General features: G+C 43.5%; 5 protein-coding genes across 5 annotated transcripts; 1 reads left to right on the plus strand and 4 right to left on the minus strand.

The window, feature by feature from the left end:
- Positions 1 to 56430: 56430 nt before the first annotated feature.
- LOC308073245 (uncharacterized protein) lies at positions 56431 to 67600 on the minus strand. The gene is made up of 11 exons (XM_080411206.1): positions 66896 to 67600; positions 64618 to 64752; positions 63221 to 63345; positions 62860 to 62928; positions 62288 to 62401; positions 61376 to 61491; positions 61033 to 61088; positions 59506 to 59558; positions 58735 to 58862; positions 58050 to 58206; positions 56431 to 56942 (listed from the first exon to the last, which is right to left on the minus strand). Exons 1-11 carry the CDS (start codon positions 67106 to 67108, stop codon positions 56840 to 56842), a joined length of 1269 nt encoding a protein of 422 aa, XP_080267332.1. The 5' UTR covers positions 67109 to 67600; the 3' UTR covers positions 56431 to 56839.
- A 5724-nt stretch (positions 67601 to 73324) lies between these two features.
- Positions 73325 to 97518, plus strand: ZDHHC7 (zDHHC palmitoyltransferase 7). The gene is made up of 8 exons (XM_080410763.1): positions 73325 to 73525; positions 79929 to 80014; positions 83914 to 84236; positions 87113 to 87237; positions 92262 to 92358; positions 92829 to 92910; positions 94167 to 94297; positions 95275 to 97518. Exons 3-8 carry the CDS (start codon positions 83931 to 83933, stop codon positions 95449 to 95451), a joined length of 918 nt encoding a protein of 305 aa, XP_080266889.1. The 5' UTR covers positions 73325 to 73525; positions 79929 to 80014; positions 83914 to 83930; the 3' UTR covers positions 95452 to 97518.
- Positions 95897 to 192943, minus strand: LOC308073057 (hepatocyte nuclear factor 4-beta-like). The gene is made up of 11 exons (XM_080410796.1): positions 140146 to 192943; positions 124694 to 136545; positions 118045 to 118249; positions 116086 to 116180; positions 108396 to 108502; positions 107149 to 107304; positions 106489 to 106576; positions 105518 to 105670; positions 103584 to 103820; positions 102822 to 102935; positions 95897 to 101787 (listed from the first exon to the last, which is right to left on the minus strand). The coding sequence occupies exons 2-11, from the start codon at positions 124806 to 124808 to the stop codon at positions 101651 to 101653; spliced, it is 1407 nt and encodes a 468-aa protein (XP_080266922.1). The 5' UTR covers positions 124809 to 136545; positions 140146 to 192943; the 3' UTR covers positions 95897 to 101650.
- Positions 192944 to 193048: 105 nt separating this feature from the next.
- Positions 193049 to 225360, minus strand: CRISPLD2 (cysteine rich secretory protein LCCL domain containing 2). Its single transcript, XM_080410739.1, has 15 exons — positions 224899 to 225360; positions 220349 to 220681; positions 214802 to 214920; positions 212638 to 212770; positions 212400 to 212515; positions 210395 to 210495; positions 208652 to 208801; positions 207773 to 207833; positions 207070 to 207136; positions 205963 to 206093; positions 205779 to 205822; positions 204789 to 204861; positions 203566 to 203641; positions 198663 to 198796; positions 193049 to 196589 (listed from the first exon to the last, which is right to left on the minus strand). Exons 2-15 carry the CDS (start codon positions 220589 to 220591, stop codon positions 196535 to 196537), a joined length of 1503 nt encoding a protein of 500 aa, XP_080266865.1. The 5' UTR covers positions 220592 to 220681; positions 224899 to 225360; the 3' UTR covers positions 193049 to 196534.
- Positions 225361 to 232868: 7508 nt separating this feature from the next.
- USP10 (ubiquitin specific peptidase 10) lies at positions 232869 to 285493 on the minus strand. The gene is made up of 14 exons (XM_080410689.1): positions 285337 to 285493; positions 264472 to 264540; positions 261398 to 261443; positions 255567 to 256592; positions 249602 to 249693; positions 247944 to 248053; positions 247396 to 247451; positions 245900 to 246003; positions 245071 to 245170; positions 243613 to 243793; positions 239867 to 240032; positions 237651 to 237795; positions 236361 to 236426; positions 232869 to 233989 (listed from the first exon to the last, which is right to left on the minus strand). The coding sequence occupies exons 1-14, from the start codon at positions 285355 to 285357 to the stop codon at positions 233802 to 233804; spliced, it is 2370 nt and encodes a 789-aa protein (XP_080266815.1). The 5' UTR covers positions 285358 to 285493; the 3' UTR covers positions 232869 to 233801.
- Positions 285494 to 286534: the final 1041 nt, after the last annotated feature.

The raw sequence follows: 286534 nt of genomic DNA on the forward strand, positions 1-286534 counted from the left end.
TTCATAGGAGTCAGCCCGCTGAGGGCTGCTGTGGTTTCACCCAATGGGGTGCAGTTGTGCACTGCTGAAACATACCTGCAAAACATATCTTGCATGCACATTCATGCCAGTGGGGGGTGGGGAAGCAAAAAAGAAAAAAAAAAGAAAAAAAAAGGAGAGTGGAGAAATACGGTAGATTTTAGGAAAACTAGACTGAGTATTTTTCCATCTTGGCCCAGCCCTGTTCAGAATGTGTGATTTTACTGGCCTATGCCAAGGGCTCATTTTTTGGGGGTTATTTTTGTTTATATAAAGGAATATATTTCACTGTCAATATTATAGCAGAGAAGAAAATCTTTTGGAAGAGACATGTGTGTTCAGTTTCTGGGCATTATATCCTCTTCTTTTCCCTTTTTTTCTATTTCTCAGCAAACTCTGTGATCTCTCACTATGGAAGTCACAACAGCTCTCACGCCAACAACCATCTTTCTTCTTCTTCCTGAGGAGCTTTCAACTTTTCTCGCCATCTTCCAACAGCTCAGTGCCATCAGAGGTGAAAAAGGCCTTTAACCGCTTCCTTTCGCGGTATGATTGAAGGATGCTCCAATTCAAAGCGGCATCACCAATCGTGCTTCTTGGAGAGCTGATTGACACAGGCATTGTCAGCTCCCAGCTGGCCCCAGATGGACAAGCACCTGAATTCACCTGCGATCGAGGAACATGCATCACTTGCTTGACAGCCTGAGCCCCATTAGCGGAGGAAGGGTCATTAAAGCAGCAAACTGCTGGCTTGTTCTTGCCATGACCGTGTTTCGCGTGGTCCAACTAAAACAAATGTCCAAATTGACATTCCAAGCATAATAAAGAGGTTTCCATATCCGTTGCACTTTCATTGCACAACACCCTTCAATAGAAGTGTTCAGCTAATGGAAAACCGAAATTGGTTAGGAAAAAAAAAAAAAGAAAAAAGAAAAGAAAAAAATTGTCCATTTTTTTTTCAACATCCTCTTTGCTTTCAGATGAGAAAGGAAAGGGGGATGTAGAGAAGAATGCAGAGAGCAAACATCTTAAAATGCCAACAAGAGCCTTTTGGAAGCTGATTAGAACCATTTGTGTGTGGTCAACAAAAAAAAAATAATTGGAGTTTGCAGAAAATGGAAGAGAGACAACCTCTGCTCTGTTCTGAGTCACAGAACAGATGCCAGCGTTTCTTCTGACTTTACAACTTTTTCTTGGCCTATCAGGGTGAAAGACTGATTAAAAATGGGGGCTGAGAATGCTTGCTGAAAAACCTAAAAACCTCCCAGATTGTAATCCTAGCGCAAGGGCAAACGGAGACTTGCTGTAAATCATTCCTGGCTGTCCGGATCACTTATCAAATGCAGCAAGCAAAGACACCCAGCCACGGCCATCGGAAACGGCACGTCCAGTGGCCTGCTCCTCGCAAGGGGCCTTTGCCTGGCGTTCGGTAGGAACAGAGTAGAAAACTGATTATCTGAATTACAGCTGAAGGAGGGGGAAAAAAAAAAAGAACCCCCCCCAAGATTTTCTGTAAAAAACCATAGACATGAATGGAAAGAGATTTATCTACTCCAAACCCATTTTTCCTTCAGTGGTGTCTTAGGCAAAACGAAATAAACCAAGAGGATTGAATTTCACTGGGAGAATGACTGTGAGGTCTGCTGTGCAAGCCAGATTTTCCAACCATACATTTAAAAGCGGTTACTCAAGTTTGGGTAAAAAAAAAACCCAAAAAACCCCCAAAACAAACAAAAAAAAACCCCACCAACCCCCCCCCCCCCCCCCTCCCTTACCCAATTTCCGAGCAGCCTGTGAATCGTGAGGTTCAGGGATGCAGAGAAACAGAGCACTTATTTACAACTCACACGGAGATCTTTCCAAAGGACGATCATGTCAGGCCTTTTTTCGCTGCCCTCTTGACCTCCTGGGGGATTTGTGTGGCTCTGTGTTTTATTTTTCGCCATCAGGGGCTTTAGCGAACATAAAATTCCTTTCCCCATGAATGCTCCCAAGAAAAATGGGCAGCCAGCACCAGCTGCCAAAGGTCTGCTAGGTGCAACAGCCATGAGCATTTGGAATTACTGGAGTGCCAGTTAATCAAAGGCAGCTCGAACTGGAAATATCGTGCTCATGGTAAATTTAGCATCCATTATACCCACTAGTAAAACCAGCAGCAGCTGAAAATACTGGAGAGGGAAACTTAAAACTCCAGAAATCAAGAAATCTCATTCAAGAAGAGCAGCTTTTATAAATGCAAAAGGGTTAAAACCTAGACAAGGTAACAGTGAGAACTCAAGGATATTGATTTACAAGCTGAGAGACCCATCGAGCACAGGTGTAGGAAGAGCTTTTTTTGTGTTGTTGATTTTTATAGGATTAAAGGAGATAATTAATTTGCTAAAATTTTACCAACTTCAACCAAAAGAAAAAATGAGAGGCTTGGCCTCCAGAACTGCCGATAGCAAAGCGGCTAGGAATTAATACTGATCCAAGATTCAGACCTCATAAATTCTCTGTGATATTTGCTAAGATTTCCATTAGCAGTTGTTAGTAGTAATTCAGTCACACTGGCTCAGTATTGAACCAAAATGCAATAGTTAAACCCCTGATGGAGCTTTCAATCTATGAGACCTTATTAACTTCCCAAAACTGTCTGCTATTTTGATCGGGCACAACAATTGTCCTTGTAACACCCGTACCTCTATATAGACCAGTCAAAAAATTGTATTCATTTTTCTAGTTGAATGTTTTTTCCCAGCAAACCTGATTTCTGTATTTAACCTGACTTTCAGCAGCATCACCATAGATTTTGTTTTTGTACTGAATGTTTGTAGCTTTTTGGCATATCACAATCTCTTGGCACACCCTAATGCTTCTAAATGGTGCTAATATAAATCACTCCTTAGCTTTTTTAATCCAAAATGCTTGATGACTTGATCTGAAATAATGCAGTTGCTCAGACTATCCAGTGGTGTTGTAATGGTACAAAGCAGAGAAAGAAACTGGAGGGGATAGTATTATTCACCCCTTTTCCATAGCTTTGCTGCTGGTAGGTATGATTTCAGCAACAGTGAGAAGCAAACAAATTCAAAACCAAAACTGCCCTATAACAGAAAGCAAGATGGGACACGGTTCAGCACTGACAGATGAAGGTACTTTCATTCGGCATTTCTGAGGCTGTAGGTAGCTCTGTTGTAGGAAAAGCTTTCCCAAAATACGGCTAAATTACATGGGAGAGTGACCTTGTAAAATCTGCTGGATGACCAAGCTCCTCTAATATCTTGCACTTGATTCCTGAACTGCTTTAAAAATAACCATAACATTTGAATTTTTTCTGCTACGAGCAGAAATCCAGTAAAGAGAGGTTACCAATTTAACAAAACCCATTGCTAATGCCTTCCTAATTCTAACACTCCTTAAAGCTCACCCTAAATACCAGAGCGGTGAGGTGGTGCATGCGCTCACCAGGCATCCTTTTTATTGAATTAGCATAATTTTATAGGCTTATCTAGCTTCTTCTGATTTCTTCTTTTGTTTTATTTATTTATTTTTTAATCTCCACCATAGCAAAACAATAATAACCTTGTCACTTCCCAGCACAAAAGCTTTATTTTTAACCAGAGGCATGGGCAGAGCCTTTTATTTGTGGCTGGGCCCCCTGGGTGGGACGCACACCTGGAAATGCATTAGGTGGGAGGAAGGGAAGGACCATCCATCACCAGTGCAGGCTCCATTGGTGTGTCCAGCCCTGTTAACAACAAAGCTACTTCCATGTCACACCAGCGCAAACCACCACTGATACTAATTTACATGATCAAGCAGTGAGAGCTTGGCATCAGTACGGGCTACTGAGAGAGCAGGTGGGGCAGGTCTGCAAAATAATTGCCCCTTGCATATAGCTGCATTAACGGAGACAAAGAAAAAAAAAAAAAACAAAAACAGGGGTTTAGCTTTTTGGGTGTTCTCTGTTATCTCCAATAGCCTAGATTTTTAACAAGATCTTCATAAATTTGCTAAATTCCTTCTTTGCAGCCTTGGTACAACAGAGCTGTGCTGGAGTTGTGCTGTTGCAGGGTTACCTTTGTTAATCCTGAGGGGCTTTTGTCAGAGCCTGCCCTTAAGTTGGTGCCAGGTACCTTCTCCAGGCTTAGCTGGTAAGTGGCTCTGTCCCTGTTCCCAGGAAGCAGGGAACAGACTGACTCTTTTCCCTTTCTAACAAAGGGAATTGCTTCTGTTTTCTACCTCCAAGGAAGCAGCTTTATTTTTATGATCCTAGCAGGGAAGACTAAAACTTCAGGAACTCCATTTTCCTGATTTTATACTGATGGATATATTCTGTCTGCTTTACCAGCTTCAACAAATCTGCAGCGATACTCTAACAACCAATAACCTCTTCAAAAGAGATTTTTTTTCCACGATTTTCTTTTTGCCGCTAAGGGAGCGAGGAAAGAATTCAGCTGTATCTCTTTATCTTCACCGGAAGGAAAGAAATTAGACAGATAGATTACAATTCTTATCTTATCCCCTGTGTCTCACACGTATGCTATGGGAGGGAAGTTTCAGTTCAGGGAACAGGCTAAAAGTTGAAGGAGGGTAACGGTGCTCGGGGACAGCGATGGAACTGTGTCCCTGCTGCTGAGTCTGGCTGCAGAGGTGCCAGCCCAGGGCTGCTCTCCTGTGTGAAAGGAAAGAAGGAGCTGCTGCTTCCATGCTGCTTCCACTCTGTCACCTTTTCCAGTTAAAAAGCGATTCGCGCGCTCTCTCTTCCTAACTTTCCAACAGTGCAAAGCGATGCCTCTGAGCAAATAAATTTAATGAAAACATTTACTTCCTCAGAAATCCTGCCGATAGGCTCCCCTTTGGTGATGGACCCTACAACATCCCGCTTGCTGATTCTGTAGTCCTTGGCTACAAAATTTAGCTTCTCTTAAATGGATGTGTATGAGCCTTGCGGTGACACTGGAAAAAAGCTTTGTCCACTGTTGTAATTCTACATCATGAAATCCCTCCAAAGTTGTATATCTAAAATAATCCCAAACTCAAGAAGGAAAATATTGGCATGCTTAGGGATTGTGGCATTTATTCCGCTTGCCAGCTCAGAAATACCCTAATATATAGCAATGCCCTCCCAGGCAGCAGAGAGTATCCTATACACCAAGTTTGCTCTCCTGAGGACAGATATCTTTGTTGCTGTCTTCTTTGAAAAGGAAAAAAATATTTTGCTAAGAGATATTAAATTCAAGCCTCCGATGTTTTTTTGCTCACTTGCTGAGAATTCAAGAAACCTTATTACTGTTGAGGGGGGGAGTCAGAGATAAACTGCAGAACTCTGCAAGTGTGTGAATCATTACAGGCAGGGGGTTCCAAATGTACCTCTTGTTCAATATTCTGTAGAGTATTTCCTAATCTTCATATCAAATATTTCAGATAGATTTCTCTGGAGGTGAGAGAAAATGGGGTGAGGATGTGGTAGAATTCTTTTTAGAAACTAAGACAACATCTTCGTGCCCAAAGAATTTTAATGTTTCTATGGGGAAAAATGCACATCATGCGTTCTCCTTTCTTATTGAGTTCTGTGCTGTAATGTAGAAATATGATGGAAAATTTGGAAATTCTGTAATGAAGATGGACAGTTCTCACAGACGAGTTTTGATGCTTAGTAACTGAGCCTGAAGGGGACTTGTTTGCTTCCAGCTAAAGGCACCCACAGGGGTAAACAAGGTTTCAGAAGCACAAAAGACAGGGTCACCTTCCCCTGACCTTATCACCTTATTAAAAGGCGGAACTATATTCAGTCCTCTGCTGACTCCTTCGCATCTCAGCTTTCCATCTCTGGCAGGAGCCGGCACCGATGCCAACTCGTGCATTGACAAAGATTTGAGCTGACACCAGAGGCAATAAATGTGATGCCAGACACCAGAAATGTTTGTCACGAGACGAGACTGCTCTCCATCCTATGAATGCAGATGGGTCTCTTCTAAAGTGGTGTCAACTTCACTTGCTGCAACTCCTTTTGCGGTGATAATAACTTTCCTAGAGAGGCAAATCCAGCAAGTGAGATCTGATTGTGGAGCACTGTCAGCTTGCAATGGCACTGGGGAGAGCATGTCAGCAGTTCTGTGTTTATAAGCCACCTGATGTAATGGTAATAAGATGCTAACATTAGAGTCCACCTCTGTAACCTGCCAGCTGCTGGCTGCTCTATCCCTTTTTGGTTCAGGAGTTTTAACAAGATGTTTCTGGTCTGTAATCAATGTAAACTTCCCATACAAAATCTGGTGGAATGTCCTGATTCCTGAATAAAACGCTCAGTGCTTCGTTTTTTAAGCATAACGTTGCCGTGCTGTAGCTATGGCTCTGGAAATGAAAGCAGTTTCTAATCTTCTTTTGTCATCTAACATTTTTTTAAGACGAGATGGAGCCAGCAGGTGAGATATCAAATAGGAACCAGCCAGCACAGCTGGAGTATCTTGGATTCAAAAATGCATCTCACAGCCTTATTGACACCAGCAGCGTCTGAGACCCAGTCCTACTGATACTTATCCATCAGCTTTGGTTTGGGTTTCTCTAATGCCAGAAAGCTGTCAGCCTCTGTAGGACTGAGGTGTACGAGGGAGGTTATTAACGTGCATAAAGACTTACAAACGAGACCTTCAGTGTGTTCCCAGATGATGCCTTTTAGTATTGTTGTCATTGTCAGTAAATGAATTAATAACTGAGCAGCATTAGAAATTATATATTGGTTCTGCACTATATTTAGGCACAATTCATTTCGGCACTGGTGGGTCACGCACTGGCAGCCTCGCTAGCTGTATGATGGTGCGGTATATTTAACGGCATGGCCCAGCCTGACCTCTTGGTGTCTGCCGGTGTGCAAGGGTGAGATGTGAGCAAGACACCCCTGAAAGTAAAGATCACAGATTCAGCAGTGATTAAGAAGTGAGATCAATGGCGTGTCAGGAATACCAGGTTGACTTGCCGCAAGGCCGTGCTTGCCATTGACTCTTGCAGGCTTTTGTGATGAGAATGGGTGGTTGGGGGGGGGGTGTGGGGGGGTGTGTGCCCACAAGCCTCAGCTGCCCACAGCGTGGCTTCCCCTGGGAATCATGGCTGCTCCCTGTGCCAGTGAATCCCCAGCCAATGCTGTGCTCCACCTCCCTCTTCATCTCACCTCGTACTTGACAAAGTCACGTCCGTCCTTTCAGGCAGGTTTCTGGAAACAGGTTTGCTTTGATGCCTCCTCCGAGGGATCGGAGGAGTAACTGCTCTCCAATTTCAGAGGACAGGGAAAGCCTCTGAGGGATACAAGGATCCCCAGGAGTGATGCTCTCCCAGCATGGGCTCTTGTAACACAAAATTGACAACTTTCTCCTGTGTCTCAGACAAACCAGCTCAATGTTATAATATTGTCCCCCCTCTTGACTTGAACCCAGGCCTCCCAGCTGCAAATGCAATAGAAAGTGCCTGCTTTCTATTGAAAGCTGCTTAATTGGCTGCTGTTCTTGCTCCTCCAGCCGAATTTGCATTAAAGAAAGACCTGCGATCTTTGGCATTCCCTGTGCAAAACTCCATATTTAGAGTATAGAGCTGGCAGTTCTCTTAACGCCCACATCTGTCTCTGCTCGCCACAGCTGATTTATGTTTAATATCTCAAAGGCATGCGGTGCCAGTCCCACGTTGAGCTCTGGATTGTGGTGGTCCGTCTGTATTTGTTGAAATTGGGCCCAAAGAAGCTGGCTTGGAGCAGAGACTGCAAGGAATGTGAGCCAGTGGCCGTCCAGACAGCTCTGTCAGCAAGCTCAGGAAACTGGCTGAAAAATACTGGGAAGAGGCCCAGATTTCAAACAACCTGTGGAGCTCTCATGAGAACACACTGTTTTAAAACAGAAAGTTGAGTGATATTCTTAATTACGGATTAAAAAAAAAAAAAAAAGAAAGATAAAAATGGTTAATGATGTCCCTCGCCCTTGCGGAACGCAAGGTGTGTTCCCCAAATCACCGTCATCAAACAAGCAGCCTTCGTCCTCCTGCACAGAGATCTCATTTTCATGCCCTACATTAAGTATTTTTTCTTCCCAGGCAGAGATAAAGATCGGGATGCTCGTGGGGTCCCACAGCTCTGGGTTGACCTGTAGATCTTTACAGCACTTGCCATAGAGGGAGATCTTCGGCTCAGGGCTGGCGCTCATGGGCTTGTGCAAGGGGTCTGCCCCATTGCCCATCGCTTTCCGCGTTGGTGGTGGTGGGATTTGCCTGGTAAGGCTGTCACCCCAGACAACACAAAGCTATCAGCCCGAGAGCTTCAGGTCCAAAGGGCAATATTATCTCCTGAACTAATGAGCTTATACCAGGGATAGGATACCTCGAGCACAGACACGATTTAACTAAGCACTTGCTCCGGGGCTCAGTGTTGGAGTAACAGGGTGAAATGCAAGAGTCTGGGTTGTTTGCTAGATGATCTAATGGTCCCTCTTGGTCCTAAATTTTATGAATTTAGGCTCTGGATGGAATCTGGTATATTGTGTCCGTCAGAATCTAGCCTGAGAAAATGAATTACAGCTTTTAATCGTGAAGAGGCACCTTGTACCCTGTCTGCACAGTTAAAATAGCACTTAGATGCCTTCTCTTGAGAAAAACTCGTGTTTTTTTTTTCTTTCTTATTTATTGGTCATGTGATTGGGTCAGCATATCTGGAGCTTGGGAAACTGCACAGATTTAATATTGGGCTGCAATTCATTATATCTGAGCGCTTCGGTCTATGTATGTCGGGACAGTGTTTCATTGCTTTTTCAGGTCAGGAAGTGACTATCCCGTATCCTGACTTGCACGGAGCTTGCAGAGAACGATCCATTAAACCTGTGTTCCTTGGATTTTATTCATACTTCCCTTGATTTTAAAAGACTTTATCTCAATTAAAATGTACTCAGAAGATGAGTCTTAAAACACTGAAAGGGTCCGCTCATAAAATGTAAATTGGGGAAAACCAAAAGCAAACTTGGTACGAGCAAACTGTTTTATTTAATTTGAAAATATTTCATATGAATGGAAAGAGATTTTTTCCTGTGTTTAAAAACTGATCTTCTCCTTATTATTCCACATGTCAGTGCTCTACAAACTTTTCTAAATGTCAGTGATGACTTTAGGAAGGAGAGAAAACAGAGAAAAACACATTAAAAATAAGCTCTTGATAGTGACTCAAGGTTAAATAGGATAAAGCCTTCCTTGTAATATTTGTTAGAGGCTAAAATTATGTGGCTCTGTAAAACTGTAACTATCACTGCGTTTCACAAAGATTATCTGTTAAATACATGCTTCCTCTGGTCGGCAGCTTGGTGGCAATGATTTATGCCAACTGGCCTTGAAACTGTGAAAATTAGTTTATGGCTCGGCCCTGATTCTCTGTTAGAAGTGTCTGTTTGAAAAGTAGGGTTGGGAGGGAAGGAGAGGACTTCAGAAGTTTCAAGTGGAATGGAAACCCAGTGTAACAGCGCACTAGGCGATTTAATACCTATATTTAGTACCTCCTGATCCCCGACGGCTGTTACACGGACAGGTATTAAATGCTGGCCTTGATGAAGAATTCTGCACAATTTAATAAGCTCTGGACAAAGCCCCAAATTACTGGTCCAGAAATAAGGAACTGCAAAGAACTTCTGGGGTCTGTTTCCTCTTTTTAATTACTTTGCTCCTTACTCTGCTACTTCTGCAGGAAGTTTGTTCCAGAGCCTCTTGCTGCCAATGGAAATGACTTGGTCTGAAGAGACCACCAAATTCAGCAAACTAGACTTTTTCAGATCATTTATTTTCCCTCTAAACCCATAAATACCTTTCTGGCCAGCATGTGCTGTGCATGCCAATATTGTTCTTTATCCAGCAAGTTCTGCCTCCTTGCCAGCATGTTTCCCTGGATGCAGCCCCAGGAGACGGTTGTGTCCCTGCTCCATCTCTGCTTTGCTAAGCTAAAGGGAGCAAGGTCCCTGTCCCACTGAACATCCTCATTCCTCCCCATTCTAGTCAGGTCTGTCCTTCCCTTCATCTTTTCCCACCAATAAGAAGAGAATAGAATAGATTCTGACTCGCAGAAATTCTCACTCTCATTCCCTCGACTTAAATCTTGCAGTCGTAAATCTCATGTCTTTTGTACTGCTTCAGCCTTCAGGGTCCTCTAGTTCTGTCGCCTCTCTGTGCTGAATCTCTTCTGGAATGATACGGTTTACAGGCTTCATTTTGCTTCTTTGTCTAATCTTGCCTGAATTTTCTACTAGGGACCTTGAGAACACCGCTTAAAGTTGGTCTCAGGATGGATCTTTGGGAATTGCCTATAACCCCCAGCAGCCAACCACCCCAGGCAGTGATCGGACCCCATGTGGCAGGTTTCTTACCACCTTACAATTTGGTGCACGCTCCCATCGTCTTCACTTTAACCAAAGCCTTCCCCTCAAGCACTACGTCATTTTTTAGCTCTGCTTAGAGAACGCAAAAAGGTCAGAGAAATATTTTATGTTAGAATAACCTCAGGTAAACTCACATCACATTTTATTTCTTTTCTTTACCTTGATGTCTGTAATCATCCTTATTCTCTCCTTTTTTCCCCTAAAGCTTTTCAGATTACAGAGGGCAGCTGCAGGCATCTGTAGTTGCTCAGGTCACCCCAGTTGGACACATTTATTTCTATCCTGGCTAACAGACTTTGCTAGTTTTTCCACTATTCTGGGTGATTTTTTTCCCCTCTGTACACTTATTTCAGCATATTGAGTCCTCTGAGTTTTCTTCCCACCTCAGATGTGGTAACTTCCATTCCCAGCCGCTCATGAGCCATCTAGCCTTTATCCCTTACTGTATACACTCTTCCTTACTGAAAACACATGCAATGCATTAATTTAATTTTGGGAATTATAGTCAGTTTCTTTTAATCTCAACACCATCCTTACTGCATAGCAAACCCACATCTTCTTTTCTGCTTCTCTTTTATTCTTCTGGTTAAAGAACTTATGTTGTTTATTTTAATATCCTTTGCAAGGTCTAACTCAGCTTGACTTTTGGCAATTCTCGCTTTACCCCTATGCTTGCTGACCTCTAAAATGCAGCTTCCTTTGCAGATTCATCTCTTTTCCATTCTTACCCATAACAAACCCTACAAAGCGATCTAGTTAGCTCTGGACCTTTCAAGATTTTCCTCTCTTATTTGTAATGTGAGTCCCACATCAATTTTCCACTTCTGGTGCACAGGATTTTCAAATATCCTGCAAGTACTGGTCATCGAAATCAGCTGGAGCTGATTGCCCTAATCAGAGTCTTTAATAATCAGAGATGATCACTCTCTGAAATAAAAGCAAGCAAGGAGACCTCATAGCTACAAACTTTGGGGGTTTTCTTCCCTCTCCTTTGGATCAGCTGACAATGGCTGAAGTTTTATTCCGATTCTCAATCTTCTCTTCCAGAAGACAGACGCTTAGTGTCAAAAGAAAAAAAAAAAAGGGGGGGGGGGGGGGAAGGCAGCTTAAAATGTACTTACTTCTGTGGTTTGTGGTTTTTCTGGTAATGGTATCTACTGGTAATCACATCTCAGGGAAACCAGGTCTTGCCCTCACTAGTAAAGTTTGTCCTCCCATGTGTATCTAGCAGTTATGGTCTCACATATTGAAACAATTCCTTGTGGTAGTACATCACCTAATAACATTTCAGATCATTATTCAAACCCTGAAATGTGAACAATTTTCTGAGAATTAAAAGGTATAGCACTAATCTGAGTTTAACATCACTGTCATGATAGATAAGATGGTATGCCTTAAACCATGGGCCGGAGTACTACAGGGGAATGAGCTGGGGTGTTATGAATAAAATGCAGCTATCTCTGATTCAGGAGCTCACCAACAAATGCTAGTAATACCAGCACTGAACCTGGGAAGATCCTTCACGTGACATGGCTGTTTACGTCCACAGTAACTTGAACATTTAGAGAATAAACCATTTTACTCTCTAAATCTCTCATGCACACATGTGTAGCAAGGCTACCATGTATAAGCGTTGATTTCAGCGGTTCTATCACACTTGAGTGATAGGCTGTCCCACCGCCAGAGCAGGAACAATGCTCAGTGGTGTTGTCTAAGGGCTTGATCCCTGTAAGGAAGTAAAGAAATGAAAGTTACTCGCTATTTGGGTTGCCTGAAAACGTTATTGCAAATCGTTATTTAACCAAAAATTAAAGGCTTTAATTCAGTGAGTTTTTCCAAAAGGTGTCTGCTTTGGTTACCTTAATTTCTAATTAGAAGCTTGCAAGCTTTCTGCAACATTTCCAATGAAAACTGAGACACGCACTTTCTTAGCTATTTTTCAATTTTTGCACTTCAATTTTTCTATAATTTTGCTTGTGTGATAGAAGTTTGTAAATGCATGAGTAATTTTTAGGAAAACTTTTTTTTTCTTTTTTTCTTTTTTTTTTTTTATAAACAAATCCCTGGGATAAGCATGTGCCCTTGCTCAAATTCTGTACTGATACAAGCTCCGTTTTTCTTTCCCAGTGGTGCTAGCTCACACAGTGTTGAACAAAACTTAGCAGGACATGCAGCTCCTGTCCCACAGAAACGCCAAACTGCAAATGAAATTGCACAGCTGAAACTCCCGATGAGATGTATGAGGGCTGAGTTGCACAATCATGATTTAATCCTATGGTACTATTTGTTTTATGCTTGCAAAATCTGAACAAATATCCAGAGATCATATTTATTCAGTATTTCTGCCACAGAATGTTGTGGGGGCCAAAAGAATGTATTCAGGAAGGGATTAGACAAATTAATGGTGGATAAATTCACTGGTGGCTACCAAACATCGGAGTCTGGATGCAATATCTGGTTTACTTGGTTCCTAAGATGCTGGGAGCTGGAAAGGCAAACCAGGGAAAGGATCATTCTATTCTTGTCCTTGGTTTTAACCTCTTTTCCCCAGCCAGTAATTATCTGTTCTTAATGAAGGTGATTATTATTAGTATTAATATGATTATGATTAGAAATGATTCATATTTAATATAAGATTAGAAGTAACTGCATTCTACTGCATCTTCAAATCTTGTATCTTCTCATGCCTTTTGAAACTGGGAAGTCTTCTGACCCAGACTACGTTCCTCAAACATAATTTTATCAGGAAAATAATTCTTCTCAATAGCACACTAGATAGGCTCACAGCCCCACCTGACTTCTAAATATCTGTTACTATATCTTCATTAGAAATAAATCACTTTCATCACTACTCAACTATGGAAGCGTTTAGATGGAGGCCCCTCCTGATTTTGGTGTCATGCAAATATTCTTGGAAGTTACAAACAAAAGACTTGATCCCACAGCTGCTATTTACCTCATTCCTTCTCTCTTACCACTGCTCCTCTAGTTTTACTTGCGATAATAGCTGTTCTGGGGTGAATTCCTCATTGTCCAGCTGGGACAGTCACTTCGCCATCACACTTCACTTTCAGCCTCAGTTGGTTTCACCTGAACATTAGTGCGTGGTGGAATTTGTTATGATTGTGAAAGGTCTCATTTTTTTAAAGAAATGCTCCTTAGCTGCCTCTGAGAAAGAACTAAAGTTGGTGGCTCGTCCGGCGTCGGTGTCTGGCTCTGTAAATCAGAAGTGAGTGATCAAGAAGAATCAAATTCACCCAGACACAGCCAGGATGTTCTTGGCGGGGGGAAATCCCTTTTCTTCACTGGGGAGAGTGAGTCCTTTAAATTTCTACTGTCATTTTGAGTAAAATATTTCTCCAGAAGCACAGAACAACTTTGTGTTTATCTGTGTTTTAAAAGTACTTCTATCCATGTGGGTTTTTTTCCCCCCTAACTGTTAGAATGTGTATCGATCCCCGGACTACATTCTACTCCATTGCAACTCCGTCAACTAAACTAGAGACATGATCCAAACCCACTGGAACTGAGCAACATCAATGCAAACCCGATGGTGGATAACAACTCGTTTGGTAGTTTGACTCTTCAAACCGGATTAGAAAAGAAAACAAAAAAGAAAATGCCATTTTCAGCCAGCCCGCATGATCCTATATCTCACCAGATCCGTTCCTCCCCCCAAATACGTACATGTTTGCAGCACTTCGCTCAGGTTATTAAAACTGTTTTCAGAATGTATAATGGGTAAGTTGGTTTCTGGTTTACCAGATAAAAACAAAGCAGAAAGAAACCCCTTCTTTTTTAACTGACTAACATCCAGCCAGGCAAAACTGGATCAGTGGCCATTATACCATACCAAAATACCATTATAACCAAATCCGATATAAACAAAATTTTTTATTTCCTATATACCACTGATAATTTTATGCCCACCACCAGCTAAAAATCAACAACAAATATCTAATATGTCTTGAAATGTATTTTTGTATTAGTTTTTGTACAGTTTGCAATCTCATTGAATCTCTCTGTTCTCCTGATTTGTTTGATGACAATCTACGTGGAAATTTTATTTCATCAGACCTTAAGCTTGTTCAGAAATGTTGGAATTAGAACTCTGTTGCTCAGTTTTGACAGACCACATAGTATTTTTCACTGAAAGAATATAGCAAGGGTATTTGAACCTGCAAATTTAAGGTTTGGTTTCTATAATATCTTGCAAATTGCCTTCCGCGATTGTTTTCCCAGTATACTTAGATTCTCATAGTCCCTTATAAAGCAAAGTGCTTAAGGTTTTATTTGGATGCTGAAATGTGTTGATGAAGAGGAGATGGACTTAAGAACATGCCTCAAGTTAAGTATATAAGTAAATACTTTGCTGAATAAACCCAAAAGATTGCAAAGTGTGATTCCCCTCCACTCCACCCCCCACCCCCACCCCCCCCCTCCTTAAATGCCAATGAATACTCACAGAAATATTTTGCATTAATTTCCCACATGGTATGTGGACAGGCAAGCGGGGAGGCAGCACAGTTTTCTGTAGCCACAAGCAAATACTGCACAGGAGGTTTCATGCTCTGGACCCATCGTCCTTCACACGGACAGACCACCTGGGGAATGGGGTCTACAGCAGGATTTGGCACCGGGGGGGGAGCAGCAGCCCCAGGGGAGCTGCCTAATTACTGATCTGGCAGCTATCAGTGCAGGAACTTTAGCGTGATCCAAAGAAGACACATGCAAAGTTTTCTAGTTATATTAAAATGTAAATATTTAAGAAGACCCATTTAAAATAATGGTCATCAGCATAAACTTAAATTTGCATGATTTAGATAACTTGTTTTACTGGGAACTAATTGTATAACTAATGATCATACTTCTTAACGCTGCTGTGATACAGCTTCCTGGACCGTTGCACAGGAGACATAAAACTGCACATTTGCTGAAACACATCTGCTGGTCAACAAAGTCAGTTCAGGCTGTGACCTGGTGGCCGTGGGCTCACTAATGCCATCCTCGTTCAGGTGAGCGTTCTGCTGGCTCCGGGGGGGGGGTTTGCCTTAGTAAAAGAATAATTAAGAGCTTCAGGATCAGGCCCGGGGCTGCTCCCAAACGGTGGAGCGAGTCTTTTCAAATGGCTTTGCCTGCTGTACTTTCCCTGTACCACCAGTGTGTTTTGCAGCCCCTTCATGGAAAAAGAGCAGGAGGAAGGATTTCTTTCCCCAAAATAAAGGATTCCTCTAATCTTTTTGGGGTCTGTCATGCCCAAAGCACAGCAGGATGGCGGCTTTTGTACTCTTGCTCCTACGGCTGGGCAACGGGCATTCACTGCTTTTCTTTATTAAACTGGAGACCTTGGTGGGCTGCTGGAAAAAAAAAAAAAAAGAAAAAAAGAGATTGGGAAAGGGGTACCGGGTAGGGGAGGGTGAGCGCGTGAGAGAACCACATGTTAACGTTGCCTGTGTATGAACAGCAAGCTTTCTGGCTTGACATTTATTGAAAAAATAGATCTTACACTGTATCCACCCAACACCTGTTGAGAAACACTGACCCCATTACAGAGGTTGGATTTACACTGGCTCTGTATAACACCCTATAAAGGAGGCCACTGGTGCAAAAGATTAAAGAATGCTGTTAAGTAAGTTGTTTTATTTCTTTTGAGACTGAAAGAAAGCTGCAAAGTGAGAGAAAGCTTTCCTCGGTTATTTACTCTTCATTACTGGGGATCTTGAAGGGCCTTGTATAAACTGCTCTAGTCGGGTCATGACAACACTTTATAAGGTGCAAATGTTGAGGTGGAGCCAGTGCTATACTGCCGGGGAAGCAAATGGAAAGGTCCCTCCCGACTAAATGGAAAGTTAGTGCTAATAAAAGCTCATGACTTTGGCACAGCTTCCCAGGCACAAGGGGCCCATGAACACGGGTTTGCACCAGGACTGCCGAGCCCCGAGCAAGTGCCCCCGCCTCGCACGCGGCCGACGGCACTACGCGCTGCCCTTGGTGAAGTTTCTCCATGTGAACTTCGTAAAGTCCTTGTTGGACTAATGTTTAAGGGCTGCGGGAAAAAATCCCTTCTTTTTTACTAGCTGCTGTATAATGAATAGCCCATTTCAAGGAATGTGTGAGTTCCTATTAGGGTTGAGTGAATGCTGCAAAATATTTTCAGTCAATGTGTGTCCCAGTTTTTAAACAAAAGGCTTTCTGTGTATTCGCTCCCCTCTGCTCTCTGCCTTCCCCAGTCATTTGTGGGAGCTGGTTCTACCTGGGCAAAGGCTGGTGGAGACAGCTCGCTGGAGTTTGCCAGTGGTGGGATAAAGCTGTGCCTGGCTTTCACCCGCTTTTTGTTCAGTGAACCATCGCTTGTGATGGAAACCTCCAGCTTTTTGGGGCCAAGCGGGCTGGAAGGTGAAGCAAGGCTTGCAAGGGGTCATGAGCATTGAGTAGTCACATCCAAGCAGGGCGATGAAGGCTTGACCTTGACCCAGCCATAGACTTCTGGAGCTTGAATATATTGCTTGGAGGCATCCTGAAATATCTGAGGCACCTACAAGGGGCTGCCAGTTTTGATATAGGACGTGTGGGAAACCTATATCCTTTGGGAGTAACTGTTGGGGCCAGAGAGATCCTTGAGGAGATCGCAAACAACATTAAACAGCTACATGTGGGTTGATAACCTGAGCCCTTTAATCACTGTCTGAAAACTGGTTGGAAGTACGGAGACTCAGAAAAGCCCAGCTGAAGAAGATAAATAGAAAAGAGATGCATCCACTGCTCAGAAGGTTAAAATGCACAGGAGAGACAGAGGCAGGAGGTGTTTTCTTTCATCAGCAAAGATGAAGACTCCTCAGAGGGGTGAGGACCTCAGTAGGACACTGTTTTGCTCAGCCATCGTTCAGCAGAAACCTGCCTCTCTTCTGCACTGTCTCAGAACAAGCGCTTTGCTTCGGAGAAGATGCAGTGCAAAGCCTGAATTCCTTCTTATTTTCCCATGTGCCCGAAAAAAATTTGAACCACAGCTACAAAAGCCCTGGAGAAGTGAGCAATGTGTCTCAGAAGCCTCTGGAGGTTCTCTGCTGGCTTCAGGATGTCTCGTGTTTGAGCTGTGACATGTTGCATCAAAAGGGCCTCTTTGGGCAACAAGTTCCTGTCCCTCCCCTACTGCTGCCATCACCAAGCTCTCTCTCTGGCTACGGGCAGGGGTGGATGGACTCTGGGCAGCAGATGTCAGGGTGTGAGCAAGTCTTCAGTGGGCCTTTGAGGCAAGTTTCTTTCTCATCCCACCCTTTCCACAGCTCTGTTTGGACATAAACACAATTTTTGTGTAGGAATAATTTCTTCATAGCCAGGAAACATACTCTCAATGAGACCTTCTTAAAAAAAAAAAAAAAAGAAAAAGAAAAGAAAAGAAAAGAAAAGAAAAGAAAAGAAAAGAAAAGAAAAAGAAAAAAGAAAAGAAAAGAAAAGAAAAAGAGAAAAAGAAAAGAAAAGAAAAGAAAAGAAAAGAAAAGAAAAGAAAAGAAAAGAAAAGAAAAGAAAAGAAAAGAAAAGAAAAGAAAAGAAAAGAAAAGAAAAGAAAAGAAAAGGAAAGAAAAGAAAAGAAAAAAGAAAAGAAAAAGTTGTTTGGTTTTTTTAAGTCCCTCTGGGCTGGGAATAGTCCCTTATTTCCCACGTAGAGATGTAAGGCTGGCATGTGCTCTGCATTTGCAATAGGCAGAGCAGCTGCATGGAGCTTGCGGAGTTGGGCTCCTTGTGTGCTAGGAGAACTAAGCCCTGCAGGTTCAATTAATAGACTCTGGAAATGAACCAAGGCCTGACGATCCCCAGGCTTGTTTTCAGTGAAGGAAGGTGGCCGTCACAGAAGAATTAGACCTGCCAGGGTCTTAATGCAGCTGGGACACACAGCGAGAGCCTGAAAAGCCAAGAGTCTGGAACCTGTGCTCCGATGGCTGCCGAGCCAAGAAGTCCCATTGCTGGGACAATAAACAAACAGGAACGGTCTGTGCAGATGAATGCCTCGTCTTTCGGTTTGCATGGACTGTAAAATCCATATGCTTCCCAAGTCACAGGCCCCAGCATTTAGCTCTGAGGTCTTTAATGAGAAGGATGAACAGAAAGCAGTTTCACGAAGTGGGAAAAGCGTGCGATTTATATTTAAAAAAAAAAAATCCAACAGTGGTTTTCAAACACTTAAGGGCCCATTAAGTTAAAAAATCTTTCCATTACTAATTTCAGTTAATTACCATCTTAAACAAATAAAGACCTTGGTTACTAGGATCAAAGACTGGTGCTTCAAACTAAGGCAAATTCTCTTGGAGTCACAGATTTGGAAAAGCGCCTAAACATACAGTGCAGAGCTGGTGGTGCAGAAGGCCAGGGAAGGTGAGCATCACCAGGGCTGATGGGGAAGACAGACCCTTCCCCACCCCCCCCCTTCACCTTCACCTGGAACGTGGGCATGCTACCCTGTTGTTTCCACCATCTGGATCCAGAAGAAATCACAGGGCTCTTTGCCGGCTGCTGGTCGGCTGGGTGTTACTGTTCCCATCCTTCTCGTTAAGCCTCCGCAGTTTGGCTCCAGCAAAACCCAAGGTCAGAGTAAAATGTACTTGGTCGCTGATGATTGATGACTAATTTGGGGTGAAAAGTCCTGCATAAGGAGTTTTCCACCCAACAACCTAAATTCTCCACCCTGGCACTAGTTCTCTTAGAAGAAGTCCATTCAAAAACCAGATTTTGGGATGAATCAACCGAGCAAGAGAAAACTGGCACACTGGCTGAATATTTTATTGTTGTATCTGTGCAAACAGTAGAAGACTAGTAGGGAGGGGGCAAGGAGGGGGGAACAGAAATACTCTGGGATGACTGGGAAATGTACTAGTTTTTATTTATCAACTCTGTTTACTTTAAAATTCATCCAACTGGAACGCTAGGTGCAGACATAAAAATTAAAATAGAAAACATCCTGGGCCAACCTCTTAAAGGATGCAAACTGGCATGGGAGTTCCCATGGCTTCCAGCAAAGCCTGCCGCATTCACGCCAGCTGCACTCAGTTGCTCTCAGTTAAGCCGAATAAAGTCAACTCCACCACTGGAATGGATTTTGCAAGGAGAGAGGAGAAGGGAGAGAGATGAGGTCTCTGAGGTACCTAAGAGCTAAACCGTTCGGGGCACGGTGGGTCTGAATGAGACCAGAAATGAAGGAGAAGCCAATGCAGGTCAAGGAGCGCAGGTGTGCTCCAGACACGAGCAGTGCTACGGTTTGCTGCCGTTCCTGGGTGGTCCAAGGTGTAGTCCCACCGAGGGCTCGTTGCAGTAAACCAAGCCCTTGCCTCCTGGACTTGCCATGGACTCGAGGGAAGCAAGTTCAAGTGGGGTCAGCAGAAAGAATACGATCATTGAGTGGTTACAATGCATACAAATTACCAACAGACCGTGAAATTCAGCCTCAGTCTGTTAAAAATGCTGGAAATGTGGGGAAAAAAAGAGTACGGCTCAACTTCCTCTGCCCAAAAGATGATCTGGAAGCCTTTCTTAAAGTCTATGCGATACTTGCTGCGCATTATTTATACGGCATTAATAGGAATAATAATCTCATGTTTCCTTACTGCATGGATTAATCCCTTGCTGAAGCATCAGAACGGCTGGACCAGGCTGTCACAGAGCTTTGCAGGGCACCAAAAATGCCTACAACTTTGTGGCAGCCCTGGCATATTTGAATGACTACAAATGGATGGATCTGCAACTGGAAATACATTTTCCTTCTCCCCAAACAGGCTGGAATCCCTGGGGAGTTCGGAGGTGCAGAAAGACCATTTTCGGCAGAGGCTTGGACTGTAAATCATGGTTTAGTCCCATCTAGACATTTCTATCAATTTATAAATAATTTGTTCTTCTCCTAGCAAGGACTTGAAGCATGCTGGGGAGCTGGGGAGCTTTCTCACAGTGAGCATATGGACTTTTTTGGGTTATGCCCTATTACATAGGTGCTAGTGGCTATGAAGAATTGAGACTGACACCCAAAGAGTCCTTTCCCAAATGAAGACCCTCTAGTTTTTAGGTAGCATCCCGATTTCAAAAAGCAAAGCAGAACCGTTTAAAACTGAACAAAAGAGGCAAGAAATAGAATATTTGCTTTAAAAAAAAAAAAATCTCCAACGAAATTATGGTCAATGCACATTTGATCAGTTTTGCCTGCTTAAGGCACCTTTATTAGCTGCAGATAAGAGCCAGCCGACCGCGCTTGCAATAATACCGTCACAGAAAAATGCCCCAGTGAACTCTCTCTGAGGTAACATCTTCAATAATCTTTCCGGTGTTAAATAAACAGCCAGAAAGGAAAACAAGAATGGATCCAAATATTCATTTCTCCCTAGCAGTTGTGTTTTTGGGAGTGGAATGGTTCTGGATGGAGGATCTTACATATGGTTTAGTTAATGGATCGTTATATGAGTGAAAACCTTCCTAAAGAGGAATTTAAAAATGAGGGCTCAGAGAAGAGCCTTTCTTGTAGTAATTTATGGGCTGAATGCTTGCTTAAGGAATGCAAATAATCCCTAACAGACATGACTGCCATCAACATCTCTGGGAGCAGGCTCTGCAGCAAGGGGAGCGCGTTTGGGCTGCTGAGCGAGATTAGAGAAATGTGGCGGCATGTGGTAGCACCTTTAAGGAAACTATTAGCTGAGAAAGCAAGTCACATTTCTCTAATTTTATTAGTATTGGCCAAATCTAGGAGTTCTCACCTAGACTTTAATTGGCCAAAATTTCTCTTGAAGTCAGTTGGAATTTGCCTGAGTAGGGGCTCCCTAACAGCTGAAAAAGGCCTTCAGGACTCAAACCCACTGCCCTTTCTTGTACCAGATGCTCTGATTAAGTGTCAAGAAGTCCCCACAAGGCAGTTTATAGGCAAAGTATATGGCTCAAAGCTGTACAACCACTGTGGCTGACAGTGAACAACATTTTCCCTCGCATCTGAACATTATTAGAGGGAGAAAAGAAGACAGAACCATACTTGAAAATGTGAAGCACAAGCAAAAATTTAGACGGAGACATCTCTGTGTCTGCCAACACCATTAAGAGCACATATTTTGCTGTTTCATCTCCATTTCTACCATTTTCCATAAAACAACACATTAACTTATTCTGGTCCTCAGGGGTGAAGGTAGAGAAATAACCTCTGTGAAAATTAACCACTTGAGGAGCAAGGACACTAATACTTTGGGTATTTTGGGTTTTCATGGGGTTTTTTGGTTTTTTAGTTGTTTGTTGGTTGTTTTTTTTTTTAATGGGCTTTCAGATTTTTAAACTCTATAGGGAAAAAGTTACTTCTTCCAACACCATCTTCAAAGAAGAAGGGTCAGAGAGTATTGGGGATCTAAGCTATGCCCATCACCCGTTGGGCAGCAAAGGTAGCTTGTCTGCAGATGGAGGACAGATTGCTGCTCCTTAGGTACATTTGTAGAAGAGGACAGGACATGCCATCCATGATATACTCCGTCCCTTCAAGGAGTCCCTCTGAGCTGGATCTGAGTCATGATTATATACATTTACGGTAGAACTGAACTCAGCCATTTCTCTAAGCAAGATGCTGAAGTGAAGACTGTTACTAAGTGAAGGCTCTAAAACCAAAGCATGAAGAAAAACAGCAATTCAAAAGTGAAAAAAAAAACTAATCACGAAATGTCTACCCAAGAGAATCCTTGACAAAACCGGGAGAAAAGACTGAATGAAAGTTTTCAAGCTTTACTTCTTTTCTCACTAGAAGCGGTTGTAATTTGTTGTCCCCCTGGAAGTCACTCACATCTGAGATTTGGGGGCCATGGAAAATGATCAGTGGTGAATCCAAATGAATGAAATTTGGAAGGAAAATGTTATGGATACATTTGGGGCTTGTGATGGAATTTTTTTAAGACCTTTAAAATAATGACGGGCGCAGTTTCAACTCCATTGAGCTATGCTACTTATACCACTTCTATGCTTGACCTAAACAGCTGTTTGATAGCTTATATTTCAGCATGTACTACCAATTCTCTATTTTTTTTCATTTCCCTATAGATTTTTATTATAAAAACATCAGTGCATGTGTTCTGATTTAAAGAGCTAAAATGCTGATTAACATTGGTTATTTTGAATGGTTGAGGCTTGTTTAAATACATGGAACTTTCCTTTTCTATGGAAAATTGTAGGAAATTAAGAAAATATTCTTACCTTGAACTCTCTACACTTATATATATTAAGATTTGGGGGTGGTCATGTATGAGTGTGTAGGCACATACATATATATGCACGTGTGTATGCACCTATGTATGTGTGTGTGAATGAAGAACCCTGAACGTACTGGGAGTTTCCTAGCAGTAGTAGTGATAGGCCATTTTTCTTAAGACTTTTACCGGGATCTTTTTTTGGGCTAAGGTGTGAAAATTGGCAGTTCGTTGCATTTTCTGACAGACTGCTGAAGATTGGGTAATTAGAAATCAAGACCGATTCCAAATCAAACAAGCTGAGGCCACTAAGTCTTCATAGGATGTTTGTCTGAAACATTTCAGTGAGCGCTAACGTTTTCAGAAAGAACAATATTGTTAATCCATGTTCACAAGTGCAATACAGCACTTGTTATAAAACAAAACTGGTATAAAATTTGCTTTATGTGAGTGATCAGTCTTCACGCTCCTTCCAGCCAGGAAATAAAGCCCAAAGTATATGATTTGTTTATTTTTTATGTAAGTGATAACACCAATTTAAGTGCAGAAACTGGCTTTTTAGCAAGGGTTTGATGGTTTATTCGGTTTCCCAGCTGAAGTGATTAAAATCAAAGAATTTCCCAAAGGTCACAAATTTCAGTGATGCACCAGCCCCCACAGAAGCCCCCCAGCCTCCACCCCTTGTCATTGGTTCGGCTCCTCTGCACTCTAACAAGCACCACACCGGTGAGGCTGAGGACAGAATTTTGGCCCCGTTTCCTCAACCTTATTCATTTCAAAGCGCTTTTCTACTAAATACACACTGCAGGCTTCACGAGTCCACATTTTGGCCCGAGAGACCTGGTAGACAGTGAAATAATTTTCCCCAAAGACGTGATGGAAGCTTCATAACTCAAATCAGGCAGAATTGGGTCTGACAAAGCATGGGCGAGCGCGCTGGTGTGAACAGGGCTACTTTGGCAGAAGGAGTGAGACTGGAGGACTTAACACGCAATGTGCTCTCGTGCACCATTACTCACCCTGCGGTCTGCAAACCACTGGTGGTCCATGAGGCACCAGAACATGGCCCAAGAGATGATAGAAGTCTCTTTGTTGTGTTTTTCATTTTTTTTTAATAAAATGGCACATTCTGAAACAAAAATAAATGAAAGGGGAGAAAATGTAACCCCAAAGCACTTAAAACAGCCTCGTTTTTATTTGGTTATAAAGGAAAGCCCTCACAGCAGCACCACACAAGATGGCCATTGGATTTTACAGGCTGCAAAAGTGAGGTTGTCCGTGGATTTAAGGATGCTGAAAAGCACTGAGACAGCAGAAGAAGATGAAGACTGGAATGAGAGAAGCCTTCTGCTCTCCTTCTGCACTGGGGCACTGGGAGTGATAGCAAGCTTTCCAGATGATTGGGGCATATAATTTCTCATTTCTGTGTCATATCAAGATGTCAATTATAATACCACGTCTGCTTTGGGAGTCAAGAGTTCTGCCTTCTTCCCACCACATCTGCTTTTACTTGGCTTGTCACTCTACATGACCTCTTGTGCCTCTATTTGCTCGTAGTAAAACCAGGATCGTTTTAGTGAGGGTCACATCCTTCTGCTGTTTTGAGGACTGTCCAAACCGTGCAAGCCACCTGCAAATGCCTGAGATGCTGTTGGAAGGTCTCTTTCAGTCGTGCTGCCTGAATCTCTGGTCCCTCACAGCCCTTTCATATTGTGAATGATGCTGGCGGAAAGGTTTGTGATGAATCACTGGATTTGGTGGGCAAGGGACGGCTACTATGAAAAGTGAAATTATTTTGAAAAACAGCTTTGATACTTTGCATTTTTCCACAAATATAAAAAATAATAATTTCATTAATTGTGATACTACCTGGATTCGCAATCACAACACAGGGTGTGGGTTATCCTAAGATATTTTAAGGACGAAACAAGGCTTTTGGGAGAGAGCAAAGAGGGCAGTTCTTTGTCTCTGAAATCAGCAGTCTTTATCCACTCCATGTTGAGACTGAACCCGCACAGAAAGAAACATCAGTTTTTTCTACTGTGAAGAGTTAGCCAGAATAATGCCCAAAGAATGGCAACATCCCCCATCCTCTCACACCAGAAGTGTTGGATTCCTTGGGCTTTGTACATCAGCATGATGTTAAAATGATATTAAAGTGTCTGTGAATTCATGGCCACCACGGAGCCATGCTGAGGTGGCCTTGGAGGCAATCTGCATTCCCGAGATGTGTGGTCTGCACCGTGCAGGCTTCAGAACGCTCTTTGTGGCGCAGAAGTTAGCCTTAAGCCTGTTTTATTTATCCTGACCATTTAAACCACTATCTCTTTTTGAACATGGCCATTTTTTATAGATTGTGGAGATCATTATTTGTACAGTTAACTGCTCTCTCATTTTTAACTGTTTTTCTTATATACATATGAAGTACTTTGAATCCAGCAGAGTTCATAGAGTACAAAGACTTGTGCTGGAAAAAAATATTTGCATTTCGCTAGTATTCAAGAGAAAGGTCAGTAAAATAAAGCAAGATGAGAAATCATGGGGTGAAATGCTGGCCTCACCATAGTCAATGGGAGTTTTGCCATTGGCTTCAACGGGGGCCAGAATTTCATCCGTGTTGTCTCAGATATGGTGAATGACTTCTTTTTGTCCACATATTTCAAGCCTTAGGAGGGAAATGGAATAGAAATAAATCAATATTCCACCAGAAATGCAGATTTCACCTTATCCTCTATGTTTCTGAATCCATAAAACATAAATTCTGGGCCAACTTTGATCTCTGTGTTTGACTTAGAGTTTTTGTTATTGCTTCAGGTTTCAGGAAGACTGGCTATTGCAGAGGTTGCCTGGATGGACTCTATAGGTGGAACAACCTGAACGGCAGAAACGCACAGCATTCTTAGAAGATGAAAGCATCCCTCGTGCAGATCCAGGACCTGACGGGCTGTCTGCTCCACACAGTAACAAAGACTGAAACCATATTGGCATGGTGCCTGATACAACACTAAATGCTTCCCTGTGGCTTTCTACTCTCAGGGAGAAAGAGCAAAGAAATCAGCGGGGAGACCAGTGGAAGTCATGGTTTGACAACATCAAAGAGCAGCTTGGACCCTCTCCTTACAGAGAGAAAAAGGTTGCCAGGATCCCATGAGTTGGCTGACTAGTAAGTGAAGTGCTGCCAAAGCTCCTATTCAGGATGACTTGGGGTGACCCAGTGAAGGATGGCCATTGCTGGTGGAAGAAGTTAAGAGAAAAAAGCAGGGAGATAAAGAAAAATAACTAAGCAAATACAGGAATTGGGAATGCATAGGAGCACAGAGGGAGTCGCCTCTTGAATCAGAAACCTCTGTGTTAGTAGTAAGGTCAACAGTGACTTCTGAGAAGGCATTTGTAGCCTTCGGTACAGCTTCCGTCCTCTGACAGAGACGCATTGGTGTGTGGTGCTATTTGTCTTGTCCACACTGGTCACGATAACGGACAACACTGCGGGGGAAGGAAGAAAATACATCATTTAACAACCAGGATAGCCAGATGTACGTTTGCACTGGGATTTTAAATACTGCATGTGGGTTAGCCCCTGCTAGTTATTATAAATGACCTTGTGCTCCTTTATGAAGAGCAAGTCCCCAGTGAGGGCTGAGTGACTTGATTTGCTCGTTTGTGTGAGAGAGAGCAGCTACAGCGTGTGGTGGCCCAAGGCACGCTGTTGCAGGCAAGAGACAGGCAGCTGTCTTTGGGCAAGAAAAGGCTTAGGGACTGTTTGGTGATGGATTGGTCAGGGTGTGCAGGAAATGTTTCCTAGTTCTCCAAAGGTTGAAAAATCCATAAATTGGATGAAAGGTATTATGATCTTGAAGTTCGTTTTCCAAAATGAGGTGTTCAAAGGAGTGTGATGAACAGGGTGGCTCCCAGTTTGCTGTGAATCACTTCTCCTTCTGCTATATGCCAATATTCTCCATCCTTGCAGCTCCTGAATTTCATTTCATACTGAACAACATTGCAAGACTTTGTTTCCTCCAAAGGAGATCCTAAGGCATTATTAAAGCCAACATCTAAGAAAGAAGAATGATTTCGGCCACAGCTACACCTGTGGCAGCTGGGTCTTTAGCTGGACCATTGGGTCACCAAAGCAATGGGGAAGGAGAGCTGCTCCCAGCCTCCTTATATTTTTATCAAATCACTTCCCTGTATATCCATACCTCTGATTTTTGCCGTAGCTGTTTAAATTGTCAGCTCTTCAGAGAGGTTTTGTACAGTGTCTCTTGCAACAGGACCTCAATCTCTCCTAATGCCTCTGAACACCGCAGTAATATAAATAGTAAGAAAGCATTTGTCAAAGTGTACAAAGGAAACTCTCTGTGCTTTGATTTAAAGCATGTAAAATGAGTCTTGGAAAACATTCCTCCAAAGGAGCGGAGGATTAATTAACAGTTGCCCAGCCCAGTGTGACCACAGGCAGTGCTAGAACCCTCAGCACCCACTGACCTGCCACCAGGATTAGCTTTCACCAAGGCAGGGCAGGGACAGGCGCTGGATCTTACAGAGCATCGTAGGCATAGTGGCATCTCCTGGCTTTCACTGGGTTTGCTTTTCTGCACAAAGAACCCAAAAGAAAACAAAATTATGTTATATTTAAAGAGATGAGGAATAGTTTAGAATCCTTGAGGCTTAGAGTGCTTATTGCTCAACTTTGACACACTGCTGAATATCTGATTAACAACCGCCTTCACAGACTGAAATAAAAATAATCCCCTCCTGGACTGAGGTGCTGCCCACAGTGTCCAGCTCTGCCCCCCACGTCGCCCGGGCAGGTCTGTGGGGGACAGCGATGGGAGGGCGAGCAGCACCTGCGGGGTGCCCAGTGCCCAAACGCCGTCTGGTCCGAGCTCATCAGCCCTCCTTGCCAAAGACTCAGACCTTGAGTTTATCATCTCAGCTGGTTCGAATTGCAGAGCACAAGAAGGGAGAATGGTTTTCCAGCTTTTAAGCCAGGATAATTTGTTTGCTTTATTTTTTTTTTATTGTAAAAATGGTTTAAATCCATCAAGTCAGTCTTCAGAGTTACAGAGTCGTAATAAATTCTAATCTGTTTGGACTCAGTTTCCGATTAATATTTTTGCCAAGCACCCTAATAAAAATGGATTAATTTAAAGCTATGCAGAGAAAACATATATAGAATTTTACAGCAGCCATTTCTTTAGCCGGACTATGCTTTTTTTACATGCATGTTTGAATCATTATAATAGCAATAAAAGGGACTGGTAATCACATTGCCTGTAAAAAGTCATTAGATAGGAATGGAAATTTATAAAAGCCCACAGTTAATGGTAGATGAGTACATACACACACACATACACATATGTACTTGAAAAAATATTAATATAAAAGGATAATTATGGGATATGGGCAGGAAAGGAGACGGCTTTGAGGCTTAAATGAGTTATCTTCTAGGTTTCTGGGATTCTAGCAGCCTTGAGGAGCCTCGTACATTCCTTGGAAATTAAATTCATGCTGTAGCACCACCAAGCACAGCCCTGCAGCAGACTCCTGGGCAAGGAGTGATATGGGGTGCACGGGGATAAAAGAAGGGTGCTCCATTCGAGCGCAAGGAGCATCCTATCCTGCGAAGCTTGCTGGATGGGAATGCCCACATCCACAGTGAGTCCTGAGAGCAGGTTAAAACAAGGAGGGACTGTGCCGTTTCTGTAGCCAGCCATAAAACCAGCCTGCCCTAATTTCTCAAATTAACTTTGTATAAAATTGTGAATGCCAAGGTCTGACATTTATTGTCTGCAGTCCTGATCACTGTCTTGAAACCAGGGACAGCAAATAAACACTCCTGGCTTGAAAGAATCAGTTGTCTGCAGAGACCTGAGTATTTCTCTATAGGAGTATTTATGAACACCAGTGCAATAGCTGCTGTCCAGACCTGCAAAAACCATCCTTTGGGTAATCTGGGAGCAAACGCAGACTGATGCAGGCTTTTTTAGCCTAAGGGAAACGAAAAGCTGTTGTGGGGAATGCCTCCACAATTTTTCACGGGTGCGATGATGCAGTGGGATTTCGGCAGGGTTCAGGTCCTGCCCTGCCGCGGGGTGCTGCTGGCATCCTGCACGCGCAGGTGGTGGGAAATCACATCCCGGTGGTTCGGTTGCGGTTACAGGGCAGTGGGGCTGCTGCGGCCACCCCCTGCCACGGGAGAGGAAGGTGGGAGTGAAGCTACGGGTCTTGGGAAAGAAGAATCGGTGTCATCTCTGTTTAACTACTCAGCTTCCACCTCTCCAGAGAAACGTGCTCTGGAAAGATAGGGATGTGTATTTCAGGGACTGAAACCGTGGAAAGGGATGGGGTCTGGTCACTTGGGAGCAGAGCAGGGAGACCTCCAGGTTACACCTCACGTAGGTGGTCTGCGCCAGTCTTAATGAATACATGGGAAGTGAAAAGAAAAGGCCAGGGGAGAAAATCATCCCTCTTGTACTCAGCCATCGCAGCACAAAAGGATTATTCTTAAACTTACACTTTAAAAGCATTGTCAGTCCTTGAGGCCAGTTATTAAATTTTAAAAGGAGTAGCAGCAGATGTTCAAAGGTTGAAGAGGGGGGTTCATTTACATGCTCAATTCAAAGAAAATTTAGGGAAAAAAATCAAACTTCAAGAAAAATAATCTCAAACAAGTGAGATTTTCCTGCCAAATTCATTCAAAGGATTTTTTTTTCCTCCTATCAGCTGCTCTTGTATCCAAGGACAACGTTCTTTCCCCCTTTTTAGAAAGCTTTGGACTGACATTTGTTTATAAGATCTTATTAGAGTTTGCTAAAATATTTTCAGCATAAGACCCATGGCGTCAGCTCATCTTTCCTCACTAAACCAATAAGCAGGCATTAAGGCACAACGCGTTGGGCTTCCTGTTTACATCCGCAGATGGCAAATTAATGTGTGCTCGTTCCTCCGATGTATTAATCTCGCCTTTTCCCACATAATCCATAAATGAAGCCCAGATGGAAAGAATTAGCTTGAAATCTCTCCCTTCTCCTGCCCCCTACCCCCAAAAAATGTTGGGAGAGGGGGTTTTGGTAGCACTGATTACACTGCAAAAATTGTTCTGTGATTCCTAAAGTTCTTAAGTTTACTGCTATCTCCCACTAGCAATATAGGATTATACTGCTGGTTTAATACAGCACATGATACATTATGGTTCCTACACTACTTCTTTGCTTACAAGAAGAGGGATATTAAAAAAAAGCCATTGAGAACGTATAAAGCAAGTAGCTAGAAACTAACAGACACTAATTGGAGCTCAGCAAATTCCACGAAGATACTTCCAAACAAAAAGGCATATAAAAAGGCATTATTGCATTTGTAATGCATCTACAAATGTGTTGTTTATATGCTTTTAATGGTGGTCTTGCTGGATATAAGATTATGTTTTATATTCCTTATTTTTCAAAGGAAAACTTTTTGTGAGATGCCCGTAATGCCTTTTGTAGATAGCTGCTTCAAAAACTTTGGATGGCTCTTTCTTATGGTGTCTTTGCCAGGTGACAGACCATCAAATCAGTATTATCAGTTGCGTTTAATCACACTGGTGTTTCAAGTTGTTTCACAGTGTGTATCCACGCGGTAGCGTACAGGGCTAAAAGCGCAACTGCATGACGGACGCCTTCCCCACGCCATTCAGAAGCGGAGGAGTTACAACACGAGCTCATGCCCTAAGGAAATGGGCTGGGAAGAGAGTCATATCCAGCACCTTCTCTGCCATACCAAATTTCTTGTGCCTGCTAGGACACACCTGCCTTTTTAACAACAGTCACCACTTTCCAGGCTTCAGAGGCGCAGATCTCTTGGTACTCTTTCCCCATCTACCCTACTTAGTCATCTCCAGCTCCAGAGATGTTGTGTTGATCAACCCCTTAAAGGTGGGGATATCCCATAGTACTCATTGTCTGCAACCACAATTATGTCACAGCCAGTTCCTGATCATCCTGCTGGGAAGAGCTGAACGTCAAGTGAGTCTGTGCTTACATCAAGGCTTTCCAAACTGACAGTGAATTTTACCTGGCTAGTGCATACCATGGGAAAAATTCATCAAAGGGAATTAAGGAACTGGTCCAGCTACCCGTTCATCTAGTAAAAGCAAAACCACAGATACATTATTTTAATCCTCAATTATTAAATCGCTTAAAGGAGTTTAGTGCACTGGGGAACTCTGGAACATTTTCGACCCGACGCCAGCGATCTGTTTGAAGCCCTGCGTGCCGCCGCATGCACTGAACTACCCATGAACTCGGGGTGGCTGCGGCGTTCCTGATACCCAGGTCATGCAGCAGCATCCGTTCAGACCACAAAAAGGTTCAATCCTGAGCGGAAGAAATCCCTTCGCAGAGTGTGCAGGAGCAGACACAGCTCTGAAACCACGTGCCAGGGGTTGATCCGACAGAAATATGAACCAAGAAGCCACCTCTTTTCAGGTTTATACCACCGTAGTCAGCTCTAGGCAGGGTATCTTCCTGCAGAAGTTGGTAAATTCGATGGAGGAAGGACTCCTTCTGCAGTAGCTAATGAATAGGAAAAGCCAAAAGTCAAAAGTAATTGCCATGAAAACTGCAATGTTTTTAAAAGGTTTTTTATATTTTGGAGTTCTTTGAATTTTTTATTTTATTTTATTTTATTTTATGAACATAGTAATAGTCAGAAATGTTATTGTTCTGTTTGAACAGGAGTGTTTTGTTTCAAAACTAATTTTTGTAACTGAAAAAACACCCCCCTCAGTGAGGAAACTGCAAAATCCATGTGGGCAATGAGGAAAACAGACCTGAACTGAAAACCAAATGAGAAAAATGAGAATCAAAATGAGCAAATTAAAATTAGCAAAAATACAGAAGTAAACCCAATTTAATAATGATTAGTGACCTTTACTTTAACCTTCAAAAAGGGGGAAACTGTCTAGACAATCAAAATGTTTGCAAGAAAATTTGCAATAAAAATACTCATCTCTACTCCACTAAACATCAAGGTAGGATACAGTGGAGGGACCATTATCTCCCATCCACAAATGCTCTGGACAAGAAAAAAACAAAAAAAACTAATAAAAGAAAAGAGTTATTCAACTTTAGTCTGAGTAATTTATTGTTCAAGGAAACAGAGTTTCCTCCAAGACTGATAAATACCATAGGCTATTTCAAACAACCGAGTAGTAAATCAAAGAGAAGTGCTGTTACGTTATACAATGAAATCAAAGTGATTTGCAGATCCCTAAATGTTTCTTCATTACCCTTAATCCTATACCATTAAAGTAATGAGGAACTCTGATAAGGTTTTCAGACAGTGACAAGGGAACCAGAAAATTATGGGCATTTTTATTTAAAGCATTTTATCTCAGTGCTTTTAGTTTAAAATATAATGAAATATTGTAAATACTTTTATGAGGTTGTAGTACAAAACTCCTGTAAATGAACCTGAAATTCTAAGTTTGTCAAAAGCTGACAACAGGACCCAGTCATATGCTATCCTGGATTAAAAAAAAAATAAAAATAATTTATATCTTAGTATGCTTTTTGCATAACAGGAATTCAGAGTATTTTAAAAACCCCAAAAGGCGTTACTGTTCAGTGGCACAGAAATGCAAAATGTAGGTAACTAAAAACTAGGGGTTTGTAACCTGTATGGAGAAAACAACTGAATGGTGAATTGTTCCCTTGAATCACAGATATCATGCGTCCTTTTGACCCAATATATAGTACAGATATATGTTACACTAGTTCTCTGTCATATATAGACAGAGTAAAGATATATAGTCTTGTAAAGATATGATATAGTGAATACATGTAGTGGATGTAGGATAGAGATCATACCTATTTTTATATAATCTGTGTGTACAGTCGTAGTGCAAATAACTCTGTGTTGGGCTCACTTTCTGCTACAGCTCTAGTGACATCTGTACCGGCATTGCCACCCGTACGGCTGTGCACACACAGCGAGACAAGGGGAGGCATGCAGAGCATCAGGCGTGCCTCCCCTTCCTCTCCTCCTGAAGGTGAGCTTACTCCCTCAGCAGGAGAGGGCATTGCTTGCCTTCTGGTTCGCTTTGAGCTTTGCCAGCTCCTTGGAGATTTGCATGATAACAGATGATTTATTCCATCAAATCAAAGTGGGGCTGCACATGTGGTTAGGTGTGAGCACCTCCTCTGCACGCAGGCAAACCCCGGGGGCTATTTATCGGCAGCAAAACGCCGCCTAGGCAGAGCTTAATCTGGATCGTTTAAAAAATGCCACGCTCCCCAATGCGAGGAACACTGCTTTAATTCTTCTGAACTGGATTAAAAGAAACATATGCTAATAGAGGGGTGGCTGTTAGTGCAGCTGCTGTATACAACCCCGCGTAGCAGTGACAGAAAAGACATAACTCTCTGCTACTAGGGAGCTTTCTGCTATTTATTTATTGAGTTCAGCCAACAGACTTCTAAGTGATTTAGATGTTCCTCAAGATAAAAACAGTATAGTAGTCAGGATTTTTTACAAATCTAGCGTTGCATCAGCAACGGGAAGCGAGCAGGCAGGAGGGCAGAGGGGGAAATGGCTTGGGTGTACATGGGCACAGGTTAGCCTTTCTGCGGACCAGCATGGGCGAAGACCAGGCAGTCTGACTGCTCTTCAGACATGTCGGTTAATTGGTTTTAGTGCAGAAAAAGAGACAATATACGTGCAAAGGGACAGAGGAGCACACTAGTGGAATGGCGACAGTTCTTTGAGATGCCTAGTAAAAAGAAAAGTAATAAATGGCAAGAATCAAAACAAGGGAGGCTCCGGGGAAAAGGAAAAAAATCAATTACTAAGGGGAGTAAAATGTCACTGTCAGAGGATGACAAGAATTCCTGATATAAGGGATTTAGCAGTGAAGGACAGATTCTTTTTTTTTTTTTTTTTACTGAAAGGCAAAATATATGTTAACTCTGATGAGCGTTTTTGAACTTTGAACTCTCTGACCTTTAAAGCCTCTAAACTAAAACCCATCCAACTCTGAAGAAATGGCAACAAACAGCAGGGTCGGTCCCTCGGGTGGCTTCGGCCACACACCCATGGCATCATTTGGCTGCGTCCAGCACCACTGCGGTAGCAGCGGCTCCTGCGGACAGACAGGCAGACAGACAGCAGCCAAACTCCACTCCCGCGCCCCAGCCTCCAACCAGAGTCACACGGTAGATTTTTCCAGGATTATCCCGGCATTGCGGCAGCGGGTGAAAGAATTAGACTGGGGAGACAGACTGTTATTTTCTCTGCTTTGCAACGGATACGAGAAAAGTAACTTTTTGCCTCCGTTTGCACCTTTCCTCCCTCCTCAAGTTTGCCTGAGTGAGGTTACAACATGGTATTAATCACAGAATTATATATGCCAAGATATAAAACACCCAGAGCCATTTTACATTAGAGAGACCTTTAAGTCCTGCCCAGCTGAAAAAAGCTGTTCTCAATCACTCCATCAGCAACTCTGGGCCTCAGAGGAATGGAAATGTCACCCCTTTTCACCCCCTTTTAGCAAGTTTCTGGGAGCAACTGAGACTATCCCGCAGCCGCCTGCAGCAACCCGAACGCTTTCCCAGCAGGGTGGCTAGAGATGGTTATTAAGCACAGGAACGCATCTCTGTGGCCACGGGATCTTAACATCCCCAGGACCAGAAAGGACAGAGTTTGTCCTTAAACCTCAACCTTTGCAAAAGGCTCGGTACCAGCCAAGGGGAGAGCGAAGATGCTGTGGAGCAAACCCTTCACCTCTTCTGCACCGATCTTGGTGGAACATATTTGCACTGAGTGAGAAAGAAGAAATCTGTGTTTGCAACATCTCCTGAGCTTTACTACTCCCTCCCTACCTGTGTTGTGTCCCCATAAAGTATAAAATGGTGCCATCTACTGACATCGCATTTCAACAGCTCCTGCGTACTCCGCACAAGACCTTGAAAGCTGATTTTTCCATCCGTTCATCGCTGTGTTAACTCTCCAACCAGGGCATGCTACTCAGATGGTACTAAAGCAACCGTAAACTGATACTCAAGAAACTATACTCGTGCTAGCAGGGCTGCTGCAAGGGATTAAACCTACTGGTGTCAGCCCAGAACTCCTAATGAAAAGCCAAAGATACTGTGCAGGTCTGGATTTTCCTCTGCAAAAGGCAGGAAGGTGTTAATGGGGAATGCAAGGATGGTTAGTTCCCTTTGACAGTGCTCAAAAGGCACGTTGAGGTGCACATGAAATCCCTTGTCACATTGTTTAAGACAAGAGGAAACACCTGAAAGGAAGGACCAGAGACAAAGTGACGTGGCTTGAGGCAGCAACATGAGTGGGGCCACCGGTGTCTTATAGGTGGGGGAAAAAAAACTGCTTGGGAGCTGCACACCTGCAGAGGAGGATGTGTCATCTCCTGCCATCCACTGTCAGTTCAGGTGCTTTGGAGAAAGCTGCTTCACAATTTCCCAGATAGGTTAAAAAAAAAAAGGGGGGGGGGGTGGGGAGTGGGAAGGCAACAAGATTGCCCTGGTTTGGAGATCTGTGCTTAGAAGCAGTCAGTGTTGCTATGAACATTAATTTCTGATAAGACCTGAATCGCAGGGGGAAAATGAGATCAGCCCCAAACGTAGAAATACTCTGCATACTTCTGTGTCATTTATAACCACTACACCCAAATTCCCAACACAAAACCAAAACAATGAACATGTGCATGCCTAATACTGCTCAGGAGGGTTTATTTTGAGACATACATATAACTCAGGTTTTCAAAGCGTATAAACCACACAGAAAATGTGTACAGATCTCAATACAACCTTGATTTGGAATAACTTTAGCCTACAGCACCTACGGTAGCATGTCCCAGAGGGTGGTATCCCAGCAAACTTAATTAAAACTCAATGTTTCCTGCATGCCCCGGTGCTGGGTGAGGTGTACTCCATGTCTGCCGGCCAGCAGTCCTCCTGCAAGCCATCCACATCACTGCTCCTCCATCCTCCCACCCATCTAATTGCAACAGGCTTTGGCTCCTTGTCCAGAAGTCCCCAAGTGATAAACAAATCTGTGTAATTTTCCATTTACCAGCCTCCTTGAAGAGGATATGCAAGCACTTGATTACAGCACGTTATCAGATACCAGCACTGGGATTTTTCCCTCTCCTGTTGTTTTTACGATGACGATAAGTTGTTACAATCTTTATTTTACAAGACAACACTCGTTGCCTGGGTCGACTGAGTGGGGTCGCTGATTGCCATGACTTCCCTGCAGGTATAAAGGCTGGTGATTTATGGCAGGGGAAATTCATATTAACCATAAATATCTTAATAACTAGCCATCTGGGAGAGAAAGCGGGCTATGCATACAACACAGACTAATTGCTGTTTAATGGGCAGCATCTACGGCACTCTGTAAAACAATGCTTTTGGCATCGGGTGTTGCTGAGGTTATAGAAAGGACTTTTAATCTGCAAGAGGAAACATGCCATGGCAGGGTCATCTGCTGCTCTCAGCTCAGCCCTGCTAGCCTGCATCCCACAAGAGCTAATTATCTTGTATAAAGCAGAGAGATGCTGTCTCCCACCCCCAGCCAACAACTGGACCCAAAACGCCCAGCCACAGCCGGGGCTGTGCCCCACCTGCGATCAGCGTGGCTGCAGCTCCCACCTGCCCAAAAGAGACCTTGCATCTCCCAGCCTCAGGATGAGGATCATAAACTCAGCTAAAGGCTGGCTAATTTTGTAATATTTTGGGTCTCCTTCGCCCAGGCAAGCTTACAGATAGTTTAATGCTAAGCCGACGGAGGAAGGTGGTGGAAGGTGGACACTGGGATGCTGTGGTTTGCTACACAAGCTTCCTGCATGGTAAGATGGGAGGTCTGGAGATCTCTCCAAACTGCGTGACCTCCCTGTGGGTCCCATGTCCAAAAAGAGCTGCCTCTTATCAGCTCACCCATTGCTCTTTTGTTCTCGGGAGAGACTATTCTTTGGATCAGTGTCTTCCCCCAGATATCGACCTCCTCGCTCCTCTCTTAATTCAGACTTCAAAGTAACCACATCCCAGTGGCACTTTCACTGCAGGGGGAGATAAATGGGTCTAAGGATAGTTCTCATTTTTTAACATAAAACCCAGAGCTTTTGGTTCACAGGGTCTCTTTCAACCCATAGGGAGGTTTCAGCTGTATCGCATCCTCTGCAGAGGTCTGAGCCAAAGGACCTCCTCAGGGTTTACACCCAACTAAGGTATTAATGAAAATAAAATGACTGCAGTGCAACCCGTGGTTCTGCCTAGATGTAAGATCATTTATAGTTTCTTTGAGATCAGCTGAGGTCTGGCAGGAAACACTGCTCATATATTAAGTATGTCTCCTGCCTTTCTATTCGGGATCATTGTTATGAGAGAGTCCTGTGCAGAAGTGAGTGATGAGGAGCCACAAAAATGGTTCAAAGGGCTGGCCGTTTCCCTGTTTAGCCATGCTATTTGATGGAGTGTAGCTGAAAACATTGTTAAAGAACTCCACGGTTTTAGCAAAACTTTTCAAAGTTCCCTGGACCATGAGGAAAACAGCTTTCTGCTGATCTTCCCTTCCCTCACTTCTGATGAATTTAGAAGCAAGAGGTATGAAACACTGCTTATAAGGGTTTGTTTCTTTTACTTCAAAATTAGTCTAAAGTTCTGGAACTACTCTAGTAGATTGTTTGGGTTACCTATGGTACATGAACAGTAGACAGTGAAATAACTAGACTCCAGGGCCACCAGAAAAGTCCCTATGCAGGAAAAAAACAGAAAAGAGAACCAGTGTAGCCCTGGAGAGCAGAACATGCCCCTCAAGTCGTTCACGAGGCATCAGGTTTCTTTAAGCTAATGGTCAAAACATGACACCGTGGAGTAAAGCTGTTGGTGAAACACTTGTGGAAGGTGACAAATGCTCCATCGTGCAGTATTTATTTTCCAGCCCTGCAGCTAAGTTGTGTACGCTGCACACAGCTGTCCTGAGGCCAGGCAGACGCCTGGAGAGCATGTCCTCAAACATGCCAGAACCAGAAACATGGGCTGCAGATGCTGCTTTGTGGGACATATGTCCAACAAACCCCTTCTGATAAGTAAAGAAGGTGTGGAGATGTTTCTCCTCCTTCTCCATGCCTCTTTTTTTGCTACTTGTCACCCAGTTCTCACTCAACACTTTCGCTTTCAGCATCAGTATTGACAGAGCAGTGTGCTGCCTGCAGGTAATTATAATTGTTTAGACATTTAAATCCTCTCATAGTCTCCTCAGCATCACCCAGAAGAGCTTACCATGGCAGAACCCAATAGGAAAATTGCCACATTCATCACCATGATGTACAGAACCAGCCTCTTCCACAGCCACCTGAAAAAATAAAGCCCAGATCCAATCTGCCCAGCACGGAGCAGCATTTCCTGCAGAGCTATCAGTGCCTCGTGCTGCACTCTGCAGCTCTGGCACACAGGATGGCAGATCTGCCACGCCTCAGTGCTGGTTTTCACGGACTGAAAAGCAGCTTTTTCAGCTCTCCCGGAATCTGGATGCAATGCAAAACCCCATCAAGCTCTGACTTCTCCAAGTGAGGTGACTCGTCTATGCTGAAAGTCAGTTACCCGCATAAACAACCCTCCCTTCCCTGGAAGTGAACACATCACCTCCCTGCCCCTATTTAGATGATCAACCTGGAAATTACTGCGGTGCAGCTGAATATTTGCCTTTTGGAAGCAAAACCACTGCGAAAGCCGCAAGAAGAGAATCAAGTCACCCAACGTGTGCAGGTTAAACATGCTCCTGCACCATGGTGCACACACTCGTGTGCCAGGAAAGAATAGGGTGGTGAAATAATACTGTTTCATGTCATGACTTTTTGGCTCGGCACTCCTAGCCATCACAGAGGGTGGGTAGTCCCACCTGGCTATAAAACCGAAGCAGCATCTGTGCCTGGGAGGTGCTGTGATTGATGTCACCCCCTGCTGCAGTGCGTCGCGGGGAGCGGCGGATGGAGGACACGCAGCAGTGGCACCTTGGATCCACCTCTTACCTAAAGCCTAGATGAAAACCCAATAAAGCACAGGCAATGGGCATGGTCTGCACCTTAGCAAGTACATCCTCATCGTTTCAGCTTTACAAAGCTACCACAGCCCCATCACCATGCCGAGGAGAGGAAGCTAACGCTGCCTGCGAATGCACAGCCTGGTTGGGTTGGAAGCTTCGGTCCTCTGTTACCTGCCCCCTCCTGCCTCCCTCCAGGCTGACTTTCCCTGTCCCCTCTCCAAAAGCCACGGAAAACCTCCAAGAGGCAGGTTTAGGCTCCAGCATTTGACAAGCTGGCAAATGCCAATTCCTGAGTTGTCTTCAGCTGCACGTTCCCCAGTCCTTACTGTGTGGCCATCGTGTGTTGGCACAGGGACTTGAGACTCCTCTTGGTCTGTTTTGTTTTTGAACACTGAGGTAACACATGCACTATCCCACTCTAAACTCCGAAATGGAGGTGGAGAAGGTAGAGTTTGCATAGAGAAGAAAGGGATTTCATAAGACCATGCGTGGAGAGGTGAGGCTCCAGGTGTGCTGACAGCAAGCTCCACCTGGGAGATGGACTGAGTGCCACCCTAGCTGAGTTTTCTCCACAGAAGCACTGAATTTCCTCGTCTCCATTACGGTTTTGCAGTGGGACAGCTAATGTTTAATCCAGAGGACTGGAAAACCAACAACACCGTCTTCCCTAGCCAAGACGAAGATGGAGAGCTGGAGGTTTACCAAGCTGTTGATGTTAGACATCCTGCCATGTCTCAGCAGATCTGGAGGCGCTTTTTTCAGCACGTTGCCTAAAGTCACAGCACACCCCAGCTACCTCCACCAGCTTCTCCTCTGCCTGCAACGAATGCACAGAGCAATGCCGTGCTTGTGCAGGGTGCCCGGCGCTGTGCATTAACCTCCTCCAAAAACCTCGCCACAATTTGAGCGATCTGTAGCCCACGCCTTATTTTTGTCTTTGAGATAAATCTGACTTGAAGAATTGTTATGATAAATTAACAAGTAGATTCATGGCATGGAGGGTAATCCCTAAGAGGAATGAAAAGAATACAATTTGGCAGTAAAATGCTGGGCAGTTGGTACATAAATTTCTCACAAGCATGAAGACAACTGGCAGGCAATGTCAAAGGCATTAACACCTACCATCGAGTGTAATTATTTCAGTCTGTTACCAGTCTCGGGGCTGATATGCATTTCAAAAACTCTGCAAGAAATCAAAGCCTGGGAGGTCTGTGCAAGCCATTTCAGGAGGCTGTAAATTTTATTTTAAAAGGAAGAATTTAGAATTGCATAAACAGTGACCCTTTTTCTACCGAAGAGTGTAGCATTTTACATCATCGGCTTTAGCCAATAGTCAAGTTGTCTTTTGCATTAAAAAAATCTTGAAATTCAAAATTATGTGCACATTTCAGGGAAAAATACCTACAGTGAGACTAAAACACTAGCAGAGGAAGCCTCAGTGAAATGTCTTTTCCCACATGCATGCTTTTCCCATTAAGTAAATTGTGTGGATTTCGATAAAACCCATTTGTAGATGACTTACTCATGCAAATCACTCCTATTCCCAAGAAATGTTCTCCTCACACAGCCATTTCAGCTACTTATGACCTCCGGGGACTGCATGAACAGCCAGCTCATGAAAATGGCTTCTTCCAAGTAACAGCAAATATAGTACTTTAAGAACAGCAGCAACAGGAGGACCTCAGCTGATGGCTGCAGAGAGGATTATCTACATTGAATATCCGCACTGTGGGAAGAGCTACTCTGCTGTCAGCGTTCTGCACTGGTGTTTTATACCTGGAGATCAGTTATACTTAACTAGGGCAATGTGAAGCTCAGGGCAGGCTTTAAAACTCCTTTGGGATGTGGAGGACATACTCTGGAGTTCAGCTAATTACCATTTCAACACTGACACCATTATAGCTAACTGCACCATGGTCGAATCCCAAGGACTTCTGTGGCTGTGAAGGAGCGGAGCATCCATCTCTTGGAAAACAGAGAAAAGCCCTGTGGATATCCCATTTCAAATAAGATCTTCTTCCTTCTCCTTACATTGGTTTTACTGATATTTTCAGATTTTAAAAGATTGGGGATGTTTTCTGCCAGATTATATTCAAGCTTATAAAAACATTCTGCCATTGCGGCGGGTGTGCAGGGGAGAGGGACTAGATGCTCATCAGTTCATCAGGTTCAGAGAGCAATGGAAAACACTTTTTCTCCAGAAAAAGTGGAAAATGGAGGCTCTCCTTTGCTCTGAAGGATGATACAGGAAGATTTCTGAAGAAGCTTCTACTTAAAAGTGACACAACCCCTGTTAGGGATGGGAGTAGAAGACAGGAGCTCCAAGCAGCAATTTAAACAGTGATTAATAAGTAGACACGTAAGGGAAGAATGGCTGGTGGTCAGAGGAGACTATTTTTTTAAATAGGGGATCTAAACCAAAACACTGCTATTATTTTTCCTTTGTGAATTTGCAAAAAACCCACCTTGTTGTAAGACATACCGCTCTTCCTCTCAGCTTGAACAACAACCTTTTTGTATGCATGAGGGGAAATCCATCAGTTCTCTAGCAGTCTTCCTGCACTTTGTCCTCTGGGAGGGAGGAATCGAAAGGAACAAGAGAAACTTTTGTCATTCTGCAAGACTCTTATCTCGGTTTCTCCACTTCTGACACACCTCTGCCCTTCGGTATCCACAGCCCCGGGGATGCCAGTTCAAGGCTGCAGCACCACCAGCTGCAAAAAGCTGTATTTATTAGTCTCCACATAACTTAATTTCTCAATGCCAAACACAATTTTACACGGTTCAGAGACCACTTCTTTGAATACCGGTTTCATTGCTTTTTCTTTTTTCTCCCCAGCCTAGGACAGCAATCTGGCTGCACTTAAAACAGTTTGCTTGCCATCTTTTAGCCCTTGGAAGGGACTTGAGAGGTTTATTGCATACTGTGATCTTATCACCAGCTACTCCAACACAGTCCTTGGCAATAAATGGGGAGGGAGTCCGAGGTGTCCCAGGGTGGCTGCAATTGCACTGTGGCATCCCTCCAAGGGGTCCCTTCCCATCTTGAGCTTCTGCAAAGCACCATTGCAGATATATATATATATATATATATATATATATATATTTATATATATATTTATGCAGCATCCTTTTCAAGCAATGTCAGTTCGTTTCAGCACCAAACGGTCACTGGAAGATTTTGATGGGGTATTTATGAGGGCTGTAACCTACTTTGTCATAGTAATGGTGATGGTACACCACATGCTGAAAGCCCTTCCAGCTAAAGGCTGTTGGGCACTTGTAGACAGCAAAAAGAAATTAATCTCCTTTTTAAGTTACCATCTGTGTCATTAATTGTCTGCATAGCCAGTGGGTTGGGTAGCCCTAATGTATCAGTCACCCATGAAATAGGTTTAATGTCTGAGGAGCAATGCTGAGAAAGGAAATAAAGCAATCTGAAAATTATCTTCTTTGAATGTGTTCAGCACCTACCAGGATCTGTTTATGTGGGGGAGGGCGTAATTTCATGTTTTCCTGCATACAGATTTACCAAGATTAAACACCCTGAGCTAAACTCTTGTCTGATGGAAGCCAGATTCTGTGTGATAATGTTGACTTACACCTGCCCAGGAGCTAATCCTCTGAATCCAGCCCGAAAGCTTTCAGATCCTTGAGAAAAATAACAACAACAGCAATTTGCTCTGTTTAAAAAAAAATAAATAAAGATAAATAGGTTAAATGATACACAGGAGGAGAAACAAGTCCCCCCTCCACAATCAAAGCTCAGGGCAATAGCCAAAAAGGAATGGTATCATTTAGGGGCAGATGAAAGAACATGTAAGTTCAGCATGATGTCATGGCTGTTTATGCAGTTAAATCGCTCTTTATCATACACCAGACACATAATGACTTTCTAAGGCTCCCACTGGACGGATGGTCCGTCTCTGTAATAAATGTTGACAAGTTTTATATAAAACTGTATATCATTTTCAATTCCCAGTGAGGCCATTTGAACCTGTGATTAATAACCTCGCAAATCTTATCTGTTTGAAAATAAGAGGAGCTGGGTTTGTTTCCTTCAGATTAGGGTTCAGGGCTTAACAACAGGAAAATAGCCTGCTGAGATCACTCTGGTTTTCATGGCACATAAAAGTAAAAACCAAGAAAATAGAATTTAAAAATACACTAAACATTCATATCACAAAGCAAATAAGATACTTCATGAGTTGTGATAACATTGATTCATGAAGTCTGTAACCAAACGATTGTTTTATATCAGGCAGAATAACTGTGAACGGAGAGATAGGCACTTGTACGTTTAAATTAAAACACTAATTGGCTGATAAGATGTACCGCAAAAAATAATATCCAGATTCAAACTTCTTGGTGGTTTGTCAAACTGGAAAAAGAAAGCTTTAGGCAAAGATAGAGAGCAAAATGGGGCAAGAATTTGGGGTTACAGATCCATGTTTTTCCTCGGTACAGCTGATACCTAGGATTGCAATACAAGGGAGAAAAACCAGAAAACAGATAATAAATTAAAACCCCACATTGCTCCAGTTGTTCCCTGGTGTCTGAAAAACACCCAGAATTTTATCGTGAGAACATGCTGGTTTGCAGTCAGCACAAGAGTAAATTACGCAAGTGGTGTTAAACCTACACAGGTAACATTCTGCAGGCTGAGCTGCCGAGTGGGTGGGGAGAGGCTGTGGCCGGCGCCTGGCTGGGCCTCAGTGAAGCCTTTGGCACCGTCTCCCACGGCATCTCCTGCAGAAACGCCGCTCACGGCCGGGCCGGGGGCTCTGTGCAGGGTCGGGAGCTGGCTGGGCGGCCGAGGCCGGAGCGTGGTGGGGAATGGAGTCACGTCCCGCTGGCGCCGGGCACACGGGGTGTCCCCAGGGCTGTACTGGGCCAGCCCTGGTCAGGATCTTACCGACGATCCGCACGAGGGGATCGAGTGCCCCCCGGTCAGTCTGCAGATGACCCCAAGCTGGGGGGAGCGCCGGTGTCCCCGAGGGCGGGGGGCTCTGCGGAGGGGCCTGGGCAGGCTGGGCCCGTCGAGGCCGGTGGTGTGAGGTTCAACCCCGCTCGGTGCCGGGCCCCGCACCTGGGGCGCACCAGCCCCCGCAGCGCGACAGGCTGGGGCAGGGGCTGGGAGCTGCCGGGGGGACGGGGCCTGGGGGGCTGGTGGCTGCGAGCATGAACCCCAGTGTGCCCAGCTGGCCGAGGCGGCCAGCAGCATCTGGCTTGTGTCTGCAACAGGGTGGCCAGCGGGACCGGGGCAGTGCCTGTCCCCGTGCTCGGCACTGGTGAGGCCGCACCTCGAACGCTGGGTTCAGGTTTGGGCCCTCACGGCCAGAGAGACCCTGAGGGGCTGGAGCGTGTCCGGAGCCGGGCAGGGTCTGGGGCACAAGTGCTGTGGGGAGCGGCTGGGGGAGCTGGGGGGGTCAGCCTGGAGAGGAGGCTCAGAGACCTGGTGTCTCCGCAGCCACCCGGCAGGGGCTGTGGGCAGGGGGTCGGCCTCTTCTCCCAAGTAACAAGCCACAGGACAAGAGGAAACGGCCGCAAGTTGCACCAGGGGAGGTTTAGATGGGGCATTGGGAAATATTTCTTCATTGAAAGGGTGGCCAAGCACTGGAACAGGCTGCCCAGGGAGGTGGTAGAGTCACCATCCACGGAAGTGTTTAAAAAACGTGTAGATGTGGCGCTCAGGGCCATGGGTTAGTGGTGGGCTTGGCAGCGCTGGGTCAACGGTTGGACTTGATGATCTTAAAGGTCTTTTCCAACCTAAAATGTTGTACGATTCTATGATTCTAGGTGTAGGAGCTAAGCAGAGTGTATGATTCTACGATTCTAGGTGTAGGGGCTGAGTAGAGCAACCTGCTGAAGAGAAAAATTTCCTCTCAAATCCACCTAAAATCCACTTAACATCTGCTCAGAGCATGGTATATAAAGCATTCCGAGCACAGCTTGGGAAAAGGAGAGCTAGCTCTGAACCTCAACGACTTTATCATCTTCTTCCCAAATCCCTCATTAGAGCTATGCACCTACAACCAAAGCCACGAAGGACGATGAAAGAATATTGCCAGGTCCTTTCTCCTGCAAAAAAACAGCTGAAAAGAATTAAAGCCAAAGCACCAAATCTGTGTCTTTCCCCTGCAGAAATCAAAGCATTTCAGCTGAAATATGTCCCGCTCGTTTGGTTTTCAGCTCTCCAGTACATCAAAATTTTCCTGTGAAATCAAGTGCTTCCTGCCAAGATTTTAATTTATTTTTGAAATGGAGCTTTCTGCCCAAAATTGTCAGCAGATTTTCTCTTAAAATAGCTTAGAGTTATTGCAATATTAAAAAGAAAAATTACCTTGCCTTTGACTTCTACACAGTGGGCTGCTCACAGGAGCTGGAGATAAGCACTGGGAACTGAGTGCACTCTTTAATTATATCTCCTTAATATAAAACTTTTTGTCTGCCTTTAATTTTATGGCACTTTCATGCAAAGCCAGGGCAGTGAAGGAAACAGCCATTTCTCCTTATGTTTTTCATTATGTGAAAACATCAAGGGTCACCAATAACTCACCTACGTGAGGAAAGGATGGAACTGGAAAATTAGGCGGATCATGGAAAAAGTCAAATAATCTCCGGAGAAAAACCAGTTTATCCCTCTACTGGCAGATGGGTACAGACACATGGATTTTGGTATAACACTCACCTCACACATCCTGGTGCCTGGATCCAACCAGGTTAACACATTTCTCAGGGGGAAAAAAAATTGAACTTATTTCATCAGTAAGTAAAAATTCGATCACTGATTTCCTTCTTGTTTAAGGGTGGTGGGTTTCAACCATTGAAGACTTCCTGCCCGCCTGAGAAATGCCCAGTAACCTCTAGATTTCTGTCTGGTTAATGAAAATTCTCTGCTTTGTGACAAAGGAAAAAATTATCAATAAAAAGCGAGGGGGGAAGAGCCAACAAAATTGATGAATCTTGATAGGTTTATAGGATGAGAAAAAATACCACATTCCAAATACTTTATGGTCAACAATAAATACATAGGAATGAAATTTAGTGTTGCTGTTTTAATGCTTCCTCCTGTAGCATCTATATTGTCTAACAACTTAAAATATTAAGAAAAACAAAACCCATTTTGGTCAAGAGCAACAGGGCAGCTATGTGAATCTGAATGATTTTCACTGCCATATACCACTTCAGAACATAAAGATCCTAACATAAAAATAAATTGCAGAACAAGGCAAAGTGAGAAAGTAGACAAAAAATATTCAAAATGTGATTTGCTTTATCATCACTGTAGGACCAGAATCAGCCTTGGCATCACCATGGACCGCTAATAATAGCACATCGGGTTAAGGCTTGGGAAATAAATGTAACCTATCTGTAATGCAAACATGTAACATGAAAGAAAAAACATGTGTTTGTCCACGAGAGGTCTCTAGAGCCCTGTATAATCACAGGATATTCCCACATATTCTTCTTCTCCTGCTTTGAAATGAGACAGATGATTGGATGGATGCTCATGTCCCTTCACCAGCTCACAGGAACCCCCATCTGTGCTCCCTCTAGATCCAGCACATTTTGGCCTTCCTCAGCCAGGAGGAGGAGGAGGAGGAGGAGGAGGAGAAGGATGGACAGGGCATCTGCAAGAGAGGTGGGCAAAGGTCTCCAAAGGAGAGAAGGAAGCAATTTGTGGCAGTAAGGGGTTGCATTCATGCACTCCCTGGGCAGAAAAATCCATAAATTAGTCCATGGCTTATGAGAGCAGCTAAGGCAAAGAGCAAGTATTGCTTGCTTATCCCGCAGATAAACAGGGAAAAGGCATCCTTCCTCATGAAAACACCTTACCTAGTACCAAACAGCTGGTCAGTAACAGTGGCACTGCTGGCATCGCAGTGGGGAGGGCGGGAAAAGTGTCAAGTCCTTTTTTAATAGGTTTTAATAGGTTTTTAACTGGAGACCTCTAATATGCTGGAGGATATTTGCAAAAGATGCTGTCTTAGCAAATGAGCAGTTGCTTTGGCAATATCTCTGCTGAAATAATGGGAATTCCCTACAAGCTGTTGGCCTTTCTGGATTGTCAACATTTTTAAGGGTTTGTACAATTTTACTATTAAAACATTAACATAAATTTTGGTCTCCTTACAAAGGAGAAATATAAATATTTGTCCTATTCTTGCAGAATAGTTATACAAAGTACATTTTGATTTGTAACAGTCATAAATCAAATGAAATTACATTTTCTATGTATAATTCCCAAATTCTGCTTTAGTCAGTTACTGACCAGGAAGCAGAAGAATTACCAAATGTTTATAGCACACTTTAATGGGTAAATCCCATTCCAAAAGAATTGTAGGACAAACATATTCTGAAAGTATTTATAGAAGATAGTCGACACATTTTGAGAATCTGTTCTCACAATTTCACAAGAAAATATGATTCTTTCTGTGTGTCTAAACAATGAGTTGCAAATTGTTGGCCAGTCCCATCATTTACTTCCTGTGGAATATTTTTTCTTCAGTTTCAGTAACCGCTCTTCTGAGTACAGGTAAGATTAAATCCAGTCTTTACGTATCATCCCCACAAAATACACCTCCTTGCTGAAGAGCTGGAGCATTCTCAGCACCTGGTCATTCCTCTTACCACCCTGTGACCAAAGACTAGAGCAGAAGACACATCGAATGGCTCACTTAAAGAGAGCGGACTTTACTTTTGGAGCTCTTCATTTTTCTGTGTTAGTCACAGTGACTGGGATTCGCGGAGGGTACGGATGGAGAATGAGAAGGGAAGAGAGCAGCTCTGCAGCACGCTGAATTAATGCTGGGTTTACCAAGCAGTTTTGAAAATAGCAACAACCATTTTTGGCCTGGCCAGCCTTGGTAACTGTCAAGTCTCACCAAAGGATGTCACGAGGAGAGCAGAATACTGCTCTAAGAGTTTTAAAGAGGAATAAAATAAGTCCCTACCTCTTCTAACACACATTTCACCAAATCCCCATTGGCTGCCGTAAGCAAAGCATAAATCTCCATAGCTAATACCTTTCTATATTCTTCCTTGGAAATCTTTTTGCTTGTTTCCTTTACCAAAAATGGAAACATACCCCTGAAAGATAAACACTGTGTGCCTGAGAGCGGCACTCCCACCCAGCCCTGGCTGAGCGGGGTCTCGGAGTCGGATCTCAGCACAGACTTCCTCACATCACGGCCCCGTGGAGCCTCCGTGAAGACAGCGGCCCCAGAAGATCTGGGCTTTGAACAATGAATGCCTTAAGTGTGGTTTTCAGCTTTTTTTTTTTTTTTTTTCCCCTGATTTGTGGACCATTAAAAATGTTCCAGCGGGGATACAGGATACCCTTTAAAATATGGAGATTTCTGTGTAGCATATGTGAACTCTTCTTCCTTACTCCCCTTTCATGGAGCCCCAGGGAGCTGCTGGAAATGCTGGCCCTGGGAGATCAAACGAGCTCAGGCTCTGTGAATCAGACAGGGGAAACAAATTCAAGAGACAAGGTCCTCCCAGAAACACCCTCTGGAGTCATTCGAGAAGACAAATTGGAAGTGCAAGTCCCAGCAGACTGAAGGGGGAGAGACAGCAAAACCATCCCAAGCTCATGAAGAGAAAGCAGCAACCTAAGGCCAAGGAGATGACCAGGGTGATGCTTTCCTCTGGGGCGGTGCCAACAGATACAGAGAAGCTTTCCACCGGGACTGGCCGTGCTGTGTCCATGCAGCTCCAGCTGACAAGGAAGGCAATGAACACACCTGGGTGCTTTCCTGCTCCTGCACTCGTTTGTCCATGCACTTGCACAAAAATGCCCAGGGTCCTTGCTCCTCAGTCAGCGTGAACTCGTAAAGTGCCATAAACTATATGGTTTTCTACAAAATATTGCTAAACAATGCTAACAAATAGCATTTTAATCAGATGTCTGGTGTGAGTGAGGAAGGATTTAAATAAAATAAATGCAGAAAAGGATATCCATCTAACGATTCGATATTTTTTCCTTGAGACAGTGAAGTCCCTGTAAAAGAGGGTGCAGAATCACCACCCATCAATGAAGCTGAGAAAGCCTGAGGGAGAAAGAGATGGTTAGAAATGGGTCGTCATCATCCAGCTTACACCAGTTACACAACAGCCTCAATCATCAGCTGAGCTTCTCTGTGTGCCAGCACTTCCCAAATGTTACATGAGCTTTTGAAGGTCTTAGCATTGGCCAAAGCCAAGATCCAAGAGCTGAAACCAAACTCCATAACCACTTCACACAGTAGAAATGTTTAATATTCTGGTTATATTGGGACTGGCTTGTCCATAGGAAACTACTGTGTTTTGGAGATCAGAAGTGTGAACGCAGATCCTGAGCCTTCTTGTGAGCATCACTCCATGCCTGTTTGCATGTAGAGCTGGACTTCTTTTGTGTGCTTCAGAACAATGTTCTTTTCTCTCTGAGACAAATGTAAAAAACCTGGAAACAATGGTTAAGGAATATTTTATCCCCAGTTCATTAAGGTGAGGGATAACTGAGCAAATCATCACTCATTTCAGTGCTTTTCCATCATTTCCAGAACACTAAGTTACCCAGGAACAAGGTGCTGCACTAGATACCCAGACAGTGCTAACTGCTGCTTGAGCTGAGCCAGTCACCCCTATAAGCCCAAAGACTAGCAGTGATTTGAAGGAAAAGCCTTGGTATTATCATCAAGGTATATTCATAATGTACATTAAAACTGAGGATTCTTACAGCTGTTGGGCTCTTCACAGTCCAAAGCAACGATTCCAACCGATAATGAGCAACACAACTTCTGCAAAAATATTTCACCATTCTTTGCAGTCACAGTTTTAGCTATTGTACTGGGGGCAATTGCAGAGCATTTGCATGATGCAGCACACATCAGGTATCTACAGCGGGTGCTACCTTGTTTCGTTCATGGGTTTGCCTACATTTTGTTTCTTTTGCAGACTTTCCCCCTTTCTTCACCTTGCCTGCTCTGTGTCCCACCCCAAAATACGTGAAAGCTGCTGTAGGTCTGGGCAGATCTCACAAGAGGCTGCGAGGGCGTATAGGAAGCTGCGACGAATGTAAAGTAAACTCTCGGGTTAACGTTTAAAGAATGCTGCTATAGAACTGGCCAGAGGATTTCTTCCCCAGAATTTTCCCATGGGTAAAAGACAGACCATAGCTCTTCCTTCCCATGAAAGGCACTTTGATCTCCCTTGATGAAATGCTTTATGTATTTTGGGAGTTTAGCGTAATTGGCTTTGATGGCTCAAGGCTCTTCCCCATCCCCAAAACTCCTCTATGTCGGTGTTTGTTCTGAAAGCCCCACGCAATGCACGGCTCTTCTAAGTGCATGCCAGATCAAGAGAAGCGTATTTATGGCTTTGGGAAAATCTCATTAGAGATCATTTAAAATACTCCTTCTTCATTATGAAAAATGTTTTGTGTGGTTGCTTTGTCTTAATGGGAGTCAACCCCATGTCGTCAGAAAGCTGCCTGACATTACAATTATGAATTGCTCAACAGTGGCTGCACAGGGACTCAGTCATGTCTGATGGGACTTATTCTTAGATATTTGGGCTAAAAATTATGTCACCCCTCCTATCACAGCTGAGGGTTGCCAGCCCAGCAAAGCAGTGGTGTGATACCAGGGCTCCCGTGAGGAGAGCAAGTCAGGAGAGCAGACCATTTCCCACCAGCAGGGAGATGCGCAGATACATCTTACGCTGGCGTTTAGGCTCAGCAACTTATTTTCTCACCTCTCTGTGCGTTATGACTTTCATTCACAACTATTGTTTTGGTGTGGAGAGTATGGTAAATAGGGCTGTATCTGAAAAGGCACTTATTTTGTTAATCTCATAGAGGAAGGAAAACATTCCTGGCATTATGGTTTTATCAGCTTATAAACATGTGTTAGAAGCCTACATGCCTTAGAATAACAGCAGAAACAAGACTGGGAAAGGAAACATTGAGATCTGGATGCTTTAGTAAAGACAACCAGCAGCACAGTACATTGTGTAACCTCAGAGCTTTTCCCACTCTGCAAAACACTATTAAATAGTCTTTGGGGCTTGTAATTAATTTTTTTAATTCCTTCCCAACTGATTAGACAGTCCTTACTTGAAGGACATTTAGGACTGACAACAAAAGCAACAAACAGTGGAATTTCCCATGCTTCATCCAAAAGGAAGGTTTAAGAAGTTCATCAAAAGCTATCAAGCGTGCATAATTTGGGTCATTTTGCAGAAGGAAAAAAATGTGATTTCCAAGGAAAAGGGGATGGTGGGAGTAAAAAACATCACGGTCTCCTTGCCTGAATAGCTACTACTTTCCTGGCCTTCAAAGTAAAGAAAAAATATGAACAGCAAGTCAGCTCCTAGATGGCCTCATGGTCACTTTTTCTCTGTTTATAGATTCAAACACAAGATTGGTTCCTGTCACCACAGAGGTGTGCTTGGTACCATGCCTTCAACCACGACACGGCGCTTGGTCCTGCCCTGGCACAGCGGCTCATTGGTGCTGAACCGCATAGTCCAGCACATCCTAATAGGATGTCTCGTATCCTAGTCCCCTTGCCACGGGACCTGACCAAACGTGGTCTCATCCAACTTCGATTTTATGGTGGAACTCCTGAAAAAGATAATCACCAGTTTCACTTGCACTCAGATAGCAGCTTATTGAGACACCTGCACCAGCCCTTTTTCTGCACTGAATGCAATATGCAGAATGAAGGTCTGTCCCTTCAAGGTGCAAACACGATGATACCTTTCATCCTTTTCCCATCCTTTTCATCCTCTCATCCAAAAGCGTTCATGCCTCCTGACACATGGAATTCTGCTGGGTTTGGTGAGTAAACTCAAATGACAGAATCATATGAGAGGCTGAAAGCAAGGCAGCATCTGTTCTGAGTTTTATTTGCTTATGGAAGTCTTGATTTCTGATGGTTGAAGACACCACCTTAAGGCTACTGTAATTATTCAGTTCTGTTTTCTCCTTGTGTGGGTGTTTTTTTAACCAATGGTGGAATTTATGCTTTGTCAGAGATTGGCTACAAGCCCCTTTCAGCCCTCTTTTGAAAAGTCAAACTTTAAAGGGATATGGGCAGTTATTTATCCTTGCAATTGAAAACATCTAGTAAGCATTTTATAGAGCCAGTTTTATGGGGTGAGCTCTCTGTGTGCTGCAGAAGGTTACTCCGTAATCATAAGACCACAAATGCTACAGGCTTACAACGTAGTTTGGAAAAAGAGAAGGCAGATTACAATTTTTAAAAAGCCAAAAACTCAAGAAGATGCTTCAAGACAATGGGATGGGTGGGAAAACTAAGGTCAGCTCTTAGCAGAAGGGAAAAATGAGGCCATAGAGTTAGCTGAGGTGGTGGGGTCCAGATGTGCCCAAGATGCCTCTGAATGCAGAAACCAGTCACTTGGTCACATGTGAAAGAAATTTCCACTTTGTTGAGTCTCTCCAGTCAAATGATAGCATAAAAGACACTCTGTAGAGGTAGAACTTCCCTCTCTCGTGCCCCAGCCCACCAGGGCTGGCACAGTCATGGGCTACACCTGGACCCTCGCTCCTGTCAACATCTTCTTGCTCAAATGGCACTGATAGACCTCCTTCCGCAAATTACATTTCCAACACCCATAGCAACCAGAAGCCCCTCACTGTAGAGGAATTGTAGAGGATGAGGCTGGGTTAATTAACATTGATAATATACAGCTGTGGGCTGGCTTCAGGGGCGGTGGGTTGGCTGACGTGGATGATGTGCAGCTGTGGCTGGTTCCTGCTAAGCAGTTAAATAGCTCTGAAGGGGATAGAAGGGGAGCTCTGGATGAAGAGAGACATGGAAAAAGCAGAGGGAGGAGAGAGAGTGCCCTGGAGGTAGGAGAGACAAGGAGAAGTAAGACTCCAGATGCAGTAGAGGCAAGAAGCAGGGTGGCCTGGCCTGAAGAGGATGAAGAAACAGCATGGACAGTAGATGAACCTTTGAAACCTTGTGAGGAATTGGTGGCCATGCCAGGGCAAGGCGTGGGAGCTACTTACTGAAGTTAACCTGGTGTGGGATGGTAAAAGCCTTGTTGCAGCTTGATAGTCTGGATAGTGCTGTGACACCTCACCAGTCTCAGATGTCTCGGGGCATGTGACAAGGACTTCAACCATGAATCATTCCCAGGTTTATTGTGCACAGGGTAATTTCTAAGTTAATTTGACCAAAGCATTTGGGCTCAGCACTTAGGACAAGCTGCCCTGTGCAGAGCTACCAAGCAATGTAGGAGGATACCCCAGAAGAGCATGGCACTCCTACTTTCCTTTCTACATCATTCCTGGAAAATATGATGAATATGTGAGTGAAGCTGCTGGGACATGTCAGATATGCATCACCACCCCCCTGCTGGGGATTGAGTTTAAAAAAAAAAAAAAGTCATTCACTACTCAGCATATTTGGAAAGTCTCTTGTGCACAGAGCAGACACCTCCAGACGTCTCCATTGGTGACGTTATTTATATGTGGACCAAACAGCTTGTTAGGCTAATTGCTCCTGGAGGGATTTAACTCTATTGAGAACTTGAACAGGGCTCAACTGTTCCAGAGCATTAGCTGCCACTCCTCCCTTTGATTTACAGCCCTCGTAAAACTTTATGGCCAGATTAGAATGAACTTCACTTGCACTGTGTTTTCAGCAAAGTTCTTTATGCTGAATAAAAGTAAAAATCAATGCTGTAACTAATTACAGCCTCAACCAGGAAAGTACCTCAAAATGGGGAGGGAGGACCCCAAGAGCCACAGCCACCACCCCAGAACAGATCCTTTTTGAGGCCCTGCTATAGACACCTGAGCTCTGAGTCTGTGCTGGGAGAGCAGCAAGAACAACAAAGTCACAGCTTAAGGAAGAGCAGTTCTGGGTGGAGAAAGACTGATGTGGCTGTTTATGGTAAACAATTCCAGTAAATGGGAGAAGGGAGTGGGTGGTTATCAGTCATTTACTCTGGAATGTCTTTGAGTCATTTGGCTGCTGAGCTTGCTCTTATGGAGGGAAAAATCTACTTTTGAAATAATTGGTTGCTTTGCAGAGATAATTTGGCCATATAGTGGGTTTTTTAAAAAAAAATATAAATTACAGAACTCCCTGGGCTACACTTTTCTTCAAAAACTGTAAACCTAGGACATAAATCCAAACAGAAAAAAGACCTTTTCTATTCCTTCCTGCCAGTGAAATACAATGTCACTGAAAATGGCCTTTATATCTATACTATGCACACATGAAAGACTGCAAAAACGAAGAATAAATAAGCCTAGTAAAATATTTACCATTCTAGACATCAGTAGCCAAGGCCAGATTGATGGGAAATGCTTAGTTTGGGGCTGCCAGCCTTTAAATGACCTCTTTACAAGTGCCTGAATCTTGAAATTCAACGTGCATGTGAGGTCCAGTGGGACGTGCAAGTATTTTGCCGTGTCAGGCGCTGGCCCATTGACAGCAGCAGGAATTACAGGTGTTCAGTTCCTCCCAGCCGTGCAAAACGCAGATGCTGGAAAGCAGCTCATCCCGACAAGGCTCCAGCTGCCTCCGTTCACGCCGGACGGGAGCAGATCATATGCTACATTTCACTTCTGGCCAGGACTTACCTCCATTTATTGCTTTTTTTTTTTTTTTTTTTTTTTTTCCTCCCTCCTCAAAATTAATGCTTTTGGGCTGCAGAAGCATTTCCCAAGATGGATTTTTCCACCGAGAAAGGAGCCGCAACAGAAGGACCACTTCATATGGTCAAAGCATAGGGCTTGGTAGATTTATTTTAAATTAAATAAGTTATTCCATGTGTCCTGGACACAAGCTCACTATAAACTAATTTGAAATCCAGGGAGAAAACCCCCGACAGTCAATTTTTCAGTCCTTCAAGCCAAAATACTGTACCAGTAGTTCATCACCTGGCAAATAAACCTGCCAGCTCAAAACTTTATTAATCATTTTCTGTACCCTGCTTGAACTTTTCCAAGCTGAACTCAGGAGTGTTCTAATTCTCCATCCACTGGTACCAAAAGAAAGGAGAGAAGACAAAAGAAGAGCGATGAAGGCTACGCCATCCTCCTCTGCCTTCTCCACTGCAGGAACATGAACTTCAGAGATGATGATTTGGTGAGGGTACCTGCCAGTTGCCCCACAGCATCCCTGGTTGTAGCCCAGTTCTTGCAAATCAGAAATAGCCAGACCAACACCTTCCTTGATGGGACGGATTTTTAATTTTTGGCCTGGACAAGGAATTTTTTTGCAGCAATTTCTCACACTATCATTCCAGAGTAATAATTAACCATTTTTCTCATTATCTACACTCTTTGACATCTCCACAGACCTTGTATAATTATGCGCCTGTATTCCGTCTTCTAAATGTTAATGTTTTAGTCTTCAAGGGAAAAAAAAAAGAAGGGATGACAAAAACTCCACGGAAAAAAAGGAACAGATGTTCCTGAGATCATAGCAAAACAAGCCACATACTTAGTAGGAACAAACTCTGATATATAACAGTTATTTTTCTAATCTTTCTAAAATTACCTATATGACTGATTTCTTATGTGTAAAAAGAGGCGTAAGACCTTCCCTTCTGTCAAAGTACTATTGTCTCGAGTAATTTACAAGCTCTCTGTTTTGGTGCATTGAGACTACCAGAGCACAGACAGATTTAAGACATGTATAAGTTTGTGCAAGACTCACAAGAATGCGTTTCTTAATACCACTGTAACTAGAGAAGCATTTATAGGGGAAGTCCAGCTAAAATCCAGAGCTCTGAATCAATGGCTATCCCACAAGAAATGCAGTCCTAAGTCTCCTTCGCACGTACAGCTGACAGTCGGGGGTGCAAGGAGGGGCACGGCACTGGCAGCACAGATCTGTGTGCTCAGCGGGGTGCAGCTCACCAGCACAAGTGCCAAACAGGGACCATGTCATAAATTAGGGAGTGGGAATCTCTCTGCCCTACTGCGCAGCTGCAGAAGGCACTGCTGGCCAAAGCAGCCTGTTCATTACACCACACATCGTTCGCATCATCCCACCCTTGTTCAGTAACACATACCCCGATTTGAACATGCACTCATTGCCACGACACATATAGGCTGAAAAATTTTACATTCATGCACCTATTCTGCATATAATGCTGATATTAATAAGTGTAAGAATTATCTCAGAAAGGAGAAAGTCTTCTTTAAAATCTATTAAAGCCTCCTCCAGTGTCAACGTAAGCAGAGATTATAAATATATATGTGCACCCAGATTTCACTAGTTCCTTACACAGAGTGGAGGTACTATTACAACCTGTCTTTACGACGCTCCCAGCAGTTGCATGGCATTGCTGCCTGGTATAGAGAATGAGGCATCTTTCTTTTAATTCCTGCTGTCCAGATCTTCCATGTAACTATTTTTTGACATATCACATGCCTGTTTAATCTTCAGTACTTTATGGCAAGATGCATCTAGGTAGAGAATACACTTTAGATTACCTTGGGCCAGCAGCTATCAGTGACTAACATGGATGTTGTGATAAATATGGCATCTATGTTCAAGTGAACGGTAAGAAATTCAGAATGTCTTCTAAATCGAAGTACCAGACTTTGGCTTTCCTTCAAGGGAAAAATGTGTTTGTACCACTTATTTCATTGGCTATTAATGCTATTCCTAGAGGACAACTCTTTTAGATGTGCTTTCTCCTATTCTTCCAGTTCAGCTCTCACATAGTCAGAGACAAGACTATCAAATCAGTGTAGTTTCCTGTAATTGTAATAGATTTTCCCCCATGTTTTAATGACTGTAACAACCAGAGAGTTCAGAAAGTTAGAGCTTTTATTTCAAAAACAAATCTGAAAGAACAGAGGAACTGCTGAACCGGGTCGGAGATCCACGTAGCCCAGTGTCCTGGTCTTCACAGCGGGGAGCAGCTGGCAATTTAAGAAAAATACCAAAAGACAGAGCACAGAGCAATCCTTCCTAGCGCACTCTTCCTGCAATCAGCTGTCAGAGGTTTCCTTTGCCTCCAGACCACCATGGTTAGCAACAACTAAGAGCTGCACAACTCAAAACACATCTCATTTCTCTCCATATCCTTTTATACCCTCGATCTCCACAGCATCCTGCGACAAAGAGTTCCACACTCAAAACTGCATTTTGCAGGGAATAATTTTTTTTTTTTTAAAGCTGATGCTTGCTAACATTGCTGGGATGAGCTTGCAAACTCTCATGGGGGAGAGCCATTGGCTGCAGGGCACCAGGAGGAAAGGTCGGGTCCTTCAGCTTTTGAACCAAGCTGCAAATTTGGAACCAGCTGGGCAGCTTTGTCCCTGTAAGAGAAGCAGTGATGCTGAGTTGGTGACCTGCAGCGAGGGGGAAGAGCCAGACACCCACCCTTTAATTTCTAACATGATTTTGATTTGGAAGCAGATATAAGATGGGAGCCCACGGGAATTTTGTCATCATTGCCAAATTAAGATTTCCTGGGGCAGATCTAGAAACGTCCAGGGATGTCCGGACTTGCAGAAGGTGCCTTGTTGGGGTTTTAGCTGAGACTTTCCATGCTGGGTCCTTTCCTCCACCATGCAGGTTTTGACAGCCAGTGAATGGGGGGACCAGGCACCCAGCGGCAGCTACAGCCCACACTTTTCAAGTTCAACCAACGGGCATTTGGCTGTTTAGTGGCTTATTTTATGTGCTTGAAATGCGTCTGGTTTTCAGAAGAAGCTGAGCTCTCAATCTCCTGAAAGTCATCTATGGCATTTCCTCTGACAGCCAAGAAGTAGTAGTGTTTATTTTAAAAAGCAAACTAAATGCAAGCAACCAAACTTGCCTTTTTTTCACGAGAGAAAAGACCCAACAGGGAAAAGACTCCAGTAAAAAACTGACAATTGCAGCAGGAGAAACAGCACTTCGCTGAGAAGCACATCATTTGTCAATATAATGCTTTCCCCTAGAAGAGGCATTCCTGTACTGATTTTCTGAACATTTATCTTTTCTATGCTCTAGTCTGACAAATACTTGTGTGAGCAAATTTCACCCTGTAAATGGTTAGCCTGCTGTTTGGGGTAGAGGACTCATTATTTTTATAATGTGACAGATCGCCTAAATAAGACAGTCTCCAGAATGGACCATGCACCAGCTCATAAACCTATACGGAGACCTATATAAAATCTTACGTAAGCCTATAACAAACAACTAAACAAGTGGCCATGGTTTGTCTGCATGTATGAAGTGCTTGCACAATATTCTTTTGCAAATACTATATAGAGTGTTTGTCAATTTAATAAAAACATTAAGCACTAAATGAACAACATTTCTTTACATCAGACAAAAAGTCTGTGCATTTATGCTTCAAATATCTATGGAGCTGCAGCCACATAGGTAATATGGGAAGATGGGAATTCTTCACCTCTTCTTGCCTATCATTACTTTACCTGTAATAAAATTCAACCAAGCCCCAGCCTTGTGTTAACCCGTTCAGTTGGAAATCTGCAATGCACTCATGGAAAACGCCACTTCCAGTCAGGCCGTTATACACCACGGGGCAAGCCTGCTTATCCAGCGCTGCAGAAACGTCAAAGTACTTGCCACCTTTGATAAAAGTAAGAAGGGAAGAATGTCTCCAACCTTCAGCAGTATTTTATCTCAAAAAATCCCAAGAGCTATTATCTTTGCATATAGTTCCTTCTTGTGCTTTTCTAAAGAGCAACAGCTTTCCTATCTGCTTTCTAAATTAAGTAAAATCTTTGATTAAGCCATATTCCCAGAGCAGCTGAATCCACCTCGTAACACACATTTTGACACCCAAAAAAGTGAAAGCCACATCATTTATCTGGATTAGCATAAGCAACAACCACCACTAATAGAAACTGTAACTCTCCCTCCCATACAGCTGCCTGTGGCCCTGATCCTGCAGTGGACATGCCCCGTTTCGCTGATGACACACTGCACACATGGCTTAAACAAAGAAGTTAATTGCTCAGGGTGTAAGAAGATGTATTTAGCTTTCACATTTGCTTCAAGGATCACATGGAATTTCACTGAATAGTCTTTCCTCCACTAAATTAACTGCACACCAAAAACCTGAAGGCAGATATAGCTGGGCTATGGTGAACTCACCAGCAGTAAAACTGACTCTATACTCATCCTTGATAACACCATCAGCAGCCATCTCGGCCAGTGAGGCATTGGACCACTCGATGCCAGCCTTCCTCCCATCGGGGAAAAAGACATAGCCTACAGTGAGGCTGGAAAGGAAAGAAAGGGGGCAGATTTAAAGTCCAACCAAAACTCAAACGGACCAGCGCATCAGCCTGCCAGAAGAGCTCAACACTGTGCACAGCTTTCATCCCTGGAAAGCAGCAGGAATAAATGGAAAAGGTTATATTGTGGGATGTTGCAAATGCTGGGCAGGGGAAGCCACGCATGCAGGAAAGATGAGGCTTGCAGGATGGATTATGGTGGGCAGGTGGGACAGGCAGGTCCCTTGGGTCCCACTTGGTCACAGGGGCATGAACGCTGGTCTTTCAACTTCTGGATGCATGTGCCAGTCAGCAAGGCAGGGTTCCCTGCGTAATGCCCCGCTACAGATGGACACACCTTCTGAAATAGCTGGAGGTGCTCAATTTGTACCCCTAAATCATCTAGTCAGTAGGGCAAGCAGCTGCATCAGCTGAACAGTAATTGAATGGAAAGGAAGTAATTGAAGGTAAAAGCTGCCCTTGTGACTAACTGCAAATGGGAAACTGGGTGGAGGGGGGAGGCAGCAAGAGGGTGTGGATGGAAATTGGGTTATACAGGTTCAAAGTAAGAATGTGCATATAGCTCCTGCACAGCGTGCCACCTTTAACACATATGTTTTTAGCAGCATAAAATTCCTTGGTTACTTACTTAGTTGTGGTAGCTGGCATATTAATAACTGTTAAATGTGCTGCAGTCCCATCCTGTAAGACAGCGATAAGGAAAGCGCAGTTTAATGTGTGCAGACTCATTTCTGTGGGTCACGGGATGACTTGACCAAGAAGACACTGCCTATAATGCAGGTTACGCAGTGTGCTATTGATTTATACCTTCAAATCTTCTCAATACATCTTCCATGAAAATCTGGCTGCAAGTGAGCATCCAAGAATATAAACCAAACAGATTAAGGCAAATTAAGGGCACTAAAGACAACAGAATGTCCACAGCAAGAGGACATAAGAGGAGGGAACAATACGTGCAGAGCTGTATTGCTAGCCATGTTCAAAACTGATGGGCAGCCTGTCAAAACGGGCCCTGCTTTGACCAGACACCTCTGCTAATCTATACTATTCTATGCCTCAGAGAAGCATAACGGGAGAATGTTAAATAAGAACAAACTGGAATCTCGTATCTTTGCATTTCTCTTCCATCAAGTCTGAACCCCTCCATGCTCCGCTTGCTCTGAGGCAAATATAAGCCCACGTTGTGACGTTATATAGGTACAGACACTCAGGGTATGAGGAATCCAAACTTCAATTGGCAACAAACTCTAATTCCTTCTTAATAAACAGTCAGATGGCTTTTAATTAGGAGAGGAAGAGCCACAGTTATTTTGAGTCCTGAACAACTATGAAGATCAGGGAGAGGTTACTACCTGACGATACACATCGCAGTGCAGAAGCACAGCCTTATTAAAAGGTACACAGGCACATGGTAGATCCCAGCAGCTCCTAAATCTGCACATATGTAGGATTTTCCAAGCTGCGCTTTGTGCTGGCCAGCGTACACCCAGGAAAAGAACTTTTATTCTGAATTCAGTCTTAACTCCTGTAACACTGCCTATAATAGAGAGTTTCGATTTCTTTACGCCTGTCTTGGCAAAGGAAATGCCTGCTCAGGAGCATCTGTTCGGGTTGCATGCCAGCTTGTAAGGCCAGCACTCAACGCTTCCCCAGGCTCCAGCAGCCACCGCGCTGACTCTCCTCCAGCACAGCCACAACAGCAAAGCAGAGAATTAGAGCTCAGCACAGGCAGAAGTATTTGCCGGCTGCTGTCATGAAGGCTTAGGATGCCTTCAAACACCTCAGGCTCTCAATTAGCGTGAATCAGCACTGCATCAGCTCCACCGAGCACCAGGTATTTGCGGCAGCTGAGAATCTGTCCTGTAAAGCTGCCTATCTAAAGTTTCTTTAAAAAGCCAAAATAAGCAGTTTCAAGTTACCAAAACAACTTTTGGTTCAACCCGTGTAGCAAAACCTCAGTTTTTACACACATGGCTCTGCTTTTGAGAGCTGCTCCCAAGGCTTATAGGTGCTAATGATGGCACCAGTTAGCACCTCTGATTGCACGCCATGGATGTTCCCAATGCTTTATTTCTGGATACTTAAATATGACTGAGAAGTTCAGAAACACCTCTGATTTCATGGTGAAGTAGCACATTGCCATGTTAATACCTACTTCAAAGTGTGCCAAAATCATGACATAACGGTAAATCTCAGACCAGTTTCGGATACCTGCAAAAAAGAACAAAATCAACCAACTTAAAAGTTTGCCATTGCTGGAAAACATGAACTAATAGTATGTGGCTTGACATTAACTTTGGTAAAGAAATACCCAGTAACTGACAACACGGTAGGCGTGCAAAATACAGAACAGTAACGGTATTTCCTCTGAAACGTCTTAACTTCATGCCCAGTCATGGAGTTGGTTATTTTTAAAGATAATCCGTAGTCCCACTGTCTTGCCAGTACCAGCTATAGTGAAAACGGACAAGTGAGCAAATTGCCTCTGGAGCCGTTACCGTAAGAGTGGCTCCGAACGCCTTTGAGGGAAAGTTCGATTTTCTCATGATTTTCTATTTCAATTCCTCCAACAGACTGGCCCCACTGCTCATGTCGGAAATGTTGTTCCCTCTGTCTGGAAGAAAGAAAAGAGTGAACTGACACAGGCAAAATCAACAAGTCTCCTATTCAAGCAGCCTCAATGTCAACCTGATGGACTTATATCCCAAAATGAAGGAGAGACTTCAGAGCACATGGATAATGGCTATGCCAGATTTTACACATTAGTAATCACTTTTACATTTCCCAGTTATTGCTACATAATGTCTATGAGACACCTGAGAATGAAACAACAGCAAATTCCCACCCTAACAGACTATAAAAATGCTGTACTACCGAAGAGTTGCTGCTCAGAAGTCAGCAGGTACCGCCAAAGACTGTTGGTATCCATATTTTCTGCTTGTATTTCGACAATGCACTATCAATACACATGCTTTCTTCTCGTATTTTCAGCTCTCTGAAGCTTGTATAGTAATTAAAACACCCACTTTAGCTCTTCTTTCACACCATTACAGTTGATCCTTTGCTTAGACATACCTAGGCCATTGACTTTGGAAGCAGCCTAAATCAGGTTGATAGCAATGAAAAAAGACAGAACAAGAAACATTCCTAATGCTCAAGGTTTTACAGACCAAAACCGTGGGCAGGTCCCTCCACCCACACATTAGGAAGCCTTCATCTGTGTGCAGGAACCTCCTTAGAGGTTGCCAGGTCATGAAACCAGGAGACACCTGACAGGAGCTATGTCCCTTATTAGCTCATTTGAAATTAAACACGCCTTCTAAAATCACCTACAACAACATAGGACAAGCCCTGAAGAGATCTCTAGAAAAATTGCCATTAACCCCAGAAAAATTAATCTCGACTCTCACTTTTTGATCCTCTGGAAGAACTCAATGGTCCACGGTTCCTGGGCCAAAGCACGTGCCAATGTGCTGGGGTGACTGTCGACACTAAAGTTAAAGATATCTGTGAAGTTCTCCCAACTAGGAAAACAGGGGGAAAAAATAAAAGACATTATTAGTTTTCAGACCATACCAGGCCAAGCTGTGCACTTGCAGCTCAGACAGTGGCAATCTTTGTATTTTGCCATTATTGGAAAATTCCGATTTTTGTCATTTTAAATATGTTACTACTCTTCAAGGAAGCAAACAAAAGGAAGCTGAGAAGAGCAACAACGGCCTGCAAGAGCCAACAGATTGCCTAGGAAGGGAAGCTGGCAGGGCAAAGCCGCAAGCGACAGCATGCTGCTTTCTCTCACCCAGTCTGCTCAGAGGCACAAACGCAGCAATACTGCAGAAATGCTGTGCTGCTTTGACAGCAAATTATTTTTCAAGGGCTTCATGTGTTCCTTTGTGCACATAACCTTTTGAAAGCAGTAATGAAATCTCTAACCCTGAACTATACATCACTATACATCCCAAAGCAAGCGTGAAACACTTACTGGAAAGAGAATTTAACTGGTACAAGTTCACCTTCCTCTTCACTCCACTCCTGCCGGTACGGTCCTTTTCTGTAAAGAAAGCACTATAATTCTGTATCATTCCCAAACAAACAGCAAAATGTTTCTTGTATGTTTGGAAATGGATGCAATAGGAGACAGCGCAGAAGAATGACACTATTGTATGCTAAGGCAGAAGAGTAATGCTGTATATAACTAGCTGTATTTTCATTCCGTAAAAATCAATGCATGCTATTGTTACCAAATTGCTTTTGGTTCAAGTTGGTTAAATATATTTCCAGACAGTGTTCAAAAAGCCTTGGTCTCAAGGGTAGATAAATGAAACTATGGAGTGTTGCAATACCTGAGTAATCCATTAAAGCTTATTTTCCAGCATGTTTGAGGCTCTAAGTATTCAATAGTGAGCCCTCCCCCACTCCAGATGTCTTCAGCTTCATCTCTCACCATCATGTTTGGATGTTGTGGGTGCTAAAAAGACATTTCAGGAAAACATTCAATTCAATTGTGAGGACGCAATGTGGGTGGATTCCTGCTCTCATGGCCCTCTGCAGGAGCAACATTTGGTTGAATTGGCTTTTCAGTTCTGCCTGCTTTCTGGTAATCAATTATTAGAGAGAGAAATTTGCATCTAAAATACTTGCGTTATAAGATAAAACATTATTGCTTCAGATAATACAACTGAATTACTTGTGCACAGGGATGTCACTGGAAGAGCTCAACTCCTGACGCTAGTGGCTGTCAAGCTCACAGCCAAGCTGATGCAGGGCTTTAGGGGTAAGTTTATTTTTAGACTGAGTTTAATGATGATGATGATGATGATGATGATGATGATGATGAAAATGTTCTAAATTTCTAGTGCATGCAAGCTCCCAAAACTCTTCAGCTGCTCTTTGGAAAATGTGTCTTGTTTCCTAAAGCTGCCACCTTTCTAAAAGCGAGCTTATACCTGCTGCTGTAGGGAAGGATCTAAGAAGGTCCTGAACTTGGCAGTTCCAAGTCAAAAAGCCACAAAGTAGTATGATTCTACTAAATATTACTAGAAAACAAAACAATGCACATCAATCTCTTCTTTTTTTTCTTTTCTTAATTTTCTGCAAATAGGACATCTCCTGCTTTTTCTGGTCATGGCTACTTCGTGAAACTAATTTTTGAATATAAAGATATTTGAGTGCAAAGGGATTTATGCCAGACCTTCCCTCCTTTACTATGTAGTCAGCTATTGACAAAAAGGGAATTTCACAGGGAAAATATATGTTTAATATTGTGGGTTTTTAGCAAGAATGAAGCCGATGTACACATAACTCCCTAAAAGCTTTTCTTTCTCTTTTAAAGAGGCAATTGCACAATGTTTTTTATAGCATTCACTCATTAAAAAAGGGGGGGAAATCAACCATAAGCATACAACATAACTTAGTAACCATGTGCTGCATGTTATCAGAAAGACTAAATGCTCAAACTCTTCCTGGGAGACTTAACAAGACATTTTTTAGAAAATATGCTATGTTTTGTGCACATTATGGGAAAAAGGAAGTGAATGTCAGAATCTCCTCAAAATATTAGACATTACCAGCAATCTGGCCAGTTTTGCTGCTGCCCTTAGACAAACCACTGATGTCTTCCTGTTAGGAAGTTTTTGTAGAGAAGATGCAGAGAACATCAATTTTTGCTTGGGATCCTAACATGTGTTCAAGACAGGAGTTAAGCACTGCTCTTGAATGCCACCTCACATCCACCACCTACTTCAAACTCTCCTATTCCATCCACTCTCAGGAAGAGCCACATCTCACAGATCCCGTCAGGACGTTTTGCAAGACGAGCAATCACAAAGGACTTGTTGGTCTCTGCAAAGCCGGTGAAGTAAACCGAATCAAGTGCCTAGGGAAAGGGAAATGGATTTCAGCCCCAGCTGGAGGCAGGAAAGGAGCGGGAGAAGGTGAGTAATTCTTTGTTTTCCATAGGTTGCTTCTCAGCAATCAAGTTTTACTTTCACTTTTTATATTTACTAGCAGTGACCATCCAGAGTGTTTTACTAGCAGCAGTGAAGCCTCATATGACTGAGATCCACAACATTTAGTCAAGCTGGTGTACAATAAGCACATCATGCATTGACACAAAAGCATTTTTCCTTTCCTGTTTGCCCATTTCCTCATCAGGGCAGACACAGAAAGCAGAGCAGGAGCAGATGAGAAGCAGTTTCAGCGAGGGAACATAATTATTGCATGGTAAGCCACGGACAAGGTGAAACAGTATCCTGAATTAAGATGATTATCTTGCAATGAGTTCCCTTGACCTTATGAAATGCATCCTCAAAACGCGTGTCTGTAAGGATGCAACTGAGCCACAAACATGCTGTTTCCCCATCTAACTCCAAATTGTAAGTAGGACAACTGACACGTAGGGGAAACAGCACTAAAAAGGAAAAAGGAAGAGAAAGAAGGTAACAGGAAACCCAGCACTTTGCCAACATGATCAGCAGCTGGGCTGCTGTAGGGCCAGTTACCATCTCAAATCTTAAAAACTATTAGGAACAGAAGGTGACAACTTCAAATCCAGACGTACATTTCCACACATTTGTGCAGAACTGACTCAAAGTGAGGTTTTAAATGCTGGAACGTGGAAATTAAGATTTATGTCTGTATTTTTGGGCATAGATGAAGTTCCATCTCTGAAAAATTATCCACCAGAAAATGCTAATGAAAAAAATACTAAAATCAGATGATTATCCCCTTTATGCATATGGGTAAGAGGGGGGTTTGAGGGCACAGTCTGGAAATACACACAGAGCGAGCCCACTGGGTGCCAATGCAAAAATTCAGAAACATAATTTTTGGAAAGATTTTCCAGATCCGTTTTTAGATTTCTCTTGTAAGTGTTGCTCCAGTGTCGCTGCCTGGAGGAGCAGAGAGGAAAGCACAGACCCCTTGGCTATATCCCAAACCACCCTGGATGTTCAGTTTGATTCGGAAGAAGGTGTCACTCCTGTCCTATCAAATCTGGCTGAGATTGGCAAAAAGCTTCCCCAAGCAGCACCTTAATTAGTAAAAAGGAAAAGCTAGAGAAAACAGCTTCTTTTTTTTTTTTTTTTTTTTTTTTTTTTAAGGCTAAGCAGAGGCCACAGTGCATTTATTAAATAATATATCTTAAAGGACTCCTAGAAGGCTCTGGGAAATGTTAATAAGAAGTCCATTTTTCACAGAAGTTACTTAGGATCCAACATCTCTGCTGGCGTCTGCAAGTCGAATCTTGATGAGGCAAGGAAAAGCGAGGGAAATCCTGCCACATCAGCCTTTACGCTTCCCCCTCGCACCAAGAAACACAGCAAAGCCCACCCACATCTCCCTGCTAGGCACAGTGAGCATTTTGGCAGGATGGTACCCAAACACCAGCAAGGTACAGGCTGGAGACAGAAGGTTCGTTATTTATTAAGCAGCCAAGTGCATCTAGAAAATAAAATTCAATTCACTAAGTATTCTAAAATAAAAGGCTGCTGTGTCCTGTAGGGTATCTGCTTTCTCCTACCAACACCAGCTGGTCCGATTAGAGGTAACCCTCCTCCCTGCAAGGGACGGCCAAGGGGACATCCCCAACCTGCCCTCCCCGGGATGGGCTGAAGTGGGGGGAAAGGACGTGGGTCCCCAGGCTTCAGGGGTTGGGTGGTGGAGGCTGCCAGGCACCAGGATGCAGAGGACGGGGTACCTGAGGGATGCAGGTCCCTGGGTGTGCAAGGTGCTGGGGATGCAGAGGGGAGCAGGTGCGTTCGCAGATGGAGGTGGTATGGGTCCAGGGGGTGTGGGTCCACGGGCAATGGGTGTTGGGGGGGGCACGTGGGTCCCAGGGAATGGAGGTTCCAGGCATCGGGGGTGGGGGTGCTGGGGATGGGGTCCCAAGGGAAGAGTGGGGTGGCAGGGGTGCAGAGAGATGGGAGTGCAAGGGAAGGATGTGTCACGGAAAGGGTTCCCGGGGCATGGGGGTCCCAGGGCTGGGGGTCCTAGGACCGGGGGTGCCGCGGGACACTCACGTGGGGGTCGGGGCGAAGCGGCCGTGGCCGCCGCGGCTCCGGGGCCCCCCCGCCGGCCGCCCGCTGCCTCCAGGCGCCGTGGAAGAGCAGGAGGGAGCCCAGGGCCCAGCGCTTCAGCGGGGCCCCGGCGCCGGAGGCGGCCGCCCGCCGCGCCCCCAGCAGCGCCAGCAGCGCCGCCGCCAGCAGCGCCAGCAGCGCCAGCAGCCCCGGCATGGCGGGGCGCGGGGAGGCGGCGCGGAGCCCTGCGCGCTGGCGGAGCGCGGCTGGGCGGAACGAAGCGGAGCGGAGCGGGGCGCGGTGCGGAGCGCGGGGCGGGGCGCGGTACGGGGCGGAGCGGTGCGTGGGGCGGAGCGGTGCGGTGCGGTGCGGTGCGGTGCGCGCTGGCGGAGCGGTGCGCGGAGCCCGGCGCTGGCTCCGGCCGCCAGCAGACCCCGCCTCAGGGCCGCTCACCGCCCCGTCCCGGGGCCGGTCACGGGCATTTCCGCCAGGGGCTTGTCCCGGCTGCCGGCGCGCTGCGTCACGCTGGGAAGCAGCGTTTGCTCCTTCTATTTATTTTTTAATTAAAAAAAAAAAAAAGCCAAACATTTTTTTCCCTCGAGAAACGTGATCTGAGTGCGCGTTTCGCCCAGCTGCATGGAAGGCCCCCAGGGAAGCGCAGGCAGTTCCCCTGGAGAGGCACAGCCAAGGTTCAGGAAAGCCTGCGGGTGAAGGTGCGGGAGAGGTGGGTTTGGGGTATCTCTGGGGGGTGAGGGCAGTATCAGCGGCTCTCCCCCCAGCTGGAAGGCTGTGGCTGTGCTCAGCTCATCAATTGGCATCACAGTTCCTGTTGTAGATTTCTGACCCTGTTCTACTGGGCTCACAGCATCCTTCGCTTGCTCCCGCTGCCAGCTCTGGGCGAGAGGCAGGGAGAAAGCTGGGCAGCCCCCGGCATCCAAGGCACACACACAAAAAACCAACCAAATGCAGCAGGCATGCCTTCAGCAGCTCTTGCGGGTCCCATTTCTAGAGGCTGTGTTTTTGAAGGCTTTTGGCTGGCTGCAGAACAGATCTTTTTATTCCTTTTGCAGTTAGCCAGCATGTAGTCTCATTTCCCTGTGCTGAAATAAACCCAGCCTCTCAGGAGTAGCTGAAGTGTAGCTGATGTGGCTTTGGAGGAAGATGGGGCTCTCAGAACCTGTGCTTTCTTTTGTCTTCTGGGTGTTGGGACTCCCTGTTAGCTCTACAGACTCCTCAGAGGACTTGCTGTTACCTGAAAAGCACTTACTGTACATTTTTATGCCTTATCTCAACTGTCCCTCGATTGGGTTTTATAACCACCTCTGCTGTGGTTTGTGTTTAACAGTGCTTATGGTTCTTTTGATTTTGTTCTCTGAATGCAACTTGTTTTTAATAACCTCCTTAGTTCTCTTCTTCTTTTTGCCCCGTATCTAGTCTTTTCTGATACTGATGTGCACTTACTCTGCCTCTATGATGATGTTTCTATCTATCCCTCAAAAGCTTTTAGTGTTCCTTCTACCTTCTTAAAAAGCTTCCTTATTTTTACACAGTTCCCCTTTTCTGAGATCAGGCAGAACTGTTCTGTGTTGCTTTATTGCTATCCATGGACCACATCAAATCAAAAATAGAAGGGCAGGCACTAAGAAGCAGAAGGCATCCAAGATTAAGACAATGAGGTTCAGAAATTTATTTCTGTAAATTGCCATTGCTTCAGTTAATATTGAAAAGGTACATCTTAAAGTTAACCACACAGAGTAGGCAGAGAGCCAGAGAGATAATAAGGTTATTTTCTTACTTCAGATTGTGTCGTGGAGGGACTGAAAATGGTCTAAAAATAGGAGATGTGTCACAATGTTATCACCCTGTACCTGCAGCACAGCAGACACGGCTCAGTCCAGAGAAAGGCTGAAAGGAAATGGATTATGAAAAACAGCTTTTATTTTTTAGTTAAAATTTAAGCACAGTATTAACACAAAGCAGTACTCAGTGGGGAAAGAGCCACACAAATGACAAACTTTTGGGACTTTACAAATACGCACGTAATTAAACCCTCAGCAGCTCTACTCTGCTTGAGAAGCAAGAACCTATGGCAAATGACGGATTCTTGTAAACTCTTCCTTTTTTTCCTCATGCAGTCCACGAGCAGCTTTACTGCTCCTTGCTGAACTGTTGGGAGTCCTTACACAAATCTGAATTTCAGTACTTCCATTTCTGAGGGGAGGATCAATGGGGCACGAATATTTCAGATGTTCCTCTGATACTTACAAGTATGCAAAAACTCCCATAGTCTAACCAACGCACCGGTGAAGTTATTGTGCCTGTCTCTACGGAATCTGTAACAGAGATAAGCTTTGTTCCTTCCTAAGAGGACAGGAAGCATGGAAGGAGTTTGCTTCGTGCAGCATTATGTTTCAACGTTTCTTAGATAATTTGTTCAAGGACTGAAAGTTATCTCTGGCAAACAATTTATCTTGGCAATATTGTTTGTTGTGGAAATGGGTTCCAAACCAGCAGGACTTGCAGAAGAAGCAAAGTCCTGACATGTCTGGTAGTGTTTTTAGCATGGCAAAAACAATGCTGTGCATGTTAAAACAAGTCTTAAGATCTGCTCCACATACTTAGGAAAAATGTGGGGAGGAAAATATTCAATTGATTTGTTTGTTTCTGTGTTCAGGAGGAAATGAGGAACCTGTGAGTGATGCACAGTGCTAACAACACAGAGAACAAAGCAAGGTGAATTTAAGAATTTCTGGTTAGCATAAATTTGCTAATTTAAGCATCTGCAATATTGACCATCAAACTTCTTATTGGGTAGTGAACACTTTAAACAGCACTGCTTGTTTTAAATCCGGCTGCCTGGCAAAGGCAATTGATATGTTAGGGCTATATTCCATCAGCAAAAATACTTTGGCACTCTCAGAAATCAAGGGTCTGTAAAATCAGATTAAGCGTAGCTCTGAGGTCCATACTGCTTCTCAGGCTCTTTGCACAGCAATAAGCACTGGCTGCATTTGCTGTGCAAAGCTATCCAGGCTCTCTAGCAGTGTTTGAGCTGAAATCAAAGGCAAGAGAAAAAAAAAGAATGTATTATGGCCTCTCCTCCTCAGAGAGCTGTAAATGTAACTGGAGTTTCAGAACTCCATCCAGAAATAATGGCCAGACTGGCATCTGTAGCGTAAGACCCAGATAGGCCTGTACTTCAAGAAAGCTCAGATCTGGGACAGAATTTCCTAGTTTCAGCCTATATTTAAGTTGCATATCATTATATGTGGATGTTTCTTCAAAGACTTGTTGCATAACTGCCATGTCTGTGCACCTTTCCTCTCTGCATTTTTGTCTGGAGGTAGGCTGTTTGCCGATGTCATATGACCAATAAGACTAAAGTTATTTAGGCTGGCCCAGGGCTGCACAAATCGGTGACGCACCATTCAGTGGACACACGTGGTAGTTACACTGAGGTGACAAGTCACTAAGCATAGATAGTTCCATGGAAATCGATTGCAAAACTTCCACTGAATTAGAAGCTCTCACTGAAAAGCTTGTGTGGGAACTGCTGAAGTCTACAACCTCCTGGGTGTGACAACATGCAGTGTACTGTCTAGCTGATGCTGCTAAAACCCCCCAACACAGCACCTAGCTATTCTGTAACTTCTTGGGTAACTGTCATATCTTGGCCATTCTGAGATAAAAGCACAAGGGAGGCAATGCGTTTCTGTTTTCTCAGGGGTTAAGCTCACTATAATAAGCACCTTAAGTACGTACCCCTGAAAAATGCTTTTCTTAATTTCATTTTTATTCCTGGATAAATGACTTATTAGTCATACTAAGCAAACACTTAAGAAGGAAGTTTTAGAAAAATATCACCTCTTACGATTTTGTGTCTGTAGATGTTTACATACTTTCATTTGAACAGCAGTGGCATTGACATCCACTAACAACTTCTAGTACGCGAAACCCAGCTGTTTGGAAGTAGAATAGTACAAAAACACACTTTTCTGAAGTCCCTGATATTTCAGGTCAGAAGCAGAAGGAAATGCAAAAGAAGCAGAAACACACACAGGCATGTGGACAGCTGTATTTTCCTGTAATTTGTAGCGTACACAGACGCTATGTGCTTGCTGCCCCTGTCCCACTAGATGGTGACCATGCTACAAGGAAAATACAGGATGCAGACACAAGAGCTGTCATTTGTTTGTCATCCTTCAGTTTTTTTATGTTTTTAATGCGTTCTCAGCTCACGGAGTGCAAGGTTTGCTATTTTGCATGTCATTTTTAAAGCTACTGGGTACATAGTTTTCCCAGTACACAGTGGAGATTTCTGAATGAGTGTCATGTGGTAATATTTCCAGATAAAACAATTTGTCTAATTGAACTACTGATGTTGAAGGCTAGGTGCATCAAATTTAGTGAATGGCCACAGAACACGCCCTTGATTTTGGTGCAGAATCACCCTCCTCAGACTTGCTGAAGCAACGAGGGACTCTAACAAAGTATTGCCACAAAAATGTGTGTAGACATAAAGCAAAGACCCTTTATGGAGGAACAGAAGAAACACCCGCTGGGTCTGTATGCGGTTACAGCAAGCACAGGTGGCTGTGCTGTTGCTGCTGCTGCTTGCTGCTGCTGCCGGATCGCAGCGCTGCAGGTGAGGAGGAGACCAAGGGATGGGGCAGCAGTGCGGGTGGGTGCCCGCTGCCCTGGGGAGGCTGTGCTGACCATACTTAGATGCAGGACATAGATAAATTCAGTCAGATGACCTGATTTCTCAACTCCTCTTCCTGAAGGCCTTCCTCTGCCTCCATGGCCTCAGGCGGGCAGTGCTGCCATGGCCCCAGGCACGCTGTTGTGTCCATCACCTCAGGCACACTGTGCACCACAGCCTCGGGCAGGTTGTGACGCCATGGCCTCGGGTAGGTGGTGCCGTCACAGCCCCAGGCAGGCTGTGCCACCACAGCCTCGGGCAGGGTCTGCCTCAATGGACTCGGGCGGGCTGTGTTGTCATAGACTTGGACCAGCTGTGCCTCCATCGCCTCAGGTAGGCTGTGTGTCCATGGCCCCAGGTAGGCAGCGCCATCACAGCCTCAGGCAGGCTGTTCTGCCATTTCTTGGGCAGACTGTGCCTCCATGGCCCCGGGTAAGTTGTGCCGTCACGGCCTTGAGCAGGCTGTGCCTCAATGGCCTTGGGATGGCTGTGCCTCAATGGCCTCAGGCAGGCTGTGCCTCAATGGCACCAGGCTGGCTTTGCTGCCCAGGCCTCAGGAAGGCTGTGCGGCCATGTCTTGGGGCAGGCTGTGCCTCATGAGCTCAGTCAGAATGTGATGCCATGGCCTTGGGCAGGCTGAGCCTCAATGGCCTCAGTCAGGCTGTGCCCCCATGGCCCCAGATAGTCTCTGGCCAAGATTTTGGCCAGGCTGTGCCTCAATGGCCTTGGGCAGGCTGTGCCGCCATGGTCTCGGGCAGGCTCAGCCTCTATAGCCTCTGAGCAGGCTCAGCCGCCATGGCCTCAGGCAGGCTCTGCCTTAATGTTCCCAGGAAGGCTGTGCCTCGATGGCTGCAGGCACGTTCTGCCACCATGTTCTCGGGCAGGCCGTGCCTTAATGGCCCTGGAAGGCTTTGCTTCAATGTCCCCAAGCAGGGTGTGCCGTCACGGTCTTGGGCAAGCCGTGCCACCATGGCATTGGGCAGGCTCTTCCCCAATGGCCTCAGGTAGGCTGTGCCTTAATGGCCCTATGCAAGCTGTGCCACAATGGCATCTGGCAGGCTTTGCCCCAATGGCCTCAAGCAGGCTGTGCCTCAATGGGCTCGGGCAGGCTGTGCCGCCACGGCCTTGGGCAGGCTGTGCCTCCATGGCACCAAGCAGGCTCTGCCACCATGGCCTCTGCCAAGCTCTGCCTCAATGGGCTTGGGCAGGCTGTGCCGCCACGGGCTCAGGCAGGCTCTGCATGCGTTGCCTCCGATTAGGCTCAGCCTTAATGGCACCGGGCACACTCTGCCTTAGCGGCCTCGGGTAGGGCACACGCTCGGCCTCTTGCTGAGGCAGCGGGTGCTGCCCTATCAGCAGTCTCTGTGCCCTCACTCTGCACCCGGTTCTGACTTTAGAAGTCTAGGGATGCAACTTGATCCTCAAATCGTGATTATTTTGCTCTCTGAGGGGAAATCCGCCCAGTCGCAGCACCCCGTGTCCCCTCAGGCGGGCTTGCAGGTGTGCAGCCGCCTCAGGCACGAGGGCGGGGCTGCGGCGCGGGGCGGGGCTGCGGCGCGGGGCGGGGCTGCGGGGCGGGGCGCATGCGCACTGCGCCCCCGGGCGGACACCCGGCGCCAAGGACATCCCACGCGAACCGGCGCCTGCGCACAACGCGCAGTGCCCTCCCCGCTGGCGCGCGCCTGCCCACCGCGCCCAGGGCCCCGCCCCGCCCCACGCGGCGCCTGCGCAGTGCGGCGCGCCCGGCTTCCGCCTGCCGCGGCGGTGCCCTTCCCGCTTCCGGGGGGACTCGGCTCCGCGGAGCGCCCGGCCGCGGGCACGGTGGCGGGCACGGCGCTCCAGCGGCGGGGGCTCGGCCCCGGCTCGCCCCAGCGCGCCGCCGGCACGGCGCCAGCCGCAGCTCTGAGGGCGGCGGGGCCGCCGCTGCTGAGGTAAATCCGCTCTCGTTCCCTCCCCCGGCCACGGACCCCTCGCCCGGCCGGTTCCCCTGAGGGACCCTCCGCCGCCGCCGGCCTCCCCCGCGCTTCCCCCGGCCCTGGCGGAGCCCCGGCCCGGCGGGGACGGAGCGCGGTGGCCCGGCCAAGGGCGGGCGGGGAAGGTTAGCGGGGATCGCCCTCGCCGGCGGCGGGTCGGGTGAGGGCCGGGCGCGCCGGCGGCCGCCGTCCCTGCCGGTGCTTGGTGTCAGTTCTTAGCGGCGTGTCTGGGTCCTGGCTGTGCTCCTGCCGCTTTTCGGGTTATTAAAAAAAAAATAATAAATTAACACGCACCCCATCTGTCAGCAGCCATGGGAACGAGTGCATGGAAGTGTCCCCGTGCCCCAGCACGGCTCAGTTGTGGCGTTCAGGTGCCGCCGTGGGAAGCCGAAGGGAGGGAGCAGCAGTTTCCATGTGACACGCCAGGCTGTTCCGTGGCATCCTAGCACTTGATCTTGGGAGTTCTGCTGATTTATGTGGTGCTGGTGTACCCTGTTTCCCGGAGGGAAGCACAGCGCTTACAGGAAGTGGGAGTGCAAGTAGTTCACACTCTGAAAAATGAGAGGGTAGATTCGTACAGCACGGCACGTATGTGATCTATGCCGTGAAAAAAAGGGTTGGGAAATTGTTGGCGATTTTCTGTACTCTGGATACAGATATATAATGGATGCTGAATTACAGTGATGTAGCTGTTTGCTGAAGACATAATTAGGTTGAAGACACTGTGACTGTTCGTATTAACAGGCTTAAATTAGATCTTTTGAAGTGGATGCTCTCTGACTTTGAAAATTTACAGATAAAGTAGAGCTGTACTGATTCATTAGCAGATGAAGCTGATGTGAAATTTTAGCGGTTTTAGATTATAGAGTTAAGTAGCTGAAAGCTCTTTGTGGCTAAAAGAAATTGATAATACTTTTCATCTCTGAAACTTTCTTGATTTGGCTCCAATGTGGTATATTTTGTATCATACATATCTGGTGGATTTCTTTTTTATCCCTTTTAGGAAGGCATAGATCTTTTGAAGAAAGTGATAGAATTTTGCAGCAGTTGAAAGGCTGAAGTTGAAGAATACGGAGGAAATGTGAGGCTTTATATGTGTCTGTTATGAGGAACTATTGAAACAAAGGCTTTCACATTCTTTTAATTGATACTGAAAATTGCTAGTGCAAGAAATCCAGCTCTGATCTATGATACTACTTTTTGGAACCTGGAAGGAAGAAACACATGTGGATGTGGGTATAACTGACAGAAGAATGTGCTTGCCAGTCTGATATCACAGAGTAATCAGTATACGTGATACCCAAGCTGTCTCCAGTTGAGTTTGAGGTTATAGCATACAGTGATGAGTGCAAAAGCTAGAATTAAAAAATTATACTCTAAAGTAGAATGTGATTCATCCAGTTGCTTTTGGCAAAGGAGTAAAGCTTTCAGTTTCCACATAACAATGCTGATAATGGTTTAAGCATCTAGCTTTCTGGGATCTAATCTGATTCTGAGTTTGTGGCCCTGTTCCAAAAGAGGTAAGATAAAAAGCCTAGCCGTAGATTGTGGGTTTGTCCTTCTCTCAGTTGAAGGTGGTTCTTTAATCCAGAAGTGCTCTGTCCTTGCTATTTTAGCTCAATGAACTCTTCATGTATTGGATAATGTGTATCTTTGCTGGGCACCAAAGTCTTGTGAAATATATTTTCTTTGACTTCTACATCCACGGGGGGAAAAACTGCTATCTAAAAGATAGCATGCTGAATATCTTGGATATTATTTTCTTGCTTATGGAAAAATGACAGATCTGTCAGATTCATTTGTGATAGCAAAGTTCTTTATTACTTTATATAAATATGTGTTCTGAATATATGTTGGGTTTTTTTTCTTTCGTTTTCCATAACTTGTTTTACCCTGGATTCTCATTTCTGGATTTTGAGGGTGTTTGTAAAGATGTTGCTGGCGTAAAGACATAAGTAAGTAGATGATCAGCTCTGCAGTAAGGCATGCATACTTATGCCAAAGTGCTTCTTCTATATACTCTTTTTCTGAGGTTATTTAGAAGAAGCATATTCCCTTTTCAGAGCCGAAAAGAAACAATTGCCGTGTTTTTCTATGGCCTGGCACTTGCTGTATTATAAGACTGGCATAAGGAGAATCATTACAATAGCTTGAAAGTTTTCTTTGTTAAATATGTACCACTGAAGAGTGTCCCTTGAATGTTTTGCCGGGTGTTTGCATATAAACAGCATCACAGTTTCCACTGTAAAGTGTCCCTGTCTGGGCAGTAGAGCAGATATTGGTCAGTACAAAGACAGGCTACAAGACATAAACAGGAAATTCATGAGATAAATATGGTACAAAATATATCAAGTTGGAGCAAAAGGAACAAGGATTTAGAGAGATGATGAGCTATGCCACTGAGGGTGTGGGACAGATTTGGGGATAAGCTGATAACACTTTAGGGTTGTATCATGGGTTGCCATCACAAGCCATTTCAGCTGCTCTTTCCTACGTTGCGTTGCGTGCACAGTGTTGGGCATATCTCTTTGTAGTTACAGATAGCAGAAGTTGAGTCAGGGCTAAATTGGGTTTGTGGTTGATGGACTGGTTCTTCTTAATACTTGCTACTCTAGCTGTTCTTACATGTGGCTGCTGGGAAAGGTCAGCCGTAAAGCCCTAGCAGAGGGCTCCTTGTGCAGTTGCTGGGGCTGAGCTAAGGGGTTTTCAGTGTGGTTAGTGGTTGATATAGTTACTGGAGTAGTTTGATTTGTTTGCTGTGAGGTTGTTTGCTAGACTAGTCACTGAGAAGAAGTTGAAACAAGCCGCAGTTTACTTATTAAATGGCTTTGCAGTTTGGCTTGCATGTATCTGTAATAGAAAGTAGGTTTTCCACTTAAATTAGGCGTGATTACGTCTAGACATTATCTGATGGCCATTTATCTGTCAGCAGTTAATGGTCCAAATTGTCCATGGAGTTGGATGCAGTAGTAGGTGTGCCCACCTGGTTTACTTAAAATTTTGGCAGTTATTAATGTAACACTGTAACTTTTTAATGAGACTACAGTTCTGTTATTTTGATTTGCCACCAAGGCTTTGCTCTCTAGGTAGGATTTAAATCCATCGTATGTAAGCGCTGCAGGATTATTATTCTAGTGTGCAATATCTGTTAGTGGCCTACACCTATTGACTTACCAGGATGCAATCAGCAGTGTTGAAATAAAGATGTTCTCTTTACTGTGTGGTAACTGAAACATGAGGAATCTGAGGAACCGTCCATTGTGTAGCTTGAAGGAAAAAGTAACAAAAAAAAAAAAAAAAGATTTAGGCTTTGACATCTGATGATTTTTAGCCTGTATATAAATTATTTCTGTATATCTTTTTATAAAAAGAAAAATCTTATCCCCCCTCAACGTTTTTCCTTTCTTCCTCAAATAATATTCAGGAAAAGGAGTGTGGTTAGCCTTGAGGTGCCCTTTTTGATTTAATTAACGGCACAGGGACGTCATCATACAACGATTATATTGTATCACTTATCTTCCCAATGCCCTTGGTGGCCTTCTTCCAGTAAACTTAGGGAAGGGAGATTTCCTGTTACGGTGGATCTTCTTTAGCCCTATTGGAAAACTAAAACCATCTTAGGCACAGTCATTTTACAAGATCATCTTTCCAGTGATCATGAGTTTATAATGTAATTTATGCAAAAGCTTTTTTTATTCCAATACTGTATCTACATTTTGGGCCTATGTTTCATTAACAGTGAAGTGCAGGTCAGATGAGGCATTCTTAACCTGAGAATTCTGAATAACACCTAGGAGTGGAGCTGTGTTAGATGAGGTTTATTGTGTGCAAGCAGATGATATTTTGCATGAAACACTGAATAATTTAGTGTTATCTTCCAATGCTAGATAAAGATTTTTAAAAGGTCAAATTAAGAACTGTTTCTTGGTGTATTAGGGCTTGAAATGTAATGCTTTGCCTTGAAGGTTTGCACTTCAACTATACAGCAAAGACTCAAAGTAAATTTGATTAGGACAGACCTTGAAGCCAATAAATTAATAGTCTAGAGGAAATCTGTGAGCATCTCAGTGGGGATTCTTAGCTCTTCATAAAGTCTAAGTGCTTTTCCAACATTGATCCTTTTCCCCTTGAAGTGGACCAAGGTGGGGGGTAATGGTGTAGGCAGCTGGAGAGGAGAATGACGTACAGGAGTGGGGAGATGGAAGGGGAGGGAGAAATCACATGAGAATGATTACATCTATTATGCTCACAAAAGCTGAACTGTGGCGGCACTTCCACATAAACCAGTAACTGATGAGGCTATGATAAACACCGACATTTTGCACAGAATTGCATTTGGGATTAGGGAACTGACTAAACAAGTCATGTCCTTGTCCTGTCAATAAATTCTCTGTTAATAATTTCAAGTGATTACTCTGACTTCACTATTTCACCTGCAGAGGCTTAGCATATCTTCTATTGCTTGTCATCTTCAAGTCAGAGAATGGGTGGGTGACATTGCAAATTAATGTGATACACTTGTCTTCTTTTTATGTGTTTCTACTCAGCTTCCACAAAATGCCATGTCAATGACAACTTAATGATGGTGGATTTCACAATATTGTGAAAACTTGTTTAACAGAAGTATAAAAGCTTATTTATAAAGCAAACCAGAAAACAATCAGTAGCTTCTCGCAGTTGTATGTGCATAATAAGTATTTGCATTACTTTTTAGGATTGCAGTGGAATATATGAGTTTGTTGAAATATAAGACAAGAGGCTTCTCATTTTCAGGGAAAGTCTGTATTGGTCTAATTCCCCTTGAATCAGCAAAATTTGAAAATGTAAACTGGAGAACTCCATTGGTAATGTTGCATTTGAAATATTTTTTTCTAACAAGCTTAGTTTCAGAAGCTTTCCTTTACAAGTTAGTGGCTTCATATTTTCTATAGCTGTTAAATGTCAGAATCCTTACATTACTCAAAATATATTAATTTAAATTAACCTTCCAAATGCAAGAGTGAAGCTTATTTTAAATTCTGGAAATGTAAACATCTGAAGAAATAAACCTTGGTACTTCTTCAGACAATTCTAATCGGACAGAAATTGGAAATTCCTACTTCCAGCTTGTTGTTTTATCCTGTACGATATAAAACAAAGCAAGAAAATCTTCCTTGATCACATATCAAGGATTGAATTGCCAGACAGATGTTACAGTTTGCAGTAGGTCTGGGTGAGAGAGTGGCCATGACAGTCAATGTTGCTGCGCAGGGCAGGGGTCCCAACTTAATTTGCCAGAAACCAGTGCAGCAGCACTTTCTGTGCAGCGTGCATGTGAGCACTAACTTTTCCAGTCAGAAATTCAGGCCCACACCTCTTCTGTTCTCTTCTCCAAATAGAAATCTAACTCAAGCTTTTGTGCTGCAGTCCCGCTTCACATGCCATTGATGTGGTGATTTCCAAATCACGTGGTGATTTCCAAAAGTTAACTGCTAAAATTTTCAAGCTTTGAAATACCTGGTTTTCTAAATAAAATTGTGTCCTCCTCCTTCTCTCATTATGAAAAAGGAAATTTTCTACACATTTAAAATTACTGATGTTTACTTACTTTATGCAGTCTGTGTTGGATTTGAGTATTATGTCCTTGTGGAAAGGAAGGAATGCGATTCAAGATCATGGAACAATCGTGTTGACGAATTAAGCATAGTTAGAATGGCTTATGCTAGCATTTCAGTCCTTATACTGATCTGTATATCATAAGTTGTATGGTAATTATTTGCCTATATGGTGGAATTCTAGCAAGGAGAACTTTCTAAGCATATATTCCCTCTGGTGTACTTGTGGGCCATTTCTTTTTATATATAGATTCTGGAATTTTAAATTAGCCATAGCTTGATCTAATAATTGAGTCAAAACAATTTTTCCTATCTTATCTTACATTTGTAAGATTAGTGGTAGGCATGTATACTTGTTATTAATAACCTGCTATCGAAAACCTTGCCGTAAGCTCTGAAGACGATCAAGTAAGGTTATTATTTTTTGCATAGCGCATCTCTTAGTCATGTAGGAGTGTCAAGCAGAAGAAAGTAGTAATGTGTCTTTGGATGCATTAATCCATAATGTTAAAGACTGGATATCCAACTAGCCTTAAAAAACAATGAACAAGACAGATACAATGTTACTGGAAACACTTGAAAGCTGGAGTTTTTTAGGTTGATAGATTAATCTAAAAGTTTTTTTCCTCTTGGTCAGAAACTTGTTTGCTGTAAAGTACATGCAGCATGTTTCGAAGTACTACTATATATATTATTTGTGCTTAACACTACTTTCCTAATGAAGCAGGAGTGCTTTACTAATCAGTTTGTTGATGATGTTTTTTCAGATTACAGCAGATATGACTATGTGAATAGCCTAGGATAGCCCAAAGGATGGACGTGATGTCAGAATAACATACAAAACATTTGTGAGGTATGTGGGTCTTTTTTCTGTTGTACTAAAAAAATTCTTCGTTGTCTTTAATACAGTTCAACAAAAAAATTACAACAGTTTTATGCAATTTCATTTGTATGCCAAAGGAGTTGCTTGCAGAATTGATCTAAAATTCATATTTGTCGTGACATACACAGATACTGATCGACTTCTTTTTTCACCTAGAATCTTCATGTCTGTTCTTGTTTAATGTACTTGTTGACTTGAGCAGCTGAAAACTTGCCTTGATTGAAAAATAATTCTGTATTTCTTCTCCTGAAGTATTGCACCTTAGCTGGAAGGCATTTCAAATCTGTGTTCTGTAGGAAGCTTCAGAATTGGGAGGTTGCTCTTGATTCATTGATTCCTCGCAAACACTTCAAAACATCTGTGTGGCAGGAGGTCTTGAAGGGGTAGGATTTCTAAAGAGTTCTTTAGTGGGAAAAAAAATATGGCATTATATTTGAAAAATGTTCCAAATTACTTATGTACTGACTTTTTTAAACAAAAATATAAAATTGGGGGAAAAATAATACTGAAAAATTGGAAAAAGCTAGTACTTTTGCCATTGTGAATTTGATTGAGTTTACCCTAAATTTGAGTTAACAAAACCAGAATTTGCCAGTGAAAAAATACTTGGACAAAATGCTGACATGTGAATGCACTGTATTGGACTGTTTCTGCAGTACTGCCACTTACCTCTTTAGAAGAATTTTGGCTTTTTAGAGCATTTGTTGGGCATCCTCAAGGCTTGGCTGAAAGTTTATTGTACATGCTTTTCTGTGGGTCTTTTTTTTTTTTTTGAGTGCTAGACAATAACATTTCTTAAAAGTTTTATGTGCCTATTTTTGCTGAAATAATAGCTGATTTGTCTAGTTATCTTCATGTTCCAGCTGCTGATTATGTAGGCTTTATGAAACTTGCATTTTCTTTCACAAGTCTTGACCAGGAGGGGTGGTTGATGTCCCAATGTGCCATTGAAGTTAATTGGCAAAGATGGTAATTTACACTGTAAACATTTAGAAAGATTAGGATAATTTAAAGTGGCTGAAAAGAGGTCCTTATCTAGGTTAAGTTAAGCTTGAATTGCTTTTAAGGGAGGTGAAGTTTATTCCTTTCTAAGGTATGCTTTTGTAGTATATGACTACCTTCACCCATGGCTTAGTAGCTGCGTTCTGGTAAAAGAGGGGACTTGCATGTGGAAAAAAAAACAAACCCAGAAGACCCAACATGTGGGTAAACCCCACAGTGTAACTGCTAGAAATTGTAATATCGCATTGTTAGTGACTAGATCCAAGCACTAGAGCTGTATTTCAGTTTGCTCTGTTTCACAACCAGAGAATGTAGCCCACGCTTAACTCTGTCCTATGAGTATCTCAGCTATTTCGCTGTTGCTCTGGGATCCCTATGCTGCAATCTGCATATACTTGTCTTCATTTCTAGTCTCTTGGATTATTCCTGCCTATTCTAGCCTTAAGGCTTAAGGATCAAAACGATTTACTGGGCAGAATATGTTTCTCTGATTCCTGGTAATAGGACTGAGAGTTTCTTAAAGGCTTTAGAAATTCATAGCTTCATCTGAAAACTGTCTCAGTGTGAGTCTCTTTGCCTGGTAATAGTCACTTTGACCATTTTAGACTAACAAAGTGTTCCTAGATTCAGGGTCTCAGGATGTAAATTGAAGAGCCATAATTTCTACCAGTCATACATAGGCTACCATTAATAAGAGGAAAAAATGGGAGACTTCTGCGTGGCTGTCATCAATCAATACAAATGCTTTCAAGTTTCTCTCACACATGGCCTTTAATAGCATGAATCAATATGATTTTTAGAACACCGTATACTTTTAAAGTACTATGTTATTGTTGATGCATAATGTTTAAGCTTTAATTCGTCTCCTGTTTGTTGATAGCACTTCAGTTCTGCCATTCTATATCTTTGCTTGTTAGAGATGTCTGGAAAATAATTCTGTTTTCATGAAAACTATTAAGGTTTCAAATCTTGTTTTTGTTCCACGTTGGAACAGCAACAAAGCCGTAAAAGAGTTTTCATGAAATTAATTAATGTGTTCTCTGAAAGTCTGATTCATGCAACCCATTGCCATGCTGATTTAATCACTACCATTTGTTTCCCTTAAGTTTGGTCTGATCTGAGACCATTTTGTACGTTATCCAGTACATCTTTGTAACAGGTTTGTGGTTTTTCCAACACAATAGTGCTTTTGTCAACAAATTTAGCTGCTTTCTAACTTGCTTGTGTTTTTTGTTGTGAGCAATGTACTAGAACAGCTTTATTTCCATTCTGTTATTTTCCTTCTGCTGTTCCTGGGTTGCTGGAGCAGTATGAAAAGTCAACAGTCTGGCGCCATAATTTGCTGTTTTCTGAGAGCTGAAATTTAGTGAAGACTTTGCCATTTTAGTTTGAGATAAAAGAAAGAAGTTGCATTTTTGACAAGAGAGGAAGAATTGTTTACAGGCACAGCGAGATGGAAATGAAACCCTTCTAAAATCCCTTTGTCAAGCACTGACGTTGCACAACTGTGGTGGGTTGACCCTGGCTGGATGCCAGGTGCCCACCAAAGCCGCTCTGTCACTCCCCTCCTCAGCTGGGCAGGGGAGAGAAAATACAATGAAAGGCCCGTGGGTAGATATGAGGGCAGGGAGAGAGCATTCACTGGCTACTGTCACAGGCAAACCAGATTCAACCTGGGGAAATTAGCTTGATTTATTACCAATCAAATCAGACTAGGGTTATTAAAAATAAAAAGTAAATCTTAAAACACCTTCCCCTCACCCCTCCCTTCTTCCCAGGCTCAACTTTACTGCCAGTTTTCTCTACTTCCTCCCCTCCAGCATTGCAGGGGGACAGGGAACGGGGCTGTGGTCAGTTCATCACACTCTGTCTCTGCTGCTTCTTCCTCCTCGTGGGGAGGGTGCCTCACACTCTGCCCCTGCTCCAGCGTGGGGTCCCTCCCACGGGAGACAGTCCTCCATGAACTTCTCCAACATGAGTCCTTCCCACGGGCTGCAGTTCTTCAAGAGCAGCCTGCTTCAGCCTGGGTCCTCGTGGGGTCACAAGTCCTACCAGCAAACCTGCCCTAGCCTGGGCTCCTCTCTCCCCGGTCCTGCTGGGAGCCTGCTCCAGCGTGGGCTTCCCACGGAGTCACAGCCTCCTTCAGGCATCCCGCTGCTCTGGTGCGGGGCCATCCGTGGGCTGCAGGTGGGTATCTGCTCCACCATGGACCTCCATGGGCTGGAGGCACAGCCTGCCTCACAGTGGGCTTCACCACGGGCTGCGGGGGAATCTCTGCTCCGGCGCCTGGAGCCCCTCCGGCCTCCTTCTGCACTGGCCTTGGTGTCTGCAGAGCTCTTGCTCTCACATATCCTCACTTCTCTGTCCTGGCTGTAATTGCTGGTGTGCGGGGGGGGGGGGGGGGGGTGTCCCTTCTTAACTACGTTATTCCAGAGGCACTACCACATTTGCTGATGGGCTTGGGCTTGGCCTTGGCCAGAAGCAGGTCCATCTTGGAGTCAACTGGCATTGGCTCCATCGGACATAGGGGAAGCTTCTAGCAGCTTCTCACAGAAGCCACCCCTGTAGTCCCTCTGCTACCAAAACCTTGTTACAAAAACCCAACACAATGATTTAAAAAAAAAGTTACAGGATTATAAAACTCGGTAAATGGCTTACAAAATTGTTGATGAAACTTCATAAATTAGTATCTTTTGATTATAGAAATACTTTGTCTTTATCTAATCATAGAACTGTTCAGGTTTTGATCAAAACGTGAGTAATCTGTGTTGAACTTTGATATGTTTTATCTTGCAGAAATAAAAAGTGAGAGCTGCCTGTATTTCCAGTTTCCTTGTGCATAATAATGGTATCTTTGCTTCCTGCAGGGCAAGGCCAGAAAACCATGCAGTCATCAGGGCACAGATTCCGTGATGTTGAGCACCACCCACTTCTTGCTGAAAATGACAGCTACGATTCCTCTTCCTCAGAGGCCGACATGGCAGAGAGGGTTTGGTTCATCCGAGATGGCTGTGGTATGGTCTGTGCTATAATGACATGGCTTCTGGTTGTCTATGCAGACTTCGTAGTGACTTTTGTCATGTTGCTGCCTTCCAAAGACTTTTGGTACTCTGTGATCAACGGTGTTCTCTTTAACTGCTTGGCAGTACTAGCTTTGTCATCACACCTGAGAACTATGCTAACTGATCCAGTAAGTATGCAATCGTTCCTTGACGTTGGGTTGTTCTCTCATGTAACTCACAATCTGCAGAGAAATTTGAAGTGGTATCAATAAGTCTTTTCCCGCCAGGAAAAGTAGTGTTAGATTCAAAACCCTGAAGGTAAAGAGATGACCTGTACTTTTCCTGTTGTTCTGTTAATGAAACTATAAATAGTTTTGATCTTGAGGAGCAGGCAGTATAAAATCAGTTTATAAGTGAGAGGTAGGCTCACGAGAAATACTTTATTTGTAAAATATCAACCCACATTCTGATGAAGCTAATTAAGCTTTGGTCTTTTCTGTCCTAATTTTTCTTACTTTTTTTCATCAGATGTGTTTTCAAAATTCATCCTGTTGTATCATTTGAAATGTACCTTCCATTTATGACATGTGAAGGAACTTTTACAGGTAGACATGCTGAAAAACCTCAGTAATGTATTGGCATAAAGCAAGAACTGCTGTCCTGCATGGTTCATGCATTATTGTGTTTAGGTATTTGGAGTCAGCAGGATGGGAGATTTAAGTTGAACTTACATTGGAATGGTGTATGTGTAAGAGGTCTTGAAAGTACTTATTTTTTAGGACTTCTACTCTTTAATTCAAGAGTTCAAGAGATGAAATTGTTTGTTTTGTACAAAAATCTATTATTCAAGAGTTCAAGAGATGAAATTGTTTGTTTTGTACAAAAATCTATTATTCAAGAGTTCAAGAGATGAAATTGTTTGTTTTGTACAAAAATCTATTACTTTTTTTTAGGTAATAAATTTGGGGAGAGAGGGGTAAGGGGGAAAAACATCTATTTTCCCCAGATTTTTGAGACGTAGACGTCTATATAGAAGTTATGGGAGTGTTAAAAACCAGCAGGGTGTTGTAGTTAATTTTCTAGGTCTTTGATTTACTTCTGAGCCCACACCCAGTGATGAAATGTTACAACTTCCACAGACTGTGACAGCTAAGAAAGTTAATGGTTTAAAGATAGATTGCTTAAAAATATCTCCTGGTAAAACTGTGTGTCTTTCTAGAGCTATGTTGTTCTTTATGGATAAAACATGATAGAAATTGAGATGAATCACTACCTTTTTTTCTCCACCCCTTTCCTGCTGACTCCCAGAATGGAAGACATGACTGTGTGATAGAAGCTAAGATTGAGGGAAAAAAGGAATAAATTGCCTCAAAACATATGTGAATTAAATTTACTCTTATAACTACAAAACCGTATTTTTTATTGAAAGGAATTGGTGACTGTCTGGGACTATTAAAGTTGTTTTTTAAATAGAGCATATTTTTATCAGCAAAATGCTAAAAGCATGGCCTGAAGTTACCATCCTTAGTGACAGGTGAATAGGTGAATGTGTGATGTGTTTTATAAGCATAAATTTACGTGGAACAAGATAAATTTGTGCTTTAGGGGTTCTCTCTGAGATAACTCACCATGTTTACACCAAAGTATTAACTTCAATGAGAACATTCATATTGCAAAAAGCGCTTCAGCAATACAGCATGAGTGTTTAAGAATCTTTCAGTTTGTACCCCAGAAAAGGCCAGCTGGCTCAAGTTTGAAGCACCACTTAGCCAAAGAGTTCTGGGGCAGAACTTGGGCTGTGTCTCGGGCAATGCAAACCACAAGATTGTTATTCCATGCCATAGGCAACAGAAAGTTTCTGCTGAAGTAGAAAGGGCTTTCGCAATTGAATCTGAAGTGCCTGCTGCTTTCTTAAGTCTGTCCCCAAAACTTTCTTAAGGTATTTATGTGAAGTGATGATGTTGACAGTGGACTTTTTTTGAATGAGAAATATTTATAGAATGTTGTAGATGATTTAAGTTAACCTGGAGAAGGCTATCCCTGTGTGAAGTACGTGCTGGCCTGGAGGAGCTGGTACAGAAAGGCCATTACACTTTCATTTCACATCCCGGTATATTTTACAGTCACTTTCTGTCACGGATAAGCCATTAGCTCTATAAATAAGCAAGGTGACAGTGGTACTGTCTATTATTTAATTCTTACTAATCCAAAGTTAGATTTGGATCTCTCAAGACTTTAGATTAATATTGTTACTGGAAGATGCAGTCCTGCCTACTGTTCCTGTCTGTTCATCATCTTCCTTAGTGTGTTAAAACAGCTGCTAATGCAGCTTTGTGGCTCAGAGAACTGATCGGTAAAAAATAATTTGTTTTGCTGATGGGTTATTTTTCTTCCGGATCAGTTTCTTCAGCTGTTTACCATGTAGCTGTGCATACTGTCACAGTGGCAGAAGGCAGCAGGGGATGTAGAATAAAGAAGATGGTTAATACTGACAGCGTCCAAACTAAAAGCTTAAGTATAAAGCAAAAAAGGTTGACTGTTGGTTCTCAAAAACTTGTGTACATGGGGAAGGTGGCTAAATCTTGGATTCAGAGAGTTGAAATAACATCTTTCAAGTAGTTGTTGCTGATTTGACTTTTGTGGATGGCTTGGCCTAATAATTGAACATTGTAGCAATTAATGTATGCTGCCGTAAGAAAGCACGTCTCTTAGCAGTGGCTGTTCAGAGTAACTTCTCAGCAAATACTGTACCTGTAGGGCTTGTACCTGCATGTAAAGATGTCTTGCTCTTCATTTTATGTATGCTGGTGACAGTAGATTCTATCAGAATTATGCTAGTACTTGGGCATACATGAATCTTGCTGAAATGAAACTGAATGTGAGGTCAAGCAGAGGTAATTTATTCATTTGGAAAAGATTCTGGTTTGTGGTGGACTAGCTTTGAATAAATTAACTTATTTGAGCAATTATCCTGAGATTACTGGTATTAAGTCTATAAAGTGTTCTTTTAAATGCTCTCATACCATTTAAGAAGCTTTCTGTTCTTTAATTGGAATTATTTCAGGGGGCTGTACCCAAAGGAAATGCCACTAAAGAATACATGGATAATTTGCAACTGAAACCAGGAGAAGTGATCTACAAATGTCCAAAGTGCTGTAGTATCAAACCTGAACGTGCACACCATTGCAGGTATGCCCTGGTTTTCTTTAAAGCAGTTATGTATATTGAGTCTTGGAATAATGTTCCTGATATTTGTGTGTTAGTTTTTCCCACAAATTCCTTTTGATATCAAATAAACTTTCAAATTCATACGTTGCAGAGTATTTTGTAAATATAATGTACTACGGCCAGAAATGAATGTGGATGAGGGGAAAGAAGCAAGAGATTCAAAGAAGCTTTAAAAATAATCATACTGTGGTGTCTGAAATACTTTTTGATCTTTGAATATTTTTTTCTGTGCATCATTGTAATTAGTGTGCTGTTGATAATGCAGGGCAAAAGGAAGAATCTCAAGGAGATTTCTGATGGAAGCTGAATTAAGAAATTACTTCTTCAACCTTAAATTAAGAAAATACAGATCAGTTTTAAACTATCACTTTGATTTGTGTTGTCATGTCTTCGTAGTGTGTCATTTAAAGCTGTATGTGAGTTGGCAGATTATTTTCCCAGAGTTGTATACATAATTGGTTAAATGCACTTCTTCTTATTAAAGATTCATTTTAATAAGGACAGAAGGGATGGTAATTTGAACTAAGCATGCTATAGAAGAGATAGTAAATGTATCCATTTTTAATTCTCAATCTTTTGAGTTTTTAGGCACTGTGGATATGCATTTGTAATGTTTATTGTGTGAGAGTTGAAAATAGATATGCCTGCATAATTAAGACTTACATAAATATGTAAATGTTTCTGGTGGCTCTCTAGGTGTGAGGAGTGATGTGTCTTGAATTGTGTGGTATATTACATTTAACTCTCTGAGTTAGTGCCTGTCAAAAGAACAGAGTGAAGTCTTGTCAGGACTCTTGAAATTATTCTGTAGATTTGTGGTTTCTAAATTAAATGTCTCTGTGTATGTCACTTCTCTGTGTGAAAGTTACGGCTGAGAAGCTATTTCCATTATAAATACTCAGCCTTGGCACTGAAATCTTGTTCTGCTCTCAGATGTGAGTGGGTTTTTGTATCTGGAGTGTGAAGGGAAAAGTTTCATGCATAAATAGCGAAGTATAGAATTATCTTCAGTTAGGTTATCTGTGTTGTTGTTTAGCTTTTGCATGGATGCAGATACCGGGCCTGCCTTTGTGTGCAGCGGGTTTGGTTCTGGCTGGGTTTATCAGCTCTGGTAGCGTTACGTGAACATAGCTGTACCGACTGCTTGATGGGCCTGGGGGTGGAAGCAGCACAGCCGCTTTCTCGTGGCAGAATATAAGCTGTTAATCTCAGGGGATCCAAAACAATTTTGTGCAGTCTGTTCAGGTGTTCATTCTGTTCATGGGATGTGGTAAAGGGACACCTGAGAGCCTCTTCTGAGTGTAGGCTGGATCTTGCTAATTTTTCTCATCTCACATTTAGGCTGGTTCCTACAGAGACTTAGCAGGTATCTTGGTAAAGTATTTCCCGTATCTTTGGTCCTGATAGGATTTACTAATTTGGAAGTAGCCCTGCATGAAGACATCTTATGTTGAACTCTGTATCTGAGCAAAAAAGCTGGAGTATTGGAGAGCCTAGAGCCCGTGCAGCTGTGTGGGCAGTGCTTATATGTTAGACCTGGAACTAAAAACTATATAGGTTTCAGGCAAGCCCTGCAGAGTCCCTTGGATACATGTGGGCTGTTATCCTGAGCAGGTGCTGTGTTATGTTGGATGTTCCAGTAGCCTGTGATCCCGGTTTAGGCAATGTTGATCAAAAAAATACTTCTTTGTGGAAGAAGAAGAAAAATAAACTAAGTGGGGACTTCAAATACATTGTTTATAGCAAGAATGTGAGGAACATTTGTTGTTAAAACAGATTAAGAATGGGTAGTGTCTACAGTGAAGGAAACCTGTGATACTTTCAAAGGGTTTGTTTTCACTAGCCACTGGTTTAGGGACCTAGCTTTGCATGTCTTGTGTATTGTTTCACTTTTTATGCCTTGGTAAAAATATGCTGTGAGGTGTTCCACGTAAGAGCAAAGGATGCATTTTGGTGCTTGCACCATGCATAACTGGCTGCACAGAACATCTGCAAGAGAAAGCCAGACTCTGAAAGTGTATATGCTGTCCTTTTGTAAGCCTGCTGTCATGTTTTTCTCGGCAGTTGGATATCTGGTTTAATTGTCTTCGTTTCTGTTACTCATACAATACATACGACTACTAGCTGCTGTTAACTTTTCTTAAGTAAAAAAAAAGGAATTTTTTGTAATTTCTTGAACATGTGCTACATAGACAGGTAAATGGGCTGGAAACCAGCTACTAGAATCTGATTCTTTGCCATAGATTTAGCACTGCGGAAGTTTACCAAATAGAAAAAACGATTTGTTTGATTATACTGCCAACTTTTTACTGGCTTACAAACCCATTCCAAGGACACTAAAAGGATGGTCTAGTCCCAAGTAGTCAAAGTGGCAATTTGTTTATAGAAGAGACTTGAAAATGGAAATTGAAGTTGGTTCCTGTTGGGAAATATACTCAAAGCCACAGTGCATGTTTTGAGTGGTAAATTATTAACAGAAGAGACTCTTACAATGCAGTTATGAAAATTGTTGTGCAACACTGCAGCAGTTCTTTTAAGGATGAAAAGTAGCTCCATAATACACATTAGTGATATGAAAAAGAACAAGAAACTTTTTTAACAGCTAAATATCAAGCTTCAGCGAAATACATTAAACTGAGGTTTTACCAACCAGTTAAAATTTTGAGCACAAGGAAGAGGCTTATGCTGAGTGAATGCCGTTTCATTTTCACTGAAGGAGTGCAGCTGTCAATATTTCTAGTTTATTCTAAGTGCCCTCCTGTGTGTGTGGGGAGCTGTTGTTCAGGATCAGTTCACTGAGATGCTTGCATCAGGCTTCCTGTGAATTTCTGTTATCCAGACCAATTTCTCTTAAGCCATTAGCTGTGTCTTTCTGAACGTTGTCTTTGGCATTCACAACTGTAATTGCCCCGGCAGTTGCCCGAGTGCATTCAGCAGCAGTGCCAAGCTGGTGAAGACCTTCCTATGTCCAGCTGCTGGTTCTCGCTACCACATTGCTCCTCCCTCTTGTGTAAGGCCTAAGTGTTCACGCACAGTGAAATGACCCAGGCTGCAGCTAATGGACTGACTTCCCCAAACTCTTGCTGCTTGGACAGGGGAAGGACTAGAATACAAGTGGCAGGGGCAGAAGGAGCAGAACCACTGTTCTAAGCATTGCTCAGGGTTTGTTGGCTGGAAGTGTTCGCCGAGTCGTGGTGTGAGATAAGAAATGAAGGCAGGGTTCCAGACATCTGGTGTCTTGGAGAGCTCTGTGTGGGCTTGTGAGGAATACTGAATGAGCAAAAGTGAGTCCTGCCCACCTCACATCCTCCAGTGTTTGGCTCGATTGAGTCTGGATGTGATTTTACTCAGTACTTCACATTAATATTCTTTTTAGAGTGACAGTATATATTCTGTGTTACATTACAACTGGAGTTAGCTCGCCTTGCCGCCGAGCTTGGAAGATTAATGAGAGGCTGAACTTACAGGCAGCAGGTTATTAAATGAAAATCTTTTGGAGAGCCTTCTGAATGCTTTCCCTTGACTGACACCTGTGTCTTCTGCACTGGAGAACGGTTGCGGTGTTTAGTTATGGTATTGGGATTTTCATGGGTAACTGGGCACTACTTAAAAAGTTATTTGTATCAGAGGATTAATTGTCTTTAATGTCCATATAAAACAAGAGGCAGTGGGTGTGTAGGAACTGGGTTATGATAACTCGGGACAAAGGGAGCTTCAGAGGAGCAGTGAGAGGTCTGGGATTCTTTCATATGAGCTGCACAGGAGTATCTTCTGCCCTTTGCTAAATTGCCTTACAATCATGCGTATGTGATGACTTAAAAATTTCTTTATGCCTGGGAGCATTGATTTCTCACTGACACCCCTCCTTTTCTTCACTCTAGTGACAGTCATCTAGCTTTGCTTTGTGGCTTTTAAGTGCAGCACTCCATACATAAATAAGCATGTGTTAAAAACAAAGGATTTTGAATAATAGTGCCTTGAATAAAAGTTTTTAAAGCTTATTTGGCTTTATAACTGCTGAAATGAAAATGCTTAATATTTTGGATATTCTGCAGGAAAATCTGGAACACTTTGAGTGTGTGGCTATCTTAAGTACAAAGCTAGGAAAATAAAATATCAGCATTACTTAAGCTATTCGTTTATGGAAGAACTTCCACACATGTTGCAACTGTTCTGTTTGTATTGTAGAACTGTTCATGTTGGCTGCAGATGGACTTGAGTATAAGAGAAATGAGCCCTCTGGTGCTGTATGGCCTAGCAGATGTAAAATGGAGTTATTGACATTTCTGGAAATAACCTTGACTCAAAACTGGGGAGAAGCTAAGCAGTTAGTTGCAGAACTAGAAAAACCCACTGATGTTTAAGTATTTATTAACAAGTAGACAAAGAATGTGTGCTGCTTACAGTTTCCATATTTTTGTTTTATGTTGAGGAAGTGAGGCGTGATACTGTAAGTTGTTTTTCAGTTGAGGTTTTGATTGCCTATGTTTAGAATTGTATGGCCAGTTGAAACCTCTGGAGTGGCAATTTCTGTCTTGAAGATGTGGGGTTTTTTTTCCAATTCTCAAACTAACAACTTGAAAGTCTCTAAATGAACTTTGTCTAAAAAAATCTTGTCCAGAAGGGAAGGTTTTTTTAATACTGAATCTAAAAAGAGCTGAAGCTTTGCTCATTGAGTGCCACAAATGTCTAAAACAAGTTACTGGATTCACATGATTCTGTGTTTGGATATGCAGTGATTCTCATATTAATACTGTTTTTTCTCCAGTGAAGAGTATCTTAAGTACACAGTGAGTTTTGTAACAACCAAAACCTGAATTTTACGTGAGCAAATAGTTCCTTTAAAGAATTGCAAATAAAATCACTGTTTACAGTTTGTCAAGAAAGATTTCAGCACATCGTCTCATGACTACTGGATGCCCTTGTCCCTGCATTAAAATGCAAAGTATTGTTTCTCAACAGAGGTCTCTTTTCCTTTCCTTCAGTATTTGCAAACGATGTATTCGAAAGATGGATCACCACTGCCCATGGGTGAATAATTGTGTGGGGGAGAAAAATCAGAGATTTTTTGTTCTGTTTACGGTAAGTGAAAATCAACAGCAGCTTGATTTTGGTCTGAATCTACCTTGATTATAACACTTTTGATTGTGCTTAGTAGTGAGTAATGGCATAAGGGCACAATTGTTCTGTATTGGGGTTTTATTTTTCTTCCTTCTGTGTATGATATTCTCTAAGCAGGAAGATATTTTTGCTCATACTCAATTTTAATGTTGTAAAGTGCTGTTATTTTAAACTACCTTAATTCTGCTGTGTTTTATGTAGTAACAATTGGTGAAATGATACTGTGATTTAGGGAGCTAATCCTTAAACTTTCACTGTTGCCCATGTTTTTAGATTGAAGGTTAATTAGAATTTGTTTTTACATTGTTGTATTGAATTAAAAATTGAAATAGGAAAGTATATTCGCTGTGCAGTGGTGAAGACTGGCTGAAAGGAATGTCTGATTTACTACCTGGCAGCAGTCAAAAGTAAGCACTCTCTCTTATTTCCAGATGTATATAGCCCTAATTTCAGCTCATGCGCTCATACTGTGTGGGTTTCAGTTTTTCTCCTGTGTCCGAGGGCAGTGGACTGGTAAGCAAATACTTAACTTTCACTGTCATAATCTAGCAGATAGTAGGGGAAAGTCATAGCATTCCACCTATTTTAGTCCCGTGAGTGAAATATTACAGGACTTCGATCTTTCTAAAGTGAGGTCCTGAAAATATCTCATACCTGTTTACCCACCTTTTTTATTTAGTTATTTTAAAAAATATCTATCTTTCTTTAATTTAGTCATTTACTGTAAGAGCTGTGGGTGTCAAGGGCATTCTCACTCCCTTTCCACACAGCAAAAATTTACTGCCTCTGTAATAGAAAGGAAACAGATAGCTGGTCCTCCACCACCTCAGCAGTATATTATCTGAAGCTGACAGCTGGGCTTTGTGTGTTCCACGACAATTCTGTGAACGACAGCTGAAACTTAAACAAATTTCTCCCTCATTCTGTTACTGGAGTCAACTGTGGGGCTCCTGTAGAAAAGAAATGTCCTAAACTGTCCCAGTTGTTTGTTGAGGCCCCTGCCTTGCATTTCTTAATGTTCCATTGTGCCAGAGCTCATTCTGATCTTGTGCTTTTGACAGAAGATGGTTGATCACGTGTTCTTCCTGGTACCTGAAGCAACAGGGGAATCTGTGTGATTGTTTTTTGCTGAATATTCTGCTAAATGGATGGAATTTTAGCCATTTTTTTTTTACTTGAAACATTCTACTTCCTGTATACTGTCCAATTTCTTGTTTAACTATAATTGAGTTAGTCGGTTGATCATAGGATCTCCAGAGATGCGACTGTAAGTGTAAGTCAGAACCTGATTACATTGTATGGTACATTAAAAAAAAAATAGTAAAGCTATCCCAGCAAAATGGAACATCTGGATTAACTAGTGAGTCGGAGCTGACAGTGTTGATGGTTTTTTACAGCTTTTGTCATGCGTGAAATGTCAGGCTGATCTCATCTTTATATATGTGCAGTTCCGAGTACTTAAATAGTCTCATGTGCAAACATTTATTTGATATTCTTGAAATACTGAGGCAGGATTGCAGTAATGCAGTTACCATGTACTTCATAGGAAGCCAAAAGTGTTACCTCCATAAAATTTTTTATTTCCTTGGGCAGCCAATAAAGCTGCTGCAGTGCTAGAAATCAGAAGTTTGTTTTAATTGTGAAATGCTGTTTCAGGAGGCAGATATTTAGCTTTTATGGCTGTTTGTTGTAGAGGGGATGTCTCAGCATGAACAGGCTCTATAATTTATGAAAAAAAATATTTATAACTACATATAATGTTTCTACAGAATGCAGTGACTTCTCCCCACCTGTAACTGTGATCCTGATGATCTTCTTGTGCCTTGAGGGTTTTCTGTTTCTCACTTTCACTGCAGTCATGTTTGGCACCCAAATCCACTCAATATGCAATGATGAAACGGTAAAGACCTCTACTTATGTATGCTATAACAATTATTCTCGGAAGATGTGGTTAGATATTGTTTTGTTTGCATGACGGGAAGCTCTTATTTGGGAGAGAACCCCAGATCTGAAATAGCTCATAATTTTTGTTTTCTACAATTGTAAGGATTGAAATGCTTTCTTGGGGTTTGCTTTCTAACAGAAGTTATTGCATTATTTGCTTTTCTGACATATATTTTATAATTAGGTTTTCAGTTACAAAGATGCAGTTTCTGACTTCAGTTCAGACTTGCCGTCACAAACTCCTGTGTGTCAGGAGAAATGTCTGCTTTGGTCTGGTTTAGATTGAAACTAGCGATCTTGTATCAACCCATCACACTTTCCTCTACTTTGATACACTTTGAGTATAACCATAGTTTGGACCTTTGGCTCCCTTGGCCTTAGATCTGCAGTATTAAGCCTTAGGGAGGATGTTTTGTGACGGATAATTGACTGGAAACATAGGGAACTGGAACCTTGTGGCTGTTCAGAATTTTTCTTATGTGAGGCTGTTTGAAAATGTACTTCTGTACTGAAAAATAACTGTGAAATGTGGAAGATAATTGATAAATATCGAGCCTTCGTTAATGGGAAGTACAAAAAATGGTCATCAAAATAAAGCATTTGGGAGAGTAAGCCTGGCTTCAGTAGTTGCAGTACAGGAGCCTTCTTAGAAACCTTGTCTGGATTCATTAACTGAGTAGACAATTTGTGGTGTAGGTATATTGCATGCAGGTCCTTTACTGTAACGTCAGCTTTTCTGGTCAGTTTGCCCTTTAGTTTGAGGAGGGAAGAGGTCGAGGTAGAGCAGCCTTCCTGTATACATTTTGTGTTCTAAGTCTTCTGCCCTGTACCCATTAAAAGAATGCAAAATAGGCATCAGTTTTGATAACTGCTATTAGATGTTACTAAACTTCACACTTAACAGTGCATCGCTGCATGTCTGCTTATATACAGGAGATTGAAAGACTGAAGAGTGAAAAGCCAACATGGGAGCGGCGACTACGTTGGGAAGGAATGAAATCTGTTTTTGGGGGTCAGCCTTCACTCTTGTGGATCAGTCCTTTTGCAGGATTTCAAATCAGGCGACTTCTACTGAGAGCAAAGAAAGGAGGAGCTGAATTTTCTGTTTGAGTCTAATTATGCTGGAACTTACAAGAATACTATATAATATTTATTTGGGGCCAGAGAAGGCTGTCTACATATAATCTGTGACCAGGTGAAACTGATATCAGACATTTGCTTGTAGCAAGCAGAGTTTTCTACGTTTATCGTCACAGACATCTCATTGACTTTCAGAGCCGCGAACTGGATCTGTAATGGTCTTAACAGCAAGATAACGAAGGAAAAGCACGTGGTCACACTAAAGAAGCCAAATGTTGTCATGCTACTGTAATTTATTTTCTGAGATTAATTATCCATTTTTGTTAAGCCCTTTTCATTTGATAAATGTTTGGGGTATTACCTGTGTGTTTTTATAAGAAGTATATACTTGGGTGCAGTTGTCAATCATAAGGAGGAGCATTATGGTGAAAGTTGATCTCAAATGAGACCTAGCCTTCTAAATCCACTTTTCAGGGAATAGTGGTTTGTTGAGTTGTAATTTATATTTCAGCTTGTCCTAATAAACAGAGCTGTACTCTTGTGTCCCACTTCAGGCACACATTCCTCATATGCAAGTGATTCAAAGGACTGGTGCACATAACAGCATAACACATCAGAGGCACTGTTACACCCCTGCCAAGTGTCTTCCCAGGCTCACAGAAGCATGTCTTGTGTTTGGCAGTATTAATCTCATATGGCATTTAGGTAAGTTCTAAATCTTCGGTAAACAACACTTTTAACGACCGGCTGTGGGCTAGATTCTGCCCTCAGATATGCATCTCCAATTCTTAATGCATTGATTCTAGAGGAACTTAAGTGTAGATGTTTAAGGATCATATCTAGTCCTCTGCAGGGATGAGTGGGACCAGTGACTTTATCCTCTTGTGTGAGATTAAAATGAATGTACTGCAGATTGGAGTTAATTAACAGAAAACAGTTGTCTTTGTACGGTCTTTCTCTGCCCCTTTTGTATTTTACAGACTTTTCATAGGAGAGCTGTTAATAATCCCTTGAACAAAGACATCAGAAATGAGGGATGTTGCCTCTTTATAAGTACAACTGATCTTAAATGTAGAAAGATCTGCCATAGAAGAAAGTAGTTCTGGTTGGAAAACTGTTAAATTCAAAATAATTCCAAGAAATGAGAGCAATATAGATCTAGAACTGCTTTATTGTGGGCCTGACAAACAACAGTAGTGCTAAGAAATGTTTATAAATCTGCAAGTAATGAACTACAAGCTGCAAGTAATGAAATTCAGCTAAAAGTGGATTCTTTAAAAATTACTTAGACTATATTTTGTATTATTGCTAATCTGTTCTATAAATTACTGACAATATAAAAGATAAAGCAGGAGCCTTGATGCATAGTTTGAAATCGTGCCTAGAAAGTAAATAGCTCCCTGTTCTGGGACTTGCCTTAAAATTGTCCTGTTCTTGCTTTTGCTTTGCCAGTAGCACTCATGATCTGTCCCACCTCAAGCAGTTCAACATGCTGAAAAATCTTGCATTATAAAGTTTACATACAGAAGCTATACTTTCTTTTTTCAGTGACCTGCTTCTCCATTTGTTTGTAACTGTTTGTGGCATCTCGATTCCAGTTTCATCAGGTTTTGTACCATTGGATGGGTGAAATTATTAAGGGATCCATTTATTATCTATGGCCCTGCGAACAAAACCGTGCAATACTATGTAATATGTTCACTTTGCTTGGGGGGGGATGATGTGTATGTAATACTGGAGAATTTCTAGGTGGACACATCCAATGAAATTGCAGTCAAATCCAGAAAACTAAGTCTCATGTAACTGAGGGGAAAGTTGGAAGTTCCACAGGAATCTTTGCATATTCAGTTGCACATCTTAAAGATTGGGGGAAAAATGTGTCTGGCTTTGTCATGAGGCTCTTAATGTGTATATTGTTTAATAAAATATCCTGACGAAAATCAGAAAATATCACTTCAAGCGGTTGAAACCAGTGACTTAGCAAGTGTGTGCGTGTGTGAAATCAGGTTTACTCGGCTTTTCAAACCCTTGTTACGTTGTAATTTTTTTAATGTAAAAGAAAAAATAAAGTAATGAATTGAAGTCTTAGTTGATTAACTTCTGCTCTGTATGTCACTTTTTTTGCACATGTATGTGCATATTCACATATATTTAGGTTGCAGCAACTTCAGGGTAATGGTTGCTTTTAATTTTTACATCCTTTGGCTTGTAATTTATATATGTGTATCAAGTAACAGCTGATATTGCTCCAAAGTGAAGATGCTACTCTGCTTATTAAGGGTTTTAAGCTATGCTAACTGCTTAGCCCTTGGGCATTTCCTTTTCTGCATCCTCTGCTGTAACTGCTTATCTTATTAGGACCTATTTGTCTAAGTTGAGTGGGAAAACACAGGGTGAACACTTGCTATTTGAAAATTCTTAACCAAGTATCTCAGGCTTCACACTTGCAAGGTGTTTGTGTAAAATACACATTTGGACTTCCTAGTTTCGCTGCGCAAATGTTGACTTTTTTCCACTATTTCTGTAGTTTCAGTTGCAAAGAAAGGAGGAGCTGAGTTTTCTGTTTGAGTCTAATTATGCTGGAACTTAGAGAATACTATATAATATTTATTTGGGCCCAGAGAAGGCTGTCCACATATAATCTGTGACCAGGTTGAAACTGATATCGGACAGTTATGCAGCCTAGAAAGCAGCAGTTTGGGTAGATGTTAACAGAGCAACTGGAAACAAAGTTTAGAAAGGCAGTAAAGGATGGAGATTGGAAGCAATTAATTTCCTGTTCGCAATAATTCTAAAAAATACTGTGGTACCTTTCCTGGGTATAATATCACACTTCCCATACACTGTTGTTTCCATGGAGAAAATAGCTCCAAACGTGAACTTTGTGCCACTGCTTCTTGTATATTTAAGCAGGTTAATGATTTGATTATATTTATGTGCCACAACAGTTAGGCTGTGCTGTGTTTACATATATTTTAAGGAAGAGCTTGTTTACTCTCCAAATGGAACAGATGTCTCTGCAGATGGATCCTGCTAATTTATCTCCTTTTTATTTTCTTGTTTAATTTCTAGTCGTAACGTCAGGTTGTTTCATGAACTCTTTCTGAAGTCTTAGACTGCAGTAGTGGCAAGTGAGAATACATTTACAGACTTTTTTACAGCTATCCTATGCTGAAGTGTTGTGTTTCTGTGATTGTTCTCACTTCTTTCTATTGGCTCTGTGTCAATATGTGAATGTATTCAATGCTATTGGAGAAAGAAAGTGGCATAATAGGTTTTGAAATACAGAAATTGGACTATAAAATGATTCTTGACTCTGTTAATAACACTAAAATGAAATGCACCAGCATTACAGTTCTGTATTTATATTTTTTAAGTGTTATTCCTCTGAACAGAGTAACAGTTCAATTCATACAGTGTTCTTTGTGGTTGAATATGGATTGGTGCTTCTTGACTGGTAAGTTCGTTACATTTTTAATATCATTTTTCTTGTGCTCTGAATTTCTTCATGGAGAAAATACTGTAATTCAGTTTTTGCAGTATTGCCTGACTGTGTTGCAGTGGCATATATGCTACTGAAATGCACATTGCTCTTGGTGCACCCAAATAGAGTTCTGGAAAATAGCCAGCATGCATCAAAGCAATCACAGTCTTAGTTTCTTAATAAGTGATAATTGGCACCTCCGGAATATTTCTGCAATTTCTTATAATATTGCAGTGCAGGATAAAGTTAATATAAGACCTAGGTTCAGTGTTAATAAATCCAAATGTTATAATTGGTAAGGAAATCGATAATTTACGGACTTTACTGTCAGAGATGCATGATTCGTATTCTGACAAAGCAGTGCTGGCATCTTGCCAGGCAACTAAAATATTTTTAGGTTATGGTTTTGAACCTCTTCAGTAAACAAAATCATTATTCTAGTAAAGCAGAAATCTAATAAAATAGACAATTCCATAACATTCCATAACAATGTTTCCATAACAATATGAGATTTGACATAGGGAAGCCAGAAAGATATTTTTGTTATGATTCTGTTCTGCCCCTTAATACAGGCCCCCTGTGAGACAGTAAATTATTCTTGCTGTTAACCTTCACCGGACTAGCTGAACACCGGAGGCTGAATCTGAAATCTACTTGTTCCTGGACATTTTTATTGTCTTCTATCAGGTAATATCTTAGATTAATTACATTGGTCTCAAAGCTGGGCTTTGTAGCCCTAGGGGATTCTTTTTTTATGAAAACAAAATCCCTAAGGTGAAAATCCTAAGGTATTTGTATTGTGGAAGTTGATAGAGAAACTTGAAAACTTGGTTTGGAATTCGAGAAAAAAGGCAAACTGTCCATCTGAAATATGAGAATACTGAATTTATTTCCCTCATAGATTTATTTTCTTACCATTAATAGGTATAAATGTACATTTAATTTCTAGAAAAGTAATGTGATCTACATGATGGAGGAACTGGAAGCAATGTTACCTAAGTACCTTGCATCTGTCATGCAGCAGGAATGCTTGCACTGGAACCTGGTTTCCAGATATAGCTGTTTCAAATCAAAGTTATCAGCATAGAATGTCAGATCAAATTCATCATAGACAGTAGAAAAATAAAACAGTGATCCTAGGTGGAATTCAACCCAGTCTTCAACGGTTTTCAGATCTCTTTTGTGCTGTAGAATGGCAACTCTGAAATACCTCCCCAAGGAATGAAATGCACAGTATTCTGCTTTTGCTGAAAGTTCGTATGCTCTTCCCAGCTTCTTTCAGTCAGTAAGATTGCATTCTGCGGTGTTGTCCAGCTGAGGTTCTCAAAGTGCTCCACGAGCATTAGTGAAATAACCTTCGCAAAGCCATAGCTGGGCACCAGCACCTCTTCTGCCATCAGCGCAGATGCGCGTTGGTTGACAGATTTGTCCAGTGTTGCAGAACTTACAATTCTCCATCGTGTCCTACTGTTGGGAACAGCTGCTCCTGGTCCCCCAAGAGCTGCCTGATGGAGGTTGTTGGACTTCTGTACAGCTGAGCAAAAGTCCAGTAATCTGCTGTCTAATAAAAGTCCAATTAATTCAAAATAAACACTGTAACACAATGACCACGATTTAGGAACATGTGAGGTTGTATAGTCATCTGTTGGGCATATTTAAGTAGCTGTAACATGGTTAATAATTGGTCACCTACTGCTGATTATATTTTTCATTAAGTGCAGAAGCACCTTACGTTTTAAATACATCTTTTATAATAAATGTCTCATAGGAGACCTGTATATAAATTAACCTTTTTTGGCTAATTTAGAGCTTTGAAGTTTAGTTTGCAGCTATTACAAAGAGAGTGAAAACTACAGCAAAATTCTGTCTGTGTGCTGGGAAAAAGTTTTTTTGGCATTTTTGTTATGGCTGTTGCTTCTTCCAAATATGTTTGCAGTAAAAGTTTGCAGAAGGTGGAAAGCAGTGATTTGGTAAGTCAATGGCTTCTCGAGCTTGCTGCCAGTGGGGTGGGCTTTACCAGGCAGCCAGGGTTTGATGCAGAGATCCTTGGTGCCGTCTTGGAGCTACCTTAGATGTGCACACAAAGTAGAGGGTGCATCAAACAATTCACAGCTGGACTGTAGATATACTGGAAACTATGGAAAAATAACAAAATGTTGGCATTGCTGACCACAAATAATAACTGATCAGCATTAAATGTTAACTGGTCCGTGTGGAATGAGACATTTGTGTGGAATAAGAAAGCGCTGGCCTGCTAATGGGTTTTGAAGGTATTCTTGATATGCAGCAGGAGAAATGGGAGTGTAATGAAATTTTTAATGGGAATAGACCTTTTCATACTGACAATTCAAGACACTGTACTCATTAGCTATTACCAGGAGCTAAGACATTTGGTTTTATGAAGATAGCGGCCGAAGGCTTTTAAAGGGTTGTGATCGCACCAAGCTAGGCGATAACAAATGCAATGTGATATCCCCGCTCCAAAGAGCTTACGGTCTCGGTCCTACTGAGAAGAGCATTAACCCCAATGCCATGAAATGAGGGTGGCGGTGGTGGGAAGACCCGTGGTGAGGCTCCTGCTGCAGCCTGGTGCCTGGTGCTTGTCTCACGGACGGGAAAGAGTGTGCCCGACAGATCCAGCTACAGGCAGGGGGTTGCTGTGCTTTGCCTCTGCAAAGAGAAAGGGCCTGTTTTCACTTTCAGCACGGTTTCCACATTGCTCCCAGCTTCTCCTTCTATCTCTCCCTATAAAACCTCCTGCTTGGGTATCACTGTCTGAGGTAAGAGCTGCACTACGGCGTTGGGTCCTGCGCTAGAACCTAGTTTATAGTCTTCACTGCCTGTGCTCGTAGAAGGAGATGGAAGGGATGTTTCAGGAGATGCTGTGGGAGAGAAAAGAAACAGAATTAACCTGGGCTTGGATGCTGTTTGATAGAGCAGTGCCCAAATAAAATCAGCAAACCAGCCCATGAACCAAGGAGCAGGAGCCTGGGGGATGGGGCAGGGGGATTCAGCCCAAACTCAGGCACGTTCTGGCACAGGCTTCCGTCCTGGTGTGCGGTGAGGCACGGGGCGCGCTGGCAGGCAGGCACCAACTCTGCTCGGAATTTTGCACCACATGGCCCCAACGGCTTTTCAGTCCTTCCTCTCCTCAGAGGAGAGCTCAGCCTGCTGGCCACTATACTTCCTTTTCAGAACACGGCATCTCTCTAGTCTCCCCTGCTGTAAGGTGGCTTAAAAAAAAAAATCAAAGCAAGCTAAAATACATGATGCCAAGATTTACATGGCTGAGAAACAGCAAAATGTGCTACAAGAGGTGTGTGATTGTAGCTGGCAGAATGAGACTGCATATGCGCAACACTGTGATTACATGGCAGCGGTTGTTAAATTGCAGCTTATGTTCTCTCTTTTTTTTTTTTTTTTTAATAGCATGGTCCATTTACTACTACAGCGGATAAATGCCTTAACTACTAGCCATTGCCTTGCAGCACTGCCCAGAGTGGTTGGAGACAGTCTTGTATTCAGGTCGTATTGTGTTCTGACAGCAACCAAGACTTTACGTAGGGAAACTTTTGCCACTAATAACTGTGTGCTGCTTTGTGGTATTTCCCAGTGCTGTCCACGTTCATAGAAACACACTGTCACTGATCTTGCTTGCTTGCTTTTTTTTTTTTTTTAAAAAAACAAACTTGTGATATTTAGTAGCATCTCAGAATCCCTCTGGATCATGCTATTGTGCAAATCTCAGCTTCTCTTTGGAAGCATGTAAAGGAGCCAGCAAGGGGGGCTATGAACTCTGAATCAAGTGTAGTGCTTAAACTTATAAAAAAACCCCTTCAAGCTCTTTTTCTTAACTGCTTCTCCTAGCTAGTCCCTTCATTATGCTGACACTAATAGCATAAAAATGGACACTTACGGTCTGGAGCGGTGTGAATCACAGAGCTCATGTTGCTTGGGAGGACGTGTCCTGGCAGCGGTTCCAGGTTGAGGTTGGGTGGTCCTGACTGGTACTGGAGATCAATGGTGGTTCCTGGGAAGCGGAAGTGGGAAAAGACATCATTCTCTACATAGTTACCAAGAAGCCAGATGCTCTGGGCCAGATCTCTTTTTTTCAGAGAACATGGAAGACCTCTGTGGGTGGGGGTTAATGGTCTGGCTCGCCTTTGCTGCCTTCCTGCTCTGGCTGTCGTCTTTGCTCTCAGCCTTCCCACTGTCTAGGGACAACCTCCCGGTGTGTCTGGGTTTCAGCTAATATCCACCCACTGTTCATCTGTCTGTGGGTGTCCCAGTTACTGCTCTCATCAGGGTTTCCCATAAAGTTACAACTTCTGCATATTGCTAACAAAAAAATGTGTTGTCTTCTTGCAAACCGCATCAGTTTGGTAGGGTGCCTAAAAGTCAAGTGCCCCAGCGGTGTGAAGTACCACAGAGTGTACCCATTTCTATAAAACTGACCCTGGGTCAGATTTGGGGAGATGGGCTGGAAAGAAATGGCTTGGGCTTTGGACTGGTGTGAGAAGGACCCATGTTCAAGCTACAGTTCAACCTGAGCCTTCACTTTGCTCCTCCTGAGACCATGTTACCTCTACCATACATCCTCCAGAGAAGGATGTAAGCCCAGACATGAAGACTTTTGAAATACAATAACTTTGCTGTCCTTTCTCAGCGGGGTTTGTACCTCCCAGCAGCATCTCCTGCAGCAAGCTATCGATCCTGGCCCCACCAAAGAGCTTCACGAACTGGACCTGCTCGATCATCTGCCAGGTGATGCTCTGCAGCGGGGGCAGCAGGAGAAGGATGTCGCTGAACCGGCCTCGGGAGTCGTACTGGCGATCATTGATGTAGTCTTCTAGGTTGACTTGGACCTGGAAGCGCATGTTCTTCACCTTCCCGGGCTCGCTGAGGCCTTTGCAGTCTTGGAAGGGAAAAAAATGAAGTTAATTGCTAGCCTGTGCAACCAAGAAGCATTACCCTGTCAGTCAGGCTCTGCAGAGGGAAAAGAATGAGATGCCAGTGATCCTCTGACAATTATCTGTCAGAGTCTCCAAGTTTATCTGACAGATTAGGATGGGGCTGCTGCTACTTCATATCTCACATGGAACAGGGAAACAGTAAGGGGAATTTGAGGGGAAACAGAAACTTTAGTGGCTACTGCCACTAGTGAAGAGGATTTAGAAGCTGAACCATATTTATCGTCCCAAGGAAACAGCCTGGAATTTTTTGCTGAATACTTTGAGTCCCGACTACTGCCACTAACTCCATGCAGGTTTAGTGCCTGTATGTTGTATGACACCCGCTGCCGCATCAGAGTCTTGCCTGGGTGTCCTGTCTTTGACCACTGGTCCAGCTTTGCTTAAGCAAGTAAACGTGCACCCTGGGTAGGGCGAAGTGCCAGGTTTTGCAGCTTTCTGCTCCTGCCTCTTCTGCTGTCTAAACCCCAGATCTTTGGCTTACCAGACCACTCTTTTCAATGTCTACAAAGAATCCACAAGCACCACATTTTAGCCATCATCATGCCAAGGGATTAGATAAAGTGGTTAACCAATTATTGTATGTCAGCATGTAACTCTGTAGCCATGCCTGCTTGTTAACATGAACAGATTTCACTTCTGTAGAGCTTCACATGTCTTCCTGTTAGATGAAATCACAGCACCTGTCAGAATGATCTAAAGCCTCACTGAGATACTGACCCACCAAGAAGGTCATTTGTCAAACTCAGTTTGGTGACAGCACCCTTACTTGGGTTTACAGCAGGCTCCTTGTGAGCCAAAGTTCATGATGTTTATAAAACTCCCGTGTCCTGATTTCAAATGATCAAACACAGCAAAAAATAAGTAAGGGAAGATACTCTAATTTCGCTATGCTCATAAATGCCAAAGACTGAAGGGGATTTTGCTGGAGCTAGGATTGTTCTCCCATCTCCTCTCCAAGCTGCAGGGCCGTGCACCCCAAAGGGACTGGGGTGCTGTGTGCCTGCTGTACGCGCGTGGAACAGGTGTGCTTGGGGGGAACCTGGGCTGAGACAGAAACCCCCGTGTTTGTGGAATGAGAATACAGCAAAGGTTCAAAACAAGTTTTTGTTTGCCACTGTGTGTTTCCCTGTTCCCGGTCCCGTGTGGCTCAGCCCTGCCCTCGGTCGGTGCTGGCTGCCAGCAGGATCCATTAACGGGCGTCCCGAGCATTTCTGGTTCTCTAACAGCCCTGCTCTCTGTGGGTTTTAATGCTGCTTTCTGAACCCTGATGGATGCTCCACACCACTGCTCAGTTGACTCACTTCACTTGTGCATAATTCAGTATAGGCATATACATCCTTAATTGTCATCTCCGTCTCAGACTGATGGGCTTTCCCGAAGCCAAGCTACAGAAGCGGCAAAACTCCTCTAGGGTCTGCAGAGTCTTGCACATGGGTCTGGCTGGAGTTAATACTCGGTAAATAGTGAAGTGTTCGGTAATAGGTCACTTCCAACATGCCCTTGCTGCACTGCGAGGTATTGCTCATTACAGCAGAGACAGGGTGGAAGGTAGAGCTGCTGCCAAGGGGTTTTCCTGGTTGTTGGAGAGCCCTCAACTCCTTTACAAGCCCCGTGTTTAGCAATCAGGAAGGAAGCTTACCTGGATCAAAGAAGATGATGGCTTTAAGGCAAGCGTACTCATTGTCATCGATCTGGATGTCCCGCAAGGGCTTCACCAACTCGTCCAAGATTCTGGTGGCCACACGAGCAATTTCCAGTTCTGGGCAGTGCATGGGGATGATGAAGTCGTTTCCTGGTGAGACAAGAGAAATACACCGTCTGAGTTTCGCTCTAGCTCTGTGGACAGGGTCTCGTCCAGAAGTTACCCCCAGGCATGCTGCCAGATATTCCCAGTGCCCACGTGTAGCAGATTTCCAGATTTCATACCCAGACTCATGACTGAGAAACAAGCTGTGGATTTCATTCTTTGGTCCTTAATTAACTCATTTGCACATGTCGATCACCCACACCATACACAAAGCCTGCTCCACGTTCTGCTCTGGTTTCCCCCCTGTTATACCTACGATCTGTTTGCTGGTGGTGCTGTATCTCTATTTTTGGTGGTTTTTGTTTGTTTTTTTTTTTTTAAACAAAGTTCTCCCTCCCTCTTTTCTTTAAGGTGTGGCTTTCAAGGTCAGTATTCTCATTTTTCCAAGAATAATCATGCCTGTGTTCTTGGGGGCAGAGAGCTACAGGAAAAGGAAATACCTATTTGCACTGTAATTTTTAATAGAGCTTTCTGCTAAGTTTTTAAGCACCAATACCCAAATACCTCATTGCCTGTGTCCTGGAAATTTCAGTTACAAACCCAAGACAATGCAGTTTGAGGTGGTATTTGAACGTTGGGTGTTTTCTCAGCCACAATTTCAAAGCAGTAAGGGAACAGTTGTGAAAGTCCCCGTGAATTTGTCTGTTCCTTTTTACACTTCGGAGACCTCCTCCTGCACTTAGCCTCGAGCCAGACGTGCAGACCATGCCCAGGAGCGCAGGGAGGGTTTCAGGCAGGCGGGATACTTGGCAACGACTCGAGTGCACGAACTATAAAAGCAGGAATGTATTTCCCTACTTTACCTAATAACAGAAAATCGGTGTATGGTATGGAGCGCTTGGCCACCCCGAGGAGCAGGTGTTCCCCTGCGTGGGCTCTGAGCAAGGCAACCTGGAGATGGCACAGAGGAAAGAAATCGTATTACGTCGGAAAAGCACAGAACAGGACACTGAGCTGCTGTTTAGATCAAGCCAAATTTGGTGTTTGCTTAAATATGTCAGATCTACAGCTGAAGTACTATTAAAAGCTAGAATTTGTTAGTGTATCTTCACTTCTCCAAAGTGCTACGTTCATGGCAAGCTAAATAAAAAGTTTATTTTTATTTAAAATAATAAACACGTTTTCAATTGAAAAAGCAAAGAGGGGCTTGAGTAATTTGAGTTCTTAGGAAATAAATAGCTTTTATATTCAACTATTGGGTACCAATAAAGGGAAACCCAGTATTTTTTTGACTGGGTCCTTGTGCAGACTGGAGTGAACAACTCTATTATATTTTTTAGGACTTTGACTACTTGACTTCTTTTTAAATGACCCCTTGTCCTTTAATTATTCTTCCTCTCTTGATGGTGTATTGCTTTGCATAGGATGATCTATATGTTAATGTCAGGCTTTCCTTTTGAAAGGTACGGCTGGGAATTCTTACTGAAAGCGGTGGGTTTGCAGGGAAGGTGGTTGCATTTTACCTGGTCATCAAGTGGGAGCTCACAAAACGCTGGGATGTATTTTGCCCATTCAACCAGCACCAGAAGCTGCTGTTTCATGGATTCACACACATCATTGATGGTTGCAACCTTCTTCATAGCAATGTCTGCACTGTGCACGGGGCTCAGTGATGAATACTGAAAGAGAAACAACCCGGTTACACTGGGACCAGATCAGCGCTGCTTTGTCATCCTCCATAGCAACAATTCCTTGATAACATGGGGAGCCTTCACGGGCATTAACCTCACCGGGGCCCTGATAAGGCATTTGCTGTTGTGGTTGCACGCTTATTTGCTCAGCAGTGCATACCGTGCGATGTACAGCCCACGGTGGAGCCTCCACGAGGTGGTGCTCAGCCCCAACAGACACCCCTCCCTCCTCCGCCTCCTTCCCCACTCTCCAGGCTGGCTCCGAGCAAAATCTGGGCGATATTCCTGGTTTAGCAGTAGCCAGCAGCACCGGGTCTCAGCTTCCCATCACTCACTCACGCACCCAGCCCTTCTCCCCCAGGGTGCTGGCTGGGGCACGAAACACCCATTTCAATCTCTGAAGAGCTGCGTGGGGGGGGAGAGGGTTAAAACTTCGTATTTTTTGGAAAGGAAGTGGATGCATTGCTGCATGTAATATGCAACAGCTGGACCGTATGTTTCAGTGAAGAACGGATATTTGCATAAGAATTTAAAGGATGCACAGGGTGAAATTCATTGTGGAACATGAAATAAGAAAGCAATCAGCGTTCGTTGAAGCCCAGCAATTGTATTAGCTCTATTCTTCTCTCCTAAAATTCTTGGTAAAAGAATTTGCAAGAAAAGATATAATTGACCGTGACAGGAACATTATGTTCTGAGCAGCACAGAGTATGCAGCAAGGAGGGATAAAATTCTGTGTGAAAGGCAATGAGTTTTTAGGGGTGCAGTGAAAATTTGGGCTGCAGGCAGAGGGGACCTGGGGTCTGCAACAGCCCTCAGCCCGTGGAATTGCGGCTTTACACCTTCCACCCCAAAGGCTGCATCTACTCCTTGCGGGACTTGTCATCTTGATAATGCACTGAGGGGCTTTGCTTTCTGCTTTTGGACACCTCTAATGCATTTTCTTCTCTGTGGCTTTGTGCAAAAGCCGTCCAAGGGCAGAAGAAGGTCCAGCCCTGGTTGGTTTAGTGGGCTCACAAGCCCATGTGGAACAGCTGAAGGACGGGTACTTGCTGCAGGGCTCTCCCCGCACTTCATACCTGCTGCGCCATGGCCTCGGCCTGAGTGAGCACGTTGATGGAGAGCGAGCCGTTGTCCTCGTAGCTGCTCCTGCGAATGCTGATCCTGTCACGCTCATTCTGCACGGCTGAAAGGAGAGCAAGCAGTAGCTCTGTTAGCAAGACCCTTCCCACACAGCCGATGGCTGCTGTTACTTGTGGTCCCCAAACAAGAGTGGATGGGGCTTCAGAGCCTGCAAGACCCTCCACTCTGGCTGGGTGCTGGAATAAGGTGAAACAGGCCCCGGGGAAAGGGAAAAGGCCAACAGAGAGGAAGAAGACCGAGCACAGGAGCAACAGAGGGAGATAGGTCTGTCAGAGCAGCCTCGGTGGTACATTAGCTGGTCCTAGTGGGTTTGAAGCAGCTCAGGGGATTTGGTGTCAACCCTTTCCACTTGGCAATGCACCCACGCTGCTGGAGTCCTGGCCTCCGGTACCCTTTTTGCCATGTCTGTGCTGAGGACCACTCCTGAGCTCCCGGTACAGCAGGATGCTCGTGGGGTTGTGTCTCACCTTATGGCAGCACTGGCAAAGCCATCCTCTGATCCCACCTCAAAGCAGCCTTGAATTGTCCCCTGCCCCTGAGGCATCGCAGCTGGTGGTCCCCCAGGGGACATCACCACCTCTCATGGGGAGCAGGAACAGTCACCTCATTAAGGCTCCAAAGAAAGGAAGCTTAAATTTGCCGATTCCCAATTAAAACCCCTTCCCTCAGCCTTGCCCGTCACACTGCAGGTCCCAAGGAGCCTGTAACCCTGGCAGCAATGCCGGCACACAGCTGGGGGAGCGCACCATGCCAGGTTTGTCTCCAGCTCTGCTGGCACCCTGCAGATCCCTGCTGCAAATCAGCTCTGAGCGTCCTGAGCTGTTAATGACAGTGATACAGCTCACCTTGGACGTACTATCGTGACCACAGCAAAGCAAGGGTCAGCCCTGGTGTTTTTGCAAACAGAAAGCTATGGCCATGCCATGGTGAATTAAAAAAAAAAACAACCAACCACTGAATTCTTGAGTCCCGTTCCACCTTTCAAACCATCCTTTTCCCTGGAGCACAAGCCACACCTAGCCTCATGCTCCGTCAACCCTGCAAGTTGAACATAAGGGATTTACTGCACTTTGGCAGCTTATTTTTGCAACACAAGCTCCAAGAACTGACTCGCCTCCACTGCAGCCACCAAGTAAAATAACAGCGGAGGAAAAAAGCAGAATTTAGACTTAGTCCAACCTTGTTTGCAGTGTCAGTTTCTCCCCCAAGCCCTTTTGCCTCCATCCAGCAGCAAACAAGCCCACGTGGGGCTGGAGGAAGGAGCCCAACCGTAGAGGCAGCTTTCTGCTGGCAGCTCCCACATCTGCTTGGAAAGGCCATTGTCAGGTCCTTAAAGCATGGGGGGGTGGGAAGATGCAGCACATGGTGATAATGCAACATATCCCTCCTCCTTCATACAGCAATTCCCAGCTCCTTTTCATTTCAACCGCTTGGATGTGAAACAGCATAGTTCTGTCTCAAAAGTGGCCACTGGGGAAGATCTTTCCAGTAACCGTTCTTTTGCAGAGTCAGCAAAATTGTTTCACCATCACTCTTTTGAGACTTTACCTGGCTGCTGGGCCTTGCTTTAGAGCAAGCATCACTCTCTGCACGGGGCACGTTTCCCTGAATTCCTGCAAAGGAGGAGAGGTGGGCACCGCTCCGCACGTGGGGTGGGAAGGTGGGTGTTTGCCGGCTCACGTCCAACCACCGATCAATTTCTTAGCCAGCCTCTGATGAGAGGCCAACAAAGTGAAAGGGCAGAGAACAAGCAACAGTGACAAAAATCAATATCCCCCGTTATCAGCAGGAGCACAGTATTTATTTTCCAGGGTTTGGGGCTCAGCCTGGCTGTCAGCTGGGACCTGCTCCCCACTGAGCTGGGTGTGCTTGGGGGGCTGCTGGGGTTCAGCCACCAAAACCATTTTGCGACTCGGAGCCAACCTTGCCGGCAAGGGGCTGGATGGGTACATCGATTTGTAAAAGATGCAGCACACATACGTGTCGCTGAAGCCTTCCTAGGCTGTGGATACTGCATACAGGCAATTAGACACCTGTTTAGAGAAAAAACAACCACAGCCCTCGGGAGGCTCTGCTCACCTACCTTAGACAGCAGCGTACTTCACCCTACACGTGGCAGGGTGATGGAAGAGGCTGTTTCACTGGGGATCCCCACCAGTCTGGAGGTGGTTATAGAAGCCATAATCTATAATTAATCTTCAAAACAGATTAATCCATCATGGCTCTTTTTGGTACACCAGAAAGAGGAGCAGCAGCATCCAGCACCGAGTAGAACAAGCCAGCCCGAATTACATCCTTGGAGAGCCCCCACCCAACCTTCTACGCCTGGTTTCATACCAGATGCTCCCCGATATCGCTCCCTAGGGGGGATGGGGCCTTTTTTCTCCACTTAAAAGATACAAATTTTGCTTTCCCAGCTGAGTTTACCTAAGTCCTACAAACACAGGCAGACTCCTTTAAGAAGCCTCAGCCTGTTTTTCTCCAGGGCCCTTTTATGGGCCATATTTCAGTGCTTCCCTCACGCTCCGATAAGCTCAATCTTCAAGCGTAAGAGGATGGTACAGACCAACCTTCTCAAGGTGATTTGGGTGTTATCGCTGAAAGTACCCAAGATGTGATGGAATTAGATACAAAAGGCAGTTAATTTTTTACCTGCCACAAAATTAATCTATTACTGTGGGGTAATTATATTGCTATATTTATTGTGCTTGTAAAAGGGAAGGGATAGGTCACTCGTGGTGAGGCATCGGGAGTGCTGGAGGGGTGTGCGCTGGGTGCTCTGGCTCAGGTGTAATCTTGGCTTAGCAGGAAATAAAACTCAGCAAACTTGCAGGAAGGACTAAAATCCCAGTGCTGGATCCCAGTGCCTCCCAGGGACTACTATGTCCAGTACGAGCCTGGCAAAAGCTTTGCTGCCTTTCCCCCACCCCCCCCACCCCGTATAATCCTGTCCTCTGCAGAGTGTTCCAATTCCTGAAGCCAATAAACACCATGAAGGGCCACTGCAGCCCCACGGGAGGGGACATCAGTGGGAGCGAGTCCCCACGATGCTGCCGGCCAGGGACAGCACGGTCCCGATCTGGGCTTTCCCTTGGGGAAAGGGGCAAGAGGGCTAGATGTACCCGTGTCCCCCTCCAGGGAATTGTCCATGGCTACGGCGTGTCCTGGCTGCGGGAAGCAGATGTGAAAACAAACATATTCTCCATCTGACGCAGAGGAGCCGACGGAGGGGGGTTGTTATTTGGCACAAGCTTGGGCCCTTTTGCCGTGAGCACATCAAGGATGCCGGCAGCCGGGCAGGCTGCGGAACACGCACGGGGGCTCTTGAGCAAACAGCGGTGTGTTTGTGGGATTGCAACAAACCCGTGTTTCCCAAACATTTTGTCCTTGCTGCCTTGCCACATAGGTACAGAGCCCGTGGTGAGGAATCTCCAGGGAGTCCAACAAATACAGGCACAGGCACTGACTGCAAGGGGACAGGAGCAAACCAGTAACTTTCCACAGTAACTGCAGAGGTTAAAGGCCTGCCTACATGGGAATTACCATTCCCATTATTACTCCATACAAACATCTTCATTCAATGCCAATGGAGTTAGAAATGTGTTAATAAATGGCACAAGGAGAGAGCAGGAGGAGGGAGGTGCTGGCAATCCCCAGCGGTCACAGTGTTTCTGTCTTCACCGATTCACTCCTTCTGCTCCCTGATTAACTTACATGCGCAAATATTTTTTTTCCCCGAGCTACCTCTGGTACTGTAGGTGTGGTGTATTTTATTTGCAAATAAATCCCAATGGTGCACGCACATTTAATCCTTTCACAGGCTTCTGGCTTCACTGACTATCGTAAAGTGGGGAAGAACCTTTATCTTTTCCATAATCTTTGCAATAAGCTGCAGTCCCAGACTTCTGAAAGCTAGCAGAAGAGATGTGCAAAGAAAAGGTACAAAACAAGGTAGAGGTCCTGTGAAACACTAATAAAACTGTCCTATAAACCTGCCCAGTTTAACAAAAATAAATAAAAAATAGCCTCAAATCTTCCCACTGTGTTGTGGCAGTAAGCGATACAATAATTCTTTTTAGTTCTGCATAAAACTAAGGGAGTTCCTGTACATTCATAAATTACTTTAAAGGGAATGAGAGGTTAAACATTAACCCCTCTTTTTTCCACCAGCACACTGAATCCTGACAGTGCAGTGCTGGCATTTCAAAAGGCTTCCAGGTTTTCAGACACTCAACTCCATGTGAGCAGATGACCTGGCTCACTTGAAAAAAATCACACCCTGCTAATTTATTCAAGGTTAAATATGATCTCAGTAAGATGCTAAAAATAGTATCCTGCTGTTTTCTTTGGGCGTTTAAGTACCTGGTGCACACATCCACCGATGCTATAGTGACCAAAAACCTGTCTGGTAACGTTGTGCTAAACAACAGAAATCGAACCTTCTCTGGTGCAAAGGCAGAAAATCGGAGCAAAGAGTCAGAAAAGCACCAAACCACCCAGTGGTACAGTCCCAGCCTCAACCACAAAACAAGAATAAAAGCATGAATCTCTGGTACAGATCTCAAAACCTGATTATAGTGGTGTTTCAGAGGACAATAAGAGGTTTGCATTCAAGCAAGACTTTTCCTCTCCCCTTACCCCAACTTTGCTGATTGCTTACTTGTAGTTAAAATGAATTATTGATACCAAAAATGTAATTGGGATAGGAGTGTTTCTGAATGAGCTAATTTCTAGGAAATCTGGGGACTGGACTTTCCACAAGACTCGAGTTTTGGCCCTTTCTTGCTCTCACTGGCATCAATGGAACCTGGATCCCACCTCAATGCACAAGCCTGGAAGCACAGGGCTCGTGTGTGGGACAGTCCTGGTCCTTTCCGAAAGCAGGATCCAATTCAGAGTGTAAAACAAGACAATCTAAAGGACCCCGCTGATGCTTTTCTCAACAACCTCTTCCCAGCTGCCCCAAACCCCTTGTGCTCCCAGGACCAGCCCGTGCTGAGACCCTCGCCCTGCACATACTATAGACAGTCTTTTTAAAGCTAACCCGGGTTTTTGCATCATATGGCTTTTTCTTCAGACAGACATTTCCCTTCTACAAGGCTAGATAATACAGCTCCTCACAATTTCTTATCCATGAGAATTGTTTCCAAAGAAACAATTGAAAAATGGAAAGAGAAATAAAGATCCAAATGTGCCATATTATGTCTTACAACACAGGAAGATTGGGGGGGGGGGAAGGAAAAAAAATAATCACACTAGATCCAAAATTCCGGTTTAACAGTTAGTTTTGCTGGGGAACAGCAAGTTCTCCAAGGCTGCACACACGCCTGTCAGCAGTGGGTCAGTGGCAGAGGGGACCATCGAGGGTGACACAACCCTGCTACACCCCCCCCACCCCCCCAGGTGCATTGTCACAGGCAGGCTGGGAAAAGGATCGTTCCCAGTTTCTTCCCCTCGGCTGTGAATAAACAATGCTGTTACCACACCCTGGAAAGTCTGATTGCTATTACACGGGCTGGCTGAGAAGGGGTGTGCCAGAGACAGCGTGTCAAACTCCTGCGTGCCAGGGCTGGGACAAGGGGACACGGCGAGTGTGGGTGTCACAGCTGTGATCTCCCGACACAAATTGGCACGTGCCACCAAAAGATTTTGTACAAACGTTGTATCCTCCTAATACTGCTCTGTTCCAAGACATGTCCTCTCTTTTCCCCTAATACTTCACAATACTGTTTAATATTAATCTAGAACCACCCTAAAGCAAATAGCTACGTTCTTTTTGTGCACACAATTGTGCAAGAAAATTTCTTTCACAGTCCTGCACACATGCCTTGGATATAACTCTGGTCAGCTAAGCTAATTTCTGCAAAGCAGTTGCTCAAGATGCTTTAAACCCTTCCTTACCAAACACACGAGCGGTTTGTGAGCACACAACCTGACTGTGCACTCATAAAAGAGTTTCAAAGAATGTGACTGTGTGGAACTTGAGTCATCTGCCATCGAGCTGCAATCAATAATGACAGCATGAGCCAAGGTTTTATAACTTTTACCATAAAACCAATAAAAATCATGCTTCAGCTCAAAGAATGGAGCTGATAACCAGATTTCAGCCTTTCCAAGCTTGCTGCTTTGGCAGTTGGCTTTATCCTAATCTACAACTGACCAGGCTGGCTTCAGGTTGGCCTTCATCAATTTGAGGGCTATTTCCGCACACACACACACACACCCCCACACACACCCCATCTGCTATATTTACTACATTTCTCCTAAATTAAACTGGCAGGCATTTTTGCTACATCCATGACTTATGCTAAATTTCAAGACACCCTTGTTCTCCAGGAAAACATATGGTCAGAAGGTGGGAGAGGTTTCTTCATCACCGGTGAAACCTTACGAATTACCAGAAATCGGTGACAAATTTCCCCTTGGTTTCAGTGGGACCATGATTTCACCCCTTGGGTAGGGGGTGTTTAACTCAGCGGTGTGGAAAGAAACTCTCAAGTTCTTTTCCAGCTCCCTCATCCTTTAGGTGTCAGTGGGCTGGAAATCGGCACAAATGAAGCATGAAGAGCATTGAAACCATCAGCCAACTACCTGCACATCAGGGATGTACCATCTGCTGTGGGCTGGGCCCCCACTTTACTAAGCACTCAGTGTACACACGCAGCCTCTGCCCAGAAAGCTTGGAGTAAATAAAGTAGTATCACCTACGCTCTCCCACTACGCAAACACTGAGCGAGCAGAGATCAGAAATGCTACCGTAGGTCTCAGACTTGCCCAGGGAAGCTGGTGGTAGGGGGGTAAGGCACGGGTTAACAGAAGTGGGTTTTCTCTTGCTTCGCGTTAGGCACTGTAACACTTAGTATGTCCTTCAGTGCGTCGGATCGGGAGGACGCCTTGCGATGCTCCCTGGTACCCAGCCGCTCCACAGCACTCCACCTCCCCCTTACCACAGCCAACGCGCAGTGCACCAAGAGGCACCAGCCAACACTGGATTGACCCTCCAGCATCAGTGCTGACAGTGGCTCTATAGCTGTGCTACAGCCACCACGAGGGCAGCACTGCCGAAGGGTCTGACTCAGGTCCCAGCTCTGGGGACACAGGAGCCAGCTGCCTCTGGGAACGCTGCCTGGAGCAGCTCTGGCACCGTAAGGCGCCACGTTCAGGCTCTACCTCGCCCGAAGGGCTGCACCCAGCTACATGAGCACCAGCCAGGTCAACCACCAAGCACTACCCTGCAGCACCCAGCTGTGGGCTTTTTTGGGATGGAGGATGGCAGGTCCTCACTGAGACGGTCACGGCCACGGTTAGGAGTTGCACTAGCAGGTATGCAGCAAGGGAACTGCTGTTGTGAAGCACTTAGAGGCCAAATGAACCCTGAGGAAGCCCATCCCTCTCCCAGTATAAAAATATCCCAGAGAGACCAGCTGCCCAGGACGGGTGAATACTGTCACAGGCTCTCGCTGAAACTGTCATCTGATAAGGTGGGAAACAGGGGGTTCAGGGGCAACAACAAGGAATATCTCCCTGTGACACATGAACATCATCTTTCCAGGCCAGTGCTGCCACTGCTCTCCACTGTGCTCTGCAGTAGTAGTAGGCAGTTCTGAAATGTCCCTTTGCACCTACCTTCTTTCTTCATGCCAGCTCTGAAGCACTTCTTCAGCCTGCAGTACCTGCACTGGTTCCTCTTGTCTTTGTCTATCACACACTGTCGGCTGAACCTGGGAGGGGATGGGAAATAAAAGATGGAGCAACCAGCCTGGCATCTGCAACCCACTCACCCCGAGCAGCTCCATATAGAGTCCCAAACCCCACCGAGCTGTGCACTGAGTGAACTTAGAGAAGAGCCAAAGGTTTGCAAGAAATGGCTTGAATCAGCGTTGGCTTGGCCCAGTTCCTCACCATCCCCACTGCTGCTCCTGCCAGCTGGGAGCGCGGCGATTTCAGACCACCCACCCTGGAGGACTGCGATGGTTTTGGCTGTGAAAGCACGGCTGTGACTCGAGTTGTGCTGGTGTACGAACCTCATCTCCAGCTTTCAGACAGTTATTAGGTGTTTGGTGTCTAGGCTTGTTTAACCCCACTTGCTGGCACTGTCCTGCTTTGTATAGAATATTTACATTATGGACCACAAGCGCTTTTGTGTCTGCAGCCTAGTTTTGAGGCATGTGGCCTCCTAATTCCTGTTCATTTCAGTGGGGGATTTCGGAGTCTATGTGCTGTTCAAGGGGTGGCCAACGTAGCCTTGGCAGCCCTTGCCATGTTGCGTGAAGTGATGGAAGAAGAATCTGCCATGCAGAGAGAAGACAACGTGGGCTGCTCCTGAACCATCATCAAGTTGTAAAAGCTGAGACACTTTCCCAGACTAGTAAAAAGCCAAAGGTAGAAAGGCCTAAAGGCTTCCCAAGGAATTCACGTCTGTGATAAACAGCAGAACTTGAGCTGGGCTAAGCACAGCGCGGCTCACCAAATAAGGATTTGCAGACAAGCGAGCATTTGCCATTCGCTTGGCTTCGGTGCTGCAGACCTTCCCTGAGCTGCCAAATATCACAGAGATTCATGGATTCCTGGGGAGGGGCAACAACTCCATTCCCAGGAGACCGACAGCTGAAATTGCAAAGAAACCAGTAGTAGATGTCGCTGCCTCCTGTTGGGATTCCACAGTTCCTGGGGTGGGCACTGCTGTCACCCCCAGTTTCTTTCATGGCTGGTGACTCCTGGAGTGATAAGGACCCCAGGAGCATTTTGAAAGAGAGGGCGCCTCACGTTCTAAAAAAATTGAAATGCTTTTAAAGGAGGAAGAGCTCTGGAACAGAAAGAAAACTTCCAGTTTTAACTAGAGATGAAGGGCTTGAGTGTATTCAGGGGATTTTCTCCCCTTCCTCCTGTTCTAAAATAAACTTCATTTTTCTGAGGTCAACCAAGATAGCTGCTTTATAATTTATAGCCTCCTCCTGGTAAAAACTTCTCTCAAATGTATACCTGTGTGCCAAAGTGGATGTGAATCATCTCTGGTCCATACTCAGCTCTCAGGATGATTGTAAAATCATCAACTGTATGTCAGCGTACTTAGTTTAATGTACTGTGGGGGGGTGGAGGCTTTGGAGGTGACAGGCTCTTGGATGCCTGTTGCTTTTTACCAGGAAAATCAAGAAAGACTGTGTTGGAGAAGAAACCTCTGGAGCTTTCATCCTTTGCCACCTCGGCTTTCCCTTGTTGGGCTGTGATAAGGTCTTGGTGTCACTCTGCACCCGCTATCTGTACTTACACGTTACACACGCCAGTTAAACCTCAGGTCTGTAAGTTTCCCTTGATTTACAGCATGGGGAAAGCAGTGCTGGTGAACTCACCGAAGGGATTGCTCAGTGCCACAAAAGATGTCAGGGTCCAAGATGAAATAGGACTTATTTTACTCCTTGGCTCCCCATCCTCCAGCCATAAACTAAATGGCAATATTCCCATTAGCATTCCCAGCATGGTAAGTTGGCATTTGGGATAGAGGCCTTGTGGTACAACCTGATCTCCACCCCAAATTATTTACAGCATCAATAAATTGTATGTATCTATTGCAGAAAGAGCAGGTACCTGCAGGAATAGACATGGTTCTTGCGGACACTCCTCCTGAAGAAGCCTTTGCAGCCATCGCAGCTGGATGCCCCGTAGTGTTTGCCGGTCGCCCGGTCCCCGCAGATGGAGCACAGGGAACTGATGCCATTGGTGAGCAGGTTGGTGTTTGCTGATTCGGCTGCGATGGCATCTGAGGGCAGAGAACAGGGACCGTTAGACCCCTCTGTGATGGAAACCAGCATCAGCTGACAGCCAGCTGCTTTTTCCAAGTGAAGCATGTGCTGAGCCAGCCCCTGCCCCCCCCCCCCCCCCCCCCCCAACATGTGTACATGTGTACACACGGTATGTGTTGTTGGTAAAGCCTCCAGACTGATTCTGGTGCTTCTCCCAACACCAACCGAGAGTAACTCGGTTGCTTGGCTGCTGGTGTTGGTGTTCTGCTTTGCTTCAGGGAACAGAGAGATTTCAAGCTGTGTAACCCAACATGCTCATGAGAATTTAACAATTACCACTACTTCTTCTGGCAGATGCAGGGAAACCTTACCTGGATGTGAGATACATGCTTCTGAGGGATGGGGAGCCACCTCCTCAGACACCTGGAGAACATGGTTCAAAGCTGGTGCCCACAGAAGACAATGGAAAGAACAACATTAACTTTAATGAATGGGAAGCAGAGAAGAGACAGCAGAGGCAGCAAGGATGAAGTGCCTGCCCGGGGCAGGGTGCTGGAGAGAAAAGGCTGCTCTTGAGAGCTCCTCTGCGGGGAAGACAGAGACAGCAGCTCCCACAGGGGTCACTTTAGTTCTTCTGCGTCTGGCTCCTGCTCTGAACTGCCCTCTGAATACCCATTGCTTTCCACTGGAAAGCAATAGAGGGGTGCAGGAAGATCAACCTTCTAAATTAGGGACCTAAAATTAGGTCATATGAATGCCCTCTGTCATGTCCTCTGTTTGCACCCGCTCATTTGGGGCAGGAATAGCTCTGCCCCTGCCCGGCCTGGGCTGTGTGTATACACTGCTGAAAACTCCCCTTTAAACTTCTCCCTCGGCCTTAACCACCAGACTCGCTGCCCTCTTAATCCTCCTAATTTGAGGCACAGCTTGGGGAAAAAAAGAGGGAAAAAAAAAAAAAAAAAAAAAAAAGACACTTGAGAAGACGCAGATGACGGTGTTTACATCTTGCCGAGAGGAGGAATGTTTGTGGAGTCTGTCCTGACCTGGGCACTGACTGCAGGACGGTGTCATGAATTGAACTGACCACCCCTCCGGGAGCGTGTTCTTCACCCCAGGGAGTGACCTCGTGCTTGAGTGACCCCGGCAAAGTCCCTGGGACGAGACAGCTCCTGCCTCGCCAAAGGGACGGGTGGGATGGCCACGGCTCGGCTGCTGCTGCATTGAGCGAGGGCAAATCCTAGAGAAAGTTACTCAAAGGGGAGGAATTGGCCTCTGATCCAGGCAGACTAGAGAAAGTTTTCTACACGTAACGCATAAAAATAGCTTTGGGTAATCAACACACAACACGCATATATACAGGGGGAGGGAGAGAGCAGGCTATTTTTGCGTATGAATACACATCAAAAATTTATAGTGAAAATATTTACTATGCAATGAAAATTGTAATCAAAAGCCAAATAAAAAAAGGCCAATAAAGCTTTAGTTTTTCAAGAACTGGAAAGCTTTTTAGCTAAGACTAAGACATTTTTAGCTAAGGCTTCACAAATGCAAAGGTCAGACTTCCTTTCATTCCCTCAAAAGACCCTTTTGATATATATCTCAATTTCTAACATATGGATGAATAAATAAATAGGTTGTAGCAAGACAGGAGCAACACAACAAGGAAGAATGACAACATCAAAATCATTCTTAGGTCATAATGACAGGAATTGAGATTTACCTGTTCCCAAAATCCATGTAAGATGCTCCCAGCTCTGACATCTGTCAGTAAGTGGCACTTGGCTCCTTTGGGAACATTGTCTGCATCAGAGGGGCTTAATGGCAGTTTACATTGATTTTTAGGTTTTTTACAATGCTGCTTCATTTCATTTTGCTTGATAACTCAGTATTAAACAAACTGTACTAGAATATTCCTTTGAGAGTAACCGTACTGCTAAACATTCATGCATCTGTTGCTCCATCTATTTTTCTGAAGGAACATATGACCATAAACAAACGCACTGATTGTGCTGGATTCTATTTAAAAAACTACACAACAAAAAGATAAAAAGGCCAATTTTCTCTTTGCTCCACTCACACTTTCTTTACTGACTTCAGAGGAATCAAGCCAAGGTCATACAGTCTGGGTCTCCAGCAAACCCAGCATCCTTCAACTGGGTCCAGATTGCAAAATGTTCCTGATGCTGGAAAACTTTTACTCACCAGAGGAAACTTTTTTCCCTTATGTGAATAGGACATAGGAGGAGCTGCTTTCTGGTATAAGGAAGAAATTAATAATCTGGCCTTAAACCAAGCATTACTGGAGGAAGGACCATCAGCACTGAGCACGTGATGGCCCATGTAATCAGCAAACCAAATTTTGCCTCACTTGTACCCATGAAAACACAGACAAGCCCATGGGCTACGGCTGAGTTAGGTGGCTCTGCGTTAGGGCAGGTACGAAGCTAAGAGCTGTTAGGTGGCCACATGTCCTTTTCAGCTTGGTTGAATGTGAACAGAAATAATAATAAAAAAGGAACCCTAAGCCAGTATACACGTTAATTATGATGATAAATTTTAATTACAAAATCCTGGCTGTCACCAAGTAATGATGAGTTCCAGATGAGAATTAGCTCAGAGAAGAGCAAAGGCACAAACGATATCATGTGCATCAGAAGACTGTTTCGATGTGGCTTTCAAACCCACCCAGTATTTGGGGAAATATCTGGGTTTTCCCTGGAATAATCATTGCTAGGAAAGGCTGAGGAACTCCAGGATCCCTGCCAGGACAGTCGCCTGCCTGTGAACGAGGCTGAGAGCTTCACTCAACACGTTGTGCCTCTCTAGAGGGGTTGCCACCTGGAGCTCAGCACCGCACTGAGATGTGCTGGAGGGCTGCTAGGGTGGATGTGGTCAGAGCCCAGCTGGCTCACGACAGCTGACACAAGCTCACGTCTGTCCTCACCGCCCCGGAGAGAGATGCTCAGGGACATGTATTGTTGTAGACACTCATCACTGTGGTGTAACAGAACAGTTCCCGAGCTGTGCCATGGTGCCTCCAAAATTTCTCCTGGAGAGGTGCAGCTGACTATGTTCTCCAAGAAGACACCATAACTCATCTTGACCTTGTGTGGGTCCCAGGCTGAGCTGAAGACCCATAGCTCTGGCCAGACCCCTCACTGGAACCATCCCAGACGTGCACTGGCAGAAAAATCTGAAGTTTCAACCATCTTTTGTGAGTTATAGATCAGCAGTGTGCAGCAGCCTGCCTAGCACCGGTGAAAGTATCGCCGTGGCTTCACCAGCTTTGGGGTCAACCAAATGCATAGAAATTTTCGTTACTTACTGCCTCCATATGTAAGGTATTACCTAACCAGGCCAAAATGAAGATGCCAAATTTTACAGTGATAAGAAGTTACAGTGAGGATGGTCTCAGCGAGGCTGCTGCTGGGGAACGGTATCTGGCTTCCACTCAGAGGTGGAGCTCTGCACCAGACGTGACCACTGCAGACCCCTTTGCTGCTTTTCCTTTCAGTTATGTTCCTGGCTACACCTCCTCCAGATGCACAATGTGTAGGAGAATTACCTTGCAATACTTTCTGGAATGGCTTTTGCTTTTACCTACCCAGAAATCCAAGCCGGCCTCAGCACACATGATTTACAGCTAACAAATCCCTTAATTACATGTGCTGTGCTAGACTGTAGAGAGATCATAAACAGGGGTTTAGGGCACGCACACACGGTCAAACTTGGTGGCCAAAGCCAGAATTGTGAAACCTGTGCGTACAGGCGTAGGGCTGGGTGGGGGCTAGCCCTGGAGCCCTGGCCATGTGCAGGTCAGCCACTTTCTACCTCAGCTTTTAGCAAACAGAGGGGGAGGTTCTGAGATCTAAAACCTCGTTTTGATTTCACGTTCCCAAATCCTACAGTAGCAATGACGAAGAGGCCGCAGCTCCTCGCCAGCACGGGTGCAGCTGGAGGGATGGTCAGGCCCTGCCAACCCCCCCGATGGTCTGGTGACGGTTGCGTTGGGTTGGACTGCAGCGGGGCTGGGAAAGGTGTTTCGGCAGCCAGAGCCCCAGGGATCAGTGTGGCATTTGAGTGCTGAGGCAGGAGAAGGAGCCACCACCGTGGGAGAAAGCGTTCGCTGACACCCGGCTAAAGAACTAGTGCAGTCTTTCAATAATGCTCCATATTTTAAGCAAAATGACAACTCTGACAAGAGCGCGAGGAAATCGGTATTAACAGCACATAAAACCCGAGTGAGAACATGGCTTGTAATGCCAGCCAAGGTAAAGGAAACAAGTTTGTACAGAACGGGAAAATTCCTGCAGTTACAACACGTGTTTTACGAAGGAAAGCAGGATTAACATCGATTTTTGTTCATTTCCTTTTGCTGTTCTTCCTGTTTAAAACAGGCAATTGTTTATACTCCTTCTCCACTCCCATAATAGATTATATTCCTTATTTTGAATTAGTTTCAAAATATTCAGAAAATTATGGGCTACTTAGGGTTGGAAAGTCAAAATATGTATCTAGGCAAATCTCGAAACGGTAGCAGCTTCCTGGAACAGAAAGCTTAGCACCGGCAGCGCTTCGCATCGTTAACCAGCCCAAAATCTTGATGAAATAATATTCCAAAGGAGGAGACAGTTGCTTTCAAGAATGCATGACCTTGTTTAAAAGTATTCTGATTTTCACTTCTAAAATTGTTCAGATTCTAAGAAACAGTCCTGAATCCATTAAAATAAATATAGCTCCCCTTCCTGTTCCTGTTTATAGAAGGCAGAACTGCCATTACATTTAGGAGGTGAAATAATCTTGCATAATGGGAAAGATATGGCTTAAAACAATCCATTATACTTTTTTAAAATACCTAAAATGAGATTATGTCTTGATTTTAACAATTATTAAAGAATTTCTGAAACTACAGAGGATCTGTGTGAACTGTTATTTTGAGATACCTATGGGAACTGAACTCAGTTGGTTAGCAATATAGATCCACGTATGGACGTTTCAGGTCTTTTTTGAAGATATTTTTACAAACTGTAGAAGAGGACACTTACCCAAGACAAACAAGTTAATTTCAAAACAGCTAGTTCCCGAGAGAACCGGTTACTCATTAACAGCTAGTCAAATAACACAATACTGATCTAGCTAGACTTCAGAAAAAAACTCAACCTGTCAGTTCCACTGCATGAAACAACAGAGAGCCCCAAACAGGTTTTGGTAGTTAAATTGCGAAATTATATTGAATTTTGAGGAAATTTGTACCACTCTAAAAAGTAAAAAAAAAAAAATAATAAAAAATCTTGTTATTCAGCAGCAAGTGACAAAGAGAAACATCTGTGTTAAATAACATTTCTGGAGGAGGATGGCAGATGGAAACCTTTCTGCAAGAATAAGAAATAAGATCCAGTCTATCTGGAGCTGGCAAAAAAAAAAATATTGAAAGTCCTTTACTTGGGGACAGACAGAGCTTTTCCTGAAGTCAGCTTTAAATTCTAATTTACTAGGGCCTTTTAACTTTGTCTCCTGACGTCCCTCCATGTTCCACAATAATAAGTGTAATCGTTTTATATTGTAGACGATAGCCCTAACTGAAATTCTGATTTCTTTTGAGGAGACAGCTAATGAGCAAACATGAGACCCTGAAAATCCCATCTTAATTTCACTAAGCTTCTTAACAAATTACATTAAATGCTGCCAAAACTCTCCGAAGGCATTGCTAACGTTGGCATCTCCTCTAGTTACACGATCGGTTTTATGCTATGTGACTAAAACGTCCTTAATTTCTCACACAGTGAACAGTTAATTTCACAGAGCAGAGTTCGCTTTACGTCAGAGTACTTTTGACTACCCAAACCCTAAGTACCAGGTGATACGCTTTATTTCTGTGAGCAAAGTGGAAGCCTTTGCCTATAAACACTCACGCCTCGCCAAGTTCTTTGTGTGCTGTAAAGGCTTTTAGACCGTCTTGGTAGCCAGCAAAAAAAATATAAGGCAAGTAATGATCTGGATATTCCTTCTCAATCCAAGTACCTGGAGCAAGTTAGATTGGACACTTGGTGTATTGTCCGAGCAATAGACAAATGCTATTTCAGGCAGCATTTTTTTCCCCAAGGATTAAATATGAATTTGCATCATATATGGGAATGAAACACGCATTTTATGGAAGGAATATTAATAATAAATCCTCTCATAAGTCATACAGGGGGACAAACCCATGGTGGGCCACAAAGAGCTCTACCAACACTTGCTACACGTTGTGAGCTCTTCAGGATGCGACGCTCAGCCCACCGAGGAAAAGAGTAAATGAAAACAGCACTGGCACGAGCAGGGGTCCCGTTGCAGCCCCAACGTAACTGCAGATGCAACAGATGTTGACAGGTCAGCCGCTTAAATATTACCCCTGCCACCCTTTGCCCCACACCTCCTACCTGCCTTTCCTAGGTGTTCAGCTTCAGAACAAAGGTGGCGGAGGTAAATCAAGAGGAAACGAACAGAAATCTCACCGGTGTTACTGGGGAGCACCCGAAGGTTGTCAAATTCCAGCATGGTATAAGAGGAGTCCAAGGAATCGACGTAATCTGGCATATCCATGTCCATGATGGACTGACAAAGCTTCATTATTACTTTTCAACAGCAAGGGAAGCGGCAAAAAACAGCCCTGCTGTCAATCACGGCCAAGGTTTCCTCGGCAAAGAGAGACACCCCAGCCCTGGCAATGACAAATCATTACCCAGCTGCGCCGCTGTCCCCTCCCCGCGCCGGCAGAGAGGGGACGAAGTTGTGCCCTCCCGGCACCCAGTCCCCTCCCTTCCCGGGGTGCATCTCTGCTCTCTCGGTCCTGATAATGTGATGTAGATAAGGCCTAGACTCAAACGACTCGGATCGTATCCTTGGGTCGATACAGCCTGCTTTATGGCTGCTCCTACACAAACATTTTGAGAAGGGTTGCCAAGAGGCGTGCGCGCACATGCGCCACCCCGCCAGGGCGAAGCGGTGGTCTCACCAAATGACACCCACCCCGATGTCACCTAGCTCTTCAGAAAAGACCAAACGATGCCACTTGAAACTGGTGAAGGCCACAAGTCAGCATCACTGGTAGCTGAAGACTGTGGAGATAGGTCTGCCATGAGACATCAGCAGCGCTGCACACCAGATCACCCCTTGAGTTACTATGGGAAGGGAAAAATGAGGTCTCGTTACGGCTGTCCACAGGGTTTCACCCTGCCCCATAGGCAGAGGGGAGGTGACTTCTCCCACCACCACCCACTGCCCCCATTACCTGCTCCCAGGCAGCCCCCATGTCCCCAGCTCCCACTGCGAAGGAGCTCAGCTGCGGTTGCAGGTGTCAGGGCAGGAGGTTTCAAGCCATGGCAAACCATGAAAATGGGAAAGGCTGGAAGGAACCGGCAGGCTCCCTTGCAGATGTGTGGTGTTGCATTTCACACTGACCCATGCCTGGCTTTTCTGGGAAAGGCCTGTATCATGGAAATACAATTCCAGGTTTTCCCCACAGGGCTGTGTTATTTGCCTTTTTTTTTTTTTCTTTTTTTTTTTTTTTTTTTAATTTACTGAATTTTGCACAGAAGCTCTTTCCTTGTTAAGACTCGTGAACCGTACGACAGAAGGGTGGAAATAAAAAACAGACATGCAAAGTGATACAGCTTGATGTGCCTGGTTTATTCCCGGTTTCACCTTCCAGACGCCTTCCCTGACATGACGGTTCCCTCGCCGGTGACGTTGTTTTGTGTCAGAGGGCCTTGCCTTTCCATGAGCTGTTCTGTGAGATACAGTTCAACATCCTGTTGAACCTGGAGGAAAAGAATCTTGAGAAATAGGGAGATGCGCTGCCAGAAAAGGAGCCTTGGCCAAGAGAAGGGGGTTGCCAGACTGCCTGAACTCTAACTGAACCGAGGACCAGGGCGGCCCCACGTAGCCTAGCAATCTCCAAATAGCAAGAAATACGTCAAAGCTGAGTTTTGAAATGTCTTAGGTATACTCACTTCGATTTCACCTCCATTTCACCTTTTTTTTAAAAATTATTTTTAATGGCTTTTTCCATATCCTGGGGACTTAGGGCGGACATTGCAATGGGTTAACTCTAGATAGGCTTTTCCCCTATAAAGATTGGGTACAGGAACACTTACCTTCATTTTCTTATCATTTCTGAGGCATAAAATAATTTCATGTGCCATAGATATTTTTTTTTTCCTTCTTTCCTTTTTTAAGAACATGTTGTAAGTAGTGGTGCGCAAATGACTCCTTGGTTAGATAAGACGTTATGTTTTTATCCTTGGACTATGCCCCCAGGCTCTCAGTAATGCCAGCATCAGCTAAGTTAGCATCTGATTAGTCGTTCTTGCCTCTTACCCAATGTCAGTCTTGATTATGCCTATTAATCTGGCACTTTTTTTTTTTTTAAACTGAGCTATGGGCACAATCCTGCCCAATTCTCAGCACTCTGCTACTACCACAGCTAACAGTTCTCACATTTCTACAATTCCGGGGGTTTTTGTATGTGTTTCTCACCTTTAAAATAGCCACACTGGTGTTCACCGTGCTTTCAGGCAGTTGTGGCCCTGAGAGAAGAAATCTGGGCTCCTGCCCTGATGATGTTGGCTTTAGAGATCCCTTGATGTTCTCGGTCTCTCAGCCCAAAGCAAGGGTTAAGGCTTCTTTCCAAAGAAAGCTGGGCGAGGAGGACGCACAGACAATTTTCACTCTGGCAATGAGAAAAGGGTATTGGGGACAAGAAAAGGTTAGAGAGTGAATTTCATAGCTCAGGACTGGATTTCCACATCACATCCACATTGATAATCAGGACTGACTTGTTACGGAAGGTGGTGTTGGAGTGTTGTTATGTGGCATTTCTATCTATTATTTCAAACAGATGTCAGCACCCTGTTCCAAACCACCCCAGCACAGCAGCAGCCTGGAGCTTTGCTGAGGGTTGAACCGTTTCTTTTTCCTCTCCCTGCTTTCTTACATCACTTTCTGAGTCACAGCTGCAATTCAAGCGTGATTCCTCAAGGCTGGGGCTGAGTTTTATTAACATCAGGAGAAATCCAGCTCACTTTGAGGTGCCCTAACATCTACTCAGCTCTGCTCGTTATTGCAACAGAGCGGACACTTGTCCCAGCCAAGAGCCAGAAATCTCTAGCTGGTTCCTTCATTGCCTTACAATGATTCAACTTGATGGCGCAGACCAACTGGGGAGCTAAGAAGACATCTCTCTCAAGTTGACCTCAAGCAAGTGTTAGACATAAAAAACCCTGCCCTTGGAAAGCTCCCTTTGATGTGGGGAACAGGCTGGCAGCAGGTGGGAGAGGGCTGCTGTTTGGCTCGCAGTGCTTTGGCATCACCCTGGAGCACAGCAGACCTGCCGCCCCTTCGCTCTTCTCCCAGCATCTCCCAGGGTGTCCCCAGGGCAGCCATCAGCCTTGGTCAGTCTGGTGGAACCGTGTCACAAACACACAAGAGGGACTTTGGGGACAGGAGGAATCTCAAATCCTTTACAGAACCAGGGCAACAGTAAGGAAAGGTTTGAAGGTAGAGATCTGTGGGGCTGACCAGCAGCTCTCTGCTGAGACACTGTTCCCAGCTTGAGCCCCCTGCGGGGCACAGATATGGCAGCTCTCAAGAAACTGCTTCAGCTACGATGTCTGTGTGTGTCTGGGGTTGTGTGCAGATGTTCTGTCCCTCCCTGCAACATGCCAGAGCTGAGAAGAACCGATCAGGTCAAACAAGGGCTACTACGTTGCCTGCACAAAGCTCTGGGAGAAACTCCTGCCTTCTTGAGGGCTGGGGGGGGGGGGGGGGGGGGGGGGGGGAAGGAGACCTCGCGGGGCTGAAGCCAGGCTCTGATCCTTCTCCACCACCCCTTTCTAACCTTCTCTCAGTGCAGAGAAAAGATGGGGCCGTTCAGGTCCTCGCATAAGCCAAGCGCTAACCACAGGTAAAGGTCACTGACACAATGCAGAGATACTAACCCCAGTAAGCAGATCTATGGGTGTGAAGAGCTTTCGCCAGAACAGACCAGGAAAGCCAAAGGACCACCGTCTGCCTGTACCATATTGCTCCCTTTTCTCACCCAGAGGAGGAACATGTGTGGGGAGCACGTACTCAGCCCAGACGAGCAGGGAGCAGCTCCCCAGCTGTGGCCACCTGAGAAACCCCACTGGCAACAGCAGCAAATACCCCGCCTTGGGGTGCTACGCCCCCACGCCAGCCTTGACAAGCAGCCGTGCAAGAGGGAAAGAGCTTCTACGTCAGAGCCGAGCTCCCTCTGGGCTGCGGTACTGATGCTCGCACGGGTGAGTCGGCCACAACGCATTGCATACAGAGATAACCACAGTTTTCTCAAAATATCTTGCTGGTTTTCCAGCAGGGGGACAGGACTGGGGGCATCTGTCCTTTCCCTGGGTGCTTGGGCATTGACTCACCTGCACAGGCATCTTAGGTGTAGGGATAGCCGAAGGCAAAACTGGCTGGACGGTACAACACAGCCTTCCCAGTTTGGAAGTGCACGTCAATCCTCCTCCAGATGGACATAAGCCTCTTTTTAATATGTTTTCCATTTATTCCTTTTTTTTTTTTTTTTTTTAAATCGGTGAGGTTGAATGTAGCTGGAGGGTGCAGGAAAAAAGGGAGAAGGGAGACAAACCCAGACATGTTTAATTAAAACAGCATGAACATCCAAGATAGTGCTCTGGGAATGAACCGATACGGTTTCTCACACGTACTGTGGAGAGGACAGAGGGCAGGCTCCAATGAACACATAGTCCCAATAAGACAACACGCTTATTCCTAGAAATAAGACTCAGATGCTTTGGGGAATGCACTTAGACAAGATGAAGTGCAGAAAAGATAAGAGCTCTGATTAATTAAGAGAGAACACGAAGTATTGTGAGCAAGCCATCAGAAACAACATTTCTTTGGCAGGTAAGTGGGGGATGAAGATGCTTGCAGGCTATGGCAGCTGCACGTTGGCCTCTGGAGGCTGTTTTTTAGAGGAAAGTATGCTGCAAGTGGGGAGAGGTCTCCGAGACACTAAATCCTAACAAAAGACTTGTTGCTATGCAAAATGCTGAGGCAGACTTAAGCTACTATTTTTGGCGCAGAAGTTTTCTTCTTTTATTTTTAGAAGCACATTTAAAAGGCCTACCACTATTTTGAAGATTCTCTCCATCTGAAATGCAGCAATAATTAAACCCTTTCCCGAACTTGCAGGGATTAGTGAGCACAGACCCACCGATGTTCAGGTGCTTCCCAGGTACCAGAAGCAACAGCAGCCATAAAATTATCTACTTGGAGAGAACATGTCTGGATAAAAACAATAATTGAAAGACAGAAGCCAGTAAGGCCTTTTTTCTGGGCAAGGTATAATTAGAAACAGTATGCTTCTGAGATTATAAGCAGTGTTAAATCATATCATTAGCATATAATTACAATGGCAGACATGACACATTTATCTAGACCAGATGTCTACTAAATCAGTTCCCTCCTTTCATGGATGCAGTTTCTTATAATCACTGAATAATATTTGTGATACAGTTAGCATCAACATCTCTCTTTACATTTTCAGGTATTTCTAATCATAATTAACATTGCATTTCCACAGTGCCGTGGCTTTCACAGTATAGTGAGGGGCTGCTTGTTCTCCCAGCTGTTATCTCCTAAAAACATTTTTGTCTGCGTAGTGATTATTCATAAAATAAAAATAGTTTAAGAAATTTCTTGGGTAACGTCTATTTTCCCAAAAAGCATCAGGCCAATTAATTTACTCTGTTTAAAACTCACTGTATGTTTAAAAAGCAAGACAGTCATGCAGGTACCTATTAGGAGTGTCGATGTCGCGGCAGCCCAAGCTGAAGTTCCCAGGCTGGTCGCGGGGGATACCGATGGGGTTTCAGGCTGACGTTCAGCATCCCGTGGTGCCGGGCAGCAGCCACAGAGCCCACCACCACTGCCAGCCTCACCCGCTCTCCGTATAGGTGGAAACCCAGAGGCAAATTACTCCATCAGTGACATCAAAGCTGAACAGTTTATTTCTTCCAGTGCTGTGAAAGAGGTATGTGAACAAGGAAGGGGAAATTAAATCTGGCTCCAGTCTTAGCCCCTGCTCACTTCTCTACAGTCCCCCAAAGGCCCCTCCACCCCCAAGTAATACCATTCCCATTAAAACTAATCTCAACTGACCAAGAAACAGCATGATCCCCCACCCCCACCCCAAAAAAAAAAAAAAAATTGGCCAAAACCCCCAACACATCTTAGGTTTGGCTTGGTGGCAGCTTGCATTAGCGCTCATTTATCCCACCCCGTTTCAAACCCATCCTTTGGTAGCTTTGCCTCAAAGACCTCCAGGTATGACAGAGATCCTTTAGAGTCCAAACCCACGAATCTGAGGTCATTTAGGGACAGACCAAATTTCTGCAGTAGCCCTGAGTCATACCCTGAGGCGGTGAACAAGATCTGAGTGGCTTTTCTCTGCAATGACTTGACAGCATCTCCAGTAGGGATGGCATTAACCATACAGCCTTCTCCAAGTCCTCGTGATGGACAATGGCATGATGGACATGGGAAAACATCACCCATCATACAGGAGGCTGGAGAGTGGAAAAGGAAAAGATTAGGACTTTCACCTCCTTTCTCTCCAGACAAACTTATTTTGCTTTACTTCTGCCAAACACATTTGTTTAACATATACTTATTTTGCTTTTAGATCAATTAGATTCCATCTTCAATAACAACCCTTTGAGGAAAATAGAGTTAAGCAAGCTCCAGTCACTATGCTGAAAAAATTCATCTGGGATGATTTAAAAAACTCAAACAAAACAAAAACCAAATACGAAACAACAACAAAAAAAAAACAACCCCAAAACCACACCAAAAAACCTTTTCCACCAAGTGTAAATGATAGATTTTGGTCTTTATAAATTGTCAAGCACAAATCACACAAAGACCCTACTGCCAGCAAAGACTTCAGGTTGGTTAATTCACAAACCCCCCAGTTAATTTACTGATGTACTGAGTGTTCAGCACAGCTGAAACCTGAATTGGATTCGGGGAATAAATCTAAGAAGTTTTACATTCTTTTGATGACCAAAGGTTAACCTGATGGCTTGTTATTTCTGAGTTCATATTCTTTCATTCTTGGCTCCGGCGTGCTTGGCCAGGGCCAGAATTTCAGCAGCACTAGGTGCTCATTTAGGTTTCTAAAAATGGGACAGCCTGAATTTCAGATCTGTTGTGAAATGGGAACTCCCACTGGGAATAACAACTGGGTTTGCAAAGATACCTTCATGTAGCCACAGGCGACTGTGTTTTAGAAATAAATGCCCCTTTTTGGACACTTCAGTAAAATCTAAGACCTCATTTCCCAGTCTAGGTGGGGTCTCCTGGAGTCCAATGCTCTTTGCAAACCTGTCCCTTGCTGGCAAACGCTTCACAGCAAACACCTGACTCCTGCCTGCACCACTTGGAATTTCTCTTGTTTTCCATAAGCAGGAGTAAGTTCTCAGAAAGAAGAAATGCCTGCAATGTTTTTGGAACTGCATGTTATTCATCACACCAACAAATACCTCTGTCAGTGGGTATTCCTGGGGGATATTTCAGAGAACTTCTTGGGTTTTTTCTTTCTTGAAAGAGAACAGTTGATCAACACTTGAAATAATTATGAGAAAAAGGCAACAACTTTCATTAGATTCTTTTTGGGGAAAAGAATATTTGTTGGCTTCAAAATGATTTCTCATCTGTAACTGAACTCTGAAAGTCACAGAAGAAGGGAAGGGAATTAAAATATTTAGTAATGAACAAAATGAAAAGTATTGAAAGGAAAGAAACAAAACATTTGGGTTCTCAACTTTTGTTTGCAAACACTAGTCATGGCACCAGCTTCTGACTGCCATTTGAGACCCCTGGCAACTTGCCTGCTGTTCACTGCACGTGGCTGAGACTTCAAAAGTCATCATCAGCTTTAGGTCCCAGGTAGCAAAACTGGCAAATATGGGGAAGCAACACATTTTGACTGAAAAGCTAAGAATTTCAGACCAGCTCGTCTCTGATACCATCAACTTGTGAAAGCATTAACACATTTGTGAAACTCCAGCTCAGTCACCAAAATTAACGGGTAACTTCTTTCAGCGTCTCACAGGTGAGACCTTTGCGCAGTGTTTCACTCTCTGGCAGGGAAATGCTCTGTTTCTACTTATTTCCTACAAAGATGACACCCGCTTCGTTTCCATGTGAGTCTTTCCTAGGCTGAGCTTACATGGGAAAGTTCAGACTCAAATAATCATGAGAGTTTGGGGTGAGCTCTGCTCTGGCTTAGACCAATCCAGCCCAAACTCCTCCAAACTCTCAACGTAGTCAACACTGAATAGGAAGCAGAAAGCACACATTGGAGCATACTAGCCGGAGAACCAAAACACATGGAGAAAACCTAAGAAGTACCCAACCTTCCAGTCCTTCCCTCATTTACCCGCTTCATTGCCCTCGGGATGAGATCTTCCCCACCTGCTAGTCCAGATGTCTGCTGGTCAGGGAAATGCAGGGTTGTAGCAGACCACCGGCCCCAGATCACTGCCTACCGCACCAAGCAACTCCGTTCTCCTCATTTTCACCATCCCAGACTAGGGCTTCATATCTGGATCAGAAGCATCAGTATCTCTGCAGCCACTAAAGAAAAACTGGCATATCACAGAATCATTCAGGTTGGAAAAGACCTTTACGATAGAGTCCAACCATAAGCGTAGCGCTGCCAAGTCCACCGGCAGACCACGTCCCCAGGTGCCACATCCACACATCTTTTTGAATACCCCCAGGGATGGCGACACAACCACCTCCCTGGGCAGCCTGTTGCAGTGCTTGACAACCCTTTCAGTGAGGAAACTTTTCCTAACATCCAACCTAAATCTCCACTGGTGCAACTTGAGGCCGTTTCCTCTCATCCTATGTCCAGAGGATGATTTATCCCAGACTAAGTCAGGTCTCCGGGGGACTGGGGCTGAACTGCACAGCAATGCCCCGATCCCTCTAAACCGAGAGCGCGGGGAGCGCAGGTGACTTACACACTGCGGTTTTTTTGGAAGGTGAAGTCACCTAAGATGAATTCCCCCTGCCAACCCAGAGCATGACACACAGCACCATCAAGAATTAGGCTGGATTCCTTGGCCACAGGTGACATCGACCTCTAAGTAAAGCAAATACCCCAGCCCAGACCGGAGCTGGCAGCAGGAGCTGGGGAGGCAGCATCACCCCACCTGCTGCTGCCTGGGGTAGGCATGGACTCACCTGGACCACCCCTCTGCCTGTGGGCAAATTTTCGGCTTTTCTTGCTGAAAACGACATGCCATTAGTCAGGAGTAGCCACGCTTGAAAAGAGTATTTGCTATGACTCCCATCTCCCCTGTGAACAACATTCCTGCCGCTTTGAGCTTTTTCGGTTGCAGTGTTGACACTTCTTCAGGATCTGTCATTAGCTCAGCTGAAGAGAAAACAGGAATATTATTCAAGACCCAGGTCCAATGTGGGAGGCTGGGAGTGCAAATTTTCACTTTGCACTGAAAGCATGATGAGTGTTTTATGTTGCTGTTGTTCTTTCTATTTTAGGGGAGGCCTTTATTATTTCAAAAGCATATTTCTATCACATAAAGCACCCTTTTAAAGATATTCTTCTATAAAACTCATGCTCATAGATCTTAAAACATAATATCCCACATACCCAAAAATTAACCCAGGACTTACATTTGGGCTCGTATCTTGCAAATTCCTAGTTCTGGGTCTAAAAACATTTACATTGTTCCTTGGTCCTTTGTATATTAAAACTTTTGTGGTGGGACCTAGATCCAGCTTTACCACCATAAGGATTCAAATTTCCCCAAAATCCATCTTTTCCAGTTGTAAGCTTTTTGTAAGGCATTTTCCTCTGTGTCTTCACCCTATATTTTCATTACCTGAGATGAACCAACAGATTTTGACCCAGCTCTAGGGAAGCATCAAGAACAAGTTGACATTTGGTTGTATCGTCTTGCGTTACAGTAAACTGTGGAACTGAAAGCAAAGTTCCTACCGGGGAAATCGCGCAGCATTTTGTTGCATAGTTTGGGTTTCTGTTCTGGTCCCCTAAATTTTCTAGCTTTGCCATTCTTCAGATAAATCAGTAGCTCAGGACAAATGTGGAGTTCCTCCAAATTACTCCTTTCAGCGCTGTCTTCTAAGTAAGCCAAGTGCAAATATAAAGATCTCAGAAAGGACGGAAGCCCTACCACTTCAAAAAACAAGGTCAAGTCTGCTTTAGCCACCATAATCCGTTATATATTCGCGCGTCTGATCTTGCAGCTCTTGCACACACACAAACATCTTGGTGGAGCTTGGCATCAGGGTAAGAAGGAAAGATCTTCAGTCAGCATGTGTGGAGTTGACTTTCTTCCATTTGTGCAGGGGACTGGAAAACTGAAACACACAGACCTAAAGAAATATTACTTTTAAAAAAAAAAACCTGAAATGGTTATTGTATCAAAATTAATGAGGCTTTGGGGACAATATCTATGAGTCTTAATGGATAACATCAAAGGGTTAAGCCAAAAAGAAAAATGAGAAAATCAAAAGGAAAAGATAGTTTAGTCTACAGAACGGAAGCACCTTGATCTGTTTTTCAGATGGGAGATGAGAAACCCCCGTAGTTCTGAGGAATCCCTGCCGGTCTCTGTGCTACAGCTATGCATCCAGAATTAGTCATCATAAAACACGCATGCCAGCCAGATATTGGAAAGAAAGATGGAAAATGAGAATCATCAGCAAGTATTTAATCCAGCACTGTCATTCAGTAACTTATCCTGCGGTTCCTCCAGAAACCAAGTCTGAGTAACACCGATGGCACCCCAGTCTCCATGAATTCGGGAAAGAAATGCCGGTGTTGGTTGGGTGCATGTTTGTACCCTTACAGTCTTTAGCACACTCCAGTGTACCCATCATCTCTACCAAGCTATCACTCCAACATCCTAGGGGGACTTCTCCTTTTTTTCCTCTTTCCTAGTAGGAATATCTTTTAAAAACACCTTAATGACCAGGAAGAAATCTGATATAACATCCATTCAACAACATCCATAACCCAAGAAGGGGTTATTCATCAAAATCAGTGAATATCAGGTGCCTCTTATTTAACTCCTGGACTTTCAGGATTACTGCATTCATCTATAGGTGGATATATCCTGCCTTCCTCATCCAAGATGAGAAGTTATTTTAACAGTATTTGGGTCAAATTCAGACAGATTTTTCTTTCTGAAAGATTCTCCCACAAAAAAAGTGGTATGTAGACATAACGACGTGCTGGAAAGATGCTTTTTATGACTTTAAATTGGAGAAATTATTGTAAACATCAAGCTATATTTTCCCCATAATATCCATTTTTGAACACTTCAGTCCCTTCCGGACTGCCTTACTCATAATTGCTGCTCTCGTCGACTAGGGGGTATAGTAAAAGAAAGTGACTGTTTACTGAGTGACAAATCCACACATATACAAAACTCCCCGTTTCACAGATGTTTTCAGGAAGCTATAACCCCCGATAAATCTTTGCAGACCACTGAGATGAATAATATTTGTGAATACATTTTTGAGGCTACCAGACTGGAGAGGTATTTGTGGCGGCGGGCTTTGCCACTCACAGGGAAAAGTATGTTTTCCTTATATCCATCATATAGGCTATATTTTGCACATCTGTCTTTAATTAGACCAATTTCATATCTTAAAAAGTATGTGTCATCAAGTGAATTATTTAGAAATTGGAGTTCACCAGCAAATGACACAGTCGCCTTTTTTATTCATCGGTGAGTTGCCGCTGTCAAAATTCCCTCAAAGCAGATTTTTTAGCAAATCTTCTGAACCCGAATGTGTAATAAACGTCAGTCTCAGGGGTAGATCCGATACACATTTTAATGCCATCTACCAATTTCTGTGACCAGCGGTCGCACCGCACCAGTCCTTTCATTAGGGAATGACGCTGAAATCGGGAGGGGGTTGCAGATCAGCATCTGATCCTCTCAGTTCAGTAAGACTATATGAATTCAAAAAGTATTAGGATCCAGCCTAAATCCGATCTAAAGGGACAGAGTAGCTGGGAGGTTGCTCAGAAATCTTCATTCTATCAAAATGACCTCATGGATCTGAAGCAAATTTCTCCACCACCTACCTCTCAGCCCCACGCCAGCCCTCTACAAGCAAGGTCCTTCCTGATGTGGACACCTGAGCACATACCAAAGTGACAGGTACATTTTTACCATCACATGTCCAAAACCTTTGGGCGGCAGTGTAAGATGACTGCACTGAAGGAGGAAGCTCATCTCTGTTCTTCACAGACCTATTTGGAAGGTGATTTTTATTTTTTTTTTTTTATCATTGCAATGAATATGACCATATTGATTTAGGCTGAATGAAACATGGAACGGCCCATAGCACCCTCCAGCCAGTTCCCCGACTCAAGAATGACCATCCTCAAGCTTCCAGCTGCCAAAATCAGTCTCAACCCGAATCACTGTGTGAGCATTTGCCTTTGCCCAAGAGTGACAGGGGAGTAAAAAATCACGTCTCACGCCAAACTCCTCTTTCTGAATACGGACAATGTTTCCGAAAATGTCTCTGACGATGCTGCAGTCCATGCTGCTAAACAATGAATAGCAGGAAACAGAAAAAAACCACATTTTTTCTGCTTTCGTCTTTTCCCCCTCCTCAGCTTTGGTCCTGCATTTCCCCACTTTAACAAAAATTTCCTAGAAAGCTCAGTGTTTGCTTGCCCTGACAGCCAGGGCAGTTCTGCTTCAGCTGGGGGTAGTTCTGCCTGTGCAACAGCAATCCCAGGGGAAAATCCCTCACCAGTCTCACAGAAACAGTCTCACTGGTTTACCCGCTGTAAGTCAGAGAGAAAAAACGAAGATGGGGTGTGGGGAAGGCAGTGGTGATTCCAGCATATTTTAAGAAAGAAAAGAGAGAACGTATATCATGTTACAGAAGTAGGATCTAGCTTATATATTTGTGCATATATGTTGTATATTATCTATAATACATATAATTGGTATATATAGTGTATAATATATATTATAGATATAGAATAGGTATATTATACACGTGCCTAAGTACACACATGGGATACAAAAGTCATCTTTCCCATCCTTGCTTTGCCTGCTGGCTTACCTGCTGGCCCACAGCAGAAGGGGCAGGGAAGTCACCCCTTGCCCTGTCCTGGGTTTACCCTGTGGCTGCCAAACTCGGCGACAAGCTGGTACATCTGCCCTTTTATTTTAAATCTGTCTATCGATCCTGCCTCCTCAAGTCACGTAAAATCTTAAAAGAGTGCAGGAAAAATTTAACAGAGGAAAAAGTAATGAAAGACAAATGGAAGGTTCTTTACCAGTTTTAATAATAATTACCTTTAGGTCCTCTGGGCTAACAGGATGGTCCGTGGGGGCACAGCTAAAGTGCAATACCAGACAATGAGCTCAAACTCCCAGTACTACACTATTTTTCCACCGCCATGTGGAATAACCTAATCTCTGTCCTCCTGTTTATTTTTTCCACACACACACACAAACGCACCCTCCCCCCCCCCCCCCCCCCCCGATATTTCAGCAAGGGGAAACCAGCCTTAAATCCTGGAGGAGCTCTCAAACCCAAGCTTCATTTCTTATTTCAGTTATGTTTAGAGCATAACATGGGTTTGTTATTCTGTGGTCCCTTGCTGAAATAGGTCAGTGTGGCCTCCCCAGTTAAAAGCTGCCTGCCAATTATACTTTGCTCCAGGCCAAAATTTTGCATAAAAACACCGATGAAATATTAGCACAGGGAAAAGGCTCTTTATTGCTTTTATTTATATTCCAGCAGCCCTTAGGGGATGGATACTTCCAGACCAGGTGCTGTTCAGAAATGCAGCAAGTTACGGTCCTTGGTTTGCAACAAATGAAATAGACAAGAGATAAGGAAAAAAACCTGACAAGTGAAAGTAGAAGCCAGACCTGCTGGGTCCCAGATGCACATCTGTCCCACCAGGTCTTGCTACTGCATTGTGAGATGCACCTGAATCTGGATCTCACAGCGCGGGAGTTTAATCATGTGTCTAATTGTTTTAAATTAAAGAGGCACCAAGGAGCTGATCCACAGTACTGATTCCTTTATGCAAAAAAGGGAGACTGTGGCAATTACTGAGAATTATTTAGCAACATCTAATGAACCAAGAGAGTGTCCATAAACTTAAACATCAACACCATGGACTGAAAGCAGTCCATTTTGGCCAGAATTTCATTGATGTGTATACAAGGTGTATATATAAGAAAAGATAACTATCACTCTAGGACTCTGATTTCCCAGTTTTATAAAACAGGTCACGTCATCTTTCTCCAGGACATCTCTAACACTGCTGCTTGCTCCCAGTTAGGACTTTCTAACTTACATTGGCCCCCATGAATAACCAGTCTGACAGCAGTAAGCAATTTACTCTCCATAGTTGCAATATTCTGTTTATGTACATAGGGTTTTGGCTCATTTTTCTCCTGCAAAGAACTTGTAACACTAATTACATGCCTTTTTTCTCCCCACCCTGCCCCCCCCAGCATTGTTGATAGAAACATATCCCAAAGGCATATTCCCCTAGGCAACAGCCTATTTTAGTAAATTCTTATTGGACTGCAATACTTGTATTTCCATCTGTAAAATAGAGAAACAAGGCAAAAGGAGTTCTAATATCGCTTAAGCACTTCATGCCAAGCAACAATTTAGTTGTACTTTAAATTATAGAAAGAATGTGATTCATTATGTTTGGTCATACTGCAGGAAGCCAGATAAATTTCTTCACCAAATGGAGTTATCTCAGTTATATACTGGCATAACCAACAGAGGAGTTTAGTTCAAGATATTAAGAAACCAACCAACGTTTGCTGTATGCACAGTAGATGACTGATACACATTGCTAAACACCGCACCTGCTGAAGCATGTTTAATCTTTTTATGGATATTTAGTCTATTCCCTGCTTGAAAAACTCCCAGGCAAGAACAATAATGATAAGGGGCTTTCAGAGAAAGCAATGCTTATTCAGCCAAGACCACAAGTTAGATGAACTAAGTAAGTCCACACCTTCAAAAAATATTTTTATGTCTGTGTTCTGTTAGCAGCGAGACCCCTGTACATCGTGATAATCCATTGACAACTAGATTCAGGCTGCTGGCTAGCTTACCCCAGTGAGAAATTTGCAAAACTAGGGGGGAACTATTCGCTTAACTATATGCTTTTAGGTCTACACCAGCCCTATTAAACCAGCTCGCCTAAAGCAGGGTTATTCCGGATCCAACCTATTTAAGCCCATCCGGAGTATAAAGTCACACATAAGGCAGGTGCAAAAAAAAAAAAAAAAAAAAAAAAAAAAAAAAAAAAAAAAAGGCTTGCAAAGTGCAGCATTTGCATTTCATTTGCTGTTAGTCTTCACTAGCAAAAGGACACTTCAGCGTCAGCCACCAGTACCCTGAAGCACTGCTGAACAGGGTAACCTGTCCACTTCAGCGTCAGCCACCAGTACCCTGAAGCACTGCTGAACAGGGTAACCTGTCCACTTCAGCGTCAGCCACCAGTACCCTGAAGCACTGCTGAACAGGGTAACCTGTCCTAGGGCAGAGGCTTTACAACACATTGCACACCAGCTGCCTGTTTGGCCCAGCTAATTTAACAAAAATCTACCTGAAGCAACTTGATCAAACGGGAAAAATTCGATCCGATGCTCAGACTTCCCTCTTACTCAAGATGGCAGCAGAGATACTATGAGTCACTTTGTAGAGCTGGCTCCTGGATTTATTTTCTGCACCTCTAATAGGACTGTTCTGAAGTCACTGGAAAGAGATTCATTTTGGATTGGAACAAGGCAGAATCTAATAGAAAATAAAACAAGAGAGTCAGGAGATGTTTCCGGATGTTACTTACTGTGTCCTGTTGCTCCTGGCCATCTCCATTTCTTTCCACAGAGGAACACATGATGTTTGCTCAGCCTTGTTAGAGAAATTACTTGTCTCCAGGTTGCAATATCTGAGAGACAAACCAGAGGAGTATCCTGGAAAAGAAGAAATGGATGATGTGAAACCGATGCTTTCCCTTTAATTGCTTATTGCAGATGCAGCTCAGTAATTAATCCACCTGCTACCTTCCCATAGGGATAATTACTCACCCTGTGATCCTGGCCAACTGATTTTACATCTTCCATGCCTCATTATACCCATCTCCGCTCCACCCAACAATACACACCAAAGTGCTGCACAAGCGCAACAGTCTTAGAAACAGCTGTATCTCTCTGCACCTCGATGTGCAGTTAGGAAGCTCTTCCTGGCTTTCCTCATGTCACCATGCAAAAGTAAAGCCTCTCATGCAGCTCTTCCCCCAAGGCATTGCCCCTGGTTGGACCTTGTGGGTTCATGACATTTTCAAAAAAAGAACAGGTCTCTGATCATAAGTGAAGTAAATACATCAAACACAAGCATTTTACATGCGGTTAGTTATATACATAGATTCATATGGTGAGCAGGGTTTTCCAGAGAACCTACAGATGTTAATTAAAAATACGAGTGGCATCAAGATGGTATCTGTGAGAGCAGAGCTACATGTTACCGCAGTAAATAGCTCATGTCTGAAATCCCAGTTTCTTACAACACCACTTTTGTTGTAAGAGCTCATCAGAAAGACACAGTGAAGGTTTCTGAACATCCAGGTTAAGGCTGATTTTTAAGTTGCTCATGTGTTGCTATTATAAAACACGCCTAGCACGGAGCAATGGCCAACGCTTACCTATCATTCTCCTCATACATTTCAAGACTCACACTCAATGATGCTGGTCAGTGAGGACAGAAGCACCTGGTAATGAGTTCTGATTGTGCTTAATACGTAATCAACAGTTAAAACCAGATAATTGAATCAAGAACAACAGAAGTTTCAAGGGATCTCTGCTTGTCGACTACAGCAAGCCGCCCCTGGAAGCGGGAGCAGCTTGTGTCTCTGACACTCCAACGGTGGGACTGGCTGTGTCCCCCTTGCTGACAAGGAAATTTGGCTTTGGTGGAGTGGCTAGTGGGCAAGTGATGGGAGCTTAGAAATTGCCATTGGCTGAACTTGATAGGACTGGAAAAAGAACGTGACCTGAGGTGCAAGCTTTGTTATGGTCTTCATTAACACAGCCTTCATCTTTTCTTCTTTTCAAGGGAGCTACTTATTTCTGTGCCTCAGGCAAGAGCCAGAGCCAGCTGGAGATAATTTAGTCCTACTTCACTAATGTTGATATCTCTGGATTTAATATTGGCTTTTCTGGAACCCTACTATGACTCTTTGGCTTGGCGAGGTGGCTCAGGTAGTTATCCTGAGCATAATATTTTGTTAACCAGCCGGCTGCAGATCTATTTCAAGTACGCAACAGGAATCTGGCCATCCAGGACTAACAAACCTCCTCAAGCTCTTCCACTGCTTGATGCCCAGCAACCCCTAGCTCTGCGGAACATCTTCAAAAGCCTTTCACCAAGCAGCTTAACTAATGCCTGCTGGAGAAACACGCTAATGCAAAATGAAGTCTTCAGAGAGAAAATGTGGTGGCTGGAGAGATGGGTGGAGGCTGCTGGAGAGCAGGGGCACACATTGATCTCTATCAGCGGAGGTCACCATGGACCTCGCTTGGGAGAAGTGACATCCAGATCCAGCCAGCCCAAACCCCACTGCTGTCCCCATGCCTCATGCTTCCCAGCATCCCTGGGGGGCTGTGAATACCTGATTCAAATAAGCAGTGTCCTAAGGAGAAGCTGGGAGAGAGCCCAGCTACAGCAAGGCTGCAGAAGAACACACAATAAAAAGCTGAAGCACATCACGACAGCCTTTGTTCCCACTGTCATGCCTGGGGACGGGCATGAAACCATGAGTTGAAATCCCTGCCAAACCAGAAAGCCAGAGTGGGATTAAAAATATGTCCCATGCAAGACTGCTCAGGTAACATTTTACCTGCAGTGCTGCTCATCAGCACTGCCAGGGGATGGTGTCAGCCTTGTGTTGCCTGCAGTTCCCTGCACGCAGGATAATTTGGTACAGAAGGACATCAGTGATAGAAAGGAGATGCTGAGTGTGTTCTCATGAGTGTTACAGGGACCATGGGTGCTATCAGGGGACCAGGACAAAGGAGGAGCAGACACACTGATTCACAGCCTGTAGAAACCATGCGCCTGTAAACTTACGGTAACTTTAGCTTGACCTAACAGCATCTTGAATTCTCTCAAACACATGCAGCAGAGGAGCAAAGCCAAATTTAAAATATCTTTTTAATTTCATTTCAGACAGTTCAACTCCAGTTTGGTGCCCAACTTACACGCAGGTCTGGTGAGACATGTTGGTGTGATACGTATCACAAATTGAGATTTTTTTTTTTAATTCAAGCTCCTCAAAATCTCATCTGTTCTATCAGTGGCTGTCATTGCACCCACTTACCTGTGCATGTAACTGCAGTCCCATTACCTGCCAGGGATGTGGAAAAGCCCTGGACATAACCCAGCAGCTCCGATGTCTGCAGTAACTGTACTCTATCTTCTCTTTCATGAAGAAAAATTAGCTACAATACTTGAGATGTAAGAAATAAAACCAATAGGAAAACCTACCTAATTAAATTAAAGTAGCCTTTCAGACTGCCCGTTCTGTGGATAACCTTATCTCCCTGCTTACTGACTGTTTGACATAGGTCTACATTATCCCAAATTTTATCAGAATAAATCAACTAAACAAAAAAAAAATTCCCTTCTAAAAAGAACAGACATTCTTAATAGCCATCTGGAATACATTATTCCTTTCCAAGTAGCATTGTTGATATTGAAAGTGTTGTAACAATATCCTTTTCTAATGTGGTTCTGCTGTGGCTCCGTCCATAATAAAACTAGTCGATGCCAAAGGATCCACTTAGCATAACAAGAACCCCAAAACCTGGATTATTTGACATTCAGAGTTTCATGGTCCGATGAAATTTCTTATATTTTTAAAGGAGACCAAAGAATGAGCATCATCTAATCTGGGGAAATGCTTTTGCTGAACCATGCACCCTCCAAATTCTTGTAAATCCTAAATCTCACTAAGGAGAGACGGAGATTGAAAATGAGGAAAACCTCCCCTTCTTCCTGTCTTGCAAAGCCTAAAATAACCTCACCTTTTTGATTTTTTGGAATATTTGGTCAGCTCTGCAGTATGGCTGCATTCATACTTCATCTGGCTACTACAGAAAGAGCGTAATATACGTTACTCTCGTGGATGAATGCCACTCAAAGCACAACACCTTTACACCAGGAGACTCAGAAAAGTCTAATAATATGGAAGGTTCAAACCGAGGCAGCTGAAATAAAACTACCCAGCAGGAAGAACAGAACACTCACCATTTTTTAGCTCAAGTAAATCCGAGTGGCCTGCCACGTTCCCAGATAAAGGTATTTCTACCACATTAATGGTGGTCAGTGCTGGGAAGGTACCTTTTCCTAAAAACATACTGCTGCTTCGGCCATCGGGTAGATATTTATCTGTAGCTGTGTCTCATTTTCCAGCCCTGTTCTTTCTCAATCCTTAAAGAAGTGATCAGGGCTAGAGAGATGGGCACTGTAAAATTAATTTCCCTAGGAAATTAAAATTATAGAAGTTCCACGGACTTTGCTGCAGCCAGGTTTTCACCCTGGTTTTTCACTCTCCCTTTGCCCACTTGCTGATGAACTACCTGATCCTGTCCCATTTATACAACCTCAGTTTATCTAGCTGTACACATCCACGATTATGCAAAAAATAGTTATTCTTTGTAAATGCTTTTCAGAACTTTGTGGGGAAAAACAAGGAGCGATTGCAAAAAAAAAAAATTAAAAAAAAATCATCATAACCGAGCCTGTTAGATGCTGGAGATTACCAGTTCCAGCTGTTCTATCAGCCAAAGACTTCCAAGCAATTTAGCCCACAGCAGCAAATCTCAATGAAAAGCTGCTCAGAAAAAGGGGATGAGAAGAATCAGAGCCATTTCAGAACTTCTTTGAAGTCTTAGTCTTCACCATCAGTCTGCTCTTCCCTGAGGTCCCTTTGCTGTGCTCCAGCCCAGATGCCATCCCCTCACAGAGAATTAAAGAGCCCTGGGTGCAACTCTGTATTGTTTGCCCACACTGAGGAACGAAGCCCGTGATTCGCAAGAAGCCACAATACCAGCAAGAAAATTTTGTCCGTGTGGTTGTTGGCAACTGCTTGGACAAAATATGGCTTGAAGTCATAACAGGACCTGGGGTCCCCTCCCTCCACCCCTGCCACCCTCACCGAGATCCAGCTGTGAGCCTTTCTTCTTGTTTTCTTTATTCTCTGTGTTGCCTGATAGTAGAGGTCCTGACAACCTACAAATAGAAACAAGAGAGCTGAAGCTTTGTGCTCTGACTGCCCAGAGATAGGGCAGTAATTTATCTAGCCGACATGCCAAGGACTTGCCAACAACGTCAAAAGAAAGTTCGTAATAAATGATTCTTCTTGGGGCATTTCCTTCGCTTGCTGATGGAGGAAAAGCAGAGAAAAATGACAAAGGGCCCCGCTCCTTTTCTTCAGACAACTGTGATTTATTATAGGCGAAACGAGGATTCCAAAAACATTACTCCTATAAGGGAAGGTAACCCAATCTCCAGCAAAAATAAACAGCCATGTTTAAATAAACATTCTGAGAATCGTTACTGCTCCTTCCCCCCAAAGTTGGGGGAGCATCTTTTCCCTCTGATGTTGTGCTACTGTGCAAGATGCTGCTAAGTGCCTGCTCTGAAGACCCAGGGATGTCCTCTGGTTTGGGTGGCCTGGTAAGCCATCAAAGTATAAAAGGCAGAGAACAAAGGGAAAAAATAAACTATTATGAGCTGCAGCTGAAGTGCCTGACAGATGTTGGTTTGCTGCTTATGGGAACTGCCTTTCTGCATCGGAGCAGAAGTTCGCCCAGCTCGGTGCTCAGCTAACAGTGGGGTGAGGAGGAGTAGATGTGCAAGGTCTTGCCCTGATACCCCCTCCCAGAGGCCAGTCATCAGTGGTTTAGGGACTTCCCACAGCTCTTCCATGAGTAGTGAGGTCAATAAATCACAGCGACGTTGAGGCCACATACCTTGCTAGCATCCGAGGACTTCGCAGCAGTGAACGATGACCTGCATGGAAGCCTGGGAGAAAAGCTCAAGCCAGTGAAATAGAAATGGCAATAAAAATCTCATTTCACTGATGCAAGGGACCGAAGCTCGCTTTCAAAGTGCACATAACAGAGGTAACAGCAAGCCCCCCACACCAACCTCCCCGACCCACCCAGGAAGCCGGGCACCTTCTTTTCGCTCCCTCCACAACCAAGAAACAAACACCTCTTTCTGCCCACAGGACCATCACATCATTTTCTGGGCGCTGGGATTTTCTGGTTGACACCATGTAGGAAAAAAACCCAGCTTCACTAGGTCAGAAAAAGCACATTAGCAAGAGCACAATTGCATATTATCAGCTGTGGCACTTACTGGGGAGAGGGGTGTCCTGATTTAAGGCACTGCTCCGGACACCCTGTGTTTCCCATTGCTCCTTAGTCAAAATTCACAGCAGGATGGGAAATATCCACGTTTACTGTTCCCTATAGAAAGAGAGTGCTTCCAGCACTGCTGCAGAGACACATCTCTCCGTTTGGATCCCAGCACCCTTAGTGTAGGTCTCTCCAAACTAGCAGGGTCCACCCAGATGTTAGAGCTGTCAGCAGTCCCGAGGGACCGGGGGACAACAGCCTGCCCGTGGCCCAGGCAGGGGCTGGCCCCTCCACACTGAGGCCTCCAGACCTTCTTTCCCCCACGAGAAAATGAGAGGGAGAAGTTTAAATGCCACCTCCTTTCCTCCTCTCCTGCTTCGGCACCATGAGGGTGAATTTCTCAACACAATCAACAACAAAGGGATTAATAGGAGTTTGAAAATAAGCGCAGACGTTCAAGTCATGGTCATCCAGCCCAGCGGAGCTTACAGAGAAATGGCACCTACCTCTCAGTAAAGAGTGCCCACTGGTATTTAGGTTATGTTTTTCTTTCTTATCACACCCACATAACCCCAACCTCTGATCCCGTGAGGCGTGGAGAGCCCCAGCAAACTGCCATGTTCCTCAGTTCCCCTTGGACACCCCACTGGGATTTACTGCCTTGGCTGAGTGTGAACTGGTTTGCAAGGCACGCCGTGTGGCTCCTTTCTTACCGGCCTTGCTCTTTGGTTTGCTTTCTTTTTTCTCCACTGCTTTTTCATCAGCGCGAGCTATTAGGAAAGCACGCTGCAGTAATGTGAATCCCATTCTCCCCACCAAGATAAGACATAATTAATGACACGGGGCAAATTAGTCATATAGTTGCTTGGGAATGTCGTTCTCTTAGATACTCTGAGCACACCACCTAGGCTCAGGGCAGGATTTTTCTTATTAACCTTATTGTGCTTTGCAAAGTTTGTTCCTTCATAGTTCGTTACCCAGAGAAAGGTAATTACAGCAGCCCTTTTTACTGCACTTAAAAAATTAATAGGATAAAGGAGCGGGGAGAAAAACAGCAAGTCCTCCCTTTATGGATTTCTGTGATGATAAAAAGGTTGGCAAGAATAATTCGCTCATGAATTAATACTGAGCCGAGCTCCCGCGGTCAGCTGAGAGCCAGGCTGAAGCCCAGAGCTCGCACAGAGCTTCAGGCAAATCAGGCAGGGTTAAATCCCCTGACGAGCCCAGACAGCCGGGACACCCTACGGGGCGAAACGGACTGCTGCTGCCAAGGCTCCTTTTCCAGTCTGTGGAGACAGCAAGACACCTTGGCCCGGGCTCCAAAATAACTGGCATGGGAAGCAGGGAGCTGCTGGCCAAGGGAAAATGCTGAGGGGAGAGGCATGCCTTTGGCCACAGCCTCGCAGAGGATTCGGTGCTCCTCTTGCTGACTCCCCATCCCACTGTCACCACCTCCCTCCACGGCCGGATAAACACCCCGAGGCAGCCCCCTCGCCCCATCACAGCCCCCTCACCTCTGCGGTCACTGGGCTCTGCTGTTAGAGGACTCACCTTTGAGGCGTGAGACATCTCCCTCATCCCTGGGCCAAGGATGACTTCAGTATCTTACGCTGACTGCCTGCTGGATCCCCAATGACAGTCCTTGTCTCCACGTGTGCTGGGCAGTGCAGTCATGCTGACGGTCATTCTCTGGCTCAGCACACAATAAAATTTCCACAGCTGAGCCTGATGACTACAAAAGCCTTGGGAACACCTTCCCCTTCAGCCAGATGCCTCTAGAGAAGAGAGGCCAAACAGAGGAAGACCCAAATGCTCTATGGTGGAATGTCCGTGGTCCAAGGACGGGAATGAGGAGAGATGGACATGTGTATTTCTGCTTCCACCTCTCTTGAGGGCAGTGGTAGTCAGTTTGCCCAGAAATATTCATGGACAGAGTCCCAAAAGGGGACATCCTGATGCCTCAGGATCCTCACTGTGGACATGGAGATGCCAATGGACTTTCAGGGGCTCTCTAACTGAGCAGAAGCCAAACAGGGGGAGATTTAGGATCTATACTTTGGACTGAGACATCTGAGCTAAGCCACAATCAAGCAACCCTTTCCTTCTGTGGCTTCAGCCCCAAGTGCTGAAATTATCTGCTTACGAGATCCAGCTCACCTTCCCAAGCCCCTGGGAGGCAAGGAGGTAACACCTGAAGCCCTCTGCAGCGCTCCTAAATAACCCTGCAGGAAGGCTCCCTTGCAAAATATTTTGCAGTGAAAATAAAATACTTTGGCACGAAAGTACAACATGTTCTTCGAAGCACATTTTTATAAGTACATGTTGTTGCGATCTTCTTGTATCGTTTTCCAGATTGATTAAGTATGTATTTATTTTGTTAAAGGTTAGATCTGCAGAGTGGCTGGAAAAGTCCCTTCTGAGTTATATCCTCTTGCTTCTCAGCCTGAGCTCCACTGGTTTGCAGAACAGTGTGAATTGTCTCCTGCTATCTAACAGAGCTTTAAAAAAAGCGCCAAACACCAAAACCCGCTTGAAAGAACTCAGAAAACATCACCATAGACTGACTAAAAGGAGTATTTTAAGAACTTAACTCAAATGTCTTTTAGCGACAGATGTATCACTGAGCTACAGGGATTTATTTTCACAGGATAGGCAGTTTTAGTCCCCAAAAAATGGAATGCTAATGCTTTTGATCCCAGTTCCCTCTGGCGTTCTTTCAAGTTTCCATCATTTGGCAACCTAGCAAGGATTAAGAGACTTCCTGATGTCCTCCTCTACTCTGACAAGGAACACATGGATGACGAACCCTTTTTTGCTTGCAATACTTGGGCATACAACTAATGGGGATGTCTTACCTGCTTTCTGCTTGGTGCTACTCCTTGTCCTTCACCGGCTACACTGATCTGATAAAACACAGAGCTGATGGAAAAGATTTGTATCAGGGAGGACTTTAGCTTGGCAATTCATGTGCTCTCCCCATGACAATTCCCTGCTCCTAAGCCCTTCTAAGCCTGTGAAAACACAGCATGGAGCTCCTAATAGGACAAAACAGAGGGAAGAAACCATATGTCTGCCTGGTACCAGATTTACGATTTTGCTGGATTGGCTAAAAACATGGAGCACATCCAGATTATCGTGAAGAGCTGGTACCTCCTTAACAGTTCTGGATCCGAAAGTACCACTTAGCCTGGGCCTGTTTGGACAGATAGCCACAGGAAAAGTGAATGGAAGTCCACTGATTAAAGAGTGCATGCCTGCAACACTAAAAGATATCAGCCAGCCACAGAACTGCTGTAAATCATTATTTCATACCTGATCACCCTAGTAGCCATCACCGATTTGTGGCACTCTTGCCTCTCTGATCCTTGGCATTTTTTATGACTTTACCTGGAGCTATCCCCAGTATCCAAATAATCAGGGGGTTTTCCTATAATATCAGAGAACTGAGGCCATTTTGCCTGAAGACACCTGCATCTCCCAGCGGCTAGGCTCTGCAGCATCATGACAAAAGCACCCATCAAGGGAAAGACACAGGTGTGGGTTTTGTCTCTGCCAATCAATGCTTCATACAAAGCAAATGCTTACTACATGAGAAAAGACTCAAATGGGGTCTTCTTCCAAACGAGTGCCCTTACCTCTGCATTCCCACCTCCTCTAGGTCACCCTTTGGGGCTGCTCTGAGGTGGTCTACCAAGTAATCCCTGCAGATGAGACAGCCTTCTCTTGCGATCTTATTACTAAGTTTAAAACTTCAAACTCCTTAACACCACCATACTTAAAGTAACTTTAAGGTCCCAGGCACAGGTATGTTCAAGGCACAAGCTGTTCAAGAACATTTACTGGTGGAAAGTTAGCCTTCTTTGGCAGCTAAGCATGGGTCTTGAAGATGTGGAGTTTAATGAAGCTGCTTTTGGCGTGGTAGGATAGGACTAATTTTTCTGCCCCAGCTTAAAGTAACTTAGCTGACATCACCTGGGCAGGGGACAGCAAAACAGGGAGCTCAACATATCTCCCACACTTGGCTGAAGATGTTGGTGCAAGGAAAGACAAACTCCCCCTAGACCTTGAATCTGTGCACTTTCCACATCATGAACTCGAACATGAAAGTCTCTCTCAGAAAACTACAGACCTGCCTGCCCTTGAGGATCATTTTTTCCTGTTTAATTTGACTGCCCTAAAACCTGGGAGTATAACTGCAGTTTCAAACTGGTAATTAACTGGCAACTAAATAAACTACAGCACTGCTGGACCCTGAAAAGCTAGACTACCATGTAAGCTTTCCTTATATACTTTATTCATACCTACTTTCTAGAGAAAGCCCCCAACCTTGAAATAAAACAGAAGGGAGAGTCAGCATGAGGAGAAAGTGCAAGCCAAGTGCATGCTATTTTTTACTTTTGGTTGCTGCATTAGGGGCAAGAAGCCAGAAGAAAATTATTCAATAAACATTAGGCAATATGAAGTGTTTAGTGTCTCACTACAATGGTTTTCAGAGGGATAAATGTAAAATAATCCCACATCAAAATATAATCAAGATGCGTGTCATGCTGGTTTAAACTGTTTATAACATACCTGCCATCGGGTATCGTCCAAGAGAGGCAGATATGGGGGAAGTGGTGGGAGGGAGGATAAGTCATCTGGCTAAAACCCACTCCCAGTTCATCCAGTTCATTCCAGTGAGTAGTGAAGATTATTAATATCTGCACCTTGCTACTCAGTGATGCTTTTCAGGATTTTCTTCAAGGAACGTTCCTGAAAAGTTGCTACCCAAAGAAGCATCCCGTTTGTAAGGCCTGCCACCAAGGAGCTGCAAGCCAAGCTGGTTTTCCAACAAGATCAGAAGCTGGGTTGGGCAGGAAGATGCTGCAGATGAGACCTGCCGTGCTAAAGGTAACACCCGTATTAGGAACTACTGTTGCCCAGAAGCACAGGGAAATACACTGCACTTAGATGCAACCAACAGAGGTTGACACTGCCATCGGTCCTCCTGCTGAAGGAACATCAGACAAAAGTATTCCTGCAGGTCCCATCAGGTCTTTGACCAATCCCAAATTAAGGCAACCAGAGTCTGACAGAGTGGCAACGGGGGAGAACAACACTCAATTGCAAGACAAGCCTCTATTCACTTCATTATGAAAAAGCAACAGATGTTCTAAACTCTTAGAAGGTCATGACTAACACTTTATGAAGTTAAATATCAGCTTTCATGCTTCCAATGGTCTTCTGTTTATACCAGCTTTTACTGTAATGATATAAACAAGATTGGCTGGAAGTGCCAGGCTTCAGAACACTATGTTTGGAAACACACAAAAAAGAACCACCCCAAACCCACCGTGGAGCCTCTTCTTGTTAGTTTTCCAAACATATTGTGGACAACAAACACGGTTGACTGAATTTCTACATCTGCTTCTTGACCTGTTCAGCTGAAAAGCTACTCTAAAAAAATTGAGCCTCTTTCTTTCATTCATTCTTTCCCAGTATTAACAAAGACCTATTAATTACAAATGAGCGATTTTCAGCTGAAGCACAGAATAGGAAAAGAACATATTTATTCCATGGCATGTTGCAGGTCAGATCTCCAGGGCAAGCTAAATTTCTCCAAAGTCCTCCACTTCCCAAGCCAGATTTCTGTATTTGCAAAGGATTTTTATTCCTTTAGCCAGAACTAGCAAAGTGAAGCAGTGAGCCAGGTCTGCAGGCACACACATCCGCAGCATACATGTCCAAAGGTGTTCATAAATATGTTTGAAGGAAAAAAATCAGGCAGAATCAGGAAAACACAAAGTGCGATTTTCAGGCATTTGTTCAACCCAGAGGTCAAGTGTATGGCAGACCACCTCAAGATGTGAGAACTGCGTAAGGAATGAGCACATAATTAATTTCCTTGACTAATTTGACATGATAACACATCTCCCATTGCCAACACAGTATGTGGGGTGTATATGACAGTGTGAGCCGTCATGCCACCCACGAAGGTAACTGGCCTCTGGAAGAGTTTTTTGACTCATACAAACCCACTTAGAAAGAAGCAGCATCAAGCTAAAATCTGGTTAAAAGAACAGATTGACCTGGAGGAACTGATTCAGAAAAGGGTGTGAATTCCAGCAAATATCAATGGAAGAGCAATATTCCTGTACCTCCCAGCTGCAGGAGGCAAAAGCCAAGCTCTGTCTATTCCAGATCATCTGTCTCTACACTTCTGAGAAACCAGTTACCCATAAAGTTAGGCAGGACACTCAGACACTCAATTCCATCCTGAAAAACAAACAATAAGGAGAAGGAATTTCTTGCCATGCCTTTCCTGAAATCTAAATCGCTGTTAAGAGGCCTCGTTGAACAAAAAACCTGCGGTCACACCACATGTGGTATCTCTGGCTTCAGCAGAAGGAATCCTGTGATTTCTGTCTCCAGAGAGGTGCCCACGTCTGACATTCTCATCAGCTGCAGGATACGCCATAACTCATGTTCGCTACCACAGTCCTTTTAGGAGCAAAGGAAGATGTTTCTCCAAGACTTCTGTCTTCCAGGAATGAAAACATGAGATCACATTTATTCACAAGTTTCTTCTAGGGATGGCAAAAAGAAGAAGGAGAGTTGGAAAGGAGCAAGCATTCCCAGTAGGTGAGGTCCCTTCTGAAAGGTCCAGCATAACACATGTCAGTATTATCCTAGTAGCATAGCTTGCATTGAATATTTCCTTTTTAGCAATGAAAATGATGGGTGAAATCTGAGCTCTTACGTCCCTGCTAGCTTGAATGCCAGAATAAAAGCTCAGCCCTATACATACTTCTCATTTTTTCAGATAGGAATATAAAATATTCATATTCGAAACTGCAACCAAAATGCTGACCTTGCTCTTGTAGGTGGCCTTTCCTTTTTCAGGTGTAGAAAAAAAAAATAGTCTGCCTAAAAACCTTCCATTGTCTTAACTATGCTTGAAGATTATTCTGGAATTTCATCTTACGTGGCTGTTGAGCACATCCTAAGGCATGTCTGAGGGTTGTTCTGCTCCAGCTGATGTGGGGGATGGCTCGAGCTGGTCCCACTGCAGTCGGATGCCTTGAAGTCTCCTCCTTGGTTAGCCCATGTCCTCTGGCTGGCGGTCTCCACCTCGTGACATGGAATGGAGTTACCTGGGGGGCCAGGGCATTTCCTTACCAGGAACAACCACTTGGTAGAGGTGCTCCTTTGGGTGAAGGAGCTTTTCAGAGTGCAGGTTGCCTCTTCTTACCGTACTATGGACAAAGGGAGCCCCAGGTCTCTACAGTCTCCTAGCCACCTCAGGCAAGCAGCACAGTCCATCCTTCATGTTATTTAACCTCCTCCATGGGATGGCAGGAGACAGGAACAAGAGAACCACAGTGGGTCGGCAGGAAGAACGAAGTGACCTACAGCTCCTCTAAGACGGGTGTTTATTACCTTCCCAGCATGATAAAGCTGAGTTCAGTCCCTTTTGTGCCAGCACTACTGAACTATCATTGTTTCCTGCCTGTGGAGGTGGAAATGTCATACTTTAGCCCTGATTTGCTTTTTTTTTCTTATTTTGTGGTTTCCATGTGCTAAAACTGACTAAGAGGAGTAATGTGTCCTCTGTAATGGTGAGAAGCAGCTGCTTTCATGTGATCTCACAGCCCATTAAGCAATGCCAGTCCTGAAGGTGTTATTGGAGGAAGCATTTTTATTGCCAGGATTTCTCGTGTCTCTGGGGTTGAGGCACCACAGCAGACTCACCATTGCTCAGAGCAACAGCAAAAAACTTCTCGCAGCTATTTAGGCCAAAACTGGCAGAGCTTCATGTCAAAATGGATTTGCGTGCATTTATGACCTGCATGGGATTTTATCACAGCATGCAAGTCTTGGTTTTCTGCCTTGGTGGAGAGACTTCAAACCCAAACACACATCTCTTTCTGTCTACTTCATTTTTCTGGAGCCAATGTTGGCATAAACAACTCTCTTCCAGTACTTTCCTTACCAGACCAGCAACTTAAACCCTTCTTTTTGAAACCAACTGGCGTTGGTTTTCATTACAGTAATTGCTGATTAACCTGGCACTGACTGCTCTTCACTTCCTAAGGGCATGAGGCCAGCAATGACATACAAGAATAGTGAGACTCACCAAAGAAGGCCCGTGCAGAAACCAGCCACCCAAGATAAGGTTTCAAACCTCAGCTGCTCTCCTGTAACACATGGGAGTAGTCTAATGCATCTAAGAAATACCACGTGAGGGAGTGCTGGAAGACAAAGGTCCTGATCCAGTAAAAAAAAAAAAGTAAAAATCAGTAAGTGTGGCATTATAATGACATTAGCAGTTACTACATGAGTATATTACACTAAGAATTTCACTTAGGGACATGATTTCCACTTCTTTGACAGGTGCAAAGGACTGACTTCAATTGATCTGCTTTCAGTTACAAACTTCTGTAAAATGGCAAGACGTTCAAGGATGCGATAGATCTCCTATTTACACATACAGTTTGCCTAGAGAATGATCCAGATCTGTACCTTCAAATAAGAAATTACAGAGTTTCTGGCCAGCCAAGTATCAGCTAGCCTGTTACCAGCACACCTTTGCTCTTGGCAAATCCCCTCTGAGCCTAAGAACGCTGTGGGAAGAATGAATTGGCTCAAATCATTTCGCTTTTTCTTACCCAAGTCCATGTTTAACAGAACAATTGTCATAAAGACTTCAGATTTCCTAAAACTGAACCAACTCACTGAACTACTGGATAGAGAAAAGAACAGATAAAAAAAAAAAAAAAAAAAAAAAAAAAAAAAAAAAAAAAAAAAGATGAGCCTGACGGTATGATTTCTTTAGGACGCCAGTTAAATTTGCAGTGGGAATGAGCCTGCGCAGCAGCAACAGGGCAAAAGCCAAGGGCTCCACCATGCAGCTGCTGCTCTCCTGACACAATGTGAAATCAGCTGATGGAGCAGGAAGACAGCTCTTCTTGACAGAAAAAACCCTAGGAAGTAGTAAACTCTCAGCAGAAATTACCAGACTTTCAATGTTGTATCACGTAATTTAAAACATCTGCTCGGATACTGAGTGGAGGAAAACCTTCCATAAGAGATCAGGATCTTCTTTTTATCCCCTGCTTTTTAAGCTCTCCAAGAAAGGGATTTTCTTATTAGCCTTCATTTTTAAAGTATGATATCTTCATCAAAAGCTAGATTATTTTATCAAGAAGCTTATTTTTCTCCAAATAATTATTAAAAAAAAAAAATCACTAAAGAAAGAATTTTATATACCTTATATCTGGCTTCTTTGGTCTTCCTGGGATGATATTGCAGAGTGGTTTACATGTCCTTTAGCATCTTCTTCTAGAAACACCAGAAGACAAATAAAGAATCTGTCTTCCAAAGGTTTTTTTAATACCAAAACAGAAATAACTCCACTTTGCCCTCTACTTTTGCCAAAGTACTTCAGAAACATAAGGCTTCCTACAAACTGAGATGAGGTGTTAACGGCAGAAATAAATAGAAGCGTGTTTATTACATTGTAAACAGGAATCACGTAACAACTCCGTAGTTTCCAAGGTGTTTTAGTGATGGGCAAATCTCACGACAGCAGCAGTAGCATCCGGCTGACGTACAGCACTCAGCAGGGCTTACACGGCATGACGTGAGGGCCTGAGGTTGTGAGCAGCGTGGTGTTGCGTGGTGTGGCCTTGAGCTGTGGCGTGAGCATTTTGAAGGACACCCAGGCAGCCCTTGAAGGATGCCTCAAAAGGTCTCGGTGCAACGGATGCATCCCCCATCCCTTCTCAACTGGGCCTTCTGCCAGCACATAGCTGAAGTCTAACCATTTAAACCACAAGGAATTTCTCTTGGTCCAGTCAGGAGAACTCAGATTTTCCTTTTTTTTAAATTTATTTTTGGTCTGGAGTTGCTCAAGAAAAAAACAACTTTGCTATGACAGAATGTCTATGGGAAAAAAAGTTGGGCCTGTCCCCACCAGGACCAAGGGAGACCTGAGCAGCCACCACAGCTGGGAGGGCTTCTGTGTCTTCTCTCTCCTGTGACTGTACATCCCCACTGGGGTCCCCCCCTGCCACATGGGACACACATCCAATTCCTTTTCCCCCGGGCTGGAATTGCCTGTGGCAACAGGCCATCGCTTTCCAGAACTAGCTGGTTTAAAGGTGTACGGATGCCATTTTTTCAGAAGCCAGAGGTCAGGGATACAAAACCTAAGATCACTTTTAATCAAAGGAGTTTTAAATGAAAATCTCATTTCTGCCACTAGAAAAATTAGAAGTTCTTGGAGAACAGGAGAAAGCATGGTCCCTTCTGGAAGCCGGGCTAGAGACACCGTGGCTGTTTGCTGAGGCACAGCCTCTTCCCATCCTCTGCAGTTTCCCTGAAATAACTCCAATCAAGCAGTAATTCATGGCTCTTGACTAAGCTATAGAAAATCTCATGGGAATCTAGGAGATAAATGGCCTTTGTTTTTTTTCATAAATAGGAGCAATGGAAACAGAGCATTTATGTTGCCTCAGACACTGACAGAAGGGTTTGCAGCTTCTCTGTAAAGCTGTAGGATTGTATTGCTCTGTGCCTAAAAACATATTTACACTGGGAACAACAGGCTGTATGGAAACGGCATCTTTTTATACTGACAAACCACTGGAGAATTAAGCTACAGTCTTCGATAGACTTTTGATCCACACTGAAAAACAGAATTTAGGAAAACATGAAGAAACATGAAATGAGTAACCATGAAAATCTGTGGCTTTGTTAGCAAGTGTCTTTCAAAAGCAGCTCCTCATCGCGTCCTCCCTCCCGCAGCCCATCGTGTCAGTCTCCTCTGTCCCCTGTAGAAATCTGGTGCTGAAAGGACAGATATCAGACATGGCCTACCTCCCCCCGGGCATTTTTGTCTTTCTAGGTAATACTCAGACTCTTCCAGCTAGGTAGACTGTGGAAGCAAGGTTAAGTCTATGAAGTACAGCTGCCCCTGTAGTTACTTACAAGGTGGGATTGTTACTGTGTGAGCAACACCTCATCCCTGTTGCTGCAGCCTCATGCTTCCTTCTAACTCCACTGTTTGGATTAGAGATATGAAGGGTGGGTTTCCTTGAGTTGCAACACAATTTCGGCGTGCAGAGCAAGCACTGGGGGGTGATGAGCATTCGGTTTTGTAGACTGTGGGAAGGTCAGTTTGTGCAATGCTAACAGTAGCAATACTGAATATTTTGATTTGGTGCTCATGATGTGTCACAGTCCAACCTTGCTAGATGAGCAAATGCTGCATCGGACTGAAAACTGACTTCAGGTGACATCTGCTACGTCTTCCAGTGGTGAACTGTAAAGGAGAACCCTGTGCAGGCAGCAGCAGACCGATGGTGCCATCTCCCCGACCCTTTCTCAGCAGTTGCAGTAATGCAAAGGATACAAGAGGCAGCAACCCGAGTCCTTCCAGTCCAGAAGCTAAAATACAGAGCTCTAGGAGTAAAAGGGAAAACGCTGCAGTTTGTTGATCCTCAGCACTGATTCATGCATTCAGCCTGGATGTATATCAACTCCGCCACCAAAAAAAAGCTGTATTATTCATTGTTTCCAGAAAAATAAATCTTGCAGCAGACGCCACAACGTACCTCTTTCCTTCTGCAGTTACTCATGCAATCATTACTTACAGTCTGCATTGGCTGATTAGAAAAATTAAAACATGAGATGAATTATATGGGTCATTAATTACCTTGATCCCAGACAAAACTCCCATATACAACGCAAAAGCTGCGGAATCTTGTCTGACATGACTGAGTCTATTGTTTCTTTATGGGGTTGCAGAGCTCTCCCCAGGGAAGGGGGTCGATCTTCCTCCAGGAAAAAAAAAAAACAACCAAACTTGGCACGAGTGCAGGAAACACTCTGGGTTTTCTTTCTATGTCACATCCCTCTCTCTGAGAACATTTCCCCTCTTCCAAGGGCCAGGCTGACAGTGTTTTGCTTCCAGGTTTCAGCTGTAATCCCTCTTTGAACAAGCTGCCATTGCCCTGCACCAGGACTGTTCTTCCTGACACTGGTAACATTTATTTGTCATGGCTGAGGAAAAGAAGTGAACTGGATCACACGTATATCCATTTCTAAGAAAGGCTTTCAAAACTCGCCAAGATGCTTTCTTCTGAGTGTTCCTATGTATCATCCAAACAGCTGCCAGACCACCAGCCACGAGGCACTATCAAGTGTAACAACTCTTTGTTATTTTATATGTTCCTCCAGTTGGAAATAATCAAATACTGCTTAGTGTTCTGTGGAAAAGCAGCCTTGAAACACTAATGACGTTTTAAGAAAGATTTAGGACTTTCATCACATAATAATAGGCAAGATCATCTTTGCATCCGTCATTTCTGCCACTTTTCCTGGAACACCACTGAAATGAAACAAATTCAAATGTGTCTTAGCTGGAGCAGGTATCAGCATCACCTTTGCTTCTATTGCTGCTGGACTTAAGTAATGCTTTTTCTGTAAGTGCAGCTAACAGAAAAGAAGAAAATTGTAAAGATTTTTCACAAATTCTAAATGTTTTGGATCATGGGAGCTCTCGGACATGGATGAAAGTGCACAGAGCTACTGTTACCATGACAAAAGCATGACCAAAACTCCCTCTCCACAGGGAAGGACACACTGCAAACACCATTATTTTATAAATACCTGCCTATTTCTGTAACTCTTGATTTGCTTGCGCTTGCACACATTCTGCACACATATTTTACGATTCCCTCTGCATACCCCAGGGGCTCCAGTCATAACAGCTCTTCCTAGAGCATCTGCTTTTGGATAATAAGCTGTGACAGACTCAGTGAAATTGGTAGGAAAAGGGGCAAGTCTGCTAGGAAGATCTTACCAGTGTCCAGTGCAGGTTACTGCTGATTCAACACTGCATTTGCATTTTCAACTCAGGTGCTCTGGAAAGACTTCTGGGATGAAGGACAGACCACAGGAGTCTCAATACTTTCAGGCTTTTAGTTGGCTTTAGCCAGCTGGGAGAGATGACCATTATTTATTGCAAAGGAATAATGCCAAAAGAACATCTGACAGTGATGGGCAGCTGCGTAGCAGAGGGCTGAGGAACACCGGATTCTTTTGTCCTTAACCCACCCTCCTCTTTAAAACACAAAATATTAAAAGCCACAATTTCTCTAAAAGTGTATTTGCACTAAGTGGACAGTACTTCCTGCTGCTCTCATTCTTGGTGATCTAACCCAGAATGAGTCAACAAGATCAAAGCAAGACTGCCAAAACGTAGCCCTCCTCTTCGCTCTGAAGAATTTACAGCTTAAACTAAATAAGGCAAAAAAATACAAAAAAATTAGGAAGATGTGATAAGATATAAAACACTTCCTGGGGAGAACATGAGAAGGAAGATTTCTAGAGGTGGTATCAAGAGAGAATTAGAAGGAAAGGAGAACATACAAGGTGTAACAGCTGTTAGGGAAATGAACTGAAAACATTTCTTCCTGCTGTGGAAAAGGTTGGACCTTTGCTGAAAAACACAGAAATGAAAACAAAGAACCTTTTGTTTTCAAGCTGTGTCAAAAGCACTTTCACTGGTTTTGACAACCTTGGAGGAAAAGGTTTTGACAAATCCCATGCTCAGCCTTATGAAAAGAGATGAGTGGGCAGAGGAGAGCAGAGGAGCCGTGGTCCAGCAAAGCCATTGCTGGGGGGCAACACAAGGAACCGCAGAGAGACACCACCAGGAGGAAGGAGGTCAATGATATTTGTGCCCTGCAGGCTGGTTTTCCCCCAGATTTTTTCTCTTTGGAGTTCAGAAATCATCTTAAACCCCCTCTTTTTTGCGTTTTAATAGGTAGAGCGGTAGCAGGGTTCCCACAGCAACTTTTCCAGCTACTCCAGCACCCTACAGAGCAAATAAACCCTTTGGTACAACAGCTTAAACTCACACACACAGAGATGCAACATGCCACAAGAAAACAAAAAGCAGAAAGGGAACAGCCAACTGCTTGGTTCTTTGTGACACAGAGACATGAAAGTCTAAAACCCAGCCCTGGGGGAAGCTGACCAGGCTTCTCCTTGCCACTGAAAGCCACATCACCAAAGCAACATGAGCATTGCAGGAGGCAACAGCTGGTCCTAATTGCAGCGATTCTCCCGAGTTCGATGCAAAATAGTGAGGGGATAGACAGGCAGCGTTTTGGCTGCTATAAAGAACACTTTGGAGAGGCCAGGTTTAAAGAAGTAAAACCCAGAAGACAGACTGTTTCTCAGAGTGGAGTGTGGGTGCGAGATAAATCAGTCCTGCCTAAAGAAAATCCGTAAGCTGCTCTGCGGGATGCTTCTCAGGTTGTAAAAAGAAATAGGCTGCACATGAGGCATTGGTTCTTAGCTCCACTTCACGAACAGGCAGGCAACGGCCTTAAAGAAGTCAGTGTCATTTTGATAGAAAATATTTTAACAAGTTGTTCTACCCCTGAACAGAGGCTGTTCCCTGCCTGTGTCCCGGGGCACCTGATCCTCAGAGCCAAACCGAAGTGTGTGGGGCTGGAAACAAGCAGCCGAATGCCTGCCGCCTCCCTGCAGCACGCCAGCTGTGAACAGGAGCTGCTGCAACGGCCCTTCTTCTTGTCAAACACAGCGAAAATCTCTGCTCCTGAACCAGCTCCCTGAAAAACGGCCGTTCCTGCCCCCGCTCGCCAGGCTGGGCAGTGAGAGGAGCAGGGAGCATCACTGCCACGGACCAGGGCTGCTGGCTTCGGGGCACTGGGCATTTGATGCAACTGCCCACACATTTACAATGTCCCTCCACTGCTGCTACCTCCAAGCATGCTCTCAGCTTGGAAAACAAGAGCAGCTCCTGGGGGAAAGAAGGAGCTTTCCCATGCCGGGAACATTTTTTGCCTCAGTGGGCACATCAGGTAAAATTTTGCTGGATACTAGGCAGTCTCCCTCCAGCCAGCAGCTTCTGAAGGGCTGAGACCCACCAGGGGATTAATTATCCCAGCGGGTCTCAGCAACATGCCAGTCTCTCCCCTTGCATGAAGGACAGGAGATGGATTATTCTGCTAGCAGGCTGCACCACATCCCCACTGGATGGGCTGCCTGGCTGATCAAGGCATCATCCCTTCCTCCCCCCGCTCCAGCCACTCATTTCCTTGTGCTGCGGGTACAGCCACCCTTGCAACACCCCACAGAGCTGCTTATTCCCCTTTAGGGATTAATAGCCTAAATTTCCACACTCAAGGACAAGCCGGCAAGAAAGCCACATCTTGTGTGACTCGGGTGCAATAACCCATGTGAAATGTGCGGTGGCCTTGTGCTTACATCAAGCTGTGGTGTGATGTCCTGTGCAGTCTCCCTGCTTCCACATGTCCCGTGCTTACAAATACGCCAAAGGGTAACCCTGCCCTAGCAGCCTTAGCCAGACCTCGTAAGCTCTTGAGGGTTTTGGAAATGAATCTGAATGCACTCATGTTTATTCAGAAATAAATATAAAAACCCCAAGGTGTTCCGCTTACTGTTCCTGGCTTTGACACGTGTAAGAATTTTGGGTGGCACAGCGTGATGCAAGGATGGTGATGGGACCATCCTATGGGACGCACCAAGGGCAAAGCATCAGCCAGAACATTAGGGCAAAAGCTGTACTTGTCTCCAAGCCACAGCGTTTATTCAAAGCCCAATGTAAAGGTATTTTTCTTTCCAACAGCTCATGATTTGTACTGGGTTATTGTTGGCTACTCTGTATTTGCAGATATTTTGACATCTGTTAGCCTGTAAAAAGTGACATTGTTCTCTCCTCTCTCTGTAGGTGAGATTGTTTTGGAAAGGACACCTTGTAGTTTTAGATCAGTTTCATCTTGCCCTTTAATCATGTCAAAACTCAGGTGGTCAACACAACATATATATAGAAGAAAGACTCAGTTTCGGTTTTGGAAATTGGGTCTTTCTTTTATATTTGAGGGATACCAGCCCTTGTTTATGGCTGTCCATCTGTAGAGTCAAACTATGCTTGTCTATTTTCACCAAATTCTCTGGGATGACCAAGAGCAGTTCAAAATAACAAGAGCAAATGCACTTTGACTGCAGTATGGTCTAATTTTTTCAGGAAAAATAGAAGAAGAAGAACTTGTTGACATGAAGCATGTGTAAGGGCTCTAAATCTGCCTAGAAACGAGGTATGAAATGCAACATAAAAAGTGTATAATCAAAACTATAAGATCAGTTTAAAATTTATGGTAGGTAACTTATAAAGAGCATTACATGTCTGAACTGTAAATCAAATGCATGTCAGCTGTATATTTCTGCAAGCTTTTGTATAAAACTCCTCTTTCTTATTTCCCTTTACTTCGAAAAAAAAGTCTAAACATTAAAAAAAACGTACTGTTTTCTATAAATTCACCAAGTGAAAACTAGGTAATCTGAAAGACAACACAAACCTGCTACAGAAAGTGAGTTACAGTAGAAAACATTGCTGGTTCAAACTTGGAGAAAAATGTTTTTCAATAATGTAAAAGAGAAATCACCCTCTCCTGCAAAGATTTCATTGACTCAACTAATGCATCTCTCCATTTTACTTATTACTTTAAGATGTTCTTCTGACCTCCGTACCCCCACTATAATTATCTTGTTGGTGTTAGTTTCTCTCTCTTCCTCTCCCAAAAGACTAGTATGTCTTTGGACAGATGAAAACCAGATGGGGTGGACAGGGAGGAGATACCAAGATTAGGGTTACCTGCCTGAATTTGGCTGTGCCGGGTGAGTATTGGTAAGCATTATCAAAATTAAATCACTATAGTACTCTCTAAACCCTAATAGAAATCTTTCTGTTGTTGCTTTTAATATAGTGCCAAGGGAGGTGGGAGTCAGGATCCTTTTAAATTCCATGGGGCCAAAGCTTTATCTCCTCGAAATTTCTCTGCACAACAAACCAGCCAGTGGCCCGGCACAAACCTACAGGAGCTCTGTTAGCCTGCAGGGAATCATCGAGAAAAGGCTGCAGCCACCAATGCAGGAAAGAGTCTCCTACACACAGAAGAAACACAAAAAAGAGCAATTCCTGAAACAAACCAAAGGCTTGTCTTTTTCTGCTGACATCTCTTGTAGCTGGACTTCTTGATATTTGTCTGGTAATTCTTGAAAGATGAAGTGAACCACAGTCCTTACACCTGGTACATGGTGAGGTTCATGGCAGGTACATATACGCAGTTATGAAACTGTTTCATCTAAATGCTAGTTGTAATCTCTCTCGGATGCTTTTTGCCTGTTCCCTGTTGTTTGGCGTACTGGGACAGCATTGTGCAATCTTTCATGCGCAGTTACAGTTCTGCCAGTTATAGTGGAAAAGTTTTAGTAAGGAAAAGTTCCTTGGCTGGACACCAAACACACTTAAAAATTAATTTCAGGGTTTTGCTAAGGCTCAGCATTCGCGACTAGAAAGGGCTGATGTGCCCTAGATTTCAGGGCACTAAAGCAGTTTGCTGACACCTTCACCTGTTCCTCCTGGGAACGTCTCAGCGTGTGTTCCTGTGCAGGGGTTACCCTCTGCTTGCCTCTGCTCCCCAGAAGACTACGAGTGAAGTCTGGTTTTGGTTGAGTATGAGTATTTCCTTACTTTGACAGCTGATTTGTAGCTTGCAACCTGATGGCATCCTAGCAGTAAGTTTATGGTCCCATTGCCACCATATGGTAGCATCTTCCAAGCAAACAGAAACCCTTACTGTCATCTGATCATCGTGCCAAAGTCAGGTTTGCAAGCCAAAGAGTAACACAGAAGCCTCCACCAGACAGCATGACAACTTTGCTAGCAACCTAATTCCGTGGCCGAAAATAAATACCCGTATTTGAGTCAGACAACCAACAAGCTGCTAAAGCCTGGCCTGTTATGAACATGTGACACACGAAATAAATTCTGCTGAGTATCACCACATTAAGCCAGACACTGGGCAGTCCAGATGACATTTAGGATTAATGAGCGATCCAGTAAGTAGAGCAGAAATTTGGAATTTATAGATGGGTAGTAAGTTGTCTGCAACCCCTGAGTAAGCAGGTAGTGTGCAGTTGTGGTGGCACGGGAACTGTGTGACCCCAGGACCCACGGGCTGGTGCCCAGGGTCTCTCCTGGACAAGGGGAAGAGGAAACTTCATCCCCTGCTCAGCTGCACTGATGGGCTTCTCAGTCTGGATACAGAGGCAAAGACTTCCCAGGCTTCATCCACCTCCAGCTACACATGGGAGAAAGCAAAACAGTTTCCCAGTGGCCTTTCTTCCTACGGCAGTGGGAAAACCTGGGCAGAGGAGAGACAAACATCCCCGTGATCCCTTGCTTGGTACAAAAGGTTACCTTCAGCCAGGCCCTAGGAAGAAGATGGCATGGTCACCCAGAGGATAACAAGTTTTGCTTGCAAGGCCCAAGAAATACCAGAATAAAGTGAGGTTGAAACATGGAAGAAAAACACAGCAACACAGACAGAAGGCAGATTCCAGGGGAAAATATCCAGCTACTAAATAGCCAAGTGTATGGTCTATCTATCTTCTTTTACAGACTTCTTACACTGTCCCCTGCTATCTGCATGTCACACCCTATCACTCACTCTCCACAGATTTACACAGTGGATTTTCTCCCCCTTGGTGACACAGCGCTTTGGCATTTGAACCATCAGGGCAACAAATACTGACCTCTTTGGAGCACTCCTGATTCCAGCACATAATGTCCCGCGCTGCAGTCCAAGGCTCCGGCTGTCTCTCCTGCTCCACTTTATCACTTGATGTCTTGGCTGCGTCTTCTGTCTTTTTTTTTTCTTTTTGTACTTTTGCCTATTTCTTTTTTTTTTTTTTCCCCATCAAGCTTTCCTCTAGAAATCTATGGAAACTAATAACCGCCCTGCTGTATCGTCAGCTGGAACAGCATTGAACATGGAGCTGAGATTTATACGAGGTGAATGCTCAGACAGTTGCTCAGGATGGAAACTATTCACCTTCAGAGCCTGACAGTTGATTTTAAACAAACCTCTCCAGCCAATCTATTTATATGACCCTTCTCACTGCAGCACCTTTGCAGGTACATCTTGTAGATGTGCTCACCAACAGATGCAGCACCAGGAGCTGCAGACACTAGCAGCTAGGGGCTTGAGCCCTGCGCCTGCTGGCACCACAGCCCATACCCTGCCACTGCCTCAGTTTCCCTACAAGGCCCCTGAATGCGCTCGAGCTGGGTTTTGCTGGGTTCAGGACTGTCCGTCACTTCTACAAGCATTTGATCTGCTCAGGAGGAAACCTAGCTAAAAGGTGTGCAGTGCTTAAGCACTTTACATCCGGATTTTGAAATGGCTTGAGATCCAAAATATTCTTCCAGTGCCTCAATGAGATTAAAATCTTTTTAGTCCAGCACATCCCTACCCTTCACAGTCATGTAAACCCAGTGGCTGTGGCACAGGGACTGCCCTTGTCATCTGCTGCAAACGCACGGGAGCAAACCCGCTGGAGAAAACAGGGGAACAAGAGGCTCCCACTGGCATCACTTCTCATGGCCTTTCCACACACCCTGGCACCCGTGGGCACAACAGTGTAGCCCCATGTTCTGATGTTCTGGAAAAAAATTAGCTGGCACTTGTAGTTTTGATTTTGGGGTTGTTGGTTTTTTTTCTTTGCAAAAGATCTTCCCTGACTTTAAAAGAAAAGCCTGAAATCAGGGAAACTAATAGTTCCCCAGGGAGAAGACACTATCTAGTAAGAACACAGAAGTTATTAGATTTTAAAAACGTGTTACTTTTTAAACGATTCATTTGGGGGCTGGTAACTGCTCTTGTTACCCTTAAAGGCAGGAACAGCAGGATCAGAAAATTTAGAGGGAGAACGATTCATGGCTTCAGCTCTTTTCTCTCAAAGGGGTATTGCAAGCCTTCGTTACCTTTTCCCTCCTTCGTTCTCAACCCAAAGCACCTGAGGTCACTTCGGCAAGTGTGAGTCAGGTCAGATAGCAGGATGTTTGCAGGGGAAGAGCCCTGCACTGCTCACAGGGGAGCAAAGCTGAAGGGAACAGAATTATTGCTTTGCTGGGAATGAACGGGGCTGCCCTGACGAGTCCTAGGGGCTGGAGGGGCTGGCGCTTCTCTGCTCCCACCCCGCAGCAGGCAGGTCCTACAGCGTGCTGCAGAGCACCGGGAGCAGGAGGCACCCCGAGCTGGGTCAGGACTGCAGGGCTCGGAAGGAAAGCCTCATGTTTGTGATTCCCTGTGCATGGAATAAAAGGCATCGAGACTGACTCTGGCCTGAGCTTGGCTCTTTGCCTATGGAAAACATAAGAGTATGTAACGTTCCTCATGCCAGTGGATAGCCCAATAACTATTCTAATTACTGTTTATGGTAACTGAATTGCAATAGAAAATTCAATAGCACATATGAGACATATGACTCATAGTCAATATATTCCTCCTCCACATCCTAGGTAGGCTGCTCTATTCAGGACTATATCGGTTCAGAGGCGTGTAAAACAGTTACGTCACGTCCAAGGGCAGTCATGACACACTTGCCCAGTCCGAAGCAAAATCTACCCAAGATTTCCCTGAACAATTTTGGCTAGTTTGAAGGCCTGATGGGACCAGAAGTACCTTGCAACTCCGAGTTTTTTCAAAGAGCCCACAAAAAGCAGGCGCAACATTCTAACGACTGATTGAAGGTCAGCAGAAAAATCATTTTACAAGGACCACGGAAAGCATGAGAGCTTTACAAAACTAAGGCGGTTCTGTGAAGCTCTGGTGGGGCTGGTGAAAAGGAGCTGGGGCAGAACTGCTGCAATCAGCTGTCAGAGCCTGCACAGACATGCCGTGACTGACAGGTTGGTGACCAGCAACAGTGGCAAACAGAGGACTCAGCATTAACCACCCCTCTGTTCCTACCACTCATCCTTCTAACTGGACTCACTCTTTCTGGTTTTAATGTTTTCACCCCTTCATTTTAATTAACTGGAGCCAGCTACAGTGCAAACCATCCACTTGTTCCCATCAACCTGCAGTGAAAGGCCATTAATAACCAAAACACAGGACACATGGATGCTTTCCAGCAATGAAACAAAAGCCTAGGAAATACCTTGATACCGTTGTCCCAGGGAACACTGACTTTCGTTTCTGTTCATTTCTTTAACATCTGGTACGAGTTGCCGGGGAATGATGCTCCATTCAGCCTTGGACTCCTTCTACCCTGCGGATTCAGTAACAAAGTCAAGACACCTGTACCTAAAGGCAAAGCCATCCAAGTCCGATCGGATATGCTGCCTCAGAGAAATTATTCTTTTCAGATGAGAGGTAACCATTAGGCCCTGGCTATACTGGAAAGACAAAACTGTATTTCTTGCAAGAACTGGGATATTAATTTCTTGGCACGATTCAGAGTCAGGACATTTTTGCTCTTCTAAAATTCTCCCACCCTGAGTTTAACAATTGGTGGTATTAATCTTTATTCCCCCACCAAAAAACACAAACTCAACTCCTGTTGCCTTGCCAGTATCGTCTGGCTGTACGGCCCCGACCCAGAGTTACAATGGCGAAGGAATGTGCTGCAATGCCGTGTCTTGCCAAGCCTGAGGCAGGATTGTCCTGGCCTCTCCAGGCCTTTAAAAACGGCCATACTTTGCTACCTACCCTGCTTTCCTGATGAAGACAGCTCTGCAGCAGGCAGGAGGCCACAAGCCCCTGCAGATATGTTGCCAAGCAGGGGATATGTGCTGGACCTGGGCTGTCAGGGTGGTAAGCACTCACGTCCGGAGAAAGCAGGGTGGCACCGACGGATCAGTCTGTGATTTGGTACAGCTAAAACAACACACATACTTCTGCAGTCACCGTTCTGGGAGCCACCCTGGGCTGTCTGCTCACTGTAGCCCCAGTGGCGGCTGTTGCTGTGATGCGAAGACTAAAGAGGAGACAGCAGTGACAGCTCAGGTCACGGAGCATCTGTGATGGAGGAGCTTTAGCCACAGTCCTAGACAGGTGGGATCACTATCTGATACTGCTAAAGCGGTATATTTTACTGATGCAATATTATTACAGCAGAAATAATGGTGCAAAGAGAAAACAGTTTGATTTATAACAGTCAAAAGCGACACTCTAAATCTCAAGCTGTCTCCAAATAAAACCTCTCGATGCCATTGCTGAGATATGCGCTCTCCACCGCAGGCTTTGTCAAATGAGCAAGAGGGCAGACTCAAATAAATACCACTCACGCCAAGCTCACAAAGCATGTCTTTCCAGTCCAGGGGTTGGACCACCTGCGCCAAAAGGCAAAAATCCTCTCAGGTAGATCCGAGTGCCTACAGGCACTGAGCAAACAGCTTTGCAAGAGCCGAGTGCAGTAGACGGAGCTATTTATCATAGGCAGAGACCAGAAACAAATGAAGTGACCTGTAAAACCAAACACTTCTGTGGCTCTGATTGAAAGCGCGCAGGATATTCCTGTTCCAGATCCGACACAATGGCTGTGTCTAGCCGGACATACCTTTAAGTGATTGAACTCAAGCTCTGTCTGGGCAAGGCGTCAAACTCCACAAATCTCTATCCAAGCCTCACACCTGATGGCACTTTGAGTCAGTCCAGAGAATAATCTGGAGTTTAAGTCCTACTTCTTCAGCCCCCTCCATCCCCACTGCCAGCTGCCAGCCAGCCTGCCTTCACTCAGGGGGAGCAGGGCAGATCAAATGCAAGCGGAGCATTTCAAAAAGCAAAGAAACCCTGTGAAAAAATCAGACTTTCTGGCATCGGTGCAGACCTTAGACTGAGGAGATGTGAAAACATGCAGCCAGCAGGCACCTCCAGGCACCGGCTGCAAGAAATACAGCATCACAGAGGATCACAGAGCAATGTGGGATCAAAGGAGCCTCTGGTAGGACCAACTCCCTGCTGAAAACACGGTTAATTCTAAATTACAGCAGGTTGCTCATGGCTTTGTCCAGCCAAGCTCCGAAAATCTCCAAAAATGGGGATTTCACAGCCTCTCTAAGACTTTGTTCCAGCATTTGAGCACACTTGTTGAGTGGCCACCTCTCACTGCTGACTCAGCAGATGTAGTATCATCAGAACCTGCTGATTCTTGTCACCACCAGCCAGTACGTTACATAGAAGCATCAGCACTGGGCACTACTCCTAGTGGGACAGAGCTAACTAAAATTTCAAATGAGGCTTTTATTGATGGACTCAAACTATTCAGAAGTCAAGAATATGGTGGATTTGTCATGGTAACTCTTTTGGGGGTTCCTTTTCCAACATTACTGAAGTGTCAGGATTGCCATTGCCTTGGCAATAATCCATAAAGTCTGCAAATCAGCTGAACCGTCAACACATTTGACACAGATACAGGACTTCAAGATGAAAGGAGGAAAATACAATTTCCCTCTTCTCCCATTCACCTCAAAAATGTAAAAGAATAACTGAAATCCTGATCCAGAAAAAAAAAAATTACAATCAACACTTAAGTTGCTTCTGAACAACCTGCTCTTGTTTCTCAAGCAAACCTTGCTCTGAGCAGAGATTCCCTCCAACCTCAAATATTCTGTGTGATTTTAGTGGAACTTAAAATAATCTCTCACATTGATTTGAATTTAACTGTATTTAAACATGCATTTATGTGCATTCCTGAAACGCAGGATTAGTGGGTAACTTGTTGATAAAGCCGTGGACTAAAACCAAGAAATTTTTTAGAGTCAGATTTTATGTAACTCCCAAGCCTGGTCTGGAAAGGAATTTAGTTCCTTCAGCATTTTTCTCCCTGAGCTCCCCCGCTCTAACGCTGGCCTGTGTGGCTGTGTGGATTTCATGGCAGCAACGATTGTTTACACTCTTCAAGGCACTGACTTCGTTATGCCCGTACTCTTGTTGTCTCCCTATGAAAGACACACACCTTCTTTACTTAATTTATGGCACCAGCCTCTGATAATACATAACTTCTCTGGATTCTTTCCAAAGCCTTCAGACAGATCACATTCAACAGAGAAACAAAAAGGCCAAAGAAAAGAAAAAACACCCTTCTCACAGAGGAAGAATAGCCTGCGATCTTATAGATGTGGCTTCCAATTTTTGGCAATGGCAGACCCCTAATTTGCATGTTCTAATGTGCACCATTTTGATAGTAATTACACTGCCTGAGGTGCACTTTGAATGAGCCACCCTTGGTCTCCTGACACAGTGAGTTTCCAGAGGAAAATATAACCTGTTTTATCATGAGCAACAATTTCCCTATTGTCCCTGTTCCCCTCCGAGATATAAAAGAAAACCTGAAATCCCGATTCAGAAAAAAAACCTATTAAATAAAACCAACGCTTAAAGGTCTTTAAAATGCATAAAATGTTAAGTCTAGAAATGAAGTGCTGGGAAGGGATGGAGGCTGAGGTAAGGGTAAGATGGACATGGATATGGATTTAAAAAGGGAGAGAGGACCCGTGGGTGGGAAGCTGGGTGTAAATGCACATGCTGTACAGGCAGCGTTACTGCACCGGGGGACATCAGCTGCCCCACCTTCTGCTCCGCATGTCCCATCAGTCCCACATTTCAGTAAATTGCAGACGGAAAATGTGAACGTTTCCAAAACACGAACCCTTCTGCAGCTCAGCTGATGCTGGAGAATGATTTGGTTAGAGGAGAGATGGGAAGGAGATGGCTCGCAACCTGAAGGTCTTCTCAGTCTTCTGAAAACTGTCAGCAGGACCACAAGGCAACAGCCTGTCCCTGAAGATAATCAAGTCCTATAACTATAACAAAACACTGGGAATAACGCTGGCAACAGAACAGACAGTCTCTTTCTTGGGGACAAAAGCCAGAACATGCTAATTTATGGCAAGAGGAGAAAGGGGGTTTTATTATTTTTTTTTTTAACTAAGCCAATCTGAATCACTGTAGAGGCAAGAACTTAAAAATAAAGACCTGATCCCATGGCCTTTCTCGGTTTACTTGCAGGCACTTTAACAGGATTTTGCTAGAACAAAGATGTTTGATATTATGTCTACTCTGAAAAGAAAAATATGTTTTCATTTCAGCTTGGCCAACCCCAGTGAGCTAGCCTGGGTTAAAATAGAGGTGGAAAGACAAGAACACAAGAACATATGGACTGGTTCAGATCCTTATATGCTCAGGGAGGAACATACAAGCATGGGAAGCAGTGACTAATCCCATGCCATATTCAGCCCTTAGAAACCCACAGCTTTAGAAATGCCTGAAGTCAGAGGTCCCAACCGATGGACATATTTAAGAGCCTCTCATGGGCCTATCTTTGTATGACAGCTCAGCCTCCACAATATCCCACAGAAATGAGCTCCTCGGTCAGATCATGAATTGCAGGACAAAGTACTGCTGCTCAGTTGGTTGAAACCTGCTGTGTGGGCACCCCAGCTTCTGCAGCCACGAGCCGTGGCCAAGGGGAGGGGGTCAAATCGCCGAACTGAACGAGAGCCTATGCTATTTTTTCCTTCTTTTTCTTCATTCTTATTTTCCTTACTGTTAATTAATATGAATCGGTTAACTGGCATTAAAAACATCTTTCTGTTTCTGTGTGTGTATAAACATAGCTGAAGACAAACACACCTTAAGCTAAACCAGAATCAGGATGTAGGCATGAGCCCAGCCAAGGGTCCAAGCACCATCTAGGTTTAAGGAAAGCCCAGGCTCCAATCTAACGTTTGTGCTTGAAATCAAGACAAAATATATTTCAGATTGGTGAGAACAGTTTATTAGTCTGCAGAATTAGTACTCTACAGATAAGTCTACCTGGGTTTTATTTTAGCTGAGCCTACCTGACTGCAGCAAGGATGAATGACTAGTTTTTTCTTCCTAAGGCTTCAATCCCCATAGCATACAGTCCTTCATTTTTCTTTCTTTTTTTCTTTTTCTTAAGTATTTTTGGCAAATAATTTCCTTCTCTGGCTTCTTACACCAGATTTTGTATAGGAAGGCTAAGGACATGCCTGCCTACACAAAGGGGTCACCATCCAGGTTACAGATTAGGAAATAGTACAGTTTGTCAACATTTGGCCCTAACAAACTTTTAAAATATAAATACAGATGGTTTTATTTATAAGAGGAAAAATCCAAATTCTACTAAGGTTGAAGCTAGCTTTCCTTCCAATTTTGGTGGGTTTTTTTCCTCCTGAATGTTTGGTACATTGTGTTCAATTGTTATCAAGCCTAATCACATTTATGTAATAAAATGAAATTAGGAAATGAAAATAGAAATTGAGAGTCCTTTGGTTTTGTGGTTTATTCAAGAAATTCCTAGACCAAACTGACCAAAATTCATATGTCAAATATTTCTGGGAGTATATTCCCAGGTTAGGGGGGAATAAAAGCCTGAGTAAAGCAGAATAAACTCATCTAATTGCTACATCTGTGGACAGATTAATCCCTTCACTCAGTTCGACTCTGAACTGCTGTGGTTGAATTGCTCCTTGCGTGAACTCTGATCCTGTATAAGTTGCACAGTACCTCCAATGCAGTTCACCTTTTAGCAGTTCTTGCTTAGGTGGACATTTCTACCCCAGAAAATCTAAACTGAAGCTTTTCTGAAGCTTTTACAGTCCAGCCCTGTAACACATCTCTGCATCAAAGCTCACAGGCTGACAGTAGGGTCTTGAATTACCAAAGAAAATTGCACAATAAATTTTGCATAACAAGAACAAACTCTCCACCAAATGCCTATAATTCAGGCCAACTTAATTCGTGTTGATATCCTAACACATGGCATTCAATAATCCAGCACCTGAACTTCAAGAATTCAGTCAATGTGTATCTCAGGCCTGACACTTTCAGTGACCTTTGGATGCTACTATTTTAAAAATACCGTATCATGCAAAATTCATGCCCCAGGGCTAATAATCAAACAAACTCACATTGCTTCCTGCTTTGCTGTAGCTTTTCATCTCTCTCTCCCCTAACAAAAGCAAAGGGATTCATTCGCTATGTGAAGCACAGAATAGACAACAGCCCTGCACTGAATAAAGTAAAAAAAGTGCTATTGCTCGAAAAAGGGACACACTGAAGTACAGAATCAACATTGCAAAGAAAAGGTCTGGGTTAGGAAAGACCATTGTTTTTATCAAGAGAGGTGAAAAAATATAGCATTCCTTAGCTAAAAGCTAGATCGTGTTCATAGCAGGACACCACCGAGCACGTAACAGAAACAAAGTTTTGGAGATTTATTTCGCTGCGAATCTTACTGTGCCTCTGCATGACATTTAGGTAAGCTAATATGGGTAAATATGGTGGAGACAAAACCCCTTTAGCATGACTGTAAAACTAATTAAAACATCCTGTTCAATTTCTTCTGGTCTTTGGGGCAGACCCATGAGTCTGTTCTAGGTAGTATTTGTGCTCAGGGCTTGGATAAAGAAACAAAGAGTGAACATGCGAAGGCTGAGATTGTAGCACAGTAGGAAGGTTTGCAAGAGATTTACTAGCCAAGATTAAATTCCAAATATTCTTGGAAAACTGGTGAAATGGGCTGAAACGAAAATTGTCAGATTGCACAAAGAAGAGCGAAGGATTGTGCTTAGCAAAGAGAAAACAAGTGGGAACAGGGAACTGGTGGCAGGGGCTGCACTTGGGTGTGAAGAACCCAGGAGTGGGATGGAGCCGCAGACTGAACAAGTCAGTGGAACAAAGTTGCTTGAGATAAAGCCAACCTCATGCAGTGTTGCAGTAATGTGAGTACTCCAGGGTTACTCCATCCTGCTTGGTGCTTCTGGCTCTCAAACTCAACTATTGCCTTCATTCAGGGATGGGAAAGGTGATGAGAATAAACTTGACATAAGAGAGCAGCTGGGGGAAAAAAAAAGTTTGAAAAACACAGTGTACGAACAAGAATTTAATTTGTTTAAACTAGAAAAGCAGCGACAGGAGATGGGAAATGTGTGCTCACAGCTAAGCACATAAAGATCATTATCAAGGAAATAGTAATGAGCCGCTCTCCGAGACTGCTGTGAGGAGCACATGAAGCAATTGGCTTTATTTTCCACAAACACCCTGAACACATCTTGGGGCTTAAGCACTGTGTGTAATAAATACTTTGTTAGGATTTTTTTCTCTCCTTTGCATCAAACATCCTGAAGGCAGCGGTGAACATATAGATATATATCAATAACACGCTAGTTTAGCCATCCACCCCATAGAAATGCTGCAAAAACTTCAGTTTGGCACAGATGCAAAGACATCTCAGCCTCAAGAAGAACGTGGTCCATTTTGCCATGAGGAGACTGGTTTCAATATCATTTTTATACTGAGCCCACAATAACTATGATAGCTGTCCCCTGGACCCAGTAGCTGAAGGAACAATGAGTTACATGTTGGGTTTTCTGTCATCCACACGCAAAGCTCGTTTATGTTATGCAGAAAGCATGGTCCGAATGCATCAAACAGCACAAAGCATGAATGATGCTTCATGGTCAGATTTTTATTAAAATACAGTTTTGACTCTCCTTTTGGGTTTTGAGACATTCAATTTTAAGAAAATGAAAAGAGAAGTGGGAGGAGACAGCACTTACTATCCTGCCACTTGGAGCTGGAATGTCAAAAGCAAAAATGTGTGTTTGTGTTTCCTGCTAATGCATGAAGAAACGTCAGCGTTTGTGATTCAGCTGTGGTTGTGTCACCCAGTCTGGAAAGAGTCATTTATTTTAAGAAAGGTGTATGGAAGTAGCAGCCACATTTGCTGCAAGGAACACTAAAGGGCAGCGTGAAGCCCTGCGGTGCCCAGTGGGGGGTGTGTGAGCAGCCGGGTCACTGTCCCACCCAGCGGTGGGCACTGCCTTTCCCACGCACCAGCATGCTTTCCCGTTCCCTGCAGCCACCCTGCTAATGCGCTTGAAGAGCACAGTGACCTTAGGGTGACATTTGCACCCTTGCTAACTGAATGGAGATGAAATATATCATTGAGGGAAGAGCTGAAACTCCCCTGAAGCTGCACCAGTGACCCCAACAACCTCCAAAGCATCCTTCGCACAGGCTACAAAACTCACCCCAAAACGCTGATGTTTGCCCCCTGCTGTGCCTGTGCTTTGCAGAAGACAAAATTCTTGCAGCACCTGCGCTCCTGCAGCACCAGGCAAACCTCAGGGGACGTGCTGGTCTCCCAGCATGGGACAAGCTCCACTATCCTGAACAGGAGTCGAGGTTTGGCTATATGATGTATAACTGTGTTGGGCAACGTTTCCTGAAGCAATCTATCCCCCGACCCAGATGGGAGGTGCTCTAAAAGCTGACAGGGGCTGCAGCTAGCAAATTATACCGGAGATTTAGGAGATCGTAGAAAATATTCCTGAAGCTTTCAACTCCATTGTGCAGCTGCACACAGAAGGCAAACAGGATGCCAGTGGCACCGATAGAGGAATGTAATATGATTGAAAAGATTTGGTTATTATTGCATGAGGAAATGATAAGATCTTGTGCAGAGTGTGGTTTGGTCAAGAAATGATATGGGAAATAAATTATATCAGTTCTCCAGGGTTAAGACAAGAGAAACATTCAGGACAACGGGCTTATTTTCATTTCTAACAGCCTCTGGTAGATGTACCAGTTGTAACGTTCAAGAGAACGATGCTTTGTGTCTGTTTGCTTTGTCCAGCTGCCAAATGTGAAAAACACTTTCAAGCAAACTCTCAAAAGTTTCCCATTCTCTGTCAGCAAGGCTCTGCAGCCACACACCCAGCCTCACCAGTGCTGCCAGAGCCCACTCCAGCACCCGGCGCTGCAAAGCACCTTTGCTCTGGGAAGACTTCAAAGCAATGCCACCAGAAACAGTCCTCAAAAACATAAATAAAAGGAAGAAGCTGTCTCCTAGCACCAGGTAACACTCAGGGTCACCTCTGGTGATGTGGCCTCAGACAGCTCTGGTTTTCATCTGCAGCTGTCATGCAAGGGACTGTGCTCCCAAGATCCCTGAAGCAGCAAACCATTGCCAGCTTGGGCTTCACCCTGAGCAACATTTCACGCTTTGCCACATGTAACCCAAATATTTTGCAAACATTGCTTCAACAACTCACCAATGAAAAGAGAGAAAAAGAACAAAACAAAACCGTTACTAAATCAAGCAAGTGACGTAAGGCTGATTAATGAAAGAGATGACTGATACGCTGTTGGCCTTCTGTGAGGTCAAACCCAGAATGCCGTTGTTGGTATACCTTCAAAAATAGATGCAGCAGCAAGAACAGATGTACTGACATTCATGAAAACACATTTCTGGCCAGATGTTAGCTTTGCTGGGTCAGCCACACATGATGATGTGTCAACCACGGCTCTGAAAAATGTTCATAAAGATCCATACGTAAACTTATACATCTATAATAAAGACAGGACAGCTAGAAGATCTGCTTACTGAGAGAGCAGCAATGGTGACACCTGGAGATACCAAATCCCACTTTTCAGATGGGATGAGTGGACCTGGAGTGACTTATGAGCTCCCTACAAACCCTTTATCTCCCTTGGTGCTTCTTACACAGCCAAGTCCAAGAACATAACCACTGGTGGCTGCCCTTAACACCAGTTCAAACTGGCTCAGCCTCTCCCATAACACAGACTTTTCTTACCTCAATTCAGAGCTGACTTCTTCAGGACAATCTTCAAGTGGCTTGTAAAAAATGAGAGATCCCTTCTAAGCTGTGCTTCTTCTCCGGTCTCTCAGCCATCCGTAGAAGACCCCTGGGGTCCCCAGGGATGTCTGTCTGTCTCCAGGGACGCAGAGGCAGCCCAGATGCTCAGCATAGACCACTTGACTCTCATGAGGTGTTGTAACGTTGGTTATGAACGAAGGTATGAACGATGTCACGGATTCCATCCAGGCCACCAAGCCATAGCAAGCTCAGTTCCAACTCTGTCCCGGACTCTTTGGTGGTAAATGCTTCTGCTGTGGTGTTTGCTTCAGGAAGGAGGGTCCGTCACCCAGCCGTGCCCTTCTCACTGTTAGCGGGCACCGGTTAAAAAGGTGTGGTGGTTCAGTGGTTTCCCTGCACTTCCAGCAGTTGTCTAAAACTCTGTGTCTACCAAAGCTTGAATGAGTGACAGCTGCCACATTTTAGATCCCTTATTTCACCAGGGGACACCTGACAATAATCCATGGAAACCAGTGGAAATTTCCTAGGTGTTGGTTGTCTAGTGCTTAGTGGTGTCGTAATCTGCTCAAGCACAAGAGCAAGCTTCATCCCTCTCCATTTGAGCTAAACACACCTACCTCTTTTTCGTTCTCCTCTGTATTTCAGTACCTGTTTAGATGACAAAAATGGGAAGAAAAAAACAAGATCAAAACCAAACTCTAGAGGTATATGTAGAGGCAGAGGCTTTTCTCAAAGCCTCAGTAGTGGTTTTTTTTTTCTTACTTTTACTTGTTCTGAGTTTTACAGATCAGCTCTGGTTCTTCTGGAGTATACTTGGATTCCTTTGTACATTTTCACAGTATCAGAGATTTCACACAAACAGCTTGTGTTTTCTAATATCTTCAAGAAAAGAACAAAGAGAAAAATGATGTCTGTGATTTTTGAAAGCATCCCTTTTGCTCTAGTTTGCAAAAGACCAGGCCAGGTTTCTGTCGGAGAAAAATTCACCAAATGGGAGCGATTTGAAGGGAACCTGAAAGTGGTAAAACAGAGAAGGAAAATAAATCAAGGAGATTTATTTTAGTCTATTTTTTTCATCTCTTTAAGTCTTATAATTGAGCATTATCTGAATATAGACATAGACACAAGTCATTTACTAAAGTCTTTAGCTGTTTATCTTTTCTGCTCTGTACGCCATGATATTTCTGGCCAGAAAAAGGCTGTAGATCAAATTCATACCTTTCTACTAATTTCTTAATAAAAATCAGCTAATTGCATCATCTTTTCTCCCTGCCAAATGGAGACTGTCGTTTTATTTGGCCTACTCCAACTTGTTTTCTGTAGAAGTCATGATATTTCTGGATGTTTCTTTCTCATTTGAGAAAATAAACTTTGCAAAATGGCATAAAACTCCCCCAGACACAAGCTGATTTGGACCTGAAAAATTCTGCGTTCAGACCAGGACATTCCTACTAAGGCCAGCAGAATTATTACTCCGTGTTTGCCAGTGATACCTTCAAAAAAAAAAGCACAGTTAAATTCTGTCTAAATGTCTTCAACTTGTATTACATCAGGCTTCAGTGCAGTGTTTCAATACTTCAATGAAGAGGTTAAGTAAATGGAAATGTTTGCTGACTTGGTAGATCTTATCTTTCAGCCCTACCAAAAGAACCATACCCTAGAACAGGGCACCCACGTTGCCTAAATGGCTTCTTGGATTAAACAGTTTGTTTACCTCTTCTGCACAAAGAACACATGGAATAATTTGCGTTATCGCTTTTACCCTCCCAACTAGCAGAAAGCTATGTTCCTTTCTGCATCTCAAGGCTTTTGGAGAAGCATCTATTAGAAGACAAAGTAGCCTTAAAGGATGGGGTTGGCCTCCTACTGCCTTATGAAGGACAGCTCAGCTACCCCTGAAACGCTGCTGCTCGAGGGAACACAAAGCACTGCTGAAAGGCAAGGTCTTGCACCGACGTCCAGAAGCACAGACGTCACCTGCATGTGCAGATTCTCCTCCTGGCTCCGCAGTCCCTGAAATCACTACCAGAAACACAGTCGTCGCAACCCAGTGATACAGTTCCCTCTGTGCAGCCATCAACGCTGGCAGACACACCTTCAGCTTGTTGTGCTTGATCATGTTGGGTTTTTTCCTTCTAATAACTGTCTCTAATGCTGGCACCTGCCTCACATGAAACATGACAGAGATGGGGACTCAAAAGCCTTTAAAAAAACCTCTGAGGAGGTAAATGAAGTCAGGTTTGTGGGGAAACATCACAGCTTCATTAGACCAAGTACTTTGGTTGGAGAAGTAAACAATGGCAAACCCCACGCGAGTACAGTGCTCGAGACAGAGCCACACAGGAATACTCCGCCTTCCTTACACCCCTTCTTCTGGCAGCTTCTCAGAGAAGGAGGGGTCTCCTGCAGCGTGTATGTACAGTATCTCCAGCCCCCTTTGTGATTAGAGCATTGGTGGCCAATACGTAGTGACACAGTTAATGAAATGCAATTATTTCTCACCAGACTTTCAAGTGCTATTGCACATTTGTATTTCATGAGTATCTATTCTGGGAGGCCTTTTCATGACTGAAGTCTTCTGCAACTTCTATGTGAAATGACAGGACATGAAATGCTGGCCATACCTCCCCTGCAAGGCACCAAGCTTCTTTATTCAATTACACACAACTCCTTTGAATAATGTGATGCTGCTTTTCCTTCGGGAAAGTCTGGTCTGCCCATATCCAAGCAGCGACCTTTTGATGCTCATGGGCTGCAACGGCTCTGAGGCTGCCAAAGCCAACTGTTGAAGTGCAAACAAGAACAGACCCATCCATCCCACCGCAGACGTTGCCCTCAAAGACCCTTCCTTTGGGCTATGCTCTTCTCTCGGCTGTGCCGCCTGGAAAAGAAGTCGGGTTACTCACACAAGGGCCGGGCAGTGGAGGAAGGCACCATCTCTCTCTCCTGCTACAGGGCTGATGGCAGCCTTATATGAGCCTCACTATAATTAAACAGGGTAAAGATGACAGGCCATACGTCAGTGAATTCTGCCTGGTAGTTTCTCTTATCACCTTCCATTATATTAACTGCCTCTCTGCACTTGCATCCCACTGAAGAGGGGCAGGATAAGCAAATCCTCAGCACAAGCTGGGTGGGCGGGCGTTAGGCTGCCTTTTCCTCCAGTACTGCCCTTGGGACCTCCACACAGCCACGGATGGCTCCTACCAGGCACGGAGCTGTAGTCCCCGCTGATGCATCCTCTCCATGTCTATCCCTTTGGTTCCGAGCCCTCTCGGCTGCCTCCTGCATCCTCACGAGCAAACTAGAGGACACTTCATCAACACTTCAGCAGTAGGATCCAAGTGTCTGAGCGCTGCTCCCTGGACAGGCTTCCTCCTGCAGAGAGATAAGAAAGAATAGCAAGAATGTAAACACCACATCATCAGTGATGCTGGAAGTATCCACTCGGGGGATAAAGCCTTTCCTTTCTAACTCAGACACTGAGAGGCTGAAAACAATCTGCTGCTGGGAATTTAGCCTGGTTTTCTAAGGAAACAACAAATCAAATACTGCAAAAGCAGTGAAGGTTGGCACTGGTGCTGTGTGGGTGTTTGGCTGCCTCTGTATTCCCCCACCTCCCTCCAACTCCAATTTCAGCTAATTCCAAAAATGCAACCCAGACTATCTGCCCTGGTTGCTCTTCTAAATTACATTCTACTTGCAGATATCCTTAAATTCGACTCTTATTGACTGGTAGTGTCCAAAAGCTGAGTCAGAGGAGCCAAACACCCCACTTCACCTCCACGGGCACTTCCAACACTTCCAGCCAGTGGCGAGTCCCAGCACCAGCCTTAACGTTACAACCTCTTTGTGCTCCGTGCTAGCGAGAGGATTTGGCCCAAAATTTTAAAGTCAAGCAAAGCTCTGTGCAGATGCCCAGAGTCAGGAAAAGCACAAATCGTTTGCATTGGCCTGCTGAAATGTTGGCTGTGTTGTTTAATTGTACCTTTGCATACCAGTTTCCAAGAAGGACAAAAAAAAAAAAGCAACTATGTGCATTTTATTGCACATAGGTCAGGTTCCTGTCTTCCCAGTCCTGTTTCTCATCCTCTAATCAAGCCATTACTCTTAATATTACCAGTTCCTAAGAGCCTGTTTTGCCATAAAGTGCTTTAGCCTCAGAATCTTATTTACGATGACCTCAATTGAACTGTTTATTCAGGCTTAATCTATAAACTGTTTTGTGTAATCAGCCGACAACTTAAGATCAGCAGCAGATCTCCAGCCCAGAAATAAGCTGTACCAAACCCAGCAACTCTCAAGGTGACCTTAAACTGGGTACATAACACTCTCTGGAAGCGCAGACCAATACAGTGGAGTACAGCACGTTTGGAGGAAACCATCCCAGCTACAGCAACATCAAAAAGCCTTTCATGAGGATGTAAGACTAGCCTAAAACAAGCTCAGTCTAAGCCACCTCACCTTCGGACCTAATTTTCAAGTTCTCTTATGGCGAAGCCAAGGAGATTCTCACCTCTGTGCCCCACTTGGGAAAAGGGACCAGGCATCAGGCATGCACTCAGAAAATCTCCGAGGAAAAAAGCATGAGCTGGTAAATAAGAAATGTCTGTGATCACTTCATCCTGCTGGAAGCAACATAGGAGGGACACAGAAATGCCATGGTCTCATCGTTAATTTCCAAGAAATGATCATCACAAGAATACCTTACTCCAGGCCACTGATGTGTCTGAAGGTACCATTCTTCCGTACACATCTTCAGCTATTGGTTTGTTATGCAAGACGCTTTCTCCTGAATTTTATAAGAAAGAAACCAAGAGAAGTCTCTCATGCTTTATGAGGTTGCTGTGTATTTTTACAGATCACACATTGGTTCCCATACTGAAAGATATTCTGCTCAGCATGAAGCATTCAGCATCATGAACAGTCATGTCTTTATAGTCACAGCTTGAACTCTGCATCGTTTTTTTTCCAAAAAAAAAAAAAAAAAAAGCGTGCCCAAACCATGTTTTCTGGAAACATTTTGATTTTCAAACTATTTGGGGATCCTAAAACAAGAAAAATACTTGACAAAAAAGGGCTGTTTGTTGAAAGCATTACTTGTTTCGTATTTCAAAGAAAAAATTGAAAACACTTATGAAGGGTGTAGCTATTTACCAGTCAAGAGTGTTCTTATAAACAAAATAATATAAAACATATCCTCTTTGCTGTTTTGTTGTTTAATATCTTCCAGTGTATCACCATGTAGAGAGCAGAGCAGAGGAGAAAATAGAGTGCATTTCCAAGAAGCCTTGCAATAGATAAAAAGGGTAAAGGGCAATAGTGTGACAGCAATGTGTTTTAGCTTTATATGAACAGGAATTGTGAGACATGAGACAGATACCAATTTTCCATCAGAAAAGCTGAAGAGAGTCTCTCATGGCATCTACCTGCAATTCCAGTTGGGTACATCAGGAAAAGTGATGAAACCTGAAGGCCAAGAGGTGCTGAGTTCAGCTTATGGAAAAATACACGTAGGAAATTCTTGAACTTCTTTGACAACCTCTTTGCAGAAATTCAGCTTGAGAAAATAGATTAGTAACAACAAAGTCAAGTTCACCATTAAATTGTTCTTGTTAAACGCTGTTTCCCATTTTATTTACAACTGTTAGGCTCATCGTAATTACTTTACTTGCTCTATTTTACCCACAAAAAGCCCTGGGACTATGAAAAGTATATTCATGTACAAAGCCTGAAACACATCTCTTGCAGATGGGTTTCCAGCAGGGAAAGCATGGGAAGGATATTTGTTCTTTCTGCTAGGGTGGAGAGGCTGTGACAGGGCTTAAGAGACTGCATGCTGGAGAAGTGAAGGAGCTGGTTTGTTTTAAAATGAGACAGAACCAAATGGCTTTCCGTCATTTCACATCTGTAGAACAGCTGAATTTATCCTGTGCTTCATCCAGCTGTTTTATCACATTTCTGTTCTCTGTAAACCAAGCAAGGGCCTAGAAATAAGAGTATAGTAAGCGAAAAGTGATGCATTTGCTGATGCTGCTCTCTTGATACACCATTTACCTCAGAGAAGCAAGCAGTCAGTTCGAAGTAATGCCATGGGACGTTTATTTCTGTTTCCAGGCCCATGTGATTCCCTGGGAGAGGGCAGCTCTGCCCGAATCCATGCAGCCTTTCCAACCCCACCGTCAGCAACAGCATAATCCACGGCTAAAACTTGCAAGCCCCACCAAGTCATACTCTGAACATCGGACAGGGATGAGATTGCTTTTAGCCTAACTTCCCCTGAGTACGGGGCTGGGTTTAGCACGCATGACTTTAGGCATCTTACTCTGTTAGCAGCAACAGTGCGTGGGTTTTTAGGCTGTAAACACCTGCAGCCAAACTGTGAAGCAGGTCCGTCACCTGCAGTGAGGTTGTGCCAATTTACACCACCTCAGATACTGATGATGGTGGTTTACTGTGCCTTGAAAACCTGAGTGTCCCATTCAGGCACTAAATAAGTCATTTACAGCTTCAATCTCAGGGATAACTTGTGGGCAAGAACACAGTCTGAGCCACGTATTCGGGTGCTGCAAACCCAAAGCAGAATATCAGTTTTCTTTCATTAGGGAAAAAGAAATTTCTGAGATAAAGCTTCCTTTTAAGATTTTCATTCATTTGGTTAAGAAGTTGAAGTAGGACTACAAACTGTATTTCCCAGATACCTGGGACCAAGAAATCAAAACATTTATCACAAGGCAGAGAAATTGCGTCCATGAGGACATGGTTCTTTGAAACTCAAAAGTACCCCAGTATAGCAATATTCAGAGCATAATGCAAGACCGACCTCTCTGGCTGTCCAAATCCATACTGTGCAACATCAGCAGTCTGGGTAGCACACCTACAGGACAGCCTGGAGGGGTTTCTCTAAAGCCAATGAGCAACACACAGTAACTGCACACCAGCTTCTCAGAGCACGGAAGAAGCGTTTCAAGAAATATTTTACTTTCTTTACTATTTAGATTGGGCATGCTCTCATCTTCCCATGAGAGAACTAAAATTTTCCAGAGAAAAAGTCAACTCCTTACTTAAAATGCCACAAAATTCAGATGTCCAAAGTTGAACTTTCCCAACAAAAAAAGTTTTGATCAGAAAATGGCCACGCCTTAGACCAACGTTGCTAAAGCAGGAACAAAAACTCTCCAAATGACTTGTACATCTCTGTTCCGTATTATATAAAGTTACTGCATGCTCTGATGTCCACTGACAAAAACCCTGTTGCTTTCTTGGGGCAAATATTTCATGCAGGAATGTGCAGAGTTCTGTTTATCTGCTTTATGATCAAAATAATGTCCTGAGTTAACTTGTTTTTTTGGAGATGTACCAGGCAATCTTATCTTCGTTCCAAAAATAAATCTGGGATGGATACTGGTGAACGTTGTGGCAAAGAGGACAAGATAGGGGTAAAGAAGAGTACAGGAGCAGTGGAGTGAAATGTGCAATATGGAACTGTTTGTTTGTATCCTTTGATGACTGCTGATGGGAAGGTTTAGTTGGAAATCATCCCCACAAGGAACTTGAGAGTCCCACAGAGTGCTTTGGGTGTATTGCAAGCTGCTGGCTTTCTGAGCAGGCAATGCCTCTTTTTCTCTTTCCCGAAGCCATGAGTCAGGCTGTGTACAGGGATCCAACATGAGTAAAAAGCACAATGAAGGAAAATCTAGTAAGCTTCAAAATGTGGGTGCTTTTTCTATGTTTTAAGATGTGGCCCTAGTTTTTTTGGCTCAAACAGCTCCTGGTTAAGACTGGTTCCTCTGCGCGAACAGGGATGTGAGCGGCTCTCGCTGTTATTGTGATGAAGCACAAACACTGCAAATCCTGAATCAGCCAAATGGAGCTACAATGTAATAACATCTTTGACGTTATTGGAAAGATGTTTCACATCCGCCTTCCCTACTTTTGGAAGGGAATAATTGACTTCATTAATAAGTAGACAAGCAACCTTTCTTCTTCCCAGCCCTCCTGTCTAGAATCCACATCCCACTGACCCGGAGTGGTCCAGGCTCCTGCTGACAGGCTGTACTTGGCAGATCCTTTCACCTCCTGACCCGTTTCCCATGGCACATCATGGAGACCTCTATATCTGTTCTTGACACAGTCAAAAACTGCAACAGCTATGTCATGCTCTCTCGACACTTTCTTGCTTTTCTTATATATATTGGATCAAAACATAGTCTCTCTTCATAAAAGGCCATTTTATTCCCTCCTGTCTTGTTATTACAGCTACCCAGTACAAAGTAAACTACACCCACGGCCCTAGAGCATGAACTCTAAGCTTGCTACAATGCCAGGTTTGTGGACAACTGTCCCAGCGGTGTGAGGCAGAAGAGTGACTGAGCACCTAAGAGGATGCAACCAAGTGTCAGAGCCATCACAGTCATATCCTGTTCCCTGAAGTCAAAACTACTCTGAAATGTCCTTCTCACTTCTGCTGTGCCTCACAGGTCGTCTCCCACAACGCCTTCATTCCGGATTTGGAATCGTAAATGCCTTTCCTGCCCTGCCATAAAACAAGTTAAGAGACCAAAAGCTCATGTTGCACTGATGCCATCTCATCATCCGCTGAGTCACTTGTGTGGCGGTTGGCGTCCCAGCCACCGCGCTGCCAGCAGACTAATGGGGCTTAATGGGGGATTATGTTCAGGAAGAGGTACTACCATGCCCAGAGGGAACCGTCTGTGCAAGACACTCCATTCAAATACCAAATGACACAACGCCCAGACATTGCTCCACATCAGCCCACCAACACTCTGCAGTTATTTTAACAATGAGCCGAAAGCAGGCCTCAATAAAACAAATGAGGAAATGAGCATCGAGATAGTTGCAATTTAGTAAGCGGCTGTTACCAAACAGTGCATCACGTTTACGTAAATCACAGCGGGGCAGTTCGCAGGGTAGGACTTACGCAGCTGCAGTTCAGGTCTGCAGGCTTCCTATGGCACCGGATTGCCTCTTTTTTTGCCATGCAATATTCTCCAACAACTTATGAGGACCATTCGTGACCCTTTAATTAGAAAGTTCACTGGTGTGCCTCTGTTACAGACCCCCTCCCGCAGCTATGTGGATACCCACAACACACGTTGCCCATACCTTTTGCTTAATGCCAGCTGTAACGGCAGGACCATCAGCAACCAGAGGCGTGGTTTGATGCCATCTCCTGTCCTGCTTCTTCCATGGTGGAAATCATTTCTCTTGTAAAAACATCCTCATCAAGATGCCATCCCTCCAGAAAACCTGCATTTTCCTGCCTGGCTGGTTTAGAGCCTCTAATTTGTGACAAAACCGGAGATCATGTGGAAACCTTAAGCAGACAAATTTAGGGCAGAAGTGTAATGACCAGCTCAGGCCCTGGCTTAATGGTTCCATAAATGAAAACCTGACAGCATTTTGTGAGCCTTTCTTTCAGAAAGGGGGTCTGTGCACCCGCTGCAATACTGGGCTCCTGTCTCAGCCAAAACAAATGTTGAAAGCTACAGTAATTTTCAGTACACTCATTAAAAATGAACCAGTGGTTCATTTTTGCTTCCTCTTCTCACAGTTTTCTTGCCACCCTGCTCTGCCAGGAAAAACTTCCCCCACTGTTAACGTGACAGTGTACCCTGAGCACAGCCTGTGCCTCACGTCACTGCTACCGCTGCCCTCGGCGCAGCCCTGCCTGCCCCTCTCTGCCACTGGGGAAGGGAGAGGGAATGCAAACGGGGCGGCAGTGGGGAAGTCCCAGGGGCCTCCAGATTGCTTTTAATTAAAGGTAGAGATCACAGAAAACTAGACTGGTCGGCAGGCTATAATGAGAAGGGGTTGGGAGAGCTCAGCACAAAGCGGAGCTTTGATGAGAGATTCACATCTGCCAAAATGACTGTGCCCAGAGGGCTGGTAGTTAAAAGGTGTTGGTGGGAACAGGATTTCCCTCTGCTTTGCGTGCCCCCAGCTGTGGGAATGACTCCTCTACCTGCCCACCAAAACTGAGATGCTCTCACGGATGGGATGCAGCTGTCTTGCTGTCTTGCCCACTCCTGAGCTGGAAAGATGCCCACTAATTTCCAGAAAGCCCAAATGTTAGCCCAGGAAAAGCTAGGCTGCTCGTGGCTGTCCTTTCCTAGTGAGAAATTTCCTTTACATTGCATTTAGCTGGCAGAGTACCACAATCTGGTATCTCACAGAAGATGGTTTTCATGGAAGAAGGCAGAGACCATAATGGTACTCTTCCATGTGTTTCAGGGGAAGGGTGAAATGTGTCTTCAACATTTTTAGACAATTTCAGCATCGTGTGAGATCTTTCAGTAGAAACTGTCCAAGGCAGGTTTGCAAGACACAGTATTACCTGCTACACCCCTGAGACCCTCAGGTTAAGAGGAAGAGAAAGCTGGCTCCATCTGTACTGGCATCTCCGTGCCAATACAGCTCTCGGCTCAGTAAGAAATATTTCCCCTGGAGCCACAGCGTGCCTTTTCTCTTTGCATTGGATCAAATCCAAGGTCAAAAAGCAAAATGTGAAGAGGAACATCCATTCCCCATTCCCGGAAAGGGACTCCACCTGCACTGCTGTGCGGGACCAAAAAGCTGCCCTCAAGAGGTACAGACCTTCAAGCTAATGTTTGTGCTAATTAATGAATCAAGTGCTCAGAGCAAAAAGCTCTCACGGAGTCCTTGTAAAGCTGGGGTTTAGCTTAAAGCTGCTGAGGAACAAGAAGCCAGAGGTAATTTGGGACCACCTAAGTGGCAGCAGGATCCCCACTACTGTGCTGGACCAGCCTTGGCAGGCTGCGGAGCCGGGGCACAGCGTCGTGGAAATAGGCACTGGTGATGAAACCAAGTCTTTCATAACTGGCAAAATAAAACACTTTTCTTTTAGGGAGGAAGAGGAAAATGTGTTTGTGGTGGTTCAAAGCATCAGGATCACCTCACATCCTGACTTCCACTCATCCCTCTGGTTTTTGGGAACTGGCATTCGTTCAATGTCCAAGGCAAAACTACCCTTAGATTTGACAAAATAAGGTGTCAGACTCCAGTCTGTGTCTTTGTCACAGCCCCTTGCTCTTCACTTCTTTTGCTCCATTCCTCCGAGAAATGCCTTTCTCCTTTGTAGTTCTGCCTGGAAGCTCTTTTTTTCTTTTCTTCTCCCCCCACCCCCCACCCCAATTGACACTCCTTTTCCATTTCAATGACAACACCTCAGTCTCCACCATGTGCCTGGTTATACACCGTGGGAAGCTAAAGAAAGAAAAAAAATTCCATTAATGCTTTCCAGTGCCAACAAACTTTTAAGAAGCCATGCTTTCAAACATGAAAAGAAATGACTGAAATAACTGCAATTTCACTTTTTAAAACTCTGAATATTTTTTTTTTTCCAACAAAACCACTTTTCACTTAAAACTGCCTCGCTAGAAAAATGAGGGGTGGCTCTTACTCCATTTTGCTCCTTAATGTGACAAAAGCGCTTTGGGGGATTGGGTGGTTGCATAAACTTTGCACAAATGCGGTTGGTTTGGGGTTGATTTTTTTTTTTTTTTTTCCCCCCAGAGGTCAGTCTGGTAATGAAAAAAAAAAAAAACCTCATTTATCTGCAGTTTGCAAGTATGGAGTCGAACCCCCTGGTTCCCCAGGAGCGCCCCACTACTGACCCCCTGGCCGAGGAGCGCTGCTCAGCACCCTGCCTGCATGGATCCCTCCCAGGCGAGCTGCTCCTCGCGTGGGGCTTCGACACCAGCCAGCTCCGCTGACCCCAAGCTCGGAGCAGCTCCAGGCTGCACCTCAGACGTGAAGGGCTGGCACACGCAAGGCAAGAAAAAAAAGACAGGAACACATACCCAATTCTGTAATATTACACATTAAAAAGACCTGCCTTACAGCTCCTGCTAATATTTCTGTTCCCAATGTATGAATTATTAATATTTAGTATCTGTGACTCAGTAATATTTACTTTAGGAAGTATTTTTATAAAGTTTGACTGGTTTTTTCGATGTAGGAGCTAATGGAAGCTCCTGGTGTTAACAGCCAGGGAGCCCACCCTGAACAAACTTTTCTGGTCACTGTTTAAACTGGGCTGCTGGGCTCTTTTATGGCCCTGAACCTCTAACGCTGAGCGCTGAGGCTGGCAGGGATCGCTGCCGATGGCTCTGCTGAGGCGCAGCTAATTTTAAATCTGGATCTCAAGGCAAAGGAAAAACCTCTCTTTTACTGGCAAAACTGTCACAGTCGAACGCTGTGTTCAGATTACGGGAAGAAGCTGCGAGAGAGCATACACAATCCCTTTTTTGGGTACTTGGCATTGATTTTATCTGAAGTCATGGATTATAGAAGAGAAGAGCACAGACCTCACACAAGCGTCTCCTGCGTCAGCACGGGGGGCCCGGGGGGCCGGGGACCCCCTCTGCAGAGTGCCATTGCACCGTGCTGTGCACATGGCCGAGGGGCCAGGGCTTGACCACTTTTCCAGTAACTTGCCTCAAAAAAGGTTCACGAGCATTTTCTGGATCTGCATCCCGAGCTGTCCACAACATCAGCTAGAGTTGGCTTTCAAGATCCTTTTCTTGGTCTGGACTGGAGAGTTTTGAGCTCATCAAAACTCCAGGGTTTTCATAATTTTATTGCTCTTGTTAAAATGGCTGTGTCCAAACAAATTCCAAGTTAGCGCTTTGGATTTACAACAAAAAATAATCATTGTTTTCTGATAAAGAAGCTGTCCCCCAGAAAAGCACTGATTGAGCAGCAGGCTGCTTAGCTCTGTGCCTCTGTTTTGCTGTACAGGTTTAAGGCAGCCTGACTTCACTCCTGTGTTTGGAAAGGCGAGCACAGCCTGCTGAGCAGCCCAGCTGCCCTCAGATGCCTGAGCTTATTTCATGACTCTGCAGATGTGAAAATTTCCATGATCTCCGTCTTCCCACCAAAAACCTGTCCTCAGCTGGTGCTACGTGCCTGGCGCTGGGATGAGATGCGTTCCAGCAGTCCGTGCTGCTCTCTGACAGCCAGCCCTTGGTCTGTGTTGCTCTGCTCAGTGACAACCCTACAGGGATGCCCTAAGTCACCCCTTGCTGGCATCTCACATCAGCATTTTTCTAGGGTTGTCCCCAATGCCTTACCTCAGTCGTGGCAGGAAGCCCACAGATCCATCTGCAAACCAAGCCCAGGGTCCCACAGGACTCATTTGTCTGCCAGAAGACCTACAGGAAAGAAAAAAACCTGAGCAACAAACAGTTAGCAGAACAATGACTAGTTTTTGTCATCTCAGTCCATACCAGCATGATGCTGCTCACCTTCACCTAAGGCATTTCTACTGGAAGGTGTCTATCTGTATCACCCACGGAACACCACCAGTCCATGGCCGCGCACAATCCTGATCCGGGTATCTATCCAAATAGGTGATAAACCTTCCCATGTGATTTCATGTTTATTTTAACCTTAAAAATTATAGAAATTACAGTTGGGACAGCCATCAAGACATTTTCTAGTCCGTTCTCCACTCGAAGCAGGACCTCATTTGTAGGAGCTGCCATCTAGCATTTCCTTAAAAACTTTGAATAATGACCTGAAAAGACCACACAGAATATCTGTGCCTGTTGGAGCCTGTCCTAACGCCCAGTCTCAATGTTTCCCACTACACTTCAAACCCATTATTACATCTTAGTGGGGCCCCTTTGGGCATGAAAAACAAATGCCTCCCTCCCTTCATGGTACCTTCACACACTTCAGGAGTCCTCTCACTCTCCTCTGTTATCCTCAGCGAGCTTCTTCCCTTCATGGAGGTTGTTTTAGCTCTTGGGCCGCTCTCTTTGCTTCCTCCTGGGCTGCCCACGGTCGGCTGCACGCTGTCGGGGCAGCGGGGTACCAGCCCAGGCACCGTGCTGCACCGCAGAGCTTAACAGCACCGCGCAGAGCTCCGAGGTTTCTCACGTGCCTTGCAGATCGTGTCCCTCTTTGCGCATCCGATAGGACATTTATCTCGTTGGCAATAGTGGGATGCTTTTGACTCTTCTTTATCTCAGCTGGGCTGAGTTACTGCCTTACTGGTTGGTCTCCATCTTTTATTATTCCTTGTATTCTCGCCTTCCAAGTGCTGGCTTATTTTTGCAGGCTGGTTCTCCAACTTCCAGCAGAGTCACTATGCAGTTTTGGAGCCCCCTGCGTTCATCTAAACCAAATTTTGATTACAAGCACGTCAAGTGAGACTGTATCAAAAACCCTCCCACAGTCCATCTGTATCGGGTTTTACTCTTTTCTCCCCAACTCCCAAAGCCTGTTAAGCTGGTAGAGAAGGAAATCAGGCTGCTTTTAAGATTTGTTTCTGACAAACTTGTCCTCTGGCCCCTTGGCATAGTTCATAGATGCTCGTTCCTTAGCTTCCACAAGTGCAAAAGACAGATGTGCAGAAACAAGCCTCGGAGCAGCTACTGAAATAAAAGCTTGAGGATATCGGTGTCAAGCACTTCTCAGGATGGTGTGCCTGTTGGCAGGTCCTTTCTCGGGGTCATGGCCACCCTGAGCCAGAGGAGCCCTAAACCTGAGGGAAGCGACACTTGTAAGGCATTCTGAAGCACTGAATTTCTTTTGCAAACCTGTGCTCCCTTCTCCTTTCAGCTATAATATTCCACCTGAGCCTCTTGACTTTTTGCCTGCTATCAATAACCTTCTATTCGGTTTGACACTTAATAGCACTCCGATGTGCTCAGCTGTGCCAGGGGATGATGAAGGACCCTGCGTATAGCCCTTGCTCACCCGCGTGGGCCGAAGGGTGAGGAGCAAGCTGCAGAGAAGACCGCTGCATAAGGGAGACCTTGTCTGTTGATTTAACTCCATAACCCTTTTTTAACCACTGTCAACAAGATATAAGGGCGGTTTCTGTTTACACTGAGGCTTCTTTACACTGCTCTGTCCACACCCTAAAGTGGCATAAATGTCTTCTAAGTGCCTTAAAGTAGGTCCTTAGTATAAATGAGAACCAACCCCATCGTTTGCAAAATGGCTTTGAAAACATCGCCTGGGTGCATCCTATAAATGAATGTGGGTTTTTTTAAGAACACCCATCCCAAGGTATGCCCGTGCTATACATAGCCTCTGATGAGCTCAGCACCGGGTGAGGAGCAGGCAGCAGAAGGCAGAGCAACAGGCAAGATGACATTTCTCCTGAAACAGCAAGCCGGGAGAGCCCTGCAACTTGCTGATCCCAGAGGATTACCAGCAACACGGGAAAACAGGGTTGCCAGATCAGCTCAGCTCCTTTTGTAGGCTGCCAGCCTCACTCAGGTCCACATGGGTTTCTCTTTCCTTTCCCCTCTATCTTCATTCAGCCTCCCAGTTTTGTGCCATCTCCACTAAAGCATGAATCTGAATCCCACCTCCAACCGGGGGGGGGGGGGGGGATATATATTAAATTTTGCTCTTACCTTTTTTGTTTTGCTCTCCTTCCTCACTTACCTGAGTGCATACCTGCTGTACAGAAGGAAGACACAGCTTTGCCTGCAGTGTTGCTCTTACACAGCCCCCCTGATAACACCATTTCCTTGGTAAAGAACACAGGATAAAGCACATGGCTCAAGCAGGAGACGACAGCAGGTAACAAAACCAGAACCAGCGTCAAAGGGTCAGAAGCTGACAGGAAGGATGGGAATATCAGCCTTAAATTTCAGGTGTTACACTGTTTTCCTCTTTAGGCCAACCAGGACCTAATTTTTGCCATGGCATTTTGCAGCGCTACCAAATAGGAAATCAAATAACTGTTGCAATTAATAGGACAGTGTGAGCAGCCTCAGCATGACCCTGAGCATTAGTCTGAATACCCTTCTCTGCTTACCTTTAAGCTCTGCTCCTGAAAATCTTCCCCAACATTTTCAGCAAGGGAAATGTTTTTGCAGCTGTAAGACTGGGAGAAAGCAAGCGTAAATTGGGCATTAGCAAGGTAAAACGGGCAGTTTGTAATTGCAGGGCATGCACTAGCCAAGAAACTTTGCAGAAATAGCTGGCAGCGCAATAATGCTGTTATCTTGTCAGTCTTTGGGTTTTACAGGTAAATACTGTTCAACCATAATGATATCAGGCCAGCTTCAGAGTAATGCAAACATCTCCGTATTTTATTGTTGACCTGGTTGTATATGTAATGGAAAACATAAAATATCATGGCCTTCTTGTCAATCAGGACTCCCTCCCGTGGCTCAGTCCACATTTTTGGACAAAAGCCATACAGTGCTCGTTGCCTGGAGGCTGAGCTGTAAACCTTGTCCTGTCACTCCTTTAACCGAGATGGTGTTGAGTTACCACGGAACAACCCGGTTTGATTTGTGGTGCTGTCAGCACATAGGAGCTTGGAGAAAATTCAAATGGAATTAAAAAAAAATAATAAATATGTATACATTTATCTTTTTTTAAAAAAAAAGGGGGTGGGGTGTACATTTAACAACAGCCTGGTCAGGCGGGGAGCAGTTTTTCTCAGTTGTATTTTGCAGCACTACTTCATTAAACACTTTTTCCAACCCATTAATCTACTTCAGCCCTTATATTGTGGGGACTTAAAGACAGAGAGTGATTTTCCCTTGCTCTCAGGATGGTTCAGGAAAGCATACATCTTATTCTTGATGGGGTAAAAGTTGACTTTTAATCCCTGGGTACGGGGCAGTTTTATTTATTTGTTTGTGGAACAGACTCTGCACATCTCAATCTCGCTCGGGCTCTACAGGGAATACTCCAGTCCCCAGGAGTAATCCCAAATAGCTCTTCTAAATACAACCCCGGCTCTGGCTGAACATTAAAGACAAGAGAAGCATTCATTCTGGGAAGGTTTTATTTCACAAATAATTCAGAAATCAAAAGAAAATGGAGGGGGAAAAAAGATATTTTACAATTCTGCATTTAGAAAAAAAATTATAGTTTATAAACAAAACACACGGCCCCTCAAAAAACATGCAAAGGCACACAAAAATTTACAAGAAACTTTTACACATAGGAAGTAAAATACATCATTTTTCATAGAAAAAAAAAAAAAAAAAAAAGCAAAAATTACGAACTGGCCCTAAATATTTTGACTGCACAACCAACCAACTGGAGACTCCTCAATCAGCCGTTGGCTGAACATCTTAAAATAAAGATACTCATGGAGCCAATGGACCTGACAGCACAGCGGCACCTGGGGAAGTGCCGTGCTTTGGTTGTCACACTGGTTGTGTTTTCTGGACATTTGGCTATGCTGGGCCAGATGCTCTGCAATGGCAGTGTCTGCGCTGGCAGTCTTGGTTTGAAAAATAAATTTATCGGAGAAGAACCACCAGGCAGCATCGGCTTTGCCAGGGTTTTAACCAGATGCTTCAGTAAGACTACACCTGGGCGCTTCAAGCCGGCACGTGCTTACTAATCTGCTGAGCTGGGGTCTAAGGAGGAACGGATCTGGTGATATTAAGATGTGCTGCATCTTTAAGCTGCATTGAAATATATTAGGCTGAGAAATGTTTCGGTATCAGAAATAAAATCAGTAAATATTTGGCTAAAAACTGGTACTGTCCCACCTATAATATGAATAGCTAGCACCCATGATTGCAAGTAATTGATACATCATGACTGCCTTGGAGGACCTGTTCACCCCTAATTCTGGTGGAGGTATGTTAAATTAATAGCACCCAGGACCTCAACTAATATTTGTGTAGTAAAGTCACAATTTCTCTTTTGTACAACAAATATAAAAATAAACAGATACAGACTTAAATTAATATCGGTTTCCCAAAATCCAAACCAGTTGGCTGAAGATAAAAATACACAATTGTAACTTGAATGAAGCATTTTAGGATATTTCTGTTGGAATAATAATTCTTCCCTTGCCCCCCTTTCGTCAGGTAGATACATCCCAATCTGTTTGGATTTTTATGTGCCCACAATAATCCCCTGGACTTTTCTGCAAAAGTCCTTACATTTTTTTCCATCGTTTTGCGGCATACGCAATTATCACGGACAGCACGTCAGAGGTGGGATCCTATTAGCATGAAGGCATTATATGTGCTCCTGCAGCCCCCGTGGAGAATACCTGACTGCATCTCTTACTCCTTCCAATTCAATAAATTGCACTGTGACTACCATCTGGCCCGTGATGGTCCTAGCCTCACGCTGCAGTATTTAATGGGCTTGAACCAGGCCACCTATAGCATAATTATTCACCGTGGGCAGACACAGGGAAGCCTTATCTCACTGCCAAGATCTCAAACGCTTCCAACCAGCAGCTTTTCTAAGATATGTTCCAGCTGTTTTGAACACCAATTTACCTAGTAAGTAAAAAAACAGTTCAGATTTCCTATCTAAAGCAAATACTGTACACCTTGGAAGATGATACTATAGAAACAAAGATGATGCGTAGAGTCATTTCTCTCTGTCCCCCCCAAAGGCAGGCTTTCTGTGCAGCACTTTCGGAGATGATGCAAAGCAGCTCCAATTTCATATTTTACAAAAGGTCTCTTTCCGAATTCAGATTTCACAGAATAACAAACTCCAACAGGGAGACCAACTGAATGAGAAATGTAATTTCCTTGCCGATTTCATGGTGTTTACAGAATTAAAGAAATGCTTAATCATATAGACAATTTTGGTTTGTGTTTTGAAACAGCTTGAACGTTTTTATATCTGTCTAAATTAACCAAACATAGCCTGAGCGTAAGAGCAGCTATGAGACATCTGCCAAATAGAGGGAAATATTTTCCCGTTTGTAACACAATATTACAACCAAGTTACTGAGCAGGAGGACTATGCATTTACAAGAACCGAAGAACTTAAAAGTTTGCGTTGCCTTCTTATAACTAATGAAGTGACTGGGTGTCTGTGCATCAAAAGACAGACAGATTAATGTTTAGACCAAATCTAAAAATTCATTTCCAACATAAAGCAGAGAATAATTTCCAACATAAAGCGAAGAAGAACACTCTCCCACCTTAAAGGAGGAGGTCAGGCTAGGCTCTTCTCTTGGCTCTGAAATGCATTTGGGTGCATGTGGAGGCATAAATAACAAAATAGGAAATACCATCATTACAACACCAACGGGTTTTGCAAAACACACCATTCCTGGATATCAGATGCTGACGGGCACCGCACTTACACGGAAAGTGGGGATCTCTTGGTTTCACAAATCGAAGGGGAAAAATTCATCTCGCCCAGTTTATGCCATCACTTTAAAGTCTCACAACTGCACCCACCGCAAAGAGCTGCACAAAGGTGAGGCGAACACGCTTCCTATGGGTGCAACCATTCCTAGCAGAAACAAGATTAACTTTACCTCTACTGAACTACTACAGAGAAAACAACCAGCACTGCTGTATAAAACAATACACTGCATTTAACTGAAATTTTATTTGAAATGGCGTATAGTATAGGATGAGATATGCCAGCACAGGAGCCCCGGTTCACTGACTTCTCATAGGTTGCCAGACCAGCAAAATACCTGTGAATGTTTGACCAGCAAACACTGAACCTGCTGTTTGGATTATCTGGTGGCCTCATTTTCTGCAGTGAGGATCTCTGCCACCGTTTCACACCCTACTCCAGTCCCCAAAACACCTTGATGTCCAGCCAACAAGAACGTCCTCTCCCCAAACACGACACCATCATTGTACAACGTAGCCTGGTGTGATGCCCCAGCAGCCTCACACAGGAGTGCTGGGGCATGCCAACTCGTTGGGAAAACCACCACATTTTCCCTTCTTTTGCACAGAAAACATCAAACATACACAAAAACACTCTATCAAAGCCCAGCGTCTCCCCAGAAGATGCAACTTTTAAAACAGTTTCTCATTTCAAAAGGGTCCAGTGCCTGGACAGTCGCTCACTTCTGATTCTGCTTAGCAGTGCACGTCCTCATGCCCATCGCAGCAGAAGCTTCACACCCTAAAACGCCACCAAGGGCCAGGCCGAGATCCCTACGTCTGCTGTACATTGAGCCACCGCCGTTCTGTGTAGCACACCTCTTGTAAATTGAAAAGTTAGAACAGTTTATCACTGCTGAATGCCCCGAGAGAAACAAAAACACGAAACAGAAAGATACAACGCTGAATGGGTGCGATGAGATGCAAACAGCTGAGTCAGAACCTGGTGTCTTTTTTTTTTTTTTTCCTTTTTTTTTTTCCCTTTTTTTTTTTTCTTTTTTTTTTTTTTTTCCTATTTTAATTCCCTGAAAGAGATTGGCAAGGAGGGTACGGTCAGAGCTGATGCCATCAGAGGAGCTTTCCTGTCTCTAGAGATCAACAGAGTGCTCTCCCAAAGAAACTTGCACCTTCCCTGGGAATTTACTGCTTCACAGCAAAAATTCGGAAAGCGTTTCCATTTGAAGGATTCTTCAAGCTGCAGAAAAAGAAAAAAAAAATAATTCATGAACCAAATGTTGGTGCCACAGGGCCCAAAGTTCAGCTACAGGCAACTTCAAATTTCTTTTGGGTGCACTGCTGTAGCACACTGCCTCTGGGCTGGTGTCGCCTTATCAGGAGCAGGAGAAAGGGACAGGATGAAAAAGAAGAGGCACAAATCCACAAGTTCACCTTTGTTCTATGTTTCCAGTCCAAATCTACAGTGCTAATGCCAACAAAAGGAGTTGGGAAGCAACAGCCTCTCCTACAGTGTAGCTTTTATCCAAGGAACACTGTGCTCCCTTATGCAGAGATTCAGGCGTAAAGAGGAACATGTTTTCCTAAAAAACAGTTGTCAAATAGGTTGGCAGGTTCCCAGGGCCTGTCTGGCCCGTCTCCTGCTGCTGGCAATGGGAGCAGCCAGATCAGCTCGCATTAAATGACAATAAATACAAATATTCATTTTCAACCTGCAGAGCTGTCCCCACCAGCTCCAGTTCTGAGCTGCTGGGGCTGGCTGTGTCCATGGGGGCAAAAGGGGCTGTTTCTGTTACCAGCCCTTATTTCTTCAGCCCTGCTGGGCTGCAGAACCCCAGGAAAGGGGCAAAATGTCATATTCCTGCAAAATAAACATTCCAGAAGGGGCAAAGGCTCAGTAAATTTTAAAGGCAGCCTTTTCCCATACCTGTTTGGGTACGTCTCTTTACCAAAGGTTATTTCCAGTGTCCTCAAGGTTAAGGTTTTCACCTTGATCTTTGAAAAGCTATTTCACTCTCTGGTGAATCTCACAGTATGAAGGTGCTCCTTATTGCTGAGTGTAAATAACACTTTGTAAATCTTCATGCTCATCCCCACTGCGAGAACGTCTTTGGTTTCCCTCACCTCCCAGATCAGCACCAGGCGCTCATATTGCATGTCACTGCTAGCAGTGGGGTTTATTCTTAGCGAGGGCAAAGTTTGCCCGCTGAGTAAGAAGTTGTCTGTTAGTGTAAAAGGTAAGGGAAAGCAAGACAGAGATAGAAGAAAACTCATACGGATAGGAGGTTTGACACTTAAATCCAATCTATCGAATTGCAAATCACAGAACTGCAAAACGCTGGCCCTGGTAGATCTCTACTAAAGCAGCCCGTATTTAATGCCTATAGATTTCCTGTTGTGGTCTTATTTTTGTTTTGTGAGATGCTCTACAGCATCCTGGATTATCCAGTATTAGAATAAAAACTTTTGGATTTCTTGTGGTAATCATAAAAGAGGAACTACATAGAGCAGACAGAGTTAGTAGTGACCAAACTCCCCATAACAGTGGGAAATGCTACATTTGCAAAGATAGCCCTGAGAAATTAGTACCATCACGCTGGTATCTGAAAAAAATACATCGTGGACTGAAACAGAAGTTTCAAATTAGAAAGGACTGAATGAGTTATGACTTGATCATTGCCATCATCCGGAGGTGTGGGATTTTGGAAGCACTGATCTACAACTATTCACTGAAAACAGCAAGGTTGGCCCAAGAGAAACTACAAAAAATTTACAAGGGTGACAAATCGACCTTCAAAAACTGTTTGATCATCTCTCAAGAGGTTCATTTACTTATGCTTCTGTCCTGGTTTCAGCTGGAAGAGTTAATATTCTTAACAGCTTCTTTTGAAGAGAATAGAGGCAATTTGTTAACAAATACAAGTGCATCCCACACCCCAGAACTGAATGGAAATCGCAATTATAATCCTCAAAATATGACCTGGCTGAAAGCTGCAAAAATACCCATGCTTATCTTTTAATGTGTTAGACACACACGACAAGATGTATTAATATGGACTCGTACTGTAATAAACCAAGACAAGGCTCAACCATCTTCCCTACCTTTCACACCGATCTGAAAGCGGCTCCTCAGCCGTGGCAGATAAGAGCAGGACAACACGCTCTATTTATTTGGGTCTCAAAATTCACAGTGACGCTGTTAGGTCACATATTTCCAATTCACCAGCCTTTCTAGCTGATGTCTGCGGACTTTGACGCACATCTGAACACACAGCTGAGAATAAGAGGAAACTACAAAGGAAAAACATCCCACCTCTCAGACTGGACTCCATTCTTTAAGGAGCCAACATAATTTTTCTTCTTTTCCACAGGCATCACATCCACAAAACCACCTCTTTCATCTGGAATGACTCCTGCGTGCACTGCAGTTCTGCAGATACTGGAGCTCTGAAAAAAAGGTTAATTATTTTTACTTATAAACTAGAAGTCTATGTTTTACATCTGGAGATTTCCTATCTCTGTAAGCACCAAGAAAAACCAACAATTTAAAAAAAAAAAATATTAAAAACATCCTGAAACAATTTTGTCCCTCTTACGGACAGACTAGGGATAAAAGATGTTGTGGACCAGATCTTGCAGGTATGCCATAAGCCCTGGCTATAAGACGATCCACCACCACCACAGAGGAGAAGCAGCCCTTCCACCATTCCCATCTGTGATGGAGCTGTACCTGGGAGTTTTCCCAGGGCCAAAGCTGAGTGGAGGAAAACCTTCCAGCCAGTGCCTCTTGGGGCTGCACCACAGAAACCGCTGCAGTGAAACTCTTTGCTAGTGACCAGCCACCTCTGCAAAGTTTGTTCACTCCGTTGCTTGAAAAGAAGACACTTTTCCTGAAGGAAGGTGAACGATCTCCTATTATTCAGGACAGTTCACATCCTTCTTTCTAGGAAAAGCAGAAAGACTGCACCCGTTGAGCTGATGTAGCTTTTGGACAGGCATTATCCCGTAAGGCAACACCAAGCACGCAGGGAGATTAACATTTCTGAAAAGACTAAAGATTCTCGATTGCACATCGCGCCGTTACCCTGCTCTCCGAGATGTGCAGAGTCAGAGCTGCTGGAGGAACACAAAACACCAACAACTGATGACTAAGCTCCCAAAGCATCCAGAAAAGACAGCAAAAGCAGAGAAGGCTTAGGCATAGTATAAATTTGGCCATCGAGTGGATTCTAGGGAATTTACATACAGCAAGGTGGAATAACAAAAAGCAAAAACCAGCTTTGCACAGGGACTGGCAGCAGGTGAAAAGCCCAACCCCATAAACTCCCTGATCACTAAAAACTGGAGTACCCCAAAACCAGCGACAAGGGCAAACGTTCCCGCTGCGTACGTACGATAGGGATGGTGCCGTTTCATTCTAGCAGCCATATATGGCAGGTTTGCCTTGCCCCCTATATATTTATCACTTTGGATGGCCTATCTCTTGGCAGCCCTCTGGGTTTGGAGTGCCAGTTTGGTATTTTGCTTCTATATATGGCCAAGGGAGCCAGCGAACACTGCGCTTGGAAGATATGCTGTGAATTCACCCTAGCATGCGGTGGGAAATCTGTAAATCTAAAATAGGCTCGTAAAATTAAACTGTCCTGAATCCATTTGCAACACTCTCCACTGGGAGACATCCTAAACTGTTCTTTTCAAGGCATTCCTGGGTTTTTCCAGGACTTGCTGTTCCGCTGCTTACTAAAAGCTTTGATCAACAGGCTTTTTTACTGCCTCACCCCCACTCTCCTCTAAGCACTCTGTTGGATTACAGCCCTCCTCTGTCCCAGGCCAGGCTTTGCTTTGATGAACTGATTGCAGAGCCTTTAGAAGATGAGACGTTACAAGAATAAGGCCTTCCCCTCAAATTCAGAAGTACGACAGCTGCACAGACAACGCAACCGCTTTCCATGGCACAGCCCCTCGGGATGCTCTGGGAGCGTTTCCTGATGCACTGGGAGGCACACACCATAACATGACAGTACTACAGTGGGGGCCATTAGCAACAGTCGGTGGCTATGAGTTTAATCACTCGTATTTTCCTCATTAGTATGACTAGTTTAATCATTAAATTTGTATCTCCTGAGAGCTGAGCCATCCGACTTGATTTGCTCTGGTGATAAACACCTGCCTCTTTTTGCAGGTGATTTATCCTCCTCCAACCAACTGCCCCACAAGTGTGGATGAAAGACCTTATCTCAAGCGCAGAGAGTTGTTTCTCTCCTAGCTCTGTAGGGCTTCGAGCAGGGGTGGGGATGGGTTTCCCTTGCAGTCTTATGTCACACTAGGAGCCAGGCAGAGTGACAAATGACAAAAGTGTCTCATTAAACTTAAAAGCTCTTTTACAGCCTCGATGAAGAACCTCAGGTGTTCACACAGCTCCAGCATCACCCCAGAAATGGTCCTGTCCTCATTAGTAAGAGGTGAGGGTTTATTTCCTAGACACAATTACGTGCTCAAAGACCTTATTCTTTATTTATTTTCCTCCTCACTTACATGGCAGCGTAAAGAATTTCACTGCAATGTGCTACGAGGGAGAAGAGGCAACAAATTTTCTGTTCCCCAGCCAGTTGCTTCTGGCTCCTAATTTCAGCACTGAGAGGATGCTGGTGATGCTCTCCCTGTGCTGCTTCCATCTGCAAGCCCTGCATGATGGCAGCAAGTCTGTTCTCACCAAAAAGTAATGCCATTCAGTGGAAAGACCTGGGATTTGGTCATCAGCTTTTCCTGTAGCATATTTTCTTGCATTTTGTTCATTTACCCCAAAATTTAATGCTCCTTTATGTCCCTGTTCCATCATCTTACTAATTTCATTACAAACAATTCCCTGCACTGCTTTTTAAAGCAAAGCTTGCCAATATCTCTGTGCTTTAAGCCAAGAGGAGCACCCAGGAGATAATCTTATAAACACACAATCCAAGATAATTTTATAATGATGAGTAAAAAAAAACCCATCAAGAAACAATCAGAATGCATTTAAAGTGGGTAAAAACCCATTAACAAGAAATGGAGATAATGGCTCCTATGCCCCCTGAATAAAAATCAGAATTATCCCACAAAAACTGCCAATTCTTCACATTTCTTTGTTCTTCATGGCAAAACAAACTTCCACATGCCTGGCTGGGATGGTGTAAATGTGAATGCTACCTTGGGCCAGAAGCACAGTGAGTCACATCACTACACGGACTAGCCAAGTATTTTGCCATCACAGCTTGGACCATCGGCTCCTCACCTGCAAAAGCATTTAGCAAATCGGCCTTTTGGAGAAGGTGGTAAAAAGCCAGAGGGCACCTTGCAGGGAGTGCAAACTGGACATGGGCGAAATGCTTCATTTCCTTTTAGATAACGTATTTAAGATGACACAGTTGAAGCAGAAGTTGCCCCAGGGCCATGAAGGTGCCCCCCTAGACATGAAGCCAAAGAGCCCTCCCAGAAGACCAGCACTGGTCTCATGCAGCTGATTGGTCACTTTAATTAATCCTCAGCTGTGGGCTCAGGTTAATTCACAGCATCCCCCCCTGGAGAGCATCCTGCACAGCCCATGCTCCCTGGGAGAAACCTTTTCCCAAATTCTCCTTGCATGGCATGCGTGTTTCACTTGTCAGCTTTCCAGCCTGAGCATTTCTCAGCATCGGTCCCTCTTTGTACTGATCCACTTTTGTATTAATCCAAAAATCCCCTTTGCAGCATGTTTCACAGCCACCTCAAACTTTTTTTTCCCCAGCTGGTTTCACCTGCTTTGCTACCAATCTCGCCCTCTCGTAAAAAACTAAATGCTTTCCTTATTACACTCGCATCACCCTATTAGTACAGTTGTCCAGAAAAAGGTTAACCAAACCCTCTAGGAAGCGGCCAAATATTTTTATTTTTTTCTATTTTATTTTCCTCCCAAATGGCAGTACATGCCCTGGTTTATGAAACAATACCCAGGGGGTACAGGAGGAAATGGATTCATTGCAGGACACTAATCCTTTTGCGTCAGTACAAATCAGGAAACAACACCAGCCCGGGATGCTGGTCCTCACCTAATTCCCTTGTAATTGCAGGCCCCGTTCGGGGGTAACCTGAAGAAAATTTGTGCTCAGTAAAAGAGAGAAAACTATTTCCCATTTCCTGCGGGTCGGAGCACGCACGGAGGCAGGTACCGCGGGGCGGCAGCTGCCCGATGAATTTGCAGGTCTAGGCTAACCTGTTTGTGCAACTCTGCGTTTAGAAAACATTAGTCTCAAGTGAAATAAAAAATAGGGTGGCGGTTGTTTTTTTTTTTAAATTGCTTTCAAAATTACTCGTCCCAAATGATTGTACCATTTCTGCAGGATGTTTTTTCTCAGGAGTCTGCAAAGCTCCACGGTGAGCTCAAGCTGGGGGCCCTACAGTTTGCCGGCTGCTTCCCCCAGGCCTCCAAAAAGCACGTTCCTACAGGCTACTCGCCTGCCAGGGAGCTGGCATTTCTAAACTCAACCTCTGATGGAAAAAAAAAAAATATGAAAAAAGTGAGGGGAAAAAAAAAAAAAAAAGAAAAAAAGAGAAGGGAAAATAAAAAAGCACCCGCAAATGGAAAAACATTGAAACCCAGTTTTTAGAGGCCTAATATTAAGAGATTTCAAAAAAAATGACTCTTTGCCTAGTTTTAGCATCAAGTCTCTGCTCATCCCCATGAGCAGGGTTTAGAAAAACAAACCAATAAACCCAGCTTGCATGCTTTCTTTCCACTGCTCTGCACTCTGTCCTGCCCGCTCAAAAACGCTGTTCAGCTCCCAGAAAGAGGAGGGCAGGGGAGGGGGGAGAAGGTCTATTTTTGCCAACTGTATAGTGTGACAGCGTGTAATGAAAGCCCTTGGTGCTCATCTGTAGATCCCAAAACACTTTGCAGAGGTGGCCGAGCGCTACCGCGGTTTCACAGGCATCGCCCGTGTGGCACGGAGTGGTTGAGTGACCTGACCAAGTCCCCACGAGTAAGTCGGTGCCGGAGGGTGGAAGGGCTCCCCAAGCCCATTGGCCCCAGCCTGGTGGGGTAACTGCTGGTGCTGCTTCTTCCTTCATCTCCATCTACCCATCCCCACGTGGCAGTGACCACGGAGAGTCTGATTCTCTTCCCTCAACGGCGGTGTATGACCCCCGCCCTGTGACACAGATGTCACGACACGCAGGGTCACCGGGGGAAGGAGCGTACTCACATCTGCATAAACGTTTGTGCCAAACACCGGGGCCCAGTACGACGGCTCGTCTTTACAGTGGGCTGGACAATAAATCCTAGAAAACAATTTATTCATATTTATTCTCTATATCAAGGCTCAACAGGAAAGCAAGCTGCATTCTTGGGAGATTTCAAGTGCCTGCATCTGGTCTGCAGGTGGCAACAGCGAATTTAATTATTTGTTCCCCTCAGATGACTTTTGGTAGTTACTGCAGAACTGTAAATAGAGGCGTTCAGACCAGGAAAAGAGGGATTGGTCTTTTATGACATTTTCAAAGGGGAGGACCTGTATTTCTGCACAGCGCTGTGCACATAAGTATTTGCACATGGTTGCGGCCCCCTGCCCTGCCACGACTTACACCTGCACGACAAACTTCTTCCATGTTTTAAGGTGGAAAGGAAAACCACATCCAAAAAGCAGCAAGTGCAGCAGAACAAATTCAGAGTGCAAAGTCGCACGCTCATATATATAGGGGTGTGCTGAAATGGGATTGCGTAGCCTGATGTGTCACTGAAGCAGTCTGAGAACATAACATGAATTTTCTCTCACGATGCCAAGAAAAGCACGGTGGCTAAAGGAAACATGCCATTCCCAACCCCCTCCTCCAGTTCATCTGGTAAAATCAGCTCCGTCCCTGCTAGCCCTCAGGTGTAGGGACCTCAGCATCCTCTGTTAAGCTGGCCCTCCTCGGAGCTGAGCAGGTTTAAGGCGAACATAGAATCACTTGGGCTGGAAAAGACCTTTAAGATCATCAAGTCCAACCGTTGACCCAGCGCTGCCAAGCCCACCACTAACCCATGGCCCTGAGCGCCACATCTACACGTTTTTTAAACACTTCCGTGGATGGTGACTCTACCACCTCCCTGGGCAGCCTGTTCCAGTGCTTGGCCACCCTTTCAATGAAGAAATATTTCCCAATGCCCCATCTAAACCTCCCCTGGTGCAACTTGCGGCCGTTTCCTCTTGTCCTGTCGCTTGTCACTTGGGAGAAGAGGCCGACCCCCTGCCCACAGCCCCTGCCGGGTGGCTGCGGAGACACCAGGTCTCTGAGCCTCCTCTCCAGGCTGACCCCCCCAGCTCCCCCAGCCGCTCCCCACAGCACTTGTGCCCCAGACCCTGCCCGGCTCCGGACACGCTCCAGCCCCTCTACGTCCCTCCTGGAGTGAGGGGGCCCAAAACATACATAAATGGGCTTGTGGTACCTTGGGCAATGGGTCACCGGCTTTTTGAACTGGCACAGCTCAGCTACTGTAGCATAGCAATCCAGCGTCTGCGCTGCAGAGATAAAGATGGAGAGGGACATTACTAGACCTACAGCTCAGGCAGCTGCGGAGAACACAAACCACAGTCACGCAACACATCTGGAGACCCCCATGTCCAGCTGAGGGCACAAGGAGGAAAGCTGCTCGCTCCTCTACCCATGGCATGCACCCAGGAGAGGGCTGACCAGCTCTCCGGCAGAAATCCTGCTCCCACACTACAATGTGGCCTTAAAAATGTTACAGCTTGCAGAAGAAAAGTAGCTGATCCCTAAGACGATGGTTTTTTTCAACAGCTCCAGAAGTGGCACCCGAATACCTGACACCTACAGTTTTCCCTGAAAGTAGGTCAAGTGGATCTAATCAAAATGATGATTCTATGTATGAGAAGGAGGAATTATTCAAAGATATTCAGAAAGTGGAAACTGTTGAAAAAGCGGAACTCCACTGTATTTATTTACATGCTCACCACAAATATGATGGCTCGCTGCTAGAAACTGATCTCGTATACATTATGTGTTTCATTATACTATCACACTATTATCTTAGGCACTATTTTTTTCAGGTTTTATATAGTGTTCACACTAGACTGAGGCTTTCATACAAGGATGCCTCAGCTTCCATCACTTTGCTATCAGCAGCCTGTGACACTGCAGCTGATGCCTGGACCCGGCCATGATCCACCACCAGGAGATGCTGCTGGAAACGGCCCATTATCACCTTTTTCTGAACCTTCCTCTTAGATCCCCACAGAAAAATGAGGTGGCTGGCGGTGGAATTGCCCATAGCAGGTGATGGATCACCACTCTAGGGCTTAGCTGTGGTACTGAACCATTTGATATGACCCCTTGAAATGAAAGAGCGCTGTAAGGAACGATGCTTTTCAAGTACCCCATTAGCAGCCAGAGTTTCTTCTCAACTTTTAAAACTTACTTGTGACTTTGGAAACCATGAATGCATTTGAAGGCTTATTTTTCCTGCAAAATAAGCAAACGAAAACATCTATTAAAAAAATAAGCTTACTTGAATCATTATGTCTACAAATGAGTAACAAAGATGACCAAACATCTACTTATATTTAAAGCAAATACAAAAAACTTTTTCATGAAGGTAGTACCTGAAAGACTCCACACCGTTCCTGGTAGACTTCACAAAAGCTGGTGTCCTCCCCTTCCTTGTGATATCAACCAGTCCTCCTTTATTGTCCAGGATGCCGTAATGAATTGCAGCTCGACATATGCTTGATGACTGACAAGAGCACAAATGCAAATAGTATGTGAAATAAATCTCATTCACAGAGCCACGCTGACCGACCGCTGTGCGAAAAATGAAGAAGAAATGAAACCACCACCGAAGTGCCAAATGGAAAAGAAGCTGAGTACACTCCTTTGGAATCTGGTTGTTAAATCTTACTCTTCCAACACAGCCTTATTCTTTTTTTATTATCATTATTATTGTTATTTTAAGCGCTGCCTCACTGAATGGCAAGCTTTTTTTTAAATAACAAAACCATACATTTAGATACAATTTAGAAGAAAAGCAGCATTGGAAATTAATGACCGGTATGAAATATTTCCAGTTCTCAACAAAATATTCAAACCCAAAATATTTCTGCTGAAACCGCTTGGAGGAGGTGGCTGTCTGCAGTCACAGAAGTTGCAGGGCAAAGATGTACCATGGGCGATGCAGTTACGCACCACCAGTGAGAACGGGGAGGGCAAACATGCTTTTCAATGAAAACCCTTTTATTTTCAACTTTTCTTCACCCCAGAAGTAGTTTGATGGGAAAACAGCGTCATGCTTTATTTATAAACGATCTTGCTAATTCAAGATCCAGCAAATCAGCCCGAAATATGATTTGGTTACAACATTTAGCGGTGTTTTTCATCTCGAGTTTCTGTTCAGCATGACAGCTGCCCACACTACAGAAGAGATCTTTGTGAGAGCTGGCTGTTGATCCCCATCCCTCACTTGCCATGGGTTTCATTGCATATTAAGGGCATTCATGAGCAAGTCATGTCTGGAATCACTTTGCCTTTCCAGACTTCTTCCTTTTATCACCAAGACGAGGAAAATAGAGATCATCTTTATTAGTGCTATTTTACACACCACAACTGGGGAATCTGAAAAGCCAAATTACACTAGAATCGTTGGCATTTCCCATTTCTGGTATTACTGCTAACTCCCCACAAATTACATCTATGAGCTATTAAAAGGTACTTACACTTTCATAATAAAATGTTCCAAAGATCTTTGCCTTACTGTACAAGCAGCCAGCTGGGCACAAATACCTAGTAAAGATATATATCTTTGAGGGTGGCAAAAAAACAATTCAAGAAAAACAGACTTTGACTCTATTTCATTTAATAGTCATTCCATCCATTTCACGTAACTCTTCCATTTAAAAACAAGATTGCAAAATAGCTACTTTTTGAAACAGTTTCTCCACCCCTCCTTAAAAGCCTGACCAATATTTAGATTCTGTGGATTTGGTTTTTCTCCAAGTGATAAACTGTCCCATTCTTTGCAGAAACCTTAACCAGAAGTTCTTGACTGGCTGGGAGGGGACAAGCCATGAATTATTGGTCTGGCTTGGCCAGTGGCGGAGTGCTTAAAAAGGGCTCAAAAATTACTCTGCCAAAATGTATTAAATTATTTTGGACCCCTGAAACTGTGGGTCATCATGGCTGAATGAAATAAACTGAGTCACCTTATTTCTAGGCTTGGCTGAAGACTTTGTATTAAGAGAAATTAAGGCTGGTTTGTTGTTTTTTTTTTTTTTTTAAAAAAAAAAAAAAAAAAAAAAGAGACCTGTCTAGGTAGTCACAAAAAATACATAGTATAGCCTATCTCATATTTGCAAGTAGTGCATCATTTTTAGGCCACTTTTTCCTGCAGACCTCCAAGAGGTATCAGTAAAATGCTACCTGTTGCATGTTGAGCCTCTGCATTTGTCTCTCATCTTGGTTTCACAGGTAATGACTTGTGCTGGGGAGAAAACAATAAAATAAATCAATAGTTGTAAAAGGAAAGAGACTGCCACAGTCTGCTTTCGGGCTATGGAGATGTGCAACCACCATGCATCTTTCCTGGAGGTCTTTGGTGCAGCAAGATTAAAATTTTATCTGAGCCCAGCCCAGCCCAGCCTGGAGCGGTTTGTGCCTCTTTAGCCCTTCACCTGCGACAGGTGTCTTTGGAAATATTAGCAAGGAAGAAAGATCTGACAGCTGAAGGCTTTGATTTACAGCCTGAGGTCTGCAGCCAGAGCTCTCATTCTCCATTTAATTACAGACTCTCAAGATGCTGGTAGATAAAGTTGAAAAGGATGCGTTGGCTTGCCTCGCCTTGTTGTCACAGTAAGTCTCTTTTAATTAGCAGCAGTTAGAAAACGGAGGAAGTACTTCCAGCTCCACAAATAACTTCAGAAATCTTCCCAAGCAAGAAATAAAAAGGAAATGAACTACCCCCCCCCCCAAAAGCCGCGAAGGGGGTAACTGTTGAGGGCCGAGTATTTTAAATGGGAAATACATTGATTGCTGATGGGGGACCTTTGATTCATTGATACTTCCTTGAGATGGTTTAAAAGGTCAAATAACTATTGCAGTCTGACGTGCAGAAGTGGCTTTCGAAAGCTTCGCTCCCTGCTTCTGCTATAATTAAGTGAATTTTTGCCCAGATTACCTCCCCCTCCCCTCAAACGTCCCCCCAGTTACTTTTTTCCTGAGCCTCCTCAGCGCTTTCCACACCTTTTCCCATGGATGTACTTTAAAACTTATAGGACCTGAGAAAGAAACGAGCTGCCTTACTCATGTAGGAGTCTAGGACGGTTTTCACAGCTTTGCTGGGCTTGCTTTCTGGAGGGTAGAACTGCACCGGTTTTTGCTCCGCGACCTGTGAAATCTCCACTTCGTTGGTCTCGTCCGTCTCAGTGATGATGGGATCTTCGTAACGGTAACCTTGTTAGAAGTGGGGATTAAAAATAATTACAGTGTGTTCGCACTGACGGGGAACTTGGAGAGGTTCATATTTTGAGAGAGGTGATTTAGTTTGACAAGGATTTGCTTTTAAATAGTTGGAAGCTCAAAAATGGCCATTAAATGTAGCACAGGGCTATCACCAGGGCAGGTGCTGGGAGGGGAGGCTGCCCCTCCCCCGCTCCCCTGCACACAAAGTGGCACGTATAGCATCGTACACTAAAGGTTTGAAATGATCCCCACTGATGAGTGCAAGGAAGCGTTGATATTTTTTCTTGTTTCCCATACAGGTCTTTCTGGAGGAAAACACCGATCTGCTGGAGGGCACGCAGAGAGGACTCCAGTATTTGTGAAGGTGGCTGAAACCTTTTCTCCTCCCGCCCGGGTTTGCTTCCCCAACCCACCCCACGAGCAGGGCTTCGGCCAAGCCTCCACCGAAGCTCAGGTCCTGCTACAGCCCGATCCTGGCTTCACCGCCGGCGGTGGGTTTACCCCCGGCTTTACCTCCGCCGGAGAACAAGCTGCCGCCTGCTCTTGCAGCTGGGCAAAGGGATTTGGGAAACGGTGCCGGCAAAACTCATTCCGCTTGTCCGGCCCTACCCAAAACCCCTGCACCGCTCTCATCCTTGGCCACAAGGAATGATGCAAGCAAAGGGGTGATGGATGGTGGCTCCGAGAGGGCTTTCTCCCTCTTGCTGTGCCACCGGGGCATCCCTTCCCCTCTCCCCGCCGCAGCCCACAGGCGCCCTGGGGTCCTCCCCCCAGACCCCGCAGGCTAAAAATGATAAAAGCAATTCTGCAGCAAAGCAAGCCTCTGCTTTGGGCAAGTCTCCAGGGAAGCTGCCTGCTTCTGAGAACCCAGCTCTCTGTGAAGCAGAACACATGGGAGAAGGAAAACACCTTCAGTGCATGGCCCCAGAAAACGCTGCGTGCCGGGGGGAGAGCGCTGCTTCACCGGCCCTTTCAGCGTTCACCAGATTTTTCACTCCATTGACCTCTATTCTGAGAAAACTCCACAGGTCAGGAAAAACCGTCCATGATCCCCTCCTGTCCTCCAAGAGACACAAATTGCTGTGTTCGTTTCGCAGCCATGAAAACCAAGGTGGGGAGAGAGGGAAACGCTCCATCCCTGGCCCCCGAAGGAGCGGGGCAGGCGGCCAAGCTCTGCCCACCCACGTCGCCGCTGGTAAGCGCCGGAGAACATTCCCTTCCCAAACAAACCCCTCGAGGACGGGATCGCTCCTGCCTGCAGCCTGCCAGCACTCAAAATCCCGCCGGAGCTCCCGAGCCAAACCCACGTAAGCTCGGAGCAGCTTCCCCCATCCGAGCGCTCGCTCTCATTTTCACTGCAGAAAATGCACCCAATCCAAGCTCCACGTTTTAGGCAGTTCAGCGCCTTTCGGATCCAGCAGCGGCCACCGATTTACCGCGTGTCACGGTGTCGAAATATTAAGGAACGCTGATTAAAAGGTGCATAAAGCTGCGGCTGCTTCTAATCAAAAGTTTCCAGGCGTAAGTTTTCTCCAGCCTTTTCCCCAGCCCCGGAGGGTGCCCCCTGAGCCCCCCAGCACGCACCTTTATAGCAGAGGTTGTTCTGGCAGCCTCCTCCGTAGCTCGGTGGGCACTCGGAGCAGGGGCGGCCGGTCTTGTATGGGGCTTCTCCGATCCAGTTGCCCCTGCAAGCACAGGAGCCAGGCGCACCCGTCACACACCCACACACCCATCCAAGCCCCCGGCACCGCCCGGCACTAAAGCAACGGGGAGAACGGGTGTCTCTGCTGTGCTCGCCCTGGGCTGTAGATGGGGAAAGGCAGCCTGTCCTGGCTCTTTCCATCCCCGACCCCAGCAGCAGCTCAGCGCCAGCTTCCCGCTTGCCTTCACCTCTCAGAGCCACCAGGCTCCCACCATCTTGTGCAACACCCCCTGGCAGCTGCATTGGGACAGGCTGCAGCGCAGCTTTTACCATTTAAAAGCAGCCTCATTTTCCATCTGGAACCTTTTCCAAACAGGAAAACCACCAGAAATACATGGACCCTCGTGCCAGATCATCTGGGAACCAGAGCAGCACCCCGCATTCCCTCCTCACCCAGCCTGGCCACCCTCGCGTCCCCAGTTTTGCCTCCGAGGCTGCAGAAACATCATCCTGGCCCAGAGCAACCAAGCAAAGACTGAACGACCAGCCCAGGAGAGCCTTGTAAGAGAAAAGTTCCTCCCTGTTTCGCCTCCAAGATGAGATTTTTTAGGGGTTTACCTAAATGAACGGCATGCAACAATCACTTTTACATTAGACTCCAATAGATACACTGCGATCTTAGGTAAACAGGAGTAAACCAACGGATTGCTGCATTTTCCTCAAGAAACTACCCAGAAAAACAGCCCCTTCTGGCACCCCGTGCTGTTTGAGGGGCTTGAGGGGCTGCGAAGGCTGGAGGAGCCGGAGCTCAGCCCGTGGCCCAAACCCTGGGGGTGTTGCTCTGTCAGCTGTCTCCACCTACAAGGCCAGCTGAGGACAGTGCGCGCTGATGCCAGCGAGAAAAGATTAAGCAGAAACTGCAGGAATAGACTATTTTTCCATCCAGCAGCCTGAATGGACGACATGCAAACAGCCCAGCCGGCTGCAGGAGCTCCACGGGAGATGGTGATTCCTTCTGAGGAGCAGGTTGTTAAATCCCACCAAACCACAAGCGGAACGTGCTCGGTGTCCAGCGTGGGGAGAGGGGCTTAGGCAGCCCCCCCCCAGCGCTCTGCCGGGGTGGCACTGCCAGCTCTACACCCGCACGGCTGCCTTCCCCTGCATCATTCTGCCCGGGGATCTCCAGCAGTCAGATGCTCTCCAGGCCACTCAAATGAAGTGATTTCCCTGTTTTGCTTTGGTTTTACATTTTAAATTGCCAAGGACTTGGAGCAGGAACGTTTCCCCTATTAGCCATTAAAGCAAAAATATTAATTGTCCATTGTCAGGTAGAAAGCTCCTCCTAGATGTAGTAGCCAGGAAAGATGATTTTCCTTTTGAAATTTAATCAAACCATTGAGCCAGCTAAATCTTGAGCGATGCAGTAATTTCACTTGTCTTTTTTAAGCCACAGGGAGCTCATCAGGTCTGGGATTTATCTCCTCGCAGCTCCTCGCCTCTCCCACCAGCGGCTGCCGCAGGGCTGGCTTTGCACGAAGCAGCGGTGTGCTTAAACCAGCAGCTTTTGCAGGGAGGGGACCGCAAATGCATCACGGCACGGCAGCTTACCTGGCCGGTGGAGAGGCTGCTGCTGCTGCCGGAGCGTTATTCACCCCCACCCATCCCCTCCCACCCCCGCCGGCAGCCCAGCCAGCTCCATCCTGGCCATCTCCCGCTCTCCTTCCCATGGCAGGAACATCAAAGCTCCAGCCTGGCCCCAGCCCCTCGTTCGGTTTTCCAGGCAATGCTCAGAAGTCTTGAACCAGCTCTGTGCTGCCGTCTAAAGCGAAAATTTCAAGCCACAACCACCAGTCTAGACTGCCTGAAATCACTTCCCCAGATCCCGGGCTAGCGGAGCAACCTGCCAGTTGCAGGAAAGCTGGAGCGAGCCCGGCTTATCTGCCTTACTTTGGCGAGTAGTTGCAGACCAGGTAGACGGCGTTCTCCCAGATCTCTCCCCAGACGTTCATCTGCTTGCAGACGTTCACGGCGCAGCCGATCTTGTTCGTCGTGGCCCAGACTATCTGCAAGTGCAACGCAGTTATTAAAATCGGCAAAGTACTGCGCTGCGGGCACGCACTGCAGTGACAGCGGGGACACGGGGGGTGCGGGGGGTGCAGGTACAAGGGCCTTTCGTCTCCCTTACCTGGGTGTAATGCGTGCACATAGAGCCAGTACATTTGTCTGGGCACCAGGGGTTGCACTCGTGAGGATATGGGTATGTGTAATCTTTAACCTCATCATACCAAGACTGGACATGGAAAGCTGGAGACCGATACCTGAAGGAGCAAAGAAAGTTTAAAATCACAAAGTTCTGGTCGAAGTTTGCAAACAGTATCTGTAGCCTCCTGCCATTGTTGTAAGCTCAGATTTTTTTAACGCAAGTTTTGCTAATTTTTATGTAACAGTTTCTTAAGGCAAGTTCCATTCATTGAGAAGGCGTTGCTTAAAGACCCCAGTAACATGGCCTAATGGGCAGCAAAGAAATCTCATTGAAAATATTAAAGATGATTGTTTTTCCCTAAGATTCACAGCCCGCTCTGACTCTGTATTATTTATAGGTTTGACATGTTCTTCAAGTGCCGCTGACCTGAAATGTCCTCTTGACTTTTTCCACAGAACTACAAAAAACTTCTAGCTGGGCAGAAAGTTGTATTTTGGAAGTAAAACAGAAGTTAAGGTTTGCCGAACACCTTAAACCGAAAGCCATCGTGCACCTATTTTACCACCGGGCAATTAGTTAAATCTGGAAGCCCGCTAGCAGTTCATACCGTAAGACCGTTGAAAGCGAGTGGGCTTTTGCACCCCCACATCATGCCTGGAGCTGGTGCACACGCACCCCACCTTCCATTGCAGCAGTGCCCCCCCACAGCCAGCCCCCGCGCAGGCTGCGGGCGCTTGGTGCAAGCTCTGCACCAGCTGCTGCAGCCCGCGGCAGCGCTGACGCCACTCGGGCCGTCTGCAGGAGCACCGGTGACGCTAAAACTACCGATAGAAACTCGTACGCATTTTGCGTGCTACGTACACAGCCAGCAAAGGGAGTAATCTGCAAAGCGTGTGTCAAAGCAGAGCAGCGCTTCGAACCCGCTGCTTTTTATTGCTTTCAACAGCTCACACGAAGCAAGCGGCCAGAAACATGGGTGATATCATTACCAACTGGAGTTTGTTCTTTCAGCCAACTCTTCATTAAAAATCATTCATTAGAAGTATTTTAAAAACATTAATCTCATGATGTCATTAAGTGAATACTTTCCGAATCCTATTTTACAGGAGAGGAAATTGAGGCAATCAAGTTATGGCCCGTTCCTGAAAAAGCTGAGATATATCTGCTTTCTTTTTCCCTTCAGCAACTGCAAAGGGAGCAAGATTGGATCTACCTCCATCAGTAATCCACGGCCATCTCGAACGTTTGTAGGAGAGCCAAGAACAGCATGATCTTTTGACTTTGTTTCCAATGTATTAACCACCGTACTTTCCAATCATTATTTAATTCTGCCAACAAAAACAGGCCCAATTTTTATATTGGGCTGATTTCACACCAGCAAATTTCCATCGCTTTCGACCAAGTCCTACCTGATTTACAACAAACATAACTGCATTTCCACCCATTAGGGCTCCTGAGCACGTACAAAATGTTTGCTGCGTAAAGCAGACTTAACCTGTAACAGGCTCAAGGATAGGGGCTTAACAAATTTCACCATGAGACAGAGAGGCAAATCCATCTGGAAGTCTTAACAGCAGCTTTCCTAGCTGGGTTCACAAATCTAGGGTAAAACCCTTCCCCAGGAAGTCAAAAAAAAAGAAAATATAAATCTGCAGTGTTTTCAGTAAAGGGAAATTAGGAGCTGGATAAGTATTTATGGGAAATTCAGCAAGAGATATTTAAGTTCCGAACCAGCAGCTGAATCCAAACATTGTTTCTGAGAAACTTCAGCTTTCAGCCAGCTCTCAGCATGGTGCCAGAACTCCCCCTTGAAACAGCAGATTTAGGAGCAAGGGTGATGACTTCTGTAGCTGTTCTTTAAGAGTAAGAGTGACCCTAAGCACATCACAGCTGCGTTACTCAAGGACACAGATAAATGGAGTTACGCACACCAGCGTGGCTTTGCTGGGAACAGGGAGCCGAAGGTGGCTGCAGACGTTGCTGCTCTAACCGTTTCACCAAAGCAACGAAAATTAATGAGCCTCAGCTTTTCTCCTGTCTCCCCAGTGCTCTGCTAAGTATCAACAAAGCACGACCTTGCAACTAGCTCTCCAGAAGCATCCATAAATTGCTTTTTGCAGTGAGCTTGTAGCACCCCGACTCTTACCTGCCCCAGTGAACCGCCAAGTTCTGTCCAATTGACCTGATGAGGACACTAGGCCCATGGTCCCAGATACACTGCTGAGCCCAAGCTTGGGCTGATCTCTCCAGCTCTTCATCCCAGGTCTTCAGGGTGCGGGGAGAGAAAAGAACAGGTCAATTTGTCATCTCAGGCGTATTAGATCAAGAGACCCAACCAACAGCAGTTAGTGGAGAAAGACTAAATTACAACTCACCCCGGCCTGTCATTGTGGAAGCCAGGACATTTCAATAAGGTGCCCTAACCTAAGAGCAAGTTTCTCAAGACAACCCCCTGCCATGGAAATGCAGGGCACTAAAGGGTCTGTTATTTCTCCTGCTTCATGCCATGCTTATTAGGAGGTGCTTTGCATAGGTCAGCAGAAAACGCACCTGGGAAGACCTCAAGAACCTCAAGACTATCCACCCTAAAACAAAATATTCTTGGCTCGTGTTTGTCTAATCAGTTAAAAACAACAACAACAACAACAAAAAAAATAACACCCCAAAAAAACCCCAAAACCAAAAACCAAACCCAAAACAAACCAACCAACCAACCACAAAAAAACAACACCACCCAAAACCTCCAAAACCCCAACCCGCTAAAACATCAGGGATGGAGATCTTAGCAGTTCCTCTTGATCACCTATTCCTGAGCTCTGCAAGAATTCTAACATGCAGACAGTGCTCTGATGTAGCTCAGCATGATTTTCCATCTGTTGTCCATACTATCAGGACATTTCCAGGCTTTCCCATCAACCGGAATTCCAACACTGGATGTGTTCCTGCATTCCACCACCAACGCAGCTGAAGATCTTTTGGCCCAACCACTTAACCAAGAGGTGTGTGGGTATGTCTCCTTTTCCCATTTCCCCTTCTCCTTCCAGAATAACTGCCGAGTCCCCCAGTGGATCCAGTCAAGTTTAACAGAGGTGGCAAAGCCCCAGAGCTGTCAAGTTAACGCCACTCTTGCTGAAACAGGCATCAGGTTAGAAGTGACAGCTCCTGTTGATGTTCCCCCCGAGGGAAGGGTGGCGGTGTGAGAACACTCCTCACTGAGCATCGCCAAAGGAGAGCTCAAGCAGGGTACGTAGACTAACAGGAAAGCAGGCTTCGCTGGCTCCACTGCCCAGGAGCGTATTTGGTTTGAAGGCCAGACTTGCTGGACCCAGTAGACAGTGCCCTGAATTCCTTGTGTAATTACTGACGGCTGGCCTGTTCAGAAAGTCCTTAGAGGCTAATTTGTTGGGATTAAAATATTACTGCACATTCCTACAAATAAAACCAAAGAGAACAGAGGTCTTGCAATGTGTCTCCAGCCCATTCACGTGCCAGCACAAGATTACGGTCTTTTTCAACATTTACCATCACAACCAGCTGGTCTTTCCAAGTCCCGTCTTCTCCAGAAGGAAAGCAACTTCCGAGCTCAAACATCGGACCTGTCAGAACCTGTCTGGAGGACTGGAGGGCATTTAGGCTCTCAAACACATTTAGAAAACAGCAAGTGCTCATTCTGAGTAAGCATCTGAACACAGTCTCGGGCAGTTATAACCAGGATGGGGATGGACCGCATGTCCCTGGCTAAGGCAACAGGAAAACACAGCGTCTCCTGGAACTTGGTGTGTCTACACTATCTTTGTAAGGCAAACATGAGCTCATCTAACTGAGCTAAGAGCCCAGATCTCTGAGAACAGCTTATCATTAAGCATGCTCAGCAACCCAGCTTCCAACAACATCCCAGCGCTGCTCTGAACTCATCAGCTTGGCTCTGAACTGAGCAGCGGCCAAGCAAACCCATGTCAGCCTGCAAAACCCCGTGCGGACACAGCTCCGACAGAGGGAATAAACCATTTTCCATCTCAGCCCTCCAGCTCCTTGAAGGTGTATGGGATCTGTCCCACCGCACACACGTTTCCAAACCTCTGCTCAGGCAGCTGTATGTCTAGGCACAATCGCAATAGTCTTTTTGTGGTCTCCCACTTGCTGCACTAGGCAATGAGCAGCCACAATCTGCCTTCCCATCCAACACATAAGCCGCAGAAACTCTCCCAAGCACTGCTAGTACTTCAGAATTCCTAGCAGAGCATTATTCCCTGCAGCCTCAGAGGCGGAGATGTTCCAAATCTCCTAATTTAATGCAGAGACATTATAAGCAATAGGCCATTAAATGGAAATCGATGCGAATGTATGCGTTACATCTTCCTTTGATGCCTATGGATAAAAGAAATGAACTCTGACAAGAGATGCTCAACAGGTAATTGGGAACAAGCTACATCTTTGCATGGCTTTGTGCTTGGGGAGTAGAGCAGCTCATTTCTGCAGGCGGCAGATTACAAAGCCATCCCATTTAAATTACAGCAGTTATTCACCTCTTGCTTCTCAGACGTGAATGCGGTCAGGAGGCTGGAATTATTTCAGAGCAATAAACATATTAAAAAAAATTATGCGATTTCAGACTTTCCCAGCTATGCTTGCAGGAATTCTTTATGCCAATGTTCGTAGCAGTATCTGGGAAGGCTGCTGAAGGCAGAGGGGCCGTGTGTGCCTGTGCTCAGATCCCTTCTCAAGCAGGGATCGAGAAGCCTTTGGGTGTGAGTGATTCCAAGTGATTTAGCACAGGGACTCTTTTTTACTCCCCTGAATTTCCTTTCTGCCAAATTTCCAAACTGCCTTTCAAAGTACAATATACACTGTATGTAAAATACACGCATGGCAAACATACACTATACTACAGTTTGTAGGCTGATATTTAGTAAGAATATATACCACAACAAGTCTGCTTTCTCAGCCTAACTAGTTTGTAAACCTAACCCCAGACACCTGAATTGCAGTGATCAGGTTTCTCACACATTTTTCTCCCCAGCTCAGGCTTTTTGCAATACTGGCAATTCCTTTTAGCAGTGGCAGGACAGTCCAGGACTGACAAGTCCTGGCAGAAACTTGGATACACTTTGCTAACCCACACAGAAATACCGTCCCACCCTGACAAGGAAAGTCACTACGCTACGGTTTAGAGGAAGGATGCATACCTTATACATGAAAACAAACTATTTTCCTTCCAGCAATCTGTACCAAGAACAATTTTGCCTTATCCAGCTGTCCTTAAGGCCTCCGCAAGAGGAAAGATTTCTGCCTTTCATCACTGCTGAAAGCCATCTGGCTAAGCTGTCTTAAAAGGTCAAGATGTCCTAGGAACTATTACGCCCTTTTTACTCTAGGCTTATTAACGAGGACTTTGGTTTGGTCTTGGTGCCCATGCATTGCCTGCTGTTAAAAAGCCCAAACCTGCTGTGGAAGTGTTGATCAGAAAGCTGCCAGAGGGGCTGAGGGAATTCTGGATGTGACCAGCTTCATCAGGAAGATGTACACTGCTCACTCATTTCCCATTAACACCGAGTACCAGTCCTAGCTTTCATTTATACAAACCCTGTAGCAAAACTGTTTCTTTCTTCATTTACTCACTCCACATTACCTTTATTCCATATGTGAATAATTCTTTTGATCTCCAGATAAGTCATGGGACCCACTGTGTTATTGTTTGCTTATTAACAGCCTCCACTAACTAAAGTTCACACTGTAATAGAAAGATACATCCCTTTCCTGAAATACATTAGGTCCCTTTGCCACTTTAGATCTCTTAAATACGTCAGATATGGAGCTGGGAGAAGGGGCTTTCACGAGGCAGTGTTTGGAAGCTGATGGGCAAGAACAAGTTCTACCTACTGATCCCTGAACCAGCACTGCACATCGCCTGTGATGCCCCACAGCGGCACCAAAGGAAAAGAGAGAAGTTTATCTACGTACTAAAGACAGACTATCCTCTTAACAGAGTCCAAATGAGAAGTGTCCTATGCAGAACAAAGGATTAAAGTGAAATTCACGTTCAGCGCATACACAGCATTTCCAAGTAGTAGTGGGTAAACACGAATACATGAAAGGCTGATTATAGCCCTTCCAAGTAGCACCATCTTATACTCAGCTTCTTTCTTCACGGCATATAAGGCTTTCATTTACCCTCAATCGCCCATAAAAACCACTAGAAAAGGGCGCTGAGCAAAGGCAAATAGAACAGTGTAACCACGCTGCAAGCGTCAACAGCAGCCGGCCAGCGGGCAGCCCGCCGCGGCAGCCCTCTCCGATCCTCAAAGCCAACCAACACACATTTGGCTTTCCCGTGCTTTGTGTTTACTGTCTGGCGATGAACCAGGTCACCTCTCCTCCGGCAGTGCCTTGCCCGCAGGGTGACACGGGAGCCCGCTGTGAGGGACAGAAAGCACGGGTCCTTAGAAAGGCACGCGGTGTCTGGCAGAGGTGGGATAAAAGACCAGTGGTGGGAACACCCACGGGGACCAGCTGATGGACAGCTGTCCCTCCTTACTGTCCTCTGCCCTCCCTTCTCTCTTCCCTTTTCCCTACGGTCACAAAAGGCAGGATTTTCCATTCGTAGCTCTCGTTTCAGCACAGCCGGCAAACAATTTTGTATTACATTTAAGCATACTTTGCTTTTACCCTTTTAAACGTGGTCTTAACAAATCGTTAATCGCTTGGTCTGTCAGCAGGAGTGCAAGCTGAAGTCAGACCAGTTTTGGTTGTAACTATATTTGCACACTGGGGAAAGGCACACACAAAAAAATTATTTGCCTACATCATTTTGTGGCCCCGCAGTATTTTGATGGCATGTCGAAAATAGCTCAAAATAGGGTCACTGGCATCAGGTGAAAAAAACTATTCATCTGAATTGTTGATGGTAAAGGCATATTTCATACGGACACTTTTAAGTTCTCCCTCTGAAGTGGGAGAATACACTGACCAAACTTTTATTTTGGTTTCCTGAACTACAAAAAGCCAATAGCACTGACCCATCCACCCATGAACTCCCAAAGTCTTTCCAGCTATTTCCAGGGACTGAAATTCTTTGCAGGTGGAGCCACATTCCTCGAGCCCTGTTTCTCTAAGGTCCTGAGTGGATTCCCAGCAGCATCATGGATGCTTGGTTCACATTAGTAATCTCTGGTGACCAGTGTATGACAAAAGGGCAGATGGTGGTAGTTGATCAGTTGGGTGGCAGCTGATGGCAACCCATGGACCATCAGAAGTTTCCCTGAGCAGACTGTGCCATCCCAAAACACCAGTTGCAATGGTCTGAAAGCTTTCACAGGGAGAACGTGGGTTAAACACCAGGGAAAATTTTATGCTTTTATGACATTAAGGTAATGGAAGAACCTGCTGAGGCAGGCTGTGGAATTGCCATCACTGGAGATGCATCCAGGGCTGGGCCAGACGCTAGTTTATGAATAATGGAACCAGTCCTGAAACTATGCAGTGGATGGACTCGATGACCCATTAGTGGCCTTTTCCAACCAAAACAGTCCAATGATCTAAAGCATCATTCGCTCCGGAATGAAACTGCTCCAGGAAACCTCTTGAGAAAAACTTAACTTTAGAGGAAATTTGCTACACCTCTTGCACCATAAGGAAAATTAAAATAAAGTTTAAAAACGTAATAATAAATGTAGGTATCAGCAGCTAGACTCACCATGTATTCCATATTAGAGGCCACTGGGTACACTTGACCTCTCAGTTTATTGTGGAGCATCACTATCTCCTGTCTGTCTGAGAATAAGATGGCTCTCTTGGATCTGGAGTGAGTTTCTCCATCCTGGTATTTACTCAGAATGCTCTCCAGGTGACTTGAGTTGGGCAAGATGAAGCATTCGGCAGCCTTTGTCAGGAGCAGCACGCATCCAAGGGGAAGGATCCAGGGCAGGGCAGGATTCATGCCGCCTCCTCGCTGGCCGGCAGCAGCAGGGATGAAGATGATGTGAGGTTTTCTTGCAGGGGCTCCTGTGGCTCAGCGCAGGTCTGGATTCTGGGGAGAAAGAGGCAGTCAGAGGAGCGCCAGAGAAGCTCTCGGTGCGTATAGCCCTCAACGATGAAGCCGCACAATCCAGGTTTCGGCTCGGAAAAGAGCAGTGCCTGCAGTCTAAGCAATTACTGCCCACCCCAAGGACGGGCAGACCCGAACAGCACCGTCAGTGATGGGCACTCAGTGCATTGCACCAGGGAACGCCGCTGACGGCGCACTGGGAGCGGGCATCACCCCAGCCTGGCGGCAGATGCCTTCTCCACCAAAGATGCCAGGGGTGCAGGTGTCACCCTGCGACATCCAGCAGTTCTCAACAACCCCAGCTCTATCCCTCCCCAGGTGGGAAGACATTTGAAGCTATTCACCCAAGAGCAGCTGTTAAAGTAGAGAATGGATATGAATAAAAGGGAAAGTAAAATTCCCAGGAAGCCAGATCGCAGAGGTCAGACATCAGCAAGAGCTATTTTGGAGGCCCCAGTCTGCCAACAGACTCCAGCGGAGCAGCTGCCAGACCCAGCGAGAGTGGCTGTTTATGTGAAATGTCACCGTAATATCGAACAACCAAACTCCCTGCTGGCCCGTGACGCACCGGGGTGTTCTCGCTGACGCATCGCTGTACGGCAGTGGGCCCGTGGCCAGCAGCATGAATTATGGCAGATGACGAGAGGAGCCGGAGCACCCGTCCTCCCCTGGCCAGAAGATGAGGTGTTCCCATGCCCACTGGGAGCCGTTGGCACCAAGGGCTCAGAGACATGGTCCCGATTTGGTCATTGCCAGCCTCAAATGGCTTCATTTAATCCCCACCCCCACCCCCTTGCTCCACGGTGCTCCTGCTCCACCTGCCATTTCCAAAGTAAACTCTTCCTCCCTTCCTCTCTCCCCTGCCCCGACCTCTCCATCTAATGAGCCTTGTGCGTCCTGGCCGGTTCTATTTAGCCCACAAGCTATTCAGGGAAGGAAACCTGTGTCGCCGCGTGGCTCTGCAGCACCTACTGCTCTTTGGGCAGGATCTAAGAGCCACTAGAGCAGAATCAATCCATCGGGGCAATAAGCACCCATAGTGACAGTGCAAACACAGCATCTCTCTCCTTAGGGCTAAATTTTGGAAGAAACCTTTCCCATCCCTTTCTTCAAAACTAGGTGAGGATCTGGTTTTGACAGCACTGTTAACAAGGCGCGCTGAAAGCATTCCTATGCAGCGTCATGAAACAAACCCCAGATCAGGAAGAATTATTCTAGAAGGTTCAGCCCAGTGACAGCGATTTGGACACTCCGAGACTGGACGAGTTGGAAGCCACCCAAGGCAGGGAGGCACCTTCCAGCACAAACCCCAGATCAGGAAGAATTATTCTAGAAGGTTCAGCCCAGTGACAGTGATTTGGACACTCTGAGACTGGACGAGTTGGAATCCACCCAAGGCAGGGAAGGACCTTCCAGCTCCCAGCTGGAAAAGCTACTCTCGAGCAAAATCCCACCCCCCTGTCCCCCTGGCACAACAGCACCTGCGGAGGACAGTGGCAAGCACGAGGTGCTTAGCACAAGTGGGGAGTTCCAAAAAACTCTTGAGGCCACTGAGAACCCCTGAAAACTTGTTGGCTGTCTACACAAAATGAGACAAAGCCCCCGTTTGAGGTTTCTTGCTTGTACTGTGTTAAGGCAGATGAAAACCAGCTGCCCTCAGCCCCTCTCCAGACAGCGCACGGAGCCTTTGCCTCGCAGAACAATGCAGGAATGTAATTTGCTCGGTTTAGGTAACGGCTGCTTATTATTTCCTGCTCTGCAGAGCAAGTCGAACACACACGCCTTGTCCCCAGCTCCAGGCACACCTGAAAGACAGGACGTTCGGTGGCAGCGGGACAAATCCTGCTCTAACCTCATCCTCTTCGCAACCTTGTTTGCTGGCATGTACTTCCCCCCCATGCCAGAGCCCAGCTTTCTAACCTGGCTGCAGAGGGGCAGGGGAGGCAAAACGAGCTGTTGCTTTTGTAGACTGTCTGACCCAAATTCAGGGAACAATTCCTACTTTGAGGCACTTCCCAACGAGTTTAAAAATAGATGCTCTGCCACAGCCGTTTACAATGTGGCCATTTAGCACCAGCAATGTTCCCTGCAGCCTGCCCTGTAGGTAGAGCAGGCGCAACAGACAGCTAATACACGCTGCAGCTGTACCCCTTCATTTGGCCCCGTGCCCTTTGCTAAATAGGAGCCGGCATCCACTACCCATTTAAGGCAAACACTGAACTTACAGAAAGGGCAGCCCGAAAAAAAAAAAAAAAAAAAAAAAAAAAAATCAGCTGTAACATCTGAAAGCCCAGAGGAGCTGCCCCACTCACGGCTGTGCAATGAAGCCAGCGCGTCTGGTTTCGCCATCCAACCAAAACCTCGCAACAGATGGTGCATTATTCCTCGGGATGCTCTCCCCTGGATCCTGTTAGCGAGCAAGAGGATACTAGCACCTCTCTTAAATTAGGTCGCTTTGGCACTATCTTCTTTTTCACTTGGGGTGTGCAGGTCCTTCTCCCTTCTTTGGCTCACACTCAAAGGAAGAATGAAGCAATCGGAGAGGAGCAAGGAGCAGCGAGCTCCCGGGCCAGAGTGACTGCAAACAGCAGGAAGATGCTCACATTTAGAAAGTTCTTACTGATTTCAGATGTCCGTCCATTTACCTCTCCTAATAGCCTCATGCCCAGGTGTAACAAAACACGTGGGCACGTGTTAAAGCTCAAGCAGCCCAAGCGCCCTGCAGAGCCGGGGCAGCGTCTGCCGGCTGGCTGCACCCGCAGCTCCTCGTCGGGGAAGAGCGAAGTCACACTGCCTTTGAGTTCCGATCTGACATTATTTGGAGAAAATTATCAGCTGACAGTCAGCTGAGGAAGTCTCTGCTGTTGTTTTCAAAGGTTCAAGAGAAGCACTAGCACAGCCTCCGTTCAGACACATGGGGCCCTTGATACTGGTGCCAGGTAAACATCTGGGAGCGTTCAGGAATGAGTGAGTCAGCAGAAACCCAGTCCTTAATATGCTATAAAGCCTGTCCAAACTGGGGACAAAGGGGAGGCTGCCTTCTGGGGTCTGAGGAAGTTCCAAAGCAGCACCGGACTTTGGAAAAGATTATTTTTAGAAAGCTATTTCCCCAGCTAATGGATAGTGTCTGTCTTTCACAGAAAGCAGAAGAGCTGGTAGCATTTGAAGCCTGGCACGGAGCGCTGCCTGCTAAAGCCACACGCAGGCTGACTTCTGTGCTCCGTTATGTCCTCGCTTCACCTTATTCCTTACAGCTATTGATCTTTAACTGCCCCCCTGGTAAAGGATACGAGTGAGGGTCTATTCCTTGGTTAAGGATGATATTCGCAGCTAAAAAATCCCGGGACCTGTGGAGTTATACTTGGAACAAGCAGACAGGGCAGGAAAACACAGAAGTTAGCTCAGGATACTGGCAAAGCATCCAGAAGAGCAGAACAGAGGGAAGTTAGCCTAGGACCAGCTTCTAGCCTGAGTTAGCCCGGGATGAGCTTCTAACCTGGGCCAAGAAACGCAGTGATAAAGCTACAACATACTTAAGGCATTAAACCCCAGGTCGTTCATTCATTTAACAGAGCTGCACACATTTCAAGCTTTGAAGAACTGGGTTGGGCTCAAAATAAAAGCGGGATGACAGGTTCCTTGACGCAGGATATAACATCATCTGCAAAGAACATGCCGCAGATTCAGCATCTTCAAGGCCACGGGCCAAAGCATCTGGATCTTCCATTACAATCCACTCCCACAGAACTGAAGTGGGTGAGTTTCTATGCAAAACCACATGGAAAACCCACTGGTAAGAGACACAACATGTGGCGACACTGTGAAATTCCTTTCATACAGGACTTTAGAGCAGAGCTGCACAAACACAGGCTGCCTGGAGCAGACTAGATGTGCCCATGGGTAGTCAGCTCTTAGAGACTGCTACAGCATCCTTTAGATATTTTCTATTTGCGTAGAAATCCGCTCCTGTACTTGAAAACTCCTCCTATTCATTCAAGATTCATGTTTATTAATCTTGCATTAACTTCTGCTAAAGCATAAATAAGGGAAGCTCAGGCACATTGTGCTATTTTATACCATGCAGGCAACTTTTCAGAGCAGTTCCTAAAATTGTGACTTCTTAATAGAGCCACTTCTTGCACACCCACCCCACACCCCCCAACCACATTTCAGAAGCAAGGACCAAAGCTGACACTTACCTTACCGAGTACTTCCAAGTCTCCAGGAAATTGTAGCTCCTCCAAGCCTGCTTGTGGAAAATAAATTATATATCTGAAATATTTAAAGGAGGAGGAGGGGAAAAAGGATGAAATAAGCCTTAGGAGGTGTGAGATGTGCAAGGTCTCAGCTCAGCAGCTTGTACCAACTGCAGTCTCACAGAGCTCCCCAGTGGTATTTATGCTCTCCAGGCAAAGAGGACAACCCTGGATCATCCTGTTTGGCAACGGGCCTGTAGAAATAACGACAAGGAGGTACAAAAAAAAAAAAAGGGGGGGGGGGGAAACCCCAAACCACAAAAAGGAGGCAGGAGCAAGGAGCGGAGGGGTGTCGCTTGGGATCTCAGCAGTTTGAAGATAGTCATTGGGGTTCAGCAAATTAGGACCATCCTTCCAAAGGCTGAAATGCAACACCCGGCGAGGGGGAGAGGAGGAGGAGGAGGAGGAGGAGGAGGAGGAGGAGGAGGAGGAGGAGTGCAGCCAGATGATCATATAAAAGGGTTTTGCTTTGCTTTCCCTTGCAGTCAGCTCTCGGGCAGAGCTCACAGCCCGGCGGGTTCCCAGGGCCACGGGAGCATCCTCCTCAGAGCCGAGGGGCGACCGCCGCGACGCCTCGGTGTGGGGCTCGGGGTACTCGGGAGGGGGAATTCATGAAAGGAGTTTTTCTGCAAGGGACTGAAGCCAGCTGTCTCCTCCCGGCTGCCAGGTCAGCCATTTTCTGCTTCCCACAGGGAAATCCCACCGCAGGTCCTGCTGCTCCGGGCTGACAGCTGGGCTGCACCCCCACAGCAAAGCGGGGTCCCAGCTCCGGCAGCAGGGCTGAGCAGGGTGCAGCCCTCGGGCACACCCCATGGCATTCCCCCCCCCCCTTTTTTTTTTTTTCCCAAAGCTGGGCATTTGCTGGGAAACAGAAGATTTATCACCCTCCGCAGTTTGTTCCCAAAGCTCTTCCAGCACTGACATTCCCCACGTACACCCACGGTTCAGTCCTGCTGCTCCAGCGCGACAGACGGACTTAGGGAGGTTAAGGAAATAAAAAGTTAGCAGCACGTCCAGGCAAGGCACGGCTCACCTCTTCTGCCGCCCCAAAAACCCCAGCTTTTGCATCAACCTCTGTGCCCCCTTGTTGAAACACAGTTTTATTTGCTGTGGAAGGAAGTGACTGAGCAAAAGACAAGCTGAAAGCTTGTTGGTTGTTGTTTTTTTTTTTTTAAGTAAAAAAAAAACAACCAGGAAAAAATAAACCAGTATCATGAGTAACAACATGAGTGTATTACAGCATCTCTGTTGCAGCAGCCACAAGCCTGCAGCAGGATGCTGCAGTGCCCGGAGCGAGCAGGTCCAGGCATCACCACCCATGGGAGTCCCCTGGGGTCCCCCCACCCAGCAGCACCGCAGGGTCCCCCAGCTGCTGGCACGTACCCGGGGTCACCCAGCCCGGGGCAGCCCCCTGTGGAGGGGGCACCAGCAATGGCCCAGCAGGGAGCCAGGGCAGCATCCATCCCCTGGATTTGGCACATCCAAGCAAAGCAGCTATGATTTTTCCAAACCCACCGTCTAGTTCTCTCCCCAAAGGTCTGGGAAAAAAAAGTCCTTCCATTCCCCTCAACAGTCAATATTTATTTCTTTGAGCAAATCGCCAAACCCTTTTATTTAATGCTTACAAGAAGGGAGCTTACAAGATACTCTGCCACTGAGAGGCTTATTTTAACCCAGCAGTGCTCAAAAAGCAGAATGACATTTACCAAATTTGTTCAACAGTGCATGAGCAAAGCAGCAAATATTGGCAGCCGAGAGAGCAACTCCACTGAGCAAAGAAAACAACCCCTCTGAAGTCAGCCCTAAGACATATCTGCCAATTTAATCTTTTACACCATTTTTAAAAATAATTCTTCAATAAGTAGCAGATTCTCATCACTTGGGGTGCACCTTCAGCACTGTGCGTGCTGCCTCTTTTACCCAAGCGGAGCTGTGACATGGGGGGGACCCAGCCCCCCCCAGTCAGTCCCAGTCCTGCAGCCTGGTACAGCCACAGCTGCTGCCCTTCCCCACTGGCCACATTCTCCCAGCTGCATTTACAAAGACTTTCCGTGCGCTTCAAAACAAACTGTGTATGTAACATATGGCCCGTCCCGTCGTTTGGCCCTGCCACTTCTGCCCTGCCGAGGCTGCTCACTCCCAAGAAACCTCAGATGCTGCCCCGACACGGGCAACTCAAAGACCACACAGCCCTGGGTCAGCAGGAGGTTCTGCACCGTTTTGCCTTAAAAATCACCGTATCATCCCTTTACTTTCCTTGCTCCTCTGATTCACTCTGGATCGATGAGTTTGCTGTGTTTACAGAAGGCTGCTTCTGTATGAAATGATGAAGTTCATCAGCTGAATGATGCTGCAGCCCCCCGTTTCCCAATGCCCCTGAATAAGGAGGGCCAGCGGCAGTGAGCCAGCGTGCCCCCCCCGGCTGCCAGCCTGGAACCACGCAGCTCCGCAGCCCTGACTCACGGCCCCCAGAAAGTGCTGCTCACTCCAATTACCAGAAAGCTGAATTAACTCGCTCTACATCTCACATACCGATGTACAAATGATTTCCAGATCTCAGAGAAATCCAGTATTTTGTAATCTCCCCAAATGTACCCACAGGAAATGAATTCCTTTAGGATGGTTTGGGCTGTCTGACTTCTCTATCAAGCCTGCTGTTTTACAAAGATCTAATTTTTAATTATTTTTTTTTTAATACACACCACCACGGTTTCCCTGTACAAGCTGTGCACGGTTGTGCTTAGGGATGAGCCCAGAACGAGACTTTTTATCCACCTTATTTTGCCTCGAGTCAGCAGTTTCAGGTCATACATTTGACCCAAGCCAAAACAATCAGAAGTTACTTTTAATCATTCCGCGTTATTACTGCCTTGATTATAACGTCTCCATTTCATATGTGGTAAAAGCCACATAAAACAGGCTGCATATGTAAGTATCTATTAGGAGAGGAGGCTTTTAATGTAAATAGCCAATGAAGAGGAAGAAACAGAGATTTCGCAATGCCCTCCTAATTGAGCATGCAGACAGCACGTCTTCATTCTCAACGTCAACTACTTTCCCCTTTACTTACTATTCCTATAGTAGCAGCACCAAACCCGAGCAGGGGCAGCGCAAAGAGCAGGGCAAGCGACCCAAAGCCCTCGTGCTCCGTCCTGTTACCACCTGGCTTTGTCTCTGGCTCCAGAACAGAGCGAGTACAGGGGGGACAGGGGGATGGAGCAAACCCAGTGGCAACAAGAAACGTGCAGAAACTTGGTGTAATTGTGTACGAGAGCCCAGTGTGCCCAGCGACCCCAGCAGCTCCCGCTGGGTGCCAGGCAGGCAGTGGCACGGCCGTGCTCCTGCTTGGGGCCACCAGCCCCTACCTCGCTGCCTACTTACATCTCCCTCCCCCGCCCGGGCTTTGTCTCTGCTGGAGGATGATGCAGGGGGGTAGAGGCAGCCAAGGAACCCTCCTGAATCCATCCTGCCCTCCCGCAGGGATGAGATGAGGATGCTCCAGTCTCCTGAGCGCACGGCACGATGCTGCCTTGGCATTACGCAGCAGATGGATTAGGAGCGCGGGGATTCTAAATCACGGCAGTGAAAGCCAGGCATTTACAGATCTACTGCGAAGCAGAACTAACCTTTGGCACCAGGAAGGGCCTCTTCGTTCTTTGCCACTGCTCTCCTGGGGCAGCCCGGACTGTGACCACCAGGGTTCATCTGCGGCTTCTTTTCCTCCTTCCTATAATAAAAAACATTTCCCCAAACATTTAATCTGCTGAGGATATGCAAGAAAACGACTCCCCACAAAACTTCCCCAAGCCTGCGCTGTGTCACCAGTGCCCAGGTAAGACAAGGGAATCAGTGCACAAGCAGCAGCGATTTTAGTAAATTCTGGGGCACCGCGGACCGCACTGAGGACGAGCGAACGTACAAACCACGAGCCTCCTGCCCACGTTGCCACAGCTCACCACGCCTCCCAGGCCCCTCCGCAGCGAGAGATGCTAGAACACACTTTTTTAATAATAAAGGAGCTGGTACACGTCTGCAGGCTGAAACAGTTCAGAAATACTAACCCAGCACTCATCTTTGGTGATTTCACCCCAAAACAGAGACGGCAAACTGCAATCACAAGCTCCGCAGCCATTACAGCTGGTTATACGCCAATACAAATTCTTTCCAAAATCCTGCTCGGGACAAGAGAGATTCAGAGTACATGTAGGAAGAGCAAGCCCCTGCCGGCAGCCCACCTGCTCTTGGGGGTACCATGGAAACCCCTACGGTTTCGTAATTAACACCCAGAGACCTCCCCCACCCCCAAATACCCTGTGCTTTGGGTAACCTCTCGCCTGCCCCATCAAACGCTCCCCGCGCAGAGCTGGGTGATGGCCAACACTCCTCTAACGGCCTCTTGGACTTCCACATCCGAAGCTTCTAGTTTTGAAAACTTTAGGTCTGAATATGCGTTTTTAAAAAAACACATTTCTTAAGACCTGGTTTAACCGTCAGTAAACAACCACACAAATTACAGTGTACTGGAGGGGGGGGTCGTCTTGGGTGTTGGGGTTTTTTATCTCTTACATAATCACTGACAGTCAAAGCAAATAATTGGCTGCAAATTCCTTGTTTTGCAATGATGGGAGGAGTTTAATATAGAAAATAAAAATTGTGGTTATGTGTTCACATCAGCGTTGCCACATACTTTTTACTCCTCCCCCCACCCTGTAATACACTGCAGAGGACAGATTGTAGCAACAAGTGCATTTGTAGGATCTTAGTGAAAAATCAAGAAATACCATCTGAACCACTTCCGTTTCATACTATTCAACACTTGCTTTTTGAAATACTCATTGCCATTTCCTGTAAATAATTAATAACACTTGAAGCCTGTTCATGCCAAGTGAAATCTAGAACTGAATATACAGAGTCAAGAGGGAACTGCATTTATACAGCAGGATTTTCTCTACGTCACCTTCTCCGCTCCTGACAACTTTTATGAGATGTTGATACAGGTCTTTTACGAACAGGAAAGATCTCGGTTGTATAAATTCGGTTTCTATATAAATTCAGCTTCTATTCTTTAACCTCAGGGGATAATGCACAGGGGACAGGAAAAGTCCTTGAGCTCCTGCAGCTGCAGGCACCGTTCAACACCAAACCCCTCCCGAGAGCAAAACCAAATAGCACAGGGCGTTCTTAGGACCAAGCTTGTATTAGATAAAAATATATGATGCAATTCAATCGTAATTTAAACACTCCGATATTAATCCATCGCATATGCAGCAACACTAAGCAAACCTCAGCAGAAGCTAAGCACAGCTAAAGGAAATACTAGTAAAATTGCGGTCATTGTGCATCAGTTCTTTCTTTCTCATCTTACTCCTCACTTCTTCCTCTCCTTCCTCTTCTTCACTTTACCTTTAAAGCTACTTCTGCTGCGCTGGACTCCGCTCTAAACCGCTCACCACGAAGCGGCACCCGCTCCGGGTCACACGCCGGCATCGCTGAAGCCGGGGAGTCGCCCATAACCAGGAAGACTCGTAGGTTACTCGCAGCAAGGCTGAAAATAACATGGTGTTTTTCTCTTCCTAAAGCCAGCAGAAAAGCTGAACGCCACTTCACTGCACATTCCCAAGTCCCGGGAAAGCCTTGCAGGGCTGCCTGCAAGCAGCAACCACCCCCCAAAATAAAATTTCTTAGTGCGCCTGTATTACAAAGCCATCCACAACTGGTTAAGACACCTGTAAACAGTAAAAGCTTTTTGCTAGAAAATCCCTCGCCGTTCGAGAGTCCTGTTCATGCGAGAGCAGACCAGCAACATACGGTTCAATTTGTGTCTACTAAATATAGCCGACGTCCTACCCGCAAACTGGAACCTGTAGGTTTTGAGTAACGTGGGTCAAAACTCACCGGCCAACCACCTCATCCAGTCAAGACCAAAGTTAATTGCAAGGGCCCGATACCAAGCAATATATTAATTACCGAGCACCTGCAATTTTATCTGGGCTGCTCTGGTAAGCCTTTCCACAGGCTACTGGAGATACAGGTAACACCACACAGCCACGAGAAAGAAAAACCAATAAATTATTCCTGCAGCACAGAGAACAGCTTCAGCCAGGGTGCGGAAACAGGACACGAACAAACCACCGGCACAAAACAGTAATTTCAAAATCTGGTTTCTTTCTTACTGGGAACCCACCCTCACTCCCCCCAGGTTTCAAATGCGAAGCAGAACCATGTCTCACCCGCCCTGGCTCTGGGGTAACCCCCAGGCGGGTGGCCCTGCGTTGGGAAACCCTGGAAAGCCCAGCCCCGCAGCAGCCCCCGGGCACGCTGCCTCGGTAGCCCCAGCTTCGGGGCACCGTGCCCAGTGAGCAGCCAGGAGCGGAGGTTTTCCCTCTGACTAGCCAAAATCAAAACAAGATTTGGACAGGCAATAGTTTCCGAGTTGGTGTAATGTCACCAACATCAAGAACAGCGTCTCGGTCACAATTTTAAAGTCAGAATATACTACTACAATGTGCTGAGCAACGACAAAAATAACCGTATGTTTGGATTTCCAAAACAAGCGACAGAACACCATTACAATTTTTACAGCATCAGGACTGTGGTAGCAAGATAGACATCACAACGCTTAATAATTCAAGAAAGAAACCCACCATCCACTTGAAGCTCCCCCGGCTCTAAGAGCACCGGACCACCCGCCGAGCCTCGCCACAGCCACGGGGCCAGATGCTCCCAGTTACAGCTGGCGCCCAGCACGCCGACACCCTGGGACAGCATCGCCAGCCGCCAGCCACTGGTAGGAAAGACCCACCTTCTCCACCATCCCACGACACTGTCCAAAAGTCAGCGGGCAAGCGTTTTCATCAGCAGGTCTTACTGTTCATCCGACACCCGGCCAAGCGGCAGGAATTTTGTCTCTGCTACAGGAGCCGCACGTCCAGCGGGACTGCCCTGCCAACTGGAACCGCGCCGGCTGCGGCCACCATTTAACGTCTCCACCTCTGCCTGCCTCCAGGAAGCAGCCAGGAATGACCTTCCCCTCCTGCAAGGCCACCAGCGGCTGTGTGAGGTGGGCAGCAGGCACAGGGCAGCCCGGCCAAGGGGCACGTGCTGAAACCCAACGTGTTCACCCGGCTGCCGCCGCCTCCTGCAAAACCCCACAGCGCTTGGCACCAAAGCCGCCGGACAGGCAGGCCAGCCGAAGCAAAACGAAATCAGCAAGTTAACAAAATACTAACGGAATTTATTGGAACGCAGCGCCTGTAAAATTAAAGCAACTATTTTTATATCCACAGCTTTGCAGAAAATATTTTTTTTTCCTAAATGTCACTTTTAAAAAAATGAATCACATTTGGTAAGAGTATATACAGTTTAACCTTTTACTGACAATCCGGGTTTAATCACTTGCAACTGTCATGCCTCTGCAACAATGCAATAAGCACGTAACACCACTAGCATCCAATTAAGGATTAAACAATTTATTTTTTTTGTCGCCTCAGGAGCAAGAAAGGCAACAGGAAGCTGATCAGTTTACCGAAGTTGTCAATGAAAAAGTCAACCAGCAAAAGAAGGTAGTATTTTAGTCAAAGGCAAACACAAATCAAACAACCTGCAGGGCTTTCCCGTGGGATCCAGCAGGGATCCAGCCCCCTGCTCTGGCTGCCCTGGCAGTACCGCGTCCCGCAGCGCTGTACCTGCCCCAAGCTGACCGATCGCCTCTCCCTGTCCCTCCCCCCTCAGAGTGCAGTTCCACCTTGGTGACAAATAGGAACATGTCTGAAGTTTCAAGAAGTTGTAAAAACAACAAAAATCATCTACACTTCACCAGCTACCCCTCGTCAAACTGCAGCACAGCAATGTACTGCGTTTCCCAGGGTTGGTTTTTTTTACACTTGAGGAAAAACAAAACCCACAGACACACCTTAAACCAACTTTGTGACTTTTATTGATGGGCGACAACTTTATACTTCTAGATATCACTAAACTGTGTACAATTAGGAACTCAACATTATAGGAGAGCAGACAGCAAAATTAAACAAAGCAGACTTAAAGAAATATCAATCTTGATTATTTTGCCCATTTTTTTTAATTTCATGTACACAGAAGCATAAATGCAGTTTGAAATTTCTTAATAGCAATAAAGTTACAATCACCCATCTATATAGACTAACATCTTAACTCCAAATATTTGATCTGCAATGTGTACTTAAGCAGTTTCTCATCGCACAATTATTAAAATGTGTCTTCCTATCAGGAACCAGCAACTCTGCATTTTGTACGTTCGTACATTTTTTTGAAGCACATAGGACCATTTCCATCTCATACACATCGGCTCATATTTTACCACTTATCAAAAACTATTGGGGAAGCAGAGAGCGCTTTTCATTTTTTTTATTTTTTTTTTTTTTTTTTTTTACTTAAGTAAAGATAAAACATTTTCACAGAAATCTACAAGTTCTGTTGCTGGTGCAGGGTTTTCTTCTACTACACAATTAGAAAGTGGGAATCAAATGCAAATCCCCTTTTCTTATCTTAGGATTCAGCATTAACTCAGATTAATATTTTTTGTGTGTATTTTTGTAATTCACGAGACTGAGTCTTTCAACCAAGTGACTTCATTCTGCAAAGTCAAAAGTCAACACAAACTATGTTGTGCACAAACCCAAGGTAGTTTCCTTGATCACTCTATCCCATAGTTGCAAGGGAAAAAAGAAAAGAAAAAAGGGAAAAAAAAGGGGGGGAAAAAAAAAGAAAAAAGAATCACTCAAAAGAGCATGTACAGGAGAAAAATGTTAGTGATAGTTGGCGTTCTACAAAGCAGGTATCTTGCACACACAGCGTAAAAGGGAGAAGTTTCACAGCAGGTCAACTCGGCGGTAGTACAGGAGGTAGGCTGTGCGCTCCGCAGACGGCTTCACCACCTGGTACTGGTTTATCACTTTGACTGCCTGGTCATCGATGCGTAACCAGCCATTTAGACCAATTTGGAAGACGTCCGTAGTGTAATGGCCACCAGTTGCGCTATTTCCATGATGATAGACAACTGCAAAGAGAGATTCGTGATGCACATATACACTATACATAGATAAATCTCCACTGAAAAAGTAAAAGACGACAAACTGTCACCTATTGCTTTCTTCACGGCACACTCACGGCTCAGCCAGATGACAAGAGCTGGCTAAAGCAAGAATCTTTAAGTGCTGAGTGTTCGCTTGCTAACATTTGATGCTATGTAATACTAGAGATGTTTCTCCAGCACACCAAATCTCATGATTCTAAAAGAAGGTTTAAGTCAATTAAGAATCAAAAGCAGTGAATTGGGTTTTTTTATAACTTCCTAGGGGATTTTCTGGGAAGGATTTGCCTCACAAAGGCCATGTGCAACAGTGCAACACACCCTTCAGAGCCTCCAACAGGTACTGCCAATGCTTAGCGAGATGTTCCAAACCACACGCTCGCTCTGTCTGCTGACACTTGTTTTATTGAAACTATTTGTAAAAAACAAACAAAACAAGGAGGTAAAACTATGTAGTAGTCTATTAAAAAAAATCAGGCTAGACTTTTCAAACTGCATTGATTACAATTCTAAGTCAGCTATTTCCCCTCTGACCATTTTTTTTTATTATTTTAACGACAATTTAATTATGAAAACAGGTTCTGTGGAAGTACCAATCTACAAATTTCACATTTATTAGTTCCCTGTAAATACCTTAACAAAACTGAACAGCTCTGATTAACTGCTACCACTGCTGCTTCCAAGAGAGAATCTAAACTGGCTTCTTTCCTCAATTATCTCTTGTTGTTCGAAGTGTTCTGCAGAAAAGACATCTCAGCTCTCCTCACAGAAACCAACCTCAAAGCTTAATGCTGAGCTCTCGGTGCTAGCTGTGGCCACTGCCTCCGAGCGGATGAGACCTGTTTATGTATGTAATTCTAAGGATGCATATAAGAAATTGCATTTAACTTCTTCTAGGAACATGTGAGCCCTAACCATATACTTAACAAGAATAAACAAAAACCAGAAGGAATTGCCATATTTGACACACGAGCAGAAGTATGTAATTATGAAATCGTTTACACTCTTTTCAGACAAGTCACACTTCAAGCTTACTCAGATTTTCTTCATACTTCTATGAAAACAAACATTTTACAGTAACTTGACTTAAGCAAAGCAAAAAGACAGGCTATACTACATACATGTATTTTGGGGCATTTAGGAAATAGTTTTTTTACAGTAGCTTGATTATGAATTACTGACTTTCTAAAATTTATCGTCAAAATAATTAGGCAAATCCTGGATGATACCTGAAATTTAATTCTTCAAAATTTGAATAATTTTGAAAATAAAAAATAAATTTTAATAGTTTAAAGTTCATCTAACAAGCTCAGTTTCTGTGGATGAGAAGTCCTAGCCTGACAGAAGACTGAAGTATTGCATTTTTCCACAGATGAAGTTAGAAAAAATTACAGCGGTAATACACCTTCTTCAAGCCACCTTAAATACGCTGTCTAAACTCGTCCCATGAAAACCACTATCAATTAAAAAAAAAAAAAAAAAAAAAAAACAACCACTGTCAGAAACAGTCCTGAATTTCCACAAGAGACAGGTAAGTTATTTCCCTCTGCAACCTCAGTGGTCACAACGCTGGATCCAAACCACCAAGTCACATAAGGCCACCAGCACTGGCACAGATTTGGTGATGCAGAAGGCAAGACCGCCGGTTCTCCGGTTTATTATGTTCTCCTGACGCCAACACAAACAAGCAGGTGCAAATCGTAAACTGTGTAGGAGTTTTCAACTTCAAGAAATTCATTACTGCCCAGAGGCTGTTTTATTCAAGATTAAAATGCTGCTTCTGAATCCTTATATGAGCTTCCAATCTTAACTACCCATTTAGGTATTTCGTATACATCACAGATACTCTTAAAAACATTGTTTCCTCACACAAAAATCATCGTCTCCTCCAAGTTAAACTTTTCCACTACAATACGCTATTCATACCCTGCCAGCAATACTCGTCCTGAGGGTTCAAAGGGATGCAAAGCCAGCATTCAAACAGCCATCTCCAAAGACACATAAAACTGAGAATATGTGGTATATTTTAGGTCCAGTTGTATTGCAGCTGTATTTCAGCTACTGTTGATACTTTTCAGGGTGGGTCTGTTACAGAACACTGTTGTTCCACAAAGCTGGATCAGTGAGATATATAAATACAGATGTAACAATATATATGTATATGCACATACACAAAAAAAACCCACCACCAAACCCAAGAATTTGACACCCACAAGCTACCTCACTGTAATCTAAAAGAAAGTATTTTATATAATCCACGAAACTTCAGTGTTTCTAGAATTCTATATGCAGAATTTGTATTTTCAGTACAGGGGCTAGAGGCATATAGACAAAATACCTGCAAAGAGCCGGTAGGTTCTTTGGCCTTTAAAAATTTTACTTTTCACACCAGGAGATAGTAGTTCTGGAGGAGGAAAAAAAAAGTCACAAAGGCAATAGTTAGCAAGTTTAGAAATTCAGTTTCAAAAGGATCAATTGTTTCTTGGAGAAACCACCACTACGATAAAGGGGAAAGTTTAATTGAAATGTATTATACAGCCTTTAAAGAATGGTGATGGTTCCAATACCTCACAACCAAGGGAATAAATTTCGAGGTTTGCCGAACACTAATATTTATGGAAGGTTTTAAAATACCACCAAAAAAAAAAAAAAGGAAAAAAAAAAAAAAGGGGTCAAAACATCTGACTATTTATTCTTTTCTTTTCATTCCTGATGTCAGACAGTGACAAAAATGAATTTCAGATTCCAAGTAATTTTTGTCAGTCAAGGCAAACCGAACTAGTTCTACAAATCCAAATTAAGGAAATTTAAAAAATAAAATATTAAGTAAAACAAAAGGGTACTGTCTGATAAAATACGTATCTCAAGATATGAGTCATCATTACTCTTATTTTTTTCTTATTTGTGCTACTGGCTGGCTAACAGTCAATTTCTCAGATCAAAACAAAACGCGTTTCCTTTGGCAAGCTTCAGATGCTGGATTACATGCAGCTCACACCTTTCAAAAATCAGTACCTCAAGACACTTGTTAAATGAAAGAAATTTGTTGTTTAACCTCTGAACTATGGCTTGTCTACCTTCAGGCTGCATTTTCTATAAAACACCAGTTTCCTTTCATCAGCCACTCTTTATTACAACAATTTGCAAATTCTCTGAATGAAATCTGAGATAAAAATATCTACTATTACTTGGCGACAGCCTTGTATAGGGCCAGATATACTCCTCATTCAACAGGATCACTTCCGATATTTGTCCTCAGCAGTCCTACGGGCAGGAAGCCCCTATTTGACCAGCCCAATGTCCAGGTTGTGCCAAAAGTTTTAAGATCTTCTGCCATAATGTTCTGCAAAATGGATGCCCAATCTCATATACAGGCAGTATCAGGCTGGGCAAGACAAACCCAGAAATCCAAATATATTCATTTTATTCAGGGGGCAATGGAAGGGGAGGAAAAAAACAAAAGAAAAAAGACGCATACAAGATACTCATCCAGATTGCTGTTTCCAGCAACAATGGAGATGAAGTCTTGTGCACAAGAATGAACAAAACTGAAAAAAAACCAGATACCCCCTCGGAAACACATTATCTTTTCCCTAAAACCTGGAAATTTGTGTTTATAAGTCTTTACCTTTACTAATTTCCAGATCAACAGGATACTCAATATTCTTGATAAGCTTCTGACATCCACCAGTTTTCTCATACACAAACCGCTTGAGGTGTAAAACAAGAACAGGTGGGAGTTCTTCTAGTGTCACCCTTCGACTGATCTCCACCTAACACACACAGAGAACAAAGGTGATGAAAATCTGTCATTTTTTGCTAAATGCTCAAAATTACTCCTTGTGAGGAATAAATATTTAAAATTAAATACACTACCAGAAAAAAATCACGGACTCCTTGTTATTATTATACTAATTTATGATAAACTCTGCAGTATATGACTTAAAAGCACACTGGACCTTCAACCAAAGTGCTGTCTTAAAGGAGAACTCAATACTTTTAGTAGAATGTAACATGTTAGAATGCTTGTATTTCCACTCAGACGCTAAAATATAAGCCAGACCAAACCTCCAGCACCTAATTTGAACACCCATTTCTTCCACACCTCATAGCTGAACACTGGATTGTCAATAAAGAAGTTAAACCCATCTGCAGTAAAAAAATAAAAAATGAATGACTAGCAAAACAAAAATCTATGTGGCAAATCACGATGAGTTTGCATTGCAAACGTTTCTTTCACATGGAAGGTAACTGGAGAAATAAATGTTGTCCAACACTGAGTACACAACGCATACAAGTTTCAGCTATCCATCTTCAGCTTTTCAATAAAAAGGTCCATCCTTTAAGCATATTCTCATGTGGACTATTCAGAAAACTTACAGACACAAAAATGCACATCAGAGAACAACTACACCTCAAGAGCCTCTTTCTATCCTAGCCTACTGAAAGAAATTATGAACAGTGTACCCAACATTTCCATCCAAGTAGTCCATGCACTCCAGAGATGATGCTCTCCACTGATGTGCACCGTAAGAAGCAAGGCAATACCTTAGTGTGGGAAAAAGTTTAATTTCTTACCCTGTATCAGGAGTTCTCAAACTGTAATGTCAAAAGTTTGCTTTTCTTCCTTTGAAGTATTTTTCTATTGCAATTATTACTATTATGTATGGTATTATTTGAAAAAGACAATAAAAAAAAATTGCAGAGATGGATGAGAAGAGAGAATAAAATGTCCTGGTACTTAAAAGTGACAGAGAATCACAGGGCTTGGAGATCTCAGAAGGTCTTCTTACTCCATCCCCTCCGAATCAATTATAACAATCTGTGTAAATAACTGGTGTTTCTCCAATATTCTCTTAAAGCAGTGAGGACAACTCCACAAGCACCTAGAGTAGGTCTGATTCCTACTTACTGTTTGAGTATCACTGAGACAAATCATCTCTTCCTTTTCAGGGCAGCCTTTGACATACTATACATTGGGTTCCATCTCCCTATGCTCATGTTTTTTCCTCTTGATTCTGCTCCCCCTTATTGGTTCTTTTTACATCACAACTTACACTGCCATCCATCTTGATTACTGTTTTCCAGATATTCTCTGTGAAGAACATTTTTTTGAACTGATGACCTAAAACTGAATATAATATTACTGACAAGTTGGGGGTTTTTAGGGCTGTGTACTGCAAACCAGTCAACTACAAAGCGCCAAGGACACTGAATGGAGGCGCTACTGGCTATTGAAAGACTTCAGATTATTAAGCCAGAGAGAAAGACAGTGATCGTTACGTGTTTTAGTAAGGTTCTAGACGGACTTCTATCAGGCCTACAATCAATTAATATTTTATTTTTTTATTTAAGTGAAATGTGTAAATCAAAAGCCATCGAAGACAGCCACAAAACCATGCAAGTGTTCTGCTACAAGAATCTTCTTCTTAAAACTAGACCATACTCTGAAGAGCTGCTCCTTTATCAAGAACATCTGGCAATCCCCAGGCATCAGTACAATAAGATCAGCTAAAAGCTATTTTACTCATAATAGTACGTGTTACTATGACAGTTCACCCTGTTAATGTAATACATACTCCAGTAAAATCTCCAACCAATTACTACAACTCAAAAAGCACCTATTTAAAGGCATGGTTGTGTGTAAGGGTTAGCTCTCCTCCTTTCAGTACATGTGTTCAATTGTAACATATTTTACCGCTGCAGGACACTTTGAAAAGGTTGGTACCTCTTTTGTTAACATAATCAACAGTGTTCAAGTAAGCATTTGTAAAGCAAGACCTGTATAAAAACCCTTTTAAAAAGTTCAGTATTTGACTGCCAAAAGGGGTCAACAGAACACACCTCTTGCTTGGTTTTTGTGGTATAACCCTGGACAGACTCTCTCGCCACCAAACTTTCCAACGCATCCTGAACTGTGCGTATCTTGTCTGACTGGATGTCCAGTTGCAGGGTGAAGAAAGGTTGCAGTGTAGCAGACTCCTTAGAACTCTGTTGGTACACAACAGATCTATGGAAACAAAAAGGTTAAAATGTAATAAAGCAGACTAATTTTCAACAATACAAAACCTTCCAGTAAGAATGAAGTCTACCTTCGTTACTCAAACTATAGTTAATCCAAAACAACACACACAAATACAAAGGTTAAACATGTTTCAACCACCTGAATCTACTTTACTGTGATTCGATTGATTTTCACATCCACTTAGAGCATACAGGGATTATAGCTTAATTGTTTTATACATGCAAGGATTAAAACAGTTATTGGATAAATACCAAAAGTTTAAAATACTGAAATTTTTCATAAGGCATTTAAAAAGATTCATCTCCAGACTCTTCATGTTAAAGAGTTTTGAAATTATGTTTTCTAACACATCTTCAGAAGTACAAAATGCTAGTGCTTATCTAACTGTTGTTCTACTGTAAAAACTACAACTGATTCCATGTCTTCCAATAAAAATACACCGATTTTTTTAGTCATTTCACTAAACCAATTTCACAGTGATTTTAAATTATTTGCTTAAATCTTGCCATAGGAAATATAAACTACGCTCCATTGAGGACTGGCATTTCCTTTTCCTCCCATCACTTTCTGTGTCCAGACTCTGCCCATGTACTCCTTTGTGCAGGAACTGGAGTCTTTCGGAAAACTGGCAGAAGTAACGACCTAGGGCATGAAAATATTTCCTGGGTTTTTTTGGTTTCTCTTTTTGTTTGAAGTGTATTCAGTTGCACCCTTTAAGTAGCCTCCCTTGGTGATCATTGTTCTGTGCAACGAGAGTACACGCTTCAGCCACAACATCACTGCACTAAGTGGACTCTTCCCGATTTTCATTTTTCTTAAGAATTTGCTGGAAACTTAAAACCATCAAACATGGCTCAAGAATTATTTTTTTATTATTATTCTGAAAGAGGTATTAACATTAAGAAGCCTCACCTGCTATAAACATGTGCTTTCACACAGCCAAAGAAAAAATTAATTTATTATGTTGTTACACTGAGCCTTACAAAGCTTGAAAGCAGTAAGATAACTAACACAGCTCTAATCTAGTAGCCATGCTGACATTTCTCCAGGTCACGTATGAAATGTTAACATAGAGCTTTAATGCCTGTACTGCAAACTCCTATCAAAACTGCCTCTCTGGCTCAGGCAAAGCCCTGAAGCACCAACAGAAAGCCAATGCATCTTTATGTTGGCAAATATATAACCTTTAGAGGAAATAAGAGCGTATGAAAAACAGTAGCATCTTTATTTGTTTAACACTTCCTCCTTGGCTATATTTAAGGACAAAACCTTTAACACATGGAAAGCATAGTGTTTCAACAAACAAGCGCTTCACTGTGTAAGTCTTGCTGCTTTTGGATACACTTCCTAAACCCTTTTTAAGCTAACCATTTAGTGCAATAATCAACAGAAAAACGCTAACAACTTCAACTGTTTACAAGTCCATGTATTAGAAATCAATAATACCAATAATATTCTGAAAAGAAAAATGTTGAGGATTTTTAAGTTATTAGAAATTAAATTTAACATCTCTTCAAAACATTTTCTTCAAAAAGATATGCAGAAGTTGACTCAACAGCAAAACTTTTGCTGAACTATGATTTTCTGTGACAGTATCACTAGAATAATTACAAAAATCAATTGGTCATGCATAATTTTCTATGAATAATTATCCTTGGATACAGTAAGAACTGTACAGCAAGAATTGTTTAGGAAAGCAGGCACTGCCCATCGCTAAACTGCTTAAGCTACAACAATGTAATTGTTTAAAAAAAACACAACAGTGCACCTCAAGGGAAAAGTTGGTACTACTTACGGAAATATTTAGCAGACTTTAACTGACTTGTGAGCTAGCTTGCATAACAAATATTTGAAATTCACACAAGCTGGAAGTCAAAAGGGACTCCTGCACACGGGCAAACCAGACCCTGATAGAACTGTGTATCTTCATACTTACACATTTAAGCCTCACAATGCTTAAAGCAGCCTTTCTGATTTGTTGTTGTTGGGGGTTTTTTCCATTTGTTATTTTTTAAGCAACTGTGCTTAAAGGGGCATTTAATAGACACTTAAAGCCTCAAGAGGACAGCCTAAAGTTTCCCAAGCCAAAAGATGCCAATTCAAACCATGTTTTCCTAGCTGCTTTTTCCATTTGATTTTTCCAATTTCTGATGCCTTCCTGTAGTGGAAATAGACCGGCAATTCTGTATTCAATCCTTCCTATCTCCACCCTCAGCCTCAGAAGATGAAGCTTTCCAACATCGCATGGGATACTGTTTCTGCAGTAAATTGTGTGACCTGGTTTGGAGGCACAATTATGTGATGTGGTGACAGCAGAAAACAGATGCTGGATTGCACCCTGTGGTTCTGTTGGTCAGGGCAAGCTTTTACTTTTTTTCAGTATTACCTTTGCTTTCCGTCACCTTCTGTGGACCTCCACAGAAGACAAGCGTTCTCTTGGTATTCTTAATTTAAAACTTAATGGAATCACAGAGAGATCTACACAATTCTAGCTGTGACAAATATGCTAAGGGTATTAACAATACCTGGGGTTCATGAACACATCAACAATGTGGAATTCCATCAATACATACAAACATCTGTCTGCCAATTTCTACAGAAAGTATCATTTTATTTGTCAGCTGTCTGACTCAAATCCCAGAAGAATAATTTCAATGCATTTCACAGGCAGAAGGCACTAGCCCACATTATTCACACCTCTAGACTCAAGACCTGGCAACACAGGGCAACACAGGGAGTCAAATACTAGCAATTAAGTGTCTGTCTCCAATTTAAAAATAATTCTTCCAGTCTAGCACTTTTGTTTTGGAACATGTTTTTCACAAGTGTTTACCTTGCTTTCATTTTAAATTACACATTTCTCCAAACAAGTCAGGAGGCTTCCTTTCCAAAAAAATATTCTTCCAGTATCTACTTTCTGCCTTGATCTGGTATCAGACCTGAATATATGTGATGTCCCACATTCTTTTCATTCCTGTAACATCTTGTAGTAATTTACATTTTTCCAAACTTCTTTTGCCTTTAATATTAAACTATTACACATAACTTTCCTGCTTCTGGGAAGCGTAAGTGTCTAACTAACTAAAAGTGTACAATTTTTTATTTTATTATTTCACTGGCCAGATTTAACTCTTAGCAAATCTCATTATCCCTTAGTATCCTTATTTACAAAATGAGTCAAGAGGTCACAAAAACCAGGTAGCTATAAAGTTCTTTGGAATTCTTAGACATTCATATATAAAGCATACATATATCAAACGCTTTCGCTATATGCAGTTCAGGGCTTTTGTTTTCTGAACAGTCTGTTCTTTCAAGACACTTAAAAAGATTCACTCTACAGTAAAGTCAGAATCATATGATCAATCCTTTGATCATTCTGGTCCATCTTCTGTAACTCTCTCCTGCATAATAAATGTTTCACGGTAGAAAGTTCACCTCTCCTGGCCTGAACAAAGTATGAAACAGTCTCTTCCATCCAACTAGCCAATAATGGTGAAAAACACAGAAAACAAAGCAGAACAAAGCAGCCTACAGTTTCAACAACTTTTACGAAAAAGTACTGCACCTTATATGACCACCAAAAATATCAGTAATTGGAGTCTGAACAAAATCCGCCTGTCTAGTGACTGATGATTTGTTGCGAGGTCCCACTTGCTCCCATTCATCCTCACTGCCTTCCCCTTGCTCATCTTGCTCCTCCTCTTCATGAACAGTCTGAGCCTCAGGGCCATTGGACACTGAGAGTTCTTGGAAGTGAAGAAGATAAAAAACGCATTGATTTTTTTTTACAAATAAAACATGTATGCAGATAAAGAATGCGAAAGGCAGAAGACCCAATACAAATAATTTTCAGAGGATAAATGTTTTTATAGATGACAGATTTGAGAAAGCAAATGAGAAAAAGTATATTCTAGGGTCACTCATAACTGGACTCATCTATTGATGATATTAACAGTATGCAGTTTACTGATGACTATATGTAAACAGATGTAGTTTTCTAGCAAAGTTTCATATATTTTTAGTTGTAAATTTATGGGGTAGAAAATTAGAAAGTCAAGTGTTATTCTGGAAACATAATTATGCCATTATTAAATACAACCCCTTTTCTGCACAGATATTTTACAGGGAACCCAAGGCTTAGCAAATATTTTCTTTGCAAGTGCCAAAGTCAGGAGGCTATAAACTGCACACAGCTAAAAAACAAAATATGGAATGATCATTTTATATCATAAAAAATTTACCCTACTAAAGAGAAATTGGGTAACTAGTGATCTTAATTCTATACTTGGCTAAGACTAAGAGTGTTGTGTTTCATTTTTATTAGGGGACCCAAACGTAAAGCCACTGTAAAATAAAATGGCACTTTACCCTGCACAGAAATTCTGATACTTCTTCCAAAGAAAATTTTTCTCCAACTTGGTCAGTAAGCATTTGAAAATAATTTAATATGTTCTGGTTTATATTAGATATAAATTAGCCATTAGTCTAGAAGTTTCCACTTCAAAAAAAGATCTTAACAGTGGTTTAAAGATCAGTGAAAAAACACACTGATGTATTTTTGAACTACCATGGAAAGAGCCAAAACCCCAGTAAACAACTGACACTGCAGGTCTTATGAATGGCAGACCAACTACCTATGCTTAAAACTAGTCAAATTGTGTTATCCTCAAATAATACTGAGTTGACCTCAGCACAAATTTGTAATACAGCAATTTGGTGTTTAGGAGGACCAGGTATATGACTTACTGTTGCTCAGAATGATAATGCTTTTCCAGATACCCAGTAACACTTCGGATCATTTGTAAATTGGACAGAATGGCCTCATTGCATCCTTTGGACAAATTTTAACAAAATATTACTTGTCAATGTCTCTTGAACCCCCTAAAACATGGCATTCTATCCCTGTCTCAACATCTATTCCAAACATCGCTCTGTATTACAAAATCACTACCAAAAAAAAAGGAAAAGTAAAATATTGGAAAGAAATTAAAGTTTGCTAAAAAAAAAAAAAAAATCCACAAACTTTCATTATGTGGAGAGAGAAGTTTCTTTAGGGTCAGCATTTCTTCATGTAGTCCATTGAGGATAAATCCCAAGTATTCTTCAGCATCCTCTTGCCTGCCCTGAATAAAAAGTGGGGGGTTTAATTATTGTATGACATTTTCATGCTTACATTCTAACAGAAGGTTCATGACATGGAACATCTAACTTTCATCTATTAATTTAGCTGATTTACCAACTACTCAGTCTAAGTTGTAAAGTCAAACAAAGTTTAAATTTTGCTGTAACAACCCCTCACTTTTAAGCAGCTCAAAAAGAACCAACACATGAATTGGTAACCTGCCATAAGCAGTAAGTACACACATAAGCCTGACCTGAAAACAAGCATTTCTGTGTTCTTATCATTACAAATTCCTTTTAACATGCAAGTTGGTAATTAATTTTTTTCCTATGTCTTTCCAAAGTAATATTGAAAGTTGCCGTCAAACCAGGGCTAAATCAAAAGATGGTTTGAACTATTATCTTTTCTTTAAATTGAAGCAAAACCTGAAATAGTATTTTGAGGTCTTTGTGGATCTTCAACCATTCCAAGCAGAAACGAACAACTGCCCATTTCTTAAATACAAATCAATAGGTATCTTCTTTATAAAAAGAGATGTTCCATTCCCATAGTAATGTTTTCATTATTCTGACGTATCAAACCGCCAAACTTGTAATTAGCATCTTCCTACAAGTCTCAAGACAGTTAGCTTCATTAGAATGAATGATCAGCTAGGTGATTTTAGCGGTATTTAGAACCCGATGTATGGCTTTACATTGTTCCACAAAAGTAGAAATTTTTTAAGTCACACCTTTTCTGACAGACTTGACTTTATAACCGTCAAAAGTCTATAAATGTATGTAGGTTCAAAGGCAGCTCCCGGTCGGATGTCTCGAACAATTTTATCACCTAAAGCTGCAAGGCAAAAGAGAAGTACATATAAATAACAAAATATACAAGTTTTTCTACATTATACCTTAACATTATCTTCACACTTCATTAGATTTTGGAATCCAAATCATTTTTTACTAATAATTTTATCACAATTTTAATGACTCCAGCTCAGAATTCATGAGATACAACCCTTTTATCCATAAACGTTTTTAAAAAAAACCATCCTACATCACCCTACATAAACTTACAGATTGTCTAGGAGTTAGTATTCTTTCTACAGTCAACACTCTGAAGATTAACAAGAATATCCACAGCCATCATAAAAGATCAATTCTAGTTCTAGTTAAATTTTTGTACTTCTTTTGTATTCAAAGAACACTTCCTTAAATATTTTATATATCTGTAATTCTAATAGATCACTTTTCTTCACTGCAGAAAAACAACAAAAAACAAACAAGAAATCATTTGACAGCATGTTCAACTTAATGGCAATACAAGGCCCCAGAAACTATATTTGAAAACTACACAACATAATAAAATGAACTAGTAGTATAATAAGTTGCATAAGACAGTAAGATTTGTTTTACAGAAACAAAACTTAAGCAGCAAACCACAGAAATGTCTGAACTGTTTGGAAATCACTGGAACAACCAGCTCCTCATGATATTTTCTTATAATGTTACATAAACACATTCCTGAAATTGTTTTTTGTAAGTCGGTAATATGACAGACTTGGTTTAGAGATTAAAAAAAAAAAGGAAGCCTACAAGGTAATTAATTTACATCAAAAAATGTTCTATTCCTCACTATGCATCATCATTAATCCTAAACACTTATTAGCAAGAATCTTACTTCCACGGCTTTTCATATTGATACAGTGCACAGGATGGAGAGGAATTAAAAGCCATGATAACATGCCTGCAGGCAATCTCAAACTGCTAGAGACCTATTATGGTCCCATTTTGTTCCCAATTAACGTGTTTAGTACTTAAGGAAGAATGATAGAATTGAGCAAGCTGATAAAACAGCTGGAAATAATGCAGACGAAGGAGGCGGAGTAGAAGATTTTGTTAGAACAGGCATGTTCTTAGAAGATATCTTAACAGGTAACCTAACTATCAACAACAACTATTCTTACTGTACTTGCACCTTTGGTCGACGAAATAGAAGAAAAAACAACGTAAGGTGCAACATCTATGACTTCTTGACATGAACCACCAGTAAGAAAAAGTGTAACACTGACAGAAAAGTGGCAGCAAACTTTTTAAGGTTTCAGTAAACCCCAAAAGCCAAAGACCCATGAAGGGGATCAAGCACCAGTACTTAAAGGTCTTGAGTACGTCACACCACGTGGATCCTTCCCCCAAAACTTTCTTATGATTTTACAAGTTTTCTCCCCCTATTCCCACTCACCTTGTTTTGCTTTAGGAGGTACAGGCATATTAGTGAACTCATTCATTAAACGAACACTGAAACAGAATGGAAGGAACAACTAGACATGAGCAGCAAGCTAAGACTTAGAAGGACAAATAATAACATTAGATCATTGTCATTACTGACTGCCAATAACAACAAAAAAAAAAAAATTGAAGAGTATCATAATGAAGTCTGAGTAAAGTTCACACATAAGAATTAACCTGATCATTGCTAATGAAACCAAGGTACTCTTGTTAGTTCTTGCGACTCTCACAGTTTATTTTTGCATATTAAACACTTATTTAAAACCGATATTCCTCAGGGAACAGGAACTATCTTCCTTGACTGGTCAAGCAGTTGTAAAATACCAAGTTCATTACATATGACCAAAAAAAAAAAAAAAAAAAAAAAATCCACACAAAAGGAAGACTTGTGGATACATACCAACTTTCAACAATTGCAGTAAACAATTATTTGTTAGGTATTTCTGAATGAGCTTAGTCAGATCATAGATATTTTAGTTTTCTTTTTAACAAGCTACTTACAAACTGTCTATCATTGGTGTTGAGGTACACGGCCGCTGCGATTTTGAATACATTGGAATGGACTTCATTAAATGATACATTGGAGGGCAAGCAACCAAGGCTTGCAGGGTCTATGCAGGGGCATTAAGGAAATATTCAGAAAATGTAATCCGCATATTAACCAAATATTCAACTATATTTACAATTATATGCAAAACAAAGCTAACTTATGTAGATCGATCCAATCACTAAATCGGAACAGATGGACGGACTGTTATCACAACATTAATAATGTACAGAAGTTATAGTAAAAACCCCTGGCATCTTGTAACATGCAGTCATTTCACCAACACTAATAATGTCAAAAGCTTCAATTAAAAGGGTAAGGCAACACTTAGTCTAGGAACAGGAGAGGAAAAGAACTTTCATAGGAAAGACTTTATAAAATTAACCATTTGAAAACCAGCAAGTGATAACCTGCAACATGTTTTCTGAAAAGAATGGAAGAATCCAGCTGACAGTCAAAGGTGATGATTCAGCCAAATCAAAAAAGAACCTGCTGTGATGTAAAACATTCTGCAATGTAAAGAAGAGTTTGGAGCAACCAGTAGAACTACAGTGTATGCTGGGAGAAAATACTTTGAAAACATCAAAATCTGTTCTACTTGTCAAAAACAGTGAACAGAGGAAATTAAAAGACCGGAGGGGCAGGGATATGACAAAAAAGGCAGTGATCTCAAGCTAGGAGGAGACATTAACTTCATTCCTAGTGTGCAAAAATTGACTAATAAATTCTCACGTAGTGTTTTAAGACTGAAAAAATCAGAGCCAATACGTACAATCAGAGGAGTGCATAACTGGTTATTTAAGATAAAAGCTGAAGTTTAAAGCACAATTGCTGGTTTGGAAATAGGTTATTAGGTTCTGCCTCAGTCACTCTTGAAATTGGTCTGCATAGTTTTCACTAGCAGTACTAGCAGACAAAACAGAAGCACCCCAATTATCACTTGGCAGTGAGCCACTGCTAATATAGGAGATGTACATATATTAATACAAAGCTATTATTAATAAAACTATCATAACAGTGCTGAAGGAGGAAGATTTTTGTTACCCAAGGTAAAAGTTGTTTTTGCAGGGGAATACAATTCTAATACATTTAAGACCACGCTAATCTTCCATCCTGTTGTAAAAGGATTATTTTAAACACTGCATTTACGGAAGTTACAGGCCAGCAATAGCCTGCTCAACAGAAAACCAAACGATCCACTAACCAAAGTGCTAAAGCAGCCTAAAAGTAAGAATACTTACTTCAAGCACAAAAGAGAAATAACCACTTAAGCTGATCCTCAAAGAGTCGTGAGTAAATATAACTAGAAGTTACATGAAGATTTTCAGTCATGAGAAAGTTACAGTTCTGGAATCTTTTGACAGAGGTAAGAGACGAATTGCAAACAGGAGCGTGCAGCCAACCGCAGGGGAACCCCGGACACAAGGTTCAATGATCCAAAATACCCCTGGATTTCTAGATGCTATCCTTAAACATTTTAACCCCGGTAGCAGGATATGGGAAGACAAAGACTTTTATAAAATACTTACCAGAATAATCCAGAAAAAGTTTTGACAGATATAATATACAGATTTTAACTTAAGTGTATTAATTTTTCCCCAGGTAAGGATACAGCATTGATGTAGCACCAGTTTCCTTTGTTGATCAGCCCTCGTGGTTGCAAAGACACTGGTTTATGTATTAGTCTTACATTTTCCAGTATTTCTGCAGAATGAGAAATAGTAAATTAAGCGTCAACAAAATGTACATGCTAGCCATCAAAACAAGTACCTGTTGACTCATTACAAAATAATTCAAAGCAATTATTAACAAGATCCCCAGAAACTTCAGCAAATAATTTTTGCTCCATGTAAACACTGCTCACATTTCAAATCAGACACACTTCTTCAACTGAAGACATCTTGGTATGTGGGTCAGGAGGATGCTGGTTCAAAAACTAATCACTGTAATTTCAAGATTTAGAAGACATATTTGTTCTTTCTTCTCCTAAAATCAGATACTTATAATTGTACAGATACATAGATACATACATAGATAAAAATATCTTTTTAGCTATAATCCCTCACCACCAATTTTATGAGGTATCTCCCAGATTATTCTGCTTTGAAGAGAGATGAAGCTGATATAGCAGCCTCAGTTTACAAGTTTCAACATTCATTATCTTACAACAAAAATATCTTAGTGCAATCTTAGGACAGACAAACGTTAACATGAGCTTTGGAACAGTATGTTTTATCTGCTAGGTTAAGACTTCCAAAATTTACAAGATAACAGGCTTACATAACACAATCCCTATTGTTTTCCTGCTTTCAAAACCTTCACCAATGGCCCAAGTCTAAAAATTAGAAACCACAGTGCATAAATAAGTTATGAAATTGAGAGCAACAGGGGGAGTTTTTCCAGGAAGCCTGACCTGTTATTTAGGTACCTAAATAAAAACTGTTTATAAAGAAAATATTGATCTGGTATATTTCAAATTTGCAAAATACAGACAAGAGGATACAAGACAAAATAAAAAAATGTAAATAAACACAGCAATTGTCTACTAAGAGGGTTGGTTACTTTTGTAATAAATGTGAGAACCTGTAAAGCCCTGATAAGCTACACTGCATAAACTTCAGTGTTTTAGCTAGAAAGACTCCTAAACAGACAAAGTAATGTGACATAGGTGGAAAAAGAGGCACAAAGCCGTGACTAAGCAGTGGAGGTGGCAGAACTGCAAACAAAACCCATGTTGTTCTACTTCCAAACCCTCTCTTTACCTATACAAACATATCTCGCTCTGACACCACCAATTCTAATCAAATAAAAGCATGCCAAAACCTGGAAAATATTTATATATCAGCCTTATTTTACATAAAGAACCTGACACCCGAAAGGGCAGATGGCAAAAAGATGTAAAAGGGAAGACATTAGCACCTAGCACAGATGCAGATGAAAACTCTTCTGTAAGTGTTAAAATTTGTTATTATCAATGCCCGAATATTTCAGAACATACTCTTAAAGCAAAGTCTGAAACGTTGTTCACACATACAAACTTTGTTAGTATAACTAAGCACTGTTGAAAATTAGAACAAAAATAACAAAAATAGTGTTTATTTTTAATGTCTATAAATAACTTTTTAGGTTAACTGTATTTTCCCCCATTTTTGTATCATACTAAATAAAAATTTTATTAGGACCTCTAGCATCCTCTTGTGGTCATAAAACCACTTTGTAAACAGTGCCTAGAGCAATTATGGTGAGTTTTGTTTCTTTTAACATAAAGAATTATCTTTATGTGTACAGCAATTACATTCGATACCAGATTTTCACGTCACATCTCTCATTTACACAACTGAAAATTTTTGCAAGAGTACCAGAAGAAAAACACACTTACAATCATGAGAATACTTTCTTAAAATTTGAAAGCCTGTTATAAAGCACATGTCACTAACCAGAAAGAATTCACATTTTGGTGGATGCTGACTTGTGAAACAAGGCCTTGATTTGAAAACTTATTTAGAACAATATTATCATGTTTAGAAATTTCTGTTGGTAAACAGAAAACATTTTGATAAAGTTCATTCACCAGGTGGGTGTTATTACAAATATCTTTCAAATTAAAAAAAAAACAAAAACAACCAACCAAACAAACAAAAAAAAACCTCAACACACCACAGTAACTCCCTGATTAACACAAATCCAAAATCTAAGGAAAGAGCAACCATGTGGACATAGTCTCCATGCTCAAGACGTGTTACAACTTAGCTATTTAAACTTAGCTTGAGACCATTATTGAGTAAATATGTCACACAGATTTTATTTTTTTTTTTTTTCAAATCTGGACAGTGATAAAAAAGGCCAGGACACTGCTGGATAACCCTACACAAAATCACAGTTTCTGCAAGAATGAAGCCTGCTCGTACGCTAGGCTAGATTTCTGAAGTTGTTTATAAAAAGCCCCAAACCTTGCACACCACCATTCCACAACTGCATGCTCTAGTGCTTCTCTGGCTTTATCAAGGAGAAAAATTTTCTACCATGTAACACTGAAACACCTTGTTACAAATTAAAGTAATTCTTGCCTTGTTCACTACAGTCTTGGGAGAGCAGTGAATCACCACAACCTTTACTACTTTTGAAGTTACATCCAGGATCACTCCAACAATCTCATCTGAGACAAAGTAAATCCAAATTTTCCATGATTGCCAAAAAAGTATGGTTTTCAAATCTTACAAATCTTTCAAATCCATTTTCACTGCTTCACTATTATATCTTCCTTGAGAAGTAATGACCAAATATTGGCACTTTCCTCAAGTCCTCAGTAGCAATGACAGAATTACAGTTCTTTTCCATGGAAATAGGCATTATTAACACACTGGGAAAAAAACCCACTTTGTCATCATTAGCTTTACTAAGGACACTTATCAACTCCCTAGAATTTCTAGATCTTTTTATTCTCTAATACTATAACCAACCATTTGTTCTTCATAGTGTATGCTTGCATTTGATCTCTGCTCTGGCATGCCCTTCCATACTTGCATTTATTGGATTCCTCTCCTTCTAATTTAAAATCACTCCAGATTTAGTCAGATCTTAAAATGTTTCTGTTCTTCGACTCATCTGAAATTCTGCCTGCCGTAAACAAATTTCACGTGCACTGTTTAATTCCATCATCCACAAACACTGCAAGAAAAAAATCATTCAGAAAAATCTTTTTAGATTGTCCCACCGAAATTTTCCCTAGTTATCAAAAAAGGTTAAGAGACTACTCAGAAAATAGCTAGTTTTCAATCACTTATTTCCCTAGCTTACTTAGAACACTAAGGCATTATTAACGACCATCAGGTTATGCATCAGAGGGTAGTAACTGTAAAAACATGGCAAGTGAAGCCTAAAAGACAATCTTACTATTTTTTTTTTTTACAAATATGGACCATTTATAATCTTACTATCCCTTAAAATTAATTATTACAATGTTTGTCCTAGCATCTACATTAGGCTAAGGTGTATACTTAGTATGGTTGTCCCTTCTAAATGTTTAAATGCTGCACTTCTTTACCATTCTGATACTATCTGCCTTGAGTTTTGCCAAATAAACATCAATGGCTCATAGTTTGCTTCAGAAGTTCCTTTAACTTGTTCACTAGCGTTGCCAGTAAAGCTCCTCATCACATACCTCAGCCACTTGCTAAAATTGACTCTTTAGTACTTTTTTCACATCAAGATTAACATGAAATTTGTTTATCCATTTATTTTCTACCCCTGATCTTTATCTCCTTCTCTTATGCAGCTGTTGTTTAAATTTGAGGACTTAATAAACCACAGAACTTTGCAGGTTGAATCAAACAGTATCAACTATCTTCAAGGTGCGTATGAATCATTAAGGTCCCTCATAGCAACTGGCAAAATTAAGGCACAAATCAGCAATTTGTCCCTGGAAAAGTATCTTATTTTCTTTTGTTCTGAGCATCTGCTCTAAACAGAAACTGTACAGAAGGGCCTCAGAGCTCCAACATTAAGTCAGAAATTTTGCTTGCTCAACTTGAGATACTTCAGGTCTAGATTTTACCTATGCTGAGCACCCTACGGCACCGTGTGGTCAAAAATTCATTCCCATTGGCATAAGTTGAAACTGCTGAATTCCCAGCAAACCCAACAACAGGGTCTCAACTCAGCCACACAGAGAACAAGGAACAGAATCAGCAGATACCTATGAAAAATACTATACATCGCTATACACCCATACATAACGATGTTAACCTAGGCAGAAGATCTGAAGTATGCACAGAACAGAGCAAATAATCTCTCTGGAAATCACAAACTGAAACTCACATAACACATTTTTGAGTGTGGGTGTATGAACAAAGCACTAACATACCTATTTTGAAACAAGACAGAGTACATTTTAAACAGAACAATGAAGAAAGTCACCTTTTTCCACGGAGCAAAGCACTGATTACATGGTACATTACATGATCTCCAAGTAATGTTTTATACCAAACCCAGTAGTATCTGAATTACAAGAACTGCAGCAATGTAACTCCTGCCTAAACCAGCTACAATGAGAAGATGAATTCCTTTTCACCAGAAAAGGATCTATACTCAGATCATTCTTCTGCAAAAAAAGCTAGTCAGTAGTGAAGCTGCAGAAGAAAACTGCACAAAATTACATTGCTATTTTAATACATTAAAGACAAAATAAAAAGCTCTGCTCCCACCTGGTGGCAAAAAGAAGTACAGAAACAGTAAGAGTCCAGAAAGTTAACTTAGGGCTGTAGTAATTTGGACCAGACTAAAAAAAAACCAACTCTTTTTCATCTACGGCAAGCAGTTTTAGCTTTATGGTGCCACAAAATAGTTTCAAGTTAAAATCCACTGACAAATGATGGCTTAAGAGTACAACATACTCTACATGTATGGGTTAATACAGACCATCATCACGTGCTCGTACATTATTTTTTAATACAGTCAACTGTGTGTGTGATACCTAAGTGAAAAATACACACAAGCATAAATTACTCTGACAGCTTTCCTCTTAACACCACCATTAAATGAGGAAATAGTTATTAAGGATGGGATGACAGGCAGGTATATACTTCTGGTCAGCTTCTGGTTGGAGCAGAAAACTTTGACTTGAAGCCGTCACACACGAAACTCCATTGTACTTACAAATTAGCTTTATCATAAATAGCGGGACTTTGCACAAGCCTTTTCCCATAAGTACTATTTCACAGATGTAAAATAATTATTTTTGTTCTGACACTCATGAGTCAGTGACACAAAATGCAACAAACTGGGTATTTTTGTTCATGTTTTCTGACTGAATCCGCAAAAACGATCTCATGCATATTCTAGCATTTCTCATTAGAACCACAAATATGACAGGACCAACGGTCAAAGCCTTTGTATCACACACTGCCTTTCCTGACCTACCCTCTGGACAGTTCCTTATGGTTATTCTTGAACAGGTGATAGCTAGCGCTGTTTCTCAATAAAATAGTATTGTTTATAATGGGTAAGGACAATTCTGCAAAATCTGAAAGACAGACCTCTCAAACAGCAAATCAATAAATATAAAAACTATTTCTTGAATTAGAATTTCTGAGGCAAAACCTATTTAGACATTACATCTAAACTGCTGTAAGTGTCCAGGAATTTCAGCTGGTTTGGCATAAATATATTAATACTGTTCCCTTCTTGTAATGGAATGCATTACAAGATTGCAAATACTGGATAAACAACACACCGTTTTCAAGAACAAACTTTTCTAATGTATTCTCCTTATTACAACAGCACACAGCTAAATGCAACCAGCCTATTTAAAAATCACAGAGCACTTAAATGTAATTTTTTGACAAGTAGCAACAGTTCTACAGCATCTGGAATGTAACGACCTGGTAACATCTCGTTGGAATGTTCACTCAGGGGGATACAAAACTACCTTATTTATATTACATCTTTCATGCAGCGTTTGAACAGTCATCTTAAGAACATTAACAGAGGAATCTTCTCTATCAATACTGCACGCTTCTGTTTACAAGCAGAGTTAATACCCTTCCAGTGTAACATCCACTCGTGTGTATTAACTATACCTGCAATCTTTATGGCTACAGGATCCTCTGAAACTGGAACAGGTCCCTCTTTGACTTCAACCTGTTTTTCAGGGACCAGAGTAGATGTGGCAGGAGGGGTATACTTAGTCTCAACATAGACCACAGATGTGGAAGCAGAGGGCTTGGAATTGTGAAAAAGACTAGCCCACGATTTTGCAGGCTGATTAACAGGGACTGATCCTGCAACCGGGACTGTTGCCTCAGTAGTAGGTGAAGCTTCCTCAGGCTTAGCTTGGTCTGAGTCAGTGCTTTCCACAGTGTGCAATTCTACCCCATTGGCAGCTGTGTCCTCCCCAGAGGATTCAAGTGTTTGTCCATTAGTAACGCCAAGATTTTCAGTAGTATCAGTACCAGCATAAGACTGTACAACAGCTGTCCTTAAAGGGCTATCTCTGCCAGTCTCTGAGGGGATGCAAAACTGTTCAGAATTAGTAACACGGCATACCTCAGGCTGCCCTGCAGTCCTGGTATTGTCTAGTGTGCTAGAAACAGAATCATCAGAGACAGCTTCATTAATGAAGTCCACAGAGTTGTCCGGGCTGTTGCAAGTCCTTGGTGTGGCCAGGGAGGGTATGTCTCCCGTCAGTTCCGTATCCTCCGTGCTTATACTGTTTAGTCCCGACGAATTTGCATGGCCATTTACAAGAGCTTCTGTTGGAGCGATGCAGTCACTGACATCTTCCAAGTAACTGTAGTATCCAGGGGGTCTTTTTTTCTTCTTTTTACGCTCCCTTTGCCCAAGGCCTCCAGACAAGCCATCGTTTTCAGCGTTAGAACCGCTGTCCAAAGCGAGGGTTGGATCTGTGAACTGGCAGTCAATGGAGTTATAGTTTGTTTCACTGAGAGTATCATCAGGGGTTTTCTGAGCAGGTGCACAACTGAGAATGAATTCTGGAGCCTGAGGATTCAGAGTACTTGAAATACTGTAGTCAGTGTTATTTAGTACAGACGACTGTGTCTCAATAACTTCATTAACACCAAATTCAATTCTCTGATACTCTTCCCCTGGACAAGAGAAAGCAAACCAGAGTTACCGAATAACATCTAACCAGAAAGCTACAAAATCAAGGAAAAAGGCACATACTTTTCCTGCAACTCAAAAAACAAACCACATGCCCTCACAAGGAACATAATTCTTAGTCGCTATCTCAATCCAGAAGACTACCTCAAAACATCATTTTTTAGAAGATAACACAGTACGATTCAGGTTCTCTTAAACATTGGGAGTATGCAATTTTCCAAATCACTGCACAGTTCCTGCAAGTTACACCTATTAAATTCACCTATTAAGCAAAATTTTTAAAGCTCAACGATTTCCACATTAAGTTAAATTACTGGACCATTTTGTATAAAATGCGGTGCAATATAACGCCACGCTTTTAAGGCCAGTCTTCTCCACTGTTAATTACCAAATCCAAGCCTTTACTTGTTTAACTTTTACGAATAATTTCCACATGTGGAGGTGGTTGGGTTTGGACATTTTTGGGGGGGTGGGGTGGTGGAGGGGTGGAATTAGTTTGTTTTTTCCTGTGTGTAAAGATTGTCATGATCTATAACTGAATTTTTTTTTCATTAATTTTATCAAACCACTGCAACTACAGGTTTTGAAACTCTAGGCTCATCAATAACTTATTTAATTTTATCACAGTTGAATTTATATGAGAATATGATATACATGACTATATGCTTTTATGACAAGAAATACAACAGGTATGCCTCAACTTAAGTCAGTGTTGAACTTGTACATACAAGCATTACTGAAAAACTTATGAACAGGATTGGGTTTGGGGTTTGTGTTTTGGTTTGGTTTTCATTAAGTCTATTTATTTGTTTATTTACCTTGGAACTTTGACATGCTCTTTAAAGAAACATTCTCATGGCAGGCTGCAGTATTAAAAATTTATAATGCGTGTGTGCTAACACTGAATACTTCATTTATAACTATTTCTGTAAGTATCAGAGAGATAAAATTAATGAAACCAAGTCTCAGGAGTGTTAAAGGTAAGCTCACATTTTAGTCCTTAGAAGTTTTTTCTATGATACATACGTTACTGTTTCAAATACATTAATTTTAATATTTTCGTTCCTCAATGATGAGGGACTAAAAAATGCATTTCAAATTTTTAAGACTGTTACTAAAGAACCAAACAACACTAGATACTATTTCCAAAGGAATATAAGTGGATATACCACTAAACTTGAACGATTTTGTGCAACTTACATTAAGAATGACATGTCAACAAATGTGTATTTTCAAGTATATCAGAGACGCTCACTAAAAATGAGGTGGGTTGATTTGCTGGTTTGGTGGGTTTTTCTGAACACAACGGAGAGCAGGCAACAGATCCTAAGGGAAAAGTTATCTGTACATCTACAGAAATAATGCTATGGGAAGACAAGAGTCCAGCGGAGAATGTTTTGATACATAACTGTCAACGTAACTGTTTTGAAACTCTCCAAATGCTTCTCTAGAAAAGTCTACCAACTAAAATTTTAGCATTTTAGCCTTAAAAAAAAAAAAAAAGTGAAAGAAACCAGAGTCTACAGGGTGCTTTTTCTTAAAATACCAAATGAAGAGTAATAAATATTCAATGTGTGTCGAGGTCTGACTTACACATGCAATACCAACTTATTATGAACTAATGAACAAAGATATGTAACAAACATTAATTGCTTTTCTGCATAAACCTAACTAAATGAGAAGTAAACACACTTCACATATCAATTTCAATCCTGCTGCCAGTCAGACTAAGGGAAACTTTTTAAAAAAAGACAGAAAAACCCTCCATACACATCTGATTTCTCTAAATCATGTTAACAAGAGTCTGAATTTCAGATTTTCTTCACCTCTCCCCTACACCCATGAGAAAGCATTTTATAACACCACGCCTGTCAATCCACCATTCACCAACTACTTCTGCAATCACTGTCAAGCTATCACCAACCACAAAAGAGGGCTTAAGTTCCTTTTAAAAAAAAAAAAAAAATCAGCAGCCTAGAGACAGGGAGGTGGAAAGCTGCTGCCTGATAACCACTGAAGAGGGAAGGGCTGGGAGACGTCAGGCATCACCTAACTGCTCAGCAGCAGCACTAAGCTGCTACTACACACTGGCTGACCTGTCAGGGCATACATGGTTCCAAACCAGCCACAGCTTCCTTTGCTTGCAAATGCAGGGCAGGGGGTTTTAAGGGATACATGACAAACTCCCAACAAAACTATTCCTCATTAGTTCATCTGCTTATGGAGCAACTTGTTAGTCCAAGCATGAACCAAGAGCTAGTTCTTTAACCTTTGTTATAACAGTACGAAGCACAAGCAACAACTGGTAACACTTAATATTCCTCCAACCACAGTAAGAATGAATTATTGGGCACATTTCAAATCCCTACCAGTTCAAAATAATCTGGGACTTATGCTCCTTTTCCAAAATCCCAGTTAAAAAAATATAAATAGTAACAGCTTCGAAACAAAGAACACTTTCCCTTTGTGGATGAGTTAAGCCTACCAGAGCCTGAAGTCAAAGTTCTCACTTCTGTACTCCTGCTCCTCTAGTCTCCAGCAAGCTTCCAGCACTTCTGCTACTGAAAGCTAACCTTGCAAAAAAAATAATCTGAGTCTGGGTGTTTTTTTCTGGTTTCGGTGAACTTATCAGCTTACTGTACACTAGATAATCACAAGAGACAACTCGGGGCAAGTGAGGAGTAGAAAACAAAACACATCCCTTACAATTTTGGCACAATGCTAATTTAGCTGAAGGTACAACATGAACATCGTAGTCTAAAATCTTGCCAAGAGCATAACTAATATTCTAGAATTTAACATACAAATTCAGAAGTCACAGCTGAGGAATTAAAACTTTACACCTTACAATAGGATTAGAATAATAAATACCAACAGCTACTAAATAGTTAGTCTATGGAACAACTGGCAGAAGCTCATTTGCTACAAGATTATGTCAAGTTAATTTTAAAAAATGAGAGGTAATTGTTTCTATTTGTTTTGACTTTTCACTTTGCTTCTGGGCATCTTTTTTTCAGTCTAGCTCACAGTGCTACTTCTGACTGGACTGAAACAGATGTATCTGTCACGAACAACATGACATGCATATTGAAACAAGTCTCAACAGATGCTCCAAGGACAAAGCCTACGTAAAATAGCAAAAGCTGTGAACACATAGTACTGATCAGTCTGAACAGAGTTCTGCGTATTAGAGCTTCAGCCGTGATATGATTATTCCTACTAAGTATTAACAGATTTTCTAATTCCATAATAAAGTTAAATAGTGAAGCTAAGCGTAGAAAAAAATTAGACTATGGGGAGTGACAACATGGTCAGTATATGTCATCTTATTATAAATATTCTGCATAAGCATAGCATTCCATTTTAGTCTCCACAGCTTCTTATGCAGCCACCACAGTGAGAATATGCATGCACAGTACAGTGCAAGCTTGTTAAAGACATTTTTCAGGCAAAACCTAATGTGCTGTCATTACCTAATCTCAGGGCTGGGAGGGGTTCTCTCAGGGTCTAGGAATGATCTGAAAAACATTTGTACAAACCAACTTTCTGTATGGTTTGGGAACATTACAACCTCAGTCTTCAGTAACAGACCTTAGATCCACAGTTAGACAAAGTGATATATGACTGGATGCCCCTGTCATCACCAACAGACAGTCCATACCACATGGTCCTTTCAAAGAACTTTTCAAACTCCTACTTAAAGCTACTCAGAGTCCTAAAACTGGTCTTGTACTAAATAAAGCTCCAGAATTTTCAGAAATGTTGCCTATCTGCTTTCGAACAGGGCCTATTGTCCTTCTTTATGACTACCTATCTTATTTACCTTTAAATGCAAGGCCAAAGTCACTAGCATAGTGATCAAGTGTTCTTAAACATCAACATGTGCGTTTTGGTCCTCTTAAGTATTTTTGAGAAATGTTCAGTCAGACACTTGCATTATTTTGAAGGAGATCTGGATGTCATTTGTATCATTCCCATATACATCTGCGTAAGTATCAGCTTCCTGGTTCAGGGGGAAAAACCAAACACTAATTTACCTGCCACTTAACATACTGTGAAAGTTTGGTTTAAACTGTATAGTGATGATCACATGGCAAATCCTACTTAACTGTCAACTTTATATAACTATGAAGTATGGGCAGGTTGTAAGGTGTATGGATTGAGACAGAACAGATGTGTGATTGTTACAGCTTTGAAACGGGAACTCTGTAATTTTATTTTATTTTTTTTTTTTTACAATGAGTCATACTTTCACCAAAAGAAAAAAGAGAAATAAAGGGGGGATTTTCCAGAAAAATGGCTGAGCCAGACAGAAGCAAGAGTCAAAGGGAACACTGAACAAAAGCCCTGCTTGCAGAGCTGTCTTCAGGTTGCAACTGCCAGAAAATACTCATGCTACACTCTTACAGCGGGACAGCTGAACACCACACTAGGTACTTATTTCTTCAGTATGGTTATTTATTCAGTCTTCTTTAGCAAGCTTCAGCCCCCTACAGTTGTACAACTATATCCTATATAACTTCAGCAAGACATTAAGATGGTGTGGTAGCACAAGGAGGAATAAGCACGTCCACTCTAATTAGCTGAAGTTCAATGCAGTATTTTCAAATAATATCACGGATCTCGCTCAATAAAGGTGTTTAAAAAAACCAACCTGCCAAATGTATGCCTGCTGAACAAATTCTAAAGATTAAATTTAAAGATAGATTGTAGTAAATCTAAAGAAAGTGTCACAGCCTTCTAGTTAAAAAAAAAAATTTTTTTGATTTCTTACCATTGTGAAACTTACCTGTGGACTTAATACCACATGAAACTGTTTCATTGTATGGGGGGAGCTGTACAAAAAAGAAATTAAACTTATTTAAAGACAAAGCAACTCTAATAACATTTGATACCAGTTTCATATGAAACATTATTTGAATCCTTTAAAAATATCATTATTAAGGTTCGATTTTCTGAGAGTATGTCTTGGAACTCATGCTTCTATATTTATCAAATCCCACACTGTAGCTTCAAGTGTCCTTGCAGATTACCACAATTACTGAAAGATAAGGATTATCTTGGTTACACACTACAGGCTCATCAACTTCTCAAGCAATTCACTTCACAGCCTCAGGATCTTCCTTCATCAACAGTAACTCACAACTTTAAACTGAGGAACACATCCCTTTTTTATACAAAAACTGAACGTAGACCAAATAACCTGTGACAGGATAAACCAAAGTTTTTTGCGCAGACAATAGTCACACCTAAACCTTTTGACTCTCAACCTGGTTCAGCTCTAGTGCTGCCCTTGAAGTGTTCCAGCTAAGGTGTATTCTTAATCACATTTAACAAATTTTTATCATCATCAGCCTAAGTGTAATGTAATCACAGCATATAGTTTCTGTCTGGATTGTAAATATGTTTACCATAAAACACCAGCATCGTTTTTTGGACTCGGTGGTTGACAGAACCCTTACTATTGTGTAACCACAGGTGGGCATTTTCAAACCCCTCCTTGCCTGCCCCCAAATGCCCCCAGCACTGAAAGCTTCTCCTGTGCCCAGCAGGCATTGCTACATTGCAGTCCGGCAGCTCCCCGCAGAACAGATGAACTGTTCCTGCAGTGGGAGATAAAACATTGAGCATACAGTGCAGTTTCATAATGCTGTTCTAAATACTAATTACAATGGTGTAAGAAATATCAAAGACTTCTCCACTGAAGTCTTCAGTTCTCTAAAGCTACAGATACTTACATATTGCCTTCTTAAAGCATTGTAGACAACAGTGCATTGGAAGTGCCAAAAAACAACATTCCTAAAATTCCATTATAAAAGAAGTGCATAAAAAGAACACATACTGTAAATCCATTTATAAACCATAATGCATCTTAATACATCAAATCTCCAGGTCAAAAAAATCAGAATCAATGGTCAGAAAGAGGCATCAAGCTGTTAAGAACCTACTTACTATCTAGATTCAATATAGTTTTATAGTTAAGAGCTAAAAAAGTTACTCTACAACTCCACAGTAAAAAGTTCACAACAAAACTCGTAATTCTTGGTTTTTTCTCCAATTCAAAGGGCTTAAGAAAACACAAACTAAATAATAAAAAAATAATAAGTCGACCTATTGCTCCCCTACATACCTGGTTAATCAACAGCACCTTTGCAAAATAAAAGAGATCTCTGAGTTGACCCGTTACGTACAATGGGGTCATCTGAACCACCTCAGTCAACAGGTATCTGATAGAACATGTACAAAGAGACATTCTAGACAACGCTTAACTTTAACTAGTTAAACTTGCCTCAGCACACCCTTCAATCTACAGGTAAGGAGCTTCAGAAGGATGGCAGCATCAACGGAATGTATGTCACACACCACTGCAGTATTATAATTTCAGTCTTGTCCTTCCTCAATTTCACCCCATTTTTGTTCAGACTACTTTTCTCTGAAATACCTGCACAGTGTAAAACTAATAAGCGTAATCTATTTCATCATCCAGATAATTAAAACATTGAACTGAACCAGATCAAGGACAAACTTAAGGAACATGGTTCAACACAGTTTTTTATTTTGATAGCTAACCAGTAAGTGGTACACTTGAGACAGCTATAAAATGAGACAAGAGTGGTTCTAATGCTGTAGGTTCGTATTTCCTCAATATATTTTATGAGGATAGCTTTGAAGAAGTCAAGGTATGACATTTTCATCTTCCACAATGTGTTACAATAGCTGATGTAGGACACTTAAGGTGACACTACATAGGATGCAAACATCACGCTGCTGCTACTGTATTTAACAGTGGGAAAACAGCAATACAAACAGAAGAAACAGGTATTACCTTAAGATCTATTCTGCATTACTTCCCACCTACCAGAGAAGATGCAAAGCTCTCCCTAAAGGCAAGCAGAAGCTCTCTATTCTTTCTAAACTTGCCCCAGCCCACCATATTCCTTTCACACACTTTTATGGTTCAGCAGTATACTACACTAATGACACTCGGAAAATTAAGTTACGGGAAACTAAGTTGCATTAGCAACGGTCGGCAGATTTGTAAAATGTGACAAATTGATTTCCCCATCTATAGTTGAAAGTGTTCATTTCCTTTATGTTGAGGGGGGAGAACAGAAGCATGACTGAAATGTTTGAATGAAAACGTTTTTGAGAAAAAACATGGAAATTGACCTGAAGAAAAATTATTTTTCAAGTCTGGAGATTAGGACAATGGCATAACATTCTTCCCTACAAAGGAAAAGAGTTTCTTCATTCTCTACCAAGAACCACAGACAGTAGGAGTCTACAATACTATCTGTAGTATGTTATGAACTGAAACACACAAAGACAACTGGTTCCACTCTGTGGTTTACTACCCCCGTAATTAGTGCATTATTGATCCACCTCCCATTTCTCAGACCCCACGCACAGCTTTCCTTGCAAGCATAGCTTTGATGGTTAGCACTGCTCCACCTGTCAGAAAATAAGAATCCCTGTGCTTCAAAAGGCTCACAAGACTTAGAAGCCCACCTTACAACTGAGAACACTGCTGAGAAAGTTTTCTTTATATCCAACTCTGAAAAAAACCAAAGCAATCAAAGCTGAGGTAATAGGGCTGGATAACTTGCTTTCAATATCCTGTCACTACAATGTCTGCGGTTCCAGCTCCAACAGATGACAAGCAGAAGGTGGGATAATCGATTTCTTATTTCTAAAAATTGACTTTACATCCATATACATGGAAAGAGGACTTCTGATCAATATCTTCAGGTTGTAAATTAGCAAGCTAATAGAATGGTAAGTAATTATATAGTTCTATTTCAAATAAGCACAAAGAGATGTAGCTTTAAAATGTTATTTCTAAAAAGTTTAAATAGATCTTACCTCAACAGAGCATCGTGGAGTCACAAAGAACTGATTAAACTCATCAGGGCTGAACTCCCCAAAAATATACTAAAAATAAAAGAGAAATATTTTTGTTACAGGAGGATTTATATTCAGTACAATTAATAAATTCATAATAAAACCTATTAAGATACAAACATTCAGAAAGACCTGTGTGTTCGGAGCCAGAAACTCACTTGTTTGCCTCCCAGCTCTCATCTTTATCCCTTCACAAGTCTTTAGCAAAGTACTTTAGGCTCTCAAACAGTACACAATGCATCTTCCTCAAATTCCCACTACAGGTAATCACAGTATGAACTGCACCCCATCCCATGACCAGTTTCAAACCAACATGTAGGGTGAGTAGTTGCATCAGTTCATATACGCCCTAGACACAAGCTGGTTTATCTTCTAAAACCCCACAGATACCTACCCTTCACAACAGAAAAAACAAGAATAACTTTTCTAGAGTTCTGCTAAACCAGTGAGTTTTGCAAAACTAATGGTATCACTACCTGAGTGCCCAAGCACAGAACTGACACTGCCTAGGTGTAGAAAGATACACAAAGCCTAAATATCATCAAGTTTGGTACAGCTGCTCTTATGAATTTTGTTACCCCTGTGCCTGAAACTCTGTGTAACAAATCTTAAGATGAAATGTCTTTTCAACATTATCTTCCTGCACTCTTTTAGGTATTTTGCATTTATATTTCGGGGGGGGGGGGGGAGTACTTAACAAGGTCACCAAAAAAAACCCACCAAAACCAGAGAAAACCAAAAGCCACGCTACAATGACTGTTTATATTTAGTTTACAGAAAAAGAAACATTCTTAAGAAAAAGGCCTGACATGTTGGCATTTCATAGCACCTGGAAGCATCTATAAACTTCCACTACCAGCGGTAATTAGCTGAAAAGCATCTGAACATTCAGGACAGCAGAGAGATACTGGGACAGAAAGAAGTTGAACAGGGAATTGAATAAACTGACAAAACTGACAAAAAGGACTGGAAAATACCACTAATAACGCATTCTTGGCATGTGGAAGCACGTACACATTAAGAGTCACAAATATTATGGCTATGGATGAAAGCAGGTCACTTTGGTCCAGTACCTTACAGCTTGCCACTCTCATTCATCTTCGGCGTACTCCAACATTCATTTCAGACAATTCTTTGCTATCCTTCACCCTCCCACAGAAAAGCTTTTTCAGCAGTGTTAGCTCTTGCTAAATCCTTAGCTTGGCTGCATCAACAGATACATACACGTATTTCCATACCATTACTAGACTAGCAGTTGAGCCACAGAAAAAAGCTCTTAGAATTCAACAAATCACGTCTAGTGAAGCACAGGCTGTTGCCAACAAATGGTAGATACAGTAATTCAATCACAGTATTTTTTTCAGCCTTTAGGTGATTTATTCCAATGAAATTCATGTACCTGCTGTCTGCATGACTAATAGCCATCTACATTCATAAATTTCAAAGCATAAATTCAAGCTAAATTCCACAGCAAACACAAAAATGTAGTTTTCTCATACAAAAAGTGATTTATACATATACAGAGTTTAACCAATTTAATGCTCTTCACCATTTTTAAAGAAATATTACTGTAATCTGGTTTAGTTGACGAACAATTCTAACAGTCAAAAAAACCTGGAACATCTGAAATACAAATACTTTAAGCACAGTGAAACAGCCAATTTTCAAAAAATTGTCACATAACCAACTGCTAACTACCAACCGAGACAGCACAACGCCCAAGCAGAACAGGATCCCTAAATTGTACTTGAGTGAATGGCTTTACAGTTCTTGCCAGGGAACTTACGCTTGATTTATGCTCTCAATATAACCAAGTCATTTTTCTTCAGTAATATACCAGCTAGAATTTATCATATTCCAAAAACATGCTTAAGAAAAACACTTGCTGAATCATAACTAAGCTATGTTTTTAGGAGGTATTTTTGATGCAGTCATGCAACAAAACAAAACAATAATCTCAAATAGTGACTACTAAAAGTTATATAAGGTGAAACTAGGGCTGGAATCCTAATGTTACAGTTTTTTCATCTACCAATGTTTTCAACCAAGGTATCACAGGCCTCGTACTTCTTTCTGAGCAAAAGAAAGTGCCCCTTTTTTAATTATGGAACGCAAGATGGAAGTTAAACAAAGTTATCATTTATACTATCTTAATGAAACTGGCTTACTATATAATCACAGTCACACAGGAAAACGTGTCTACGCAACTGTGTCTTCATCATTTAAAACAGGACTTTAAAAATTTACCAGCATCTAACCCAAACATCAATCCTAGTCAGACTGTAGTGCAAAACACCCTATCCAATTTGGGCCTGAAGAAAACTGAATTTCATTTGATTTTGTGAGGCTTTACTTCACAATGCTTTATACCTGCAAACACAAAGTAAACCAGTTAAAAAAATACTTGCATAATAAACTGAGAAAAATGTTGATTCAAAATAAACTTATTAGGCTATATGACTGCTGACATTAAACTTACTCAACTAAGCCGACCTTCCTGTCCTCTGCCTGAAGTCTCAAGTCCACCTTGCCTCTCACAAAAGATTTCTGCAAGCGTAACAGCATTTTCTACCCTTTTTAAGGCACAACTACGTGCTGAAGTGAAAAAGCAAGATATCAGATCACTTGGCGAGTAGTAACAATCTCTACAAGAAAGGACGCAGAGGGGAGGAAGCCACCACATTTTAAGCAACGTGAAATACAGTGTTAGCTCCCTGCCTGCTGTCCACCCATCCCATAGCCCAATGAGTCTGTGTGCCTGGTGCTATACAAATGGTCTCTGTTGATCTCTGTTTAAGAAAATACGTTTTTTTTTTTTAGCTGTGAAACAGCTTCAGAAAGACATTACTGTAGTACTTACTCTGAACTATCATTGCAAATTTAGAAGTTTTTTCTGCAACTGAAATGCCCGAGTAGTAAGGATGTTCAAGCAAGAGTGTGCTAGGATCTTATAAAAAAAAAAAATACATCCCAGCAAGAAATAACCTCATTATCAGTATGAGCTTTTGGGGTCCTAGCTTGCACACTGCACAAATTATACCACATAATTCAAAAAGCCTCAAAGTTAGCTCTTTTCCAAACTGACAAATATAATCTAATATTTAGAACAATCAAAAAGAAGTTTAATAAAATTTACACAATTCCTATAAAAGCTACTCACAACCAGCATTAATCTACCTCACACTCTCTAAGTTACACTTAAAACACACAGCAGACATACCAGCATGCATTAAAACTTTGCCAAAGCCATTTCAGACTATTTCCATTCCAATTTTAGTATTTTCAGGTATGCATTTGTGGACAAAACCAAATAGTCTATTTGTAGCCTATTAGGACTACATCAAATCGCTTCCTTTAAATGCCAAACTCTAACCTGCCCTGCGCTGCACCAAACCCTAAACTTGTGTGTACATCACAGTACTTCCAGGTCCCAATGGTGGATAGACTGGGAGGACTTCACCGTACAAACTCCAAGAATAAAGTGGGTTTCAGACACAGGCTGCTTACGGTCAGCCCTAACGCAGGCAAAAGATTGTGATTTACTCAGAGGTAAGCTGCTCGTCATGCTGACCGCTGCCGACGCGCCAGCGCATCAACAGCCTTTTCATTTACAGTAACTACAGCTGTACAGCTCCCCGAGCAAAGGACGAGCACAATCGCTAGGACAATGCATATTAGCAGACTGCTGAATTCGCCCAGTTAGCAAAATCCGTGCCTATTACCACTGGTAACATAAAAAGAATACAAATGGCAACATACAAGCCCAAAATACTAAAAAAGTATTACCAGTGAAAAGTTGAAGCTTAATTACTCAGAGCTCTACACAAATTTCACTGGGGGGGACGGACACGACGGGGGGGGGCGACCCACACCAACGTGTACACACACACAGACCCCCCCAAAAAAAGAAAAGCAAAACAAGCTTTCTCCAAACAAAAATACTGTTTAGCGATTAGAAGTTTCAAACATTAATTATTATTTATATCCTCAGACAAAAAAGCAGCTGCTTGAACAGCATGGTAAATAGTAGCCAATGGTGTAAGCAGTAACTCACAAGGCAGAGCAGGAATGATGCTTAGAGGTGAGAGTGCACTCTCACACCAACACTGGATTTGGAAGAAAAACTCCAAGAGAACACTGGAGGTAAGTTTTGGAAATTTCCAATTGTAACATTACCCCTAGACTTACTTTTAAAGATGCATAATCCCTAAGAGGCTTAATTCAGAGTCAAATCTGATCTCACTCTCCTTCTCAAATGATTGCTGCAACCTACATAGAAGCTTTCTGTTCTAGCTCCTGGGAAGGAATCATCTCTCACTTTTTCAGGTGCACACATTTCACTGTGTTTCTCTGCTACTCCCCAGATTATTTAACTCTGCAGAGCAATCATTAATCTTGCATTGACTGCATTCAAGGATCCCTTAAAATGCCTCAGTCTAGTGCGTTTCATTTCTGCCACAGATTAAGAGCAATATCAAAAAAGTTTTATGCAGATTTCAATGATCTCCCACTTGCAGTTGTACAGAAAAACAGATGGAAAATAAGTCTCCTCTGGGAGAGGCAGGGGTGTGGAGAGGACAAGGCTCTGCAGAATTCTTGGGGGGAATAAAAAAACTTTTTTTTTTAAAAATGTACCTCTAATACAGAATCCACTTTCCACTTTCTCATCAGTATTTCAAAACCTCTATTTTGGAACAGAAAAACAAAATAGTAAACATGAAACATACCGATGAATCTATTCCATTTTGCAATTCACTACTGTAACCTAATTTGACCAATGCCCAGAGATATACAATAAGTTATTACATACATTAAAATTAACATGATTTTAAAGAATGTGAGTAAACATTAACCAACATAACAAAGTGCCCTTCTTACACTGCATGATGAGAAACTGATGTTTTTCCCATCTAGTACCTTCCATAGCGGGGTTTAACTACCAATCACTTTAAAAAGTAAATTATCCACAAGGGTTGGTTTCCACCTTTTTTTTTAAATGCTAGTTTCAAGATTTGCAAGTTCTGAACTTCTGGGTGTTTTCAAATGGCAATGCCTTCTTGCAGATGCTCACGTGTATGAGACCAAAGATGAAAATAAAAATAAACAATGCTTGAATAAATCTTAACAATTATGTAGCATTAGGTGGGATGGTACATGACACACACAAGGTCTCTCCTTTCAGATGCCAACACTAACAACTAGCACATATATCAAAAACACCAAACCAGTGCAAACTTAAATACACTTTGTACAATTCTAAAATGTTATCTCTTTTCACAAGCTGCTGGTGGCATGGGTGCTCCAGCTTTTAGTTAAACTTCTATGTTACCAGTACATCATATTTACCTGCCTCATTTCCACCTATCAGAATTCTGCAATTCAAGTTTGGGCATTGAATTAAATTCCCATTTTCATACAGCTTTGGGGAGTACAAAAATAAAACTTAAAAATATCTAGAAGTAGAAATAAATTCTTGCAAAGATTTGAAAGAACCAGATACAACTGTGGTTCTGAACTCCTTCCTGTGTGACTGGACAGAGGACGTCAAAAGACCTCTATCTTTGCCTTCTCCTTGAAGAACTCAACATTGTGAGACTAGAATATTAGACAAATACTGTGCAGATGTATTTACTTTAAAAAGTGTATCACATTTGCAATATGTTTTTTCTATGATACAAGTTAACAGTATTGAATGAAAGAGTATTGCACCCTGTAAAGGAATTTCAGCCTGTGTTTCCAAAGCTCACGAGTGAACTGGTATCACCGATTCTACTGTTCAGTCTGACATGCTGTAAGGGATCACATGTGCCTGCATCCAGTACCTGCCTCCCAACATCAGTTCTCTTTAAAAAAACCCAAAAAACTCCCGTTAAATAAATCTTCAGAACAACATCCCAAACCCTCCTGATTGTCGGTCACTGGTGTTTCCAGTTGCAACAAAACTAGAATCAGTTTCTAAGTTGATCTCTATAACACGATTACAGTATTAGCATATATCTGCACTCCAGCAGATTCTACACCACTGAACAAAGTATTTCATCAATGACATCACCTTTATACACCTTCAAGATAAAAAAAATAAATCTATACAAGAAAATTTGTTTTCTACCACGCAGGAATGAAAGTAAGAGTACTTTTATGTTTGCACCATAACTGATTATCATAACTGACCAAGTGGCATCTTAACTACGCAGACAAAAGCAGCAGCAACAGAACTAATTCCCAGGCAGGAGGAGAGACGACAACACACACACGTGGAAGTTCTCCAAAGACCCCAAAGGCCTGCAGTGCCTGACCTGCAAGCTCCCCATGCCAACTGTTTTTTACTGTGCTCTCCTTAACCACTTACAAAATGAATGCTAATGCTACCCCTGTTACTGCCTGTAAAGAAATCTCCACTGGTATTCCAGTCTAGCAACATGAACAGTCTCCTGGAGGAATACAAGGAGGAGGAGTACGTGTTACACAGCTGCTTGTCCTAGAAAAATGGGTAGAAATAGCACTGCTGATGCATCATCATCTTGGCATCACCTGCACTACAAGAAAGCTAGGAAAATGAAGTGTCAACTTCTGCTTTCAAGAAGCATTAACGTGGTTTTCATCTAATAACCAACAGCTTCAGATCTTCCAGTCAAATTAGTTTAAGCTGCAAATACTCCCACTTCAACTGCTGCTCCACAAACAAAAATACAGCTTTTACTTAACGGTGGCACAGAATAATTCAACCGTATCTCAGCAGAAGGCCTAACAAGTCAAAACTAGTTCACATATAAATTGAAATGATTGAGTAGTTTATGTATGCCATAAGCTCTATAATCTTGCTCACCGAGCTACTTCCAGAAAGCGTACTTATTCTTAAAGCTATCAAGAGAGGCGAGTAGATGGAGAAAATGAACCATTGAGACAAAAGTCTTCTTTCCTGGCAGGAAAAAAAAGGGCACATGCGTATGACTGCACTTGGGTTTTATTAACAGAGAAAACACTTTTACATTAGTCATCCCAGCAGCAAATAAAGGATTACTCCCTCACCCTTTACTTCTCTCCTGTTTTGTCAAGGTTTGTCAGCATTTCTTCTGGAAAGTGTAGGGAAAGACATCCTTCCCTCAGGCTCTCCTTCCTTTTAAGCTGAAATCCATCAAGCCTTATACACAGATGATTACTTAATCTGATACAATAAGGTTTTCTGAACTTCCAAATCCCAAGAAACTCATCGCTAAAATGCTTATAAAAACAGAGACAACATTGTCAGACTGAAAACCCCATTTTGGGGGTTTGGGGTGTTGGGTTTTTTTTTTTAGATTCTGAATTTGCAAGCAACAACCCACACCAGGAAATATGAAGACCACTGGCCATATTATTTACACCTGTATCACAACCTAAATAGTAGCGTTTTAGGCAAATACGTTTCTGAAAAAATCCTATGTTGACATCTCTTCTTTATGGAAAAATAAAGTTCATTTTTATAAGTAAAACTGTATGGAAATGAAGGTGTACTTTAAGGTGGAGCAGTTGCATATTAAAGCTTTTAGCAGATGAGAAAACTACAAACCATGAGCAAACTCTTAGTACACCTTACAGTCCTTTATCACTAGCCTGCAGCTTAAAACTGGAACATTAACAAATCTACATAGTGCCTGAAGAGCGAGCAGAGGTAGGTAAATGTAGGTCAACTAAGCCCATGAGTCAGTGCAACTCTGCCTGCCTACCATTTAAGCAATAAAAGGCTCAAAAATATAGTGCATGACTGTACCTTCCCTGGTCTTTTTCCAATTCATGGTTCATTGGATGTTATTACAGAAGTCTTACAGCTGAAGAAAGTTAGGCATTTTCCACACATTTTACATTAACTACTCTGAGGGGAATTTATTCCAGTATGAAAGAAAAGAATGATCATTCTCAAAAGCTCATTATCTGATCAGAGGAAAAACCAGATCACTGGCCAGTACGAAAGCACAAGTTGGTGAAATTTCAGTTGTGGCTGCAGCGTTACTGGAAGGGCAGGTTTAATGACCAAATGGCCCCTACATCCTGACACTATCATGTCACAACAAGGAGATCAAACAGTTTATCCTGAAGGTTGTTCACAAAAGCAGAACAGGTTGTACTCTTTCATTACTATTCATTTTCATCCATTAACATACTGCAAATAAGAGCAACAAACCACCAATAACCATACAAAAACCTGCCAAAACACGAGCCAATTTCTTACACCCAAACAAATTCTGTTCACATACACTTTTCATTCCATTACCAAAAATGAAGTGCTTGTTGGCATTCTTTTATTTCAAACAAACAGCAGCTGCCACAAAGTGCAACCAGCCCAAGGAAGCTGTCTATAAAGTGCTGATTGCTGATAATAGGGGGGTAAAAGGGAGTGGAAGAACAAAAAAAAAACAACAAACAACCATCATCTTACACAGACACCACTGCATTTATGAGTGTAGTGTACCTGCCCCAACTACCAAAAAGACTTGCTTATCTTCCGGTCTCCAAAGCAGGGCTGCCCCAGCAAAAAAACCCTCTGCTGTTTCAAGTTTAAAGCTTTCCCTAACTGGTATTTTTCTTCTGTTCCACAAAACAAACAAACAGCATGCCCAAAACCAGCTACAATTTTATTTTGCAAATAACAATAGTATAGAGAGGGCAATGCAGCTGTATCACTTATATGTGATCATAAAGCATTGGCCAAGTGACAGGAGGGTTGCATCTACGTTTTCTATTCCTTTTGATTTGCACCCTGTGAGTGCACATCACAGTCTTGCTAAGAAGATATCCTACTTTTACCTTCCACTGGAACCCAAGGTAACAACATACTTTCACACGTTATACAAACCAGAGCTGCAGTGAGGAGCAGTCCTTTTGGGAAAGTGCACTCCAGACAGCAAGACGGAAGATAACAACTACATTGTCAGAGCCGACTGCATCAAATCCCAGCTCTTTGGAGAGCAAAAGATGGAATTTCTGACACCTTTACATCAGCAGCTCCACCACTACAAGCCCACAGAACATCTGCCAGTGATTCAGAAAAGTAACATTTTCCAATCTATTTTCTTGTGATGTTAAATCAAAATCAAGCCAAACAAAAATATTTTCCTATTCAGTTCTCCAAGCAGGCAATAGCAAAAGAAAAATAAGTACTCCCAACATGGACAGATAGGGCCTTCCTCAGTTTTGAGTTCAAGAACAGTGGCTGGTAGAACACCGATTGCTAAGCCTCTGTCCTCACACCCTAGAAGTTCGAACACACCAGCTTCAAGCTCGTTGCTCATAATTGAGCAAACACATTTACGTCAAGCTCTGCAAGCTCTGCTTGTGCTGAACTAGTTACTGAGTCTAATGCGCAAATTGCAAACTCTTCCTATAATGAAGAACGAAAATAATTAAGATCTGAGTTATTCTGATTTACTAATAGCATGATAAGCACGAAGGAGAGAGAAGTTGGAACATGAAGTTACTCATGAACACAGCCAGTTTAACTACTATTATAGGTGGGGCAGGCAAAACAATCTCCTACTAATTTTATCTAATACTTCCCAGCAGAGAAACCTTGGTGTTAGCAATTTTTTCCTCTGCCAGACTAAAATCATTAGGGCTGCACCTTTTGTGCCAGATACCTACAGCAGAACAAACTTCTAAGAACATGCTAGTAAAATAAGTTCTGCATCTGGAGAACACTGCTTTGGCCACATTAAATAGCAAATTGTCTTTGAACACCTCACAGCAGTCCACCCAAATTCCAGACATGCTGTATAAATCAGCATTTTTACGAGGTTTACAAAATCTTTATTTAGCAGGTATTCTAGCAACTAAGATTTTGAAGGAATCTCTCCATTTCTCCAGGTAGAAGAACAGCACATGCGCTACCTTGTTGAACATCCACAAAGTTCATAGTATCAAGGAGCCAGTACATCCCTACCTTGGCAAAGCAGGATGTTCTGGGCTACCAGAACAAAGACAGGCTTCCCTGGAATGGCTTCCAGCTAGCAAGCTTCAGAGATGCTTGGCAGTGCCCTGGCAGAGGAAAGCCTTTCTTCTTCTGTGCTTACTATACCTCACAGGCTACTTTTCCCCTTCAAATCCATGATTTAAGAAAGTAAAACGAATAAATCTAGACATGGATGAGGTTATTAAAAAAAAAAAAAAGGTAGAGCTTTAGGAAGAAAAAGTGCCACAAGACCCTGAGTTTTAAAAAATTAAAGCAGTTTGAATACAAGTGCATTTTTAAGTACTCCAGGAAGGAAGGAGATTACATTTGGCTTGATGAGGCCAAAGATGAGGAACAAGAGTTAAGATGAAGAGACAACACAGGATCTGAAGTTATTGGTAGAGACAGCACAGGATAAAAAATACAAGTGGAAAGTGGAAAGAACTGGTCTGTGCCTGCCAGGCCACTCTTCTCCAAAAGCTGAATTATCACCCAATATTCTGGAATTGCATAATCCTTCTACTGTTGTCAGAAGGCTCTGTAATTCAGTTACAGCAGTATGTATCCCAGTTACTTTCACGGAACTCCCTCTTGTGAACTGCCCCATGCACTGGAATAGCAGATGCCCTTTCCATGTAGGCAAAGCTGCTAAACATGCTGATACAGCATGCGAGACTCAGGATGGCACCCTATTATTTAAGACAAGGAAATTACACTGAACATTATACTTCTAAACCCAAGTAATCAAAAGCAAACCTGCACCAAAATTCAGAATGCTTGTATCTTTGATTGCCACTAGTTTTTACACATTCGATATTTCCTTATTTCCACTACTCACATCCTGACAAGAGGACTAATACCTCACAGGATCAACACAGATCCATCCCAGCGGACAATTCCATCCTGGGCAGTAAGGAGACTGCTGTTCCAGTTTGGCAAGCAAGCTGAAAAATACCCTGGAATCTAAAGAAAATTGGAAAAAGAATGGAGAGCCTCTGAGTAACCATAGCTAAACATTGTGCAAAATTAAAATCTATCCCTAACACCACCACAGCCAGACAAGTTACCTACACAATGCTTTTCACAAGCAATTACTCAGGGCAGGATTTAAGATGGCTAAAATTAGGTGAGGTGGTAATAAAATTAGGTATGTGGACTCCATCCTGACAAGGAATACAGATTAACACCTTCAGAAGGCAGCTGAGCCCACCTACCCAGGACTGATACGCCTCTTTTGAAGACCTAACTTCACATCTCAACACTAAATTTTGGAAGTACTGAATGCTTAGAACCACAGCTGAAACAGGCTTAACATAAAAAGTTCAGTATTAATCGAAATGTGGTGCAAAGTTCTATCAAAACCACACAACCAACTGAGAATACAAAAAAAAAAAAAAAAAAAAAAAAGACCATGTAAAAGCTAATAATACCCAGAGGCTGTACAGGGGTAACCACCTCGGCAAGGCACTAGACATTATACAGCGACAGGAAAACATTGGCCCATCATCAAAAACAAACACCACCGCTCCATTCACCAGGGCCACACAGGTTTTACTGGCATTTTCGTTTTGCTGGATTCACAATCCCACCTCTTCTCCTGTGCCAATTCTGGCACATGCTGAACAATCAGCAAGATGATTATACTCAAACTGAAAGAAAATGACTTCTAAAAAAAAAATAAATTTGCAGTGGGGGAAGGAGGGTTAAGATGAAGTAAATGATGCAAGTGGTCAGGAGCAAGAAAGAATGAGACTTTCCCCTCTGCACGCTGTGACCTGCCAAAAATGGGTTACAATCTCATAGAGAAACAGCCAAAAATAAACCAGAGAACTTGCAAAAAACACGACGATTGCTAAATGACTCAAGGGGATCACAGAAACGAAAACACAACTACCACCACATAATAAAGTCTCCTATATTTTAAGCTCTGTAACTGCTGAAGTTTGAGAGTAATTGAACAGAGGCTCTATTTTCTCTCTGCAGGCACTCAAGCCCCTTCCGCTGCTTCACTGCGTGACACTATGTATGCTGTTATGTCCCCCCGCACACAGAAACTGAGGACACCATCTATTGTCTGGATTCTCAGTATATACAGAGCCACCCATCTACCCTGCCAGCCTGACGTGTGGTAAGTGGCAGGTGGAAACCTGAGAGGATCTGGCACCGCCATTGACAGCAACTTTGTATTTTGAAGTGATACGCAAGTTAAAATGAAAACTGGGACACCACACGTGCCACCTCTTCCTGAGATAGTTTTAGAGCTTAACTATCTGCGACACAATTCCATGTAGATGCAAGATAGCTGTTAAAATGGATGCACATATTAATACACTACTGCAACTAAAACAGATACAGTAAACATTAAACACCCATATTTTTAAATGGCAGCATTAAAAACTGAGTATGAATATGGCAGTAGGTTTGCTGTATGACAACAACACTGTCAATATTAAGACTTTTTTTTTCTGGTAGCTCATTTCAAAAGAGTAACACTAATAGTGGTGCTAGTTCATGTCTCTCCTTATATGAGATCTTCTGTTAGCATTCAGATTTGTTCTGCACATATGAACGAACAGAATGCAAAGCAGAGCACTCAAGATGTTTCTGAGCACATTTACAATATTGAAGATACTGAAATTCCCTTGCTTTCTGAGGTGGAAAAACAGACTAAACCAGAGCATACCCTGACATACTATTACTGATAAAGCTCACAACGCTATGAGATCAGAGCACAAAATTGGTAACTCATGCATCCCTTCCATCCAGGCAGGAGTTGGAATCACCACTTCCTCGGCCTGCACACCCAACCATCTACAAACAGGACTACCCACCTACACGTGGCAGGGGAGACAAACACAAGGCAGCACTGCTCTACAGCTTACTCACTGCAAGGACAGAGGTGGAAGCATCTGCTGTCTGCAGTGTCCCTGCTCACACCCCACCTCCACGAGCAGGTCTGCAACTCCAGCACCTTCTTCTGTCCTCTCCCTCATCCATCTACGGTACAAAGGAGCAAGAGTATTTTAGAGGACCCCCACGTAACTACTAGCAAATTGCCCTCTAATCCACACTGCTGACAAAGTTGAGCAACAACAATGATACCACACCCTTGTATTTCAGCCTGCATATTGTGAATTTATAATACTTTCCACTTTCAAACAGCACCAATTTAGGCAGCTGTTGAAAGAACATGCTTCTCATGTGGCTGTGAATTGCCTCCTTTGGTCCCAAATCCAATTAAAACCTTAAAAATCATAAAAACATTTGGTAAACACAATCAGTAACTCATACTATTGTTCAAAATGGCTGATTTGCAAATAACACAGAAAACGCAAACTGAACCGAGTTTCACATTAGTGATGTCTGCCTTTATCAAATGTTGCAATCTCTCGCTACTCAGTAAACACAGTGGATGTGTTGGACACTCATACTTGGAACTGACTTGCAAAGCTAATATAATAAGCAGTTGTTCACTAATTAAAAGACTTCTTTTTAAGCAGTAATAAAATAAATCTGAAGTACAAACACTTATACAAGATTTGGTATGCAAACCAAACAGCTATAAAATACCTATCTCAGCTCTTAGCTAAGCCCTAAGATTTTCAGCTAGAAACAAAACTGAAGTATTCGGACTAACTATAAAGTCATACTACCATGAAAATATTGTACATGCACACGCTATGCGGCATGGCCCACAATCAGGCACTGCTTCTGGGAACAAGGGATCCCCGCAGCCCACTGCAGCTTCTGATTGTGGTCCTCACCATCACTAGCACCAGCACAAAGCAAAGGAAACAAAAAATCACACAAACTGCCCTAATTATGTTTTTCCAGGGGTGGACACTGATGAGAACTCTGGGAAGTCTCTATTTTAAGGATGACTTACATCAAAGCAGAAAACCATAACAGCCTTTATGTGAAAATCATTAGTACTAAGTGTAATACATGTCATTGCCTTTTTCCTCCCCAGTTAAGGAAACTGAGACCCATGCCAGAAACTGGTATTTACAGTCATTTTGACTCACAACAAGAGTGACCACCACAATTCAGTGTTGTGTTTGAACAAAGGTAAAGTTCAAAAGTCTGATAATGCAAACCTGTTGACATGAGCAAACTCAACAGCTTTATTTCTTCTGCTCTGAAAGCTGACTACTCCTCTTTCACACTTTTATGATTCTGCTGCACTTACATAAAATTATCATCCTGGCATTGCAAAGCGACAGAAAATGTATCTCATTCTTGCCTGCTATGAAAGCATATGAACAGCATAAACCCTTTTTTTGCGGTCTTTAAGTTTTGTTAGGGAGCTTTCACTATTAATGATTCATGGAATCTTAAACTTCTTGTTAAGGGACAACAGCCGATGGTCACAACCTCTACCTGGAGAAGAAAATGAGCACTGGGAATTGCCTAAGTTGTCTGACTTTTTTCCATCTTTATATCAATTAACTACAGTGCTCCACAGAAATTTTCAAACAGTGGCAGCTCTGGGTTTGTATCCCAAAGGCTGCAGAGGATCAGAAACACACTTCTAAGGTCATTACAGCACTATTGCTTACTCTCTTTGGTAACAGCTACCTATTTATTAGAGCCCATATGATTTAATAGATACACTGAAGTAGACTGGAGCTCAAAAGAACTCTATTCTTGCAGTTCAGCTGCAACATGCTGAAAATGACTTTTTTCCTCTCTATTTCTGTCTCTTTTTATCATACCTACTCATATTTAAAATGACAAGACCATTCCATATTATGTACCGGTATAGCATCATTTTTAACCAAATAACCTCTTAACTAGCATGGTCCAAAAGCACTATTTGAATAGGATCAATCTAATTGCCTGTTGCTACCATTACATTAAGCAACTGAACTTTTTTCATGTCCCTCATCTTCCTAATGCTTGCAGCAAGAATCAAAGGGATTATCAATATCTTGCCTCTATGTCCCCTTGTTTCCTGTCAGAGTTATTTCTTTAACTCTCACCTTGTAAAGAAGGTTAGCTTTGAATTCATTTCCCTCTTTAAAACTTCTGCTTTGCCTGCTCAAGCGAGAGCCATGTGCAACAGGAGCTCTGCTTCACCAGACAACCAGGGGCGAGAACACCTGCGGTTTGATACCACCTACAGCATCTGAAGCCTTGACATGTTAATGCAATGAAAGTCAGCACACCTAAAGTCACTCTTGCCATCCGATACCATGTAATCCTACCCCCATCCTAAGAGTTTTCAATGCTAATAGCAGGCAAACTTAAAACATGATATAGAAAATTATATACATGTTCCCACTGAGACAGGTATATGCATACAGCAAAACTGTTGCATACTCCTGAAAACAAGAACATTACCTTAACATTTTAAGAATCACTATTGGTAACATGTTGCTACACTACCTACAAAGGAATCCCACTCCAAGACAAAACCTTTTCACCACAAAAGCCTTCACTTCTCTGCATGAATGATATGCAACTTCTGTATTTGAAGTTACACTGGTAAATCCATTGCCAGTCAGCAACATTCACGGGGAAAAATGAGGCAGGAAACCTGTGAATCACTACAGCAAGCCCTAAATGTTGAAAAACGTATGAAAAACCATGCCCACTGCACTGAGGGAATACAGCACTGCTTTTTCTGCTACTACTTTCCGTTTAGTTCACACAAAACAAAGTCTTTCACACACACAATTCTTTGAAGAAAACCTACTTCCTTATATGTCTTTTTAATTGCACCTTTCCACACAACCTTTAGAGATGTATTGTTCTTTACAGTTTCTTACAGAAAAGAGCATTTTTCTCCTCCACCTCAAAACTGAACCCCAACTGGGGTTTTTACTTTTTTAACAAAAGTTACAGAACCGTTAAGTGATTTTCCAGCTTGTATTAACATTACATTCAGTAGAATCTGATCCATATCCCTTTCTTTCCTACTATAATTCCAATGCAAATAACATACATCGCTTCTTTTAAAACTTTCATACATGACATGAATTCACTTACAATACTGTAAGCAGCAAAATTCCCAGAAGCACTCTTGCATATTTCTTTCAGTTTCTACAACACTAGTATTTGTGACTATCACAGGATCTCAAGAAGGCTTTTCTATGCTATTCCATAAGGTGTATGATTACAATAAGCCTTACGCAAGCACTTTGTTAGAGCTACTGTGATTTAAACTACCTCCTGTCTAACTACAGATGAGTAAAAGCATCTTGTAGCACACAGCAAAGATCAACAGATTGTATGCTGTCAAACAAGGAGGAAAAGTTTTTACGTATACTTAAAATTCAAGAACATCTGCAATCAAATTAGGTATTTGAGAGTCAAATACAAGATGAAAAAGACTAATGTACTTCAAAGATTTACCCTATTCAAGTATTAATTAATATATTAACATGAGCGCTAATATAACAAAAATCCTTTAAAGTGCTTTAAAAATAATCAACACAACACCATTATTTGGAATGCTTAACACACACAGTCTTAAATGCATATGTTAAAATTTTATAAGAACAGAGTTTAGAATCTCATTTTTAGAATCTCATTTTTAAAGTACCAGACTATTCCATTGAGCGTTCATATATACACACACACATGTACACACACACACTTTTTTTCACCATGAAGCATAACCCTTTGTTCCGTAATCCCCAGTTATATGTTTAATGATCACACATAAAACACTTCCATCAAAAAGAAAAACCGCAGTTCTAGCATGTTTAATTCTTCGGAAATGAACATCTACATTGCTGAAATGGCATTAGAGTGACAAATGACTATAATCCAATGGCCCAAGGCCAGCAACTTCTATTACAACAGATTTGGCTGTTTTGTACGACACAGCATGTTGCACGTATATCACTAAACAGAAACGAGACTGCTTAGTTTACCTATAAACAAAATCCCACTTAACTTTACAAGTATTTTAACAGCTACATGAATGGAAAAAGCAGTGTGTCTAAGCAACAGCCTACAAAATGTGGATTTATTACTAGGTAAATGGCTAGATCAATTCTAAAAAGTCTCCAAATCAGTGCTACCGTCTAGAATACACAGAATAAATAGCAGTGATTCACAAAACCTGTGGGGTTTATTCTTAAGTTTGGAACTATATGGCAGCATGCAAATAATAGTTCTATGTCAGTTTTCCCAGACTTTTTTTTTTGCCACCACCACCACCCCCCCGAGTTAACCAACCACATTCACCCACTGTACTCTGTGTGGATTCACCACTCACATTTTACAAAGGCAAACGATACCTTCTGGCTACCTAAACTCACAGCTTCAGCTGCAGCCTGAATTCCCGAGACCGCAGAAGCACAGAGCAATGACTCCATAGGCAAAAGTTCCAGCGAAAGGATAAATGCAGGCCCATCTGAGCAATGAAGTGGGGAAAAAAAAAAAGGGTTTGGTGGAGACAGATCCAGCTTCTTCATCCCTTCAAAACACAAAACAGCAACGTGGCAGGATGGAGAGAAGCAGCAGCTATAGCAAGATGATGGACTCAAACACATCTCTCCAAATCCACCCATCAGCAGCCTCTACCCAGAGCCTCTTCATTTTGTGTGCAGGGTGTCCCCCACAGTTTTCAGTGTATTTCACAAACCTGACAGACAGAATCCACACTGCCCTCTCCCCACACGCTTCTTCCTGCCTGGAAGAACACTGTAACACATTAGACACATCTGCATGGATGCAAGCAAGCTAGCACAAGAAACTCATCCAGCTGCATAACAACAATTTTTTAAGACTATTTCTGAGACCTCCATTTCCTAATCAAAGTCACCCACAAACGCCAGGCAATACACTGCAAAGACAGCACAGAACAAATGCGTACAGACGCTTTTCTTTTTTTTTTTTTTTTTTTAATTCCTTCTAGAAACAGCAGTGGCTTAAGGGAACATCAAACTACACCCTGCCAGGGAGCAACACTCCAAGCCAGCCATAAAAGAGGTAGTTTGCAGTGCAGTATTTCAGGGAGTCGGATTGCATGCCATGTTCCGAGTTCCAGTTATTCTGGTTGCCAGGCCAGACACAGGCTTGGGAGACGATGAGCAGCTTATGAGCTTGTTCAGCTTTTTCTGAACTCCAACTATACTGGTTTTTACTTCAGCTGGGTTTTGGGGCAATATGGTACATTTAAAATGGCACTGAGTTAATTTGACACCACAGTAATGGTGAAAGAACAAAACAAGCATAAATGATTCATTCTGCTATGGTATCCTTTCTTCTGGTTAACTTGTTTTCACAAGATTTATAAATGATGCAATTGTATTAATTCTTTCTATGAAAAACAATAGGAGAAGTGGCTAAAACAACTGTTTATACAGTTCCTAATGTCTTTTTTTTTTTTTTAAGATCTTTAATGGCCTTGATGACAAACGGTTTCAACTATATCCTGTGCTAAATCAGCTCAACATCTGTAGTGTCATACAAAACCTCTAGTGAGATTTTGAATACACTCAGAACACACCCAGAAAACTGACAGCAACACTTAAATCTCTCATTAAATGACTACGAAATAATGACATGGAATACCGAGGTACAAATGACCAGCAATACGTAAACTGTATTACTGTATACTCGTGTTGCTGACTAGCTGGCCGTCCAAAATTAATGCCTCTTGGAAAATATACAATATGGTCATGTTTCATGATTCATTTGTTAGAATGTACAAACTGGCTGACAAAATATTTCTGCACACTATTACATGAATCTAATAATTGGCAGAGATCTGACTATGCATTTTAGCTATTAGAAGAGCATGATTTTCTTCAAGACTGTTTTCCCCTGTGTGCCAAAAAAAGTCTCCATTAAGGTACACTCAAATTAGTCACATGGAAAAACTACGGATTTTTGCCTAGGACACAAACATAATGACTAAATAATGTTATTAATTTTGCCCTCAGAACAGACAACTTTTATCAAAACCTTATAATAAATAAAAATAAAGAAAGAGGAAACACCTACATGTAAAACTGCATCCCTGAGTTTATCTTCAGGTTCTCCATCCAGAACACTGGAACCTTACTTGAGCATCATAGCACTATACTGCTCTAGAATATGTATTCTCATAAATCCCAGACAGCATTTAAATAAACCGTTTATATTAGGGGGGAGAAAGAAACCCAAAACAACAGAACACAAAACCAGCCTGTGTTTAATGATACCAACAAAGCACCAACTGAAAGATATTCAGATTTGCTTCTGAATTATATACAAATTTAAGCAGCAACCCTCGCAAGACAGAAATACCTACCTTTACCTATAGAGAGGGGTGATTTAAAATAGTGTACGTACAAGTTACTATTAAAGATGAATCTACAATCTAGTTTCATTTACAGCTATGCAGTGCTTCACCATGAACTAAATCATCAGCTGAACTTTTTTTAATTCAAGGTACACCAACTTAATTAAGTACAGACAAAAAAGGTCCTTAATTAATCTAAACCGAGAAAAAAGTTGCAATGTAAAAGCCAGTCTTATCAAACCGACCACACGTACTGCTGGCTAGTACTGAGGGGAGGGGAAAGCAGTGAGTAAAACAGCTTCCGACTTGGATACTGAATTCTTTCGACCTATGTGCATTCTAACTATCATGAATTAGGACAGTAAAAAAAAAAAGTCCAAAACTAAGTGAGTTTCCTCCACTCTGATAGAAGAGCTGAAGGATACACAATTTTAACTTTAAACAACCGCCAGAAACTGCAATTGCACTCTGAACACCCACATCATTGAAATCACTTCCCTCTTTCTCTCAAACATAAATAAATCAAGCTGGACAAGAAATGTCATGATAGTTTTCACTGATCACAAACTTTTGTTTATGGGAAAATCATTGTCAGAGTCACTAAGTGCACAACTTTTAGATATGTGCTTTACCTTCAGAAAAATACAGAACTCAGAATAAAGCATCACCTCGTTTGAAACATTTAAATTTAACGAAAGATATTTTCCACCACAAAAGACACCTTTTCTTAACAAAATTACCTTTAATGGGATCAAAGTTTTCTAAGCTTTATTATCTGCTAAAATCAAAAGTTGGATGAAGTCTTGCAAGTAAACATCTCTGTGCACCACACATGCTGCCTGACATCGCTATAAAGCTTTTTGGGAGAAAAACCTTCCAGGAAAGAAATAGTGAAGTTGACCCATTCATTAATTTGCTCTAAGCACAGCTAGATTACATCAGGAATCGAGCTTTTAACTTCCAGAGAAAAACCACGACGACTGCAGGTTTTTTTGTTGGTTTTTAACTCCGTACACAAATCTTCTGGCTGGTTTAGTTAGTGGGAGTCAGGGCCGTGCACACGCACCCCCCTGCACAGCAATCTTGCAACACTCAGCCCTTTGCACCCCAATGCACTGGGGTTTATTGAGTGTTTGGGCGGGGGGAGGATTACTTTACAAATCTCCTTACTCCCTACTCGTTATAGAATCGCTTCGGTCTCTCCCTCCCTAACAAAAAAAAAAAAAAAAAAAAAAAGAAAGAAAAAAAAAAAGGCATGGGAAAAAAAAAAAAAGCCATACTATCGACTCTCTCCCAACCATCCCCCCCTCGGGTGGTTGGGGGGGGCCGGCACCGCCTGCACCCCGCCAAGGGCCCCCACAGGCCTCCCCCCACCCCCCGCCGCTCCTGCCCCCCCGGCGCCGTGACACCGGCGCGGCCAGGACCCCCCCGCGGGGCAGGGCCGCCCCCCGCAGCACGGCGGGACACCGACCCGGCCGGCGGCGAGCCCCCCCCCACCGCCCCGAGGAGATTCAATGAAGCTGCAGAATCACCCTGGGCCTAGTCCCGGCCACCACGCTCCCCCCCTCGGCGAGCCGCGCCGCGGGGCCCGGCCGCCCCTCGGAGCCCCGCCACGGACCCCCGCAGCGCCCCGGGCCGGCAGCGCGGGGGCGGCCGGTACCTGGGCGCTGTTCACAGCCATGGCGCCCGGCGTCCGCGGGGAGCTGGGCCGTCTCCCGGGCGCCTCACGCTGCTGCCCCCGCCGCCGCCATCTTCTCTCGCACGCACCAGCCGGGCGGGCAGGCGGCGCGCACCGCGCCTGCGCACAGCGCCGCCGGGAGGGGCGGGGCGGCCGGGGCGCCCTCCGCGCCTGCGTGCGGGCCGGGCGGCGGCGGCGGGCGGGGGCGGCCCGGCCCTGGGGGAGGGGCCCGGCGGCGGGGAGCGGCGGGCGCTGCCCTGAGGCGCGGAGCGGCGCAGCCCGAGGCGGGAAGGCGGGCGAGGCCGCCGGGCAGCTTCGCTGGCAGCCGCCGGGCATCGACGGGGGCGGGGGAGGCGGCGTGAGGCGAGCTCCGGAGTGTGGCCGGCGGCGGGCGGCGGGAGGCGGGCGGCGGGAGGCCGGCCCTGTGCTGTGGAGCCCGGCGGGGCCGTGCGGCGGAAAGGCAGCTGGGAAAAGCCCGCAAGCGTGGCCGCAGCAGGCCGGGACCATGGTGGGCCCACCTGGGCGCGGCAGAGCCGCCTGGGGGGCTGCCCCCCAGCCAGGGGTGGCTTCAGCGTTTGTGTCTGAGGGCAAAAAACCTGAAGTGACTAAGCCAATCTCATGATTTTGAGAGGACTGAGTCATAACTGAATACAGAAACCCCCAGGCAAGAATCCATTAAATTAATCGCTAATTTACTCCATATTTTTTTCCTTAAAACAACCAAATCCTGCAAAAGTCCGCTTCGGTTGGGAAGCGGGTCTTAGAGAAAGCTTAGCGCTACTGGGGAGGTTGAAGAAAGCCAGAACGTTGTGTCTTTGGGTGTTCAGAAGGGAGGTTCGCTGGAAGCGGAAAGAAGATCCATCCATCCCTCGATGATCAGGACGCTTCTCTCTGGTCCTATGAAGTGCAATGCTTGGGGTGTGCTCAGGACAATAAATGATGTTCTGTATCAGCTTCTGTCCCTCCAGCTGACACACCCTGCTGCCGCTCCCTTCCTTTTGTTGCAAGCGCTGCCCTTCTGTCCTAAGGCAGAGAGCTAGCAGTGAAAATGGCTCTTTAGCATTAAAAGGGGGGGGGGGGGGAAGGGAGATGCATGTATAGACTTTTTGCATACGGCATTTCAAACATCTGAAACCCCCTCTCCCCTCGGGAGTCTAATTTACAAGGTAAATAATGGAGT

The sequence above is a fragment of the Falco punctatus genome (genome assembly GCF_963210335.1).
Source record: "Falco punctatus genome assembly, chromosome: 14".
Taxonomy (NCBI): Eukaryota; Metazoa; Chordata; class Aves; order Falconiformes; family Falconidae; genus Falco; species Falco punctatus.

Excerpts from the sequence above, each read along its gene's own strand:
- ZDHHC7 (XM_080410763.1), top strand. The coding sequence starts at position 83,931 with ATGCAGTCATCAGGGCACAGATTCCGTGATGTTGAGCACCACCCACTT. Across the intron at positions 92,911-94,166 it reads TGTCCGAGGGCAGTGGACTG|AATGCAGTGACTTCTCCCCA; the intron begins GTAAGCAAATAC and ends ATGTTTCTACAG. Across the intron at positions 94,298-95,274 it reads CAATATGCAATGATGAAACG|GAGATTGAAAGACTGAAGAG; the intron begins GTAAAGACCTCT and ends GCTTATATACAG.
- CRISPLD2 (XM_080410739.1), bottom strand. The coding sequence starts at position 220,591 with ATGAATCCTGCCCTGCCCTGGATCCTTCCCCTTGGATGCGTGCTGCTC. Across the intron at positions 210,496-212,399 it reads GTCTGCAACTACTCGCCAAA|GGGCAACTGGATCGGAGAAG; the intron begins GTAAGGCAGATA and ends CTGTGCTTGCAG. Across the intron at positions 207,834-208,651 it reads CGTCCTAGACTCCTACATGA|CACAAGTCATTACCTGTGAA; the intron begins GTAAGGCAGCTC and ends TTTTCTCCCCAG.
- USP10 (XM_080410689.1), bottom strand. The coding sequence starts at position 285,357 with ATGGCTGTGAACAGCGCCCAG. Across the intron at positions 240,033-243,612 it reads ATTTTTGGTGGTCATATAAG|ATCTGTTGTGTACCAACAGA; the intron begins GTGCAGTACTTT and ends TTGTTTCCATAG. Across the intron at positions 233,990-236,360 it reads AACCTACCGGCTCTTTGCAG|TTGTCTATCATCATGGAAAT; the intron begins GTATTTTGTCTA and ends CTCTCTTTGCAG.
- LOC308073245 (XM_080411206.1), bottom strand. The coding sequence starts at position 67,108 with ATGCCGGGGCTGCTGGCGCTGCTGGCGCTGCTGGCGGCGGCGCTGCTG. Across the intron at positions 63,346-64,617 it reads ATGGAATAGGAGAGTTTGAA|CACCCACAACATCCAAACAT; the intron begins GTAGGTGGTGGA and ends ATGTCTTTTTAG. Across the intron at positions 62,929-63,220 it reads AGCTTTAATGGATTACTCAG|AAAAGGACCGTACCGGCAGG; the intron begins GTATTGCAACAC and ends CTTTCTTTACAG.
- LOC308073057 (XM_080410796.1), bottom strand. The coding sequence starts at position 124,808 with ATGAAGCTTTGTCAGTCCATCATGGACATGGATATGCCAGATTACGTC. Across the intron at positions 118,250-124,693 it reads GGTGCTCCCCAGTAACACCG|AGGGGTCTAACGGTCCCTGT; the intron begins GTGAGATTTCTG and ends TTTCCATCACAG. Across the intron at positions 102,936-103,583 it reads GCAGGAGATGCTGCTGGGAG|GAACCACCATTGATCTCCAG; the intron begins GTACAAACCCCG and ends TCCGCTTCCCAG.